Below are 243,793 nucleotides of genomic sequence, written 5' to 3'. Positions count from 1 at the left end.
TTGAGCATGCTGGAAACTGGCTACCTGAAAAACCTTCAGATACAGGCTCGAAGGGAAAACAGAGTTAAAAAAAAAAAAAGGTTACCAACTATCTCTAAACATGCTACTGCACCTCCACAAAGATGCACAATTGGCTGCAACATGTCTGACTGCACAGAGCAACCCCTCCAGCAGCCAAGGGGGATGATTAGTACAGGGTGTCTTTGCACCTTGATATGGCTCAGCTAAACATCATATATATTGTCTCCAAAATGCTTGTAGCTGGCTCTAACACTGTTGCTTCACACAAAGAGCCTTAATCCCTCCCTAGCATAAGCATAAAAAGAATGGGTCTGAGTTTGTCCAAAATAAGTAATCAAGAGGGAGAGTTATTTGGTAATTTGCATAATTATCTCTGTCTGCCGCTGCATCTTTGCTGACAGCTTATTTTTAAGCACTGAAATTCAGCTTAAAAGTCCTTCAAAACAGAGCAACACTTGCTGCTATGGCTACTTGGTCTGGGAATTTGGCAAGAAGGAAAGAAGAAATATATGTGCAAGCATTGGGGGTCACTGTCCTACTTCCAACCCAGCAAGCAGGGTGTAGCAACATGAACTGCATCCTCATTTTCCAAAATTGAGAGTTTTTATCAGGTCATCTCTCAAATTCAATCAATGTCAAAATATTTCTAGAAACTGAGAGCAAGTCATCATGGAATATGGACTTCCTAGTAGTTAAATCGTATCAGAAGAATTCAGAATCCAGCATCTGATCCAGGAGGTTGACTGCACTATCAGGTGTTCCCAGGAACATGTACCAGGCAAATTGCATTTTATTCCCTTCCCCTTGCCAAAGTTACGGCATGATCAACACACAGTTTCTCTTGCTGATTCCCAAACTTGGGACACTTAAGCAAGAAGTAAGATTTCTCCTTCCCTCCAAACACAACCTAGTAATGAAAAACTCCAAAAAAGCCAAGACTCACTTTTCATCAAGGTCCATTCTGTACCAGCAGCCAGTAGCTTCACAGCAACAGGAGAGCTTTGCCTCTTCTCTCACCTTCACCCACTCCCTCCTCCTGCAATCATCATTCTCCATCCCAGAGCCGCCTCGCACCACGCTGCGCTGCCCCTCCAGCACCATAGCTTTCACACAGTGCTCAACCTTCATCTGCAACAACCCAAATGTTCTCCTTTCCCCCAGCAGTCTGGGCTCCTCGTTACTGACTGAACCGGGTGATTTCTCTAATTACCTCCCCCCAGCAGACAGGCCCAGCCCTCACCCAGATACAGCTGGGCTCCCGGGGCCTTGAGAGGGGGCATGGGTTCAGCCAGCACTGTCTCGTTTGAGAAAACAGGGCCCCTTCAGCCTGCTTACATTTTTATCCTTTACCAACAATTAGAAGTCACTGAGCTTCTCAGATGAAAGACTCTCCTCTAAGTGCAAATTATTATTAATGAATTTCCATCTTGGCTCCTTGACAGAAAAATGTACCTTGCAGTGTGTTATCTTTGCAACCATGCACCCCTGGCACTCACAGATTCCCTCATCTGGCAAGTGAGGCACACTGCCAAGAGTGATGTTCAGAGCAGCTCTCTGTGCCCGATCCCCCTGCCTTTGTAACTGCAGCACAGCAAAGCTTAAGAAATGTAAATCCTGGCATTTGACCGAATGTGAATTTCTCAAATAAATGATATTTCACAGCCTGGTGGTTTCCACCCTGCTGAGATGATCATTTATGGTGGCTCCCTCAGAATTGGGTTTTGACGGAATTTTTGGTCAGTGGAAGATAAATTGAAAAATTTCAGTATCTGCCTCTGCCTCTGAAGCACCATGTTCTGTAACTTCAGAAAAATTAAATGTGAAGGCAGGGCTGAGTTATTCCCTTTTTTTAATTCCTTCTGTTGTCTCTTCAAATACAGCCTGTCTTCCTTTGCAAAGACCATGTGATTTTGAAGACATGCTCCTGTTCAGCCATGAGTTACAGGAGTCAAAATCAATGGCCTCTTCTAAGCTTCCTCTGCACTTAAGACCTACAAAGAGCACAGAGAAGCATAGTGCCAAGATTCTCAGGAAAGAAAGCAAGCCCCTCTGCAGCTCAGCCAGCCCTGACCCGGGCAGCAGGTACATACAACAGCAGGATGATGCAAGCAGCAGGTGATTCTCTCCCTGCTTTGCTTGAAGCATCATCCTAAACAGCCAGATTGGCAGGGGTAAGCAAAGGAAACATCAAGACACATGGAACAATTCCTGTTGCTGAGAAAGAGAGCAGGCTGTGCCAGGAGAGGTGGGCATTGCCCTCATCCCACCCAAGTGTCCAGAGCACTCCTGGTAGCCTTAGCTCTTCCCACTTTCACGGCACGGGTTAAAAAAACCCCCTCATCCTAGGAAGCACACAAATTCAGTTCTACTATGTGACAAAGCATGTTTAAAACTCTTCCTAAACAGTCAGGGACTTCTCATATATATTAAATCAAAAGTCCAGGTTGCTGGCTGCTGCCAATTAGCATGGCTCTGCCAGATGGCTTCAATGGAGATGCACAGATTTACAGCAGGTGTGGATCTTGACAGAAATGCTGTAATTGTGACTAACAAAATAGTTGAAGCAGGACCTTGGGACTGGAGGCTTCATGAGTTCTCCTCCCCTCAACCATCACAGGCTTTGCATCACATGGGCCTGTTGTTAAACACATCATGCCCTGTCTGAACACATTTTCCACATTTCAACTACTATCACATATATGGTACAGAACCTGGAGCAGTGGTTCTTCTTCTTCATTATAGTATGATGTCATATTATGATAGGCGTCAGGTGTCTTCCTCTTACAGCTTTAAAACCCCACCATGTTGCCAATGTGTAGATTAGCTGAAGTCCATTAGTTGATAAATCAGGAACTAAAAGACATCAATACAGGCATGTGTTAGTAAAAATACACCAGAGAAAACCATTTTATGTGCTTCAGGAATGTTATGTTGCCATTTAATTTGCTTTGAGAAAGTGGCTGCCCTGACTACCTCTGAGTCCTGCAGCACTTAAGAAACCGTTGCTTAAGCCTCTCCCTTTGGCTATGCATGTGCTCATGTTGGCAGTGGTATATGATTATCAGAATTTGCAAAGTGATTATTATGGCACAGACAGGATAAAGAGTAAGTCAGAACTGTAACAAATGCTCATGGTAATCTGCAGCGTGTGTAAAATGCCATATGTATTTGTGAATGGCAGGCATCCAACCCAGTGTTACCGGCTGTAGTCAACGGGCTCTATGTGTGCAAGCCTCTGAAACCACTCACTTGAGAGAGACTCTACAGAAACTATTTTTTCTAATCTAAATATGACAAAATACTGTCACTGAGAACTTACACATGGCTAATTGTCAATGAAATCTTACTCCCAAGGAGGCATTATTGGTGTATTGGCCAGTATCATGAAGATCATCACTGTGTATTAAAGTTAATTTTTCAAAGGGGAGTTATTTCAGATAAACTGCCTTAGTCTGAATCTACAGACAACAGAGACCTATGCATGCAGTTAACAAACAAAGACCAAAAAATAGCAATTATTTCAATGAATATTGAAACAATGAATAACATATCATTTTCCTATTCATAACAGAAGAGATCTGCTCCTCTTTGACAATGTTGAATCCAGTTTGAGTTGCATTAACACCGGGGTACGTCTTTCAACAAAAATTTACATCACTGTTTTGAAAAGGAATTGCAAAATAGTTTCTCATGGGAAACTTTGATTTCCCTTCCCCCTCTTAATTTCAATGAATACACATTTTTCTTTTTAGAAAAATGCACTTGAGCTTTTGGAGAGGAAGTGAATTAGCAGTAATGTTTTCATTCACTGTGGAATACTTTTCTTAGACAATGCAGTGAGATAGCAAGACCAAGAAAGACATGCACATGTCATCATGAAAATACAGGGCAAGATGAATTTTCCTCACAAGGTTTTCTCTCGGTAGCCAACTGTTTAGGTTAGATGGAGCTACCCTTTTGTCATCTGATCTTATAAAGCCTGAGCTGCCAAAAGCAAAGAGCAAAGTCAGGGTGAACAGATTAAAAACAGTGATTTAGTAATTACCCCTTTCCTCTCTAACCAGTGCTGTACCAGTATCCCAGAAAGCACTTGGGAGCACTGGGTTATTGGAGATGCCATTCTTCATACGTGCTGTAACAGGCGCTGTTCAGCCTTCTTAAGTATGGACTTTGAACAATTACACTCTGTGCTACAATGGTGTATTATTCTCCTTCCATAGGATTTTTCTTGTTCCTCTGATGTTGTATTTTGCAGCTCCATGCTGTAAATGCCTTTTTCACCTCAGAGACACCTGCGTTTTCCCAGGAAGATATACTGATCCCTGAGGTGTGGCTGATGCATCACAGTGCTTAGCTTATAAAGCAGCTTTGGGTCCTTTGGGATACAGGGTGCTTTGTATATGTCAGATGTGATTCAGTGAAACTTGCTTTCATATGAACCTACTGTATCAATCAGAGAAGCAACATAATTAATTATGACTGGGCTGCACAAAAGTTGCACACATCAGAAGCAGGAGTCCCGGAGTTGTGCATACCAATGGTAGGCATGAAGATGAACAAGATGAATAGTGACACTACCATGAACTGTGCCTGACTGCTGTCTTCTCCTGCCATCCATCATCATCACCACATATTGGGTGGGAAGGGGAAGCAGTTCACAAAGGAAAGGTCAGAGCAGTGAAAAACTTTCATATATCTCTATTCTCCTCTCTTCAGAAAGCAGCTTAAATTTTGTTTCGACTGTTAGACAGCGGATGCAGTACTTCAACACAGAAATGACAGAAGGACCCCCCTCCCCTCAGAAAAGAGAGGTTAATTTGTCAAGCCATGTAAAGCATTTTAATTACAATTCATATAACATGTATAAATAAATATTACATTCTTTCAGTCTACAATGCATACTAGGCATATCTTGTTAAAACGTCCATCTATGTTACTGGGTGGCAGGATTGATTTTGTCCAAGTAAAAAAAACAAACTACTGAGTTTAGTAATTAAAAAAAAAAAAAAAAAAAAGAAATACATGGTAAAGACAGGACAATGCAAGTGCTTCTGGCTAACAGTCAAGACATAATACTGCTTTCCAAAAGGCTGGATATACCATCTTCCTTTTAGTTACAAAAGGTTTTGGATTACAGTGTTTCCTCATTGTATAGATTTTGATCTGTGTCCTCCATTAGTGTAAACTGGCACTGAGTGAGCACAGTTCTGCCAGTTTACATGATGAGTCTATGACTCTATTTTGTATTTGCTTCAGATTTATTACTGGTTTTGTATTTGTTTCTTCAAAACATCAGCTTTACAGTCTAGTCTAAAATTTTCAGTCCTAGATGGTCCAATGGCAAAAAAAAAAAAATCTATAAAATAGCTCCGGATATTTCTTGATCTTGCTTCAGCAATATTTCCCTCCCCTCCAACAGTCTGTCCAGAGGCCAGCTCTCCCAGTACAAGGAAATAAAAGTCTGGGGACAATCAGTGTCTTTCTGTCCATTATTCTTCTCACTTTCAGAGCTTGATGAGAGCTGGTGACATTAGAATAAACAGAAAGATACAGCACAAAATTATGAATTCATGGACTTGGCAAAAAAACAAAATCCAGGCTGTACATATTTGGCCTGTGATGGTCTTAGTTCCAGGTACATTTAAAATGTACCAGTGAGGCACTCCCATCAGTTGTTACTTCTAAAAGCTAACATAAAACTGCACCTTATTCCCTTGGTGAAACATGGGAACTTTGGTTGTGGAAATTTAAAACAAACAACTAAATATACAATCCAAACCTGAAAGTAAAATGAATACTTCTTCCAGACAGAACACATTCCTAGCTAGGGTGAAAAAGTGGAGGCTTAGTGTTTCAGAAGGGACACTGCGTGGAAATTATTAGTCAATACTTATCCCCTGAACTCTTTAAATGACAGGAGACTATAGCTAACTTAGAAACAAAGTGTTCTTTGTCCACTGTGAACTTAGTGAATTGAAAGTTTTCCTGTTCTCAAGATATTTAAAAGAAAAATACGAGAGGGAAAATTATTCTGTTTCAACTTACAAGACAAACAGAAAATTAAAAATAAAAATACCAGGTAATTTCTTCCTCCTTCATATGTAATGCTAAAGATGCATCTTCACTTCAAATGAAGGAATAAAGAGAAACAGCTTGAGTGACAATCTAAAAAGTCTCCTTGTGGGTCATATATCCATAATTGTGATTTTTTATTAGAAATACAGACAAATTACTGTTTGTCTCTTGCTTATTCTTTTCATGCTCTTATATTCTCTCTTTTCTTTTTACAAATATTTTTGGTACTTTGAAACATTACTTCATTATTATTTTCATGACCCATAAAACAAATTTTCACAACCTCATCTTGCCCAGTTCATCATACAGGTCATACCATTTCCTTGTTCCTTTCTGTTATTTATATTCCATTTCCTAAATCCATGAGTACCAGAATAACCACTGGAAAAACAAAGCAAAGTGAAAAACAAAAACAAACCATGGACAGTTTGGCAAATTTCTTTCCCTGATTATAAAAACTGCCTCATCATTTCTCCTGGTGATTCCTTCCCCTCCCCCTCTTCTGTCCCAATATATACTGTAGAACTGAAGGCATCAAGGTGTGGTTAAACCCAAAAAACCAGCAAGGAGCTACATTTTGTCTTTGAACTTCTCCATGTAGTTTCGTATCTCTTTGGAGTCCCCCAGGTCCATATCCTGGCACACCCACTTAATGTCATCATCATTGCTACTTAGGATTGAGTTGACAGTAGGACAACCATCGTCGGGTGGGATGGTAGTGAATGTCGTGAATTTTACCCGCTTCCGTTTAGATGTTGGTGAATGTAAAGGTTCAGATTTCTGTTCCTTTCCGAGCTTGCCCCCTGAGTCAGCACACTTGTGAACCTGGCTTTGAATGTTCTTCTGAGCACTGCCATTGAGGAGCTGGTTGCTCTCCTCACAACCCGAGCCTCGATCAATAATAGTTGTGTGCTCATCCTGCTGAGGTGATGAATCTGCTGTGTTCTCCAGCAGTTCTGCTTCATTTCCCAGCCAGACCCAATCATGGGAATGGGTCGTGGTGGCTTGTCCTTCCACCAGAACCTGCTTGTGACGGTACTTCAGTGCAAATGTTGCACAGTTTATTAGGAAGACTAGAATTGCCAGGCAGAAGACCCCTAGAAGAGCATACATCCCAATCTCCAAATCACTAAGGCCCCTAGGTGTCTGCACAAGGTCATTTTCCTCCATGCCCGCACTGCCTTTTGGTAGATCTACTTGAGCAGGGAAGTTGGTGAAGTCTATAGGAATGTTCTGCAGCTGGCTATCATCTGAGACTTTGCCGCCATCTAGTCTATTGTTTTTAATGACTTTATTTTTTATTATGGATTTTACTGTGGTGCTGACTTTCCTGATGGCGCCTTCCTCTCGCTCCGCTGAAGAGCTACCATAGTATCGTCCGTCCTGGCCATACCGTTCCTGATCTGACACTTTGTGCCTCCGGTCGCTAGCATGGTTTTCAATCTCATCATCATCATAATCGCCACCTGTATCGGAGTCTGCATCATTCTGGCCAAACTTGACTTTGATGTTGCCATTCCCCACAGCCAGGACACTTTTTCTCTTGGACTTTTGGCAGGCTTCAGAAATTATCATGTCCACCTTGATTAACGTGCCCTGACCTTCACCTTCTGCTGCCACAACTGGCCATTCTAAAGCAGCGTTCTGGCGGATAGAGACAACAGCTTCGTCTAATGATACAGCAGAAAGGGAGAAGTCCTTAGAGTCATAAATGTCCAGCGGAGTAACAGAGCTGTCACTGAACTGAATCCAGGTGCTTACTACAGCTTCCTGAAAGGAGAGGGATATGGTTAAAGACAGGGTCTTAAATAAAACAGCTCAACCCATTGCAGCTCATCAATCCCTCAGCTCTGAACAGCAGCTGAAGGAAATGGAAGACAATGGCTCTGCACTGCATTTAAAGCAAACCAAGCTTCAACTGATGGGGCAGAAAATTGGTCACATTTTTCACTAAAGGTTCCACTGTTATCCTTCCTGCAAATGTTTTTCAAAAGAACATATAAAATAATTTATATGAGAGTCCGTAATACCAAAGTACCCATTAACAAGCTACAATTTACATGATTTATAAAGAAAGTCATTCCTGTCATACAAAAGCTGAAAGAGACAAACCAGAAAAATTACTAGAGGCACTTGACAGAACACTTATTTTTCTCATGTTCCCCATGCACAGTGTCACAGGGAGCTGTCAAACTAAGCAAGACATAAATATCTTAGCAGGAATAAGGAGCTACCACAGTATCTTGGAAATGGTTAGAGTAGAAGATTCACCTGATAAAAAAGGACTCACAGAACAATTGCCATTTTGCTGGTGAAAGGTTTGTTTTGAGTAAAACACACTCTATCTTTGAGATAATTAAAAAGTCCACTGCATTTCTGTGTCAAGGAGAGGAGGACGGGGATTCTGGTATGATCTCTATGATAAAAATACAAATGGCCTGGATTTAATTGGACTGCCTTTGTTCTCTGCAGGTATCACCGTTAGAAGTCATCATTTGAAGCAAACACAAAGCTAGAGGTCAGCTCTTTGCCATTTGAAATCCCATCCAGATGATATAGATATTTACTTCTCCACGTCTCAGTAGCTTTCTTTGCAGGAGATTTCTTTATTTTTTCATTTGCTCTATGTCTTGCCTGTTTAGCTAGCAGACATGCAGGCAGATTGCCGGAGTGCAACTTCACACAAAACCGAAGTTCATTTGTTCCCAGACTTAAACCGCAGATGGTCCTAATAACGTTACACTTGGGTACATCAGAAGAACTGGGCTGAAAATCACCATCAGTTAAAAACATGGCCACCCTGTTAATGTCCAGTCATAATACAAATTTACATCCTAATATGGTTTTCAATTGGCTACAATTTGTTACACTATGGTTATAAACTAGGGGAATTGCTACCCTTCTAGTTAAATTTAAAGCTTTCCAATGAAAGTAGCAAGGGGCATTTAGCTGTGCAGAACGTTGGTCTATACTGAGTATTCAATTTCCAAAGTGCTATCAGCAAGTTCTTGAGGGACTGAAAGAAGAAAAATAAGTCATAGCACAACAGTAAAGGCGGCAAAGTTCTTGGTGATTCAAACACACTTCAAACAGCTGAAACAGAGTCGGAGTAGCTCAGAAGCTGGGAAGGGTGAACTGCGTAAGGAAATCAAAACAGCTGATCTTTCATTAGAGAAAGAACCCTGAAATGGCCGAACAGAAACATAAAGCTGCAGGGCACAGCTTAAATTTATATCACAGAAATCTACAGTAGAGAAAACCCAGTCATGAGAAAGTAAAGGATTTATTTTTTTAATGGATATGTGTAGAGAGAAAAAGATGTATATCCTCTGGCAATTTAACACCCGGTTGCCTGCCTTCTCCCTAAAACAAGAGGACAACCTCACGTACCATCAGGGAGGTCTGTAAAATACACTTACTTTTCATCAACCTAGGAAAGGCAAAAACATCAGCATCATTTCAAGCATATATCACAACGGGCTTGACATTGCCAGTGGTAATCTCTCTTGGAGAGCAGAATGAGAAAAGAAGCATAGAATTTTGTACAGTTTAGGTTGGAAATTATGAGGCCTGTGCCTCCTCCCAGCTCCACTGAGGAATTCCACAGTTTCACATCTCTACAAAAGGATTTACAGTACTAAATCCTTTGTGCATTCCTTAATAGAGAAACCCGGCATACCTAGTGTTGCAGAGCCCCAGGTCTGATTATGGCCCTTATACAAGTAGGTTTTATTGGTGATAGAAAAACACCTCTGAGGGATCTGGTGTCTCCACCCAGACACTTGAGAGAAACACATATGAGGAGCCATATATTCTTCTTTCCTCTCTTCTTCAAGACATCCACATCCCTGTTTGGTTTTCTTATCTTGATGCCTTTTTTGCTTTAACAGCCCTCAGCACCTTTGAGGTTAAGAGGTAGCCAGCATTGAAAAATTCCACTCAAATGGCTAGAATTTGACAAAGTTGTAAGCCACTTAAAACCAACTTTTCTCTTTACACTATTACTCCACTATTCTGCATTCCTGGTTTTATGAAGCAGAGATAGAGAAATTTGAAATGGAAGTCAGCTGAAATTTTCAGGCACACATGTGATTTACTATAGATAACAGAGGTCCACAATAACTTAGCCATTATTTTCAACCATCACTGACATTTTTTATTTCCAAGAGACCCTTTTTACATAGGAAGAACCAATTTTTTCACAACACTACACAACACAACATAACATTGTCATGCTTAGACTATGGACAGCATTAATTAAAAGGGAAAGAAAACAAATGAGAAAAAGGAGGAGAGAATTTAAAATCCTGCCAAAGTATACTGTATTAGCCCAAATATTCTGTTTTGCAAGAGATCATCTCCTCTCATTCACATTGTTAAAGGAAAGCTGAAGACAGGGCAAGGAAGTGATTTTCCCAAATGATTATAAATTCTGAAAAGCTAAAAAGAAAAAAAAAGAAAGAAAAAAGAAATGATTTAGTACCATGTCCTTCAAAGAGCTGTTTCTGCAAATCCTATGTACTGCATCAATAAATCCCTTCCAAATCTCTGACAAGGTCCTCCATTTACTACCAGCAGATGAAGATGGATTGGATCCTTCTTACTTGTAAAGTTGCTGCCCCTAGTCACATGTCCTCAACAGTGAGGTGACAATTGCTTGTGTTCATTAATTATCAAGCATAAACAAATAGTTTGAGGGATTATTTGGCTCTCTAGTCCTTCTTTCCTCCACTTTTCTTCTCTTTCACGTATGTAGGCGCACACACACACACACTCAGCTACACTCCTGGAATAAATGAACCACAACTACACATTAGTGCCAATCTCTCTCAGAGAACAGGATGATTTGTATGGTGACTGTGATAGTGTGACGTGAGTCAGATAATGTACATTAGATTACGTTAATGACAGCAGAATCCAGTCCAGAGCAGATCAAGAAACTGCTTCCCACAACCACTGTTGATTATCAAATATCCTGTTTTCCTTTAAAAACTTTCTTTATTAAAAGATACATTCTGTCTACATTTTCCCTTGTGCTTTTGCTGTTCTCTTCCTCTATTCCAGGTGTAACTCCAGCAAGTTGGCCAGTTCTTGATCTGCTGCAGTTTCATCACCTTTTCTGGCCTTGAATTACATTGCTGCTTATCAGTCAGTCCAAAGATGCCACTTGATAAATCCTCTTGGATAAACTTGCATTTTACTTTTTGTTAGTAGTTTTATCTCCCTTGTTATCTACTTGTTATGTTTAGGTGGATAAAACAAAGAGGAAATTACCAGGGTACAGAAATAACATGGCACTAATGGAAACCAACAGTCCCCAAGGAACAATGTATTGCCTGACCTGGAATACTTCAAACCCTGCCATATGAGTCACCACAAACACTGTTGTTTGCTGGTTATGTCTGTTTCACCTAGATAAAACAAGGAGGCCCACACTCCAAAGGGTAACCTGAATGTAGGAAGCAGAGCTGGTTTGGAAGCTCAGTAGAAAGCCTGTCATACAGAGATCTAATGAGTCCTTCTGTGCTGGGACTCACATGAGTTGCCTGTGAAAATCTGGGAGCCACAGTGATTAATATTTTGCCCTCTAAAGCATCATGCAACATTTAAAACTCTGCTTATCTTAGAATGTTCCACTGAGCCCATCTGTAGCATCACAGTCAGTGATTACTAAGTGTCCTTCAATACCTCCCCCAAAAAGCTGGGGACAGCTTGATACCAGAGCATGCTATCTTGTATTCTTCAAGCAAAAAACAGGGGAGTAAAGTGTGTAGGACTGGTTGCATTTTAGAGAATTCTGCTCCTTAGAAACACAGATGTGAGGACTGATCAGTATATTTGATTTTATTCCATGCTCAGAATTAAGGGGCCTTATAATGGTCTTCATTCACTAAAGCACAAATAAAAGTATTTGTGAATAAGCCCTCAGTTGCTGGGGTCAGCTGCAATAGCCCTGGAGTGAGGTGGGACACCAAAGGAAAGAAACGGATGGCTGGATTGCTCTGCAGAAAACAAATACATCTCTCCCTCAAATAACGGCAAGGGAATACTGTTCTCAGCAGCTTCTATTAGACCAGCTCTGATTGTTCTATCTGGGGACTTGGATGCTGAAATGTGTTTTCCTAGCCATTTTAACACATGAAATATCAAAGTATTACATATGCATTTAGTTTTAAGACTGTGACTTGTGAAGTAAAAATTGGGCTTTATCATTATGATGTGGAAATGAAAGGTAGCCAGGACTCAGATTTTAATTCAAACCATGCATTCTCCTGCTGTATATTTCTTTCTCTCCTTTTTGTCCAATCTGCTAATGTGACATTCCTTTCTAGTGGGAATTTGCTTGTATTTGCAAGGGAATAATTCAGATTCTTACGTAACAATACATCCTTTCTCCCCTTCCCAAGCTGCTTAATTCCTTTGTCATACTTGTGAGACATTACATTGCTCTGTCAGTTTAAAGAACATATAAATACAATTTAAGTGTAATTTATACTGCTAGAATGGAGTAATGAATTCACACCATAAAATTACTCCTAATATCTGTTACTGAACTGTGAGATGTCAGTGAACTCTAAGAACTAGTTTGCATGAAGGACATAAGCTAAAACAGGACAGTATTGTGTCACTCCAAAAGGCAGGGACACGTAAGTAACTCTAGCTTGTTGCCCTGATTCAGGTGGTGCTGAGCACCCTCACTTCCCATCAGAGTGAGAGCGGACATCTTAGAGGACACTCCCTGAGGTTACAGATGGCCTCACAGGGTTGGGTCTTGTCTCTGATGTCAACAGAAGCTACACAGGTGAAAGAGGACTTGGCCTTTAGAAAGCACAAACATTGCTTTTTTACCCTAAGAAAATGTCTGCAGTTTTTCAGTAGCACTGGGATATATATTAATACCCGCAGCTGTTTATTAAAGGCTTTCTTTTTTTCATTCTTCAGTCTCACATTTCAGTTCATTAGACCACATGCAGTATCCTACAGTGGTGAAAAAGCTATGATATGACTGTGAGTTTCCCTGCAGAGCCAGCTGAAATTTAAGAGTCCTTGAAGTTCACTCAGATCAGAAGACACTCAAACAGTGTAGGTTTTCTTTTATTTACATTTTGGAGAAGCCTTTAAGATGGTGGTGTGGATTTTAAAAACTGTCAGCAAGCCAAATGGAACAGCTTTCCTACCTGAGCAGATGGCCACTAAAAATAGACTGCTCACAGCTACAGTTTCCAAATTTTCAGAAGATATTTCAACTTTGATATTTAAAAGTTGGTCAACCTGCATTTATTCTTAGGCAACTAACTCACTGATCCACATTTCAGTGCCAATTAGCTCCCCCATTGATTAAAAAAAGGAAGTATGGACTCAGCATCCCTCAAGGTCACCTCGTCACCTCAGGTAATTAGTTGCCCAACTATAGATAAAGATATCTAACTTAAGGCATCCAAGATGAAAAAAGTAGCTCATCTTTAGATTGCTGAGCATTTGGAGAAACTCCCAACTTTTCAGGGCTTGTGTTTTGGCTTCTTTGTGCTACTTATGCAGACATGGTATGGTCATTATAATCAAGGAACTAATCTAGTCAGTTGTTAATTGAAAGAAAGTCACAGCAAAAATACTAAATTCATTCCTATAGTATTGAAAGGTCTGTAATAGCACAATCTGTGTAATGCTTTATGCCTTCCACTGCACTCTATAGACATAGTGCTTAATCTGCTGGGGACAATATTGTGCCTGACAGAGTACCAATTATCCAAGGACATTTGCTAATCTATGGTGAAGACTAGCTATTGAAGGTGCTAAAATGGATCTAAGGAAAATATTTGGCTAAGAACACATTGACTATTTTTTTCATATAACAACGCTGAGGCATACACAATCATTCCTGAGAAAAATAAAACCAGCTATCTTAACTGTTATTTCGTTTTTCAGTTACATCAGTAAGGTTTGTGTGAGTTATTTGGGCTTTTTTATAAACTTGTTTGAAATGAAAAGATACAGTTAAATAATGACGTCCTTACAACATTCAAGTATATGCTTAGTTCTGGGCTGTCCCCTTGAAAAAAAACCTCTTTCAAAAGGGCTTGATTTTCAGAAAGCACTCAGCACTTCCTTCTGAAATTCCAGCTCAGTAAGGATCCCAGCTGATATACTTCAAATTATGAGTCACTTCTTGCAAAATTTAGCCACAAGCATTCCTACAATTGCATTAATTCTTCCAAGGGCATGTGACAATATTTTTCACTTCATTCAAACTGCAGATGAAAGGAAAAGATGTATGAGACTCTACAGGCCACTCCTGTACTGTTTTCTTCAATGTATTTTCTAGGGTGAAATCTATTCCCATCTTATTTTTTTGATGATGCCAATGCAAAGTCCATAAGCTCTCTTTATGACAGCCCTTCCTTGGGCAAGCCCTGTCTATAGGATGAAAACATCTACGCCTGAGAACAAATGAATGGCTTACAATAAGGTAGGAAGTGAATTGCACAGTATGTGTAATTATCTTAGACCACTGGAATGAAGGCACTGCCAAAGTGTCCCAGTAACTAGGGACTGTGCTCAGGATCTCCACTGACACAGCATGACCAGGATCAGGGCTGAAAACACTCACAGTGCTTGAGCAGGATCTGACCCTCACAAATTCCCCAAAGTGAGGAGTGATGCTCCCAGCAAAGCCTTCTGTTGGGAAGCAGGCAGGATGCTTCTCTTATTCCAGGTGAAGAGAAGGTGGTGGGAAGACAAGCAGAGGTGATGGGAGTGGGCAGGGTCCAGACTGGAGGAGCAGGAGGAGAGGCAGAGACTGAAGTGGGATTCCACAAGAACATGCTGCTCTGCAGGAAACTGGCACAGAAGGCACTGTGCACAGGAGGAGTGGGAAAAACTGACTAATTTGAGACTACTATTAAGCAACCAGATTTCCTTTGGCATTCCAGATACTGGTGTGGAGGTTTTCCACTGCCTTTTAATAGACCCTAGGTCCTGGGTTGTTTTTTTTGTTTGTTTGTTTGGTTGGTTTGTTTGTTTGTTTGTTTTGTTTTGTTTTCCCAGATGGAGTCTCAAGAAGAAACAACAGATTTTAAACTTTTTTTACTGGGAAATTGATTTTCCTTTGCCTCCTGTTTTACAGTCAGTATCTTCAGTGAGCATAATGCAGTAGTGCTATCTATAGGCCCAGGAAGAGGACAGTAGGGACAGCAGCACCCCATACTGCCCAATAGTACCAGAAGCAGAAGACATTGCTCAGAATTATATGCCCAATCACTTCTATATCAGAAGTGTGCCCGTCTGAAGAAACTCAAATTGTCTCATAAAAGAACATCAGTTTAAACAAAATATTTCACTAAAATCATTCCATAACACAGCTGCCAGGAAAAATAATTTCAGAACAAACCACATTTACAAATTTTTACTCTTTTGTATTTTTTTCATAACTTGCCAATTGTAGTGATATATAATGACACGTCATATCATATTGCCATGCCATAACACAATAGGTGATATCATGTCGTGCACTACTGAAATGCCCTGTCATAATGTGCCATAACCTAATGTCGATAAATATCTTTGCTTACTCAGGACAGATCATCTGTAAATCTGAGAAATTGACAATATATCTGTACAAACTTTCCAGATTGACAAGCTTTTTTATCTGCAATCAAAGCCACAATTCTTGCAATGATGCTGCAGGACAAATGGTGCTTTGTCCTACATAACAGAATTGGGTTAGGCATGCTTCTGCTTTTGCTTTTACAGTCTTTGTCTGAAGACAATGTGTCAGACATGGTTTCTAAGCCCTGGAGAAGGACATAAATGGGTTAATTACATAAGATTCTTATGTTTACAGGATGCAGTAAATGGAACAGATGGGCAGCATGTCCTTCTAGTTTGGACATTTTCCTGTCATTAAGTTATAAAACAATCTAAATTATTTTTATGTTCCAGAAAATTAGGTAGCAATAATCATGAAAATGGGCTATAAAACTTGACTTGAGATCTCTCCCTATCTATGTGAGATGAAAAACAGTTTCTGGAAGAGAAGTAGCTGTGGATAGACTTAATTGCATAGTCCCCAGTCCCACTCTTCAAATCAACTGAAAGAGCAATGAACATACAGCTTGTTCCACTGCTACTGACCCTTGGTTTTAATGTGTTCCAGAGCAACTGTTTGGCTTGATCTGATGTTCTTCTCCAATCTTTTCCATGTGGGTTGTGACCTGAAACATGCCACTTGAAAGACTCCCTTTACAGAGCTGGGAATTTTCTGGCTTAAATTAAGTAGGATCAGCACATGAACTGAATGATGAACCCCCCAAAATCCATCTGAAAAATAAAAGAGAGAAGCCTGGCAGGCTGCCGTGACTCCAGGAGGGAAAAAGGAATGTATTTGGCTATTTTCTGCCTCTATTTTATAGCTCTTCAAATATTAAATTGTGACACAGAGCTCAGTGCTGTCTGGCATGGAAAACAAGGGCAGACTCATACAGCAAACAAGGATCACTGTCCAAAGACTGCCTGTGTTTTGAAACAAACATATTTTGCATTATTTAAAGAAAGGGTATTAAAAATGTAAATAATATAAACTTGTGTAGTCATAACTTTTACTGCAGATTAAGTCCATATCTGAAGGGAAGAAATAAGAAAATAATCCCAGAGTACCTCTAGAGGAAAGCATAATGACACAGACAGGTACTACACCTATACTTTAAAGTCTAACTTCTGAACTGTTATGAATTATCAGATGCACTTCATGTTGATAAAACACTGCCGCATCCCAGAAGGCAACAACAGTAAATATGGAGTGTAACCTACCTGCTTAGGAGTATGAAGCAACTCCTGGGCAATGGCTGTAGCCACAATAGCCTGACTACTTGCTGCACTTGGCTGGAGAAAGAGTGAAAGCCCAGCCACCAGCTGGACTCCAAGGTCTGTTATGGTCACTTTGTCATCTAGCACAGTCACTGTCTTCTCTGCCAGGATGGAGTCAGACAGAGGAGACAAAACCTTTGAAGAAACACAAAAGAATCAACTTAGGAAAAGGCTGATCAATTAAAATAACCCTTCTTAAGGACATCATCCTTTCTTGTCTCCAAAGCCTTATGCACAGAAATGAAATGGCAGAGCACACTGAAAAGGCAGACTGATTTCATTAGCAGAGGAGGAAAAACATTCAGTAAAGAGGTTATGTTAGAGAATACTACATCCAATACTGAGAGCTATACTACCTCATTTATGTTATTTGCATAATTTCACTAGAAGAGTCAATTTAAAACTTTTTTCCCCTGTTATTCTGTGTCCCATTATGGATGAACTCATCAGACTTCCCAACCATTTCAAAGGGAGGTTAGCAACATCTAGGATTGGTCCTTCACTTCTTTCCTTGGAAATTCTCATCTCTCTGTCTTTTCTGATACTGACAGAACATCAAGGTAGAAGGTTTAATGAAACTAAGTGTCATGATGCTATCTTTAGGGAACTAAGAATAGGTGAGTTCATGTACATACTGTCTCTCCACCTTTCTCATCTCATATCTGCAGCTTAGATTAGCTATATTCACTCTTTATGCACTGGCTTTAGTAAGGATTCAGCTGGGGCAGAACAGGGATATGGTGTTGGCCACTTGTGCCTGTCAGGGTTATTAACCAGGTTGTTTTTTGTTTTTGTTTTTCCTTGAAGAAAATTTATTTTGTTTAAATAAATCAAAAGAGAAATGACACAATCTAAAGATCTCTGTCTCAAAAAGCCAGAATGGTGCCCATCAGCTGACTGGTGGTAACCTGCATCTATGTGGGGCAAGAGCCCTGACTTCTCACTGAGCATGGAAATGCTGCCTCTCCTAAACATCTCTGAAGGCTCTATGGCTTCCAGCTCCTGGCCATGCTGCATGCCTCGGAGCAGCTCCGGATTGGATCACTGTTGTTGTGCTAATTCTGTGTGTGACGCTCTAGAAAGTAACAGGAATGTAATGTGGAATTATCCTGTTTCAAGATAGCAGAACACTATACCAGCTTTATGCCCCCACACAAGTTCTCTGTGGGAATGGCAGAATGTGGCAGTCTGGAGCACAGTACCTGCATCGTTGTCATTCCTACTTCCCGTCCAATCAAAATCCTGCCTTCCTGCAGCTTGGCAATGTGAGGATCCTCCAGTTGCATAAAATCCATCACTAGGTCTGTAATGTCAAACTGCCAATCTGAGCCCAGCAGGTAGCTCAGTTGACCCCATGGGCTCGAATCCTCAGCTACAAATTGTGTGAGGACTCGCACCATGGCATGCTGGTACTGCAGAGTGCATCCTCTTCCTTTCCGCTCATCTTCATCCTCATCATCACTGTCTCTGGTGGGTCTTTTTTCATAAGAAAATGAAGCATAGAGAAATAGTTTCAAGAACATTAGCGAAAACTAACATTAGAGTGCTAACGGAGAGTGTGCCTTTAAATAACAGCCCTCCCTTCTGTTTTTTTTGGACCTTTGCTGATTCATGGCTACCTAGCATGATGAAGGACCATACAAATGGATGATACCACTTTTTCATCTACACTGTTATGATGGAACAACAACAGCTATATAAGTGGACCTTACCAGAGCACCACACTGGACAGACACATGCAAAGAAACAAAACTCCCACAAAGTTTACAAGCTTTATTATATCTGCAGATGTCCAGTGCAAAGCTCGGGATTCCAGTCCTGCTCTTCTTCATGGAAAGAGTCTGCATTTTGGTTGCAGTTGCTGCAGCTATTCTTGTTGAGAGTTAAAATCAACTTCAATCATTTTACAAAAACACCCAAGGAATTTAACAACTCAAACCCACCTTTTGTTGGAAAGAACTGGGACTCTCCAGCCTTTTATTTGGCTCAGTTCTGTGTCTGAAATGTCGATCTGAAGAGGCAGGCGTGGAACCCAGACTGTGATTTGCAGAGGAGCACTCAGATACTGATACGTGAAGTTCACAAGTGCATTCACCTTGCCTTTCATTTCTTTGCCATTGACAAAAACATAGTCACATCTGTCAGAAACCTAAACAGGGTGAAGAGAGAGAGAAAGAAGAAAAGGTAATCTCTGCAACCAAACAAGCTCAAAGTGTAGCACTGGCATCTCAGAAACAAAAACAAACAAGAAAGGCTCCCTTCTCTTTATGCAAGTTAATGATGGCCTTTTACTATGGGAGCAGCTGAACACATTCTTCATTGGCTCAGGAGGCATAATTATGTTGGAGATGCCTAAAGACTGGATACAATTTATGAAGCTGGTAGTTGATTTTCTGTTTGTTATGCAGTGAGCCACTAGCTGATCACAGTGCTGTAGAATTTATAATGAGCAAGGCTCCTTCACAGCTTGGTCAAGAGGAACCCAACAAACCAAACCAGGTCTCAATAGAGGCAAGCAGCAAATCAAAGCTCTACCCTGATGAGTACCTTCGTCAGGGAGTGATGCCACTTTCAGTTGTCAAGACAAAGCTGGCTCTGGAGTGGATTTCATCCACTGAAGACTAACATAAGTCTACTCATTTTCTCTGTAATAAACACTATCTGTTTATAAATGTTTACATTTTGATTAAAGCTGTAAAGTATTTCTAAACACTGCAGTAGATTTATCATTAACATGTAAATGCTGTCCTGAAATATAAGCAAGCATTATCACAGGCATATAAGAGTTATATCAGTAATCACTTCTTTAATCAGTGTTGTAATTTACAGACCATTGAGTTTTCTCATTTATTATGTTACTGAGTACTAGTGATAAAATCACTCCTGAATATATAAATCATTAAGAGGGATGCAGATTGTATGAAGTGACTCCATGTGATAAAGTCATTGTCATATCTATTCCTAAAGGTGTCATAAATGTCTGGGGAAATCCTGTGGCACATTAATCATACATTAAGTGGCTATCACTGGGAGCTGTTACATTACTAAATGAGCTAGTATGTCTGAAGAAATTAACAGTAAACCCAGCAGATCTCTTCAACTCCTGCTCTTGGTCCCATCCCGTCAGAATTCTATTTCATCACCCATAACAAATATCGTTAGTGGAGGCAATGCATCTCCCCACCTGAACATACATTTATATTATCATCTGCTGCCTTTTAGCACCACTCCCATTCCCAATATCATTTTATTAAAATGAAGATTATCAGCTGGAAATGCTTACATCCCCAGGCTCATCAAACAGATGGATGTCCTCTGTGACCACAGATACAGGAGCTAAGCTGCTCCCAGTTTAACATACACATCCCATTTGTATCCTCTGTAAGGTTTAGGCACTGCTTACATTCTGGTAAAATATTTTATGGTGAGATTGGAAAGGAAACTTCAGTGAACATAATACAAACATTTCTATGACTTGTTCCCTAAGAAGTTTATGTTGTAACTGGGCTTTGTTGACAGAAAACAGTACTATGTACTACAATACCTGACCCACCCATCTGGCTGTTTAGGCTTCTCCCTCAGACTACCTAAGACAGGTTTAAAAGTCTGAAGGTGGCAGAAATTTCTTAATTTTATCACTATGAATGGCATGCCCTATTTTTGCATGTATTAACTTGAAAGGCAATACAAAAAGGTGTTTAGTTCACACTAGGCTGTTTCAGAATGACTATTTGATCTAATCTAAAAGTACTATGCAGCAGAGGTGCATAATATAATATATAATACTATGCAGTAAGTCAGAACTCTTTCCTAGATGTGTTGCTTTTTCCTTCTATGGTGCCATTGCATCAGCTTCACCCTGGGAGAGGAAACATCATGAAAATGTTTCTCATGAAAACCACTCCAACTGCACAGGCAAGCAAGGGGTACATGTCAGGAGTTACAGCCTTGACTTCCTGCTCATGGAGGCACTTCTGCCTGGAGCAGTATACAGCCCCAGGACATGCTGGGGCCGTTCAGCTCCTGTACCTGAGCTGCTGATGTCTACCACAAGCCTGTTTTCTTACTGCTCTCTCAGTTGCATGGAAACAGAAATGGCCAGTGGGTGACTTTCCTCTCTTGATGCTTGGCAGTGTTGCTGCCCCTTCTCCCATGAAGCTGTCTGTGTCTCTTCATCAGAGATGGAGACATTGCGAAGTACCTTAGAACAAATACCTAATTCTTACATGGCTGAAGTTAAAAGGAATTCCCATCTAAATAATACACCACATATGAAAGTTACCTATGGTGCAACATCCTCAATGAAGTTCATGGTATAAGGAAGTCCTAACTGACACAGACTCTAATTTCTATCTTCCTCTGCAACCTCAGGAAAGTCAATTCAACTCTTTCTTTCCATTTTCACCCACTGTTGTAAACAACACAACCCGGGGAGCCTTGGTCAGCAACAGTCAGAGATCTGCACTGCACCTGGAGCACAGAACAACTTCTAGAGCCAAATGGGAAGTTGTGAGTGTGCCTGGGGGAGAAGACCCTATGTCTGGAACATTTGACAAAGCTTCAGATATGGCTCTTCTTTCCTTAGCTCTATCTTCTTTTGAGCAGATGCTTTTGGGAGGCTTGTCAGCAAGATCTAATTTAATTCTGCTTGGAGCAGTAGCCATTGACATCATGAAACTGGTTCTATCCCATTCATTTCCATGGAGTTCATCCCAAAGATGAATGAACTTTCTGAGTTAGTTGTACAAGTTGTTTATTTGTGCACATAGTAAACCACATGCACATGCTGATAAAAGATTTCTGATAACATACACAGCTTCAGACTGACCAGGTCTGGTCTAGATGTATGATTTAATATTATCTAAAGCCCAATGGTGTCTGTGACAGAATAAATGCAACTGTCAGGGAGAAAACCACAATAACAATTGTAGCAAATCTGCAATTCCTAAATGGTTCTGGGCTGAGATCCAATCTCCATCTGTATTTGTAAAGCTGCTATATGCCTTCATGAGTATGCTACAAACAAATGGCTAAACAAATACATACAGCATCTTAAGGAGGTGGCTGCTGTAGCTACCACGCAGCCTTTAAAATTGCCACAGGTTAATATTTATTACTGGACATGCATCAGCAATGGTGGCAGGTCTTTATGAGTTGCACTGAGAAAAACATTACTCTTTTCACCAAATACAGGTATTGCTAATGTCCTTACACGTGCTTTCTCTTCTATTCTGATTAAGAGGTAGCACATAGTACAGGAGAAGCAAAGATTATATTGTATTATATTACTGTATGCATTTTAACTTTGTGCTTTCTTTCAGGTATCCATTCTCGAAGCAACATTGATTGCTCTTGACAAAGAAAGGCAACAGACTTCCCAACTAGTGCTATACAGGGGAGGAAAGGGAGAAGGTATCTCAGCATCAGATTCACAATGTGTGTGTGCTCTCCATATGAATAGGATTAAGGACACTCTTTCTCAAGAAATGTTCTATAAAAGTTATTCAGTAGTCTACGGCTCTGTAAGAAACACATCTCAGCTAAAATTAGCTACAGCAGGCTAGCAGAATGAGAGCAAGTGGATTTGCTTTCTTGGTCCTGTCTCACACAGTGTCACATAGAAATAAATAAAAATGATTTCTCAGCCTCAGAGAACAAATCCAGATGTACTGATTCTGTTACAATTTACAACATCAGCAAGCCACATGTAAGGTCTGATTTGCTAAACAGACACTTCACAAAAAAAGGGTAGGGATTATGTGGTGCAACAGACACCCTTAGCTCTGATTAACTCAGATGGAAAATCATCATAGTCAACTTGGTTTTGGAGTTATTCAACACAGACGTGGCAAACCTATTGTGATCTGTTCTCATACAGGATTAAAAGAGATGAAAACACAGGACTGGTAGGGACAACCTAAAACATTGTCTTATGGAATCATGGAGGAAGGATAGAAGGGAGATTAAAAAAAATAATGAATTAAACTGGATTATATTAGAACTCAAATTCTTTTTAATTAAAAAGGTATATTTGTTTAAGCTTTTTTGATACATAAAAGAAACTGTTTTCCTCCAGGGTTTTGCAACACTTCTAGAAGGTCACTGAACAGTACAATGACTGGCTCTCCTCTGTGAGTCCTGCCCACAGTAGTCTAAGGAAGTTTCTAACAGAAGCTGGAGATTCTATGAACAGTGATCTATCTCATCTCCTGCAGTATTTATGCTTTTACTATGAAAACATTTTCCCTCTGAAAGTGCTTTTTATCTTTGGCATCAGAAAAAGTGAGAGATGATGAAGGGAAAGCTTGCTTAGGCACAGCCTTTAAGTGATTGGGGTTTTTTCTGTTCTGCATAGATGATCAGCAAGAAGTTTTGCTTTTTATAGAGCTTTCTGATGCTATTTCAGCAGTTTCTTTCATTACTAAGCTGCATGGAGCTACTTTTCATTTTTTTAAAAATATTTTTCTAACTTTGCTCTCCAGATTAAAACCAAAATATAGAAGCTAGACAGAAAAAGACAGGGGTAAGCACAACTCCCTAGAGGTTTCTTCTTTGTCTTTATTTTTTCTGGCATTATATTTTTGTGCCCCTTTGTAACAAAGGCCATTGCCTTTCCAAATGACTTGGATAGCTTCTGTCTGCAACAAATCACATTTTATTGAGCTGACAGAGAAAACTACTGCCTGGAAATCAAGAGAGAGCCACTCCTGAATCACTACCTATGGCACTATGTGACTTTGTGACCTGGGGAGTGAATGTACCTTTCCATCTGGTAATGAACCTATTAGCTGCAGTGAATATTAAGGAGATTCCTGGTACCATAAGCAGTCAGATGCAGAACCTCTGGGTCTTCCTTTACTTACTACTTTCAGATTAAGGTCTTGATCCCACCATGACCTCTGTTTTGCAGAATTGCAAGATGGGAGCATGAGCTGCTTGAGGTCACCACAGAGGATGTGACAATGTACTGCCTTGGACTCTGCAGCCATAAAGGGGCTGTTGACACTTCTGTAAAAATATCAGTTTTGCTGGTTTAAATTCCGCTACACATTCCTGAGAAATCTTCATTCAGTTACTGGTGGAGGCAGACATTTTACAAAAGACAAATTTCATGTCAAATATAAGCTAAGATTATCTTTCAAAAGATGGTGAACTCAAAACACTGTCTACTCTGTTTTGTATCTGTTGTACACAGGAGTAAAAAGACAGACAATTATAAGACCTAAAAATAAACAAGTGGTACTGACTGTGAGTCTAGTCTAGTCTAAGCTTGTTCATTCTCTTGGTGATTTTTCACCTCTGGAGATACCAGCCCAGTCTCTGAAAGACAGTTCTGAAGCACAAAAAGAGACATTTTTAATATGGCAATCCTGTCAAGTTTATGAACACTGAAGATTTGTGAGACATCAGTCCATTTTCTAGGTAGAAGTCTGTGTGGTTTGCCCTTAATTAAACACCCTGAGGTTTAAAAAGTCTCAGAACTTTAAGACTGAACAGAAATGAGGAGATAAGATAATGGTAGCTGTCCTGCTTGTATTCATCAAGTTCAGAATCTTCTATTTTGGTGTGTAAACCCATTTACCCCTTTCTGTTATACTAATGTAAATGTTGCTAAAATATTCAAAGGTTACATAAATGTTTAAATATTTATGAAAGCACTTCTATGAGCAAAAAGATTTTTCCAGTATCCCTTAAAGGAATCTCATTTTCAATGAAAAAATTTACAGGATAATTAGTAAAGAATAGTGACGTTCAGCATTTTTCAAATATATGACACACCTACTATTTCAGCTCAGTATCATCACTCTTACATACCAGAAGGGCAATTGGAGCTCATGGAGGTTAAGCTTTGTGAACAAAGTCATTCATTCCATTAAAGAATACAGAGCTCCAGAATAATTTATCCAGTGAATATACTGACACATAATATATAGAAAATACTAGACAGTGATAATCATTCCACAAGCTTTTTGGATAATCCTTTACAATTTTGTAATATTAATGTCCTTGCTACAGGATTTCTTCTAAGATTTTTTTTTTTTTTAACAACATCCTCTGTAGAAAGGGAATTATCCCCTACTAGATTCTTGAGATTTTCAAGGAGGCTCTATATAGCTCTCTAGCCTTGATGCCAATTAAACACTATGGTTTTACACATAAAGGAAATCCTATGCTACATGAACATTAGGTGATAACAACTGTTTCATAAGAAGGATTTCAAGGCCTGGCTGCATAATCCTGAATAATCAATAACCTGCTACTGGAAAATGGAAGCTGTCTCAAGGCCCATATTATTCATTTTTCATGTTAGACCATTTAAGTCTGATAAGAGTTAAAGCTTCAGACCTGAGCTCTTCCATGATCTCTAGTATGGTATCTACAGCTTTGTGACACTGTTAGAGCAGCCTTTAAAATGGAAGCTTCCATTATAGGAGTTGTTAATTGCTAGTGTGCCTTGACTTCCCAGAGCCACCCCTGGTTCCCACTGACTACAGCTGGAGCTGTGCTCAGTGACTCGGAAAGTGAAGACAAAAGCTCCCCTCACAGGGTGAGCATAAAGGTAAATAAGACTGTCATCTTAATAAATTAAAAGCTTGATTTTTCACATTACATGCAAGAATAACCCTGAGAGTTGTTTTTACCTATGACCCACCAAAAGAAAAAGAATGAATTTGTTTCTTGAAATAGTTGAGGAATAATTACTCCCATTCTGGAAACAGTGATGAGAGAGCAGGGCAGGTATTACACTTTAATAACTGATTTAAGCCTCATTCTGCCTCTCTTAGAACTAACTGTCTGCAGTTTTCAATGGATAACACCGCTTGTGCCTTGGCGCTGCTTTGTGCTTGTAAACAGCTGCCACATTCCAAATGCGGTTTCAATCCCTGTGATCAGTCCTCAGGCAAAGTTCCCAGCAACCCACACTGATAACAGGGGGATGGAGGCCTGAGCGCTGAAGAAAGAGGAGAACTCCCTAAAATCAGGGCAATAGTTTAGAAGCAATTTGGACTCTCTGCTGAGAAGGGTCTGCATTTTCAGTATCAGCAGCCAGATTAGCGAAACTAAGTAGAAAACCCCCAAAGCTAGAAAGCATTTCTTAGGGAAAAGGCTGTACATTATCTAATCTCATTACAAAGATTTTGCTGGCAGCTTTGCAGAGCAGAAGCAGTACATTTAATTAACTGAATATCATTCACTACGACAGAACTGAGAGAGTAAAAGGGGCACAAAATGCCAGCTGAGACTGGAGGGCATCTATTTGCTCCCAAATGACCAGCTTTTCAAGCTGAACTGTAGCTGCACTGAGCCACAGGAGCTCTCTGCAGCTAGCATTATCACGTAAAACAAAATCTGTCTTGTTTTGTGCACTCTTGATTCAAGTGATTTCTGAAAATGGGGCTGAACAGACTTTGGCTCCTACTCACTAGGGATATGCTAGACTATATATGCAGCATGGCCCCAAGTATCTTGCACAGCAAATCAGGATCACAGGGTGAATGCAGGGACTTTTAATTCCATCTACACACTTTGGAGAGCAGTTGCACATTTGAGAATATCACAATGTTTATCATCCTCTAACTTAATATGTATCTAAAATATATAAATTCACAATGTGTAAATTACACCTATTGGCAGAAAAGGAAAGAAGCAAACTATAATTTCTTCTGACTGTGTTGCTCAAAAAGGTCTGGAGAAAACTGCTTATCTTCCCATCATATCTATAGCTGTCACAAGACTAATGTTATTTCTCCCATTTACTTTCCTGGTCTTGATCTTGCATCTTTGAAGTTGATTTTGAAGCACTTTCTGTGGAACTTGAGGCACAGCTGTTGCCATTCTGCTTTGATTTTTCATTTGGGATGTATAGGTTCTCCATACTGACATCACTAATGCAGGTAGTGAGCTAGGTGAAGGCATGAGATGACAGGGAAAGAAGTCTGCAAGGATATGGTTTAAAAGTTTCTTTAGCTGCCCTTGAAGTTTTTGCATATTATGTGATGGCAAGGTATTTACAGCTTTTATTGCTGAATTTAAGTATCTCAGACCATGCTAATTTTGAGTTTCAATTTCCACAGAGGCTGACTGCTTGGGGAGTAGTAGTATGCATTAATGATATAACATCTTCTGTGAAAGTGCCATGTATTGCTGGCCTATATGCCATATTTGCATCTGACAGAAGTGTGTGGTAAAGCTTCATTTTTCTAATGTTCCTCTGAAGTTTTTCTGCTCTACTGATGTATACTGATCGCAGTAAATCACAGGACTATGGAAAGTATGGAGGAGGGCAAGGAGGTGGACTTTCTATTTGCAATTCTGTTCAGAATATAACATAACCTAATAGATTTACCAGAAGAAAAGCCTATAAAGTCACAGGGCTTCAAAACAGCAAACCAATGGAATTTCCATGCTGTGACTTTCTTTCCTGTTTTTAAAGCTTTTCAGTTTCACACAAATCACAGAAGCACATAGTATCAGAAGAGGAAAGAGGAGCCGTCTGTGAAATAAGCTGCTGGGTTTGGACTCACAAAGCGATACAGCTTGTGCTTTCAAGGGCTTTCAATGCTACATTAGGGTGTGGTGAGTAGGAACTGTATTTGCAGTTCATAAGCCACCAACCATAAACTTCAGGAAGAACATTTTTGGTGGCCCTTGGGGGTATCTGCACCACGCAGTGGATTTGATGGAGATCTCATGCTTGTTCTGAGCCTGCTGGTGTGTCCCTGCAGCTCCATGCAGAGACCCTAGCTCAGGACCCAAAAGCGTAGCGGTGTTGGCTCTCAGCGTGGTGTCACATGGACAGAGCTTTCAGCTCCTGATCCTGGACCTAACCGAGGGAAGATTTGCAAGCCTGAGAATGAACACACAGGCACCTTACAAAGAGTAGTCCAACTTTTCTACGCTCCTTCTAGAAAGTTATACAGCTAGTTTATTTTTCAAAAGGTTAGTGCCACAATTTTGACTGTGTAGACTGAAGTATCTGAAAGAGGCACCAACCCTCCATGAGTAGCTGCCTACGTATTACAGTGGAGGAGGACTGGCAGTAGCTGCTGCTGTTTAAACTGACCCCTCCGTGCTTTCACTGAATCTTGCAGGATTGCCATAAAACCACAGAAGAGAACATTAGAGCATTACATTAATGTGACTTCACAGAATATAACCTATCTACTATTAGACCACATTGGGCTCCTGGAAACCTCATCTAGTGTGACTTTTCATTTTTCCCTTTGTTCTACAGGGTTGAGTTAGGAATGAGACCTGTTTTAATCAGAAGTTTATCCATCTACTCTTTATTCAGCATGCTCAGCTCTACAGCAGTTGCACCTAGCTAACAAACTCCAAATAGAGGGTTTTTTTTGACCTAAGTAAAAAATGAGTGATAAATCAATTGTATTATATTCACTGTAGGAGCTTTTTATTGGAAGTTATTGTTCTTCCTCAATCAAAATAGCTGGTAGGAACAAGCAGTTCTTTCTAGTCAGCCCCTTGTTTTTATTTTCTCCTATAACCTGCACTAAAAACATAATGCGAAGCCCTAAATCCTCCGAGTCTTGAAGGCTTTGCAATAAAGCCCCATACAAAGAATATATGTGTATGCTGAGGTGCAGAAATGCAATGCAAGTTTGGACGCTTACCCTGCCATATGTAGCAGGAGTTAAAATGTATGAGGGAAAAAGTAACGTGCCCATGACGTGCCAGGGTTTCTAATGGAATGAAATCTTCTGAAACTCTGCTTCCCCTTGAAATCACCATCTGCATCACACTTTGTCACAACCCACCACATCATTATCTATCTCCAGATGCTGCTGGTTGGAGAGCACAGGGAAGGAACCTTAGATGCCATGGGAAGCTTTGTTTTGAGCAGACTTTACTTTCCTCTGACAGATACTTAGGATATTCCTCATTTTTATATTTTGTCACTATACGTTACAATGTTTCACTGACCAAGTACAATTATCTCCAAGCTATGTTTAGGATCAGAAGCACTGATTCTCTATGAGATCAGTTCTGTAATGTTCATGGTATAACATTTTAATTTCAATAAGAAAAGGACCAGATCTTGAATTAGCTCTGCAAAAAGCAGCACACCAGATTTAGGCCCTTCCTTAACAACCTCGATCATCTCTATATCCTTTAGCAGTACAGTGTACCAGGTAAGGACAGTCACACCCTGATTCCGGTCTTGACAGACCGATGTATTTTGGCACTAGCACTTTCTTTAATGTAGCACCTCACAGCCCTCTATCACTCCAATGTTTCTGTCATCACCTGTCCCCATCTCACCATTCCCTGGGTGCCAGTTTTTCTCTCTCTTAGTTGCATGTCTGGAAAGTTCAAAGGGATCCAGGGACCACTTGAGCCCTTTCAGTAATTAGATCAGGTAGCAGAAGCTGATGCTGCAGCAGGACATTAACCCCATCAGTCCATCAGCTGTAGGGAGAAGCTGATACACATTCAGGTCAACATATTTACAGAGTGTGAGGACCTCTGCTCTCACTAACAGAATACCAGTCTTGCTTATGCATAGATAGCCACACATTTTTAGGCAGTGCTAATACAAATAAAGAGCAGGATAATTTCCCTTAGTGGCAGAAGCCTGATTTTGCATTATAAAGTCTGGCACCCAGTCCCTATACTCGGAGAACAAGGGATCATGTTGGCCCAGTATACAGCCACTAAATTAAGTCAGAGTAGGTATCCTTCTATTTGGTGCCTAAACAATATGATGAAAGGGCATCCACAGATCTTATTTTTGTTAAGAATTTTTTTTTTTTTTTTTTTTTGTCATGGAATAGCCATGGTACTATGATGAAACATTAAGAAGCCTGAGGGACCATCCCCATATCATTAAAATTTCAGGGTGAGCTTTCCTGATGGCTTTAATGAGTGCAGGATTGAGTCTTAAGAGTTTGATTCTTTAATAGATGCCTGTAGCTCAGCCACTCAGCTTGGGACTGCACTCAACCTACTGGCAGAAAAATGCATAACTCAATTTTTAATAAAAATACCTATGGATGCTGCTAACTACTGGTTCCTCTGCCTACCAAAGTGAAAACAGTGCTTCTGTATTTAGTTTTAAAACACATTTCAAGTTTTGAAGATACTGGAAAGCAAGGAAAAGCAGTGAAATTTCTTTGTAGTTAAATAAACAACTGAAGATGTTGAAGTTTAGCTATTCATGTAAGAATGGGTATATTAAGAGAATAGCAAAGCATCATCTAAACAATGAAGTGCTGATGACTTCTCCTTAGTAAATAGGGTATTGTGATATGGTTCCAGATATACAATTTTAAAAATAAATTACTACAATTAGTACACAAGTATTTATCTCTTATGAATATGTCCATCTGTCAGCTTCTTTACTGCCAAACTGAGATGTTCCTGTATCATGTGTTACACGGCATCCAGACTGACCTTTAATCTGAATAGATGCACAAATGGACAGGAGACACTTCAACATGAGTTTATGTCTATTTAGTAAGAATTAATTTCATTTCATAAACTGTTTCCACCACAAATGGCAAAATCTCCAAAATGTTTATGAATCCTAAATGACTATTTCATACGAGTATGTTCCCTGATGTCAGCAGTATTCACAATAAAGTTACTCATGTGTGTAAATGATTACTGGATTGAGCATTTAAACAAGATCTGTAACCTTGACAGGTGTCTGTAAGTCCCATCACTACTGCTTTGAAAGTGTTGATACCAGCTGCAGTTCCAGTCTTTTCCAGCTATCAAGCTAGAGTTCAACCATAAAACCCCCTAGCCAGATTTTCAGTCCCCCAACAGTTCACTGTTGGTTTGACCTGGGATTTTGTTTCAAGTTACTGTGATAAGAGAGGGATGGCTCTGACACTGTCCTGGATTTTAGCTCCTAACAAAAATTCCTAACATTCTTGCAGTGGCCTTTACCCACAGTTAATGTCATCCTCTGCTCATCAGTCCCAATGAAACAAAGAGCGCACTGTTCATTAACAACTACTGAGGGACATCTTAAAGGCAAGTTCTGTGTTTCTGTTTTCAGTGACAACCACAGCAGCTACATGTATGGACTAATGTTATCTGAATCAATGTTTTGATCTGAATATATCTCAGTGCTATTGGTTCCATTTAAAAATGAAAAGAAACTAATAAACAAGGTCTTTAGAGTATGGTTCAAGGCTAATACGCTGAGACTAGTATCCAGCTTTTAACTGATCAACTATAAATAACAGCAATACAGTAACAACACAATACCGTGTATACAGCATCCCTTCATATAGCAACAGGGTAAAAGCTAGTACAAGAATGAGGAAGTATAAACCCAAAATGTTTACAGTAACTTCTGCAATACACATAGCACTGAAGGTTTTTGAACTCAGGTTATTTTAATGGAAAAAAGCCATCCTCAAGTTCATAAGCATTAGGAAGAATTTTCAAACTGGAAACATCACAAGGTATTGTAAGTCTCCTGAAACTGCACTGCTCTTCACAGCATGAAACCACATCTGTCCTAGCTGCCAGGTGACCTGGGAACCTGCAGCAGCATTTGCTCTTGAGCAACCTGCACAAAGGCACCAGCAAAAGCAGCCACGGTCCAGTTGAATTTCAAGGAGATGAAAAACTGCCTAAGTATGCTACTGCAATTACTATGAATGGATCCAGATATATGGATCCTATTGGTAAATTCCAGCTTAGCAAAGTAAAATTTGGCTGTTGCATCATTTTTAGTGCCATAATAAATTTTGTGTCCACTTTTAAAAGGTTGGACCACTGTGTGAAGGTCTAGAGAATTCAGAGACTTTTAAAGTTCATGAAATAAACTGTAAATTTGGAAGTAAAGAGTTGAAAATAAGAGACAATAAAAAAATGTAAAAGGAATAGTCAGCAGATTAAGACAGGACACAAACTGCACCGAGCTGCCTCAAGACCACGCTTCTCACTGGGGAAACTTTAAACCTAAGATATATCTGCAAATAACAGGTAATATTTCCAAGGGGCTTTGTTACTGAGAGTAATGTAGTTGCAGCCAAACTAAAGGCACGGTAAAAATTAATATAAATAACCTTTTATCTGATGGACATTCGAATTGCTGGGCAGAAACATTGCCTTTAGGTTCTTCACATGAACCATACAAATGGACACTTATTTGGTGACTAAATATTACAAGCCAAGTGCTAACAGACACCAATCATCTTTAACTTCTAGACTAACTCTTTTACGTTTGCCTGGATCCAAAGTTATCAGAAATTCCACACAATTGAAATCAAACAAAAATACCTGTGTATACCTCTATATGATAATATGCCTAAATATCAAATACCTTTCATCAATAACTCTTTTTTTTTTTTTTTTTTCGTAGTTTGTGGTTTAAATTAATCTACAGGCTTTCATACTTGTAGACAAGTTTTGATTCTGCTATGACAAGGATGCTCCAGAACATGAACTGTAAACACACACACATTCTTTGCTGAAGATACCATGATCTTTCCCCAACAGATATAATTTACGATGATTGGACTTTTGTCTTAAACAGAAAGGTTACTCCCAACAAGGTCTCCAAAAGAGTATTTTACAGAGGAAGATCATATATTCAAATAATTTAACGTAAAAATTTAATAGGGAATTTTAAAATTAATTACAGATGAAAGGCCTTTGTGCTCCATTTGAATCTTTCTGAGTGCTTTTTAAAATTAGAAGTAATATGAACATGTCATTTTGACTTGAACTCCAAACTTTATTTCCCCTTGTAAACAAATTTCCTAGAAACTGGAACATTATAGATTAAAAAAAGCCCTTTTTCCTTTATGATGAATGAGATGATAAAACCTTTTTGTTCAATGCCTTTCATTGAACTCTGTTTTTTTAACTAGCTGTATGTTTTATAACAGTTAGCACTCATGTCACAGATGTATTCCTCTAGACATTCTGCATATGTTTCTAAATACACAGAAGATTGTTTCTGTATTCATCTGAGCAATTTCAAAACATTTCTGAAGAGAAAGAAATTGCATCTGAAAAATTTCTCTAGTCGATTCCAATAAACACTGTGTGCTAGCCTCCAGTTATTTGTTTCACTTCAACTTCAGAGTGGCTAGACAGGGAGGCTTCTAGAAGCCACTTAAAAATGTTCCGACAGTGCAAACAGGCTCCATTTTAAGCAACACTTTTAGTGGAGATAAATTATTTCTGTAGAAAATAAGAGAAGAGCACAGCAGGGTCCCAAGTGCTAATCAAAGGACATAGTTCTCCAAGAAAACATTCTTTCCAAACAAATTGTTGAAGAACTGCAATAGTCCAGGCTGTACTGTAATTACTGAAAGAACACTTTCTTTTTTTTTGTAAGAATTGGGAATTTCATTTCTCCTTGATCAATATAATCTAAAGCTATAAAACCCAGAAGTCATTTTTGCAGAGGGATTTTTATTTGGGAAATCATTGTGCTGTCATTTTCCATTCATCATCTGGTGATGTATAGCAGATGCCCATCAGATATGTTGGGTTGTTTTCCTGACTTGAGTCTTCCTCTGAATGGAAGAACTTAACACTATTCATTTTCACTGTTGGAAAGAACAAATCTTCATGGGGCTGGAATTATTTGGTGAAATTTTGTAAGGTGTTTAAGCAAGATGGCTAATCTGGATGATCACAGAAGTCCTTTCCTGATTTTATGTTTTTAATTTCTGAATGCTATCTTGTATTTCTTCAAACTCAGGAATGTGGTTTCCAATAACGTTACAATCAGGATGATCCCTAAACTAAATTACAGCTTTTACTTTGATTTGTAGTTCGGTGGTTACCTTAGGAAAAAGGTTAACAAAAATACTTTGAGATTAAAAACTCTGTAAAGCACCTGATATATGGGAGCACTTCAAGCTCCAGCAAATGGGAGAGATTTGTTTGACTCTGAAGGATCCACTGAAAGCAGAAAGCTTTCCGTAAAAGTCTTCTATAATGGCTTTATTAGTTCAAAGTATGACTATTTTTCCCACCTACTTGGTTAATGTATAATAAATATTTCTACATAAATTCTACAAATGTGCACCAAACTATTGGATCTTGCAAGTTCACAGGAGTTTTGTTTCTTTCCATGAACCTACAAACTGATCTGACTGTAATACATAATGCTGCGGCATTACTATTGGTATGCTATATATCCAGCAGAGCTGATAACCTATTAAAGAGACCTAAAGAGTATCATCACAAAGCCCACTGTACTATATGCTGTAAAATCATACAACATAATAAAATCCCTATTTAATAAAGCTTATAGGCCAAGGTTAAAATCACCTCTGCTCAAAGACCATGCACCACGAAAGTCCTGTGTGGAAAGTATAGTGGGATTCATGCAGAGAGTTCTCTTTGTACTGACTCACTACACAACTATAAATTTCCTTCAGGGCCTTGACTACATATTCACAGCAGAAATAGCTGTGTTGCCTTAAGACAATACTATCCCACTGGTATGTGTTACTGTGTGACATTAAGCTGCTAGTGCTAAACTGATGGACCGATCATGTGAATGCTTTCTAGTCACTTCTGTGCAGAATCAAGTTTTTAATTCAAAACACCTCTCAGCAGAATGTGTAGTCAACCAGGATGAATTTGCTTTGCAGTTGCTGGGGAACGCTCATCTAATACATTCCACTGATGCAGCTGTAGAGGTGATAATCACAGCTGGAAAGGTGATAAGAAACATCTGGAGAGGCAGTACTAACAGAAGGGCTGTTTTTGTAGTGAATGAACTCTGTCTGCAGAGGACATGAGGTGACATTACCAAGACATGTTAAAAATAGGACACAAATAAAAATTAAATACTGAAATTATACTGAAACTCAGTGTGGTGACTGTACTGTTGCATCTAACCCTTTCTCTCCTTAAAAATGCCTCTCTAATAATACTACTGTTTCAAAATCATAATTTGTAGGAGTTGATTTAGTAGTTGTTTCCAGGCTATTATCCTTTTGTGTATAAAAAGACATGAAATTTCAGAAGCCAATATGCGGCATGAACTTACTTTAATGACGTCTTCATCAGAGGATTTGCATTCAACTGATTCAGAGATGTCTGTCACAGCACTGTTCTCCTCAATGGAGACCACTTTGATGGGCACTGCCACTGTTTTTCCTGTGAGAATTGCAGTGTTCAGAATTTCCGTGTCCTGTACACAAAACAAAGCACAGTGCTGTTCAGAGACAGCTAAGATTTCCAAAAAGCAAGCATCAGCTCTTCAACTGGACTTACACTCAAGAAAGATGCATTAGTTCCCAGTGGCTAATGATCTAATCTCATCTTCAAATAGGTGTAGCTAATTAAAATATAGTAAAACCCAATATATTTTAACTAATAAAGTCAGCTGCATTGCACACTGTTAAATAGAGAGCAACATGAGCGCAGCTAAATTCAGTCCAGTCAGGCACACGTCACAGTTACCTTCTACTTTGCAAGTATGTGGGGCTTTTCCAACTATTTACCTTCCAAAATATGAGTTCAGGGTTTTTACTAAACTGGATTTGATTGACAATGTTTGGGACAGGATACAAGAGCCTCGAAAGTAAAAATATTGCTCTTTGAATCTAAGCCCACTGCAAAAACGAGGCCTCTCTGTGAACTTTATATCTGGAAGTGTTTCAATATTATGTAATTTCCTTTGATATGGCAAATGAAGCAATGTAAGGAATTCAGGAGTTAGTGTTGATATTAGCTATAGGGAAAATAACAAGGAAATTTGAAGTTTGAATTTGGGTTGTGGCATATAAAAGCCTTTCAATGCACCATTGACTAAACTAACTCTTCTAACTCCTGAACTGTTTCAGCATCACTGTATTCCTAAGATTGCCATGCAGGAAGAACTTTGAAGTTTTCTCCATCTTTTCAACTTCCAATTACATAAAGTGAATAAAATATTCAGCAAATTCCTCAGCAAAGTCATGAGGACTGCAGCCACTGATGTCAACAGCAGCAAAATGGGACAATGATGCTGTTGATACTGCTTTCAACTCAAGTTTAGTGAGTTTTAAATCTAGGTCAGATTTTCTTTTCATCTTGCAACTTGTTATTTCTCAGGTTCTCCTACAGTTCTCATAAAAAATCCCTTTCAAACTTAAAAAAAAATGTTAAAAAAGAAATGTTGACTGTTCTAGAAAAGTAAGAACCCTAAATAATTCCTATGGCGTATATGAAAACAAAGATACCCCACACAGTAAATCAGAGCCAGATTTATAAACAACATTATTGGAAAGACTAAGGGCATACTCAGGAACTCCTGACTTTCAAAGGTAGAGACCACCCCCCAGCTGTCCCCCACATAAATTCTTCGTTGGCATTTTTCAGCAACAGAGTGCTGTAGTGAAATGCATGGCTTTCGGAACTTAAATTCTGTCATCCAAAATTGAAAATTTTGTTCCCAAAAGTATTTATTTCCATGTACTGGCATTTTGATAAGTCCAGAACAGATGCAAAGGAGCAGATCTCAATATCTGTGAAAAAAACCTTAGTAATGAACTCAACTACTCTTCTGCCTGCAGAATTCTGAGGAAAGAAGCATTGAATAACCCACATAGGTTCACCAAAAGGCAGGTTCAACGTATTTTCTGCTGTGTATTTGGCTACTGCAAGTGCTGTATGTCCATTGAAAGTAATCTTTTCCCTCAATCCCTTCAAGTCTTATTTTTTGTGACTCTGAATGTTAAACACTGTGAACTAAGGACTCCGGGGCAAAAGAGCAGCAAGAGAGTTTATGGAAGTGACAGGACATCTTTGTAGGCTATCTCAGCTCTGCTTTGAAATGATTGTACTCAGATCCATTTTTTCCTTAGCTACTGATATAGAAATCTAATTTTAAGAGATATGTTCAAAGGAAGAGAAATCCCATAAGGAGAAACAAATTTCAGATATAAAATATACTCTGATTTACCCATATTTGCATTCAGTGGTAAATTATGAAGTTCAAGGCAAATCAAAAAATCATATATGTACAAAACAAAAAATAAACAAGCCTTGCACTTCTGCCAAGAAGATGAAAACAAAGACCTGATTATGCAATGAGGTGAAACTTTTGTGCCACAAGCAGCAGAGTAAATTCATCATTCAGGTTTAACTTGCAACAAACTGCCTGGGAGTCACTTGAACTCCCTTCAGCTCAGATTTGCTCATGCCGGCAGCGTTGAATAATCAGAGACCTCAGCATGAAGTCAAATATTAAGAAAAATACAGGAGAAATGAGAAGCCCAGCAGATAAGGCCACATGGCACTCTGACCCACATGAGGATCCTGTCTTTCTGATTTCCCAGCCCTGCATATCACCAGGAGAAGACCAGCTGCTTAGTTGGCTCTGGCGTTACTACTGGCAGTCTCACCATCATCCAGTGCAACAAACTAAATCATGTTCGTTGTACCACCAGCCATGGCTGCAGCTAAGCACTCAGCCTACATCACAGCACCATGAGAACACTAGAGGACAGAATTAAAAATCAGTATTGGAGATGGGGTTTGAAAAAATGGGATGTAATAAAGTTAAATGTAAGTTTATTTCTCGTAGGAAAAACTGATCCTATAAATACAGGACAGAAAACATTCAACAGGAAAAACTGCTCTCAGAAAAGCATTTGGCGACTATAGTAGATCACAAACTGAACATTAGTCAGCAGTTGCATTCTGCTGTGGTTAAAATACAAAACCAAACCAACTAAGGAAACATCCCACAGTAAATAGTATAAAGAGGAGTAGCACCTGTAAGATGTGAGGTACTACTACTCAGCACTAGCAAGGCCTCAGCTAAAGGACTATGTCTGATTTTGAGAACTATACTGCCAAGAAAAACCTTAATTGAAAAGAAATTAAAAAGAACAAGAAGAATAAATCAAAAATTAGAAAATAAGATCTGTGAGGAATGACTGAAAGAATTTGGATTGTTTAGCCTAGAAAAGATTAAGGTGAAAGATTATTACTGTCTCCATATACATAAAAGTCTTTAAAAAAATTAGGAAGAATAAACTATTTCCCATGTTCATGGACAGGGCCTGAGCTAATGGACTTAAACTGCAACAAGGAAGAGTTGTTTGACATTAAGGCAATCTTTATAATAAAAATAATGATAGCAAATTGATGGAATAGGTTGTCTGGGGCAGAAGAAAATGCACAGCCTAGTCTAAGAGATCTTTGAAGAACAGATTATACACCATTCAGAAATAATGTTGGTTCTTCGAGTCAGGTAGAAGAGGAAAGGGAGCAGATGGCCTCTTGTGGTTCCCTCCACCCCTGTATCTTAGTAGTCTCCAGTCTTTTAAACCTGAATGATAACACAATAACATATCTATCTTGTATTTGAAATAACTCTATTCTGCTTCACACATTCCAAATGATATGATCCTTCTTCACTAGAGAAAAGAAAATTATCTATACTTTTAAAATGAAAAACCTGACATGCAATTGTGACTGACATTCCTGCTTTCTGCACTACATAGAGCATAACTGATGTACCAATTGTTAAGTAATAATCTGACACTTCTGTTTCTTTCTTTCCAATAGGTCATTATTGGTGTATCTGATTTCTAAGTGGCTTTGATATAAAGCCATTATTACAAAGGTCAAAAAACCTTTTCCAATTTCTCAAGACCTTTCTGGAAAGATGACAGAAGATTTGGCTACTGGCACATTATCAGCAATTAGAAACCTCAATCTTTAGCCCTTTGCTAATGGTTTCATTAAAGGAAGTAGTGTGCATCTGAATTAATACATTTTGATTAATTACTTCAGAGATGCATCCGCCCCCAAAATTGTAAAAGGCTTTGTTTGTTTGTCATGATAAAGGGCTAGTGAAATTTTACATCCCTTCACTGTAGCCCAATATGAACTTTAAAAATTTCAAATCCATGATGTGCACAAAAGAGATGAAACATATTGCAGATATTATGCAATGGCTTCATAGCTAGTACCATTACAATCATTAGAGATCCTTGGCATTGGGAAGTAATCGGTAACCACCTAGCTACAGCTTTGAGCAGATGGAAATCTTCATATTTCATCTCCACTGAAAGCAGTCATAACTCATTGGTATTACACAGATTAAGAAATACTGAAGTGTAAGTAATTTATATATTACTATGTTAAAAGCAATTTTCAAATCTGCCACTTCCGTTAGCCCGTAAGAGCCCTATGCTATTCAAATATGATATTAAAAAAAACCAAAACAAAACAAAACAAAAAACAACCAAAGAACTAAGTCTTGATTCTATTGCCTGTTTCAAACTAAAATAGAAAAATGTGTCTGTATTTCTATATATGGAACAGCCTTATGGCATAATGTCTGCCTTCTCTGTGTTTCCTTTATATTGCTGCAATGAAGCCAAAGGCTTTAATGTAACAGAGAATTGACCCATTGTCTGCACCCATACACAAGCTGTTAGGCAGAAGACTCTAAATAATGTATGAAAGGATCCATGGACCAAGACTCCTCAAAAGCTGAACTGAAACTTATAAACATAAAAGGAACTTAAATAAAATTCAGACTGTCTGCTCTGCAATACTAGGTACTCTGAGCATGCACCACAGAAAAGGGGGCTCTGATTCAGCACCCAAAGCAGTTTCCCTTGCATGCTGCCACCTCCTGTAATATCCTTGATTATCCACTGATAAGCAGAAATAATAGTTGAATCTATAAGGATACGTCAAGCAACATTAACAATTGTTCTCACATCAGAACATGAAATATGATGGCTGGTATAGGTGGTGATTTTCACATTTTCTTTTTAAACACAATATACTATCCTGTTTGTAAGCTAATCTGGGAGTACATAAACAAGATTAGTAACAAACCTGTAGAGAGACTAAGAACTCAATTTAAAATGTAGGCACTTTTCAAAATCACAATATCTTGGCCATTTCCACATTCTTTAATTTTTAAAATCCCCCAAGAACTAATCTACTTTCTGTGCAGGCAGCAACTAAAGTTTTAGAATCAAATTTATTTTGTGTGGCAAAAAACTGAAAGCATCTGATAGCAATGTTTGGACTTGTTCCAAATAAATTCAAACATGGGGAAAGTAGTGTAAAGTAAATTGGAAAAACAAACAAACAAAAAAAAAAACCAAACCAAAAACAAACAGAAAGAAGATGAGTTATAAGCAAACATTAATATCCAGGTTGGAAAGAAGTTTCTATAAGTGTGTTACAAACTCTGAAAAAGCAAGGGTTGTTATTTCCAAAGTTGAAATAGAGAACTACATGTATAATTCTCATTGACACAGAAGGGAGATTTGAGCTCTGAACCTCTCTGGAAGCCTCAAACTGTCTTTGCAGCACAATGACCAAATCCCAGCAAAATCCAACTTTGCAGAGACAGAGCTGGTTTTCTTGTAAGAAGAACTACCTACAAACTCCCAATTAGGATGTTTCTTTCCAGTTATCAGGGCATTCCTTCATTGAATACAGCATATGAAGAAAATCCTTACTATTTAAACATATTTAATTATCAAACAGTAGCATTAAAGAACTTTTTTCGTGTTCCTCTAATGGTTAGAGGAAGACTCTAGCAGTTAGACATAAGGCTATAATCAAAGGAGATACTCAGAAGGAAACCATTGGATTGTGTGCATAAGAAACTACTTTGAAAAATTACTGGTAAGTTTTAACTTCTAACTAGATCGCAAATATAACTGAGTAAATGTCTTCACCCAACATAGCATCTTCATTATCCACTAAGAAAACATCTACTGTTTCGTAGCCTAGACTGAATCTTGTGTACCTGTCTAGCTTAAATCAGCACTACATTTGCTTGCTCAAAATCCCAAACTTTTGCAAAGGACCTGAACCATCAGACTCTATGTCAGGGACATAAATTGTACCTCCTCTACACAAACCTTCAGCACACTTCAGTGATTTCAGAAATGAAGCCCTGAGGTCACAACCTGATACATACTATAGATAAAGAAATGTTTATCTTCTGACATATGAATGCAGCAAGCATGGTATGAAATCTTCATAGCAGAAGCCACCTCTACTGTTCATCCTCCCTCCCCATTAAACAAAGAAAGTAAGAGGGCTGGGTGGCTTTCACACCTTTATAGCTAAGTACTTGATAAGCTGTGACTCAAGTGCAACTAGTTAGGACAAATGGGTACTCCTATCCATTTTCCTGCATTCTTAAAAAAAAAAAAAAAAAGTAATCAAGAAGCCCACAGGCACAGGCTAGAACTGGTGAATTTTATCAACCTAGTGGTTTGGAACTCCTCTGCATGTGCCTATATCAAGTTACCAGAGTTACAAATCTTGCTATTACATTTGAGTAGATCAGGAAAACAATTACTTGGCATTTCAAAGAGAAATGGTGAGATAGGAATCAAGCAGGGGGTCAGACACTACATTATATTCCACTGGACTTCTGTGAGACCATTATATAGAATCTGATGCAAGTATCACCACTCTACAGGAATTCTCTGAGCTTTCCTGCCTGGAGAGGATGTTACGATCCAGAGTACCATAAACTTTCATTCATGCTCTGCTATTGGTTACATCAGGGTTAATTTGGATAAAGTCCACTAGCAGTCATATTGGTCTAAACATTTTCTTCCACAGCTGCACTCATTGTGCTACTTCACAGAAAACTCAGTAGAACTGGTTTTCAGAAAAATCAGTACTTTTTTCAAAAGGGGAAATAACATCCATAAAGGTAATGTGTTCTAGCCAGACCTGAGAATAAGTGTATGCTCACATTTGGGCATTTGAAGTTAGGTAACACCACGGTTGACTCTGCAGGAATCTCACGTTTTATTCCATCCCTGTTTCAGTCAGAGAACTTCTACCAATGTCAGTGGGAGCTCTGTGCAAAGAGCAAGAATACAGAATACGAGCCTTAGTTGCTTGAGTTTAGCTGAAGAGCAAACCTTATGTTCATCCAACCTCTCAATTGTAAGAAGGCAAGCATTCAGCCATGACTAATTTAGGAACTAATTCAACATTAAATTGTGGCAGAATGAGGAAGCAAAGTGACAGCTGTTTAATTAAACTCTAAATCCGATTAGATGGTGTTATCAAGAGAAATCCATGGGAGCCTGAGGTCATGAGAATGGTCCTGTTTACAGGCTGAAAATTCTGTAAGTGGAATCTCATAGAATGATGGTAATCGTAGCTTAGCATTAAGATTTCTCCCTCATACAAACATACTACCTCATGAGTAACAAACCTATGCTGTAGACCTGAAGGAGTGGCACAGAAAAGCCAAATATGTTTTAAATTGTAAGGAAAGTTTCTTGAAAAAGTTTGTGGAAAAGAGACAGTTGGACACTGTCTACCTTAAAATCAAGCCGGTATTTGTCTTACGGAAAAAGGACAGAAACAGCAAGCCCTTGCATGCTGTTGACAGCACTTGAATCAGTGGAGACAATGCCTACGCAGGAGAGCTCCAGGAGCTGTACTTTGCTTCCAACTATTGTTCAAGCCATCATCCTTGATGAACAGTGACACCCTGGCAACACATTTACAAGAGAAGAAGGTGGAGAAGTGGGAGATACAAAGTGAACTCCACATATATCAGTTGCAAACACCATAAATAGTCTACTGATGAGCACTAAGTTACGCATCACAACTTTCCAGGGCACCCTAGAGTGATGTGCAGAGCTGTACTGCACTGACGACAACTGTTATGCTGATTTCTGAGTCTGGTAACACAATGGTTGTAGATTTGAGTTATTAATACTACTCAGATTACAGCTGATTAACGAAATAACATTGTTAGGCAGCAGACTGTTTATCTACATAATCCTATGACTAAAAGTAAATTATACATTGTGCTTTCTACCAACTGGATTCTCTGACACTCCACATTCACAGACAGTATATACAGGAAGGGAAAGAAGCTGACATTCTGTTTTTAAATTCTTAGCATACACTTCAGAAGAACAAGAGTGTTTCTGAAAATATACCGGGGCACATAGAAATTAAGGAGGTGGTTGGTGACAGCTAACATGGCTTCACTAAGGGCAAATCATGTCTGATGAATTTGGTGGCCTTCTATGATGGAGTTACAGCATTGGTGGACAAGGGAAGAGCAACTGGCATCACCTACTTGGACCTGTGCAAAACATTTGACACTGTCCAGCATGACATCCTTATCTCTAAATTGGAGAGACATGGATTAGACAGATGGACCACTCGGTGGATAAGGAATTGGCTGGATGGTCACACTAAAATTAAGGACAATACCTGCCCTGAAGAACAAATAATGCAGAAGTCAAACACAGATAAAATATGTCTTTCATAGAAAGACCCGAAGGTGGACATTGGCATTGTTCTGTCCCTAGCATGTGTGACATTTGTTTGAAGACCTTGATCAACATGATGTCTGTGGGTCTCCAGAAGTCTCAAAGAGGTAAACAGAGCAAATGTGGAAACAGGGACATAAGGAAGGGACTCAGACTCCTATTTCTCACCTCCCAGAAGAGTGGCTTTGACCATCAGAACACAGGTAAAGCCCATCAGTGCACAGGCTAGTCTGGGGCCCCTCACCCATTTATCGCGGGGCTGGACCACTGCAAAGAAAACAGTGGCAGATTCCTGGGGCCATAAGGAGAGAAAGAAAATGGTGAGCAGCTGGGATGGGAATATCTTGGGCCCAGCACAATCTTCCCTGTAGTTTTTGTGAACCATGTAATTTATGACAAAGATCTGAGTGTCTTTTAAAAATGGGAACTCAGTGTTCTGCAAATGCAATGTCTTTTTAATCAATGATCTTGTCTCTGTTTAGTCTCTATATTGAGATAAATCTTAATTACTGGTTCCCCTACATTAGCAACAAACCATTCCATTTTCTTCCTTGCTTATACAGTTTTCAAATACCTCGCTAGTGGAATTTTTGAGTCCTGGTAAATTATGCTCTACAGAGAGAAAAGGGGAATGTAGAATATATTAACAGATAGGGATGCAGAAAAAGATCTTTGGATTCTTGGATGACTAATCCACACTTTCCTTGCAGTGAATCTACCCTGTTAGCATTCAAATGTGCAAAAGAGAACATAGCCAATGATTACTTTGATTTAACAGATGCAGGCTGTATTGCTAAATGTAATTCTATCATCACTCAAAAGTGAGCATCTCTTTTATAAAGTAAGAAGAGATTTGATCTACTGAACAAAATTAACTATGCCTTTAATTGCTTTGTTCTGTTTACAGTTAGTGACGTAAAATGATGGAAAGCTGTTACAAAGCCATTAGTCAGATCTGAGTATTAGTACGAAGGCCACATTGACTTAAGGTCAGGTACAGAGTTCTTGACTCTACACAGATTACTATGACAACAGGCTATCACTTCTTATTGCTTGTAATTTTGAATAAAAAAGTAAAATCTTATCAGCATAAACTTCCCATGTGCAAACTCCATAAACAGTATTCTGGCTAGCAGAAAAACAAGCAACAGAGACAGCCCATTTTATAAGGATGGATCCTCCAAAAAGGACAGTGAGAAACATTTTGCTTCAAGCTGTGGGCTAGTGAATGCCCATTCTTCAGAGCTTATGGAAAAAGCAATCATACTACCAGAGAAGGTAGCTTTCTGTGATCTGCTGAAGAGGGATAACCACTCTGTCTCTTCATTTCCAAAGTGTTTGAAACTAAGTGTAATGAAGAAATCTTATTAGCCAGTAAGTCCAGAAAGGTATAACACCACTGAAGATCTTGTCACTTCTTCCACTTCTGAACAGCTGAGAATCAAGTTTAGATTTCTTTTAACAAATTTGTTTCAGAACTAAATAGTTACTTTACTGTATTTGTTATACTAAGTTGATCACATGCAGTTCACAATACCAATTCAAATCTTGATTTTGGAGCTGTAATAGTGTGCCACAGACACTGAGACTAACCAAGAAATCTTATTTCCTCTCCCTTGTGGAATCAGGATCCAGGCGATTCTGTTAATATTTCTACCAGTAAAGTTCCACTGCCTGAATATCATTGCTACGTGTATTATTATTTGTCTAAAAGTAACCTCATTCTGGGTCCATATGATAGCTGGATGTCAGTATGCTGAGCAGTGACGATAAGAAGAGACTGTTTCTACACCAAGGATGAAAAAAGAGCAACCAGATCAACTGATTCTCAACACATCTTGGTGAGTAAGTGACTCTTGTTTTCTGAACAGATCTAGGAATGAGAAAAATCATTCCCACACCATCTGACACAATTTGGTTTTGGTTTTCTTGCTGAATAAAATACTCCAAAAATATTGAAGTGTTCTAGGTTTCTTTACATTTTATTTTCCAAAAATATTGGGGGGAAATATATAGCCCCAATGTTATATCAAAACAAAACAAAAAATCTAATTATTTTTGTTTATTATGGACCCCCAAATACCACTTTGGCTAAATGGATCTTGGTTTGATCCTTTATGGCCCTTTTAATTTTTTTTTATATATAAAACCTTTGTTTTATCTTAAAACCCGTTTTTATCTAGCATAAAGCAAGGTGGAATGAGAAACATATGGTCCTTTTCCCACAGAGAGCATGGATTCAGTTAAAGCAATGATTACTGACTCCTTAGGGAACCTGCATCCTGCTTAGAAGATCCAGATACCTAAATTGTGAGGGACAAAACTAACTACCAAGTATGTTGGAGAGGCATTCCCTACAGCAGCAACAACCAGCAAACCTTCTGCAAGGAAAGAGCTATCAGACACATTCCCCCAGGGCTGCAGACAGCAAGTACCATCTCTGAAACTCCTTCCTTCCACCTCTCACAAGAACTGTTACACTGCTTGAACCAGGCAGAGTAACATACTTAGCCCACATATGGCAATGTGTTATACTTGCATGCAATGCCTTTTTTAATGAATCAAGTCCTCAAGAAATAACCTCAAACCTTCCCTACCACCTTAAATTGCTCTGACAAGATGATCTCATTCGATAATTTAACCCCCTAGGTGATGGAAAATGCAAATTTATAAGGACATGTAGTAAAATCAACTGAACATTTTCATGCTTGATTGCATCTTCATTTACCATCTTAAAAGCTGTAAATGTGTATAGTCTGTCTTTTTTAAGTGTCTATTGTAATCAATGCATATCAACAGTGACTGAGTTTCTGGCTGGGGGCATCTCTGTTTTGTAGGAGCTGTAACACTAAATTCAATTAGGTACAGCTCACTAAAAAAACAAGTACTATGCTAAAGCTGTCTCTATTTCCTGTTGAGTAGGACAGATATGTCAGAATCCAGTGGACAATATGTATTGTCAAAGAAAGACGGTATTTCCTGCTGTGTGGAGGAAGAGTCTAACTGAAAATTACTTCAAAGAAAACAATACTGGAACCACTTAAAAAGTAGAAAAAGTTTTAAGGACAACCTCGGGAGATGGGAAGCAGAAGCCCATATTTCATCTTTCTATAACCACTTAAAATACAGAATAAGGACAAAAGGTGACTGGAGAAGATGGGAAGCAGAAGCTAACATTTTATTTCTCTACACTTAGATATAAATGAAACAAAAAAACTGATTTTTTTAAAAGATGTGTATGTGTAACACAGGAAACTACCTGCTCCTCTTTGTGAAATTTCATTCCTTGCTTTCAGTATTTTGCTAAATTGACTTAGAAATGAAAGCACTTACATTGGAAACACATTATCTAGAGAGAAGAAATTGTAGTTATGGGTTAAAATGTGGATGATTACCTGAGATATTTCAACTCCAGCATCATTATCGGTTATTTTGAGCACAGAAAAGGCAAACAGATGAAAAGCTGTGAAGTGACAGGTTAAAAGCCCTTATTCTGAGACCAACATACTTGAGAACCATTGCTGTTGTTGTTTCAGAGCATTGCTACTTATGGATATAAGTATACTTACAGATACTATGAATACACTTATACCTGATGAATATAAGCAATAAACTGTCCTTAGTTCTCTTCAAAACTTATGTTTTTATACATTTATGCTGCATATCAATGATATATATTTCATTTATAGTAGACATATGACAACATCTATGATACATACTCATAATTTTTAACTAACAAGCACTCTTAAAAGAGTAGCCACGTGCTTGGAAAACAGAGTGGAGAGAAACATATTAAGAGCATTAGTTCAGTGACTGTAGCTCTTTATAACTTTCCCAGGAAAGGATAAATATGTGTTACAGATACCAAAAGCTATGCCAAAGAAATGGCCTCAGAAATTGCAACACATTCTATCCTTTATAATCACAAAAATAGCTTTTCATTTACTCAAACATCTAAGGAATAATTGTCTGAGAAAGTCTTCAGCTATGATGAACACCTCTCATGTTTTCTCCATTGCTGAATGGCCCTATTAAGTTTATCACAGATGGGAGTGGGAATATTGGTAAAACCTGAATGGAGAGAAAGGCAATAGCCACCTGGTGATCTTATAATGGAATAGTTCATGGATGCTTAAACAGCCAGGGATGGAACTATATAATATTTTCTTCCTGAAATAATTTCATGGCTTTCAGTTCTCTTTTGTTGCAAAAAGACCAATATGTGAAATGTGTCAATTTAAGGGCATTTTTGGGGCTCAAGATCTGTCAGTCATTCTTCACGAGTCTGAGCAATTTATTTGGAAATGGACCCCCAGTTAAATTGGGTTTGCTCCACCATTAAGCAGAACCAGCACAGCTCTGGTGATGTCTCAAGCCTGTGATGACTGTGGGAATATAACTGGTAGTAAAAAGGCAATTTTCATTAGCAATTTGAAATTCTTTCCATGTTCATTTCAATTAAACCTGTGGTCCTGTTATATAGCTGGCTATATATCTATAATAATATTGCCGTAATAGTTGTAATCAATAGACAGTTGTGGGTTGAAAATATACAAGCATATTAAGACACAGGCACGGATGCACACACAATTACACACTATATGTATATATGTGAGTAATCTGTATGCACACAAATACATACACAACTATAATGGACAAAAGGTTATGAGGCATTCCACGCTAATAGAAGCCACATACTTGGTCATAGGCAGATAGAGGCAGTATTTTTCATTTTATGTATAACACATTACTATTCCAGATATTTCTTACTATAAATATTCTGCAAACGCAATTTTTTAAAACCTAACCACACTGAAATCAACAGTGATTTTACCAGTGGCTTCAGTAAAGCTGAAGTCTGTTCTATCAAGCATTATGGAATAAACCCTAGCAAGTCCTCCCTAATGTGCTTTCCTCTAGTCAGACCCAAGCACGTCTATAAACCTCTGCTGACTTCATCTGAAGGATTTGGGCCCTACTCCTCAGACAAAACTGATTGATTTAACTGGCTGCTATGCTAATCGGATATGAGATATACAAGAAGTTTTCCACTACTTAGTGAGGATCTGGTTCACAGTGACACTTTTGTTGTTGTGAGTGTATCCCTTAACAAGTTGCAGATGTTAACTGTGGTCAACATGAGACCAGCATCACCACTGCACCACTGACACGGGTGGAGCCTGTAGAGACGCGGAGTACAACAGCAGCACAAAGTCATGCTGGGCAGCATTGATGAAAATCTTCATGGGGTTTCTGAACGATGGGAGTCAAGAACAGTAAGGGCCTGATGTTTACAAATACTTATGTACACTTTTTATTTTCTTCAGTTTGCAGTGTTGTATTGTTCAGGAGTAGCAGGAAAAGTTGTCAAGGAATACAGTTTGATAAATTAGACTACACACTGAAGATACCCACATAGTAACAGACAAAAAAGAGGTGGTGTTTTTGGGGATGTGCTTCACAACAGATCCAATTGACAATTTGCAGCTCTGGGACAAGACTGAAGTGCCTAAGAACAGTGCTGTTTACATGCTCTTCAGTATCATGCCTGGCCTCCAGATGCTCTTCCATAAGGGCACAGGTCTCCTGTAGGTCCTGTGTCATGTTTGGTTGTCCTGGATGGATGGCTCAAACTCTAGCATCTTTAATGGTATTACACACCTATGCGTAGGCACCTGGATCACCTTCTTCGTTCTTCTCCTTGAATTAACCCATGTGAGTTAGGTTTCCAATCTGCCTTTGTGCTTCAGCTGCCCATTTAGAGGGGCTACTGTCCTTACTCCACTTGTTTACAGCGGAAGTAGAAAGTCTCTTACAGTCAATGAAAATAGAGTGCCTAGTATAAACCACTCCTGGAATTTCAAATGGGGCCCCCACTAAATATGAACCAAGTTTTATATAGTGCTACAAGCCACACGGATGATGAATAAACTGTTCATTTTGGAAAATCAAGGTAAATCTAGCCTGATTCTTTCAAGGGAAAAGCACAGGACTGGTCACAGCGTGGGGTGACATGCACTCTGTAGCTGGGGTGAAGCAATTCTAAATGCTTTATGGACTTTACGGATTAAGTCCCAAGGACAATTTCTTGTTTTAAGTAACTGGGGTACTGCATGATACATGGATGATTTTTATGGCCACTGTGGAGGGTTGTGAACTTGTTTTATTTGTGTAGATTAATATGTCATGGATTATTAATGAGTTACTTTCTCCTTCTAATAGGCAGTATTCATCTTCTGTGAGTTCCTTAAGGTCCTAAATTTTTGGCTGTGGAGTGCACATGAACATTTAGCTCAAGTTTGTGGATGTCAGAATTCTATCTAAACCACAGTGGAAGTGAAGCAGGCAGCTTCAGCTCATTTATTTCAATTTAATTTACTCTATTTTGAAATCAGCAAGAGAAAACTTCTACTTGCTTTTTTCTTATTTTGGCTGTACAGTTTTAATTTTTGATAAGCAAAATCTGTAACAGACACAGTAGAGATTCTTACAAAACTGCTATGAAAAAGTAGTAATAAAAATGCAGAAAATAGTCATTATTATTTCCTATCCTTGCCTCTAGATTATTTTTCCTTTTCAAATATTTATTGATTTCACTGACTTCATAGCAGGTCCACATAAGCAAAGCACATAGAGGGCAGGAACAAGATTATTGCATCAATGAGAGCAGATACTGTACAGACATCACAAAGTTATGACAGTTAAAAAGATGAGAGTGTGATGCAGGAAAATTAAATTATTGAACAAACACATATCTAACAGACTAGTGGTCCTTATAATACATAAGAAATAAACCCAGCATATATGTAGAAGGTGGCAAAGTAAATATATGAGGTAAGTATAATCACAGGTGCAATTATTTCCTCCTTACTCAAGTAAAAACATGTTTTACCTTCAGGGGTTGCTTTGCAAGATCATGCTGCTTAGAGGTTCATGGGTAGAGAAACATGCTTGAATTAGGTTGCTATAATCATTGTATAAGTCAGTGATATGGACGACAAAGGGATCAAATCCATTTGTTTAAAGCAGTACTTTATTTATTAAGTATAACCTGGAGCTACCATAGTGACCATTATCTTTATCTGAGCATCTTGCAGCAACTTAGAACACTTGAAAGAGGCTTGAAAAAAAGATTTGTGTGCTTGAAATCTTGGCTGCTTTTTCTATCTGTGTTGGATGGCCTAATAAAAGACATTACCTCAAACCACGATCCTTGCTCACTTATATTTTTACTCTTTTGGACTAAAACAGCATTGGCAATATTGGGTAGGGGAAACTGGCATTCATGTTTAAGCCGGGAATTTTGCTTTATAAAGAATCAGCAGTACAGAATGATCCTGTGTCCTGGGTTTGAGTGAGTGGTGGGATTTTTCGGTAGCAGGGGAGGGTGCTATAGCAGAGTTACATTGTCACATAGGAAATATTAACTACTGTGTCCACTTTAAAGATGAGTAAACTGCTGTGGATCTGAGTGTCGCTGAAGATCCAAAAAAGGCAGAAACTGACTCCAGACATGAGGCTCCCAGTCCATCAGACAATTCCTATTTTTGCATATCAAGAGTCTCCCAGTGCTTAATGAGTAGTCCATAATTTGAATGAGGTAAGAGCAGTGAGGAGGAATTACTGAGTCTCGAATGACTTATTTATTACCACACGAATCTCACTCCTGAAGCTTCCAGGCATTCTTAAAACATATGCCGCAGGATACCTCGTGCCAGCTGGCAGCTCCACTGTTAGTCACTGCTTTTCAATGCTTGCAATTGACATTTTGTCCCAGATCCAGAATCTAAAACATAGTCTTCTCTGCTGGCTCAATCGAAGCTTCAAGCCACATAAAAACTTCTTGGTATTGGCACACAGGCACATAGTACCCTATACAAAATGATTCCAGTGTACATCCAGGTCTTAGACTGATAGTTTTGGTTTCTGCTGCTGACATAATATATGCAGCAGGAGGCCTCCTACCTTCTGTTAGCTCTCCAAAATGAGAACTCAAGATCACAAAGAGGTTATAGCAAGCCTTTTGGATTTCACTCAGTTGTGCACTGTTTCAGAACACAAAAGGAAGAGAATTCACCTTTAAATCACACAAGGTGATTTTGTCCACATGCTCTTTCCCCAGCTACATCCTGGTAAAATCTGGTTTATGCAAATGAAAATAAAGGTGTTATGCTGAGGTAAAAAATTTCCACATTAAAGAAAAAAATAAAAAAGAGATAAAGTAGTTCTCCATGGAACGGCATACTGAGAGTAAAACTCAATAATGAACCTGAAGGTTTGAACTGTCAGAAGCAGTTTGGGGGTAGAAGGTATAGATAAATGGGCTGTGCTGCAGAACCATACTACACATAAGCACATTATGTGGTGCAGTAACACATTGCTGTGTTTTTCAGTACTGAATTTACAGGCTAATGTTTCCCTCTATCATTTTCTCAAACTCCCCAGTGAACTTGAATTATTTTTTTTTACACTTCCTTAGTTTAACCAAAATACTCATTTCACAACCTCCAAAACATGCACGTGTCTGGCCCTATAGAGCCTTGGAGAACAAAGTATAACACAGTCACTAAACCTGATAGTGACAATCAACATTCAATATTCAACATTCAACTATTATAATTAATAAAACTGCACTGTTGCTATTTTTCACTAATAGATGATTTCTAAAAGCAAGCTGCAGCAATAAATTATATCATTACAGCCTATAATATTGTTCTGTGAGGTAACAAATCTTGCAGAAAGACAATCAGCTTTCCTAGAGAAAAAAACAGGACAAATCAGATGACTAGGACATGATTAAAATTAATATCAGTGTTACTTTGGTTTCCATTTGTTTGCTGAAATTCCCTCTTTCACCAGTGCGCTGGCTTGCTGATGCCCATACTTTGGTGCTGGTACTTCAAATATTAGGCATGAATTGCTTCTGAGGTGAAAACCAATCTTGATAGGTTCCCTGTCTGTTCTGATTTACACTGCTAGACCCTGCAGTTTAAGTAAGGTCCAAAGCACATGCTGCAGCAATGGGGTCACTGACACCACACAGAAGTTTTGGTCTGTTAATTAATTTAGCGTATATGCATCAATCTGGAGAGCTCAGGCACTTCAGAAAGACTTTTGCATACAGCCCCTCTACCTTAGCAAAGTGGATTTCATTAGTAGCCCAAGATTTGGTGTGGTCTTGGTACCCTTTTGATGCTGTGATTATGAACAGATCAAATCCCATTGCCACTGCTGCTCCCCGTGTCTTTAGAGCAGCTGCTGCAGTGGCAGAGCCAGAGCCAGAAGCACAGTGCTAGCTTTCTCCCCAGGACTGTACTGACCTCTGTCCTAGGTTTTAGTGTTTTATCTCCCTCAAGCAGAACTACAGATTCCTAATGAATTCCATGACAAACATCCTCAGTGATGAGAGTCTGGCTGGATAATGAACTGTAAACTGAAAGCAGGGTAAGACAAACATGTCTAATAGCAAACTGAAGCTGAAAAGTTGCTGGGTTTTTTAATGCTTGGGGTAGCTCATTATAACACTGAGGCTCATAAAAGTTCTAGTGATTTTTTTTTTTCCCCCATGCTCACTCATTATCTTCCATCAGAGTAAAGCAGCTCCTTGCTGTCTAGATAGTTCCACTGTCCAAGCTGAAGCACCTCAGGACCTCATTAATTAGAGTCCAGCCTAAACAATTCATAATTCTGCTAGGTGAATATTTCATCTGATTGTGAAGAATGAGGAATTTTCCAGAAATACTAAAACTCTCTTTACAGATCAAAATCATCATTAGAAGCTTCCAATTAAGAGGAAATATTCCTGTTTTTCCATATGGGTCACAGCTAACCCACTTAATGCTCAAGCCAGCTGAGAAACTGCTGTGTTTGCAAACATACATGATCTGCTCTGGCAGACACTGCTCAGCCTGTCATCTCTTTTAAGTCACAACATGAGAAGGTGGAGACCATTTACTCTCTAGAGTAAACCACAAATGTTTGTTACCTGGAATAAGTTTGGGCAGTGCCTGAACTTGTATATATCAGTTAAGACAACTGATTGCTAGCTAAAGCTAATGAGAAAGCACTAGTTTGGATGAAAACTAGTATATTAACTTCCATAGGAGAGGGCATAATCTAGCAATCAAGATCACCGAGTTCAATTCCCCTTCCAGGTCTGCCAGCACCTCATGAACAAAGTCATGCAATGTTCTTCCATCTCCCTTCACGCTTCCTTCAAACCCTTTGCAGCAGAAGTACAGTGCTGCAGGAGAATCAGAATCAGACATAGTATTTGCCTTCCGTTGTTGGCCATGGGTGAACTCTGGTCAAAGTCTGAATTGCTTAGTACATGCTACAGTCTTAGAAATCAGTGACTTCTCTGACTTTCCAGTTCTGTTCCAGTTGCAAAGTTTTGCAGAAAGTCAGTCTCTGCAACTGGTCTCCTGCTCCTGCTGAGAAGTGCTGCTCTGCCCTCCTCCATCAGATCTGGCAGCGAACGCAGCAGGGGAGAGCACGCAGGTGAACACAGTCCTTAGCAGCTACAGCATCAAAATACACAGCCCTGGAATGTCCATCTCAAGCACTATCATCTGGGTCCAGAGCTCACTTTCTGCTGGCTCATTATTATGGCTCTGTGTGGTCTCTGCTCACATGTGTGTGGCAGCTGTGAAATTGCCTTTGTGGTTATGTTAAACAATCAGAATTTTAATTAGCTGTCATTTCAAATATAAACTGCTATTTAAGATGTCTTCTTCTGATGGAGCAGTATCACAAACCCGAACCAATGCTTAAAGCAATCCCCAAATCCTGCCCAATAAATCACAAGAACAAAAGAATCTCCAGACTTCATGTGTTACACAATGCAGTGCCATGAACCAAATCCAAAACTATCTGCAGCAGATTATGGACTTGACTCAGGCTAACTTGCAATGCTGAAAATCAGCATAGAAGCACCTGGCTACCTCCATGCAGCCCTGTGCTGTGCCATGCTGTCAGAAGAAAGAGCCCACAGCAGTACTCTTCCAACATGCACAGGTGATCAGCATCAAAGCATAGACTGGCTGGGGGATCTCCAATCCCTCTGCCCGATATGTTAGCACAAAAGTGTGAGCCTATGTCCCAGTGTCATCCATGCTGTCCCTCCCTCCTTTCCCATTCATGGAGGTCAGTTTCATTCAACCTTGTACACTACTTTGACTTTCATCAGCTTGGCTTGCAGGCTGAGAATTTTCTAGAGATTTCTGACTTGTCTGTCATTTGTCTGTACAGCATTTAGGGCTGTGAGAAACTCCTCTTCAAGGGGAGCATTTAGGTATTAGAACACTAAGCATCCAATAATTGAGTCACTAGCTGTCTCACTGCACATTCTTGTTCTGCAATTTTTCATTTGGTTCACAGGATTTCTCTCCTGTCAAGGCTGAGAAGCATATATTAAGTCTCATATTAATATCTCTCTACTACAGGCAGGAAAATTAACAAAGAAAAACAAAAGTTCTCTGTATGACAGAGATCTTTAAAAATCTGGAAGCTAGCTGACCCCACCTCTCCTCAGCATTTTAAAAACCTCAGAGTAATCCATTCAATAGCACTGTCAGATATGAGGGATGCTGGAAGAGGAAATTATACGTACTGTTGAGCTGCATAGAAAATTACATACAACTCAGTCCAATGGAAAAAATTAATTCCAGCCAGGTCAGATAGTCTTGTTGATCAATTCTCATTTCCTACAAAAGGTAGGACTGGAATGCGATTGTAGTAAAGAAAAGGAAAACAGAAGCTAGAGGCAAAAGTGCAGAGGTTGTAGAACTGATGTATTGGGACTTGAAAAGGTATTGTTAAATTGAGCCATTTTGAATTCTTTATGTTGTCTGCACCTTCTGACCAGTTTAAGATCAATGAACAACAATTCATCCTTTTTTTTGCCTTTGTTTCCTGACAACAAAAAAGCCAATTCTTAACAGATAAGATTAATTGATATGCACTGCAAGTCACAGCTCAACGCACTATGTGACACGGCCATTTTACAAGCAGGTATTCAGGCTCCTGAGTTCATCTGGTATAAATATAGATCAATGACACAAACTTTAGTGAAATAATATGCACCATAAAACTAAAGGAAGGAATGCTATCCTCATTTAAACAATTGTAACCTGCCATGGTGGAAATTGTAGGCATATAAGTGACCTCAGTCACTGCTTCTCTCTTAACATCAGAAGATTGCAACTCTGGTCTTTCATGAAAAGCACTGTCTTACAACTGAACTCTAAAAATTCTTGACATCATGGTATTATTTAGGACTTCACAGTTGATTTAAATTGTACCACTTACTATTACTAATAGTAATAAGATAGTTTTACATCAAATAAATTTCCTTCAATTCACCGAGTTTATTTGATGTGATTTATATTATCTGAGACAATACCTGTCAGCTGAAAAGTTTGATACGTAGATTATCTGTTTGTTTGTGATAAGAAAATCAGGAAATAGATGCGTTTATATAGCCTCAGATTTTATCTTCTGGAAAACTCTGCATTGCCTGTTGCCTCCTGCTTCATTCAAGACTGAAACATTAATGGGAGTGAGAATTCTGCACTTCTGTGACCTTGAAACAGATAGAGCTTTATAGTGTGAAGTCACAGACTGTGTAGGGATGAAAACTCTATTTATTCAGGTCCATATTTTAAAATTATATTACAGGAACTTCATTACAATGAAATACCTTAAAAAACCTTTACCTTAGGGAATGGCATACATAAATGTGTATATAAAACAAACATTGCTTTGGGAGCTAAATTTTCAATTATCTGTGCTTTAATGGAAAGCAAGTTAACAAACATACACAAAAATGTCAAAAAAGTGGTTTTGGCTCAGTCACAGCTCTGCATCTTAGATGTCCATTCACTTACTTCTGCAGCAGAACTGTCAATACATTGAGTTCTGAATGTAAAGAAAAGTACATGCAAACCAAGCACTTCCTAATGAAATAACTTTCCACTGAGCAAAAGAATGTATGGAATTGTACTTTTGGGTTCGAGAGAGTACCCTACATAAAAACTCTGAACTTGGATTAATCAGCAGTTCACTGGATGCTATGATGTAAGGAAAAGATGCAGTTTACATCAGTAAAAAGGCAGGATGTGTAGAGACAGATTATATCTTTTATTAGACCCACTGTTACAGCTGGAGAGAAAAGACAAACTTCTGAGCACATAAGGTGTGAAACAGCCGGAACAACCTTTACAAAATGCCTGAGAACCATTCCAACTTCGATTTGCTTGTAAGCAGTTATCAATGGATTATAGACCCTGATGGATGAAGCCTGAAAGACTCACTGAAAATTCAGTATTAATGTTATTTTAAAGAAAAAATATGTATGGATGAGCAAGTTGCATGGCTTCCCATAGTGACAAATGTCTTTTGGAGTAAATTCAGACTACAACTGTCAGAATAGACTCCTGACATTGGGTTTATGCTTCATCACTTTAAATACCTGGATTTCATGTAAGTCACAGTTAGAGATAAACTAATTCAGAGGGAGTTTACCCTGCTGTTGAAGGACTACTACTTCAGTTCCATACACAAGGACCCAGATGGTCTTACATAAATATTAAACCATTGATTCCCATCTTCCTCCCATGAAGGAATTCTCCTTTAATATTAATGTGCATTATTTGCATCAGACAATGAACTTATACACAGGTCTTCTACCTTATTGTATCCCATAGCAAAATTTAATAGTATTAAAAATATGTATTATCAATTTACAGTATGAAAAGAAATCGCTTGCTAAATTTCCTAAAACATGGTCACATGTTGAATGCAAACATATAGATTTCTTCAGTGGGATGTGTGTGTGCATGCATGCTACAAATGTGAACAATTTTCGGTTTGTTTTTTAATCTAGTCAAGTGGCAAAATCAATATAGTTGGTCACATTTGCTCATGACAGGATAGAAATTTGAGGAAAATGCAGAAAGTAACCTTATATATCTTAATTGGCAAGTTCTGAGATTACCTGTGATTAATTGAGGACGTTTTCAAAAGCATCTTAGCAGATAATTAATTAAGCTCCTATGAAAGCACTTTCCTAATTGATCCTGCAACAAGTAACATGAAATAAAAAATGTCAGAATAGGGCAGAACTCAGACAGTAGATTTTCTCTACTGGAAGATTAAATCTTTAGGGTAGATTTATCCTGTCAGCAGACAGGGAGATATATTTTCTAGTTTGCCTTAAAAAATCTTTTTATTTTCTTATTTAACTCTCCCACTTCATTAATTTTACAGTCCCCAGTTTCTGTAGTTGTAGTATTTTGCAGCTGTTGTGATATAAGTCAGTCAAGAATTCTGAAGGAGGGATTGCATGCCTGAAAAAATATCTATCTTTCTCCATCTGTATCAGATGGTCAAATAAATGACAATACCTCTTTACAAATCTTACCTCAGTTAATTATTGCTATTCAGTGATGGATATAGAGCATATAAATTTAATTTCAGACTTTGAGTGAAACATATAGAAACTCATACAGTCTGCATGAAAGATATGTCATGTGGATGGTTGTACCAAGTGCCACACTCAAGACTTTGGTAGTGAGAATAGTATATATGTCTGACCAGGATCTACTTTTGATGCATCACTCCCCACAGTATGTACACTTAACTAGAATTCTGGTATGTGGGAGTTAGAAAGCAACACAACCAGTTAGAATTACATGTATTACAATACATGTAATATAGACAATTCTGTCTAATATTTCTCTCTAAATACCTTGAAGGGTGAAATGTCCTCCAAAATTACTCAGCATGATTAACTTCTGAACTCAGGAAAAAAATATACTTACCTCAAATTTACATCTAATTTTTTTCTGGGAAAAATTTATTGCACTTATTTTCAGCCTGATAGTTTTGGTATCTCTTGCTTCTTTTATTTCTCTGAAGTGTTCACTGTAGCAGCATCACTGTGTTGTTGATTCTGACTTGTGTACATTATCTAGCATAGTAGTTAGGCACACAGAATATGGATTCTACAAAAACCCTCTCTTTTGACTGCATAATGAATTTCCATTGATTTTTCAGCAGCTCTATCCTACCACTTGCTCTACTGATCCAAGTCCTATAAGGCTCTTTTAAAATTCCAGGTTCAGTTCTTACTGACAATGTAAATTCTTTAATCTCTTTCATCACAAAATACCATAGCAACAATTCCACTAACTTTTTGAAGACCCACTTGTTTTCCATCTTACTACTTTTTTGTAATGTAACCAGGCATAGGACAATAAAAGATAGATGGTCTTTTTTGCTTCATAAGTTTGGAATGGCTCACATGAGACATGCTTTACTCTGTGAGTCAGAGACAACTTCTACATTATACTCAAAGCAAGCAAAAGTTTGCTTCTTTCATTCTCAAAAGACTGACTAGGGTGCCCAGCAGGCCAACAGCAGAGACTCAGTCAGATCCTACATCCTAATCCAGCTCCTCCTTCCCCTTTTTTTTGTCCACCTTTAATTAAATTCTAAATGACCTATTTTACGTTTGATGTTTGCAGTTTTGCTGTAGGAACACTCCGTGCTTGAATCAACAAAATCTACTTTACCCTGTAGAGGATTATGAAACACACTTGCTGATAAACACTGAGATCTAATTTCTGTGCATGATAATGTGCTGTTGGTTTACAGTGTGTAGTTGAGATAAAGAGCACGGTCTGACTTCTCAACAGATACAATATCACCCTCTCTCTTTTCAGTGTGACTCTTGTTTCTGACCAGGAGAACTGCCAGGTAATCAGCTCAGCTAGACGTTAATGCCTAAATGAAGAAAGCACCCTGGCTGGATACACAGTGTTAGCTAACAGAAAACTCTGAAAATTCCCTTTATCTACTAATATCCTGCTAGCAAAGCCAATTTTGCATTCCTATCCCATCAAACTGAATTCTGTTAACACCGTATATTTTGGCTCCAGCCAAGTGTTATCACAAGGTACAGAAATGAGATAACAAACACAAGGAAGCTTTGCAAAGAGAAAGGTTTAATGATTTCATTGTTTGAACCCTTTGGACAACCCAAAGTGCCTAATGGTACATCTGTTGGGAATAAAGGATCTCACCTTATATGTTCTATACAATGCTAAATTCATTCATTTAGACTGCCAGTTCTTAAAGGAACCTTTGTAGGTAGATGAATTTTAATCTAGAATAAGTACAAGTCTGCAAGTAAATCTTGAAACTTCTATGCAAGTGCAAAGGCATTAGACCCTCATATGAGACATTAAAAAATAATCTTGATTCCCTCAGATATGGAATACAGAGAAGTAGCTGATGAATTCTTTCAAGAAATTAACACACAGATGTTAAGTCTGCCAGTAGACAGATGTCTATCATTTGGTACTGGAAGGCATCTATCTCAAAATAAAATCTGACCACAAAAGCCTTCCTTGTGCACATTCTCAAGCCTTTATAGGACAGATGTTCAAATATGTATTCCCTGTTCAACTCCACAGGTAATGAGGACAATTATCTCCCTCTCAGATCTGGAATGTAGCACAGGCTTTCTGCTGACTTAACAGACTTTGGATCAGGAAATTGCTGGGCATGACCTCATTTGGTATTAGCAGCAGTTTTACTCTTCAAAGGGGAAGAATATATTGAAGGCAATGACTTCCAGGAAATAATACTCATCTAATTATCTGCTGCAAACCGCTGAGCACTGTTCAAAGAAAAGACTGCCAGAATTTCACCACCAAGATTATGCACAGGAGAGGCAAAATTCACAAGCAGGATGGGTATGTCTAACTCTTCTTCCAAATCTTGAGCTCTAACATTGACTAATGGTAGCACATGCAGTTCTATTAATTGCCACATGGTCCTGTGTTAGGTAGCTGGCAGCTTTGTGCTTCTCCCTTTCCCGAGGTTCTGCAGGACTTCCAAAATAAATGCTCAGTGCCTACTTCACCTGGGAGCATGGAAAACATTCTCAGCATGTACCTAAATCCCACAGAAAATAAAACACCTACCTAAAACCAATGCACTTGATATGTTGGAGACTCCAGTGAAGGAATTTCTTATTTGCTTTACTTGGAGCAGGAATTAAAACCTAGGTTGTTCACTCACAGTGGGGGGCCCTAACTCCTAAGTCTCAGTGCTCCCACCATCCCAACCTTGCTTTGCAGAAGTAATTGCATCTTCACTGAGCCAGAGGAAAAGAAGGAGGCGCTGCTTCCATAAATCACATCTGTGAGCCCTGTAAAGTCAGGCAACAGGTATGATTTCATGGGGAGGTAAGCAGGCCACAACTGGTGTGACAACACTGAGAAAAGCAAGTACATTTTAACCCAAGGCATTTTTCCACATGAAGGTCTATACTTCTATAGTTTCTTACACTACTAGAGAAACAGACAGCAAAATTAATATCACCCTCAGCCTATTAAGGACCAAGTAAGTTAAGCTTTAGCAGAAGGTGCTCAAGGCCCTCTAAAGTTGCTCTACAGCTTGCAAGTTCAAGCCATGTAACGGCAATTAGAAATGGGAAGGTAAATCTACTTGGTTTTGTGCTACCAGCTGGTAGCCTGGAGGGAACCATGCATGACAGAAAATCAGGATTTAAAGTCTGAGAGAGATTTTTAAAGCAGCAGCATCCCTTTCCTCTGTGGTAAATTTATAAGAACTGAAATTGTGTGATGTGTACAGAGCTTTAAATGGGGGCATGATTTTAGCAAGCAGTCCTATACAGCTATGGGGAGGCAGGGCAGAGAGCACTCCTTTGCAAGTTTATCTGAGGCCTGGTATATATCTTCTCAGACCACATACAGATCAGATGGAGCAACATGCTGAAACAGTTTCTTACCATTGCCAGTGGAACAATTCCAACAAGATCCTTCTGGCAGATGAAGATTTCAGACAAGGTTATGTCTGTTGTCCCCTTCCGAGGGTACTCCACCTGCCAGGTGATGGGCTGCGTTCCAGAAAGGCTGCTGAAACTGGCTATTTCAAAGTTCATCTGCACGACCTCATTGAATAAACTGTTACTTCTGAAAAGAGGAAAACAGGGAAAGGGAAGAGCTATTACTTTCACTGAAGAAGGCAAATGAAGTGAATCATATTAGCTACTGGAAAATGCAGCTATTTATATGCAGGTATAACACAAGTCCTTTTCTAATCTACAACTTCTTCAGAGCATACAAGCTGGAATTATTCAAAATGGGTCGGCTGTTCTTACTATGAACACTATGTAGAGGAATAAAATCCAGGATATTGTATCTGATGAAAGTACAATATACTTATTCCATTACGTGTTTTTTATGATTTTGCAAGTAAGATTCAGCCTTACTGTAAGATGGATTTGACCCCAGTCAAGCAAAGTTAAGTCCAGTACAGCTCATGAAGATTGAAGAACCCAGAATTAGTGCAGCCAAAAAAAAAATCCAAGATTCATTGTGTATGTCCACCATCAAAATCACAGAAATACTTAGCAATGAAACTCAGTGTAACTGAAGTTCATATATGCTGCATGGAAACCATTAACATGATTAAATCACAAAATGACCAGATTAGTCAAAACTTAGTGGTACTCTCTGGAAATTAAAACATCATGGAGCTGAGACCAAATAGAAAGAACAAAGCTATGGCAGGTAAAATGTACTACAAAGTCAGGAGGCATAAGATAATTTGAATAACAAATATGAAAAGACATGCTGAAATTCTTTCCCTCACATTGAATTTCTTTAACTATATCAGAAATAAAAAGAATATATGAAAGGAATTTGTTGGACTATCTGCTAGTTTAATTAAAAAGAAAAAATAAAGTATAAATCATTTGCATCAGAAATTATATATTAACTGTTCTGGAATTTTCCAAATGTCTTTCCACAATGTAGGAAGTCTTTGTATTTCACAGAATATATTTCAACCTAACCCTACACAGTAATAATTTTAAAATTAAGAGAAAGACAGGCATCTTCTTAGCTTCAGTAACCCAATACCAGCTTCATCACACTTTTGGATGCATTAATCATATAACAGCTTCAAATTTTCCTCTTTTTTTTTTATATACAATACTCGAAGGCTCATCTCTGAGAAAATCCATCAAGAACTGATCATGTACAAAACACTTATATTCTGAAGTGCTAGACTTTCTTTTTACCTCTGAACAGAAATCACCATTTTTTATTACTTAAGACATATTCTGTGCTTTACTTTGCATGGTTACTTTGAAAGCAAATGCATTCCCCTGATAATTATTATTTTGATTATGGGTTTTCATTTGGACGGCTTACTCTGAAAAGTCTTAATACTGCCTAATGCTTTAAATTTATTTTCTTGCTGTTTTCTTGCTGTGTCAAAAAAGAGACATTGTAACACTTTTGCAATTGTACTATACTTCCTGCATGCATTTAAAGAGTGATTTTGTGTAATAATGCAATAGATGGATGGGTTTAGCAATTCATAACTCAGGACAAGCCTATTCCCACTTGAAGAGTTCCTACTAAATAAATTCTACAGCTTGTAAATACAAGGCAATGGCGATAACTGTAGCTTACACACTTCTGGGACATCTCAAAATGAATACATACTGGATTGAACTTTGTAATTTACTTGAAAGCATGATTATATGCAAAGATACCTGAATCACCTGAGCTACAGCGTTCATTTAGCTGTTAAAGGCACCATTATGCCTTAGATTAATGACACCTGAAATGCCATTATTTTCACCATTTCTAGATCTGATACTTAGTAACTGACAGAGAAAAAGTTTTTACGTGTGATTGACTATCTCAGTGCTTTCACTTACGCTAAATAGAGAATAAATTTTTACACACATCAAAGCTCTTGTAAGAGATGTCAGGAAAGTTTTCCTGATCAAGAATTCTACACTACTCTAAATGGCCTCTGAGCAGATGTGAAATGTGTAGCTTTACAATAAAAGTCCCACAACTCTACTGGTAGGATCAGAGAGCTCTGGGTGGGAAGCAGTAGGTGGGAAAGAACTCATTTCCAGCCAGCCCATTGATTCCTGATGCACTGGCTTAAGTGAGGGCTGATCACCTCCTTCTGGCTCCCAGCCCCCAACTCACAATACCTAATTTTCCCTAGTCCTTCAGACAATTTCTAAGAGTTGCCTGGTGTTTTGCTCATGAGCTGTCCATCTGTTTACCTGCAGCACACTCGAGCCTGGCTTTGAGCTACCCAGGAGAAACACCAAGAACAAAATCTTTGGGCATCCTGTTTCGATGTAGCATGTCACAGCACACATAACTGCAGCATGGATAGACAGCAGCCTGCTGTAGCTGGCCATATCTAGGTATCCACACTCCCTCGTAATGATGTCCTGTGATTGAAAATGTGCAGTATGAGGTGACTACATCTTTTCTATGTGATTCCTGAGATCACCTGAAACATGAACCTTTGTTCAGGCTGGCTACAATTAGCATGCATACATGTGGAGGCATTTCAGAAGTTCTCCAGGGAACATATTGCAGGCAGGGACTAGTCAGCTCTCAGTATAGACATAGGGTTTTTTTAAGTTATTGTCTCAGTATTCCTATTCCATGTTTCATACATGTATATATATATCCTGTAGTTTAGATGTGAAGGGATTCTTCTTTTATGCCCACCTAATAATATGTAGAGGATTCTAGTACACCTTTTGGATTTTATATTTGAAATCCATGACATTCAATGACTTTGATTATCACAACCAAAGAAAATTTCAACATTTTTCCATCTATTATTCACACACATACACATTTGGAGAACTACATGACAAACTGTACAACTGTAATGCAAATGGCACTTGTCTGCTGTTGCCTCAGTTGTATTCTCAGCAATATTATCTTCACTGGAGGAATAAACAGCAGCCTGCATCACTAAGAAGCACTAAACTCCACCATAAACAAGTCTGACATAAACTGACTTCCTTCCTCCCAAATGTAGAATTATCAGAATCACTTTTCCACCACTGGCAGTTACATATGATACTGTGCGATGTTCTAGGACTAAAATGAGGGACTTACTGTCCATGTTATATTTATATACCATCTGCTGCAGTGTGGCTTGAGGGTCAAACATTCCTAAATTTCTTCTCCATTCCACTGCAGACATAGCTATCTCAATTTTGCATGTGAGGACTGAAGGAGAGGCTGTGTGACACACACGAGGGGACAGGGTAAGGAACTGGTCTGTGCTTTTCAAAATCTCATTAACTGCTGGACCATCATTCTGGTATCAATGGAAATGGGAACTATAGCACTTGATTCTATAGTCTTAAATAATCTTCAGTGTATGCATCTTAAATTTCACCATCATTCTGTACATGAGGCATATTTTTGATAATTGATGAGCTATTATGCAAAAGAAATCACTACTACTGCCATTTACAACGTTGCCTCAAAAACACCTGCTTTATTTGGATTTCCAGTTCTCACCAAACACTTGGTACCACTCATTGAGCTATTTCAGCCAAGTATCCTCTCGATCCATGACAAAGATAGGCTGCTTCTTCCCAAGGTATCAAGCTCTAGTAGTGGAGAGATGTAAAAATGATACCAAAATTCTTCTACAGAATTCTGTAAAACATCATTAAAATATTTCTTCTGTAAAATATGACACAAAAATGTCCAAAAATACACATGGTATAAGATAAAGGTTTTACTGTCACTTTCTCAGGATGACCTGCATAATTTTTAACACCTGCATTTGAGAGTAATGCATCCACCTCCCTCCACAGCAATAGAGCCCTTATACAATGTCATGCTATCATCAGTTTCCTCCCTCTCTCTTCATACAGAAGAAACAGAGAGATGATCAACAGCTGGGAAAGCATCCACTTGAAAAAAAATATGCCTTCAGAGATGTGTAATGGCTGAGAAAAAAACTTCTCATGAAGCACATTTAATGTTCAGAGCTTGTTCACTGACTGAAACAGCAATTCCTTAATATCTAACATTTAGAACTGCTCAGCAGCCGGAACAGCAAGTAATTATAAAACTTTTCTAAAGTACACAGCACGTAGTGATTACAAATGAAGCTTCATGAAGGCAGAGCTTCTAAGGAATTGCTCTAGGGTGGATATATGAGTCTAATTTGATTGGATTGAGAGTTCCCTTGGGCCAGTTCACTCCTTAGATTTATTTCAATTTATAAATATGCTAATCATTCAGGGCTAGACTGGACCACATGCTTGCAGAAGGGAGTAAAGACTCCCTTTGATCTGCTAAACAGTCACTCCAGCTCTGAGCACACAGGCATAAGTGAGGAGCACTGAACCTGTAGCTACTCCTTTGCTGGAGCAGATGGGCAATGATTAGGTGCTACTTATTGGATACAGCAGCTGAGCCAGCAAGTTAGTGATGGGGTTAGTAATTTACTACTGGCATAGGCTAGCAGTAAATTACTACCCCAGGAGAAGAAGGAGGAACTGTGCTGCAGAGCTGTGTGAATGCTTCTGAGGAGCACAGTTTTTAAAAAAAGAAGGTGGAACAGAAATATTCTGTTAATGGAAAGATAATAAAAAATGCATAAAAGGCAAAATAGAAGTGACATAAGAAGAAACTGCCATGGAATTCACCAGCTCTTGTCAACTATATGGACAGAACACACACTTTTGGTATCAGCTAGTGTTAATTTAACCAGGATTGTTGATTTTAGATTATTTTTGAGTATGCTATTAAGCATTCCTTTGCAACTATTTATTGTTCATTCAAACCTTCAGTTCTCTGAGAAATATTTACCCTTGGAAGGAGATTTTTCTTATATGGATACCAGGACAGGCTGTATCAAAAGCTGTACTTAACCCTCTCTTCAACACAGGGAATTTAAAACATGGCATCATGTATACGCAACCCACATGTAAGCCCATGGATAGACTCACAATGGGAGCAATACCACAGATACTAGAATGTAAAACAGATTCTGTTTCTCTGCAGAGGTTTAGTAAGAGGTAAAATTATGTTAAACTCGTCAATGCTGAAACGGCTTGTACTGGCCACACACGGCCAGGCTCGGCTGAGCCCACAAACAGTGAACCACGTGCCCAGTGCTGCAAAACCCTTCACAGGATTCAGTGGGAGCAGGAAGGCAGATAATTACTAAGAAAAGCAGTGCTGAGATCTCAGCTGATGTAAGATCCATAAAAAAACAGAAATCTTTGTTGAATGCCTGTCTACATGTGTGGACCAAGAGTCTCTGATGAGAGATTTCAAAGTGTTGGGTTATTGCTCTGAGTAATAGAGCAGTTTCGACCCTTAAATGAGTGAATCTTAGGACCGCTACAAGTTAAATCAATAATTTCGATTTATTACAGTGGCTCTCAAAAGAGAAATTTTAAAAACCCTAGATTAAAAACATTTTTTAGCCATCCTTTATTCCAACAGATTTTTACTGAAAGTGCCTAGGGATCAGAGAATACTTTGGCCTGCTGAAAATTTAGCAACTCTTTTCCTCTTTAATGTTATCTGGTTTGACAGTGACATCTGAATGAAAGATCAGCACTTACTAAATGACATAAAAAATTGAAGAGTACAAACCCCATTATCCCTCAGTTACACTGCACATCTTACTCTTCACTAAAATTCATGTATTGAAGTATGTTACTACCATGTACAGAGACAAACTCTCATCAAAAACCAGCAGTCAAACTGGAGCCCAAAGCAATCTGTACTTCAGCCCACTTAAATATATATACCAGTGCCTCTTCCTATCTTGGAAAAGACAATAATAGAGTAAAGGACACATGTTCCTCTGTTCCTGTTATTTTCAATTTCTTGCTGCTCCTGCATCTTTTCCTAACCACATTTGATAACTGGGCCATCTTCAATGGACACACCCTAGGATCAGGATGAATAACAGCAATTTAAGAAAAAGTAACAAAACACAAAGAGTAGAACCTGATCTGGAAAATGTGACTGATGATGACTTTAAATATGATGAAATTATGTGGGAAGCTCTTTACACATCAATTCACTTACGGAGTCAGCACTCAATGTTAACAAAGGGTAGGTCATTAGGAAACCAGATTGCTTTGAATCAGTCACCTATGAGCTAAATGCTGTAATGTCCACCACTGGGACCTTAAGATATTCATTTCCATTCTGAAACACTTGATCAAATGGAGTATAAATTATTAATATAGGTTTCTTTCAGCAGGCCCTTAATAAGAGCTGTTACAAAGTTAAACCCTTTGAAAATCTGTAGAACGGATATAGTAATTAAAGAAGAATGCCAACTACTGGAGACAAAATGCAGTTTAAATTTCTTATTTTGCAATATTAGCCTATCTTTCATCTTTAAACCATAAAAACCAGCAGAGGAAAAAGAAAAGGATGATCTATTTTGGCAATTAACAGATACGGAGGACATAATTCCATGGAAAAGTACTGCATTAGAAGTATTATGAAGGTCTTCAAAGGAAAATATCTGAGGTATAACTTAGCAAACTCTTGATCAACATAACATAATATACATGCATATCTTCAAAAGGATGATATAATGCTGTTCTTGATTTCTTCATATAGTCCAGATGAGAGTTAGATTAGTTAATAAGGTTTCTTAGCTTTCTTGTCATAAGCTGTGATACAAAACATAGCTTTTTGATTAAGGTATTGGACTGAGACAGGAAATCTCATTTCACTTCCCAGCTCTTCCACAACATCCTTTAATGACCTCAGGCAAGACATGAAGATACAGATCCTTATAGCTAAAATAAAATCAATAGGAATTAGGCAACATGGAGCTTTAAAAAACCTCTTGTGTCTGTCTGATACTTTAGGCACCTGAGTATGGTACTTTTATCATGTTGATAAAATATCCTGAGCCTCAGGATCTCAGCCGGGTTCAACCACGTCACATATGAAAGTGTCAGAAGACCACTTATGGTTCAACTGCTGCATTATGATGAGAGCTCTGTCTTGCAAGGGAGTTTCTTAGCTGATGAAATAAACACTGTCTGGGTGGCATAATACAGAGCGAATCTGGGGTGTGATCTTTCTGTGCCTATATTTCCCTGTTGAACATGCTGAATAATAATTTTTTTCTTCTCGTCTCAAAAAAAAAAAAAAATTGAGTGTGCAGTGTCTATTTGACTTCTCTGTACGAGCCTTGACCACAGATGCTAATCTCAGTGATGTTAACTGCTATCCTAGAACAAAAAGCAAAAGTCATGTTGCTAATTAGAGTACAGAAAAACAGAAATGCTCTTGTCTTGGACAGGATAAAGCTGAACGAGATAGCTCCTAGAGGAGGGAGACCTGACTGGGGATGACAGTAACTCACCCATTTTTTCCTTCTATGCAGAGCATTTCTTTAGAGTCACTAATCACCACTAAATGCTGCAGTCAACATAGCAGGCTCATGAGTCTTCTCTGATGCTACTTCACATCCAGGAACAAGGTAGATGAGATTGATTTTCCCTCTTCCCAAAGGAAGCAGGCGTGTGACCCTCTGCCTCAGATTGATACCTTCAAATAAATGCTATGTGCGAATCTCAGTACATAGCTATCATCATCTCCCACCTTTATTTAATTTTCCATTCAGTTCGCACAAGACATTAGTCTGCTAATGTCTTCATTATAATTTCAGATAACAAAATACATAGGCAGATTGGTCAAGAAATACACTTTAACAGTGATTCATCATCTCTTCCTGCTTCTGAGAAGGACATTTTCTACTTAGTATTCACTCAGCACTGGAATCTCTCCAGAATCACTGTAAGTAAGCAGTATTTTCCTCTTTTGGAGACAGCAAATGTGTAAGCACTGAAAATCTTCCAAGGGACAACACTGGAAAGAAGACCCTGAGCAGAGATTTTCAGAGATTCACTCCAAACCCTGTGCTTTCAAATGCAAAAAGGAAGACAGAAACATTCAGATCATCAGCATTAGACTATATGGCTCTTTCAGCTTGCTGAAAGCAGCAAGATGAAATCAAATACAAAAGGATGTTTTTGTTTTATCATTCACTTTTAATTGCTTTAATAGTTTGGGAGCAGCCAGTGAAACATATTCAGAGATAGGAGAACAACTTTGAAAAAGCAGCCTATGTAACAGATTTTCTGATTACAAATATCTTGCATGTGTGTTTTATTCCATTTATAAACAACAGTACCCCTGGAATTGATACAGAACAAGATATTCCATTTACTAAAGCCATTTAGGAGTTGGACGGACTCAGTCTCCTCTTTCAGCCTTGACTTCTGTCTGTCATTCATACCAAGCCCTACTTGCAGAAACCACAATGCAGTATGACTCAGGAGGCTGGTCACTAATTCCTTGGCAGCGTTGGTACAGTGATGTAGAAGGGTCTGATTACTGGAGTAGCCCCAAACAAGCTGCCCCTTCCAGTGAAGATGTGCCAGTTGCCATTGACTTGACCAGTTGATGTCTGTAATAACTGATTACTAATACTGGATCATGCCAGACACTTGTGGTCTTTTATGCCCTCAGATGACACACTGATCAAAGAAAGGGACGCAGCCTAACTGCTGATTGCTATGCAGAACATCCCTCCAGGTACTGCTCGCGTGGGTGTAAGTGTATCAGGCATTTGCACCTGTTCTGAAACAAACTGAAGATGAAACTGCGTCATGAATCAGGTGGCATGACAAATCACATTTATATGTAACTGCACATGTAAATCAGATGTGTGATATGCACATCTAATTTACAAGTCAGGTGTCTTCTTCAGATTCCAGTTCCTATAGTTTTTACTGTGTTTTGTTTGTTGGTTGGTTGGGGTTTTTTTTACTGCTCTGCTAGCATATCTGCTTTTAAGCTATGCTTGAAGCTCCAAAAATATTTGTGCATAAAGATCCCCATTCATTTTCAACTGAGTAGCTGCACTTGCCTACTGGAAAATCACCTAGAAAGTTAACCATTCACCAGGAATGTGCAGTTGATAAAACATCTGCATTTTATGGAGACAATGGATGTAAAGAAAGCACACATATAATAGCATAGTAAAGGAAAAAAAAATATGTGTTGAATATTATAGTGAAACAATTAAGAAAATAACTCAAAGGTGAACTTGCTGGCCATGAACAAAGTTCATGAGGCAATGAAAAGTCAAGCTTGTGGGTGACAGCCCCATGCTCTCCTCTACATTCCCTTTGGGCACAGTTGCACCTTTTCATATTCAAGTGTGCGGAGCCGCGGACGAATGACACGCCGAGATGGGTTCAGTGTGGGTGATAGAGCATCAATCAACATGTCTTTATTGGTCCAGGGTACATATATTTATACAGACAATGATAATTATTATGCCTACTAGTCACTAGCTGATTGGCTTAAGCTCTAAAGGTTGTATTTGCACGGTCCACCTACTTGCAGTCAGCTAACAGCACAAGCTTCTCATAACACTAAGTTTCTCATGCTACTATTTCTGATTCCTAGTGACTTGTTTTCAATACACAACAGTACCATAACACAATGTTTCTCAGACCACTGTTACCATAACACTAGGTTTCTCAGACCACTATTCCTAATTCCCCTTAACCTGTTTTCGACACACCACGGTACACAAGGCCGAAGCGTCCTTGACATTCCTCATGTATCAGCAGCTGCGAGCAGCTGCAGGCAAACACTAGTGGGGCCCAGCATCAGCAGCTAGAGCAGGCTCTGATCATACAATTGCTCGGTGGGCTCAGGACCCTTGTCTCTGATCCATTCTCCAACACCAGTACACAAAGAAAGTAAAGGGATTTTTCAGATCAGAAACAATAATCAACAACTGGTTGGTGGCATCTATCTGAAGAGACCTCCAGTTTAGCTGAAGAGCTTTTCTAGGTGTCTGTGAAGCTGCCTGAATAAAGAGTAAAAGATCTTGAAATGAGCTGCATCCTCTGAGAAATAAGCCCAACAGCTGCAATTTCATCACAGAGCAAACTCAGTTTGTTTGGAGTCCCTCAGACTAGAAGCTGCAGGGAATTGAATAATACTGTGTACAATCTAGAACTAGAGGAGAGTATCAGCCTGGGGATGGTGGAGAAGTAGTTCTATTTCTAGAAAGTCAATATATTTTTGCAAGCTTCACTAAGGAGCAGTCTACAGCAGGAATATATTCCCTTTCCCCAATCTTGGGTCATATCTCCTAGTCTCAGACTATATTATTCCCCTTACTAGTATTTGTAGAATATATGATATACTCTTTTAATCCTACTCTTTTCTTGTAAACGCTCTTTAATGTTGTATGCTGATCACAGGGTCTTTACTATGTTAAAGTAAAATACAATTAGAGCAATGCAGAAACCCAAACTAGTCTAAGGAAAAGATAGTCTAAGCAGTAACAGTAGGATAAATATTCAGCTCATCTCAAATTCCATGTAAATGAGAATGACATAGGTGAATACTGACAGGAGAGCAGAGTCAGGTATAGTGGTCTAATTCAGATCTACTGATTATTTGCATGTATAATTACACTTTAGGACACTCTCCTGGATAACTGTAAAGATCGGTCCACTCTGAATACGTATGTCCAAAAGTTATCATCACAACTTTCAGTAATAATATTTTGTTCTTTCACAATCTCTGTAAACTGCAACTATGCAGTATGATCTTGCAAGGTCAAATCTGCAAAGGAACATTTTACCATCTCTTGGTATAGCTTTGCTGCAGTGCATTAAGAGTTTATAGTATAAAACTGTGACAAGGACTGTAAAACCAAGGCTGTGCATGGAGAAGGAGGAAGGACAGGAGGGCAAGAGAAGTTTTGAAAATGTTGCACACCTTAAACCTTCCATCCTGCAGTCCACTGTTTAGTATTGTCAAGCTGGCCTTTACATGGTGACCATAAAAAAAAAAGTTTATATAACCAGGAAGAACACACATTTAATACCCCTCAATGCACTTTATGAATGCAGTTTACCAAATCTGTCCTCAAAAGATATGAAAGATAAATACCCAACCCAAAGCCAGAAAAGTGTAGGGTAAGGTGTACATTGACATTAATCAAAGAGCTCCAATGAGATGGGGAAAACAGTAAGGCAGCGCATCTGACACATCCAAACATCATCATAAGGGAGGTTGTTTCCTGAAGTAAGATAGAGGCAATATAGGTTAGACAGCAATAAGAAAAGAGAGGTTTCACTTTTTCTCTCTATCTTTTTCCTTTCCCTGAAGGGCTAAAGAGAGAGAAGAAGCTGCAGGAGCCATATTAGATGAAGAATCTCCTTTTTGAGTTCACATTGGAAAATCCTAAAATGCCAGCAGTGGTTGCTGGGATGTTTTATTTCACTTTCCCTTTACCTTCTTCTTCCCTGTCTGCTTTCCCTTTCTTTTTCCATTCCCCATCTTTCTGCATGTTTAAAACAAAAATGTACAATGGAGAAACCTGACGCTAGTGAATATCCTGGGGAAATTAGACAAAAATGTGATCAACTTCTTCAGTCTACAGTTATAAACCAGCTCTTATTCAAATTTACAAAAATCATGGACCTCAGGGTTTTCAGCATCTGTAGTTCTGGAATTCTGATGAACAAACCTTTATTTTACAGTTCATAATGTAAATCTTAAAAAAGCTGCCTTGCTAATACCATCCACAGCTCTCACTCACTGTAAAAAGAAGCTTAATAAAAGCAGAACCAACATAAAGATTGGAGGTAGATCCTTTATATTTTGTGATACAGTTATTTGGTGGCTAACTCCAGTAATTCAATTCTCCTGTTCAAGGATAATAAAAGGAAAAATGTCCCTATGACATTCAATGGCAGAAACGTCATTGCTGAAGTGCCTATGATGTGCGATTAACATTTTTAAGGAGTCATTTAAAAGGATACTGTCAAGGCTGATAGATTCGAGATTACCCCAACTATCTATGTTTGGATTTCTGCATAATTCAGCATCTCCTATCAAGTTCACCCTTTAACTTCTGGATATTTATATTTTTCTTTCTCCTTATGCCTACTGTATCAAGGGTACTATATATATTTATCATTGACTTCTCCCCCATTGCATTACATTACAATGTTGTGTTACAATTGCAATCATCAGAGTTCCTATCCAAAAACTTTTCATTTTTCTAATGTTCTGTTTTCCTCAAGCAAGTTGTAATTTTCACAATAAAAAATATTTCACTTTGGAGCAAAAAATTATGTTGTGGGGCAAATGCAGTTCAGTGCTAGGGTGTCATTAAAAAAAAAAAAAAAGTAAAGTAATTTTTTATTACTAATGAAAATGTTGTCATCAACAAGATGGAGACTTCAGGTCTAGACTCAGTGTGTTTACACGGAGAAAAGAAGTCCCGGACCTTTGTTTCTTGGCATTTGTACCTGACACTTCCACTTAATAGAAAGAGCAAGCAGGAAAATACAGAAGATATTTGTTATAGTAGAAAAACTGTCTTTAAGCAAAATGTTCATCAAAGTTTCTAGGAGATGCCAGATACTTTTTAAAGATTTCATTGGATGACGACTGAATGTTTGTATTTGCAGCTAAAATGTTTTTTCTAAGAGCTGATAGCAGGCATCAGTTTTCAGGCAGAGTGCAGACGTTCCTGTCTGACTGTCAGGCACATGAAGAGCAATGTGTCCTCAATATTTCAAGAAGACAAATGAAGGAGACGCGATCCCAATGTTAAATGGCCTGTGAGAAAAGCAAGTGTCTACTCGACTGACAAAACACTTACAGATAAACTCCAAGAGCAACTTTGAAGTGATGACTCTGACGTCCCTGGTTCTGTCCAAATCTGGCTTTTTCCCTACAGTGCCTCAGATAGAAAATTGCTATATCTAATTTGTTGGGAAGTCTCAGTTTCAAATTTGCTAAATCAGGCCCCAATTCAAAGCAAGAAAACACAACAGATTTGGATGAGTCTTTTGAGAGATGTCATGCTTTACAGAGGTGACTTTCCATTGCTAGGAAAAAATTTTCATCTTAACTTGACCCCCAGGAAGAGCATAGGAGTGCTAGGGGGAACCACCGGCTGCATGGTATCAGAATACTCTTTAAAAAACAGTGAGCTTTTATTGCAGAATGTAACAAACAAGAACCTAGCACAGAATCACTCTATGCACCACATAGTTATACATTTGCCTCACAGCCCAAAGCAAAGATTTACAAATCTACTGGGATTTTTTTCGAAGGAACCATTACTGCCTTTTTATACCCTTCTTTCTATGCCTTTCTGCACTAGGTGAATCAAAATAGGTTTCTGTGCAATTATACAAATGACATTTAGGGGACACTGTCAAAAAGAAGGAAAAAGGATTCTAAAGAACAAGCGTTCCCTTTGTTATTGAAATCTTCAGCAATATTAGTCACCACTCCTGCTCTTTGCTGGCTTTCCACACTTTGCTTGATCAGACAGGTGGAATTAGACTGACGAAAGTCCAGCTTTCCAAGGCTCTGAAGAAATGCAAAGCCAATAGCAAAAGCTCATCTGCACACATAGCATATGCATGTGGGATTAGAGCAGTGCAATACTCAGTGAGATGAGAAAGAGCACAAAGAGGCAGAAGTAATCATGTTCATGAGGAACACACAAGTTTGAGGTAACGCACCTGTGACAACACTATTTCTTATGAAATCATAATCTGCCATCAGCAGGCTGATGGCAGCACAGGTCTGAAATAGCTATTTGGGATTAATGGGAAGAAGTGGTGGAAATTAATGATTTGTGGTCACGTGGGGTAAATTCACCACTGTGTGAATTTGTCTTACACAAATCCATGTATCTGAGCTGAACTCTGAGAGTCAGACTGCAGACAAGGAGAACGTCTGCTGACTCACTGCTGCTTCAATCTAACCAGTAGATAAGTAAGTCCAATTAGTTTTATTTCAAAACTAAAATTAAGGGTTATCTTCTCTCTAAGTGAAAATGGAACAGGAAAAGAGTAGAAAAATCAATTCTACAGGGAAATCCTTACAAAAATGTACATTATCAGATTCATAGTTCTGGAAGGTACTTGCAGGAGGAGATAAAGAGATTTTGAGATTTGCAGGGGTGAGAGTGCCAAGTGCTCAGGTTCTTTGCCAGTTTCTAAGGGTGAAGTTTATTTTCAGAGAAATGCCCATATCCCACTTTACCCTATGGATGGTCTGAAATGGTGTGAGTTTCATACATAAAGGTTTCCTTCATTTTATAAACAAGATTTAATTGGGATCAGTGGTAACTACTTGATAATGTTCTTTCTACTAAACCTCTAGATCTCAAATCCTATCAATTTGTCTATAACACATCTCTTGGCCCAATTTGCTACCCTGTAATGCTGCTTCAACTATTTTTTTTGCAGGAAGCAAAAGCTTGATGCCAGCAGACACTTTAAAAACTTTCAAAGCCATTAACAATTTCTTCCTTAACCCCAGGTCAGAAGGCCTGGCCTTACAGGGGCAAACCACCATGTTACTGTGGATCACCAGAGTTCCCCTGCTCAGCTGAGCCCCGCTAGTTCATCTCAGCATGATGTTCAACTGGGGTAATTCAATTGCATTTACATCTTTGTCTGTATGTTAAGAAATCTTCTTACACTTGCTAATTGCTCCTGTATGAGAACACCAGCAGAATTGACTCCACAGCTGTGTGAATGTCAGATAAGAGAAAATTCTTAAAGACAACCATTAGACGTCTGTCAACCCAAGCTGTGCTATACTCTCATTTGAACCGCCAATGGGAAAATGCATTTATAGCTTTATGCAGAGAAAATCCAAGAACATTGTAATGGATTCTTATTTGATAAAGCAGCCTTGCAGGAACAATATGAAAAAAAAGGTTAAAAAGGGGGAAGGATGACAGCCAACTAGACCGGGTGGTCTTGGAAATTAACAGCACAAATATAAAGGAGTTTGCCCCTTCGGCCTCTTCCCAGCTACAGATCCTTAATCCAGTTTGATTTTCCTGGGGTAGCAATCTGTCAGATGCATCCCCTTCAGAACAAGATTATAAAAGGAGTGAATCATGGACACATTATTATTCCCCTCAGCATGCGGCCCTTTTTCTTTAAATACAGAAACCGTAGTGTGAAGGAAATGATCCATCTATTAAAATTTGTGTCAACATCTCTCAAAACTCTTGAAGCTGTACAGTGAATAATGCTAACCATTCTCCTGTATCTGAAAAAATCAGTCTGATGACAACACTGAAATATGTTACGTGCAACACTTTGGTCCTGACCTTATTTTCACTCAAGTCAATTGGAACTCTGCTTTTGATTTTGATAGGAGTGGGGCCACTGTTCCATTGTCACCTCTCTCGTACCCTCAGGCGCTCTCTCCAGCAGCGGTGTCAGCTTAAAGAAGCCAGGGCAATTTCAGAGCATTTTCAGATGTCCAAGGCAAACCAAGAGATGACCTTTTCCACCAGCAGAGAGCTGCTTATAGGCTGCTACTGAATATTCTGACTGTAATGCTTTGCTCCCAGCAATGACCTGGCTGGACTGCATATGAGATGGGTTTTCCTTTTGCTATCCCTCTCCTCCCCATAATTCAATGAATTGGGGTCACAGTCTGATTCCCCTCTGTTCTGCACCTTTGTTATTACCTTCACCCGGTTCAAGCCCTATGCTTTAGCATCACTTGGCAGATTATTCAACATCAGGCTGCTAAGGACTGAACAACAAACAGTAACCTTTTATTTGCTCTTGGATTATTTCAGCAGACAGAGATTTTGGGAATGCACATGGCTGAGTGATTGTCCATGCTTGGCCATGAGAAATAGACACAAATTTTTTTTTGTTCACAAAATAAGAAAAGAGTCATATCTGAAGTGACCTGAATCATTAGATGACCTGAGTTGTTCAGATTACCCGAAGTACCCTCATCAATATGGTGCTTCAATATCACAACAGAAATGCAGGTGTTGTTGGTTCAACAGAATTCATGCTAAAATCCCTTAACAAAAACTTTCACTTCCAGAGATTTTAAATTCTGGCTACTGCAGAGATAAAATCTCAGTAGAACAATCTGATATTAAGAGTTTAATTTCCAGGGGTGTTTAACTCTGCTGCTCTGGTAAGGAAGCAGTGCTTAAGCCAACATGGTACATACAGAACCGTCAAATATGGGTTATAAATCGCTGTAAATACCCTACTGTTGCTGACTGCAGAATATACAATTTGTACCAGAAAGAAAGAGGTTATGGTATTCTGGATGGGATGGTCTTCGGAGTCTCTTATATGTGCAAAACATGCTCTACATGCCATTCAGTCTAAAAGATTTTTGAAAATGAACAAATATTTTCTTAATAATTTTCAGCATCATTTCCAACTCTTCCAAGAATTACATTTCACTAGTAAGTTAGCTGTTATTTTTGCAGATAGGATGTCTGCACTATTCAGTTATTTTTATAAAGAGACTTGGCCTTTATGACTAATTTAAAGGGTTTCCCAAAGCAGATGGAGCGTTTTGAATATAGAAAAAGGGATTTATAGGAATACTGAGTTTCAAGGATTCAAATATAAAGACAAAATTGTGTCTAAGGCATTACTGGGAAGTAAGAGGTGCTATAGGCTACAGGAGATTGTCTCTTCATCCTCAGCAGATGTCACGTACTGTAAATTGGCATTATTTCCTGGCATCAGTGGATTTTTATTCAATTCCTCTTGCTGGTGATCTGGTTCACAGAATGAAAATGTCTTGGTGAAATGGACAGAGAAAGGGAAGAGAAAAAGCAGAGAATATCTTAGCTGGCTGTATTAAATTATCGTATACCACTTCCATGTTCTACCTATTCCAGCAGACAAAAAAAAAAAAAAAAAAAAAAAAAAAAAAGAGAGAAAGAAAAGGCTCCTGGAATCATTGATGTAATTTGCTGGCAAGCACAAAAACATCTGTGACAAGCCAAAGAACTGAGAACATTGAACTTGTGAATGAAATGCTGTGTGTATATGTGTGTATACACATATATATATATATATATACAGTGGGAAGTAATAGAGATGCATGAAAACATGTTGGACAGGCTGAATTCGTCAAGATTAAATGATACCTACTTCCCTTCTCCATTCTCAGTTCTCAAATTATACATTAGATTTAGGTTATCCTTAGCTAGCCAAGATCTACTGTCAACTTGCTATGATATTAACCACACAACCTGGGCCCTTTCCATGCAGGGGAACATTGCCAGAGGGGATTCAGATCAGATCTTCTATTTACAGATAAATTCTCTTGCTCACTTGCTGCACCTTTCTCTCTCTTTACTTCAAAGCCCTGGTAACTGGCCGTGGGTTAAGCAGCAGTCATCTCCGTTAGCTGTATGCTGTTGGCTTATGGAAGTACCACGTGTTCTGGTGTTAAGAGTTGATATCAAAGCCCTTTCTGGGGTCACGGACTAACTATATGATCTCACACCAGTCATTTGTCTTGCCTGTCCTCCTATTAAGCCTGTCAAGAGAATTGGCTCAATAGAAGAAAAACAGGAGATCCCTAAAAATGTATTGGCACATCTAAGTTGAACTTTTTTTGGGTGAAGAAGCTATAAGAAATGACTCTGCAGTGAACTTTGAAATATCAGTTTGTTAAAGAGGCAGTGATTTCCCTTCCTGATCAATGTTTTTCATGGTGTGAAGCCTTGCAAAGGGAAAACAATGTGCATCTAGAAACATCTTCAAAAGTATTTATATGAAGGACTGGGTGATGAGAAATGTCTCAGAAATGATTAAGGCTGCCTAAATATCTGTTCTCCAGCAAGCCTTAGTTACAGTTTAAATCCTGGCAATGTATTTATCAATATTTTCATTCCCAGCTGCATTTCCTGACATTTATGCCAAAACAAAATTCTGTAAAAGGTCATAAGAGGACTCAAGTGTTATTAAGTGTACAATCTAACAAACAAAACAAATGACCTTCATTCACACTTGCCTGATTGTTCCATGAACTCCCAAACAATAGATCTTGACCACTTTCTCAGACTCAAAGAAATATCCATCTTGGGTGAAATCATCCATATGCAGAGAGTCAGCAGAAGCTTTAAAGGCCTTTAACATACCTCAAAGCAGGACTAAATTATGGCTTACACTCTCTGTAACTGTTTTCATTTCTTTCCTTTTTCACTGAATACTGGCACACCATTGTGCTAAGTGGTATATTACATAGTAAAAGATGGTTTCACACAGCAGGAGACCTTGTGGCCCAAACAGACAAAACAAATGAGAAAAAGAGTGAAAGGATATTTATTAGTTCTATGTATAAATGTAAAAATGAGGCCCAGAGAAAACAAAGTGACTTATTCCAGATCGCACCAAATATCTGCAGCAGGTAGAAACTAGACCTAGCCGTCATTACTGTGCCTGGGTTGCAAGAGCTACCCCTTCCACACTCCTGTGTAGCACTTACAAAATTAACACAGAAAATCTGCAGGTGATGAGCGACCTTGAGCCTCCATCTTCTAAATGCCTGTCTGGTGGCTTTGTTGCAAGACTTTCCTTGCACTTCCTTTTCCATGAGTATATTTAATTTCTCTCACATTGCATCTCTGACTTTTGGGAAATTTCATAATACTACACCAAAAGCTCCCAATAGCAGCCAGAATTGCTTTTACTGCTGTTTAACACAGTACTGAATTAAAATAGCTAATGTATAAGCCTTTCTCACACATGAACACAAACTGCTGCATAACAAAACTTTAATTTATCAAATTAAAATGCACTATACCACAAATTTATTGTATCACTGCTCATAAACGTTTTTATGCATTTGATTATTTTTGGTCTTTTATGGTTTTGGAAGTAGATGGAAAGCAATCAAGGTTCCATCTGAAGCAGCCGTGTAAGCAATTCTCATTTAACAGAAGACAATGAAAAATTAATCTAAAATGAGTGTAACTAAGTTTTCAAAGAAACAACAAAACCACTCAGACATTATCATCTTCAACAGCTGTTTACTATCTTCATTTACAAAATTACCTGTCAAATTTTACTATTTCCTCTAGGAAAAAAAAAAAAGCCAACACCAAGTGCTTCTCTGAGTTAGTAAAATGATCCACATGTAGCAGGGATATTAAGGATCCCTTTCTTGCAATCATAATACTTAGCAAAGATGATTGAGGTGAATGTTCAACACTTCCTCTCCTGCAGGTTTCAATTCTACACTTTTAACTACAGGAAAAAATTCAAACATGGCTGATTGGTAAAAGCCTGGGTATTTTCTTCTCTCTGCGTATTTTCCTCTCTCCTACTCTGTGGAACATCTGTCTCCTCTTTCCAATGGGCAAAGCAACATTTGTCATTCCTGCAAAGTTGTTTACTAAAAAACAACTACAACTTTCTCAACATAAAATGAAAACACTTGAAGGAACTACAAAAAGGGATAATAGCAGATTAAAACATTTTTTTTGGTGGAAAGCTATATAGTCTGGGGGTGCATCTCCCAGTATCAGTTTGTTTCAGTGATTAATTTGATCTGAAGAGTTTGTTTAGCTGGGAGAACACATGCAGCTGGTTAATACTATGCAATGTGCATGAGGGGAAGGATGCCAAATAAATATCAGAAGGAAACCAAAGGGCTCAGGGAACATGCTGCCTGGCAGCCTGATCCCCTGGCACAAAATTCAAGAGGGGATGGGCCAGCCTTCTGACAACTGCAGGAGTGACTGCTTACCCAACAACAACATTGTCAGCAGCTTAGTGTTTCAGGAAAGAGGAAGACAGAAGTAAGAAGACAAATACAAACCAGCAGAATTAATTGTCCTTCACACAAATGTTCCCAGGCTGAATGCTCTCACAGGCTGTCTCAAGTGCCGTTGCTGTGCCTGACTCCAGATTTAGTAGATGGGATGGAGTTAATTATTGAAGGGCAGCTACATCGAGTGGGATGCACAGTTCCTATTGACTTCCATAATGGTGGTAAAATGTGCAAATCCTGTGGACTGTAGCTGAATTTAAATCACAATGATTACAAGATATAATGCCTAAAAAAGAGGATTTATACATGAGCAGGTTTAGCTGAGACACAGACTCCCTCAAGACCTACATTTTGTTTACATGCAAAATAGACTACACCTCCTGAATGACTTTAAATCCTGATGACAATTATTTATGTACGTATCCACCCTCCTAACATGGTTCTAAACCATAATTCCTGCTGCTAAATGCCTTGGGGAATATCTTCTAGTTATAGGTTCATCCCTATTTTCTGGCCATTGTCCAGCAAACCACTTTCAATGTGTAAATAGCCCTGCTGCCTTCAGTGGGTCTACTTGTATGACGCAGAACACCATAAGCCCATGTTGCTTAAATAGATACATAATATCTACAATAGTAATACATCTCTCTTACAGCTTTTGGACAGAATTTTTATGCACAGCTCTTGGGAGTACAGTACTTTTAGCCTGTTTTATTGATATATTGAGAAATGAGGACACAAACAATAAGTGCATGTTTAAATTGAGTCCTGAGGATTTTGCAGAGCTTTGCCTACTATGTGGGTGAGGCTCTGAGTAACCTGACATTGTTATAAAAGAAATCAGTGAGGTTATATAGTAGGAATCAAATCTTTCAAAAATTATTTGCATCTACTATCATGTTAACCAGTCCAGTTCCATCTTATAGAGAAAGTGCAATGAATGTCTAATTCATATGAAATCTAAGAAAGCACAAAATTAAGACTTTTATATAGTCCTGATCCAGCTGCAGGAAAAAATCTGAACACTTTCCACTGTTCCAAATGCCTTAATGACAGTCAATATACAGTTAATTATAATGCATTAAAAAAAAAAAAAAAAAAAAAGGCAAAACATGCAGTACTATTTTTAATCAAAAACTAGTAGTTTAAAAGGTTTAAATTCTGAAAATGGGAAATATTTATTGAGAAAGAGAAATAACAACACACCAAATAAAGCCCTCACAGCTTCCTACAAAAAGATTTCTATGCATGTCCATACCCGTATGGATTTTACATTCTCTCTCAATCATACCTATTGAAGACTTTGTATATGGTCAGCTAATGGGAGAAATGTTAACAGGAAAAACTGCTACAATCTGTATGCAGTAAAATGAACTAGAGGTAGACTCAGACTACCCTTCTGTATGACTTCCACTGGCATGTTACTGTAATAAACCCTGGCAATTTGTATCCATGTCATCTGGATCCAGGAGTAAGAGTGAGCACTGGCTGTAATTTGCCAACTTATTTTTTGTCATCAAAAAATGCAATAGCATCAAAATAGAACTGTTTCCATCAAGCCTTACAAGCATTAAAATAAATGTAGTGCTCAAAATTATATGGACTTCCAGATTTTATTGTTCTTCTGGTCAAAGAATATCACAGGGGAGGACCAGTAAGAAGTTGCTGCTGCTCCTTATGTCTTTGATCAACAAACTCTCTGTGGTCTCCAAAGCTCTTGAAACAGTCACTTTACAGCAACATCAAATTCACTGTCAAATTGAAAAGGAACGAAGGTGATATAATCCTGGAAAATTATGGAGACTGTCCCAAATAAAATTGGGTATTGAAACATTATGAAGATGGCCAGGGCACCTAGAGCTCTCATTATGAGCCTCCCCTGATGTTAAATGGCCTGGAGATGGCTCTTCAAGCTGCATTGTGTGTTGTTTCCCTAGACTAGTCATTTCCTTCCAGGCAGAAAATTAAAGCAGTGATGGATGGACTACCCTGCTGTTTATTTGGCCCAGTTTCACAATGTGGCAGTGAGGAACTGTTGAACTCCAGTTAAAACAAAGGAGGTGCAATAAAAAGTTTCTATGAACATCCTTATTGAGCTTGAAGGAAGTTTGGTATTATTAAGTCACATAGCAGAGAAAGAAAGATGGAAATGAGGATTGCCACCTGCTTACACTAGAAAGGAACAACAACATGAGTATCGATTTCACGTTAACTTTGCTGTTTTCAGCTGTGTCCCTGTTTGCTGTTCCCCCTCCTGCCTCAGACAGTGTGGACACCAGCCAGGGCACTTTGGGCAGTGATCCACCGCTCCCGGAGCATGTTCAGCACAGCTCTGCTTCCCCTGCAGCTCCACGTGGCAGCTCTGGAGCAGGTCCCTGCATCTCTTACTTTCTCCATTTGAATGGCACAGTTATTTCTTTGCACTTGCCCTGCTTTGACCCACATAGCTTCATGCATCTCATGGATGTAGCTACCACTTTTCCTAAACTAGACTTCTAAACTATCTATTCTTTTATGTCCTCTAGTCTTCAATCTCAAGTCTTCTGTCTTCTCTGTTGTCAAGCTCAAAATAGAGCTCTCTTCTCAATGCCAAGTTCTTCCCAAAACATTCTTGCTATCCCTCCCATGCCAGAGCACTGCTCAAAAGCTGGTGTACTCTCTCTATGCTGGACTATAGGCATATCTGCCTTTCCTGCCCATGTTCAGTTTGAACCAGTAACAGACACTGCTTCCCCAGTGCCCCAAATGCCTGTGTTCAGTCTCAACTGTGTCCTCCATGCACATTCTCAGAGTTTACAGACAAATTTGCCATAGGAGGTCCCTATTATATGTGCTACCATTTTACATCTCCCTTTTCTACCCCACTGTAAGAAATACTCTTTGTTTTCATGTTCTGTTGTCAGACGCCTGGTTCGGATGGGAAGTGAAAATTCTGGAAATACCTAAGTTCCACTTTCAGAAGAGATGGGGTAGCTCTGGGGTTTTCAAAAGCACAAGTTCCTTTCAAACTCCAATTGTTTTCAAACACATCTGCTTTCTCCCAGGCAGTGGGAATTTGAGGCCCCAGAACTTCTGAAAATTCCAATAGGTGTCAGACTGATGAAATAACTGCTTTTTTAAATTTAGGTACTACAAACTATAGTCATCAAAGTATTTATGCATTGCTTCACTTGGCACTGCAAAGCCTAAGTGAAACAGATGGCCAACTCAGGTTTCCAAAAGTGACTCAGATACTCAGGAGCCCAACTCACACAGGAAGTCAATACCAGTTAATCTTCTAAATGTCAAATGGCACTTTTGAAAATAGCACTTTCCATTACCAATAAGGACCTGAAGTTTTGTGCTTTTTAAATGTTTGCTTTGTACCGAGTAATACCCCAGGCTCCACCTGTCTGTCTTTTCATGTTCAAAGGACAAGTGAATACTTGAGTAATGCAGTCCTTACAGACAGATCACCAGCAAATCAGCCAGCTCTGCAGCACTACAGATTTTTTCTTTTAAAGGGCATTTTTAGGCAACAAGCTTAAGGCTTGGTGGGGGGAGAGAGCTAAAGAATGTATATAATTAGAATTAGCAGCCTGGCCTTCCCTTGCTTGCCACAGCTTTAGCAGTAAAGTGCAGGGATTCTAACCACCCCACATAAGAGCAGAGTTCTTATCTTTGGGGGCTTATTCAGTGTTTAACAGAAATTTAACCTGAATGAAGGAGGGCTGTGTTAGGTAAGTCTGGATGGCCTTAATGACAATGGATCATTAATACATGGGCACTGTTGAGGCTCCCTGTGGATCCTGTCTGACATATAACCCAGCTTTTCTACAGCACAACACTCCCAGATCATGAACAGCTTTCTGGTCATTGTTATACAGTATACCATGACTCAGGCAGAAGAGGTTGAAACACTAAGAATTAAGAAATGTTTGGATGTTACCCCACAATGCAGCACCTAGGAGAAAGTGCACTGGGTTTAAAGTGAATATTATGGGTACAAGATATTAACCGTTTCCCCCGTCTGATATTATAGACCCCTGAGACCGGCACAGGCCAAAGCTCTTCTTGTGATGAAGAGTTCTCATGCATCAACCATTAGATGATCTAGAGGTCACTCGAGCAACTTCCAGTACATTTCTGCTGCAAACGGGTAATTAATCAAATGAACGTCTTCTCCCAAAATTGGCTGAAACTAGAGGGAGGACTGAGTTGAGTGCATTGGGTCTTTTTAACCTGGAATGTCAGGTAGAGGAGGAAAATGGTCATTATCTCCAATATATATTTTAGAAGAGGGAGAAGTTAGGGAGGTGATTTCCACCCACATCAGTAACTCTAAGACAGAGTAAAAAGACAGACGAATATGGAAACTGGTTTACAGAAGAGACCAGAGGGATGCCAGTCCTACAAAAACTCTGAAGGTTAACTTTACACACTTTAAGGAAACTCTGGAAAGGCTTGTCTATTCCAAACTTGCAAAGCAGAGTTTTCAGGTATCATGACAGTTTTGTTTCATTTTCAACTGAAACAAATCTGGGTTTGGATATATGCATTCCCTTGTACAAATGTCAAAATACTGTCACTGACTGATAGCAATATGGAAACTCTCTGTTTCCACAGGCTAGAGGGTAGGAATGCTAAGAAGGAAGCCAACACTATAAACAGTATACTGTAAAACATAAAGTTACATATTTAAAGTAAATCTCTCTCTCTAATAACTTAGATGTCTATTCTTTACTTAGCACTATGCTATTTTCGATACAAAGAAACTTATGGTATTAGCCCCAAGGAGAAACATGACTTTCCTTAAAAAAGGAACAACCATTATAGTTTTGGATTCCCTTCCAAGAGTAGAAATTTCAAAACCTTCTTTTAAATTTTACATTGCAACTAGTTAGCAAAGACAGAATGACTTTTGGCATATTTTTCCTGCATCTAATAATCACTTCCATTCACTTAAACTATCTTTTTCCTTACAGAGGATTATTGTCATTAAGCTACTCATAGTGTGACAATAATTGAGAGGTTTTGGCTACTAGTTTCAGAAGCATTAAGATTTGAGAAAGAGTAATACAGAGACACAGAAGGCAAGTTGAAACGCTCACATAATCTACACTTGATTTTAATTAGAGACAGAAAACTTCTAAAGGCTCAGGAGAGATTTGGTCTGGACAAGCACCTCTCTGCTTCTATCCTACCCACAGTTGGAGAGTCCTTCTTCTTCCTTCAGTCCTGCCAAGCCTGACCACTTTGTGACCCAGCTAATTAGCCCCTCAGCCTTTTTTTAACTTCAAACCCTCACTGCTGAGATGAGGTACACAGGGTCTGGTGACTTTGTACACAATGCAGTGCTAATCTGTAGAGCATCTTAAGTTCTGAACTGTGAAAAATGTGAAGACCCAAGCACTCCACTCAGTGTTTAGTGCATGTTTTGCACAGTGAGAAATAAGCAACACAGGCAGACTGCAAGCAAGTCTCCTGTAAGCTCCACAATGAGTGTTTCAGAGGTATTTGTTCCTTATCCTCGATCCCTCACAATAATTCATGCTCTTCCTCTCTCACATAGGTGCTTCCACACATAAGAATTTTGACTCTGATAAGAGGTTAGACTCTGATAAGAAAACAGCGCTCACCCACCAAGAAGATGGAAACAAAAAAGTGTCTACAGGGAGCACAATTCTGCTTTGTACATGTGAAATGAGGGAGCTCTGTTGTTGGGAAGAGGGAGGTGTCCCCTAATGAAGCACAGATCAGGCTGGGGTCCTACAGAAACAAGTTGGTGACTACTAACAGTAGCTGATAGCTCCTGAACTTTAGGGGCAAGAACCTCAGTGCTTCAGTGCCTAGGAAAATCCCATCTCTTTCCCTGCTTAAGATGAAAAACTGGCAGAAACTATAAAACTAAAGGTTTTACACACTTTCCTGAATCTGTCTTCAGGGATATCTGGAATAGTTCTAATAAATACATTAAAGAGAGTATTAGATCTCAACAATTACTGACTAATTGTATGTACAGATATTTAAATAGCAGTGTTTCTAAATCTTGTAGGGTAGCTACTGTAAAACTTTCATGTAAAGAATATGCATAGAAAGGAAACCTCAAACCCTCTTCAACATCTTCATTAGAACAAAAGATCTTTCTGTACACTCTTTGCCATTACTCAGGAAACGGCAAATTATCCAATTCAATTGGCTCATGAGTAAAATAGCATGCAGCAATTAACTCTTTAGAAGCCAAATCCCCCATGAGAGGACCTATTATAAGACAAAATATTAAATATATAATAAGAAATACAAGAAATTGAATATAAACATAGGGAAATATAAGAAAAATATAAGTCGAAAAAGAAAAATATTCTTAAATATAAGAAAAATGTCTCATACTGAGCTACTCAGTAGTCATTAACATTATAAGGGGATGAAGTCTGCACCAATCTAAGTAAACTGAACAGTTAAGTCAACCACCACTGTCCACAAAGACATCACTTCCAAGTAGGAAGGATTAAAGGTCTTGCTTCCTGGCAAAATGAACTTATGCTTGTATACATGTGAATAATTTCACAGAATGCAGGAACAGCTATAATAGATCCTGACCAATACTCCAGTCAACTGTTTACTTGAAATAAGTTCAGGTTTTTATCTTGAGAGAGTGTCACTGAAACTGTCTTCTCTCTCTGCCTAACTTTAACTGGGGAACTCAAAATGGGAATCACAGAAAATGTGATAGATATTGATGAATACAAATAATTTACTGCACTTTAGTAGTTAAAGCATCTATTCATCCAATGTGTGGGTCTGGAACTGTGGGGCCTGGAAGCACTCTCTTATTCACGTGTCAGTGCATGTCCACGCTGTGTCCTTGCTCCACTTGGGTCAGAGCGTGTGACCCAAGTGCAAATCTTTCCTTCCTCTATATCCGAGTTTTGTGGGGAGTGAGCCAGGTCACAGGCCAGAAGGCGCCTATGATGTGCTCCAGCCAGTTATCTCATCTTGCTCATGAGACCTTGGCAAGAATTGTACATACTTTCTTAGAAGGAGGACCATGTGGGTTCAGATGACCTCAAGAAGACAGGAATGAAACACTGTACTTCCACAACTGGCTAATGATGTCCCCGTGGGAGCTGCTGCCAGTGGCTTCTTGGTGCACACTGAGGGTGGAATTAGATGGTTTATTTTTCTTCAATCTACAGCTAAATTTGCAGAAATGTAGAAAAGAGGAATATCCTTTCTAGCAACCTAGGAAATTACTTGAGGACTTGGCAAATAGTTCACTGGCTTGATGACAAGCTGACATTATAAGCCTTTCAAATACAAATAAAAAAAAATAGATATATTCACACACACAAATGTTAAAGTTCCTAATGTGAAAGGCATACTGCTATATTACCCACATGAGGGAAAACCAACACAAACTCTTCCCTCTTCCAGGATCCATAATTCCAAACTAAGATTTGCTTAATACCATGAAAGAACTCAGCGGTTAATGCAAATCTCCCCAGTGGCTAAGAGGGGGGTATCATTACACAGAAAACCCACTAGTCCCATAAAAGACAAACTAGAGAAATCTTCACCAGGTTATTTGACAGGATACGGAGAGACACTAAGGCTCGAACCCAGACTAGAAGTCATAAAGCAGATCCTGTAGTAGATGTCATTATACCAGGACAATACATTAACAAATTTCATCCCAAACCTTTACTCAGTAAGGAGGGAAAAACCAGAACATGATGAAGTGGTAAAGGTTCATAAAAAAAAAAAAAAAAGAAGACAGAAGGAAGAGGGATGTTGGGGCCTACACACTGAGCAGGTCCAAAAAGAGGGCTCTAAAAGGACCTGGGTGGAAAAACTTGAAGAAAACAACTGAGAGTTGCTGAAAGGATATTTTTTTCATCTTATGTCCTTTAGGCAGCAATTAACTTGTGCTCAGTGGTGCGCATAGTTACTAGTTGTGTTCTTAAACATATTTAGGATGTACAAGCTGTTCTAAAATTGTTCATCAAGAGCAGAACTCAAAACCAATGGACAGTCTTCTCCAAACTTCACTGAATTCTGAATTGGGCTCCAAATTCAAAACCTGGTTATTTCTTTCTGTCCTGATAGTTAGATATTAACTCCTATTTAAAAAGCACAAGTTCATCTATTACCAATTACAGATGCAACTTTCCAAAACCAGTTGTTGGGATGTAGCACTCAAAGCAAAGCCAGTGAAATCAGTATTCCTCTGGAAGTGGATAATGGTGAAGAGTTCACACTTTTCAAACATTTACAAAGTCAGAGCCTATTTATGCACAACACAGTCAGGAGGTTCTGCAAAAAACACTGCCTTTGAATGTCCTGGGTTAAAGTCTAAATGAAAGTCTGTTCCACATGTGGTTCTGAGTAACTTCTGAGATTATTTTTTTTTAATAAACCGACACAGTGAATTTATATGTGATCCACACTTAACCACAACAAGTCTCTACTGATTTGTATCACTGAAGGATGTGGCAATTATATGATGTCTGATGACTATGTGTTTCATCTCACCTCAGCAGTTCTACCAGCCCCAGGAATACTGAAAAGAGCAGGAGAGGCTCCCTGTCAAAATAATTAACACAGCTTTGATTAACAGAACATGGCAACAATTGCCTTCTTGGATGGTTCTGGGAGTAATGTTAGCAAAAACAGTTTCTGGCCAATTCTTAGTGATCAAGTCCCCTACACTTACCATGACATTTCTAGGTTAACTTTTCTAAGAGTACTGTGGGGAATGGCTTGTATTTACTATACATTTAAATAGTGTTCATCTGTAATGCATAGGAATTTACTAGCTTATGAGGAAATCACAGCAGGTATAACCCAAACCATGAAACTACATGTGTATATATAGCCGAACCAGATATGCAGCAATGAACAAGATCTGGTTTTAAATATTCCTTCACAGTCAGTCTCATTAATTTTCTGAACACTTCTCAACATAAAAATTGACAAATAGTATCTCCAAGTGGAGAGCCTCATCATCCTATCATACATTTTCAGAGATGACAAATATGTCATGAGAAATGATAATCAAATACATTTAAAACCTCTAAACCTAGATGAACAATTGTTAAACTAACCAGGGGATTATATTCCTTTGGGAGTTTTCAGTGCTACTTGCTGAGCTCTGATGTGGTTGAAATTTAGTAGTTATAATGGAATATTTCCTGCAGATCACATACCCCAAGAATTTGTTTTGCTTAGTACGTTCCAATGAACATTGAAGCACAGAAGCTGCAAACGATTTTGGGTAAGAGAACAGATACAAACACTGAATTCTTGTTAGCTGGCCTATCAGTAACACTTTCATTCACAAGGCACCTTGCTTTCAAGCCATCCAATAGCATTGCTAAATATGCCAGTCTCAATAAAAATAGTTGAAATAGGAATGAATTCAGTAGCTGAGGTCACTCAAGTACTCTGGCAGAGTCATTATTGAATTTCTACTAGTGTGATTACAAAGAGCACGTGTTCAGTCCATTAATTTGCAGCATGGGAACCAAAAATCAATGGGGTGCTACTTAAAACTCCTTTTGTAATAATTACCACCATGTATGCAGGTATACATATGGAAGAGAAGCACGTAAGCTGTTGTTCACAGCCTTGAACAGGAAAGAGATTACCTAGTTTTCTGAGCTGTATGTCAGAGAGAAGTAAGGAGAGAAGAGTAAAAATTTAGTCTAAATTTGGGGTGAAATTCAGACTGCAAAGGAAATTCTGTCATTTGCTTCAGTGAAGCTAAGGTTTCTTCTCTCAAAATTTAACTGGAACTGAAATTCCTGACAAGCAGTCAGGAATTCAGCATTGATCTATCCAAAAACTCTCTATAAGCATTACTACCATGTTGATAAAGTAATAACAGGAAAGTTGTAGGAGTTTTTTTGTGAATGATAGTGGGACAAACTGGTATACATTGTTTCAGCAGACCTACACTCATTTATACCGTTCATTGACAATTCTTATTCTGACCCTTCAAAGTAAAAAGGACATATCACAGATTTTTCCAGGAAAAAGTACTGAATTTCCTTGCTTAAGGAAAAAATGCATGCAAAAAACACTGGCAACTTTTGTATAATACTGTTATTCCCACTCAATTTTTCATTCTTAATTTTGAAAGTGTTACAAAAGAATATGCTTACAGATCTTAATTGTCCCATATTGCCTACTGAAGGAAAGAAAACCCAAGGGGTCATCTTTAGCTGAGATTTGATGGACCATAACTTTTTTTTTTTTTTTTTTTTGAGAACTCTGACATCTATTAACTTTCAAAAGAGCAGCTCACCTTTACCTTGCTCAATTGCCAGGAAATATACAGTATCCTCCAAAAACTTCCTGTGTCCCCTCTGACCCACCAATTTATGTAACAGAAAACAACTCAAACCAGGTGATTTGTACAAGCACTTGACACAGCAAGACAACTTCTACACTGGTTTACACTTAAGGGACTGTGGCTGCACAGCTCTGACAAAAAAAGATTGCCTTTTAAAATGTCAGTATTTGCTGATATTCACCATGAAGTGATAGTGAAGAAAACCAAGATCCTCCTTCATTCCCAGAATGTGAAATACCAGAGGTCTCTCTGTAGCCTGAATTGTAGATAAATAATGATTTGCAAATTATGACTTATAGAAGTCAATAGAGTAACTATGTTTTCTTGTGTAAGTCAGTTATGTGTGGAAAGCTGCAATGATCTCTGATACAAGCTAGCTTTTTTTTAGACTACAGAAGCTGCTTTGTCTATAACAAGCAAAGATTTTTACTTTCTAAGCTTCTAAAAGAGCACGTATTATCTCTACCTACTGTGTAAAATGTGCAGGGGGAATTAAATGGAATCCATCATAACAGAATGTGAGAATGTGATTTTGCTGAGTTATGTCCAGCTTGGATTACATAAACTGTTGTGTTTGCTAACAGTGCTCATACACAGTGAAGTGTCTGCAGAACAGTCATGACGCTGCTTCATTCAAAGTCTGAAGCACTGGTAATACGGCCTATTAGTAGTTATGCAACAAATTAGTATTATACCCATATCAGTCTGCAAAATTTAAAACATGCTTCACACCAGGAAATGGTTCTATTCAACTACTTTTAGGCAGAGGCACAGAGTTAACCAGATAAAGGAGATGATTATTTATTATTATTATTAAGAGTAAGAAGCTTGTCATAGGCTAGAACCCTGGTGCATATTGTACAAACAATGAACACGTTGTCTGGTTCAGTGAGCCTACTAGTATAACAGAAGAGACACGGCAGATGGATGGAGACAGACAAGAGTGCATCAAAATATTGAAAAAAATACTGGAGAGTTGTAGGACAAGAGCTGTATTTGCTAGGAGCCCAGCTATTGCAAACATTTTTCTAAGATAACAGAAGAAAAACAAGGTTTTGTAAGTGTCTCAAAACAGCAGACACACTTGGACTGATGAACTACCACCATCTGACAGATCAGGTCTTTAAATTGTTTGAGTTCAGGACCTCATGTTGGTTTGGCATTTAAACCAATATATATGTAATCCCAGAACTGGATACTTCAAATGAGTTTAAACAAACATCTTATGATAGTGTAAGGCTTGATCCTGGTTTAAATTATAAAAGTGAGAATCAGTAGATGAATTTCTTTCAACTCATTGGAGCAAAACCAATGTAAGACTGGTGTTAATGAGACAACAGTTAGGTCTGCCAAGTGTTTATGAAGACTCAACTTCCTCTATAAACCCTGTATCAATCATCTAGTGATTTTAAGTGATAATTTTAATGTGATTATAAAACTATTTTTTTATTACAACTATCTCCAAGTGGAGGATATGCGATGGATGTAATGGCAGAGGCTAATGAAATGCACTTAAACTCATCCTGAATTTTAAAAAGATAGAAAAAAACAGTGTGTAAAAACCACCCGAGTTCTGTCTTCCTATTATTTAGTGCTGATGGGAGATACAACGACAAAAGACAGATGATGTGGTCTCTGAACAAAGAAGGCAGCAGGAATAGTGTTTAACCATCCCTCGCTGCAGTTATACAAGTAACATCACTTATTTAATTACATACATGGGTCAACTGGGAATAGAACCCATGGATCTGAACTAAAGTGACAGCCAGGAGTGGTGACTGGAGGGAAAGCTCTGCTATACATGGGGAGCAGGAGCACACAGCATCAGCAACACATCGTAAAATCCTCCAAGTCAGCAGTTACCATGATCTGCTGGTTTTCTTACCAACCTTGCTTAACTTGTAAGACTTACAACAAAGCCTTAGCATCTATATAATAATTTTCCACCTGTTTCATAGAGCAGTCACCATTATTATGTAACAAAAGAAAGAAATAGAGAAGATATTTTTATCTGTACATTAAATAGGCAGTAACACAGTAAACTAAAGTAACTTTGAGTGGAAAAGTAAATCTCAGTCAGCCAGTGCAGAAACAAATGGTTCACCTGCCTAATACAATGTGCTTTGTCTAAGGAAATGTAAAGGTCTCGGATAAAATGTGATACTTTACCTCTGTCAAACTGATTTGACAGAGGCATGAGATCAGAAAAATGTTTAAAATCATCTAATTTGCTTTTATGAGACTGTAGCCTCTTTTCTAGAGGTCTCTTCTGACCAGTTTTAAATATCTTGAGTTCAGATGAGTTTTGTTATTATGAAATTTCTCAAGCAGCGATGGTACAGAGGGCTTACACGTGTAAGAAACATATTTCAATTTGCTCCATCGAATACTAACAAAGATCTTATTCACTTTAGTCTAGAAAGCTTTAGCTTTTGGCGCTTTTTCCTAAATTTTCTTCATTCTTTATTGCCTGACTGATTTATTTCCTCTGCTCTGAAAGTTACAGAGGAAAGCAGAGTTGCTTGGCAGCATGATGTGGTATTGCTGAACTCAGCTGTTTACAGCTTTCAAGCAGATGTTTCTGCTTCAAAGACAGTGTGAGAAAAAATACACATGCACAAATTCCTCCCCCACAATTCTGCATCTTTTGTCTCTTATCTTCCACTGCCTCCAAATCACAAGGAAGACTACATTACAATACCTACTAAAACATCCGAACCATGCCAATTGTCACAGATAAGTAAGAGCTGACCTCACCCCAAATTGGAACTCATGATTTAAAGTGCAAAGAGAAAAAAATAACAGAAGTGTCAGTCTATGAATGTGCTGCATCAGGAGAAGATTTTCATGGATAACCTCGTTATGAATTACAGCTTATTAAAATGGAAAGCAACAGAGATTGATGTGTGCAAGAGGCAAGAACACTGCAGCTTTCAACAGAAGATGCAAGTGGGACAGCCAGCCTTTGCCACTGCATATTCCAGGAGCTCTGCAAAACAGATACTCAGACATAAGTAAAAGGCTAGGAAGCAGACTGTATGTTCTCTAGTCACTCTGAGAAATAATCACTTTGTCAGATATCAAAAAATAATCTCACCCTGGACATCAGGAATTACAGTTATTATTGAACCCGTCTATCAATTTGTAATGGATATAAAGCTGTTGTCCCATTATTCCATGATTGCACATCCTATTCTATTTAGTATGTGTGGGGCTCTGCTCTATTTAATTAATAATGAAATAAAATAGTATATCCAACCTGACTGGAAAGCAGGGAAGGCACTGACAGCAGCTTTCTCAGCAGGGCTGGGTTATTGCATGCATTGGCTAAGCCTCCGGCATTTGGTTTTGATAAGCATGTAAAAATCTTTTCCAAACTATACAGATTTGCTGAGCAAACAAATTTGATGCTTTGATTTGGGCAAGAAATGTGTGAAAAATGACCTTTATCTTGGTGCTTCAGCCCTTTTGCTTCCCAACAGACTCAGGAACTCCAAAGTAGAGAAAAAAATGCAAAAAAAAAATTTATTGCAACTGGACTGGAACTTCTATGGAGATCATGGATAGATCTCATTTAATGCATTTTACTAACTCATCTGTATTTTTTTTTTCTTTGAGAGAAAACTCATGGGAATGCCTTAGTCCTTGGCTAATACTATGGTAAGTTATCTAAGTTATCTACAAAGACTGATGTAGTATTTCTGAATTGTCAGGACTGAATCTAGCACTGGTTCTGTTGAAATCCAACATGTAAATTCATCTCAATAGTGCCTAACAATAGGCTTTCAGAAACCTCATTTTAGATTATAGTATCTTGCTTTGAATTTCAAACATGAGAATGTTGAGACATACCTGATAAGAAAGAAAATACTTTCCATTTAGTACCTTCTACAACACTTATGCAGATCCTGTTGGTTTTCTGACTCAGCCTTTATCTGTTAGAAAGCAGGTATTTATGCTGATGACAAGTTAAACACAAATTTCTATTGAAAGAATTGACTGATAATAGTGTTGTTGGGTTATGGCAGGGCCAACACTCTCATTATAGATCAGGGCCTTGCAGTGGTAGGTGTCAGATGAAAACTATACAGATGTATGTTGTTGCCATGACAATTGCTACAGTTACCTCCAGTTTGATCTTTCTAAACTTGCATTAATGAAAGTATTGAAAAGAGAGTCCTTCAGGCTCAGGAAGAGTCCTTGTCCACGAGGGGTCCCATGGAATTCACTTTTCCTTAATGCAAGTGAGGGCTGCCAATTAAGTTGAAACCACTCAGAATTCATAAGGTACAACAAGTTGCCCTGCTCCCACAAGTACCCAGTAAGACAGTAAGGTGTAAGAAACAAATATTCTCTCTCAAGACAGTTTGTGCAGACACTTGCTTAGACACTGCAGCAGACAGAGAGCGCGAGGCAACAGCAACGGAGCAGCCGTCTCCTTCCTGCAGGCAGCCTACTCCTGAAAGAGACACGAGAGACATTCTTCATCCTTCCTCCCTCCCCAGCTCAGGCCTTTGATAAACACTCCTGACATTCAAAGCAGCAAAAGAGGAGCCATATGAAAGGCTCCTTTGGGAACCAACCTTCTAACCCTAGTCTTCTGTGCCCTAGAAAAGATATTGTTACAAGGCACAGCTGGCTGATCCTCCATCATATGTGCAGATGTCCAGTGTGTCTTTGGCACCTACACTGTATGCTGGAGACATCTGTGCCCTAATTTGACCTGGAGCAGTCATCCTAACACAAAGAGAAATCTTAAAATGCAAAGACAGCAGGCAGAGATAAATTATTTGGGAAATTAGATGAGAAAGGGTGGAGGGAAAGGATCTTTAAAGCAGTAAGTAAAGGCTTGCTTTTATTCCTGATACTGTTATTGACAGCTACGTACATACATTCCCATGTGTCATTTTAAGCAGACTGATGTATATCACAAGAATGACTCACCTTGGGAGCTCTGAGGGTTACACTGGTAATTTGCCAGCAGCGTGAAAGAATGCACCTAATTTGCACCAAAATATGCATTATGCTTAAAAAAAAAAAAAAAAAAAAAAGTACTCAGGAGGCCATAATGCTTGTTCATATGTGACTTTCTTATAAATGAACAGAAATTGTTTCTGTTTGGGGGTTTAACAGTAAAAGAAATCCACTGCTGATGTCTTCCTCCCAAAATATCTCTACAGTTCATACAAATGCGCTTCTGCAGACACAGATGGGACTTCCTGAAGACATATACATCCCAAGTGTCTACTACTACAGCAGTGGCATGTGCCATCTCAGATCTGATTCTGCCTCAATTATCAGTCAGAAGGATAAACAGCTGTAACAAAAAAATTCTGACTCATGATCTCTGAGTCTTTGTGAAAATTGTGTCCTCTGATCAGACTGAGAGGTTTTGAGGTCAGCAGGCACCACTACCACTCTGCTGAGCTCTGCAAACCACTCTGACTCAAAACTGTGCCAGGGGAAGATGACCCAGATTCAAAAAGAATACATAATATCTATCCTGCTTGTAATGTGTGAATACTCTTCTCTGTGTCCATATATTGGGCACAGACTGACTGTCTTCAAGTATAGCCAGTCACACTGCATGGTTTACAGTTCTTATAGTTTGAGGCATGCTGTACATATACGCTTTACTTTTATTTTTCAATCACAAGAGAATTCACTTCCCTGACATCCCTTGGCAGCATGTGGTGCTGTCAGACAGAAGAGGGACCTGCACAGATTTGTAATGGCTTTGTTGCTTTCTTCCATGCCCAATGATACAAAACACAACCTGGTAACATCATTAGCTGTTTCCATGTAAATGCAATGATACCCAGACAGTGTTAAAAAAAAATAAAAAATAAAAAAAAGTGTGCGCGTGTGGCGAGTGGAAATAGGCGATTTTGACACAGTCTGTAACATAAACATAACATCTGGAAGCACTCTTCCCGAGTCTGCCTCTTTATCAGACAGATGGCTGGAGAGCTGTAAGCCCATGGGCCTCTCAAAAGGTTCAAGGCCAAGAGGATAAAGTGCTACATCACAGCAGTTTTCCATTATGTCAGTTTTTCTAAATGTCTCTTCGTTCTCTCACACTCAGTTTCTCTGCTTGGTTGACAGAAATCAAAAGCACTGGGTGACCTCGTTCCTCTGCAAACAAAGTACAACATCCACAGGCAGAAACATCAGCCCAAGACCAGGCTGAAGGCGGCTTGTTCCAGCCCAGTTTCAGGTTTGAAGGAGCAACAGGAGTTAGGCCTAGATTAGCCCCAGTCACTGCTTCTTGGTTCTTGACACCACAGTTATAGGACACTCTGGCTTTGGCAGATAAGTCAGTTTAAGAAATTCTTCTAATCCTCCTTGCTCCTACCCTTAATCTGTCTTTCTCATCCCCACAGTTGAGAGCATACCAGCTTGTGGAGGTATGCTATTTAAAAAGAAGAAAAAAAAATAAAAGAGAATGAAAATTACTTGGATTAAAAAACCCCCTTGCTCCACCTTGGAACCGCTCTTATACCCTGTGGTGGCAATCCAGAATAAACTACACAGCAAATACAAGCCCTTTCACTTAAGCTTTTCTCAGGGTAGATATGGTACATCATAAATCAACCACACAATTCTTAGGCTGGAACCAAACAGAGGCAATACTATGATATGGAAATGGTTATAATAGCAACCAAAAACATCTCTTCATCTACCCTGAGGACACATTTCAATCCTAGCAGCTTTCCTCCAGAAACAAAAAACAAGGCAAAACAAGTGACCAAGCAGTAGTCTAAGACTTGTTTTCACTAATCAACACTGTTGTTATCCTCATCAATAGCTACTTGAATCTCAGCACAAATTGCATTATGAAGCACACAAACATTGCTGATTTCAAGCTGTTTTCAGTTACTTGCCTTAGTGGTAAAGTCTTTCTGAATAAATCTAAGTTAAGAAGCTCTGGGTTTTTGCTTTAGCAGCACAAATTCACAGAGAACAGATATTAAAAAAGTAAAAAAGCGTGACACACTTAAATTCTCAAAATGTAATGGTAAACAATTATTGATGTGATGTATTTAAAATATGTCCTGGGGTTTTTATTATTTATGTGATAGGTATATTAGCTGCTAAGTGGTGTTTCATTCAGATATAAATTGCTTGTTTCAATGTGCTTATAATGTAATTATATCCATACACTAATGATAGTAGAAATATGCAAGAAAATAAAAGCAAGACGGCAATGCAAATGAGTAGTTTTATTACGTATGGGCATTTGTTTCCAGGGCTATGAAGGGGAAAGAGTGCAATGGTTCTCCATGGTGTGTCAGGGAGATTCCCGAGTAAATGAGAGCACATAGAGAAAGGCTGGAATTTCCTCTTTATGTGCGTAACAACTCAACACATTGCTCTCCCCATTACAACCAGAATGAATCCTGAATGCAGTTTTATCTGGCTACCACAAAATAGTTTGTAGGAGGCAGTACTCCAATGCACTGAGAATCTATTATGAATTTAGGTAATCTGAGTTACTTCACAACCAACTGGGAATGTGTGATACAAGGGGAGTGCCAAATTACTCCTGTTGGTTGCAACAGAGGAATAAAGCACAACTGTAGAAGACCTTTCATTCTCCTTTCCTGCTACCTGATTCTCTGAGCTGTGCTAGAAATAGATAATCATGTAAAGAAAAATTACATAGCATCATCTTTTTGACAAGCTGTGTGAATGTTCATAAAGCATTCAGGAATTAAAGACTTTCATTTACTCGCTTTTCAGAAGCTCTTTTGCATAGACAGTAGAAAACACCTCTCTTCTTAAATTAACCAACGTATTTATGAGTTGGCCGAGTTTGTTGCAAGAAGTTATCCTGTGCAGATGCTGGAACTCCAGAACAATACCTCACATCTATGATAACCTTGCTACAGAACTGCACATCACCTAAATGAACCGCACCGCTAAACTAGCCTGAAAAAGCTGGTGGCAGCACAGAAAGATCCCATTAGGGACTTGCAATTCTCAACCAAATTAAATTAGCTTAATAGAATATTTGCACTCTGCACAGCGGGCCTCAAGTGACACTTAGAAACTCGGTAACTGTAGTGCCCACTACATCATGTGCTTTCCCACTGGGATCTCAGTACACACATGCCCAGGTTTCCCTACTCAGCTCTTCCTTGTACACAAATATTTCATTCAAACCTAGGTTTGTCATGCTTTCAGAAGACAGTGACTATTTACATACACAAATGAAAGAGGCATTAATTTAAAAATTGACTTTTATTTGCATAATTACTGCTAAAAATATTTTTGTGTGTTAATTAGACCTTATGCAAATTGGATTGAGATTTAATTTGGGGTTTGATAACCTGACTATTATAGTTCTGCAGTTGCAAATACACTCAGAGTTATATGCTGTTCTAAAGCCATGTCCTCCCTTTCAAACTGTTTTGGTTTTTTACTTCTGGCAGTCTCAAATAATATATTATTTGTTTTCATTTATTCCCTTCCTCCTTCCCCAACTCTCCACTGAAAATCTCACTAACTGCAATGATAACAAGTGTAAATACATTGAACCAGTAAGATGAGTAAGATGCTCATGACAAGAGAAATTTCTGCACTTTACAGAAGTCTAATATTTTCCAGGCACTCTGACTGAGCATAGAACACAAATGTTAAAATCTGCTCAGGTTTTCTGTGCCTGAAGATAGTACAAACCAACTGCATGGGAAAGCAATAACCAACCCAGCATCCACCAAAGATTTTATGACACTTCCAGTGAGACCAGCTTTGAAGCTAATAATAAGCACAGAGCTAGGGAAGCATCGCTTGGATCTGTAGAATGAAAACACTCTGTGTGGACTAATGTTCAGCAGTGTTGTGAGAATTTGTTAAGATGATACCCAGCAAGAGCAAAATAATTTCCACTGAAAGCAGCAATATATAACTTTACCATGTGCCACGGAAGACAATCATACTTACTGAAAAAGCACAGCTTTTATGTCTGTGGAACAACCAGACCAAGTGTCAGTAAAAACATTAAACAGGAAAGCAGGCACTGGCAGGCCAGTTCATACTACTGCTCCCCGGAGTGCACTGCTTTGCCTCTGACAGTTACCAGAGTATGGCTTAGCACAGGAATCTCCAGCTCTGGAATAAGTAACTGTTTGCAAAAGGGGATTTTTCAGTATTACATACAAGACACTAAATACAGAAAGGTTAAAGTTATCCTGTACCAATGCTTGAAAGTTGCAGTGGTTCACTGTGGAAGAATTAATTGCTTGCTTCATGAACCAACCAGAGGCTGTGACATGTTCAGAGAAACAAGGTCAAAACTACCATGCCAAAAAATCATGTTCAGGAAAAACCTTTAAAACTAAGAGATATTCATAGTCATGCCAAAATGACACATCCCTCCCCCCCACCCAATGTAGGCCTATCCAGGTTGGGGTATTTTGTTTTTGTTTGATTGGGTTTTTTTGTTTGTTTGTTTTTTTAATTTAAACTGATGAATTTTATTACCTGGAAACTGAGATGCCCTGTTATAGATCAGCAGATGGTACCATAGTTAACATAAGTGTCTCCAGATTTCCAGGCTACAGGTTTAATAGCTATGAGTAGTGCTAATATGAGCCCTAAGTCTTTCAACCAGTGAATGGTATCATGTATATAAATGAGTTTAATGTGCTGAAAATCTGAGGTTTCATACCTGTTCCTTGAACTTGGCGCTATCCTCTGACAAATAACTGTTGTGGTCGAATGTTTTCCACCATTCCCCACCTCTTGTTTCACATCCCACTGCCGGGGGTCACTTGTCTTTGCACTGAGAATGTTTACACCTTTCTTCACCTTTGCCCTGTTGGAAACAGCAATTGTAAAAAGTTTACAAGTCTCATTCCAGACTGTGATCTTCTGAATGTACTTCAGGCATGGTAATCTAAATATATCAGCTTTAAACTAAGTATAAGAAATACTTCTAATCCATCACCACGGTGCTTTACAGATCACTGTCTTGCTCTAGTAAAACTAGCACTAACTTGATGCATCTCTACTGCCTTCAGCTGAATTACTCAAAAATGAAAACAGAAAAAGTAAACGGAGAATCAAATCCATTACTGAAGGTTCATTAAAGCTTTAAATCCCATTAAGTTGTCCAGCATATTACAGTTCAAATAAATGAACAATAAATAAACATTTAATTAATAAGAAAACACTACCACCAATAGTGAAATCTGTATAAATCCATCAGTATATTTTTGGTAGTATGTATTTTAGGAGATGTTTGGATGTATTTTAGGATACTGTTATTTAGAAACTGAAAAGAAGCAAAAATTGATCACTTAGATACTTTGTTCAACTATTCCGTGAGATGGGCTCTGAAATGGCATAACGTCAGTCAAAATGAGGTTCCTCATGTTTAGATTTTCAACAAAAATACAACTTTGTCAGCAGCCGCAAATTTCTCTTTCCACCATGTAGCTTGACATAGTCAATACCTGGGCTCCTGTTAATTAGGACAGACATTTTGTATGGCCAAGGTTAATGGTAAAATACACTGCCAGAGGATGAAAGACCATGACTACAATGTCATTTTGTTAATTAACTATAGTATGGAGCATTATGTTGAGTGGTTTTCACACATGCCATTATATAAATCCCATTTTAAAAAAATTCCATCCCAGGGTAAAGTAGGTTATGTTTAGTGAGAAAAATCAATGTTGTGATTGCACTTAGCACTGGAATTAGGGTATGAACACCCAGAAGAATGAACTTCCTAAATAAATATGTAGAAGCACAATTTGCAACTCTCCATCTAAAAAGGGCATTGAGTTTTATATAACAAGGTCAATGGATGAATCAGAATTAAGTCAGACAGTACTGAGCCCCATACATTTTTAAATGCAGTCTGTATGCATATGCTACAAATGTTTTCACTTAAATTTTTATTTACTTGATGTTTGAGTGCTAGCAAGGAAAAATCTATTTAATTCTTTACCAAAGATTCGTTGACCTTGTTGTATGCTTGTGGTTAAATATTAATTTTTTAAATCAATAGTGCCAACTTTGTACATAAAAAAAATTGTAAGTTACACTACCTCAATAAACCCTGAGACCGAGGACCTGGAGGCCAGATTACCTGACAGTCTCCTCTGTTTACTCACCTAGTCTATGCAGTATATATACATTTATCATGTTTACTTAAGGGAGGCAGGTACAGTGACAACAAATGGAGATGACAAACATCTGAAGTACTCCAGGCTTCCTTAGTGTGTGGTTTCCCACTCTAACTGGAAAATTCTCCCCTTTGCCATATCTCTTTATTCATGAGTGGATGGTTGTCCTCACATAGAGGCTCTTCTGCACAGATCTACAACCTGCAAGTATCCACCAGCCATAACTTTTCAGTCTGGACTTCCCCCCAAAGTGGAGTCAAAATCTTCCCCTCCAATGCAATTCTAAACAATCATTGTATTTTCTGTGGGTGTCACTAAATCTCCTGTCACTTTGACTATGCACTCTCCACAGAAGTAGTAACTAAACCACAGGCCCAGGTCTGCTGCCCAGTTACAAAAATTACCCTTTCCTTTTTCTGGATCTAAATACAGACCCTGCTAAACAAGTCGCCCACATATGCACAAAACCTAAGGGCAGCAGCTCATTTATTTGAGTTTGATTGTCTATGTGCTGAAAGTTAAGCACAGTTTTTGATCTTCTGACAAAAGCAGACCTTGCAATGGAAAGATGAAAGACAGAACATCATTAAGAACAGTGCAGAATACCAGAGGTCAGCTTCAATCCCACACTGGATAGAGGACTCCATCTGAACAGGTTTTTGAAGCTTTATGAACACATGGTAGCCAGAACAGTGAAAGACATACTTGCTTGAACTTCTAAGGTTATTAATTCATAGTACAGGAAATCTCTGCCTCAGCTTTGTCTCAAAATAACTGTCTCTCTTTAAATCTCTCAAATGGAGAATTAAAACATTTTGCTGGCATGCAGATCAAGCAGCATCTCAAAGACATTACATAAAAAGTCTCCAGCAGCTTACCTAGAAATCATTACTTAATTTTTGTCAAGACCAAGTAAAAAAATTTGCTTACAAAATCACACAGCAAATGCACCTGTGTAAGCGTGCAATATCCAAGCAAATATTTTATTCCTAAATTGAAGCTTTTAGTTGTATACAAATTTTTCCATTTGGCACCTTATCTTCATAAAGTGTTAAACTTAGAAATGGTGCTTCTAATTAATACATTCTGATCAACTACATATGAAAACCTAGCTGTTCCATTTCACTGTCCTCAAATCACAAGAAATCTCAGCAGTATTTAGGTATAATAGTATACAGCTGATAAAGACAGTAACTGAAAGGCAATTGAATCAGCAACATCCAGCACTGAAGATGTGATTTATGATTTCAGGAGCTCAAATTATGATTTGCTATTTAAATTTAAATTTGAATCTTGCAAAAAGCCATGGAAGTGTTCTGCCACCTGCAGCAATGCTATTGGGAGGGCAGACTGCGGAGTACTCCACATAGTTCTTCACATGCTGTATGATTTTGCTGACATATGCTAATCCTAGAGAGCATCACCTCTCTTATTTCAGAGAAAGTAATCCTCAAAGCACAGATCCAAGCGGGGCTGCATTGCCTGCATGTGCTGTGATACAGATAAATAATCCACTGGCAAAGCAAGAATCTGAAGTTATGGGTAGGCTAACACCACAGGAAGCTGTGGCTGTACAGGTCCCTATTTCCCTTTAGCCTGGCACTAACACTCAGCTGACTCACTGGCAAGCTAAATTGGCAGCGTTAATCAGTGTATGATTGCTAAAGCATACCTCCTGGATGTACATATAGCCTCCTGGATGGCTCACTGCAAGATCAGATAAGCACCAATGTCAGTGCCAGGGAAGTGCAAAAGTACAAAGGGAGGGATTGAGGGGGGAACCAGGGCAATACCCTCAGCAGCAGAAGGTACCTCTCACATGGGGCTAGCAGTATTGTCAAACTGCACTCCAGCAGAAAGTTTACACTGCAGCTTAGGTAGACAAGGCTGCATTCAAGAATAAAAAGCTAAATCAATACTAAATTCCTATAATAAATCAGCTTCATAATATCTGGAATAGTTTTCCAGACACTAAACCTTCTGGTTCCTGTTAGACTGTTTGTTTTCAGAGAATATACTTAGCTCTGCATCTTCTGTGCTCCTCATAAACGCCATGCTATTCTCAGCATGCTGTACTTTGATCTGAGAGCAGTCTGATTTCAGATCAGTGACCACTGCTTTGTACAGACAGTCTCTGCAACTCACATCTGTTGTCCAAACTGCTGTGTCGGAAGACTTTTCTTTAGGAAGTATTTGAAACATAAATATTAGAGACAGATGCAGGTTCAGTCTAACTGGGGAGATTGGCTCATCTACAAGGTAGTCCCTGGGTCAAACAAGCTGAGCATGGGCACACCCTACCTCACCACGCCGGGCAAGGGAGAGGATGCTTGTGCTAAATCCTCTGCATTTTCACACATAAATCCTCGTCTGTTTATATTTGTCAAGTTGGTGTTTCAACTTAACAAATACTGACCCCTTTTGGTCAGTCTTCTCTGGAGCCTCCATGTTTCCTGCAACTCTTTGCTAATCCTCCCTTAGTTGCCCAGACTAGTAGAAGTCCTTGACATTACTGACTGTAAAGGTCACGTTGTAAAAAAATTATTTTACTGTATCTCCCAAAACCCAGGGAGCCTCTCCTGGTGGCCTGTTTCTGGGCTGCACTTTACAGTAAGTCTCTAACCTTCCCAAGTTCTGCCAAAAAAATTTCAGCTTCTTCCTGCCATGATTTAAGTTCACTCCTTTCCTTCTTTGTTCCCAGAGTAAATCAGGAGATTAAAGCCAGCTGCAGGAACCCATAAAATCCAGGCAGGAGACTAACCACAGCAATTAAGCAAGATTTGGTTTATTAAGTAAATCTTTTTCATTTCATCTTTCTATGTGAAGTGAGTTGTTAGATCTCACTGCAGCTCTGAATGAACCGGACAGACATCTGCCTGGTAAAACAATATTCATTAAAAGCCTTGTTGCTGGCCTTAGTTGAGAAGCCAAAAGCCAAACAGAAGAATATGACCTGGTTAGCCATGTTGACCTTTCAAATATGCTCCTTTAATGTGAAAAATACATGGACAGAGTAAGTGTGATTAAGCAGCTATGGCTCTGCTTAGGGAATATGGGGGATCAGGTATCAGCTCCAGGTTTCCTGCAAGGCTTCACACAAGCCCCAGGAGCCCTGTTCGCCTCCATCCTACCCTAGCAAGGAGTCTTCCACCTGTGCTTCATGTGGCCACCTTTTTGCTATATAAGGTTTCATTTACAAGCCATATGCACAGGTGAGCAGCAAAAGAAAACCTCATCTCAACTGGGGAATTTAGGTACTAAATTTATTAGGTAATAAATTACTGCTAATAGTAGAATTTCAGACTTGCTTCCCATTAAGAAGGCTAGTCCAAAGGGCCATCCATGCAAGAATTTTGTTTTCTTTGATTTCTAGATATACAACATAGGCTAAACACTAGTAAAAGTGAAGCTCTTGATTCTCAGAGCATTTTTTCTCCTTCAGGCATTTTCTTTCTCATGAAGTATCCAGAAAAGGCCTTCAGGAAACAGTTTTTGTAAAAAAGAGTAAACCTTTAAAATGTTAAAACTGCTAATCTCTAGGTATTCAGTCCTTGCTCTTCACTCCTTCCCCTTTTCCTTTCACTTCTTCGAATACTGGTCTATTTGAAACAACTTTGAAAAAAATGCCATGTCAAAACAAAGAAAATTGAAATCTTTTACTTTGAAAAAGAAGTAATCAAATCCTTAAGAATCTCCAAACCAGAATGCTTAAGCTTCTTGAATACAGGTGTAATTCTGCGAGCAGCTGAGACAGATTTTAATATTTCTGAAACCTCCTTTGTCAGCTGAATTGGACTACATTCAGCTTCCCCAAAACTGCATATTTTGGTGACTTCACTGTCCATCAGAATTACATAAATTCCCTCTATCACCAGCTTGGAATCCTGGGATTCAAAATTGTTCAGGGGCTGTTCTTTTGCAGTGTTTCTTTCGTAACTAAAATTCCATGAGACACTAGGAAAAATCAGCTTTTATTTCAACGGGAATATGTGCTTCATAACCGTTAGGAAGCTTTGAAGAGCTCAGATGCAAGGCACGAAGTAGATGCTGTCAGCTGTATAATTTTTTTCCAAAAAAAAGAAATCCAATGTTGTTGTGGGATGTTCCAGTCACAGAATTCTGTGTCTTGGTCTGCTTTCTGTGGTCTCCCATTATTTATTTGAAAAGAAAAGGAAAAAGAGATGCTTTCTGTGAAGCTTGGATACTGCTACTTAAATCACAAAGATAGTAATTTAACCTCCTGATATACCTCATGACAAAACTTCTTTCTCTAGCACTGAATGTTAATAGCACTAGTGAAGGGATTACAGGAAAGGTAGGAGGAAAAAAAATATAAGTGTATACATATTTATATATAAAATATAAATAAAAGCAGGAAGAAACTACACAACACAGAGAATCTGGATCTGATCTGGATCTGTCTTCCAAGCTGATGGGAAACCCAATCTGAATTTACAACCTGCTAACATTTTGCCTCCAGCAAAGATAAACATTATAAACTGACATCCACAGAAACCATCACAGAGCTGGTATTCATTTAACTCTGGCTCATCCTGCTTTCAGAGAAACAGCCACATTTCAGCTCAGTTATTACTGAGGGGTTCTCAAATTCACTGGTTGGGTTGAGTATTTAAACCTGAGGCAGTCTCACAGGAGCTTAAAACATAAGAGAACTCTTGCAATGGTCACCAGTAGATCTATTTCCCTCTGACTTGGCTAATTGCATTTATGGGGCCACTTAAGTGGCAAAACCACTGTCATTGAGCTCAAATTATCAGAGCAGTAACAAGACAGGAAGCAAGATGGTCCAAGGTAAAGGAAAGCAAAATCATGCACCAAATAACTCTAGTTCAGCATATATCTGCCTTTTCTTAACTCTCCAACCCATAGCTTCAAGAATTTCTTTGGACATAGCCGTTGTCACCAACTCCCACAATTTTATGTGAAGTATTGCAGGGTTTAGATAATACTATCTTTAAGTCTCAGCTCCCAGGATCATTTGGAAAGAATGCTCACAGCTACTAAAAGAATAAGTGTTTCCAGTAACAAGAACCCCTTTTTTTTTTTTTTTTTTTTTTAAATCCTTAATATTTTTGTAACACTTGATGTTGATGTCCCAAAATACAAAAAAAAAACATTCCCATTAGGAAAGATGGAGATCCCCTCATGATAAACACTGTCCAGGTATGGTACACAAAGACCTCTTCCTCCTCCTCAGATTTTGCAATATAAGTATTAATCAGCAGATAGGAACATATAATTTGGGAGCACAAAAACACAAGGGAAAAGACTGCTGTTTTCAACCCTCTTTTCATTGCCCTTTACCTCTTACTCATGGAATCAGCAAAAAATCTGGGTTCAGAAGAAATGCAAGAGAAGCTTTTACTGAGAAGACCAAAGTCTTGTAGTGCATGAAAGGTGTTTGCAGCAGTGCTTTAAAACTGTTGTATTCCTCATACTAAGCATTTTAGATGCTTAACCTTAACTAGCATGGGGACAGTCTGAGCTTGCAGTTTTCTTATGACTTACCCTTTACATTTCCTTAAATAACAAATGAGTAAAAAGGCTCATTTATAATTTAAAACTCAAAATAGCCAATGGGTACAAGTCAAAGATCCATCTCATGGATTCTGCATGGAACTGAAAGAAGTTGCTGCACAGTCACATCTAGGTAAAGTCCCTAAGAAGTCTTTGCTATGGGATCAGTATCTGGGTGAACACTCATTTAGAAATTTTTTATACAGAGAACCATTAGACACCTGTCTGCTCTGTTGTCTGTTAAAAAGTGAGTTGGAATAAGCATCTGTCTCACACCAACACATGTTTGTTTGCAGAGAGAGGCAGAAGAGAGAGATAAAGATGGGTGTTAAGTAAACAAAAAAACCTACCAGGGTGAATCCAGAGTGCAGATTTAGCTGCACATGCTAAATACAAACTCATCACCTACACAGATCTATTTTATAGAACCAGAGACACTTTTTAGATAAGTAAACCCTTTAAGATTATTTTCCCTATTATATGCAGTTTTTATTATTACAAAAAAAATCTCTAACTTGCACATTTGTGACATTTCCCCAGCTAGCAGAGCAATAACAGTGCTGAGGAAAATACTTACCCTTTGCAGTGTTTATTAGGATTATTACTTAGACCCCAAGTGACTTTCTGAAGTAATCTTCCCGTGCAGTCCCTTTGTGTTTTTAATCCCATCCACATTCCCCCTTCAGCAACTGTTACAAATACAATTTTGCCATCAGCCATGCAGCTATGGGCGTTGTTTCCTTTTCCCTTACAGAAACACAGTATTGCTGAGATCAACTCATAGAAAGAGAAAGGGACAAGTGTCCTTAAAACATCAAGAAAGAGAGGAACCGTAAAGTCAAATAACTGTTTTAAATGTTATGTACTATACTAAGTATTTGTACAAACGATAAAAGAAAAGACCAATTATCAGGTGGTTCATCCCCAAGATGCAGCACTATTTCTTTTGTACTCTAATTAGTCTAACTTAAGTTTACTCAAGGATGGAGCACTTTACCATTGCCCTGGAGAGAACTCCCTCCAGACAGCAGGGACTTTGCTGACTCTGCGGGTGCTATAACAACATGTGCTTCCATCCCTTTATTCCTGCCTCCTCTCCCTCTCTCTTTGAAGTACCCAGCAGCACCAGTCAGGGGCAACATTTTGGCATAGATGAGTGCCAAAACTGCAATCAACAAAGAGGAAAGACTGCTAAAAAAAGATAACTGTAGAATAAAACAAGAGTTATGGCAATAGTTCCTTTGTATCCCTCATACCATGACTCCATTATCTGGTAAAGGTTCTTGCTTTGATCATCATAATCCTCACACTTGTTTATAGTCACTTTAAGGCACATTAACACTGCTGTTATTCTTGACTTTGTTTCAGAGCAAGCACACCTTGTGTTGTAATCTGCATGCAAGAGTGTGATAGAAATGCTACAAAGATGGTCTAGGGAGATACAGCAGAGAGAACTGCTAGCTTTTATGTTTGAATTGAGTCTTAATCTAGTAAATGCTGGCAGTGATCTGTACTACAGCCTCCAGATTGGGTTCTTTCATGCTTTAAATTTACCCAGCAATAGCACAAATCCTTGTGCCCTGAGGCAGTTGCTGGTAGTTTGTGTATTTAGGTACAGATCTGAAACCCCTGAGACTTCAGTAAGTCAGCAAAAATACTCCTGCTGACCTCAAGGGTCTTGGATCAGATGCATAAAACACACATGAGTTTTCACAGGGTCACCACCTGGCCTGCCAGAGCCAGTGGGCACTGTCAGCAGGCAGGGCACATGATGGAAGTTCATATGGCTCAGGAGCTAGAAAGCAACACTAATAAATTGTGGTTGGAATGTAGCTCAGGGAGTTCAAGTAGTGTAGAAAACTATTCTCACCCTCCTGCAGCTTCTTTTGTAATTTAAACAAAAACTTCTTTTTTTTTTTTTTTTTTTTTTTCCCAGAAGTGACTGAGTAGAGACACAGACAGCAGTTATATTCATTAACAAATGTTTGAAAACCTGGTGGGTTTTACCTCATATGTGCATGTACACATTTGTCCACAGATACACACACAGAGTATTCATACAAAAAGTTTTCTTGTTTCTCTCCAATTTGTCTTTTCCATGTTTGACCCTCCACATTTGCCTTTTCCTGGTTTTGTATACCTCTGCATCTTCTCAGGTAATACTCCTTTTTCACTTCTCTCACTTTTATATTCATCTTCCTATTTCATTTAGAAATTTGACTAAACCAGCCATGTCACTACTGAGTTACAGTTCTAATTCCAACCTCTCCATGCCTGCTCTCCTTTAGCTGCATTGAAAGGGCACCTTGAATCCAGTACTAGATCTTCAGCTTATTTGTCTGACATCAGTTTGCATTTGTGTCACATGACAGTGCAAAGGCTAAAAAAAAAATGATACAGTTGTTTTTAATAAGCATGGACTCATGGCCAATTCACCAATGCTACCAGATGATAAAAACACAGACAATGAGGGGTCTTTTTAAGACTAAGATGTTATCGTGTCCAAAAGCATTTGCTATATTAAATAAAAAAATTCATCTCAACCCCTGCACAAATCCTTAGTGAAGAAACTATGTCTCCACCTCATGATTACGCCTGCTGTCCCTCCTAATCAGTTACCTGCTCCTCTTCAGGACACCCTGTTTCTGGCTTTGGGGTACATCGTCAGAAAGTTGACTTGTCCTGGCTGATCTAAATAGTCTTGACTAATGTATCTCAACACAGTGTGCCCCTTAAAATCTTTCCACATGAGGTAAACGGTGTTCAATTCCTGTTATAGAAAACCCGGAATACTGTGTATAAGAGAAATGTCCAGCTGCAGGACTGTTATGCTAAAGGATGAGATACAAGGGCTCAGGCAGCAATTGACTTGGAAGTTGCTTTCCCTTTTATGTGTTTGGTTTGTCTTACTCCATGCTCAAGTATCTAATTGTAACAGCAGTTACTGCTGCAGAGTATCTCAACCAGCTCTGCCTTCTCTTCCCACAGCGGGCTGTAAAAGCCATCTTTAAAACTAATTACAGACTATCAAAGAAAGGCCTTTTCCTATAGAAAGTCAACAGCAAAAAAGAGAGAGAGTAAGAACTGCAATCAAAATAAACACTTTTTTAAACAAGGCACAGTTTGCCCTTTTCAAAAGGCTGAAAAGTCTTTGCATGGAGATGGGGTTGCCTCAGGAGTGAGAGGTCAGATGTCTGTGCATTAGAATCCACAAGCCTCCTGTTTATTGCTGAATAGTTACAGGACCAGGTTTTACACCTTTAATTTGCCAGGCCCACTTAGGTCATCAATATTATCTCAACAACCATTGCTGGACATGCCCAAGGGCAACAGTTCCTTCGGGCTATCATAGGCCATTTCAACAGGACCTTTTAAGGACTTTTTTTTCATTTGAGGCTGAGCCTGGTCAACTGTGGACTTTTGAAACCATAATGAACAGAGTGAAGTCTTGAGAGGTCAACAAAATGCTTAGTTCCTTTGACATATTGTAGGAATCAGAGGGAAGATTCTGGGATGCATCAAAAGAAAACCAGCTGTCAGTTAAAGCCAGGGGCAACAGCTTGTTCCTGGATGCAGATATTAAGGTCATGATATACTTAAAACAAGAAAACACACCCCCAAGATAAAATAGATCAATACCTTTGTAACTCTCATTGTGTTTATTCCTTCTCTTTGTGAGGATTACAAATCAGCGTAAGCCACATTCTCTTTATCAGCTCCTGGGAGTCTCTTGTTTCCCCTCCATGACCCTCCCCAAAAGTCATTTCAATTCATCCAACTGCAGCAGTTACTAATTGCAGGGATGAAAATAATTTTGTTTCAGCTTGATGCAGCAGAAATGCACTAGACCTAAATAGCACGACAGGGCACAACACAAGCACCTGATTTAGGGTTGCACAGGCTTCAGCAGCAACAAAGGATTTGCTTTCGGAAAATGCTGAAGCAGCTACTCCCAACACTGTATCGAACTAATAACACTCAAAATGAAACATTGGGTAAACCAGCACATGCATGGATAGGTGAACACACACATAGAACATCCCCTGCAATCAGTCTTGAAGTGATGCTACAGAACCTCAATCATCCCCCTCTTAAGTTCTCTAACCTCCTATGCAATTTCTGTTTATAGTTCAAGCCATCTCTAAAGACAAGAATCTTAAACTGTGGAGATAAGGTTAGAAATATCATGAGTACAGTTTAATGGTTCAAACAACACTCACTGAACAAAAAGAGCGTTAACATATAGCACTATGCATCCTCCCTCTCCCCCTTCTAATTTGGGGGCACTTGATTCAGAACTTTCAGACGCTCAGGACTGGCAAAGTTGCTGCACATTCTTTTTGGGGGATGAAGACCAAAGAAAAGCAGTGTGGGATTGCAGTGATCCTCTGCTCCATTTCTATGCTATCCTGCAGACTACTTCTAGAAATAGGTGAGAAAAACTCAGTCTACAGGTCATCTCTTGTTATAGTAACAAGCCCGTCATGGTGACGGATGTTTTAGCACTGGCCCCTATCTACCAGAAAGCTGATGATGTTGCTCAGCAGCCACAGAGTGGGGTGTTACTGGACTTACACATTACAAATATCAGTCTATATAAAGCCTTAGCAAACCTCTACCCACCTCCTAAGCCATTCACTTCCTTATTTGAAAGGTCTTAGATAAAACCACTAAGAGTTATGGGGTATACAACAACCAAGGATATAGAGAAATGACAAGTACAAAGAGAGGAATATGAATAATATACAGAGGAGGCCATTATTCTATGTACTGAGGGAAAGTGTTTCTGCTCCTTACAAAAGGAAGGATTTATCTTCTCCTGATCACAGGTGACAGACCTAGAATGTTAATGCTCGAAAAACACAGGAAGGGCAGGAAGAAGGCTGCCAGCAATTTCACTTTGATTTCATCAGCCAGTCATGCAACTATACATTTATTTTTTTGTGAGCAGCAGACACTTTCACACTTGGAGTATCCCAGGGGAGAAACAAATTACTAAGTCTCACAGATCTTTCTATAAAATTCCACACATGTTTCAGTCAAGCAAGACATTGATGTTCTTGATCTCCTGTCTTTTAGGCCTGACACAGCTCATGTTACTGACTTTAAGGAGAACATGACTGGTCATCAGGCACTAAGTCTTCTCTCAGTGACATAAGTTTCATACAGACATAATTCAGGGCCAGCTCTGATTCTACACTGCTGTGGATGATAATCAGGTCAGGCCTTTAGTACCTAAACTCCCTTAAAATTACAATTCCTTCCCTCCATCTATTATTAGGTCTCCTAGTCCCCCTGCTCCACTCTATGCATCCCTGTGAAATTCCAGCTGGTGATGCTTATTAGCTCTCAGCTATGTCTACTATGTCAGAAAACATCACATAAATGCAATTATAATATTTCTACACTGAAGCTAGCTCATATGCATCCACTATATTCTCTGCTTCAATGCTCACAGTGCTGAGTTTAATATAAATGCAACAATGTCAGTGTGAGCATACTTCCAGCAAACACAGAGGTGATAAGGCAACCCAAATGAGACCAGAGACTGGACTATATCATCATTATTAGCAGAATTAGCAGCCTCAAGAGAAAAGCTAGAAGCCATGTTATGCTGTCGTACTAATGAGTTATTAGAGAGTTTATACCCCAAGAGGCTTTGTTAAATGAAAAAATTCATACCATAAATTGCTGGAAGAGCCCTGGTTTTGTTTGTATCCAGCTACTTACGGTCCAGGTATTATCTATTTGCACATAGAGCTGAAAACCTGTCACAATCCCATAGACTTGTTTTTTCTGCCATTGGCAGGGAAAGTGGATGCTAATTTTCAGCATGGACAACACCAGGCTGAATAAATATTAACAGTACGTTTGCATGATATGGAGCAAAGCTGACCTGCAGTTAATATGCAGAAAGCATATCCAGCCTTGCAATAAACCGGTATTGCGATGTTGTAATACTGAACTATCCACAGTAGAACATCGGTCCACTAGATCATCTGTGACTTCATTTTATGTCCTATGCTGGTAGGCCATTTTTTTTGCCTTTTTATGATATTTTAAGGCTAACCTTTCAGCACATAAAAAGTAGCAAAAGAAGATGAGACAGACCATTTCAAATGTTTAAATAATGTTACTGAAATTAGTAGTGGAAAGTATCCGAAAAATCTCTCAAAATTAATGCTGAATTAATTATTTAAATTGGATATGTATGCTTTGGATGCCAACCCTAGCACCAACTAGATAATATCTGAGATATAGGGGTGGACTGCAGGACTGGCTTCTTCATCAGTTGGCTGAAATACAGCTACTAAAATATGCTTTTAGTTGTCATCTAATTTAGTCTTTCACTACCAACCTGCTCTCTCAAACCAATTTTACAATTTTTTAAGAACCTTTGCCCTCCTAATCCTATTATATCAGTGATTTAAAAAAAGATTTTGCTGCAAGCGATTCAGAAAACAAACACCACCCCTGCCAACTGCTTCTATGCCTTCTTCCCCCCTCAAAATGATGATTTTCCACACTAATCCCTGAAAACTCTTCTGTACTTTGAAATTTCTTTGGAAATATATGTTATTTTTGCCTTTTTGTGCAGCCCTTCTATCTGGAATTTCCCAGCCTCTGTTTACAAGGGTGGCATCTGGAAGACCAATGACCCATTTTTTATTTTTTATTTTTTATTTATACTTTTGCTATTCACAATGCTTAAGGCCCCAGGATGAATGCATCTTCCCCGGTGCATGCCGGATCCTCTACTGGCTAATGACATTTGTCTAAAGCTTCTGGTAAAAACAAGGACTGTGAGCTGAGCTGCACTAATACCAAGGGTAATGCAAGGTTCACAAAGGCAATAAATCCATTGTGTTAATGAGAGTGGGGAGATCTACTTTTTAGTGATAAGGCAGAGAGTTGATAACTGGGAGGTTATGAAATCATTAGTGAATGAGAGAGGGGTTTAAAAGAACAAAACTGTTATATTTCTACATTTGTATTAAAACTTTTACAAATGGAATTGAAGGAAGGAAGCAGGGAAATAGTATTTTTACTACTCTAGCTGAATATTCATAGTATATTTTAATTATTAGCATTTGTCCTCTATATTAATGTTAAATGAGGCTTCATAACAGCAGTGAATAATGTGAATCTTACAAAAATATGAAGTCACCTTGCAGAGGCAGAACGAAGCATGTGAGCTGATGTGCCTTCTTTATTGTGATTTCCATATGAGAATGAAAAGGCTGCTTTCAGAGACAAAGCTGAGGCCTACAGGCACACAGCCTGAAAAATAGCACCACCTTTTCATTCGTAATATGAACAAATTTAATGTAGAAGCTATTGGTGGAAAATAAACTTAGAACCTCATATCTCTACTTTTTCCGGGGTAGAACTGCACTTTAAGTCACAGGCTTTATTAATGGAATAAGTGCATTTGTTATTAATGGAATAAGTGCATAAGGCTCTAGCAGGCCTGAAAAATAAAGCACTGAGAAGTAACATATGGAACATGCCTTGGGCAAGAGATTTTCTTCTGGTATTTCTGTTTTTCTAATAAAATTGAAATCATGGCATGAGTGCACATGTTCCTGTAAAGTGTTTCACAGAGGGTGGCCTGAAATAGAGGCACCCAAAAACCACAAACATTTTTTATAATTTTGCTAATCTTAACTGTTCAAAACACAATGATCTGGGATCCCTAAACTCATGACGTGAGAAGTTCTTTTTATTTCCTTCCAAGTTCTTCACTCCTGAGTCTGTCCTTCAAGTCAAATTGAAGGGGAAAATTTCTCAGAGTTTCTTCTGCAAATACAAGGGCTCAAAACTTCAGTTTATAAGGGCAAGTTGCAATCCTTCTGCCATCCCACAAGTGCAGCAGGGGATGCTCCTATAAAAATAATCACTGAGATTGAAATTCCTTAGGAAATTGCAAAAGTTAGCAACGTTGATGTTGAAATGCTTGGTGTGTGCAGACTTACAATTCTAGAAATTCAACTGATCTTGTTACCAGGTGCATTAAATAACTGTGAGGGGGTGCCAGCCTGGTTCTTTGGCTATTATCACTGCAGACAGAAAAGCGGAGCCCAACCTAGACACATGAATCTTAGAGAGTCTGTATTGATTTAAAGCTTCCCACTAGTACATCTTTGGCTTTGAACCTTTGCACTAAGAGGCAAAGATACACAGCTATTGGTATCTCTTCTGCTTTAGGTAGTTCTCTGCCTTAATTTCTCTATGTTCCTATAGGTAGAATTTCACTACCTGACCTCAGAGCTGTATTGCAGTCCTTCAGTCAGTATTAGTAAAGAGATTTAGGACAGAGGAGTGATAAACATTGTAAGTACAAGGACTACAGAAGAGCCCCAGGCACTGAGATCACATTTACTTTTGAACATCTTTGATGCAAGGTCCTGGACAAGCAACACAGTTGTCTTATGCTCAGTAAAAATTTATGTTCTTCTGTTCTTAGCCCAGTATCTAGCTAAGCCTAAAACTGAACAACCTGGAAGAAAGTGATTCCAGTGAGAAAGTCATGACATTCAAGAGGGCTTTTCCTCTTGGAAACAGCAGTGCAATGGGCCTGCCTGGTTAAACAATGCCCAAGCAAACACTTTAACATTTACTAAGTCTATTTGGATTTCAAACTCACAGTGTCAACAGTTCCAAAGGAAAGTGCTTTCTGGTCACTTGTTTTACACTTACAGAGTGGCTAATTGAAAACATAGGCAGGAAGAGAACTGGGAGTCTCTGAAATGCTATAGAACAGGAATGTTTTGCAACAAACAGTCTGATACAACATCAAATCACTTAGAACTGCAATACACATCACCATTTCTTATTTTATTTCTTCAGTTACACACAGTGATCCATGGCCCTAGAGATACTGGCTCTGTATTCTTCCCCACAAAAATTTAGAAGAAATCAAATGGATACCTTTCTGGCTTCAGTTTTTACTGGGAAACAGTTATCACATGAAACAAACTTAAGTGGAGTTATTTCTTCCAAGTCAATGAGTTAACAGTTCATGTTTTGGTTTAATAAGATGGAGTAGGAACCATAATCTGAACAACAACCAAAGGAAAAAGGCCAGAGCATCTTTTGCATGTGTGGAATGGAGCCACATGTGTCATGGTGTGTTCCTAATTCAGAACCAAGCTGTGCCAGCAGCTCTGGACATACAGCTATGCCACACAGTGACCCAAAGAAACAGTATCACAAGCTACAGCAGTGCCTGAGTAATGTCATAATTGCACCATATCAGTGCAGATTTGCCCTACCACTCAGGACAGTGAGTTATTTCTAGGTACACTGCTGCACTGATACATGAGTTCAGTTTTCAAGGTCTGAAAACTTGCATAAAAATGTTTTGAGCAGAGACAGCAAGGGCTAGAGTAGCAAAAATCTGCCACTCCACAGAAAGCAATAATGACAAGGTTTTGGAACTGTTTAGCCCCCACGAAAAAAAAAGAAAGGTTTCATGAAGAAACATCAGATATGCTACACTGTCATATTTATGATAGTTAAGAGAATCCCATCTAGCACCAGTAAAGTCCATGCATTATCTAACATGGAGAAAGAATACTTGTTTGTGGTGATGCATAATCTTTAAGAGAACAACTTAATAAACTAACGAGCAAAATATCTGGAATGGAAGTTTCATTCCTCAAGATTTTAAAACTCCTGGTTCTAATAAAATACAGAAAAGTGATCTTTTTGCTTTCTTTTCACTAGTTTTAACAGAATATAGAAAAGTGATTCCCATACCCCACTCCCCAACTTCTTTTCACCATTAGTATCAGATCCCTCAAGAAATACCTAGCATGGAACCTATCTGATGATTCCCATCTACTAGTAAGCATTAGGAGCTTGTGTTTATACCATATGTGTATCTGGGGTACCTTATGTAGAATAGTTAGCATCAGCAAACATGTCTCATGAACTGCAAAGTATAAAAAAAATATATTCTGTAAATGTTTTGGCAGCAAAAAAGTTTTGCATAAACTCCAGATTTCATGGATACATATCACTATCTGAAAGGACCTATGCAGTTCTTCTGAATCTGAAGCAGAAATATACTTAATTAAATGGAGGAAACAATGAACAACAAAATTTAACAAGCCAAGTTGCGATTAGTGTCCTCTTCCCTTCTAAGAATTTAGGTAATGAATCTTATTTTACACTTCATGTTTTCAACAATGTCTGCAGAGATAAAGTAATGGAATGTCCATTTCCCTGGCTTAAGATTGACATATTCTCATAAAATGCTTTGTGATTGTATAAATAGCATCAGACAAGAAAAAATCAAGAGCATATAGCATGTATAAGATGTACACAGACACCTCATTTTTTTTTCTATTCAGCAGGAAGCAGCAATGCAAGCACAGAACTGGAGGGTATATTAAGAGGCATTTGTGCATTTCAGGATTTCTGTCTTACCTGAAGGTGATTAATAAATCCAATGCATATAAATAAAAAGCAGAGGGTATGGAGTACAAGCAGTCCTTGGTGCTGATGCTGGCTTTTCTTTGCTAAGGCTCTAATTCAAATATGGTCCATATTAATATTATTTATAGATGATTATCAAAGGTATAGCACTTGAAGGCAAGAAAGGCTTTTTTTTTTTTTATTATGATCCAAGCAGTTTTGTAGAGGGTAGGCAGCTCAAAAAGGTTAAATGACTTATCCAAGGTCACACTGACTAAATTGAAAATAAAGGAACAGAACGTATAACACCTGATTTCCTTTGATATGTTATCTTGTACACCATGAAATCTAATGTTATCAAGTGACTGGTTTATATATTTGAGTTGGGAATCTGTCCACATACAGCAGGAAATATCTCCTGTTTATTGGATTCTCCAAGGAAAGGTCAAAGAGCAAACAAACGACAGAGTTAAATGAAGACCACTTCACTATAGCCAAGAAACACCTGGGTGAGATACTATTGATTAAACTTAAAGCTTTCCTTCATCATACTCCACAACCATGTAAACAGATAAAGGATTCCAGGTCAGAGGCATTTCCCAAACCAATAGTGCAATCCCAGACACAAACAGTGAAAGCTAAGCTTTCTGATAGCTCTATTGGTCCAGAATATTTACCTGGGGTTTTCTTTTACAACTGATACGACGTAATTTTCACTCTTATTCTGAAACTTACTCAATTTATGAAACTGCCAGTCCTTCATGACATCTGCAGCAACTTTTACAAGATAGATGTCATTTTTTTTTAGTGTGCCAGCATCCAAAATTTTGTGAACTTAGTTGATGTGACGTTTCCAAAAAGGCTTTAGGAATTGTGTAATCATTTTCCCACCCCATGTCAGGATGGGATAAGCCTAACGAACAGTAGAGAATTACACTAGTATAAGCCTAGCTTGTTTTTGATGGGACTTTAACTCACCTAGAATGAAATTTACTCCCTTACACACCACCAGCCTGAAGCTTATTCATCATTTAAGTCTTCAAAATAGGATTAGGGGATTTAAGTAGCACAGAAGCTTTGCATTTTCCATCTAGTTTCTTAATGAACTTTTGCATTAATAAGAGCAAGCATTACAGTCAAACGTACACATTTCTCAACAGGGTTGTGTCAAGCCTTTGGAGCAGACAGTTCCAACCACAGAGAATGCATGGCCTTCCCAATGTTGAGCAGCAAAACATTGTTTGCTTTTGAGCTGACACAGGATTTGAATTCAGATACACAGAAATGAAACTAAGTGATGAATTTTTCCTACATTTTCAATATTATAGGGTATTTTTCAACTTGTTTGAGCTGGTACTCAAAGCCAGTCTTGAATAGCTTACTAAACATTATCCTTTAAATAGATCTAACTTAGAAACAGTTCTTGACAGTCTCAGCAACCCATATCACAAACAAAGATTTTTAAGAAAGAAAAATGAACAGCCCACATTAATTAGCAGCTATTTATTCCTTTTAATAAGAAAACACATAAAAATGAAGACTGGAAGTTACTCCTATCATCACAAACCAGGTTAATTTCAGATACCCTGCTACACAAAAGTTTATAAACTATATTTCTTGGCACTTTATGCATGCATGTAGGTGGACTTTTATCTAAACATCTGACCACGCTGTACAAGCATTATCCAATTAGTTTTCTTGCAACTATTATGATGTCAGAAGCACTTACAACAGAAATAAATGTAGGATTAAACCACAGGATCAAGCCTCATGACACATGAGTATCAAACAGAGCTCTACCACAGGCTGCCCATACAACCACTGGACCTTTCCTATGTATCAGCTCCATCACAGCATTTTTTCCAGCTCTTATAAGTAGGCTTTTTGTTCTATAGTATTACATGCCCACAGGCACCAATCACAATCAAAACACTAGACAAACTGATACGAGGAGACATTTCTACTTGCACATCAAGGTGATAAGTCCAGAAGACACAGAGTGCTGCACCATGCCCAGGGAGATGAACTGCTTCATCTAACTTGTCCAAGTCATGCAGACTGAACCCCTGTTGCCTACGTCCTTATCTGACAACATCAAAAAGTCCAGAATGCCTTGGATTTACCACACATACACAAATTACCTGTGCAAGCACATCCTTAGTTAAGTCTGGGAGAGACATATCTGTTATTGTGTATGCACGATGTAAAAATCTGCACACCCAGAGTAACTTTATCTAGGCTGCATGAAAAGCAATTAAGAACCATCTCTTACTATTCATACAATTAAATCTCCTAGATGGTTGCTTAATGCTTGGATGGGAGTTGAATGGCAAAGAAAGTAGTAGGTATACAGAAACTTGTGAAAACAGTAGTCTTCCACTCCTGACTAGTACAGATTAATTGTACATCTAATCCCTTAAGTGCACTATTGGCTTATTGTCATTATTTCAAATTTGTGAAGTGTTAGGAAATACTCTTTTAGGAGCTAAAATCTAAGTACAAACTAATCTCACTAATTGACAATTCATTGAAGAGAATATGTCAAAAAAGGAGGATTGAAGAAAAGGGACAGCTAGGAATGCAATGAGGCTGTCCTACTTCTCTTTAACTTCACGGAATGTTTGAGAAGAAAAAAGAAGAAATGCAATATGAGCATAAGGAGGTCTATTCTCCAAACCAGACATACGTCTGCCTCTCATTAGAGTTCCTGGGAGATGTAAGCAAGCATCTGTCAGGAGAACCAGACCTTATGAAAAAGTAGTGATATAAAATCCCAGATTGCTTCAGAGAGGCAATAAAAACAATATGGAAAATTTATAACAATCCGGTGTAATTGTTCAAAGGTAACTGCTTCAAGGACTCTTATGAGGCTTGTAAAGGATTTTCAACTGATAAAAAAGGTACACTATTTTTAAGATGAGATAATTTAAAGCACTATTCAGCACAGTTTTGCAGGAAAATAGGATACTGATGAGTGTGTGTTGGTTGCTGACTCTCTAACATAAATTTAAAGATAAACTCTTCTTACTAATAAGATATTGTGATATTTATTTTTGCACAAAGCATTTTTAAACAGAAAATCCCTTTGATCCCTTTAAAATTTGATAGTTAAACACTAAAAAACAAGTTTTCAGGCCTCAGACTGACAGCTTTGGGTGCAAGAAGACATCTACTGTCTCAATCTATGACATTTTCAGAGCTTTATGCAAGAAAGGTACAACATCTGCACTGATCTGAGTACTGCAAGGAAAGCATAGCTTGGCATGTTTACAGTTCAAGAATGCTCATCTTTAATCACACAGGTCAGGGAAACTATACATGCAGTAGTGGACGCTGGGGACTATGAATGATGGGGTCTAGTCCTTTCTTTGCTATTTACTCAGCCTGCAACCAAGTTGTTTCACCTTTTAATGCATTGGTCTACCCTTTAAGTAGAACAGGCATGAACGTAACTTTAAATACCATAGAGGTGCACCTCTAAGGCTTAAAAGAATAAACTGAATTTTTAATCGGAAGTCACTATAATGCTGTCTAACAAAAAATTGAAAATTCTCATTGTTTGCAGAGTCCAGACCATTCTGAATTCTACTATATTCTTAGAAACTGTATTACCATCTGAAAAGTAGTTTCACAGGTCTATTTTATAGGTTATATATAAAATAATTCCTAGCTTCAAGAGATTTAAATTTAAGATATTATTTTTCCCTTAAAAGTATTAATTTCCCTCTGAATACCTTCTTAGTCTATTCAATTACTCCAGATTTTTTCTCTGTTATTAGCAATGCATCATTTAGCTTCATTTTTGTTTTAATCATAACAGAATCAGGCAAGGAGTCTATGCCTTTACCTGATAAATGTCTTGCTTCAATATGTGAATATACAAATATTAGCAGAAACCAGCACAACAACTATTTATATTCAAAAAGAAGTAGTAAATACTGTGGGGTAAAATATCCCTCACTGGGAAGGAACATCAATACTAAAGGCATAAAACATACAATGGGTCTTTTACAGCTTGTTTATTTGCAATAATATAGTTGTCATGTGTATTTGTTTATGCCTTTTGAATTTTCTGGAATTACTGCTAGAAAATGTTAAAGCCAAAAAGGTAATTACAGTCACCAAACCTTGCCATCTGTGATTCAAAGAAATGGAGCAAACCTGTAAACTATAACAGCTTAAATCAAGCTCAGGACATGAAGAGTAGCATAAACTATAATTACACTCTTTGGCCATACCACAAATGATGGGGAAGCAAGAGAGTTGCTCTCTGCAAAATGGCCAGTGTGTTGCAAATTAGGTGTCAAAGTGTGCATATATTTCAGTGAGCCTTCAACAGCATCCTTTGCTGCCTAGAGAGCAAGGACCAAGAATGATGTGCAGGAGGTGTCATCTGTAGGCACTGTTGCCAGCTTTGAGAATAGGCAGTATGAATACAAAAATGATGCAGGTGCAAATTCATCAGGGAAATTGAGGAAGCCTTTGTCTCTCCATCAGCACAAGCTACTGATGTGGTCATGGCTATGCAGTTGCCTTTTCACCAGGGATGCAGCCCAGAGTCACTGGCCTCCTCTTACTAGTATACTGGGAACCAGAACTCATGTGTGATGGATTTAGTCCTGGATAGCTAAGGACCAATACCCTAAGGGGTTTTGCAGGGAGACAAAAGCCTGTCATTTTTCTGCTGCAAAGTGAGGCTTTTATGTGCTGGAAATGTCAGGTTTTAGACTGAACTACTTAAAATTAGAAACACAGAAAGCCAGAGAAAAGACACTGAGATCATTAAATCTTTATAGGCACCTTAAAATTCTATTGACAAGAAGTAACAGAGATTAAAAAAAAAAAAAAAAAAAAAAAGATGGAAAAGTGGTAGCCAACAGCATTTGTATCACAATCAAAAAGCAAGAAAGGGTGAAAATTATTTGCAAAAGTCATTTGGTATTTCCTGGTCCGACTTAACTTGCTGATCTACTTTTTATACTAATTGGCAAAAGAAACGATGATTCATTAAGATAGATAGTACTTAAGTGATCCATATTTTATTATATTTAGCTTTATGCTCTCTTATTGATTTTGTACATCTATACTCACATTCCCCTTCAACCTTCTCCAGATGTCCTTTCTCATTAGTATTCTTTCCATAGCATCACAGAACAATACAGGCTAAGACACCCTGGGAAACATCTAGCCCAGTCCCCTCCTCAAAGCAGGGTCAACACTGAGTTCAGACCAGGGTGCTCAGGGCTGCTGGATTTTGAAATCCTCCAAGGACAGAAATTTTACAACCTCTTTGGACCCCATTTTCAATTTTTCCTCTTCTCTGGGCCACATAAGCCCAGGGCGTCATGCTGTCCTCTCAGAGGCTACCAGCACAGGAAATTGATTTTCAGTACTCTCCAGCAATAGTCTTACTTCCTTGTCTCATCTGGTCTTTTGTTTTAATTCCTACAGTAAATATGAAGACACAGCAATGCAGCTGAATTGGAAAAACTTGGTGACATTATATACAGAAAATCCTGATGAGAATTCAGCCTGCTGACATGCATCTGAAATAGAGTGGCATACTGGTTTGAAAAACCTGAAAAACTCCAGAAGGAGAACTGTATATAAATAAATGCCTTGCCTGCACACAAGACATCTGATCATAGACTATGTTTGAAAAGTGAGCGCTAAGGTTGAGATCAGCTTTTTGACTCTGTCTAGATGAATCATTGTGTTGACCATTTCTGAAATGAAATCAACCAGTAGCACATCAACACTGTCTTCCAAACATGAACTGAAATATTTGAGTATCCCTGGGAAGGCAATTTTTTCTTGACTCAACACTTGGCCATCTAACCTTGAAATGCTAGATGTTGTAAATAGGATATACTGCTGCTATAAAAGTGGGGGAAAGTGTCTGAAATTCAAAACGAGAAGGCAATAGGAGGAGGATTTCCCCCCCACCTTACTGCTCTATCATCCTGATACTTACAAATAAAATCCCAAAACATGATCTTGCACTACGGAAGTAGCCATTTGTACCTATCTGAAATTGCCTGAGTCGATCTATAATGCTATTCTCCCAATCACAGTACATTTCACATCCCCTTTGCCCAGATGTAAAAGTATTAGTGAAAACTTGCTGCAATCAATGGCCATCTAGTCGATTGTGGTAGCCTTTTGAGCAACAGCAGTGTTTTGCAAGGCACAAGATCCTCTGGATACATCTGAAAGGAGCAGAAATTCATCAGTTTGGGATGATGCTTTCACATTTTATATCAACAGGGTATTGTAGCATAATCGGTAGACCTAGCGCTGACTTCTGTTAGCAACTCACCTCTCAGAACAGTACGAAATGAGTGCAGCTTCTATACTGAGCCTTCCTTCACTCGCTGAGAGTTCAATACTTTAACAAGATATGTATGAAATCAGGAAACAGCTAATGGTGCCGGGCTTGTTGTACTTTTGACATTTCAAGTCTTTGAGGCAAACATTAACAGAAATGACTACATATCTGTAAGTGTAGGGTGCTGGTTTTCTGTGTCTTTAGAGAGCATCTTCAAAATAAATCACGGTTAGAACTTCTTTGAAAGCCTGTACAAAACTCACAAAGTAAGTCCTAAAAATATTCTGTCAGTCATTCTGCATTCCACTGACTAAATAGTAACATTACACCCATTAAGAGTTTGGCCTCTAACAAAAGAAACAAATCTTTGTGCTTTTTTTAAATTTTTTTAACATTAGGGTTAGTGATAAAGGACTTTGAATTGAGCTATTAACTAATCCGCATCATAACCTCATATATTAGTATATTAATAGTATATTATTAATATTAATTAGAATATTTAATAATGAAAGGAAAAAATCCATCTTCCCAACAGTATTTTCTAAGGAATTAACAGATTTTTTGGTTGGAATGCCAGGTGTCATTCAATACAGACACTCTCAAACAAATTAAGATTTAACTGGTCCAATACAGGGTAAATCATTATCTGATTCCAGATATCCCTTGCTTATGCATTTCTTTGTGATTCACTTTTTCCTGTTTGCAAACTGTTAATAAACATATTAATACTCACTTCTGTGAAATTACTTGAGAAGAAAAGACTCAAACCAACATGACAGAAAAGGGAGGCGTTGCTACTTAGGCCATTTCTGATCTTGATTCCATCCTTGTTGTCACAAGCCCCTGAGACCATGCAAGATGTTCACTGCAGAACAGTTGCTACTTCAGGTATTATCAACACCAGGTGGTCATTACTATCCCACTACTGGACATTGGGCACTCTTCCATAGGATCTTGAGGAAACCAAAATCACCAGGTGCTTCTAATGCAAGCCCTATTATTATTTCTCTCTTCTCAAATTGAACTCACCAATGAATGACAGAAAGAGACATTAAATGACCTTCAGATGACACCCTCAGTTAAATCAAGAGAATAATGGAAAAAAAATGGGCATATTTGGGGTATCTATGAAGAATGACTGATCACAGGATACTAAAAAGCCATATTTGTTTGGCAATTCAGGGCAACAATGGAGAGGCCAACTGAGAGGCACATCATTCAGTAGCACAATAATGGACGAAGAGGCATTATCCTATCTAAACCTAAAACTGAGCATAGTACAGAGAATACAGTAAAAAGGGGGAGTATAGTAAAGCCCTTATCTCCTCAGGAACACAGGCAACCTCCTTGAAAAAACTTTAGAAGAGCATGAGTTATTCTCAAAGTTGTAGGAGTTGCTGCTCAAGGCCATGACTGTTGCTTTGATGATAATTTAGGAGGAGATTTTGTCATTTTCTGTAGTAGACACTAAGATTATGGACAGAATTGCTGAATCACGGTGATTTTGTAGTATCTGGTGTCTCCCTCAACACACCAGCAACACTAGAATACCAGCTGTAATTTTTAAAATGTATTTCTAAACCTCGTAGTTGGGCAGACAGTACTTAAGCATGTAAAATTCATATGTTCCAAAGAAAAATCCAAATCAAAATACACATTGTTTAAAAATTTTCCTCAAGACGATTTTGTGATTCTGGGGGTTCTGAGACTTTGTTCTGAAATGTCTGAACTAAGCATTAATATATCCAATGAAGGTAATTAAAACAACTGCAGAAATGAAATACTACATACTGTCATGGTAGAATTTGCTGTTTCAAATGTCTACAGAATTGCCAAGGTTTCCTTCCACCGAGGATTTTCCTTATATAATCTATCTAGTCTCCTGTTCAACTGATAAAGGTTGCCTCTTCCTTTCCTCCCTTACTGTGATACCATGAAAAGCTGAATGCTGGAAGCAAAGAAGGGAAAAGAACAGAGACCTGGCCTGAGTGTTTAGAATATGGTTTTATTTTAAAGTGTTTGCTTTAGGATAGCCCAAGAAATTCAAAGCCCAACTTTAAGAGAGTCTTTAAGGAACACCACAGAGAATCTGAATTTGCACAATGACACTTTCAGTTAACATCATTAATACAGAATTTTCTCAGTGGAAACAGTAGAGGCTGATATATTTATGGAATTTCAGAAAAAAAAAATCATTCTGCTTCTAACTAAATATTCTCTCTACAAAGCACAGAGCAAAAAGTAGATGGACCAGGACAAAAAGGGAAACTTTCAACCACCCTTCCCCAAATGCAGGAACACAACCTCCATTTATTATCAGAACTACTTGGGTTTCTAAAATTCTTATACTTCCCCTCTCCCCCCCTGCCCCCAAACCTGTCTATACATCATTCTGTAATGTCAGGATAAGGTATAAATCACAGCAAGTCTGCAATATGCAAGGCCTGTGTGGGACCTCTAAGGCCCTACTAAGGTACAATATTTATATTAATATTTTTCATGTATTGGAAAGCATTACGGAACTGATAGCCATTTGTTAATGATTTTCTATGAGGAGTCTAAATAATTTTATTTAAAAGCCAAAACATGCAACACCAGCCAAAGGAGAGCTTCTAACGCTATTTAGCCCTATTTTAAGTGTAAGCTGGTTCTTGAAGTAATGGGTCTCTGAGGACAAAATACAGTTTCAGTGCTGCTCTAGCTAGTGATGTATGACACTCAGTTCTGCTCTTGCTCGGCCCCCAGCATACCTGACTCTCAAGACCTATAGTTCTTACAGATTACAGCATTTTCACTATTCTCTGGCATACCAGAACTATGACAGACTCTTTATTGAACAAAACCAGGATAAATCTCAATTATTAGAGAATTTGTTATGGTTGTGGTTAGCTGTAATAAGCAGAATTTTCAAGATTTATTGAAATAGGATAGGTTACATGATTAGTTTACTCCCAACTGCCCTCTTCATTCAACTCTGCTTCTTATTCCTGTTTTGTTTTTTTTTTTGTTTTTTTTTTTTTTGTCTTTTCTTTTTATAGTGATCTATAAGCACAGATACTTGCCAGACATAAAACTGCTGGAATCTTCCCTGAAGCAAAAGATCAAGAACTGTTTGACTGAACGTGAGTTAGTTAATCGTATGATACACTCTTGAACCTCCCAGACAGAGCCACAAGTCAGTGTTCAGACACCCACAAAAAGATGGGAAGATAATCAAAGGAAACCGTGGGTCATTCCCAGAGCAAGATAAGCCATCTATTACAACAGTGGTCTGCTAGAATGCCAGCTTGCATATGTTTGCAAAGATTGCTGGAAATCACAGGCCACTTTAAAAAGGAGCAGAAAAATCCCTTCTAAAATATACTGCTCCTTTACTATAAGGTTTGCTTACATGCTATGTATTTTGCACTATATGTTTAAGAGTTGAGGAACAAATAGAAAGCTTAGTGGAAAATGGTTTAGCAAATAGAATGTCCAGTGTTTCAAAGCATAGCAGGAAAAACAATATGAATTTAAAACTTTGTTTTATTGCCATAGTTCCTGCTGGTGTCAAATCCAGGAAGAGCAACTGTATTCTCTAATCCTTGGACTAATTCCAAAGTAGTAACAACAAATTAGCCATAACAATGACTTTATATTGGCCTTATCACTACAATCATCAATGGATGCAGTCCCACGGTAGTCTCATTAAATAGTTTAGTGCTGTCATGTCAACAACAAACTCATGAAAAATAAAGGAACTCAAGAGATTTGTTCATCATAACAGAGATTTCAGTAGCAAGACAGGAAAATAAGACAAACTCCCAAATTTCAGGCAGGTACCAGAAGACGCCCTCATCCTATCTCTGAGTCCATCAGAAAGAAGGGAGGACAGAGGGATTGCACACCCTCGACAGGGCACAGAGCTGTAACAGACACCAGTGCTACATATTTCCCAATAAAAGCAGCTGCAGTGTTCAAATTTTGCTGGTTTAATTTAAGTACGTTGGTTTGTAGCTTTTGATCCTTTCTAAGTGGACAGGAATCTGATGTAGAAAGCCATAAACCTGCTGCATTACAAGGTTGTTTGTTTGTTTATGAGTGGTTCTGGAACTTGGCCTGACCTTCTGTCTTTAAAAGGAGATGTCCCAACTGAAGAGTTGAGGTAACAGACAGATGAAGAAATGCTGAAAAGCTTACCCTGACGAAGCTCAACTGGGACTACATAAAAAAAAAGGAGGGGAGCTTAACTGAGACAGTACAGAAAATCAATCACACAACAAAAGACAATAAAGTAGTATAAGGTAATTGCAAGGGGAAAAAAAAAAAAAAACAAAAACAAAAAAACAAAACAAAAAAAAAAAAAAAAAAAACAACAAAAAAAAACCCACAACTTTTTTTTACATGTCTGCATACACAGCCAGATAGCAGCACCGTCAAAGGAGACAGAACAGCAGAATTCCTTCCTGGTCCAAACCATCCACATGATTTGATCTCTTGTCTTGTGCTCCAGTGCTGAGATTCATAAACAGGCAGAACTGACTGCTTATGCTGCTCTATCCAACCCCTGAATGGGAATTTCTGGTACTGGAACCAAAATTAAACTGCTTAACCTCTGTATTTTACTACCTGACCTTCAAAGCTGATAAAAGCATATTTTTTCCCTTGAAAATAAGTAAAGCCATTAGGGAGCCAGGAAATGCGTTATCTTCATCTCCTGACTTTCATCCAAAAGCTTGCATTATGTTTTTCTTTCTCATTTGGGCCAGTTTGGTAATGTGATTAAGGGACAGTATTACTGGCTCGAGCATGGCCATGACACAAAACAGCAAAGACTTGCCCTGTCTTCCAAAAGAAGAAAAACCATGTGAAATACATATGCAAATAAAATGGCATTGGTCTGAAGACTCAAAGGGAAATTTTGTAGAGATTTTACATCAGTATATGCAAACATAACAGTGCTGAAGTAACAGCATTTAGAGACTAATTGCATGGTGCCATCTTTAACATGATTCATATACAAAAGCAGTTTCTTTCTTGATAGGTTGTATTTTGTATGCTCACATGTTACAAAAGCAGGTATTAATGCCCTCACAATAACTACATCTTCCATTCAATTAAAAGGGTGTGATTGTGCAGGGAAAAGTAGAATGGTTTAGGCTTCCAAATGATTGTATTTAATAGAGAAAAATCACCTGCTTTAAGGAGATGGTGTAATTTGCTGTGGAACAACCTGTCTCCTGCCATTCTAGACCTCTCACCCTATTTCACTGCCCACTAAAGGCTTTTAAAGAGAAATTAATTTTGTAGGAAAAAGAGTCAGAAAACTATTAGGAGAGTTTGTGTAAGTTGAGTAGATGTAGCAGAAATGGTTTATTTAATCTTTAATTAAAGGAAAGGACAACTCATCAGGAAGATAAACAGGAATCTAAAAATATTCTTTCAATGTGACCACAATACATTATGCAACATGCACACTGCGAGTTCTGCAATGTCTGGCCCTTGAGAACAAGAGTCTACTGCTGCTCATTTCTAATACTCTGCTTTTTGGACATGGTAAGTTCATCAGTCCCCAACAGTGGCAGAGCAAATTATGTCCATGTTACTGCAATTTGCCATTATGTGTAAAGAAGGCTAGCTTTGTAGGAAGCAAGATTTTATTTATTAGTTTATGCATTTGTCTGTTGAACATCTTAATCACTAATGCTTGCAAAAGGCAATGAGGCAATGTCTCACTTAGCATTTCTATGCCCTGCCTCATCATAATGAGTTAGTATTCATTAATTTTAGAGACTCTTTGTCTTGCTAGAAATAGAATGTTTGAACTACAATATACACATTGCATCTACTGAGATTTCTACTTAATGCTACTTCTTTCTGTTCTTGCAGATAGTGCTTGATTCCAGGTTTTAGGGGATTTTGTGCCACTACCTAAGGTACAAATTTTGACTTGCTGTTTTGCTGGGGGAGGTTAAAAAGATGCAGGTTTTATCACTTGACTTTTTCCATCTCTTCTATGTTTAGATTATCTGTGCTGTTACAATTTCAAACGCTGAATGCTCTCTGCAGCTGGATAATGTATCACAGATGCACAGTAAGCTCCTCTCTATATAGCAGCGCTATGTCACAGCACAGTGCAATGGATATGAAGCTATTCCTGGATATGATACCAACTTCTCGTGTGACATTGGACAAGGCCTCTTAACCTCTCTGTTCTTCATCCTCCGTCTCTGAAATGTTGCTGATGATATAAACCCACTTGATTGCAAAGAACTTTGAAATCAAAAGAGGAAATTTCAAAAGAAATGCTATTTATTTCTCTACCAAAACATGCACATCTGTGATGAAAGAAGACACTGCTCTTTGTATCTCTGTCTTCATCTAACACTGAGATGCTGGGGTTTTTCCACTTCGATTTTCTCTCCAACTGTCTCACTTCCTTCATCTCTCCTAGCCTTCTATGAACTTGGAAATTTTGCCCTAATGGGTTTTTTTAAAAGCTGTATGAACATCTGGTCTAAAATCTGGAACTTCAGCAAACACTGGACCCGTTATCACTTTACTATTCAGATCTATCTCTTAATTTAATCCAGAATCTGGTATACTTACATGTATTCATTGCTCATATGTTCCTTTCACAAAAGCCTCACCCAAAGCTCCTTAAATTCTGTAATACACCCCAGCATGCACAAAGAAAGCAGAATCTGTCCTTCAGTGCTCTGATGCTGGAGAATAAATTTTTGACCTGGCTGCACAGCAGTTAGGTTGGAAGACCATGAAACAGAAACACTTCTACTTACTGTGATTCTGACCCAAAGCCATGCACAACTTTTCCCTCTGTCCTGAGCATGGTACCAGACCCATAAACAGTAAATAATATTTCAAAGCCCACTCAAACCAAGGAAATGTAATCATTTGAATGATTCCCCTATAATCTAAACAGAGCTCTTGACAAGAGAGGAGCCTATCAAAGATTTACCACTCTTCCCCAATTTATACAAAGTATCACCTACCTGCATTCCATAGGACATTACTCAGGTATCCAAAATAATTAAAAAAAAGGATTATGTAGACAATTACAGAGAGACTGTGTTGTAATTTCTCCTCTTGGGATGACCAAATTTTCTCTATTTTGGTAAGCACACTTATTGAGAACTCTAATGACCAGGAAAGAATTAAAATATTACTTTATATTTTACTTAATTTCACTTAAGAAAATGTGTGTGAAGGCACCTAGGCATTTTTAATATACCATACTACCTCTGAAAATCATTCAATATCAGAGCACTCAAATGGATCTGGTAAACAAGTTCAGACACAACACCAGAAGGTGATAGCCACCTCAGAAGAAAACCCTGTTTGCCAGCTCCAGGATGGAAAGTCAAACTAAGTATACTTCTCTACCTTTCATCCCTAGCTCCATCACTCAAATAACTGAAAAGACTAATAGCACAGTCTGCAATAAGTCATATTATTTTTGGAAAGGCCATGAATTGAATGCCAAGCTCTGAGATGCAACTGAACTCAAAAGCAAATTCTAGCCCACAGTGCCACCAGGCATTCTGATTATGAGGGGACACAGGAAGAATGAATAATGTAGATATAGCTAGTTCCCCACTGAGTGAAGTGTGCATCAGAGAGGAAGGTGAAAAAAGCCAGTGAAGGACTATGTGATGGCTATGCCCACAAAGAGATATGGGGGTAAGAATAATCTACAATTGTTTATGCAACTTGTCAAAATTTACACAAGCACCTCTTCAAAAGGAACAGAAACATGGCAACTGCATACACAATATTTTCTTTTATTACAAACAAGTATAAAAAGTGCAAGAGAAGGCTGAATCTTTTTCTCCCGAAAAGCATTTTCGATTTTTGGTAGGGAACCTAAATGAAATAGACTTCTTCTGTGTTCAGTTTAATCTCTATTGCACATTAGTAAACCATCATGCATAATACAGAGCATTTGACAGTCTGTGTATTAAACACAGTGCTGGATTAAGCCAGCCTGAAAGAGACACTGCCAAAAACAGAACAAAAATAAATACAGAAATCACTCATCTTTAAAAGGAACTTTGCTATGCCAGTATTTGACCTCTGTGTTGCTTCCTAGAGGGCTCAAGAAGGTTTTGAAAATAGGTTTGGAAACACAGAAAAAACATTTAATCAGAGAATTCATAGCCCTTACACTTCTATAGATGTCCTGTGAGACCCTATGCAAGTCATTCAAGTCTTTCCATACATCTAAGCAAAGGGCAGAATTATTTTGGAGCAGGGTGGAATAATGACGATGCCAACTTCAGAGCAAGCAAACTACTGTGAGAGCAAGAGTGCTGCTGTTCTACCAAAGAGCATCTACTTTGTCTTTATACCTGTTAACTGAAGAGGCTTTTATCTACTTGGTGTTAAGGGATAATCCTTCAACAGGGAGTAGGAACATTAGATACACTAGTTATACATATAAAAATGCAATAACTATCTCTAATTGACAATCTCATACATTTGTATCATCAAATACAAGATACACAATCACAACTGATGGGGCTTGTTTTTCAGATGAGGCACTCTTGTCAAGATATAGTTAAAATGTCTGTGCAGGTGTAAAAGGGTAATTCATCTAACCAGCTGCTGCTGCATACAGGTATCAGATAACTAAATTAGGCAGGTAAAAAAATCTAATAACCACTTACTTTGCAACTCCATGAATATCTAAGAAGATGGACACTGCATGAAAATAAATCTTAAATCATTGGGATTTGTAGGTGAAAGTGTGACAAAATTAAAAAGCATGCTCAGTAATGATAAATAAATAGTGTAACTGTTTTCAGACATAATCGGTGAGAGCCTAAAATAGCCAGTGATTTCTGGCCCACATTATACCTCCATATCATACCTGGAAAGATGTCACTCATGCTTTAGTCTAGTTCCATGATAAACATGAAGTGGAGCAGACTTTGTTGACTCTCTTCAAGATCTCAGTAATCTTTTCTTCCTTATTCAGGGACAGTTGATTTCCACCACATTTGGAAACTGACTGTTTTCTTGCAACAGGAAGTGACTTGCTAAAAAACTCAGAGCATAAGACTCTTATGGTCTGGGAACAGCAGGAATACAACTGTAAAGACAGCAGTTGCCTCAGTAGGATACTTTAAATTGCAAAAAGAACTCACAGCATTTTAAAGGATATTAAAAAGCAAAAGCTCAGAAATAGAACTTCATGAGTAATTGATTTGGGGTCTGCTGATCAGACTAAACCACTAACAAAGGTAAAATTACTACTGTCAACATAGAATGGTTTTGGGGGTTGTTGCTTAACAGAAGGCAGGAAAAAAATGTTACTGATGTGATTTTTTTTATTATTATTATTCATAAACTGAAAGGCTCTGTTTCATTTTCAGGTTGTTCAGCTTTTCCTTAAATTAAAATTTGACATATTAATTTCTTTGGCTGCCTCTAAGTTGTACTCTTCACTGAACACATCATTTTGCCAAGAATTTCAGCCAAACTCAGTTCCTAATAATACTGAGCTATGCACACCACAACAATGAAGCTTTTTCCATTATTGGAAAGAGGGAGCTATATAGTATTTCACAGAACTAGTATTAGAGGCAAGAGCAGAACTGTGTCTAGAATTGTAGCTATAGAAGGGATTTTGAGAAGATAAAAGATCTGAGGTATCAAAAGACAATATGACATTAAAACACTACATCTGAAAAGGAGCAAGAAAGAGATTTTAAACAACCATAGCTAGTGACGCTTTAGATTACATCTCACCTAAAAGTCTGCCTCTATCATGAGAACTGGAAATTCTTAAATACTTGAAGGAAAAAATGCTCTCTCCTAATGCACTCTATAATTCCATCATATATGTAGTGCCCTCATTTATCTGTTCAAATGGACCAACCATATCTCATTATATTCCTGAGAATCCTAAGGCAGAGAGTTCAGACTTTTTCTAAATTTTCTGTTCTCATTTACATGCCAGCCTCCATTTTCTGCTTCTGTGGTAGACCATGAACTGTTCTAGGAAGGGTATTGCAAAATGATAAATACTTGAATCTGGCATTATGTATCACCCTTTGCTACAAACGGAATAGTTTTCTGTGATTGTGAAATACATTGCTAGCATTCTAGCAGACGTGGTCATTTGTTCAGTTCAAAGCTGCTAATAGAATATTCATACTTCTTATCTTTTACGTTGATGGTGTATGAACTAATCAAATTTTTATCTTATCTGTGCCCTATGAAACAACACTAGACTTTAGATTAATTAATTTCCAGGCAAGATTTTTCCAAATGAAAACATCAGATTCCCAGGCCAAACACTTTGGTTGACACAATGTTGTCATAAAATGAAGTTCAAATTGTAGTTTTCAACCATGTTAAAAACTGTACATAGATTTTATACTGGACTCAAAAGTAACACATGATCCTGCTCAGTCTGTCTAAAAGGCAACGTTGCTTTATTCTTAGTGTTTATGCCCCATGCAGACAGGAATACTGCTTTGATGACTGATTTATTTTTGTTTATATTTTGATGACATGAATAATCATAGACTTACTGTTACAGGGTGAATGTTGGCAAAATTTAGCTCAAAATTTTCTTTTGCCAGCCTGTAACTAGAAGAACCTGTGGTAACATGCAGGTTGGTCTTTTACACATCTGTCATTTTTTCTGTGAATTTCTACCTGCTTCTGTATTGCTGGTTTTTGCAACAGCATTTCAGAGCATTTTCCTAATTGAAGGAAAATGGGGGCTTTTCAAATGACTTCTAGCTAATCAATGGGAAAATTAGTTCTAGCCAGAGGAGCAACAGTGACCATTTGGGGCATAGTACAAAATTCTATTGATCACAGAGAGAAAGTAATTTTTGCAGTGAGTGACAAAAAGACAGTCCTGACTTTCTTTTCTGTCTATCATCATCATCCTAGTAAAGATATAGAAGCATATAGAAGATATAGATATAGAAGATTGGAGCTCACATATTCAGGTAACAGTGTTGCAAGATAGACTTGGTAACTATTTTATTGGAATTTAAGAAAAAAACAATTATCTGTAGTGACTATGCATCTGTGATACCCAACCTGTAAAACTAGAGGGGTATGATGTACCACTCTTCTTATTAGAGAACTTCACATTGACCATAAAAAGAAAGACTTCCAAAATCATAGTAAAACCTACAGAGATTTTAGACGATATTAAGACAGCTAAAAATATAGAAAAGGATGCTGTAATACAAGATCCACTTCTGAGACGGACACTCATTCCATGTTGGATATCTTACAACATCTCTTCAGGCATCTCAAAAAGCTTTCTGAAAAAGTGATCTGAAGTTGATTAATGAAAAGAATCTGCATTTTAGTTTTTCAATACTGTATTTGGCTTCTTGGGGAATAGATGTGTTTTCATCATGATTTAATAATAAAAAACTGGTGTTGGAAGGTGGCACTTAGGATTTCCCTCACACAGCAATAAAGTCTAGCAACCCTCCTCAGAAACTGGAAATGGAACCGACTTGCAATGTCCAGGGGTAAGAACAGGAAAAAAGGTTTAAGTAATAGAAAAATAAATTTTAGACTTCCTTAATTTTGCAAGTTTGTCTATTCTATATGGCACAGGGGAATAAATAAGAGGTGAAATTTTCCATGACGTTATACTTCAAAGACTTCACAAAAGTATCTACAAAATGTAATGTGAGAAAAAGTTAGAGATGAGGGAAGAGATGCTACAATGCTAGATGACCTTTAAGCATGTCTGATTCTACGAGAGAAGTAAGTGTGCCTGAACTATACTCTGAGAGCAGCAGTACACCTATTTTACAATTTCACCCCCATCAGTGATCAGAAAGTTCTGTCGGGGGCCTTGCTACCTCTGACCCTGTACCTGACCTCCTAGGTCATGCTAAAATATATAAGCCTACATGTACTATAGTACTATACGCCCTTCTCTCCTATTCTGCTATTTGTATTACAGAGTTTTAAGGATGCTTTTGCCCCTTGGGAAGACAAGTAGGAAGGGGACAGTAATGTAATTTTATATGGTCCCTAGTCTGAGTGGCATGATCATTTGTCTTTTACTACTATGGAAATTCCTGCATAGAGAAACTGTGCATGGGCAGCCAATTAAAATGTCAATAAAAGTAAATACTTTTAAAGAGGTCATGCCCATGCATTATGCAATGAGAAAAAAAAAAAAAGGCTTATATTTGTATCATGCTAATTAAATTGACTTGGTTATCGCAAATCATTTTGTTTCACCTGGAGCTGTAATTAAGTGACACCACTTAATGAGAAGGAACCAGCACTGATTGAACATGCTTCTGTACTAAAGCTTCTCTGACAATGAAAGATGTTTCTGTTTACATCACTCATCATTTCACATTCCCAAATGGTTATGCCTTTCCAGTGAGGTAAACACTGTTTTTTAAAATAAAAAATTATGAGCAGTTGTAATTTTGGACAGCCTTTAACCTAGCTTTTCACTAGCTATCTTGCATGATGAAAAAAATTATTTTTGAAATAATCTACAGTACTATTTCTTCTAAAGATAGATTTAAAAAAGTAAAACATCAAAGTAATCACCACAAAATTAAAGTTTTAACTGCCTTTTCAGTATGATTTATTTAATCTGGACATACTAGGCCTGTTCTCTTTCATGGTGATTTTACTGGGATTATTCAACATTTAGAACATCAGTTTTGCCCCATAACTTCCAAAATAAGTTAGTATAGTCAGAAATTCAAAACTATTTGTATTAAGTGCTTATATAGTACACAGAGACAAGTCAGAGAGAGATACTAACAAAGCTCAATGTCACTATTTATTTCTACGCTGATTTCTTTGCTTTAAGCTACAGTCTTTCACCTGAACACAGAACACACACCAAGTTTATTTTAAGGTGCAGCAACAGCTTCTGCTGACATCTCCTGCCACTATGTGGAAGTGTGATGGATGGCAGTAAAACGACATATAAATGAGGCTTCAAAAGATTTTGTCGGCATCAGCCACACCAACCATATGTCCCTAATTTGCATAGCCAAACTTGGCAGAATTCTTTTATTACGGTTCATTTTGTGGTCTCTGCAGATCCCATAAATATTTTCCTATATAGAGAGGCCTTGCCACATTAATTATAATAGGATTGCTTTGCTAGGCAAATGGGAACACTGCCAGGATCTAATAATTTGGCATCTTGGTGCCTAATATTCAGAACTCAAATACGAGATGTATCTGGAATGCCTATTGGATCTTTCAAGTGCACCATCAAATTTGGATCTCCAATGATTTTTTTATGCTTTCAAACTTGAAAGTGAATTCAGTGCTTTTAGAAAAGAAGGATAAATAGAAATGCTCTGAGCCAGGAACACTGTTGGCAGGGTCTGTGAAAACTCTTTCACCCGTTTCTGTGAGAAAGATACTATTTTTATCCTGGGCCGTTCTTGAAAAAAGACTGTCCTTCAGGTTTACTGTGTAATGCAGTCAGAACAAGACTTAGAAGGGAGTCTGACAGATTTTAAAGTATTATGGAAATCATATTTCCTAAGCAAAATTTAGGTATGTCTGCAGAGAAGGCTCACTAGAAAAGGCTTATTACAATGCTTCATCCTCTTTATTATTGTTCCTACAGGTAGCTCAGAATCTTTTCCTATCTTTATGTTAGCAGGAATTAATTTTCTTAAATCTATCTTTAGCTGAAAGCCAAGCCTGACAAAATGAAATTGTTGTGATTGGTATGACATCAAGATGTAAGTATCTGAACTAAAAAGAGTAAAGATGAGACCCAACTCTAAGAAACCCTAAAAGTGAATTCACTCTTAGGAGGAAAACTGATTTCTGTCACTCAGTATAATAAAAAACTCAAATACAGCTAACAGTTGTGATATTTTGGCCTCTCAGAGCTCAGGAGAGATCTGTAAAACCAAAGTCTAGCCCTCACCAAGTTCAATACAAAAGACCAAACTCCACTTCACATGAGATCTGCACACAAACATTGCCTCCATGGCAGACTACTCAATCTTTCTGCTCAAGTTTAGCACCAGCTGTGAGGAAATATTGAAAGAATAGATACGCTTTCTTCTGGGTTAAGCAGCTCAACAGTGGTAAGAGATTTTTATCTCAATGTGTGTAAAACACAATCTGTGCACATTTACTCTCTTATCAGTCACTCCAAAACATGGATGTAGTCCTGTAAACATAACAGAGACATAGATTTTAGGACATACAATACAGAAAGAACTCCACTGTGGATACATACCTTGTTTGACTTGATTAGGAGTCCTTTAATACCTGCTTACAACAAGCCACTGTCAAAAGTCAGAACAGCAAGATTCAGTCACTTCATTACCAAAGGTGGGTAACCAATGTTCTCACAAGAAAGACAGTCAACCGTCTTGAGATCTGTCACTGGCACTACACACTAGTAAGTGCTTGCAACCATCCATCTTCACAGACAGAACTGTCTGCTCTCTGCAAATCACTAAGCAAACTGGCAAATAGCCAAAGCCTCTTTCTCTCCCTCCTTTTTTTGGGGCCAGAGAAAGGAAACAATGCCAAGACAAGCTTGGCAATTCTCTCTGTGCTTGTCACTACTATCTCTTGTTTCAGCCATTAAAAGTATTGCAACACACATACAAATGCAAGAGCAGCATCTGCATGGAGGGGAAGGCAAATGCTTTGACCCATAAGCCCTATTCTTTGCCTAAATCTAGTCCCAGGCTCTAGACAGCATGTTGGATATGGAATCCAAAAGTGATGTCAGAGGAACAGATATCAGCCTTTTATGTACTTCCATTAAGAGTCTACTTATGGTGCTTCTAAAAAAACATATATATATATATATTTATATATTTGTATACAAGTATATACATATACATTTATTTCAGTAAACACTAAGGTAAGAAAATACAGACCGGGAGACTGAATCCACTCTATTGCAGGCTAGAGGCTATTATTCTAGCTATGAGCTTGACCATCTTTTCACATCAAGGCTTTGAAAGGTTTGTATCAATTCTGTTGACTGTAATTCCTTGATGACAGCCACAGTTGGTGTTTTAAATGCACATAACTTGATTAGGTCTTGGTGGATTGTTTGCTTTTCCAACTATCATACTCTTAGGAAGAGTGTATAACATAAGCTTGGCCAGCTCTCGGGCATTCTTTTATTGATCCCAGCCCTCTCATCCTGAAGGTGGTGAAGCTCCCACTGACATGAATGAGAGCTCCTTCCCTGTGTGAAAATGGAGTGTGTCATATGCTTATTTAAAAATAAACAAAGTGAACTGAATGAAATGAAGTGGTGGGTGTTCAGCATCAGTATTTGGAAAAAAACCCAAGATTTATTCCAGCCCAGGGAAGGTACTGGAACCAGAATGGTTCCGTGAATAGGGTCTGATTTGACTTCATCTGACTCCACCTTCAAATTTCAACTCTGCTAATAGCTATTTTTTGGCAAGCACAGCTAGAGAGGATTCCTGAGTTACTGCTACCCAAATGTTTTCTGTAATAGCCAACCAGCGTTAATAATGACTTTCAATAACTACAAACCTCAGATGGTTTCAGGCCCACTACACTCTTCATAAAGTTTTTACAGTATAGTCTATCATCAGTGCCCCTACTCCTACAGACATTTGTGCATATAGCATAGCCACTAAAAGAAAATTTCCTTTAATCACCCCTTGTCTGTCTTTCTCATTCTAAAAAAAAAAAAAATAACAACGTTTTTTTTTAATTATCAATCCCATTTTAAGCTTAAAATACAGCCAAAAGGAGAAAATAGAAAATTAACTACAAAAGACAGGATTTGGAAGTCACACGGCTGAAACTAATAGAGACCATATTTACATAAGTATGTGTATTTAAGTGTTTCAGGTTTAGGATAAGATCCCCTTTGCCAAAAATGTGGCAGCTATATTTGCTAGTCTCCATGGGAAATGTTATAAAGAATCAAAAGCAAACAAATTTTCCTTTCAAATAAACTTGACCCGTATGTTTTAGACATATGTTTCCCTTTGAATCCTTGTCCTTTGATGGCGCTACATACTTTTCCCTCTTTAAGAGCAAATACTTTTTTGTTATAGTAATACTTTCCCACAATTCTGCCACAAGGGCCTCCCTGGTTTCTGAAGCCAGTGCTCAAAAATCATCTTCACTCTTTGCACACAGCCTTCTCCAAGCACGATGCCCCAAGCCCTTTCTGTAGTTCTGCATGCAAACTTTAGCTATTGCACTGTCATCATAGTAACTGGGAAAAAAATAAAAATAATCTTAGGAACATATAACTCAGTGTAGAGGGAAATGAGATTCACTTCCTAATTACCTATGATCCCTTACACTTTTCTTTTCTCTTCTTGCACACTAATTGATGTATTTTCTTCTCTTGCTCCCAAGCTCTTTCTGTGGAATTAGCTCTAGCCCTCCACCTTTAGCTAGGATGCGAATTTTTTAAGATATCTGAAAAAAAAAAAAAAAAAAAAAAATCTTTTCTCACTGTAGCTTACATTACTTTTGGGTTGTTAACAACATTCTTGTTAGTTTAGAAACGAACCCCACCCAAATTGACACACTGGGCAACAGGTTACCAAAGCACTGCACTGGACTGTCCAGCAGGACTGAACATGAGACCCCTGAATCAAGAAGAAGGAAATTACAATTGCAAGTAAAAGGACTTTGTTTGTGAGCAACAGTGAATTTAGACTTTGCTATAAGGCCTACTCACCACAGGGAGATAAAGGCTCACTCCAATGTACTCCAGAACTGTAATCACTTATTCCCTATATTTTCTGATAACATATTTATGGACCTCCAGCAATATACAATTAACAAAAAAGTTATGGTGGTGTTTTTCCCAACTTCTATATCAGATCTCCTTTGCTTCTGTTCAGCCTCACTCTGTACTTCTGCCCTCATTAGCACTTCTGTATGAATAACTCCATAGGGAGTCTGGCACTTTAGAAGTTACTTCTCTTTCTGAACATGTCTTGCTTTAATTATCTGTTTTTAACAGTATGACTAATTTCTGAAAGAGGAAACTGTGATAATCAGGAGTTGGAGTGTGGTGTTACAGGCTCCTAGTCCTTAGCACAAGTACTCAATTGTTGACCTGATCACATCCTGATAGAAGTCAATGGAAGCTTTGACACTTATTTAAATTGTGACAGGATCAGATTTTGGATCAGTTGAGATCTGTGTCATTAACTGTAACTTTTATATAGCATTAACATGCATCAGTACATGAATTCTATGGTATTATCACAACACCACCACCCCAAAAAGTCCTGGGTCAGAAATGTGTGAAGTCATTAGCCTGGAATAATACCTACTAATATCTTTAGTAAGAGTTTATCCCTGATAGCAACAGGACTAGCAGAGCATGTGGTGAGCATCATTTTTACAGAGAGCCAGGATGATTACATTTAAGAAAAGCACATTTTTTTCTGCCCCATCTTCAACACTTTATCTGTTTAGAGTTTTGTCAATGTGGAAAGCTCACACCTGGAAATTTCAGAAAAGCCAGCCATGTCCTGGAGTGCATCAAAAGAAGTGTGGCCAGCAGGTCAAGGGAGGAGCTTCTCCCCCTCTACTCCACTCTAGGGAGACCCCACCTGCAGTGCTGTGTCCAGCTCTAGGGCTCTCAGCACAGGAAAAACATGGACCTGCTCGAGCGGGGCCAGAGGAGGCCATGAAGATGCTCGGTGGGCTGGACCAGCTCCCCTGGGAGGCCAGGCTGAGAGAGTTGGGGGGGTTCAGCCTGGAGAAGAGAAGGCTCTGGGACCAGCCTGCCACTACTTAAAGGGGGCTTGTAAGAAAGATGGGGACAAACTTTTTAGCAGGGCTTGTAGTGATAGGAAAATGGGTAATGGTTTTAAACTAAAAGAAGATAGATTTAGACTAGATATAAAAAATAAGTTTTTCATGAGGGTGGTGAACACAGGCACAGGTTTCCCAGAGGGGTGGTAGATGCCCCCTCCCTGGAGGAGTTCAAGACCAGGTTGGACGGGGCTTTGAGCAACCTGATCTAGTAGAAAATGTCCCTGCTCATTTCAGAGGGGTTGGACTAGATGACCTTTAAAGGTCCCTTCCAACCCAAACTATTCTATGTTTCTATGATTTCTAAAGTGAACATGTGAAAAATATTTCTGGATGAAACCTCTTGTTATAACAGGCATTTCAGCAAAGTTCAGAAGAAAGCATGTTCTGATGAGTGGAATCAGAATATTGTGAAGTACAAATGCATTATGAAAACACAGGCTTGTTAGCATTAATAAAAAAACTGTAGCCGGGCAGAAAGATCCCAATCAGGATCCAAGTCCCATCATACCTGACACAGTACAAACACATCCCCGGACATTTTTCTCCTCATACTCTTCTATATAATGCGCGTGGAAAGAAAAGATACTAGCTAGTCTGCTCTGCAGGATGAAGAGAACAGCTCTCAGGAGAATTTCACCTTACAAAATAGATGAGCGTGGATATCTAAAATCAGTTACATGTGTCATCTAAAAGCTAAGCTTATTTAATTTCTTGTACAGGCCAAGGGTTGCAAGAAAAATGTACTTTGTGCTTATATTGCTCTTCTAGTTTCTTCTCACTTTCCCCTCTTCCATCTATCTATACACACACAGAGGAAATAAATTTCTCCCTCATTCAACCATTGCACAGGGACTCAGAAATCAGCTCTGAGATTAGTGAATACGTAATCAGTATCCAGAAGACCACAACCAAGGAAGAAACCACAACTACTCCTCTTCCCCGCCACCTCTTCTGACCCCAGTAGGGTCACTCAGAGCAGCAGAAACTCCTGGTACCATCAAGATGCAGACTGGCTAGCTGAACACTTGCCTTCCCGTCTGTTTACACTGTAATCTTAAGAAAAATTGTTCATTCCCAAATGATGATGCTCTCTGCATGCAGGACAGCCAAGATGCCTGGCAGGTAGGATTTAAATATGAACACTGACCCTGGAAATAGTGAACATCAGTTTTTGTTAACTCTGCTACATCTGTCGTCTGCTTGTACATCCTTACTTGGGGCTCAACACTTGTTAAAGTATTTTATACTTAAGCTATAATTAATATAATATATAAACCAGTACAATTTAATATGTATATTTAATATATATTATATTCATATTATATACAGAGATATCTTAACATTAGGCTTACTGGCCAGTCATATACTCTTTGGCTCTAATGAATTTTTGTTCAATAAGCAACCAAAAACAGAAAACCCCAAGAAATTCTCACTCATAAATGTGCTTGTTCACAGGGCTTTCACTAGCTGAGTTCAGAATGACAAATGAAAGACTTCAGATCCATTTTTTTGTTTTCAATAAAAATCTTGTTTAACAGTGTCATGAATATTCATGTTTTTGGCAGAGCTCCAGATTAAGCAAGAAGAGCCAAATCAAACAAGAAAACAACAGTCCACTTGGCTCTACAAAAGGAAGCATACACTTTAATAAAAGGTACAAATCAAACTTTGCTGTGGCTGTGCTCAAAGGGAAATAAAGTCATCTAACACTAAAAAGCAATCTCTTAGTATACAAAAATAATAATGCTGGGAAGGAGTTACTAACTGATCCAAAGTCCACTGGCATCAGTAATGTGCTGTATATTTACATCATAGGAGTGCAAAGGTTGAGGAGCTGCTGGCTCACAGCTGATGCTCACGGTGCCAGTGGTGGCAGAGATGACCCAAAGCAGCAGCTTCTGGAGGCCCTTTGGCTCAAACAGATGCGTTGCCTCTGGCAGTGCTGCAGGGTGGTGTGAGAGGTGCTGCTCTGCAGACCCCCAACTCCCCAGTGCAGAGGGGACACCATTATAAATTGTGCTTTGTTAAAGGCAATCTAGCAGCTGTCTGTGGTGGACTCAACCAGTCCTCGTATTTGGCTGGGTGAAGGACTGGATTTCCAACCAAACCTTATGCAACGATAAGAGAGAAAAAAATATGCCTAACACATTTATTTTTTCCCTCCTAAGTCTTTGTATACTTGCATGGAAGAGTCACAACCCCTCTCAGAAGGATCAACCCATCTGTTGTGAGTGGGTTCAGTGTTACAGTCCCAGCACGACGGTGGACATGAGACATGGAAGGATCAACTGAGTGACAGAAGACTACGGCCTCATCTATTGGCTCTGGGGATGGCATCTTACTCCATGACCTACTGCTTTAACCATTACATAGTGCCTCTTGCACCAAGGGAGTATACTTTTATACATATTTTTGTAATAAACATGTAATACACTTTGTTACAATGAAGGATAAGAAAGATAACTTGTATAGAAGACTATTATTTTAGAGAAGTCAAAGTCACTCTCACTATTAATATTTTCAAGCCTGACAACATGGAAATTTAATATACAAACACTGGAACTATGATAACATTCTATCCCCTCACATCACATGCTGGAAAGATATTATTACTCCTGTATAAGACAGCCCAAACAGCATCATATCAAATGCAAGTCTCACATTGTGTTTAATCAGACAAGAGAAATTGCAGCTCCAATGTCGATATTTCTCTCTCCAGTGAGAATATAAGGAGTGGAAGGTGCAGATAAAGCAGAAAGCTGAATAAGTTGCTTAAAGGGAAAGAAAAAGAAAGACTTAACCAAACAGTTGGGTGTTCATGCAATATAAATCTCAAGGTCTAGCACAACCAACATTTATTCACTTATAATTTACTTAGAGTATAAAGCTTTAGTGAAATGATCCCCATCAGGATCTGCATAAGAAGCATATTAAAAGTTAGACACAAGAATTAAGGTTCAGCTTAGGAAAAGCTGGAAAGCATCATCCTGTCTCTCTAGAGTGTGGAAAAATGCACACATTTTACAGCGGCTGTTTCCCAGTCTCTGTTCCACATACCCACATCTGACAGTTACATTTCTGCAATGACATCATACTTGTGCCTATAAGAAACTTCGTTCTAAATGTATTTCACAGCAAGGTAGGGGTCCCAGCAAATGTTGTTCAGGCACTTGTGATAACTCTCTGAAGCACGCACAACAGGCGGTGGGAGAAGTTGCTTGCTAGGTTTGAGAGCAATCAGAAGACAGCAGTGCACAGCCAGCCTTCTGCACACACATACCCACAGACTCGATGGAGGAAGAGGATGAGCTGTCTCTTGCCCAACCAGTAACTGAGTATTGTGGATTGACTGTGACAAGGAAGAAACAGGACACTGTAGTGGAAAGAATCATGCGGTAACACTAGATTAAGAACCAGAAGTTTTATAGTGACGAAGAGGTATACCTGGAGCTCAATTCAGCCCAAGTTTTTAATCACTCATCCACTCACTTGAGTTGGGCACCTCTACCCTACATTACATGGCCATCTTTGTTCTGAATCTCCTCTTTCTAAAGGATTTGAAAACAGTATGAAGACACAGCACTCCAAAACTCCTTCCTATCTAATAAGTATGATTATGCAAAGCTCTCTACTCAGATGAGTAATCTGTAGTCACAGAACCTGACCCAAAATTGTTACAACTGTCCACATTAATTTGCCTTGATGTTTAGACCAGGAAAAAAGAAAAAAGAAAAAAAACAGAACAAACTGATTATTAATCACAAATCAGCTTTACCTACCAGTTCAGGAACACTCATTTGGAATCTTACAAGAAACACTTCTCTAAGGGTGTTTTAAGCCTTCAATAACTTACTAGAAAGATGCAAGAAGCATAAATAGCCAGATTTAATAATTCCCTTCCAAAATCAATCCAGACTCCAATTTTATCCAAAATACCTATCTGAAATGAATTCCCACATAAGGCTCTTTTCTGCTCAGACTAATGATGCTCTAAAATGGAACAGAGAACAGTTTACCTTTTTTTTTCATATCATAAGAATATGCTTAGACTGAGTTAAACACAATTTGTGTTTCTTATTTTTCTTTTTATATTTACAGAACAAGAGAAATGAAAGATAAAATTAGTTATCCATTGAACAAAGACTTGAGTACATGCATATTTCAGATCAGCAATTGCGAATTTAATATGACTGACTAATTTTCTTATATTTGTAAACACTCAATTACTACAATCCTCTTGCATTTCTCCCCATCTTCTTCCATGTTTCTGACTCTGAATTAGTTGAGCATTTGGCAAGAAGGCAAATCATATAGCCAATGTAACTAGCCCAGGGGGCCCCTTAAGCACCATTTAAACGATTATCAAAGTAACATTCCTTATCCACTGAGACTTTTTTGAGCAGAGAAGGACACACGGATGTTCACTTGCTCTTGCCATGAATCTGTTAAATTTCCTCCTTGAATAGCTAGGACTTAAATAAAAAGACATAATAGCAATGAACAGCAGTGGGATATGTGGAGGCGGATATAATTATGCAACACAACAGGACAATCATTGCCTTTCTGAACAATCAGAGCTTCCTAGAACAAGAAGTTCTTGACCATTTCCCATTCCCAGGAATCGCTCTTACATCCAGCCGAGATCTACCCATGACTCACTCTCATTTAGCACTATGAGAACAAGAGCGTTGTTGTGGCTCTTTCTCTTGAGCCCTCTTACCTAATATGCTTACTACACAGTGTTAGACAAGGCATCCCCAAAAATGACACCTTCTGGTATTAGCTTTATTAACACAGAAGAAAGGAGCACTATCCCCAAACGAGAACAAGCAGTAATATTTAAAACACAGCTAAATACATGAATCTTTTATGTTAAAATAACTCTGAGGGAGTAGGAAAGTATCATCTAATTCATATCAAATGGGTAAGCAATTACACCCCTTTCAACAACATTCCTTGCTGTACATAACACATTCCCATCTGCAGGACTAAATAACATTTCATAAGGCACAATCTTAGTTTTAAAAAGTCACTGCACATGTTTAACTTTGGCCACAGTACATAAAGCTAAATGCATGAATAGTCTTTCTGCAGAACTGGGGCTTACAGTTTCAATCCGGCAAACATTTCTATCCACACACAGCATTTTTCATGTCATCACTCTGAACAGAATGATTTATCAGACTAAGTTGTGCTTGATTTTAATGCAAGGTGGTACAGAATCATTCCCTCATGGGAAATCCCTATAATAGTTAATAGAGATTAATCTAAGAGGGCTGTAAAGATGTTTAATAAGGTTCTATGTGAATCACTATAAAAACATATAGAATATAATACAGAACATGCAAGCCTCGTCTTGTAGATAAAAATTGATTTGCTTTTTATTTTTTTATTCTAAATCAAAGATAATTGCTACATTTATGGGATAATTGTGATAGGAAGCAGGAAGAACCCTGCAAAACACTCACAGAAAGACTTTTTCCAACAGCATTTTTCCTTTCAAGAAGAGCCAGACCTAGCAGCTTTCCCCAGTGGGGGTGGCAGAGGAAGTGCTGGGTGGTAAGACTCAAAACAAATCACCTCCCCTACTGTGAGAGAAGAACAGTTAACACTTCAGTCTGCATTTGCACCAGTCCACGCAGGTTTTGAGGAACCAAAATCTGAAGGGAACTGGGTAGCAGAGCCTTGCGGAGGGGACAGGGGCTACCACAATTTCATACAGTTTTTCATGAGACATTGGGGTTTTTTAAGGCAACAGAATATATGTACTAACACAGGAAAAGAACTGCTACTCCCATCATTAGCGTCCAGCAAAAGGACAGGAGGGATTTTGAACAACTGCCAAAAGTTCATAGGATCAATTCAACTTCAAAATGGAGCTGTTTAAGAGCAAAAACAAAGTTAGCATGCCTCATCCGTTATTAGATCCCATTTCCCTTAAGCACTCACCAACACAGTCAGGGACTGTTTCCACCCTGAAGTATTTGAAATCTAATTAAACATGGGTAAGAGTAAAAACAGAGCTGAAGTAGCTGACAAAACTATGCGTGTGTTGAAAGATGAAACCAGTTATATACCAAGGCACTAGACTTTTGGTTTATTGCTCTCTATCCGCTACAATCATGACATATTTGCACAGCTATGGCATCCATTAGGTGTACACGATGAATAAAAAGAACACGTTACAGTGGGTTTTATGTCAATGTTTACTTTGAGTAAGAAATAAAAACTGCTGTTACCATAGCAATGGACAAAGCACCCATCACCTGAAATGCTATGAAAATTAAAGAATGCAAACTACAGATGACAGCACAAGCGTACTTTAGCAAAGTGAAGAGAGATGAGGCATTAATTCCTGAACATTTACTCAGAATTTCTTTAGAAATCTTTCTGAAAATATCAAAATTAACCAGCTGTCACTGTCTACAGACAGAAGATAAAATCTTCACTCAATTATGTCGATATTTCTGCCCAGTGTTAATTACAATAGCATTGTCTCAGACAGATAAGAGAAAAATTATTAGGCAGTACCTTAGAATCTTAGAAAATTGAGATTACACTTCATCTTCATCCATTTCTGTCCAGACTCGATTGCCACTTGCAGCGTCCTTTCTAGGGCTTTGAACAGTTTGATTTAAGATACTAACACTTCACCTCAAAAGTCACTGGGGAATTGCTTTGAAGCTCAATGTCACCTAGCTCAGACCCTAATGGACCTAAGCTACAAGTTTGCTGTTACTTCCCTTCAGAGACTGTTGCAAAGTTGAGCTCATTAGGTCTGGAATCACCACTTCCACATGTCATCACAAGCACAGCAGTAGTCCCCAGTAAATCAGAGTCCACGGTCAAGGATCCAAGTCACCTACTTGATTGCTGCCACAGTGTTACCTGCAAGGTTGGACAACCTTCCTGACACTACCGCTCGCTTGTGTAAGACTGCCTGCTCTCTGTTCTTGTGTTTGCCCTGAGCCTCTCCATTCAGACAAGCTCTTGTCTCTTCACAGTGTACTGAGTAGACAAATGAATTAAAACTTTTACACCATCCTTTTATCATCTGCTGTCTCAGAAGAAAATATTACAATACATGCAAGCGTACATTGTCCACTATCATTGTACAACCGACAGCAACTAAGTACATACAAAAGAAAAAAAAAAAAAGTTTGGTGATTCCCTTCTACCGGAAAATTGTAATCAGGCTGCTATGGAAGAGAAAAGCAGAAGACAGGCTAACATGGCCTCTCATTAATTTCTCAAATCCAGAGGGATAAAAACCAGCCTAAAGCCTGTGAATATTCTCCTTACTTTCAACAGGACTAAATTTGGGTATGTTCCTAAGTGACAGGCTCCAGATCTGGATTGGTGTTTCCTTTCCATAGGAAGAACTCTCTATGCAATCAGTGCTTTTTCTAAGCCAGACATAACCTCAAGCAGAAACATATTTTTGTTGCTACTGGTGGTATTTCTACAACCTGCTGAGACCAGGCATGCCAAGTGACTCAGCGACTCTAGCAATTAGTATGACAGCACCTAATTTTTTAAAAGCTATAGCAAATCTCAGAGTCCTGAGTAAGCACCCATACTATCCATAGGAGAATTCAGTTTCCACAAAATAGGATCCACAAATATCCAATGTGCCAAATAAGGAACCCCCTTAGGCTACAACATTTGTGCCTTAATGATCACCTGTAGGGGTGAACTGCCTTCCCCAGAACTCACAGGGTGAGTGAAAGACCAAGCATGACTTTATGGTCTAGTATGCCAGACACTCTTTTATCTGTGAAACCCAGATGTGATTCATGATCCACAACTATTTATGCATTCTGTTTAACAACTAATGGGGAGGTTGAGGAATCAAGCTCTAGACTTTGCTGTGTAAGTACCACATACTCCCTTTTAATGAGCCTGTCTCTCTTGTACAAAGAGCACAGTCTCATAGCACTTAGGAAATCAAGGCTTACATCTTAGAGCCAGAGCTTGTAAGAAAAAGCAAACCTTTTTAAGCAGCCTGACAGCTGAGAATGCAGAGGGCTATGTCTGAAATGCTTCCCCCCGATTTTTCTTTTTTCTTAAGATATGTGCTATTTCTCAAGTCTTTTCTCTAGTCTTGCTGATCTAAGCAGCAATATGAAAACCTAAAATGATGTTGTTGGAGATGATTAGGCAGTTAGTGCAAATTAACCCCCTGGCAGCTTTGTTAATAGAGACATTTTGTAACACACCAGGAACCAGAAAAACAAACAAAAAAAGATGTTGAATTTCTTTTTAACCCAGTCTCATCTAAACTATGAATTAATCAGCTTTTCTCTGCTATGCAAGGCTATATAAATGCAACTTTATTTTCAAGAGAATACTCTATACAACAGCACATACCACTCTGAAGAGGCACCACATACAGGGCAGGGTGGGATTTCAAGGAAATACAGAGCACCCCAATGGGATCCCAAAGGAAATAGTGGCAAAAAAAGGGGAGTCAGATGCTCTATAACTTATAGGAAAGCTCAGCATTCTGTAGAATTTAACTCAAGTGCAGAGCAGCACTTCCCACCACCCCCACACCTTCTGTGGAAGTTTTAACTGTAAAGTGCCATAAGAACATATAGACAATTTAAGTTCTTTGTCTATGTGCTGTCATGAGTGAGGAGCGGTAGTCTGCCGAAACAGAAACTTCAGACAGTTTCAGTTTCTGCCTTAAATAATGAGCACCACAAGCACCAATAAAACAATACAGATAAAAACCAGCAGATTTTACACTTCTACTAGGCCATATACCAACTGTTAGATTACTCTCCATACTTCCACCCCATCCCAAATCCTGAGCTATGACTTGCTGATGTCCCTCCCACTACCATTCCAGCAAGTCACTACTGCTTTTACAGCTTTACCAGAGACAGTAGGTTTTAAAGCCTTGTCATACAATTTTTCTCAAGGATACTCATTTCCATTCAGACCTACAGGCTCACACACTTTCTTGCTTACAGTGGCCTTGGAACCCAACAGCTTGTCAGATAATCACACTGAGGATTCCCAGGAGGTTCCCTAATGCATCAGATCACAGCCTTTTTCAGACAGCCAGATAAAATTATCTTGGTTCAACTAAAATCCACTCCCAGTAGTATGAAATTTGCCTCCCTACTGCTGGCTTGGGAGGAATGGGGTTTATATGGTATGATCTTTTAACGAGCCACCATTGTTTCTAATTAGGCAAGTAACCAAGGATTTAATTAACATTGTAACTTGAGTCACACAAGTGGCTAATAGTCTAAACAGACATTAAGTAGAGGTGCCTTATCTCATCTTTAAGCAGCCTTGCACATGCACAGGCTTTTGCAAAGGTCAGGCAGAGCAGAAGCTAGCAGGAAACACGCTGCACCTCACAGAGCAGCATCTCAAAACAGAAGGACAAGAGCCAGGGGAGCCAGCATGCATATAGCAACACGTGTCACAGCATATTTGGAAAAGAAGCCTGGAACGACTTCACTAGTTTGTTGAGACTAAAGGAGATGAGAAAGTAAGCTACTTACAAGAAGAAATTTTAACCAGATACCTCAATATGAAAGTTTTGAAACTCAGATAAACATACACATTTGCCAAAAGTTAACCAAAACCTTCAGCTTCAGCACTTGAAGCAGCATTGATAGCTAGCAATTCTCTGGCTGACTGCTGATGCAATAATTTTGTTCTCTTCCATTTATGGTCAACCCCTACAACAGCCCCCATCCTTCTACTTTTCCAATCAACATATTAGGGAACGTTTTCAAACATCCAAGCCCGAAGCACGAAAGTCCAAATGTGTTTTATATTTGGGTTACATAAAGTTATTATATAAACTATATATATAGTTCAGGTTTGTCTACACTCAGCTAATTGGATTTCATGTCTTAGTCTGCACCTAGAAAAATGTAGGCGTTACCTGTCACATAACAAGGAAGGCTGACAATCACACAGAGATAGCCCTGGATTTGGCTCAAAGAACCAACAGGCTTCAGTTGAACACCCACTTTGGAAATGCCTGCTTTCATGATACGAAGAAGTACAAGTATTACACCAGCAATTTAGTTAATTGTTGTAAGATTTCTGCATGATAGGAATTCCACTTTACGGGCAACTGATCAGAGTGTTCAGGATACTATTTTCACAAGGGAGACTGTAACTGTTGATTTTCAGTGCTGAGTACTGCATGGACTTCAGCATCATTGAACTTCACTGCTCGGCTCCTGAACATACCAGGGTCTAAGGTCTCTTCCTATTTCGCTGGTTGCAAAGCCGTTCTCCAGCAGCTCAGTCATGGTCAATCAGCAAATGACTTCCAAAGTAAGGAACACAGATTCAGCCTCCTAACAACAAATCCATGACTTGTTCTCAGTACTAAGGAGTACATAGCAGTGGAGACATCAATAGAACTGTTCAGAAGGTTTCTCAAGCACCACATTTTTTAAAGGTTTTTAAAGAGGGTCAGGGGAAGAATGCCTGTTTTCTTTTATCTAGGTAACTTCAATTTCAAGTTAATAATCAGTTCCTTGTAAAACTGCACCAAGCACAACTCACTGCTACCAGAGACTAGGAGTGAGCCCTTCACCTCTTCACTTGTTCTGGTGAGAAGCACCTTTTCTCAATCTCTGTTTAAAGGACATCCTCACCGGTTTAGCATTTTTGAAAATGAGTCATTTGTTTGGAGGACCCAGCTGCCTCTGGTATGACACTGATGTCCATGAAAAGTGCCTGCTAAGGGGTAATGACATTAAACTAACTGGAGTGTGATACCATTCCCTCAAAATAGCATTAACACATGCTATTCTTTGAAAAAGTATTTTTTTATGTCACAGGTGCTTTTTAAAGTTATATTGGGAAATATTTACCCTTTTACTGTTAGTTTGTCATATTCCCTAGTAAACGACAATTAGGATTACTTCAACAAACTATGTCCCTATTGCTTACTGAATCAGAATATAAAAAAATGATAGCACATGATTGCTATGAATTTTTAATCACACATTTACTTTGGAGAAATCTGAACAAAGCACTTGTAAGGTGCTATTACACTTTGTTACTAGCAAACCCATAATCCCCACAGTGTAACAAGTTTTGTATGATTTGCTGTCACTTGTATTGTGTAATACGCAGATGCCCTATGGGGATCAGAGGCTCACTACACTGAATGATGCACCATACAGCACAGCACAGTCTCTTCTCTGAATAGTATAGTGCAAACAAGAAATCTGAGAAGGTAAAGATGAAAGCAGGAATGAAACGATACGCCTAAAGAAACACAGTAAATCCTGAAAAGTAGAAGAAAGGAAATACAGGTCTCTCTACTTCCTAATTAGTGCACACTAAGAACTAGACACCACTACCTTTCTTTCAATAATCTGCTCCACTGCAGATTTGTAGCTGAATTGTTACTAATCATTCTATAGAAAACAAACAAACAAAAAAAATCAGTAAGAATTAAAGTTATACAAGGCTAAACAGTAGACATTGAAATATATAAACCGTTTACCAATGAAATATATAAAACCCCTTCAATCCATAATTTACAGCTCTGAAGACATTTGAAAATCACCTCTGACCTAGCACCTGACTTTATACCAATAGCATAAAATAATTGGGAAAACTCTTAGATAGGCTGGAAGACTGGGGAAGTGTTTCTCCAGTTTCTCTGAACCCTGATTAAAGGTTCATAAGCTAGTGAATCGCTTTTACTTTCCAGTCTTGATTTAATAAATGACTTTACTGAAAAAAGAGATACAAAGAAAAATGTGAACAGAATCAACTGGAAGATCTTAATCAGCAAGTTTGCATTTTGTTTATTCAAGATGGAAACACGAATGGAGAAACTTATCTCAGGTGAGAACAAACAAGAGTATGCTACCCAGAGTGTATGAGATACATATTTTTCTTTATAAAGTGTAAGAATTAGACACTTACTTTTATCAGTGCCTCAGAATACAAGGTATATGTCTAAACAGAAGATTTCAGGCACTGTAAAAGGAAATCTAGCTTTCAGAGACTATATCTGTGTTATTTTTTACATCCATGCAATAAGTAAAACTGTGGGTCTGAACTTTTGAGGACAAGACCTTCTCTTCTTTTGAAAATGGTACATAAAATAATAAGACAACAGAAGCAAGTCTGAGAGCTTCAAATTCCTCTCGCTTCAGATGTCAACTGGAACTCTAGTGTGGTGAAATAACTTTTAAATATTTAAGTAATGCAAAGCTGCATAGGAAATGAAAAATGTTTTGTTGAAACTCACATCTGGAGACACACACAGAAGAGCATCCCACCAAATCATTCTCTCTCCATTTCATTGAGCTGCATTAGTTTTAAAATATGAAGCAGTATAAAAAAAGCTCACTCTTCATTTCACAGCTGGAAATCAGCATTCCATTTACTGTGGAAAATAGGTACTTGGGATAATATGCTCCAAATTATGGGTTAACACAAAATGTAGAGTGAACTCAGCTCTAGTTTTGGTCTCATATTCTGGTTAACTTCAGCTTCAGTTACTCATTACAATGTCACTTGTGTTTGCAGTGATGTTATCACCACACTGCAGCATTAAAAACTGGTAAACCAACAGTTAAGCACAGGTGAATTTCATGGTACTACAGGTGATTTCATCATAAGGTAAGATTAAAATGTCAATATCTAAAATTAAGCAGATTATGTTATTACTTTGGGTTTGTTTTTTGTTTTTTTTTTTTTTGTTTTTTTGTGTTTGTTTTTTTTTTTTTTTTTTTTTTACATACAGCAGGCAGAACAGCTGAGGGCAGTATCAAGCACAGAAAGCTCATTGGATTGCTTTAGTCCCTAGGAAGGCTCAAATAGGTCTTCCCTGAAAAACAGGCAAATTTAGTGCTGGAGATCCCCCCCTTCTCGATGACCGGTTTCTCCAAAATAGCTATTTATGGACAGATCACAATCTAGTCTTTGAAATATTGAGATTTACAAGCAAGCAGTACACTGATATTAAGATCATAACTACTCTTTCTAGTTATGGCTATTCTGTAGCACTATTCTACATGTGCATCTCCCTCTAGGTTTTTAGCTGTTCTCAATACTACCTAACAGCACAGCTGTCAATACTCATTAGGAACTGACATATAGAGCTGCCTCAGCCTATGTGTTTAATAGCTTTCCTTGCTGCATTTATCCTTTATCCTTCTTCCAATCTGTAGATTTATTATCACTACTAATTATCCATTGTCTTGGGTTGATTTGTTTGCTGGACAAAGGTAATTCATAACACTGTTTACAACCTATATCCCTTCAGGTGCAATGAGCTGCACTGTAGAATCTGTAATGAGAAGCCTGAGGGGAAAAAACGTACTACTGTTTTTCACCTCTTTTCTCTAATCAGAACAGATAACAACTTCATCCTCTTTCCTTTTACTTATCCTGCTCAATACCTCCTGTAAATCGGGTTATCTCGTGGTTCAGCACCTTCTACAGTGAGTTAGAGATTAGCTGCTGCCCAGCAGAGTAACATAAAACACTTAGCACTCCCACACCTTTTGCTTTGGCCCTGTCCTGTACAGTGCTCTGCCAGATCAAATGTGGCATGTCACGCCATGAAAAACAGATGGAAAGATCCTTTAATGGTGTAGTAGCTGGAAAAGTATTTAGAGCTACAGAACAAACAGAGCAACGCACACAGGCCAACCTTTTCAAAGCCGCCTAATGCATTCAGCTCACCAACTCCTCAGTACTACAAATAGAAATCAAGTGCCCAGCTTCCTACTCACCTTCAAATATCTCAGCATACTCATACAGCTACATGTCGCTTTCTGGAAGTTAACCTCACAAGAATAGCTTATTTTCAGTATGGTTTTGTTTTTTTCCCTTATTTGTAGCCTGCTAGGTGTGAGGGCAGTTCGTAAAAACATTCAAGAGCAGGGTCTTACCCTAAGGATTTTCCTTTCTAATCCTTACAGACAACACACCCAAAATGATGACTCAGATTAGAAAAGGATGTGTACGCAGCAATTGGTGAAACAACAATCAATCATGGTAGCTCTGCTGAAGCCAGTGGTGTTAATTTATAACAGCTCTGGGAAGTGCACAGAAGACCTAAATGATATTTATGTTAAATGTTGCTTGTTTTTTGGTCCTATACTGGTGTTACTTTTCTTGTGTTCATAGTTTACCCAACTGCTAGAGGTAACAGTGATTTTCCTTTCTGAGCAGACAGCAGCAAGTATAATTCATCTCTCTTTTGGGGGCCTAGAAATCCTTCCCAATGGTAGGAATGCAGTGCAATATTTTATTCCCCCTTCTCTATTTCTTCAGCTCTTTTATCAAGATTTTCCCACTTATAGGACTTTTAATAATATATGGCAATTCTGAAATTCTTTCCATCAGAGGAAGTCAAGGTCTTTTAGGAACAGGACTGAAACAGGCTTCCCACTCCCAAAAGTGATGCTGACCAACTGTTCCTGTTTTCTACATTGCATATAGAAAATGCCTGTAAAGAGGGTGCCTGTACCAGAGGTGACACAGCAGGACAGGAACAGGCCTGTGAACAAAACTTACATCCTATAACATATCAGAATTGTTTGAAGTGCTTTCACAATAGCCCTGTGCTGACTAGATGCAAGAAAGGAAGATCTGTGTTTATTCAGACAGTGCTCCTGCTGCGTTAATGTACTACCATGCATAATTCGCTTCACTCCTTGTCATATTAGTCATTCTCTTTGACTTTACTGGTGTTCTTGGGCTGATAAATTTATAGATACAGTAATAGGATTCTGAATTAAGAGACAATTTAAGAACACAGTTTCAATTGCAATGATTTGTGGATATGAGGTCATTTAGACCAGTCTACTCTCCTTTTGCCAGAGAAGATTTGTAGCTATTATTTCCCGCCTCCCCCCTCCCCACCCAAAGCAATGATCACATGCTGTTTGCTTCAGCACTGGATGCTGCAATACCTCAATGAATAATATACAAGAAGCAGAAAATAAACAAACCCACTATGCCTGGGGATAATGTGTGATGTGTTTTTCTTTAGGATGATTAAATGTGAACGCATGTCATGGGATGTAGGGATTGCTCTGCCGGGAACACATGAGTATGAGAGCAGACAGCCCTCTATCTAACCAGGCAAATGGCCACAGAGAAGGTTAAACGAGCCCCTAGACAGACCCAGCGTATGCACTGGCTACTCCCTGGCTGCTGTATTCACTTGGCTTCTTTTCCTGTAAGATACAGGCACTTCATAGATTCCTGGGTCAAATTCTATACTCTTTCACACCTAGAAAGTTTCACTGAAGACAACAGATTTCCAGAACAGAACCAAGAATCTGAACTTGGCTTTGACAGCCATTCACAAGCCCTCTGCCACTAAAACCACAGAAGAAACATTCGCAGCTGACAAAACAGTCCAGACAGTTCACAACTAGTGGGATTGTGCCACACAACTTTCACCAGCGGGTATCAGCTGTTCCTTCCCATTACAGTGTCAGGAAAACTGTTAAAATAATTTCCTTTTCTTTTACATAGAATTACCCTCCTGTACGCCTTAAGCAAAGCTTTCATCTGATGCCTTAACTGCACAGATCAGCATCTTTGGTAGATACAAGCGACTTACACACCTGCAAGAGAAAGTTTTCAAAAACAAGGCTGCTTTGAAATATTTCACACTGATTGTCTTGCCTTTTGTGGCAGAGAGGAGGAAGCACACTGAACAGTGTTGATTTTTAGACAATGACCACATGTCCATGCCCACTGAAAGCAAGCAAAAGCCATTTAAAAAAAACTTGGCCTCTTCAGGGTTTTGTGTTCTTGTGTCTGGTTCAAAGTAATTTTAAGCAAAAACGCAAATCCTTTTTTCACTGAAAGGGTGTTTCAACAAGAAAACATGGCCTGAGCTCTGCATCTGTAATCACACAGAACAACCAACATACCAACAAATGTCAGACTTTTCCCTTCAAATTTAGCAGTCACCTGTTCTCAAAACCAAAGCAGATCTATTTTGTCCATAACAGCAAGTCACACAGACAACTACTGATGTCCCACATTATCCATTGCACCTCTCAGCATGCAAATGATATCCTTGCCTAGGCAGTCAGATTAATTTCTGAGCAAAGAAATACATCACCAGATTTCAACCAGCTTGGTTGTCTTCAACTCACTTTTCAGTAAAATAAAGACTGTGACACAGATCTTCAAAGGGTGATCCCCTCTCCCATCCACCCAGCAAACACCCAGTTCATTGCCTTTGGATTTCTTCTTTCACCACAGCTATGCTTGTTACGTGGAAAAGCATTCAGTTTCTACTACTTTGTGAAAAAGGATTTTCAATAAAAATAAGAAACAGCGTCAGAAATGACTTCTATAATGGAGGTTTCACTCAGTAAACAGGTGTCTGGGAGATTATTTCACCAACTTAATCAAAGCTGCAAACATCAGAACAATTCTGGGATGACTAAAATCCCTCTTTTTTAAAATAAAACCCTTTTATCTGCCAAGTGACTTCCTGTTCTAAAGGCTATTCTCCTCGGTAGTTGTCAACTATGTATTAATCTAATTCATATAAGCCTTAGAAATAAATACTTTCATGTGCAGAAACTTTTGGGAAACTCTTCCCTGAGGCTTTAAAGAGCAATTGTTGCTTATCACCGTGGAAATTTCCCTTGAATTTAAAGCATTGTAACAAGGAAAAAAAAGATACATCAAATATTTCAGTGATTAAAAAGTTTCCCAGTCTTTGTCATCCTCAAAGGATTTTCATCTGATCAGTAGGGAAACTGCTAAAGAAAAAAATAAAAGGAAAGCGATCTGACACAGTAAAGCAGTTCTTGTATTCCCAGATCCTGTATTTGCCACTCCTGTTCAAAATAATGGCACTCACTTCTAACACTCACTTACAATCAACGGCAATATCAAACACATTAGGCCTTATTTTAAAGGGTATATATGTTGACAAAGATGAACGCTACTTAACTACAAGTAGATAGTTAAACCCCTCCCTAAAGAGCTCTCATAACAGAACCACTCTGTGTGGGAGAGTGCTAGAGCACTTAAAGAAAAGCAGGTAATCGAAGTTTTGCTATGTTCAAACTCCATGCTTGTGCAATAAAAACCTGATTTTAAAACCCCTCTAAAGACGAGAACTTTTCTGGTGCCTTACTGTCTGTCATTGCACAGAAACGGCCCCTCTAAAGCAGAGAATTGCTGTGTTTTGTATGTTGTTGCATAATGTGGGCATGTGATAAATGGCATGGCATACATGTTAAAAGCCTCCTAGTGATGGAAGCTTTCAATCCTATTCACAGCATTCAAGGAGGAAAATAATGTATTTCAGTAACTAGAAGCAACCTTCAGTGTGGATTAACTTCAAATTGGCTGAGATTCATCCCTTGTCGCCAACATCTTTGTGTGCTACCACATTTGAAACATGCAAAAACAATCTACCGTACCTGAGTATGAACTGATCCACTGTAGAATTGTTGGCAATCGTCACATAAACATTCACAACCTCTCCTTGTTTAACAGGCTTTGAGGGCAACCAGACAACAATATTACTATCCAGCCGTAGCTCCGTTAGTTGAGAAGTCTCCTGGCCTCGATAAAGGCTGACAGATCCAATCCTCTGTAAGTGGGACATGGCTTCATCCATGCCATCTTTTCCTGGCCGGATAGCATTTCCCTTCCTTATATCCTCAGCAGTACACTCTCCCTTCTCATCTCCTGGTTGAATAGTATAGTAGAGCTCCACAGGGCTCCCTTCAAATTGATCCGGTGGCTTCTTACGGCCTGTAACAACCGTGGGGGGGTTAAACCAGCTTGGCAGGAGCTCCAGCTCTGCCACACACAACCCCAGATCCCCTTTCAGCCTGCAGCTGCCTCTGACTTCCCGCGTCTCTCGGAAGGCAAACACCCGCAGGCAGGGCAGCCGTTCCATGGTGCTATAGTCATCCCAGTCCCTGCCCACAATGTAGAACAGGACCTGGACTTTGGGCTTGCTCAGGTAAATTTTGTTGCTCATTATGTAGGTCTGAAGTTTCCAGTTATAAGTAAACTTGCTGGCAGATCCAAAAAAGTTGGAAGTTAACATTAGGTCCTGGGGCACAACTTGTTCAACAGAAAAAGGTCCATAGCTGGCATTTAATATAGGTGGTCTCTTGGCTTTATATGGGAAGAATGATTCGACCCTGGAATGCAAACTGGAATTTCTCATAAAGTCCTGGTTGGCTTCTTTAAGAAAGAAAGATGTCTCAGCACCGAAGATCCGATAGCTCACAGGTAGGTATGTTGGTAATGAAGAAAATCTCTGATTATTGTCCAAGACCCCTCGACACTCTGTCACTAATAAAAGAAAAGGTGATGTGAGTTAGATCAAATCTGCTTATAGTTTCAAAGGGACATTTACTACAACTTTAGTGGAGCTACCTGATAAATTAGGGACAAGCATTATTTCATGCAAAAAATACTTACAGTGTAGTTACATGTTTAAATGTAGCTAACTCCTTTTTCCATTAAATTCATATGAGAGAAAAAAAAAAAAAAAAAAGCAGGCTTTAGTGCTATCTTGCATTTATCTATGATAAATGTTTTGTCACATAGTTGATGTACAAAGGGTTGTCTGCAGCACAATCAATTATTCATACTCCCTGAGGAAGTAAGAAGAGGAAGGTTCACAGAGCAGGAATGCTTGTCCCAGTAGCCATTTTACATGGCGGAACAGAACTGCAGCTGTTCCTTGATAATACACAACAAATCTATAAAATACCAATTGAATACTTTGACTATCAGCTAGATGAGAAATAAATAGGTTACTTGTCACTCCTATGCAATGTCTCACCTCCCTAACAAAACTTCAGACAAACTCGCATAAGTTTGTACACGCCAGTTCTCTTAAGGACTGACCACAAATCAAAGTCAAAACCTTCCAAAAGCAAATCCATAAGTAAACAAGGTGTCTTTTAAACCACCCATGTGCTTACTTTCCCCACTCTTTTTTCTGGTCATACCTTCCCGTTCTAAAATTTCTACCCACTTAGAAACTTCCCTCCTGTCTTTCTAATGTTTCTATTCACTTACAGCACGCAGAAGGTATTCAGTATGTCAGTATGGTCCATTGAACCACAGCCTCCAACAGACTGCTAATCACTGTCCCTGCAGGAACACTGGCCAGGAGATCAAAGATAGTTTCTATTCTACAGCCAAAGACAGAAACTGTTTTTCTAAGAACTGACACACACACTATTTCACTCTCTTCCCCCATCAAGAAACCTTGTTCTCGTATTACTGTTTCTAGCACTATGGTCTACACCTCTGTAATTTAATATTGACAGTACCTCATCTTTCTAAGTTATTTAAATACAGACGCAGATCACTGGCTAGAAATATTTCAACAAGAACTAATATAGAAGATGCACTGTCCGATTTTAAATTTCAGCTGAATATCAAATCCTTTTGACCTAAATGTTTTTTTTTCCTGTTATAAACATTAACAACACATATTGCCAAAAGGTAAAAATTATTACCTAAAATTAGGGTAGATATCAATGGGGAACAGTTAAAATACATGTGGATTATATAATACTACCCACAACCCCTTTTCATAACTCATACTGAAGAGATTAACTATAGGTACAGTAGGTAAATGAATGGTGATGCATCTAGTGCTAGATTGTATTTAGTATTTAAAAATAGACCTTGCCCTCAGACATATGTCAGTTCCAATGTCCTTTGAGAATCCCATCAGAGTCAGGATTTAAGGTTCTGTGTAAATTCACCTCTTTAAAGAAGGCAGGCAACCGTAAGGGCAGTGCATAACACGCAGATTCATCTGAAACTCAGGAACACCTAAAGATCTCTAAAAAGCCCCACAGAGACAGACTCTTTTATCAGCTTTCTCACAAAGGTCTGCAGCTTGAAAATTTTATAAATAATAGATTCGCTGTCCTTCTAGCATGTCTGGCTGCTAGCATGCTAATTATGCAGTCAAATTTAATTAAATGTTTTCAAGTAATAAATAATCAATAGCTGTCATTACACCAAATGACTGCTGCTGACAGCTAACCTCACTACAATACTGTTGAGTGTGCACATAGCGAGTGTGCTGGCACTACTTGGTGCTGGGAAAGCAAGTAGCTTTGGAAGGCAGGTGTTAGGCAATTAAGAAAAAAGGAAATAAACAAACATTGAGGAGGGGAAAATCAAAGCTCTCAATGGACAGCAGCCATAAATTTGAAATAAGGAATTAAGATGTGTTCACTCATGTTTAATTTATAAACCATCACTAAACGGTAGAATTAGTCCTCATAAATGAGCAAACTGTCGTGACTGGACAAAAATAACAAAAAATTGGAAGGCAGAAAGAGAAAAATAAAAGGTAAGAGACTTGTCAATGAAAACACCAGCATGTAGTGAATTACCATCACAACACCCTCACTGTCAAGTAGATTCACGTTTAAAATGCAACATCAATTTAGCACACTGTTACAATCCTGTAAGTCTCCAATCCTTAGCATACATTATAATTCTGGTCAAAAAGAATCTGAAAATGCCACCTGCTGAGCTGATTGATTTCCCCATAGCTGACTCAAAATATTAATCTGTTATAGTTACATCCTAAAGTGCTGTAACAAGGAATACAAAAGAGATCCACTCTGAACCGTGGACCATTCAAGAAAACAGCAAAGCCTACATATTTCTTCTGGTCCAGGAGCAAAACAAGAACCTTGTTTTACTGAAACAGTGGCAGTTTGGTCTCACTTTCCTCTCTAAATCCCCTCACCTGCACTGGATGAGTCTGCTAAGATTTGGTCAGCTTCCTGCAGCCCTTGCAAAGAGTAATCATTGACATTTACATGGCAGATACCACCATTCTTTTAAAAACACCTGGTTTGCTACACAAGAAGTCAGCTTTTTACTAGTCAGTTTGGCTACTGAATTTGATTTGATAAATCATCAGAATTTCTTTATTAGGCATCCTCTTGTCTCCAGCTAAGAGCCTTGTAATATTAGAGGGCAGCAAGCTCTGGTTAAAGAAAGCACATAAGCACTTCTGTGAATGTAAGCATTAATTGACTTAAGGACACAGTTACATTTTGCTAAAGCATCTCCATGATTAGAGATACTCTAGCTTTGGCACCATTGCTACTGAGGGAATGCTTTTGGCTTCAACAGATCTGCAAAGAACAGAAATAAACTCAGCAGGCCACAGAGACAAGTGAAGTCCTGTGATTTCAAAGGGTTGTTGATCAGGATCTATGCTTGAAACTTAACAGCTGTTTTTCTGCAATTCCAAGAACTTTTATTGTAGCATATTATCCTCAGACAGACAGTGGTCTCATTTTTGCAGGCACTCCATTTATCCCGGATCAATCACGTGGATGAGTTTTGTAGGACTTGGCCCAATATTAAGAAAAACAGCCATGCAACTTCCTCTTTAATAAGCTGAAGGCAAAAAGCAAAACCTATGTGGTCAGAGTGAAAGCAAAAAGGAAGAAATAGCTTTGCTTTTTTATTGTAGTCTAAAGATTTCCATCCATTTTCGTACCATAGTGCTGTATTTCTCTAGTGATGGCTGTACTTTAGACAATTTATTTAAGTACTTTAAGTCTTTTACTGATAAAACTGGTAGTTAAAATTGTCCATTTTATTTCAGAATCCCAACCATGTGCATCAGCAACTACAGGCCATCATTTAAGGGATTTGTTCTATACTCTTTATCTCTACCTAATAACCTTCATGTCTTGGTATAATTAATTACCAATGATTCCAAAGAACATTTTTGTATGCTTGATCAGCTCAGCTACAAAATTCTTTAATTTATCAGACAATCTATTTAAACAAGGTGCCAAGGTTTTTCTAAGTTTCATATCACAAGTTATTATTTTAAATAATCATTAAGTATAAGGTTACTTTGTCTACCTGAAAAATAAACAGACTGCCTGTTAGTGGGGAAAAAAGGAGGAAAAAAAAAAAAGGCAACCATGCCTATCAGTGCTTTCATGTGCTCTGGAACAGATTTCTCCATTTTAAACTTTTTCTGCTCAACCACTGAAACACATTTCCAGAGGTTCATGTTAAAGCAAGGTGTAAATTTAAGTGTTTTATCTCTTTGACAGTGTCAGTTGTGGGAGCAATATTTCACTGCCAGTTCAACCTCTAATGTGGGCACAGTTATATCAGTAAAATGAAACCAGGTCTCTGTGACAGAAGTGCTAGAAGGACATTTATACAAATAGAGCTTACATCATGGAAATTGAAATTCCTCAAACAGTTGAGCAAAAGGGTGTAAATATCTTGAGAAAACCTTGGATGTTTCAGCTAAGTCTTGATCCTTAAAGAAAGATGCTTGTTGGTCTTCCAGTTAGGTTCAAATAAGTGAGATTCCTGTTTCATGAGGGCTTTTGCAAATGGAAAAAATCAAGAATACGGGCAAGAGTGAGAAAGAAAGTGCAGAAACATCATTTCTGTACTGAAGACTAACTCTGATTACAGCAGGCCTGACTTACAAGTAGGCAGTAAGTGCTTTACCCTTCTACACTATCAAACAAGAGTTACAACTTGACCAGGGATGAAGTCCAGCATGGAAAAGATTAAGAAGCATCAAACAAAGCCAGTATTAGCCAAGAACAAAAGTTAAGGCTTACGAGTAATTACTCCTCTTTTGTAACAGCCTGCTGACTTTCTAATCCTCCTTCTGGCATCATATGGTTCTGCAGCACTTCATCTGAACCCAAACAGGCATCTGTTAAGCACATCACTGGCTCTAGTGTGACAGACCAGCTCAAATTCCTATAACCTAGCAAGTTCATTTTTGGAGCTGGATATGAAACAGTGAATTCTGATCTGTATTATTATTTCTTGGATTTCAGTGTAAGAGGAATTTTCTTTGGGGGGATTTCATATGGAGCTAGAGCCCTGGGTGCCAGATTCACTGGAACAGTCATAAAAGCTTAATATTTTTAAGCCATTCTTTTATGAGGTTGGTTTGAAACAACTTTCTTTTGGACTGGAAATTAAGGGTTTAGATTGTGGGTGGGAGATTGCTGGCCAGTGGCCATGTATCTTCACTGACTGATGTTTGATGAGCCACTGAGCCTTCAAGGAAACCATCTGCCTGTCCCCTCAGCCAGAAGGCTCCTAGCCAGCGAAAGCCAGTGAGAAGCAGAAGACATCTGCCTATGCAAAGAAGGAGTAATGTGAGAAGCTTTCTCTGCACCTTATATGGCCCTCACAAAGGCACATTTATAATTACTCCTTCCAGGAAATAAACCATATGAAAAGTGGTAGACAAATTTCTATCCCTCTGTGTTCTCCTGTTACCCTAGCACATCAGTACAGCTGAAGTTTTCACCAAGAATTCTGTAACTTTTAAGGAAGGATCTTCTCCTCCCTTTTTATAACAGTTTTACCCACTGTCTTGTTCCTCCGTTCCTAAATGTAGCTATAATCGAATGCTGTATCATATTGAATTTTTTTTCCCCAAATTTCATGCCACTAGATTTCTAAGGAAAAAAAAAAAAAAAAAAAAACCAAACAAAAAACCCTAATACTATACCACCACCACCTAAAATCCTGTAAATATTATCTCCCTTCCTTACATAGACTCCCATTCCCACGCTACCCAGTAAGGGTAACCATCCTTTAAGCACACTGCACAAACCATCATCTCACAAAAGTCCCCACCCTTCAATTGTCTTCTGTGATTCCATCTTCCACTACAAATCTGTCCTGCTCTTGCACAGCTAATCACATATTCCAGCTCAACAAATAGAGTAGGGAAAGAATAAAAGTAGAAAAGATGCACTTAAATCAGCACAGATGTTTCCTTCACCACAAAATGTCAACAGCTATGTTTTCTGGCTCATTTTAATTTTCTATACCAGCATCGCATTTAGTGACTTCAGAGCATACAAAATCTTTGTAGCAAGTATTTTGCTTATAACTAGAGATCAGCAAATACATTCATTTAGACCTCAGAATGACCTTAGTTGTACTCTCATCCTCCCATACACACCCCCCTGGTTCCCTTAACATCTAGAAAACAGAATTTTGTTGTTAGAAAAGCTGAATGGAACTTAAAACCAAACAAACTCAAATTCAGAATATGGAACATATTTTGAACTGGGAGGTTGATTAACTATTTTGACAAAGGGAGCAATGACTTATCCATGTCTTCCCATCAAGACTGGATTCCTTTCTGAAAGGTACTTTTTTCTCAACACTCCTTTCTGGATTAAAATCTACAGTTCTATGACCATTCAAAAAAATCAACTGGAAAGGCCACATGACAGGGTAATTGCAGACGCCACACTTTCTATTTCTCATGCTTGCCCATCAGATATGCTTTCTCATCCAGTGAGAGAACAGAGAGACTCTTTGACTAATTGCACATAAGCAATGTCAAGTGTCAAATGCTTATGATGAATGTTTGAGACCAATTCGTGAAGTTAAAAATAAACTGTGGAAACAAATCTGCCAAAGAAATCCATACAGCAAACATTTGAGGGAAACTACAGCCTATTCTCAAATATTATGTGAGAACCCAATGAGGGCAATTTCATCAAATAAATGATTGCTAACAAAATTATTTTCTCAGTTCTTTTTAGAATCTAGGTTTCATTAAACTCACACCTGAAGTCCAAGGACAAGTTTATAATTCCAGTGTTTTGTTGATTGACTTGGGATGATATATTCCTATTCACATATATGGGAGTACACACCGTTGGTAACCAATAAGACATATTGTAAAAGCCCATATGTAGATGGAGCCTTATTTAGCTTAGATCAGAGTTAAATTAAACCACATCACATAGATTGTCAGAAGACACTATAATCAGTTATTTTGAACACATTCCCTATTTCATTTCAGCAGGACAGATTAACTTACTTCAGTATATTGTTAAATGAAAAACTGCAGTAATATTCTATTAAACAGGTTACCCCACACACTGGGAGTATATCCTTAATGAAATTATCTTTTGCATACTACTGCAGCCAAAATCTTCACTATATCTCAACAGACATTCGTGCATTTAGTACAGAATTGAACACTTCTCCCATTCTTCCCCAGCAGAGGCAGAACATAGTCATTTCAGAACTGCTAGGAAAATGACAAAAATACCTAAAGCAATGAATGAATGAAAGGTACACCAGGAGCTTCTGCACTTCTTTAAAACACAAAAACAAAGGGACAGTCACTGAAACTAAATGATAGGACAAAGTGACTGAGAAATAAATTTCATACAGTGTGTGATTAGATGATAGAGCTCATTGCCAGGGAGGAAGGTACAGAGGCAGAGAACTTACCCAGACTTAAACTGATTATCTGAATGTCTGGAAAGATAGGCAGATTCTCCAGAATAATGTCACTAGCTACATGTAAAACTCCTTGTTTTAGTACTTCTCTGTTAGAAAACAGGATTAAACATCTGCATTATAAAGCATTATCCAACGTCTGTCAGGTTGTTCCATTTACCTCAGGAGTACTGACACAACAGGTACATGTGTATAAACCACAAACAGCTGTTTAGTGATGTATAGCTTTTTCACAAATAGAAAAGAGAATCTTTAAAGTTTAGTTTGGAAACACAAGGAAAACTTTCAGAAAACTGCACATTAGAAATGCATTTCCAATCTTGTAATGACAGCCTACAAACTCCAATTTTTGATGGCCACAGTTCTATATATCTTACCCTTTGACTGCAGAAATTCTGAAATATCCTTTTATTGCAAACCTATCCTCTCTATCACCCTCAGTTCATATAACTGAGACATGTTAGTCAAAGACTGTCTGACATTCGGGACTGAAATCTATAAACCGTTTTCTCAGACCGGTTGATGACGTTAAAAGCCTGTAAAACAACAGTGTATATGCAAAGGTCAGTGAAGGTTTCAGAAATCAGTCCTGCTCGCAGTGCTGACATTACCAATTGTCTGTACTGTCGAGGCCATCTGACATGTTTAAGCTAGTTTAGTGTTTAGAATCAAAGATAAATATCTGGAACTCAAATTTCTACTAATGAAAGCTTTTATTAAGAGATAAGGTTTGGAAAACTTCTATATAGACACCATTCAGGTACTCAGGCTTTCTTCCCCTTGACAGAAGCTGCAAATGCCAGTGTCCTGTGAGCAACATACAGTAGGTAAAATGTCATATGATGGCCTTTCGTTCCTACGTTGTTTGTCTCATTGTGGTAAACTCCATAGATTCTGCATTCATTCATTGTGTCAGCCCTAGAAGACCAAAGCAAATAACACCTAAACTGATTCTGTCTGACAGCTGTAGAGAAGAAGAGAAGGATTTAGAATACCAGAGTTTATTCCCAGCTCCTCTGAAAACATATGGTAGACATAGGAAACCTCTGCAACTCAGATTAGTGATGAAATGAGAGAAGCTATCACTAAATTTGATTGAGTTGTGATTAAAAAACACATTGAGTTCATCAGACAAAAGACTAAGTAAAACATTGTCTTTCCTTCCTTTTTTTCTTCTTTTTTTTTTCTTTTTTTTTTTTTTTTTTTCTTCTTTTTTTCTTTTTTTTTTTCTTTTTTAAAGCTGGCAAAAATAACCCAGTGGAAGTCACAGAGTGGGGAATAAGTAGAAAATGTGGCCAGGATTTTCTGACTTAACCAGTAAATTTTCAGAGCTCTGGATTGTTTTTCTCTCACCAAAGACACTCTGCTGAAAAGGCCTAATTTTCATGGGAGTACAATTATGTTAAAGACAGGTCTTTGCAGAGGATGCCTCAAATTTAGTCTTACAAGATGGCTCACAAACCCCACTACCAAATTTTAATCCTTGTCCAGAATGTCATAATGATCAGTTACATGAATATCACAGATTTTTTTTTTTACTTTTTTTTTTTTTTTTTTTTTTAATTACTGAAGTGACATGTAAAATCTAAGTTACAAACATGAAACAGTTCTGGCCTTGGCAATGTATCAATTCCTTGTCCTGTGTCTCTAGTTTTTAATAGCACTGTGCTTTACTCTGCTGTTGAAGTCTTTGTTTGATGCTGATAGGCACTCACTTCTGTTTAGACGTTAAATTGCTTTGCACAGGCTCCTTGTTTAAAAAGAGATTAGGGTCCTAGAGTCTGAATGGTGCAATTTGCTCAGCACTCTACACTGCCACAAAAATCAACAAGAACCAAAAGTACAATGCTCAGCATGAGTAGTGCTCAGATCTGTGCAGGATGGAGCTTTCAGCTACATAGGTGTAGAAAGAGGACACAGAGGACAATAAATGAATTACAAATGCTTTTTCCCCTTACCACCCAGTCAGAAAAAAAGGAGAATATATTTTCTTCTAAATGGGTACATTTTGAGAAGCTAATTAAAAATAAAGCCAACCAGTGACATAAACAACAGGACTTTGTATTACATTAGTGCCAAAAGGCCCACACAGATTCAGTCTCCACTGTGCTCTACAGTACGCAAGTATAAGGGATATTACTCAAAGAGCTAGGTACAACCTGGCAGTGAGCAATTCCAAGGCTGAAAATGAAAAAAGGATTTCTTACCATCAGATCTGACCCAGGCTTTCCCTGGGTTTAATAACATATCCTTAGCATACATCTTGACATGTTCGTAACTAGCATCTCACTTTTCAGGGCCTGTATTTTCAGGGTCCTTTACTCTGCCATGAGATAAACCCCCTCCAGACCTATCATCCTACCTCAGCAATTAAATACACAACAGACAAAATAATTTTTCCCACCATCTAGATAGAGAACTGAAGCAGCGTAACTAAATTGAGTTTTCTAGCAGTTTCTACCAAAGCTAAGCACAGAAATCAGAGATCTTTAGACTCATTTGATGTTCTTATCCATAAATGCAATCCTCCCATTTCCAAACCTCCTTTATGCATAGATTGATAACAAACATGTCAGAAGCTGCATGATTTTTTTAGAGGTTGAGCACATTAAACTTGTTCCTGCAAACAGCCAATAATCCCATGCGAGACAATGGGAACACTGCAGCAACAGGAATTCCTGACCTGTGAAAAGAAGTAGATTTGGGAATCACATCTGGGAAAGAACTGTTTTCAAGATCATGTATTTAAAACACACTATGATGCCCCATGCCATTGGAAATGCTGAAATAAGCTTTTATCATTATGTGGCCTGATCCTTAACAGGGGAGGGTTAAGGTTAAAGGTGATCTGAGTTATCTTTAGGTCAATAACGTACCAGCTGCCACATGGATCTCTGGGGTTTTGCCTAAATGGCTGAAAGTTTTCTGTGCTTCAGACTATGCACTGGCAACCCTTAGATATTTGCAACAGAGCAAACCCTCTCCTAGATAGTACTTTCATTTCTTCAATAGCGCTTTCCTCAGACCTGTCATCATAATGAGAACATTTATACAAGAGCACCAATAACTGACTGAAGTAGTATGTGACTTGGATAGTGGTAGTTTTACATAACTGCTTTCAATAAACCTTTCAGCTTCCTGTCTTATGGTCTTGAGGGAATTTTACTTTTCAAAGGAAGAAAAAACGTTATTAGCAAAAACTATTTCCATCATCCTACCAAGCACTTGCTGTACAATCCCTTGTTTTGGTTACCTTGAGTTAGGTCCAGAATCTGCAAAGCTTGAGATGGGTAGCAGACCTCTCAAAGTACCTTTCAGTGTTTGAGATCCACACACAGAGTCACACAGGACAGATTTTGATGACCGCCTAAGGTAGTGTCACACCACACGGCAATTGTGCTGGTTTGCATTCTGAGGAGATACAGCACAGCAGGTCACCGATAAATCCAACTAGCTGCATGTGGCACGTGAGGCAGGAGACAGTGGCATTACACTGCACGTGTATCAGGTGAGAGCATCAAAGCAAGACAGTCTAAGAAGGTAATACAACCTGGGAGTCTTACTGTTAATGTATGAAACTTGTCAAAACAAGATAGTAAATGCTTCCAAGATTACTTGAGTCTGTCAACTTTTCTGAGTGGTAACTAAGTGCCTCAATCTCCACTACCTGGTGTCTCCAGGAATCTGTGCAAATTTGGTATAATATATCTAATCTGTGGAGAAAAAGACCATCAAAGTATTGACTTACATTAGCTTTAACTGTTACAGAATTTCACCCTTAGGAAAGTTTCACCACTGGTATAAATCAATAAAATTCCATAAAATTCAGAAAAATTTCTATGTACTACACTAGCAATGTCCCAGCCCCCAATTTTTTTTTCTAATTGCTTCCAGAAAAAAATAAAGTTTTTTATTTATATGAAAATTTAATTAAAGGGTGAAGAAAGACACTTATCCTTCTTCACTCTCTCCTCCTCCACAGAGGAATTTGGAACAATAACAGATGTGATGCATTCATGGACATTTTTAATACGTGCATGCATTGAATACTTGCATACATGCATGCAGTGACTTAAAACATGCCAGAATATCCCAGTATCCTGACTACAACCTTGCTAATCATCTCCATTTCAAAAATGCAATGAGGATTTATGAGGAGATTAATTGAGAAATGAGGCTGAGGGGATAGGGGATAGCCTTGCCCATTTGGGAAATAAACTCAGTGTCACCTTTAACCTCCAAGTAATTCTTTGTCACAGAGCACAAAGCAACTCATCATACCAGAACAGCACCAGGACAGAAAGCAAGCGGAAATCTATCTGGTTAAACACCTTCTTTCCCAGGGATTAATTAAAAGGGATGGTTAGAGCACTGGTGTTCTTATGGTCATAGCACATCTAAGGGCTGTATTTAAGGTGGCATCTCCTAAAAGGTGACCTAGCTGCTGCTGCTAACAGAGCAAAGACCAGTGCGTACTGGGGTGAGCAGCTGCTCCCCAAACCCCAAATTGCTGTTCCTCTCAAGTATCCTGTCCTGAGTCAAAAGCTTTGTGGCAGCATCCCAGCTCTCCACAGCAGACATGGGGTGGTCTGTTGAGCGACTATTGGTACTGAGGGGTGAAGCGGGGAAGGGAGAGGGTCCTTAAACCCCAGTCCCCACAGCAGCTTTACTTCAGCCATTCTGTAATCTCTTCCCTCCAGTTTACCTGCAACACAGGAGTGAAGAAATGATAGGAAGAACAAAGCACTACTGTGCTTGTGGTGTTAGTACTGGGTACGGGAAAGTCAAAACTACAAGAGAAAGAATGAGATCCAGGAGAGGGAATCCTCCAGAGGGACACAACCAGACCTGACAGAATGTTAAATCACAGTGAGAAAAATGCAGAATAATTAAATATTTGTGTTTTTAATTCTGTTTTTATTGCTTAAGGTAGAGAAGATGATTTAGAACTCCCTCTCTAAAGTCTCTTTTATTTGCTCTAATTGTCTTGCTATAATCTGCCTAGAAAGTGTCAAACCAAAACACACCTCCTGTGCCATACCTGTGGAAAGTGTCAGTGAAAAAACACCTGACAATTCCAGTCTGGGCATTAGGATGCAGAAGACAACAAGATTAAGTTCTTCTTTCCAAGACAAAGTTTGTAACAGAGGAATAAATTCAGAAGCCAAAAACCAAGACATTCCTAAAATGAAGATACCTCACAAGAGCCTGGATCAAACATACAAAGCAGAGAAACAGTCTGGTGATTCTTTAGGAAGGAATGATAGAATGCATAAATGAAAGGCAAAATTAGCCTGCACATCTCTGAAGATGCACTAGAGTACATCTGTATTTTTCTGGGTCTGGTAGAAAACAAAATCCTTTTCTAAGAATCCTACCTTACGGTTTCTTCTCAAGTGTTCTTAAAGTCATTGGCAAAGACAAATGACGATGACGGATGCAAGTTTGTTGATGATGAGCACCACAAAATTGCATGGAGCAAATGACTTGTACCATCTTTCTAGGAGGTTGAATGTGTCATGATCTTAAAGCACTCTTGCTCAAGAATCAGTGAGACCTCCCTAGAAATCAATGAAATAGAGCCTTGCTATACATTTTGCAAGTACTATTTTTGTCCTTTCCTAATATAACTTTCAATTCTTCCTCCTCCCCGATGTCCTTGCCACAGATCCCTCATTCATACAGCTGAAAACACAGTGCCTCCTACAATTTTTTCCAACGTGTGCAGTCCTTAAAGATAAAATTAATTTTTCCCTTTCTTTGAAAATCATCTTCGTTCAGCCTGGCTCCTAAGGGAAATTAATGAGTGCTCACTGAACATGTTTACATAAGATCTCCTCAGGATTTATGCTATTAAGCATTAGGAGTGTTTTAATCTGCCCTCTAAGGGACAGAGAAGCTAATGTGGCTGGCTAAAGATGTCTCAATAAAATGAATACTGTCCACTCATTACTGGCAGCATTGGCTGCATTAACACACCGCTGGCTTTGCAGCAGGCAACCACATCGCCTCTGGTGACAAGGAGACCAGCAGCAGATGATGGGGTTACAGCTGCATAAAAGCTACTGATTTAATCAGAGGTGTTCAGGGTTCTACTGTCAGCGAGATGCCACAAGACCAAGGCATACTCAAAATCCAAGAGGCTGCAAGACCCTGGCTCGGAGCACAGCTCTCACTGCCCCTGAGCCACCCCACACAGCTGTCCCCACTGTCAGCAGCGGTGACACTCCGTGCCAGCGCACAGGAGGGAGGCCTGTTGCACTCCTACAGTAACACACAAACAAGCCTGTCAGATGCTTCTGCATACCCACAGGTATTGTCTCACACTGATCTATACTGGACCCCAACTGCTCTTTCCCAGGCAGTGTTTCTCAGAAAAATCTCTGCCATAGGAATTTCATTATCAAATTCAAGTTCCTAGTGAACTCCACAACCCCAGCTTGGCCTACACTATCGGATATAGCCTCCCTTGGAATCAGAAAAATTATTTTGCTAGTTCTTATTTGCATAAAGGAAATAATAGAGTTTCTTATGTAACAACAATAGTATCTATCATCATAGTGAAATATGTACTTGTGCAAGCATACATGCAATATGTATTTGTGCACACTCACATAAATACAGTTAATTTCTATATGATAAACTATAAATCTAACTCGAACTAAGTCTCAGACTGACTGGTCATATCATGCCTGAGAGAAGAAAAAGCCAGATACCTTCTCCCTGTTGTAACTTTACTGAAGCCAGATGTCTTACATCAGAAAATACTGGTCTAGCACAGCTATTGGATCAAGACAATAGGATTTCAGCAATGATTAAAGATGCTGTGGCTTCTAGGCACGCAGGAACAAAGGAAACCCTTCTGTTGGAAGAGAAGTTAGATAAAATTCACTGATGCCTCCACATTTGCAGTTTTGTCTCCTTCATTAGTTAACAAAACAATACTCAGATTAATTAAAATAATCTGTAAACTATTACCATACTGACTAGTTTACAATGCCTATCCTGAAGTTCCTTTTGACTCCATGTTTCTCCAGGTAAAGCTAGCCAGTTGAAGCAGAGTGGTACAAGAGTCATTATGTCAGGAAAATTCAAGAACCAAAACTTTAATAGGAATAATTTTTGCTTTCAATAAAGAAATAAAAAGCCAATGCCACCCTGAAGTCCCAGAGTACTGTATTAACACTCTTGTCAGATGTAGGGCTTTCGGACTGCTATATATATATATTTTTTTTTTCTTTTATAAGTCTATTTAAACCTATCCGCAATTCAGTTTGCTAAAGCTGCTTAGCCACGTATGAACTCCATTCATGGCCAGCTGTAATAAACATCACATGCTGTAACCCAAGCAGGCAGTTGTGCTAGTTTGCTGGAGTTCCTCATTTAAAAAAAGGAAGATAACAAGAGCAGTTTTAAACACTGTAAATACTGAGCTGCTCACTGTGAGAACTAATGCATAGTACTTGTTCTCCACACAAAGACAAGGCCTGCAAGTGAGGTAGAGGGTAGGAGGGAAGCTGGTTTACACCAGGCTCCTCTCAGCTAACAACTTATTTGTGATGTTTTACTTTAGAGGTAGTATCATGCATTTGATTTAAAAGACAGATAGAAGCACTTTATACCCTTGATGGATACAGAGCAGACTATGTAAAACTTCTGCCCTGTGGGCTGCATGGTAAAGAGCAGAATAAGTCTTTTCTTGGTATGAATTTAAAGGGAGAACCTACAATATGGAGAAATCTTCAAAGGCCAGTCAGGTTTCCAGTCCAACCACCCTGCCAAGTATTCCTTTAATCCTTTATTTACCAGTAAATCTGCCGCTCTGTTCAGCAGGCTTTTACTGGTATTGGGTTTCAGCTTGAAACCCAAAAGCTGTAAGCATATGCTGTGTAGCCCTAATGAGAAACTCAATCTATTAATGGGCAGACCTTCTCCACAGGACCAGGTCTTGGCAACATGAGTCAGTTCCTGAACTTTCACCTCCCTCTTGGCAGCAAACCAGACTAACTCCACATCTCTCAGCTGGCTTACATTATCAGCTCATTATTAACATACATCAGGGCCAGATCTCTTTTACATGCACCCAGCAAACAGGAAACTACACAAGGGGAGGGCTCCTCATTTTTGTCTGACTCTGGAGCTCATAAAAATGACTAATTAGAACCAGCTATGGTGGAGGCACTCTGCAGATTTGCTCGCATGTTCTCTGCCTGTGCACCTTAGTCCTGACTTGGGAGAAACACTATGAAATGCTATGGTAGTCCGTGGCTGTCTGCAATCATCATCCTTTGCCTCTGCCACAGTATCTTACAGATCTTCTCACCAACTGCTCATGTGAGGCAGAGATGTGCTATTCTCCTTATTTTACAGTAAAGGAATCATTATTCAGAAAGAATAAGTAATTTGTCCAACATCACACAAAGTCTACAGCAAAGAAAGCTGGGTTTCTTCAAATCAGTTCCTCTGTATGGACTCCCCCCCTGCAGCAGAGAGAGCTGTGGGAACTCTCTGCAGCCAATTTCAAAAGAGAATGGTGTATATTTTAGATCTACACGCTTGCATAGATTCAGAGACCTAGGTTCAGAGTTTCACTTTGAAGTGGCCTGCAAACCACCAGCAATGTACACACCACATTTTGGGAAAGCATTATAGGGAGTCTCTCATGATGAGAGTTGTCTCTCATCAAGCACAGAAGATGATTTTCTTGCACAGTAAGCACTATCCTTAATGACATGCTACTATTTGTTATGAGTTGTTATGAGTTGTCCCATCTCTTTTTTTAACCCTTACAGGATTAGTATCCTTTGCTTTTGTTCACTAGTCCTCCCTCCTTACGGTCATCCTTATACTCAGATTTGACTAAAAAAAAAAAAGAATCTCTCTCCTCCAGATGCGGGTTCAAATCTGGTCCAGCCAGGCAGTAACTGAAAGTTGCATCAACCTGATAACTGTTTTCATATCATCTGAGCACAGACGGCAGCCCACAATCAGTGCCCACATCAGAAAATGTAAATGGAGACACACTCAGGGAGCAAGAAAAGTCAGAAGACGTCTCGGCAGGTCAGAAGTGGGGGGATATTAGAAATGTGGATTAAACTAATGCTGTTACACAGCATTCTGAACCTGCCGTCATCTTAGAATAAGGTCCATATCTCCTCTTAACGCACAGAGCTCACACCTGTTTTGAAATAAATTTTCAAGAAAACTAGCCTTAACACAAATCAGTATAAGAACTGGCAAAATCTCAGAGCCTACACAAGCCCTAATTTTCTTTGGCTGCTCAAAAGGTAGCAATTTATATTCCTTTTTTAAAATTAGCTATGGTTAGTATTATTTTTCAGAGCTGATCTCATTTCATAACTTGCCTCTTATTCAGACTGAATTTATGCACAGATGCTCAAAGCCAAAAATCTGTTCTAATTTAATCCACAGCAGAACAGGTAAAGAATAAATATATTCCACACATGTTCTTGTCTTGCTGCTTCAACCTCCCATAGCACGGCAGTAGGCATGATGAACTTAGTAGCTGCCAAATGACCTGCTGTTCCAAGAGGTTTTTGTCAGCTCTGTTCCTCTGAAAGTTTTTACACTAATAACTTGAGGAGAACTAATACAAAATATTCTTATAGGACCAAAATTTTTCAAATGCAAAAGAGCTGGAAATAGATTTTAACCATTTAAGATGAACCATCTTTTCCAAAACTATAGTTCAGAAACATGCAATGATCAAAAGCTAAGTGACTGTGAACACAATGGTGATAAGAAAAACAGAGTATTTCAGATCAGCTGGCCAAAAATAAACCGTACAACTCTTCACTGTAATTACACTAAGATAGCAAATCCCAAACTCACCTTAAAGCTTTGTTATCCACAATAATTTTAAGGTAATCCTACAATAGAGGCACTGTATCTACAATTATCCTGAATAATAATTTATTATGTATTTACATTAAAAATAACTGCTGAATTACCTTAGGCCACTCATTTGTAGGTGGAGGCCCTAAGTAAAGTAAGAGTTCTTTTGTAGAAAGAAATGCCTGGGACCTTAAATAGTGCTCAAAAAAATGGTCTGGGACCTGTGAAAGGGTAATTATGTAATGGAAAGTGGTATTATTAAAATTATAAAACCAAAAAATAGTAAGGTGTGTCAATATATTATGGTCAACTCAAAGATAAAATGTATATTTAAATATATTTTCATAAAACTTTAATTCATTCATATTGTTCCACATGATGAGATATGCTAACATTAATACAGGATGTAGAAAAGACACTAAAATGTTAGATATTTGATACCAGTCTCATTACAAAGAAGAAATTTCATTCTCAATAATGTATTATAGTAGGTAAAGAAAGTCTGACTCCTCTTAAGAAAAAGGATGCGATACTAATCCAGTTAAAATGAATTTACTACTTCTGATTTTCTTGCTGCTTGGGACTGATCTGTGAAAATCTAAGGAAGATAAATTAAAAACTTTTCCAATTTATAAAGCTACACTTTTGTCTCATAAAAAAATAGTCTGGATTGCAGCAGTACTTTAAATGGTTTCCCCAAGACCACTATGCAAATGCAACTCATGTGCCCCATGGTAGCCACCTACACCTAAGAATGTGACCAGCCTCTATTTTGTCTTAAATACCTGCAGAGGCAACATGGTTTAAGAAATACTAAGATTCCTCAAGTCTCAGCAAAATTAGCCACATTAAGAAACAGATGAGTCTGGTGCCTGAATATGGATTTAGCAATTTTACCTTAGGTTACCCAATTAGAAAAACACTGGCTCTTTTCTTTTCCTAAATGTTTTCAAATTAATGAAAAAATCCATGTAGCAAAGTCTGAACAAAGATTGGTACTTGATGGGATTTGCATGTAAATCTCCTGAGATGAAATTTTAAGCAGAAGGAAATTTAAGCAGAACGTCTACTGCTCAGCATTTCAAAACACCACACCAGCCTTACCTTACATTTAAAGGTTTTAGAGGTACTGATACTACTTTTCATTAGTATATATGGTGTTTTCAGTTTGAAAGCTATAAACACTACTTTTTGCTGAATAAACTACCAAATATCAGTATTAAAACTACCTGACCTAACACCAAAGCCAAATACAGCAAACGAGGTGCTGACTACTCACTGTCCTGTCATCCTTATCTCCTCAGCCTATCTTAGACCTTCCCATTGCACATTCAATTCTGACACTGAAATGGCAGACAGATGCTTTTGCAGCAAAGATTGTGTCTGTTTGTGGCTATCAGCCAGCAGAAAAGCCCTTTGAGTAACTCAATGAGCAACTTTCCTGCAAAACCAAGGTTGCCTCTCCAGCAGGCCACATGACAAAATGAATAGGTCCACCTCCATACCTCTAAATCAGACACACCTTCCATAAATTATCTGAGAACAAGTACTGGTACAACAGGTAACCTTTCTCCTACCACTACTCCAAACTGACATCAAGGATGTTGGATATTGCAAAGCACTGCTGTGTAATGACTGTTAGTGCAGGGTAAACTTCCAGTAACCACCACTCTTCTACCCACTTGGTCAAGCCCCTAGCAGAGAGAGTATGCTTGGTCACAGAAAAAACACTGCAAGACATTTAATATCTGATCTCCATGAACTAGAATAGAAGATGACTACTACTAACATGTTCAAGAAAGCAACCTAACTTCAGAGGAAGTTTGATAGTCCTTGATGACTTCTGATTTTCTTACAAGTTCAGAAGAAAATGAGCAAGTCTTGACTGTATCTAAGCAGAAAATAGGAGAAAATAAACATTAATCAACTTATTTCCTATACCATATTCTTTTTCATGGTTAGAAATCTAAGGAATAACCTACATGCAAGTCCTGAAGACATGAATCTTATTCAATAAATCCATATTGTCTAGTTAATCATGCTACTAATTTCTAAGAGATTAATGGCAATTGTCAGAGATACCTGCAAACTTCCAGTACTTATAGACAATCTGGAGCTATATTTTCTGAAAATTTCTACCAACCTCAACCATGTACAGCCTAGATGATTCGTCTTCTTCAGTCATTTCATCGATCTATAGCACAGAAAGAAACCTGGTTCCTGTGAATATTGGATCAGATAATGTGTGTGCTGGAAATGACAGGAATAGATCTAGTGAAGCTTTTCTGGCAAATATCTCTGTGACATAGCTGCAGGTACAGGATCAGCTCTTAGCTATCACACAAACCGTATCTGAATCTGATGTGAGCTAGGAATACTTTCTAAGAAGCTTTAGCTTCATTTTCCTTTAAGGAAAACAACTCTCCCATTTTTCCTTCACTCTTATATACTTGAATTACCATATCTCCTTAAGCAGCAACAAGCCATAACCGCAACAGATTTATAAAATATTAGTGGCACTATTCATGTAAATAAATGGTTTTCTGATAGCATTATTAAAGTTACTAATACAACAGCATAAATAAGCCCCTTGATGGAATATTAGTATTATATGTTGGCAGGAATCCATTTCATGATATAGTCAAGTAGGGAACTTCATGGGCATACTTAATTTCTGTAGCTGGCAAATAACAGCACAAACAACTTTATCCTGTTAAATCTCCTTCTGTTCTACATTTTCCATCCACTTCCTTCCAGCCTCAACACTATCATCCACTCAAAGAGTTTCTACTGAACCATAACAAACCTCACAACAAAAAACCTCAGGAACTAAAGAATAAAAAGCCAAAGAAACATTTTTAAACTTGTGCAGTTCTCATTAGAAATGCTGCCAATTGAAACAAATCTTTAAAGATGAACACGGTCTAATGGTCAGAGCAATAAAATGTAAATTGACACACCTAGACTTTATTCCTAATCTCTAGATTATTCACTAAAATACTAGATACTGATTGTTTTCAATCTCATTTAAGTAGTTACTACTTGCAATCAGGACCATATTCTTCACACAAAGCAGGATGAAACTCTTACCATGACTGACATGTGGCAAATAACAAATTTCCTGCTAACGTGAGATAAGACCCATCCTAGCCATAGCTCCATTCATGTTTCCAGCCTGCTGCAGGAAAAAGACCACACACACAGAGCACTACTACTTCTTCAGTTCTTCAGAACAGCCTTCCCAGTTGAAAAAAATAAAATACATTCTCAGCAGGAAGTCAGATTGAAACATTTCACCCAGTTAATCTTTCTTTCTAAACCCCCTCAAATCCCACATTTTACATACAAATCCTTATTCTCATCTCCCAGAATTCCCATGCATCTACTATGAAAGCATCCTGAAACACTTGGGGGAGCAAAGGAAAACAGTTGATCAGAATCATGATTAAACCAGCATGTTTCCACACTAGGTTTAGATTTGTCTAGGTTTTTGTAACTACAGATATGAGAGGGATTACTGGGTGTGTCAGACCTTACCAGATGTGACAATGGCAAAGGAAAAGAGTTCAAGAAGCAAAGACAATTGCTTCAGGAATAATGAAACCCAGCCCCACGAGCGAAGAGAATGAACTTGCAGCATGTATCCTTTTTCAGTGTGCCTGTGAGGTTGAATAAGCACTCTTCTAATGGATAATGTTTATTTATTTCTGTCACAGTATATCTGCCAACGAAGTTCTAAGAAATATGCATTAACTATTTCCTTACTTAGACATCTGAAATGTAAATGATAGTAGAACCTTGCCACTATATACTAAGAAACTACTGAAGATTTAACTGCTACACTGCCACCAAAGTTAAAATCCTATATAGTACTCCAACATGTTAAAACTGAATCAGTGGCTTTTTAACCTCTGCTGGATGGAGAAAGGAACAACATGAAGTGCTTTCCAGAACCAATTCCAGAATGGCAAAAAGGAAGATCCATTCTAGAACAGGAAAGATAATACAGACTTTTCTTCTTTGTGGGTTTTTCATTATTTACATTATCTGTCCAAGCTCTACATACAGCCATTGTAGGAGTAAACATACTGGTGTGTCTGCATCTCCACAAAAAGGAAATAAACATGCCCTTTGTTTATTTACAAGTATTGTTAATCATGCCGTTTAATTTAGTTATTCACATTTTACTATTAGATATGTCAGCTGTACTTAAGAAATGCAGACCTGATGCAAACACCTGTTATGTTTCAGCATCAGTTCCCTTCCCAGTGGAAGTCAATATAATTTCCATGGTTTTACAGATGGTGAAACTGAGGAAAAGACGAAAACTTGCCCAACTCATGGCAGCAACAAGACTAAAATCTATCTGAAGCATAGGATGAGACTGGCACAGCAATTGCACAAGACTTCAGACACCATGAAGAAAAATACTGTTTAAAGCAGCTTTTCTGTTACGTGAAGGACAATCATATTCATATATATCAAAGAACTTCATCTATTTTGCATGTATTACAAGAAAACCTCTAGAAAGTCCTAAACCACAGAGAAGTTAACAGCCAGATTTAAAATCTAAATCCTATCCCAACTTTTTACAGAATTTCCCCATTTCTTCCCTTAAAGACATCTGAGATTATTGCTGCTCTAGTTCTTGCCCCCCACCAGAAACTTATCTAAATTTCCGTCTTCTGGGTATGTAATCACTGCACATTACTGTGCCAGTGAAACAGAAGGCTGTTCTGGTGTTAAATTCCCTAGTTACCCAGATAACTGCTTTCTCTATTCGTTTGTTAGCTGCTAGGAATCTGAAGGTTCAGTGGTAATTGCAGTGGTTAAGACTTCAGTGTTACTGGAAAGGAACCAAAGTCTCTGAAGTGCAGCAGGAGGTGCAGACTCTCCCAGTACATTCACTGCTTGTGCTGATAGTTCCCTCCCATCATTAATGATTTTTTTATCTCTCCCGTTTTAATGGCAAAGTGTTTGCCTTGAAATTTTGAAGTGGTCCCAGAAAACACAATGGCCTCTTGCTTTAGTAAGACATGCTCAGGAGATCTGGAGAAAATAAATATCCTGAGGGTAGAAAGAAATACCTTTGAACTCAAGGATGATATAATGATTAGAAGGAAGAAAAAGCAAAACATATCATTCTTTTCACTGCTTATTTTTGGTTATTTGTAATACACCATATTCAAATAGAAAAACTAGTCTCTCTACAGGTTTCTAAGGGCCAGACAACAATGTATTTACATTCAGAGTGTTCACAACAGGTTTTTACTTTTTTTTTTTTTTTTAATAAAATCATTCCTAGCACGGTTTAGGAACCTCTAGATGTGCTCTAGAAAAACAAAAGAAAACATTAGAATCCACTAAAAACCTTGTAACACTTGAATAAACATAAGACGGGTACTACCCACATAAAAATGAAATTAGAAGTTTTGATATGGTTGCACACACACTGCAGAACATAACACTGAATATATATTCAAAATCGATGAGAAAAATATGCCAAAAGGATTATAAGGAAGGGACAAGACTGATAAATTAGGAAGTGCAAGAGTTTGATCTACATGAAATATTAATTTCCCCATGTAATTCTAGATTATATGACTACCCAGCATCTTCACAGTACCCAAGTTCATTGCATAAAATGGCATGAAAATAAACCTTCCCACCGCTTTTAAAGTCCTTCCTTTTCAGAGCACAAAGGCTCTGAAGAGTCTCAGTGAAAAGATATTAATAAAAGGTTATCAGATTAAACCATTTTCCTCTAATTTCTTCTTCTAACTGAATAGTGTTCACTTTTCAAAATGTAAAATTCAGCCAGAGACAGACAATTGGTACAGAAAATTTCATTTCCAATTATGATGTATTCATAGACAACAGAAAAAAGGCCCAATAACAAGAAACACCAGGCAGCCTCAACTCTAGATGGCGTTGCCAGCTCCTCTTAGAATTCATTAGCTTGCTCCAAGGTATCAAACTCATTGTACTTTAGACTAATATAGTCTCACTGCAGTCAAAAAGAAATATTTTAACTGAATTGATTGTAGAATTAGAGAAGTCTGTGTTCAGTAATTCGAGAAGTGACTGAATAGTTTAAAAGTATGTACTTGTTTTGTTGAGAATTACCATTATGTTCCCAAAGAACTGAATATTTATTAACTACTAGAAACTATTTATATACTTCTGCAGAGAATAAATATGCCAGTAGATATGAACGGCAAATGTTTAGAATTCATACTACAATGAGTAGGGACAGATCAAACAGTATCATTTCATTGCCCTGGTTACATGATTTATACATGTTAAAATCATGAGCGAACTGCAAATTCCTCAAATACACCATTTACATTTGTCATTCTGTGACTGAGTTGATTCACCCAAACAGGAATCCCAAAATACCATGATTCCATATTCTCAACCAACACAGCTGCTGAACAATAAGCCTGATTTACTTTTCATCTATACTTCTAGCAAGGTGATGTCTTTTATGAGGTATAGTTATGTATCTCATCTTTGCAAGGGTCATAACTTCCAATTTCTGCTGATGCTGCAACAATGAAGGAAATAAATGCACTGAAGGAGAAGTAGGCAGGGCATGTGCTTATCGGGTTGGGAAATGGAGACTTACAGGATAGTGAAGGCTGGAAGCCTATGACCTCTGGCACCAGAAGGAAGGTTTTCTTCACCTGCTGATCTGCAACTACAAAACAGACTCAGTGCTCTGGCAGCAGAAGAGGGGATGGGAAATCTGTCTGGTAAAGCATCAGAGCTGGCGAAGCCCAAACCACAGAGGAGTACCAGGTGTAGTGGGAGGCTATCTGTTGCGTGAAGAGAGAGGCCTCCCTTTGCCAACCCGATCAGCTGCTTTCACACAGGCACCCACTGCTAATGGAGACCTGGGACATATCAACCACAAATACATGGCTCTAGGGATGAGGATCAGGGCATAAGGGTCAAAATTATTCTTCTCCTTGATCTTGTTAAAGTGCTGCCAACAGGTTGAAGGAGGTGATCCTCAACACCAGTGAGACTGCACTTGCACTACTGTGTCCAGTTCCATGTTCACCAGCAGAAGACTGACACAGACACACTGCAAGACCAGCAAAGGGCCACTAAGATGATTAAGGGACTGGAGAATCTTACATACAATGACTACTGCTTCCTGGCATTGCATTATGGCCACTTCTCTGCACTGACTAGATATCACCTGATTTCTTCATAAAGCAACTTGAGGTTCTCACCATTACTTGAAGCTCTTTAGCCCTCACTTTAAAATGAGCAGCATCATCTGTACAGAGTCCTCATGAGCTGGCTGACTGCTGTAACTGCTGCTCACTGAACAGGGAAAGTTTACAGCAAGAATATGGGTACATAAGGGGAAAAGCTGAAGGCTGTTTCAGTATCTAAAATCAGTTAGTGAGTGTTATAGCACTCAGATCTCCTAGTCAAGTCAGAGAAGTACACAACGTAATGGTGCCCTTAAGTCATACAATTTAAAAAGTAGATATGTAAAAGAAAATGTAAATATTCTTTCAGTTTGGCCATGACATGCATTATTTTGAATTTATTACTGTTCTGCTGCAACATTTTTTTATTGTTGAAAATCAATTGAGTAACAGAAATAGCTCATACAACCAGCCAGAATTGATACACATACTTTGCTTATGTTTCCATGGCAGGTGCCAGGAGAGGTCTGGCTGCCTTATGATCTCACAAATGACATCTTTAATATCCAAAAGGAAGAGATAAATCATGCACAAGTAATACCTGGCCACTCAGGTGAGTAAAACCAAGATCCAATGATCTTTTCTTTCTGTCCAAAGGGGAGTTTGTAATTCTGTCCACTGTGCAATGGTGTCTTAGATACTACATTAAAATGCTTCTCAAGTCTACTTCTGTGACAACTCTATTTCAAATGATTGTTTATGAAATTTAATAGCAGCAGTTCATTCCCGGGTGATGGTGTCTTTGACACAGAACACAAAGTGAAATGTGAGTGGCATTTTAGTATGGCTTCTGTACTAAATATGATCACATCCCTGGCTAATTAAAGTGTAGATGAGCTGTCATTAGGTCTGTATGAGCTAATTGCCCTTCTCAGGGACCAAAATTAAAGTTGCAACACATCTAGGGTGCAATCTTGCAGGCATTAACTTGCATTACTGAACTTTAAGTCTAGTGTTACCCATCATCCAGAGGCAGTAATTCTGAAACTCAATCTACAAGGCTCTAGAAACCTGCTCATTTCTTTCCATATTTACATGAAGGCTTAGCTCTCTTGAAAAATCTGGCTTCTGGGGTTTAAGCAAAATTCAGTCTGTGGTACAAACTCCCTATTTTGAAGTTAGAACTTAATGTCAGTGATTTTTCCACATACTGAACAAGCAACTGACATGCAAGGAGTATCCTCACTATAAATAAAGAATCTGAAGTACAGACAGGATTTTTTTTTTGACCTTTGTATTTCTAACCTTACTTGATTTTGCTGTATCAGTATTAATTTACCAGCTTAAACAAAATGAGCTCAAAACCACTGTAAATTCTCTGACTAGACCTAAAATCCAAGCCTGAAACTTTTTTCTTGGAAACAGCTTGGTTACGCAAGTCCGGCAAAAAATTTCCATTTTTTGTTCCTAATCTAGATGAGAAGTATAAAGCCGTCTACATGGGAAAAAGCTAAGTGGAAAAAAAAATAAACCACTAACTTCCAGTACCAATAATCAGATCCCAATCAGTAGCAAAGTATGAAGAACCAGCTGCAACAGAATGTAAGTGTAAAATGGTCAGGTTTTTATGCAGAATCAATAGCTCATTTTTAAAAAGTAACGAACTCTTCCCTGCTCTCCCTCCCCCGTTTTTTTTGGCTTGCTCCTTTCCAAGAGTGTGAGTCTGTCACAAATTCTATCCATGAGAAAAATCACTAAAACACTGCTACAATTGTTCGAGGTCTGGACAAATACAGGAATTTCAGAGAAGTTATAGCCATGAAGATAGTTAAGTGCTGAACAATTAGTATTTATAGTGGTTTCTTGATTACAAGCTACTTCTAACCAAAAAAAAAAAAAAAAAAAAAAAAAAAAATCAAAAAAACAGAAGCTTTTTTTTTCTAAATTAAGCAAATTTTTACTTGATTTGGGTCATTAGAGGATATGACAAGTCAGAGAGAACCACACTGATGCCTCAGTGTTGGTGTTGTCTAATGTTAGCCTTTGTCAACTACTTGATGCTACTTTCAGTGGAAGTTTAATATATCCATCCTCAGCTAAATCCACTTGGCTGGATTTAGATTCATTCATTTACTTTTAGTTTTGCCTTTAAGCATCTCTAGATGCCTGAAAAGAAAGAGATAAAGCAATTACTTGATTTCATCCTTAGCATTTTAGCTCTCAGCCTCGGCATGGTGTCTCTTTAGTGCTTGATTAGTGTCTAAATTCTCCACAGATTAAAGAGGGTTGTCTTCTTTCTCAGTGCATTATACACATGGAAGAGAAAAGAAAAAAATCAAAGGGGTCTAAACTTCAGCGAGTGTAAATCAGCTCAGTTTCTTTCAGCTCTGGAGAGGCTGTGCCAATTTACACACGGTAAAGATCTATTTAAAAATATTTTTCAAGCAGATATATACATTTAAGCATGCTATAAAGCCTTAGCTATGATTTTAGGGTCTGAATTAATTCCATAATAAATAGCCTCTTTTAAAGACATAAATATGCTCTCATCAAGTCAGCTTCTAGAATAAACTTGCAAGATGTTTTGAATCTGTGCCCCAGAGATCATTGACTATAAATTGGAAGAAGAGAAATGGTTTGCTCAATACATGAAGTAGGGCTAGGCACAGAAAAATAATTAGAGAAAGCTACTGTTGTAGTTCTCTGGTTTATTTCTGTCTGAAAGTCCTTGAATAATGATCCAAAACACACCACTAGTGATTACTGTTTCCCAGTGATTAATCAGCTGCAAAGTTGTAGTCCTTTTTCTTCTTCATCATCTCCCTGAGAACAGAGAAGGAAGCTGTGCAGTGGCTTTTTGAAACGAAGCATTTTGTTCAGTTGCTCTGTATGAATCCCACATGGGGGCCATACATTTCAGGCTTCAGCCCCTCTTTCTGGTCCAAAATCCTTAATCTGTGAATTATTTGTACAAATGGGGATTTAAAAGAATTTGCCCTCTTTCCCCCAATCTCTTCAGAGTCTGCATTTTTAAGACAGCTTTCAGAAGCGCTCCTTTTCTGCTCTGTAAAATATATGCAATAAATGCAATAACACTTAGGTGGGGGAGGGAACATCATAGATAAGAACTCTCCCGAACAAATTCCAGTCTCACAAGAGAGATCAGAGCTGACCCCTTCAGCTATTTTCAGATCTTTCTCCACAGAACTGTGGTGTAAGTATTTCTATGAAATACTGTGGTCCCTACACTTCCAGGGCCTAACTGGGCTGTTCTAATATACACCGGCTATTAAGTTGAAGATAACAGTAATAAGTTCAGATGTTCTTCCTTTTCCATGACTCATAAATACCCACTTATCCTGCTATAGTTATCATTAACATTTTAACCTAGTATCAAGGAATCAGATATATATGTTGCTATATGAATAGTAAGCAGTAATCCAGTATTAAGTTTGTAATAAATATTCTATCACTTCAAAGGTTTTTTTCTTTTTTTCAGTGTTCACTGTGAATAGTTTCACATCCCTTTGAAAGCCCAAAAATTAATTATATATGGTTATTGATTTAAGTGATAGAAAAGCAACAATTAAATATGAATGCATAATAACATGCAGAAATGCTGTTTCCAATTCATTTTACTTAATAAGGAGTATCGTAAATTAATTTACACTGTATTTTTCATTTTATAATCTCCTTTTTATCAAACAGGAAGGATCTTACTGATGGTACATCAAGATGAGCTGTGCAAACTTTTATTACAGAAGCTGAGGAGACAATTCTAACAGCATTCATACTCAGAAACACACTTCAGCCTGTACTTAGGAGGCCTTTGCTCTTGCTGGCAAGAGAATTCTCACTGACAGAAGCCTTGTAGTGTTTTCTGAATAGCTGTTAAAATTAAGAGGCTATAAATTCAAACTCTAAAATCCTTATCTGCAATACACTTCCAGATACCTGTCAGAGCTCAACCCTGCTTTGATACCAGAGGTAGAGGCACACCATGGAAAAATAGAAAAGAACCAAATGTTATCCTAAAACCATCTCCAACAAAAACACACAAAAAACCCCTCAAGACACTAGAATTTAGTACTCTGCCTACTAGTAAGTCATATGTTAAATAGAACAAGCACAACATTAATACCAAAAAGCAAGAAATCCAGACCTGAACCTTATGAGAAAAAATACAGGATATAGATCTAAAGAATGAGAGCTGTGAGAGAAATCTGAGAATCATTTCAAGCTCTGCAGTGCAAGTTACCTGATGTTTACCATTTCTAACAATAATGGCTGCAGTTAACACATTCCAGCTGGGAATTAGGAGTAGCATGATGTACAGAAACTCAGCCTTAGACACCCTGGTGAAACAGAGCTTGGATTTCTTTCTACATTTGTAAACCACCTTTACAGAGCACTGTTAGTACTGCAATCAGTCAGCCCTTTTGGTCATTCCCAGCTGGGACCAGAATTATGTGGTCATGGGATAACTCCCCTCTTACATCTGGAAATATAAAAAACAAAAAAGGTATAATTTATGTATAAAAAGATGGAAAACCAAGGTTTTAAAAATGTATTTATAAAATAATAACTAGAGTTCTAGTTCAGCAGCTCTGCCATTAGAGCATATTATTTTGGGCAGGGAGGAAAAATAATTTACAACACACATATTAACTGCCTTAAAAATTTTCAGAGGTGTCGTATATTGTAATTTAAAAGGCACGTTTCAGCTTACTACTCATGTCCCCAAAACTGGGATAAAAAACTGTGAAACAAAATTCTCCTGGTCAGTTGTTGACAGGGTTTTGTTTTATTTAAAGACAGACACATAAAAATCATAGTGAACCTCTGTGCTTCTTTCCCTTCCCAACATAACTTGACCAGAGATTTCAAAGGGGTCAGACCACACAGATACATGAATCACATTTGATCCTGGTTTATACAAGTCAATGAAGTCATACCACAGATGGCCTTTAAATCTGCTCTGACCTGAAGGACTGATCAAATATACTGGTTAAAGTACATTGGATATTTTTTTTGCCACTGTCACCACAATACTTTAATCTTGAACATGCTTAGTTTCAAAGCACCCCAATGAGACTGTATTATCCCTCCTTATATCAAGTGAACACAGACATGATTTGCCCAAGGTTACACAGCTTGTGGTGGCAGAGCAGGGGAATTATCTACATCTACTAATTTTACATTTACAAATGTAACACCACCAGAGGTAGGTAATATACAAAGTTTTTTCTTACTCATAAAAATTGCTCACTGACATCACTGAGACTATCTGAAGACAGTGATCATGAGTCTATAGACAGTCTCAACAGCAGAGCATTTCTTACATTCTTAACACACATGTCCATAGGTACTTAGTATAGTTTTTATTTAATATAATCTTAGGAAGGACTGCTCCAAAATCTATAATTAGAATCTCAGATTCTAATTTTTAGTTACTCATTTTAGTACAAAGCAAACACAAGTAGTATTAATGAGGTAAAAATGTTATTCTACATCATGAAACTCAGCCAAAATGAGATCTAACATAAGAAAGATCAGAAATTTAATGTCATTTAAATTTAAAGCCACAAACTCAGATCAGATGCTTTTATACCTTAAGGGTAGTCCAAGTTGGAAATTTGTGATGAAACTCAAAACCAGGAAAAGTCTTATGTGCTGTTGCCAATGCAATCAAGAGAAGAAAAAGCCCCAGAAACTATTGTACATTTTAAATAGAAATAATACCGCGATTCTAGAACTGTATCAGCATTCATCCTCTCAGAAAATAAAGTCTATGTGAAAGCTGTTAAACAGAAGACAAAAAAAAAATAAGATAGAGGGAATTGAAGAAATCTGATGAAAGAAAATAAATCCAGTTATAGAACAAAATTAGCTTGGTATCACCCCCCCCCAGTTTTAGGCATAAGGAAAGGTCCATCAGCTTCCAGTAGGAACTAGGTGATTATCTCTACTGGTCCCTTTGGAAAATTCCAACCCCATATTCTCTACGTGTTCATCTACTCAGGCTCCAAATTAATTGTACCAAAGATTTTGCCTTCTCTAGTGTCTTTACTGAAGAGAGTATGTATTCTTGAACTGTTCTCACCCCATTTTCTATTTCACTGAAACTATAATGAAAAAAAAAAAAAAAGTACTCAATTTAATTTTCCCTTTTCTAAATCCACATCTTCCCTCCCTGCACTCAGCAATGGAAAACAGATTCAGACAGCTTTAAAACACTATCTCAGCAACAAAGCATGCAATGTGCTCCATCTCATCTCTCCACTCCAACTGAGTTTACAGCAGTGGGTGGTTTTCAAACCTAACATTTGATCAAAATGAAAAACCGGGCATTCCTTTCACCCTATGACAGGCAGGCTGATATAAATCACAGCCTTCCCAGCAAGGGTTCTTCCACAGACAATGAGTTGTGGCAGTGTCTCAAAGCTCAGCCCCAGCCATTGTAAGAGAAAGTTTCAGGTTTTTAAAGCTGGCCTGGGCTTTTTACAAGAGCACTAAAACCAAAAGAGGGAGAAAATTTATGGTATGGTTGTTTGAGGGGTGAAGAAGAAGGTGTTTCCCCTTCAGAAGTTGTATTTCAGTGCATTGCTCTGGGTAAGTTTGTGCCAGTTTCTGCTTTTATTATTTGTATTTCAATAGCACTGAAGTCTCCAAGTCGGGGAAGCTTCACAGCATTTTACCCACACACATATGTAGACGCATCCACACACTTGTACGGAAAGTCAGAGTTCATGCATAGCTCCTTCATTGTTTTATCAGTAAAAAGAACTGCTTCCTTAGCACATCCAGAAAAAGCTCTCAAATCTGTCTGCTTAAGGAGAGGACTGCACCCCAGACACCCTCTGGTTCTGATTTAGCAATATGGACAGTATAGGTAAGCACTAAGTAGCTATTAAATGCATGTGTGTGTGTGTGCACAACACTACAATATCTGATCAAAGTAAAGCTGATACTATACACAGTACTGTTGCTTTTTTCCTTGCTAACCCAATAACCTATTAGAAATGCCCTCCAGTCTCAACAATTTTAAGCCTTGACTTCAAAAGATCAGCTTATCCTTCAGGGCTAAGCTGACTGACAGGTGGGGGTCAGGACAAAATCCAGCCCCCTCCCTCCAGCCCAATCGCACAGAGCTGCATAATTGGCTAGGCACCTTAGGGGGTTTCTTCTGCATTCCTCTGAGACATTTGAAAAAGACCACCTCCAGAGCTCAGACACTGTATTTGATGGACCACTCATCTGTTCCCCTATCCTAGCTTTGTGTAACAATAGCTAAGTTTACAGGAAGGCTGTTACTATGAAGAGGCAAGAAGTTGGTGCTATTGTAGAAGCTGGCTATTATATTATGCAAGGGAGCTGCATCAGTCTAGCTGCCTTTAGAGACCTACATACCTGCCAGAGGTGCAAGATATAAGTGAGGTTTGAGCAACACTGTACATATCAGCTGGTCCCACTTAAACAGATGCTTTCTCGAACCCTTAGGGAATCCAGTAAGTATTTGAAAGTATGTCTATCCTAAAAATCTGCTGTGCTGCAGAACAGCAAGCATTAATAGCAGTAAGAGTACAAGGAATATAATCAATGCAGATTAAAAGAGGAAGAATGAAAAGTCAGACAGTTTAAGAACATGCACTGCGGAAAGAGGGGGTAATGAGAAGAAAAAAAATAAACACCGTCCACACAGAGACTGAGGAGAAAAGACAAGACACATGTGATCTCAGTGCAGAGAGGTTTTAAAGCCATCCACTGAGGTGTGCATGGAGAGGCACTCAAAGGTTTTCCCTTTGGGGTATACGAATCTGTGATCAAAAGGTCAAGAACAACTGCAACAGATACTATGGTACAACTGTCTATCACACTCACCCCCAGGAGAGTCACAGCTACAGCTCTGTAATGCAGATGACATAAATCACACCTGGTCAGCATTATTTTTTAAAAAGCACATAAATACCCTCTACCAAGAGGCTCTAATTGTACTTTCCCCCCACACTCTCTTCCTAAAAAGGACTATAGGGCAGGGCAAGAATCTCATGGCGTTGGAGACTTCCTTGCACTGAGTTGTTCATCCATACTGTTTCTCAATGTCCGTTTCTACCAGTGATACTTTTTCTTCCCACAAGTATATCAATTAACTTGAAGCACTTGAACTAAGCAGAAGCCAGGGTTCTATTCCAGCAACACAAGAGCTGTTTCCATCAGCTGGGAACATACTCGGCTCTACCGCATCAAGTTTGGCCACGTTACTGGTATTCAGGTAACACATTCTCATGCCAATCATTTGCGGTACAAAATGTAAGAGATGCAATAGTAGATATACATCTCAAATTCATTTTTCCCCACAGCAAACTGGATGCTAAAATTATCTTCATAAATCTTAGGACCCAAGCCAGACAAACGAGGCTAATAATTACCTAATAAATGTAGCATTGTTTCTCTGAGAGACTAGAATCCACTGTACAGCAATCTACAGCCACATTTTCTGCCACAAAATACAGGAATCTAGAGGAAAACCAAGTAAGATGATTTACTCAAAATCCAGATTATGAAGAGGGTAATTCAAAATTACAGGGAAAGCAGCTTGTCCATCATTAGGAAGGGATGCACATAAACCTGGCTTTAAAAGACTTTTCCTATTTTCAGTCATTAATTTGGATTTCTGCAGCCCACTGCTAACCAAACCAGGCCACAGCTTCAAATTCAATAGCCAGTTCACCAGTACCAGAACATTCCAGTCACTGAACTTCAGCTGTGGGACAATTCTGTGAAGTTAACCAGTGTTAACTACAGCAGGAATATAAACACAAGTCCGGCAGCAGCAACCCCAGCATCCTGCAACCACAGGCTGCTATGATAGTTACTCTAAAGATCCACAGAACATAATTCACGTCATTGCACATCACCATACATGTCTAATAACTGATTTTTCATATATGAAAAATAAGTATAATGAGCCACAGGACAGCAGGAAAATAACACAGGAAGAAGATGAAAAAAAAAAAAAAAAAAAAAAAACAAACAGGTAATCAGTTTAAGTTCTGTGATTGTCAGGATTTTAAAACTTAAGGAACAAATATGCTAGGCTCCATGAAAACTCAAGTAATGAGGTAAGAGAAGAAACAATACTTGTGTGTACTCAGATTTAACTATGTTTAAAAATAACATTTCCTTTCTCATATCAGCATCATGGCAATACAATCTGGTGTGTGAACTGATGCTAATACACAGGACCCGATCCTCAGCTGATTTACATCACTAACTTTAAATAACAATGCATGAATGGACAAAGTGCCTGTTTTATAGCATCCTCCTTTTCAGCTTTTCCCTTGTCTCAGTTCATTTCCCCATGGCATGCTTTGTTCTTAAAGCAGTCTTAGCCACTCATACATCAAAATATTTAATCAACATTTCTTAGTCAGAAAGTAATCCTGCTTTAGACTGATTCAGTGGGAGACTCTGCAGTGGATTCAACATAAAAAAGGGTCAGAATGCATTTCCGAGGGTGCTTTAGAAAAACCAATGCTGACATGGTTTTAATGAAAATCAATAAGTGACATTAGATAATGAAACAAACATCCAGCCGCATTACAGGCAGGCTACTTAGGCAATCAGTTTCAGAAGCAACCAGTGAGGTTAGCTCTTGAGCATTCAAGTAACATGTGCTTAAATAAAGTACTATTTTTTTTTTTTAATGAGAATTTCAAAATCTGTTTCCTGTGAACAATGACTCAGGGGCTTACAATTTCCCTTCTCCCTGTTCCCTCGCTCACCCCCAACTCCAAGTAAATCAGCCTTAGGAACCAGTGTCACGGTTCCTCTAACACTGTCTCTCCATTGGGAACCACTGACCCGTGGAGCCGCTGCGAATGCTTTGACAAGCTGCGGTGCAGCCTCAGCAGGGGAGAGAGATCCATTAAAAGCTGAAGTTGTGAAACTCTTTAGAAGAGGCCTGTCCCTTCTCAGAGTAATTAATTCTTTGACTGCCGCAATGAGATGCAATGAATGAACACATACTCTCAGGAGTAACAACTATGCTAATAGGGAGAAGCTGTGCAGACAAAGAATACAAGTGCTCACTTGAATTGAGTTTGACTGTCTATATGTAAACCAACGGTGCTATACACATGCCTGAAAATCAACAGAACTTGGAAGAAACCTACCTCATAGACCAATATTTACAACAGACATTAGTTTACACTTGCATACTACAACCTGTGGGAGCCACCAATAACGCTTCTGCAAAATGGATAACAATCTCTGTATTTGTTTGTAACCTATGAAAGACATTTCCAAAGCTTTGGATGTAGGCACAGACAAGGTGTCTCCCAGCTGCAAGGATGGTCATCTCAGTGGGGTTACAATATAGCCACCACTTCATCAAAACACAGTGTGCAAACCTGCCGACTGAAGCAATGCACTTGACAAACATTGCTCTGGCCAGTGTTGGACTCATTGCAGCACATAAACACAACAGAATTGGTCTCATGTGCTTTTCATGCAGGGAAGGAGGGATTTCATTTCCGTAGGCTCTGTGCATTTGATTGGGATTTGAGTAAATCATTCTCAATAGCAGTCTCTGAGCTGCATAACTATCTTCCTGGGTCTAACTGTACCCATGCAAAACTGTGTGTTCTGTCTGCAAGTTTAAAACTAAAGCTAAAGTGAAATAAAACCAAAAATCAACCAATCTGGCAGCAGAAAATAAATAAATTTGAGGAAAAATACACATGCAAAAGTTAATGATCAGAACACAGAAACTAGTGTTCATGTGTTCACTATTAAATGACCTACCAAGAAACTGGTGGCTGCAAGAATAAACCTTACCACCTAGAGGTACACAGCAAACCCTCACCTCTGTGCTAGTTCTATGTGTGACTCATAGCTTTAAAAAAAAAAAAAAATAAAATATATATATTTTTTATATATATATATATATATATATATATATTTTATTTTTATATATATATAAAACCAGCTCTAGTCAGTTCCAGTCTTTTAAATCCCACTGTTGCAAAACTAACAAGGAAACAAACAAAAAAATTTCCCTAAAGGGTACAAAGTGTTCATGCTTTCCAGGAAAGTTAGCAGATTGGGTAAACCCATGCACAAACTCAGGAGGCATTGTACATTTCAGTGAAAACTAGCAATATTTGAGGACAGATTTGGAACAAAAGCCTACCCATGGAGTCAACAAGATGACTGCAAGATTCATTACAAAGTCAGACATGGTGTTTTGGCTTCTGGCTGGCCAGAAGGCTGTAGCATTAACACATGGTTCATTACAACAGAATTAGAGCCTGGTTATTCAGTACTGCAGAAATTAGGGATGGTACACATCAAACGGATTTTCCCATGAAAATACAGGGCCTCCAGTCCAGCCCTAGAAAATCACTAATTATGATGCAGAACCTATTTACATTCACAGAATACAACTTCTGTTTGGCAGTTCTTTGTCTTGATTTTTTCCACTGCAAAGGATTTCAAAGTCATTTCATGAAAAGATGTGATTCAGTTTTTTTATATTACAGCAGAAATTTGAACAGAATTAAGATTTAAACATACACAGTACCAAGAATGAATTTAATATTTTCTCTTAGCAAGTATACCATGTTTTATTAGAAGGATAAATTACTTTGTATCTCATAATCAATGACTGTTACATTGAATTACTGTTGCAATTCAGACAGTTACATGTAATCAATCAAGGAAGATTTTAAGTCATTGCTACTTAATAGCTAATTCCTCAAAACACAAAATATGTGAGCTCATGCAATTAGTGTCCTCCAGAAAGAAAGTAACAAAGATGTTGCAAAACAAGTAAATATTTAAAAGTAAAGCAACCCCCTGATCTTAGGGGAAAAGGTGAGCTTCCTTAGTACGAATAAAACGCTCAAAATACTTCTAACAAGCGCAGTATCCTATATTGTTTTCTACTGAAATTCTCATGGTAAAATATGCTATTCAGTACAATGAAGAACACTGCAATCTCATTTAGCAAGTTAGGATGCATTTGAAGAGTTTTTACTGAAAATAGGTTCAAGTCACCGAGAGCAGAAAACATAACTGTATGGATATCTCCATTTTCTTAACCACTATTTATAGCTGATTACAATATTTACATACCAGTAATGAAAAAAAAAAAAAAAAAAGCTTCTTCCACTAAGAAAATGCATTTAAAACCCCAGTTTTTAAGCATCTTCATTATTAACAGTCTTTTATATAACATCATATTCTCAATTGGTATAAGACAAAGGGCTCCTTCAATATTAACAGAGATATATTTTTTTCCTCCTGCTTAACTTTTGTGGCATTTTAATTATATACAAGGTTTTAGAGGAGATACAGATAAATGAAGCTGTGTCTCAATAGTTTATATCTCTTATAACTCCATTTCCTTCTGAAAAGAAATAAATCATGTTTTTGATGCCACTAGGAACGGAACTTTTGCAAATTCAGTTTCCAGTGAGCTCCAGAGCCCATTTCTGAGTGCCACCCTCCTTAGCTTGCAAATTCTCACCTATCTCCTTCTCCCCATTGACCGTAACATGAGCTGGCCTGGGTCTTCACTGACAAAAGCAGGATTTTTAAAAAAAAAAAAAAAAAAAAAAAAAAAAAAAAAAAGTAATAAGGGATATAAATACGGATGTTTCTCATGCTTCACACATGAAAGTGTTAGGCATTTTCTTGGAGGTCATGGGCCTTTAAAGAAGGCAAGAAGGGATAATTGATGAGGGATGTTTAACAGTATAGAAAAAATATGAAAGGAAGCAATATGGGAGGAGCTGGGAAGAAGTGAACTCAAAACCAATATACAAGTCTTAACTCTTATAAATTGATACATGTACAGGTATTAACATAAAATCATAACCACACTGAAATAAAGAAATATGCTGTTAAGTGTTTATAATTTGAAATTACATATTAATGAAAAATACTAGTTATTATATTTGTTGTTTCTCTTTTACACAAGCTACTTCATCGAGTGGACTCCTGGTCAGTTCTTGTCTTGACACTTGCTAAACTAATCTGATTAACTAAAGTAATCCCCAGAAGCAGCTCACACATTTTCTAAATGACTGGCTAGCTGGAAGGTTTCTCCTGCCTTATTGCTACAGCTGACTCAGCTGGATGGATGGCTGACTCTCCCCAGAGGACAGCCAAATGAATGGCTTTATAGCCCTTGTTCCCCTGGCAATCTGTCATTGAGTTTAAAAGCAACCTTCCAATTCCTCATCCCTACTGGTTGTAAACCAGTGCATATCATTAAGCAAACATACCTCAAGTAACATCCCTGCCATCTTTCAACATACAAACTTGTACCTGCCAGATGTAAGTCAGACATAGAAGCAGTTCACCAAAATATTTTTACATGTATATTTACACATATATTTTGAATACACACACACATTATACACACACACAGATTTTTGCAGAAAGGGAAGGAGCAAAAGGAGAAATCAGGAACACAGTTTGAGTATGTATTTTTAGCATTAAAAAATGCCAAAAGTAAACAGCTAAATTAATGTCCTGGTTTCTCTGGCATAATGTATCCTGATTATAATAAAGGAAAATGAAGCCTCATCCTCTTACCAAAGGAAGAAAATAATGACTTCTTTAGCAAATTTACCCACTCCAATGCAACACATAATGCATGCCCACCCAATTTTCAGTTTCGGTTTTACTTTATTTTCAAGTAAAAGGTGGGGAACATCCAGATTATAATAAATCTTACTCCAAAGCATCACTTGGATCTAGCCTCTCACCCATAAGCCCAAGTTCCATTCTGATTCTCTCTGGATCTGGGATTTCTGAGGTCAGGACCCCTCTCAGAGCTCACTACCTTTCAGTATCAACTCCAAAGCTCTACAGACAAATTACCGAATTCACAAGCTCTACCATTTGTCAGCTTGGTGATGTATTCCGTGTGATTTTATTAAGCAGTAGCAAATATTTAACTGCACAAGAATGAGAAAAGGAAACAAAAATAACTTGGGCAAGGGGAGGGTGAAGTCTTAAAATATATTCCTTCTTCCATCCTTCCCCTGAATAACATGATTCCATTTCATAAAAGATCAAGAGGGACCTTACATCAATCTGTACTAACAAAAGTATAATGAAAAAGTCAGTCACTTCCTCAGTTACTGCGAGGGAACATAAATTAATTCTACACAGGAACAACTGAAAGCAATCAGATTCACTTTCTGCACAGTTGGGAGAAATGCAATTCTCTTATTTAAGGAAAAGGGATTTAAAAAACCCTTAAATTTGCTTTCTTCAGAACCATCAATTTGTTTGAATGAAGAGAGCCCACCTTTCAACTAAAAATTGGCAATAGTGAATCATCACAGCAAAATGCCATGTCCTTCAAAGCTACTATAAAAAAAGTCCTCTAGAGTTTTCAGAGGTAGAACTCCCTCCACATCTTCAACAATCAACATACTCTTTTATGCACTGCACACTAGTGACCTTGTTTGCTTGCTGTGGCTGGACAGAGGACATAACGAAACACATTGCAAACTAGATGCTCAGTTTATATCCTGGCTTGGAACTATGGTTATTAGATCAATTTTCTTGCTAGTAACATTTAAGAGAATCCTCCCAGACAGCATCCTGCATCATGTATCTGGCCATATCACACTATACATCAGTTCCACAGTTGAATATATCTGAACAGCCAATTCTCAATGAAAGTATCTCTAACTCCTGAGTATACCCAAAGAGCCCTTTAAACAATTCCAGGAGTGCTCTTTTAAGGGCTTTCTGTACTTGGCAATTTGGTGAGAAGTGGATACTCAGCTTCTCTCTAAATCACACTTTCAAACCTAGCAGGGTATAAACCCCTGGTTCACATGGCATGAAAACACCTGTCAGGAAGGGATGGCTGGGAGGCAAAAGGCAAATAGCTCCACTGCTTGGCTACTACTAATGCAATTAGTCTGAAGGAATTCACCCAGTCTCCTCAGCCTCTTGAGTCACGATGTGCAAGACCCAATAAGAAAAATACATCTGCTGATCAATTAAACAATTTTTATTAAGACAATGACCAAATACCTTGTTTGGGGAGTACAGGATTTGCCAACTGTGTTATCCAGTTGGTATGCTGGCAAGCTGCCTAGATACCATAATACCTTCATACAGTAAAGGTATTGAAAACCAAGGAATATAGAGTTTCCTTAGAACTGCAAAGCACATTCCTTGATGCATACACTTCTGAAAGAAAAGTTGAAGGTCAGGGGAATAACTAGAATCCACTTAGCATAGACAAAACCCACAGCTTCGCTACACATGCAACTGTGAAAAGCACTCACCAACTAAATACTCAACCAAGTCAGTCATTCCCACACAGGAATTCAGACTTCACCAAGGAATGCATTGCACCTGAGACTGTAAAAAGTAAATCACAGGCTGATTGAACATCTCACCTTGACTGAAGAGTTCTTTGTTACACCACTGTCACAGATGGCAAGTAGGATCCTGGTAAGAACAGTATTAAGCAGTCATTTTTAAAGACACAGTGCTGAAACACTTTTACCGAGAACCATGATAACTTTATACCAGGTACACTGGTATTGCAAACCAGCCCCATCAAATGGAAATCATTGTCAGTAAGTATCAATGCTATATTTTCAGAGACCTTACAAACAACACAACAACCCTCTTCTCATAGTTTGTCCCATAAGCCATATACCCAGTAAAGAATTAGAAGGAACTGGCAGATGATCAAGTACTCAGACAAAACTGAGTAGAATCCTGCTTTAAGACTCACCAGTAGATAGACATACAGATAAAGTTTCCATTCCCCACACAACTGTTACTGTATGTCACATGCAAGCAAAAAATCTACTCATCTATACGTAAGTTTCTGTAAGCAGCTACCAAATTGTTCCAACCATCATGTAGATTCTGACTTTCAGCTGGTCACAGATATCTCAGCAGTGTGGGATTGGACTCCCTGGTTTGTTTCTCTGGTCTTCGTCTCCTTGCCCTATGCAAAGCTGTCCCATGCTCAGCTACAGGAAGGATCACTGCCCACAACCAAGTGCTCTCTCAGCACGTGAGGTTACCACCACTACTGCACGTACCCGCAGCAAAATAAGGAGAGTTTTTAACAGCAGCTCATACAAGGATCTGGAAGAGGAGAAAACAGATTCTGCCAGAAGAGGAGAGGAATGGAGCTGAAGGAGGAGAGATGATGATTTCCAATAGAGTGGGTTAGCAAGATGACGTGCAGTAGTGAAGTGCCAGTTCTGAGCTGTGAGAGGTGAAGGGATCTGTTACTTCAGGGTTATCTATAACACTAGTGATGAACAGGGAATGATGTGCCGCACGGCACTTGGATCCACTCCTCCCCCTTGAACACTGCCTTCCCCCACCCTCATGTACTCATGGCAGTACTCCCTAGGTGCTGCCCAACTGCTGGAAGAGAGAATACAAACTCTGTGCAATCTGAATGGGGGAGAGGAGAAAAGGGAAGAGAGTGAAAGACTCAGAATATACTTTCTCATTCAAATGTGAAAATCCAGAGATACGCATGGGTACAAGGGCAGAATAAAGACTTAAATATTTAGTCTTCTCTGAAGCTTTCACACTAATCATTTAAGCCGACCCAACATCTTAAAAATCTATGGAATTATCCAAAGCCTTTCAGTTAAGCTGGTTCTAAGGATACAATCAGTTCCTCTTCTGCCCTGACATCATGCAGAGTGACTCAGGCAGCAGTTAATAAATCTAAGCCCCTGTGATAGATTTCATCCTCCACAGGAAAAAAAAAAAAACAAAAACAAAAAAAAAAAACAAAAACAAAAAAAAAAAAACACCAAACAAAACACAACTGGAGAGGAAACCAAAAAATAAAAGAGGATCTGAGGAAAATCTATTCACTGATCAGAGGAGCAAGAGTACTAAATTCAGCTGGCAAACAGCAGCCTGGCAAAGGACTCATCAAGACTGTTTCCGAGTGTACTGTCACAGCTTTGTCCTGAATTGTATCAGCTCACTCAGTAAGAAATGCAGCATGCTTTTATATGCACTCATCCAGCACTGCAACAGTCAAAACCTTTGAGATGCAGTTTTTCAATCCATTCAAAACAGTACTGCCCTGTGCAAACCCATACTCAGATTTCAAAATTTCTCAATTCCAAAAACGCATCTAATGACTAGCTCATCTGTAATTGGCATAACACAATGGAGAAATCCCCATGTTCTATAACAGGAGGAGTCTCACAAAGGGAATGACAGTCACTGTCTTTTCACTGATCTCTCTAAAACAATTTATAGTAATCCCACATCTAAAAAAACCTAAAATGTGTAAGCCATAAAACAAAGCAGCCTTTCCATCATACTACAGAGGATTACACAAATTCAAGCACAGATTTGTTGAAAAGTGGAAGGGGTTAAAATCTCTGCAGAACAAGAAAGAAGGCTAAAAAGTACTACTGCAGTTAATGCTAATTTCAGTCCATTTGTGCATTCAGAGGCATTCTGGTTTGAATTTCTTCACTGAAACCAGATGTCTTCACTGATCATCAGAATGCATATACTACAGCATAATCAGCTTGGGCACAAGCTACAGCACACTTTGTGGCTACAATGCATCTGAAGAAATTAGGGTATCACGGAGAAGAAGCAGCTAAAAGCATAACTTAATGATTACTCAGAAACACAGCTTTCAATGTTGAAATTGGGAGGGGGGTTGGAAAAGGACAACAGCAGCTATGAATCCTGAGCAGTGTGAGAGTATGAACACAGCCAGGGAAAAAAATGTACATAATCAAGAGACAAAAAGCTTCACAGGGAATTAACGTTATCCAGTTTCTCTGTCATTGCATATAATCAAATAGATGTTATAATACTGAGACAGCATGTTACGAAGACAGCTGTAATAATTAGAGCTTTAACAAGCTCTAACACAAAACGTTACAACATGGCAGTGTCATGATCATCTTCTCTCTCAAACTGTCCAACTGAGAAGGGAGGTTGTGCTTATATTAGCCTATATTAGCACACCACTTATCTAGTTTCTAAAAGCAGAACTGAAGCCTTCTGCCATGTGCTGACACCTGGCTGCTGTCCAAACTCGTACTTCATTTAGCATTATCACTGAAAAATGGAAGGCTTGAGCAAAACTGGAGGGAGATGAGGGGAAAGACGGCTGCCCATTACCATCAGTTAATTCAATGTGCCCACTCCTACAGCCTTCAGCAGACAGGAATCCTCCAAAAATCACATTGAGAAAAATGAAGTTTACTAAATTCACTAATTTTTGCTTTGGTCCCTTTTTTTTTGTCCCCAAAAGCTTACCACAACATCAATTCTGTGCAAGCAGTATGGATGTTAATTTAATCTCAGTGATTAATTTCCTGGGTCTGTCATATATGTTTTGTACATAACCAACATTCCTACAACGTATTTCCTGACTTCAGAAAACAAGATGAGCATTTTCTGGAAATCTAAGTCCCACATGTAGGCTTTGCATAAAGTTTCTAACATTGTTTCCCATCAACTGGCTCCTGCAACACTACTCCAATGTTATTCCTAGGACAGAAACAAGTTGGTCAGCTCTATCTCAGCTCCATCCAGTGATACAACAGAAATTGTTCACTCTAGGCTAGGCTGAGTGCACTAGCTCAGTGACAGTTAATGGTTTCTAGCTCCAACAGCTTTCGGTTCCCCCCACACCCAACCACAACGTATCTGCTTCATTGTTAAATCCTCTTTCCCCTGTATTTCCAGGAATGTGGGAAATAAAATAGTAGAAGAATTACCATTTAACTAGTCTGTGAACCTCCAACATCCCCATTTTCCACATCCCAAAAATTCCCAGAACCTTGCCAGAGCAACAGTTTTACATGCTAAGCCTAGCTAGATGACAGAAACATGAATATGACAGTTTATTCATCAATTTGCATACACATCCAATAAGGATAGCAGTCCATAAAAGAAAAAGAGAATAAGAGATCAAGCAGTCAGGGTCATGTATTTCAGCAAAGTTTTTTACTTGTTTATTAATCAAGAGACAGCTTTTCAGAAACCTTATAGCAACAGGGGATCTCATTTATTCAACATGAGCACAATTTAACTGCTAAACACCTCTACCAGGGAGAAAGTACTTTTGGTGTCAATACAGGAAAAAAAAAAAATACAAAACACCAACCCCCTAGAAAACCACACACACTTCAGAAGAAATAAAAAGAGTTTGAAGGGACAAAAAGAGGTTAAGAAGAATACCATCTTAGTCTGTCATAAACAAATAATGGTCCTATACCAAGGGGAGGAAATCTCTTCCGCTCTACACCATCTGACCAGCTGGATAACATATTCCATGAAGCTATCACTTCGCAGTGGCCATTCCCATACCCTTAGAGATTCAGAGAAGAGCAGGACCTGCAAAGAAGATACACCCCAACACCTCCTTCCATCAGGAATGACATTCATGGAGAAAGGAAGGATAATAATAGTCAGGATTTATGGTTTATCATTCTTTCGACGGTCAGAAAGTAAGCTTGAAGTGCTTTTACCCAGTCCCACCCTTTCTCTCACTGGGTCTGTCTAGTGCATGCGGGTAATTAAAGTATTTTACTACCTGACTGCCAGCCCAGTGCTCCATTAGCTACAAGGCTGTTAAAAGGCACACATATTCCAGAAGGAAAGTAAACAGAGCCATCGCAAAATGTTCAGCAGTCACCTATAGCAGCATTCCTAAAAATCAGGAAACACTGTAGAATTTCCTTCCTTCCCCCCCCCCCCCCCCGCATTGATTTTTATATTAAAAATCAAATCCAGTCTCACGTGAATAAAGATAAGACCATGAACGTTCTCATTTTCCTCTAAGCATTCAATTTGTTAACGCATTTTAGCTAAAATTCCTGCTTAGTCATGCCTGACACAATCTAGTCTTTTAGGCAAACATTCCCCCCATTCTATGTGTTATGGCTGCCAGCCAGTTTTCAGTTGATGTACCCAGTGTTTTTCTGCTTGTGTCCAAGCACAGTGAGATCTCTTAAACCTGCTCTCACACAGCAGTTTTATCCTTGCATGTGCTCTCCATTTATAAACAAAGCATATGAATATTTAAGCATAGGCAGGTCTAAATATGTGCACATTAATTTTAGAAATCTCAAACAGGTAAGCGTCAGATCTTTTAACTCTGGCTATACAATGGAAATGTAACAACTGTATGTCCTGAAACAAATCTTTCTGCAAACAGCAAATGGATATTATTCTTCACCCTGGAATTAAAGCTTTGTTGCAGGTTGATTTAAATGAAAGGCTTTGTCTCTATGGAAAAATAGCAACAGAAATATAAAAAAATAATTTCCATAAAAAAAAAAAAAAAAAAAAAACAAAACAAAACACACAAAACCAAACAACTTTCAAGGCTTCTATAAAAGGAAGTAGAAAAGAGGGACGGACCCAAATCTTCTGATTAGATGTCAGCCTCAGAAATTCTGTCACTGAAAATACTGTTCAGTAGCATTTCTTTCTAAGATAACTTTAAATTCCAGTGAGTTCTAAGATCACAGACAAGACTTTTGTCAAACAAAAGGAGAAAAGTTGCCCCAACGTGTTGATTCACTAACTGATCACCATTCTCACTACTAGGTCCTGCCTAATTTAGCTAAACATTCAGCCTTGATATTAAGGGCAAGAGGGGGCCAACACGTTCAGAAAGAAAGAAAAAAGGAAGTAAAAATTTTTCCTGTTACCTTCAGTAGTGCTTTTTGGATGGTGGACAGCAAAGCAGCTTCCAAAAAAATTCTGCCACACCCATATGCAGACAGGAATTGGAAAGCAAGGGCAGAAAGTTCAGGAAGTCCAACCCACAACCTGCTCTCAGTGATGCTGAGGTGAAATTCTTCTGCTCTTGGCAGGTAGCAGGTAATGTCTCTGGAGTCAAGAAAAGCTGAGAAAAAACTTTTCAGTCCTTCAGGCCACTCATAACCTCTTCTACTCCTGGTACAATACAGCCATGCCCTATCTTCAATACACAGGAAAATCATTAGATCTCAGTTCTCTTCCTGTGCTATTCTTAGGTTTCTGATGCCTGAAGCTGTAAGCATATCAAATTTCCTCAGGTTGAAAGAGCACTGTGAATGTCTCCCAACATTCAAATCTTTCTTCTCTCCGAAGAGCAGTAAGTCTTTTCTTCATTTATGCCCACTTAAGGTTTTTCCAGATATCCAGCTCCTGCTCTGGAAACTGTTAATTGTTCCCCAAAATATGATTCTTTTCTGAGTGATTGTTTTAAGATAGTTGGTCCACTGCCTCAGCTCTAATTATATTTCTCATGTCAATTAATTAAAACCATGCTAAATGAAATGCCAGTTTTTATTGAAAGTTTAGGGGGGAAAAAAGTCATAGGATACAATTAGATGTTACCAGACGTGATCTCAGCAGGTTTTCAATTATTCTATGTATAATAGGTCCCTAATTCAATACAAAGCTGTAATTAAGAATGTAATTAACTTGTGGCATTCTACTGATGTCATACACCACAAGAACACATAATGAGCTACAGTTTTTAGTGCAGAATCCTTAATGGATTGGTCTGTTTCATTGAGAATGAATTAGGTACATAAAAATAATTTACTATGGGAACTTGGCCAACATAATGGCCACATTTAAAAAACAAGCTAAGTGTAAAACAAGGTGCCAATAAACACTGTCCTGCCAAGGACAATCTGGCCAGAACCCAAATCTGCACCTGGTACCCATGGCATGGAATTAGTGGACTTACCTTTATAATTAACAGAGAGCTCACTGGCTGTATCTACACAGCTCTTGAGAACAGGTCTAGGGAATGGTAAGAAGCACAGCATGTTTGCAGATGTAACTACTTATAATCTGGATGTGGGCAGCCTGTCTGAATAGGAATAGCAGCAAATTAAGCTGCCTGATGTTGTTTTGGTGATATACTGAGCTGTTCCATGTACACACCAGACAAAGTCCCATGTGCTTTGCAGATCATCTTCCAGACTTAAATGAAGCAGAGCTTCTGGGTTCACTGTCTGCATTAAAATTCTAGATTGCAGTCTAGGTTTTGTAATCTACCATGATGCATCCAATCTCTGTGCTATCACACCACTCACTAAACTTATGAGAAACCCTCCAGGTCACTTCTGATTATTAAAGTAAAGTTTGTGCTTCTGAAACACAGACTATACTGCTGTGCTAAACCAAAGATTTCTGTTCTCAGTTACAACTATTTGAACAGCATCATTTCTTTATTTTATTTTAATAGATTACATTTAAGGAAAAAAAAAAAAAAAAAAAAAAAAAAGAAAAAAAAAAAAAAAAAAAGAGAGAGAATAAGGTAAATTTCCTGAGGAAAGCAAATCAGTTTCCAGAAAGAAGCCATGAAAACTACAAATAACTGGTCCATGTTCACACAGTGAAAACAAAAGAGCATACAAAATATTTCTTCTTCTTTCAAGTAAGCCCTCTTGCAAGAAGGACATGAGGATAAAAGCCTGATTTATCAGCTAAGGAATCCCAGAACACTTGTTTGCTGTTGATATGTAAGTAAATACATGAAAATATAATCATGTAAGGCACTGGCAGGCACTCTAGAAAGTATCCAGGAACTCTAAAGTCATTGAATAGACTTCTCTGAGACTTTAAAAGAAGAGATCTGCTTTTCTTTCTCTCTAAACGCTTTCCCTGTCTTTTAGAAAAAAAAAAAAACTGAATTAATTAATGGTGTGTCTTATTACTCTATTTCTGCTACCCCCTGAAGGAAATTATCTCTTTGAAGGTCAAAGAGCAAAGTTTTATTTTGTTAACTGACCATAAGGAACTTCTTCATACAACAGACAAAGCCATTCTCAAAATATTAACACTACATTCAAAAAAATCTGTAAATACATCTCCCAACTCCACCCTTAATAGCTTAATTAGCAGGAATATATACAAAGATCTTAAAAGAATTCTGACTGCTTTCTTTGTAGGAGCCTAGCAAAAAGTTTACAATGCAGACCTAAAAAATGCATCAGATTAAAAGCTGGGAGTGGTTCCTGTAGTATTCTTATCAATCACACAGGTCAGTACCATTCTTGACCTTGAACATACTCAGCCTTTTCTGCAATGTGTTGAATCCTCATTCCCTGACAGCTGCAGAGAACTTTTAGGGGATTCTATAGCACCTGAAATCTGGTGGGGAAAAAAAGTATTTCTTCTGCATGCAGTGTGACACAGTGGAAAGCAATAAAATGGGAAATTATAAATGGCAGCAAAGATTAATTTCATTAAATCTATGCATTTAACTTAGGTTCTCCTTCAGCACTTCCTATATTCAAGGATGAAACAAGGATGCTTCCAGAAAAAGTCAAGAGTCAGATCTCAGATGGCCTCAATCACTACCCAGTGTTGTCTTTCAGGCATAGAACTTTGTCTTCCTCTTCTAAAATAAGGCAGCTCCTTAATAACATATCTCAGTTAGTAACTACAATGGGCTGAAAATAATCCACTAGCTGATCTGCTCAAAGATAACTAATAATTATTACAGAACAGCAGCATTAATTGAACTGAAAGTTACTAAGTCCCAGCCACTGCACTGTATTCACTGCAAGTCCAATACTATGATCACTGACCTTGGCAAGATCAAGCCTTGAGCTGCAGCTTTGACATCTGTGTTGCCACAGGGTCCAATTCCATTCAATCCCAGCTTCTCATAGGCTACACATGAGAAGCCATTATCATTTTTCTTGCAGATGAGTAAAGTCACACAAGTAAGAGACAAATAAAGTTTTCTGCTGCTCTATCTCACCAGAAAGCTACCGAGAGACATCTTATAAAAGTGTTCCTAAATCAGAGATACTTCTGAAACGACTCAAAGCACATACAGAAAGTCTTAAACATGGTCACTTGACTAGTTTATAGGGAAACACCACTTTGATTTTCTTTTTTTCCTGCCTTCTATTCAAAGACCTAATGAAAAGAAGCCAAAAAGTCACAGGTTCTTCTTCCCATGACGTCTGTGGTAAGTTTTCAAAACATGCACTGCTCCAAGCTGGTTGTATTGTGTATCTGCCACCACCCCCTCCAGGTGTGACAGGTATTTTAACACCCTTCCACTGAACTCATCACTTCCATTTTCTTTTGTTTCCTCACAACTTCATTCTCCTGTGATGAACTGTCACTAGTGAAATGGAAACACACATTGACCTATCCTACACCAGGACATTAATCACTTGAATGTGACTAATATAAAAATGTTCTTGAGCTAATCTACCCACAGAGAATTTTTTCTCTAAGTAGTTATCACATACAGACATGTTCAAAAGTTATCTAGGAAATCTCTTAGTTTCCAAAATATCATTCCAATAAACCTGATCCAGATGCTGTCTTTATACACTTTGCTAATGCTATCAGCTTTTAATCAAAATGGAACTGATTGAATTAATGGCCTTAATTAACAGTAAAGTTTCTTTGAATCACAAGATGTCTCTTTCAGATCAAAGTGGCACAGAAAGAGTCTGCGTTCAAATCTATTCCCATGTATCCAGGGTCTTTCTTTAAGATTCTTATTCTTTTTCCACAGCTCAAGATGTTGGCACTTCATGAATCAATCTCAAAGGATATTAAAAGCAGCAGGAATAGCCTACAATGAGCCAGAAGGTTCCTTCACAAAAAAGAATGTTAAGTTTGCCAAGAAAAGCACTAAAAAAGTAATAAGGAAATCCAGACTTAAAGTTAATTCATCCCCACATACATATGCATTAAGATACAGCCTTTAATGACATATTATTTCTTCCAGAGAACTTCTGCCTAAGGCAGACAGAATGGACAGCTGCTTACCATTTATCGTTATGTGTAACCCTATGCATTAATTCAAGACACAGTATCTAAGTGTTGCATTGAATTATTAAAATTCTGATAAACTTATTAATGCAGCTTATCATGGTACTATACAGAAAACTTCAGAAATATTAATACATTTACTTACACAATACTTTCTGGAACAGAATTTTCTATAATTTTAAAAGGGTGAACTGCAGCACAGCAAAATTAGTAACTACACTCTCAGAAGCATCTGTTAATACAGATGCCTAATTTAGAAAACCTGTGTCCTGGTTTTCTGAAGAACACAGTATTAGTGTAAGTTCTGAGCAAATCTCTTGCTTACGTTAGGGACAGCTATAAAAAAAAAAAATGAAAGCCTAACAAAAATCTGCCTTTTGTTTCTTTTTTTTGTTTGTTTGTTTGGTTTGGTTTCGTTTTTTGTTGTTTTGTTTTTGTTTTTCCCCAAGCATATTGATAACTCTGGCAGGAACAAGAACAGAATATAATTCCCCAGAGTATTACTAAACTATGTTTTATCTTTCTACAGTCTTTGCTCCTTCCATGAGATACAAATTAACCTGCAAACTTATCCAGCATGTCTGGCTACAGCAAGTAAAGATAAAGGAGAGATTCAGAAAATGGAGTCCTGAATGCCAGGGGAAGTTTGAGAGGTAACATAAGATGCTTAGAACTAGATATCCTCTGCTTATCTTTCTTTTGTAGTTTGCATTTGTCTCACGAGGACAATCTTGTGGTCTTTGAAGGGCTATTAAAAATATGTTATAGGATGCTGCCACCAACACTGAATATGAAAAAAAGCAACAGCCACAGAAGCTTTTATATCAAAAATGCCAAAGTTCCTCTCTGTACAGATTAAGAAGTTAAACCCATGCTGAGCCTGTTACATCTACACACCTTCCAGCTTCCATAACAAATGAAGCAGAAGTCCACAGACAATAACCTCCTTCAGTACAAAAACTGGGATTTTTTCCCAGGAAGCTATCCATCCTGTGTACAAAATGAGACAGCAGTCCCGTAGATAACCACCTGTTCCTTAACCCTTGTTGTGCCCCAAGATTGCTTCCTCCTTTTCTGTGTGAAACAGAACAGAGGAAGGAGGTGTTCTGAGAGCATGCGAGAGCCTGTGTGGCTCTGCAGCTTTTGCCCTGGAAACTGGGCCCATGATGGCTTATGGCAGTTAAAGAGGAACATACCCAAGAAAACCCCTCTGCAGCTCTGGTATCTGAGATGCAGCGTGCTCCACAAAGACAAGATTCTCAGAATAATGATGCTGCCACCCTCTCAATTCCGCATTAAGAATTAAGTCTGAAAATTGGCTTTAGTCTGAAGTCTGGCAACTTTGAATAGATTTTTCATGGAATTAAACCAAAAGCTATACGAGTTCAAAAATATTTTTATCCCCTTTTCTATGTGCCTTTTTTTAATGCAGGGACATGTTTGCAGGAGTTATCTGCAGTCACGAATCTTACTTAGTAAAAATGAATGCTAGCATTCATACATCATCATCACTTCAGAAAGAGAGATTAAGGAAAACACCATCTATCTTTGCCTCTAACAGTGAAAATCACAGTATTTAACCCAACTAGTGCTGCTCATGGAAATTATTCTAGCTGGCTAGAACTCAGGATTTCTAGCTGGCTTTGTTCTCAGAAACAACTGAACCACTTCACAGAAACTTTTCCAAATCAGTCACAAAATATGCAGCATGGAAAACTCCAGCTAAAACTGTTACAGCTTGAGTAAGCCCCATTTTAAAAGGGTATTATAGAGAAAAGTATTGAACAGTTCATCTAGATGTGATTTTCTGATATAGGTATCTGACACTTTTTAGACAGAAAATTGTGGTTAAACTCTTTTTTTAAACCACCAATTCAGACCAAAAAACCCCTCAATTTTACTGTACTTCCCTCACTTCTTTTTCAGTATAACACCAATCCATTAGGAAATATCACATATGCAATGAATTAGACCACAGACCTTTCATCTCAAACTGCTTTGAAATGTTGCTTAGTAAACCCACCGGAGTTCATTTTCCCAATGAAGAAGGATTTCTTCACTAAGTCTTCACATTGTAAGTATACCATGTGGTTTGAATTTTCTGTTTCTTCAAAAGAGTCTCCCAAAAGCTCAAACTGTTTGATTTCATTTTCAGTTAAGAGCAGCTAAAATCTAAAATGTGGCGAGACAGATTCAAAATTACAAGGTACAGGGAGGGGTGGGGGGGTGGTAGTGGGTGTCATATTCACCCCGTGCTTCTGTAGAGTGCTATTTACTTTTGTGGCATGTTAGTATAGAATTTAAATTTCAATATAAACACATATTTCTCCAAAGATGATTAGAAATTAACAAAATCATAGGTTGGCAACCCACAACTCACTTTCTAAGATGGTGGAAGGTTGGATGACATGTATTAGAATAACAGCTTTGGATAACCAAATCCACAAAACAAAGCACAAGTAACAGAAAAGGGAGTTTTCCAGCTACGTCCTTTATAATTTAATGCACAGAAATACTAACTGGTGTGTTTCATTATTTTTCAAGTTTGGGGGATTTTCTGTTGTGTGTGTCTAACTTCAGTCACATATGCCCAGCTTCATTCTACATAAATGAGGCATCTAAACATGGACCTTACTTGTCCACGACTGATGATGGAAGAACGAAGGCCATTTTGGAGGCAGAACACCACCTCAATCTAAATCGCTCTCTGGAAGCACTTCTTACTCTTCTGTGATCATAGGAACACAGAGTAATTTAGGATCTTAACAAGTATATAGGTTAGAGTTTGAATCTGTGCAAATGGGATGAATTTCCAAAAAATGCTGAGCACTTAACAGAAGCTAAAGGTCCATGTACTCTTTGAAAAATAAGTCTATGTGGGTTGAATTAATCTCACCTATACTTACAATGCTATAATATCAACATCTGTGTATAGATAAGTTGCTGTTCCCACCATTGTCAAAGATACAGACAACACTTGCAGCTGAAACTCAGAGAACAAATCACCTCATTTTAAAGCATACATCTATATTTGGTCAGGTGAATCACCCTCCTGAACACCAGAGACCACTAATTAGATCACCAGTAACATCAACTGGAGCAATGATATTGACACTCCAAAATTAAGTGAATTTTAAGACCCAACCAACAGCAAGAACTAATACATTCAAACTCTATCATCTACTAATGAAAACACTGTTCTTGCTTTCTACCCCCTACCCCTTCATATCACTCAGCTATATCAGGTGAAAAGAATAGTAACATTCAGGAGTACTCAGCATTAGATGAAGACAGAAAGCACTACACGAACTATTTATTTGATAAAGCCATAGATGAAATGAACTGCTATGCCGATAAAACTTTGGACAGAACTTCCACCAAAACATCTAGGCTTCTTTTTCTGCCTCCAGATACTGTACAGGACTACTGCAAGACACAAGGCAGAATAACTAAAAACTCTGGTTACATATTATTATGTTAGTTTTCACTCCTAAAGAAATAAGTAAGCAAGGATAAATATATTGAAAATGCCTCCACTTGTAACAGCCAAATAATTTGGATTAAATGCACTTTAAATTATTTGAACACATGGACTCACATGAATTGCTTTAAACATCTTGCCATGAAGGATGCTGAAATTGAACTATGTGATCTGCACCTATCACTTATAAACGTAGACTACTTAAAAAGAGAGAGATTTCCAAAATCACTTCAACTCTGACAGGATCTAGCAGTGCCAAATTACATCTGGCATCCTGAACTAGCTCCCCTGTTCCAACAATTAAATATGTAAATGCTATAAAAGAAGAATTCATACAAAACTATTCTTTGCCTATGAATAGCACTATGGATGTCATCTTCATCAAATCTGTTTCCCTTTGTAGGAAGAGAAATTGCATGGTAAAATGATGTAGACTGAAGACACTTTACCATGCAACCATGAATTGTTATATATATACAAAGAGCAATAGATATGTGGGCTGAAATCCTGATGAATGGCAAGACTCTTATTGACATAAGTGGAATCAGGATTTCACCTGCAATATGTGGGGCATGACAGAGTGCCCACAAAGCAGAATTTGCTTCATTACAAAAGAGCTAGAACATGATCAGCTAACAGGTTATTCCAGTGCCATTGGCAGTTATTCATGTACAGATTCTAACACTAGCATCTAATCTTCAAATTCAGAAAAGTCCACAGACATAAAATAATGAACTACAAAAAGTCAAGAGAAACTAATAAGCACTGGTGACCCAAGGCTTCAATTTGACAACCTCTTATTAAATGGTAAGTGAAGAGAGTATGTGCAAGAGCCACAACGTACAAAAAAAAGGTCAAAGCAATCCTAAAGTTTAAGTGGGTTTGGACCACTGCTATTTTGATTTATTATACAAAGTTGAGAGATCCATTTCAGGATCTACATCAGGATCCAAAATTTTATAGGCACTCAGAACTGTAGATCCAACTCCAACTTTACACATCTATGCTACTGAAAAAAAAGTAGGTCCTTTTCCTCTCCCCAAATAAACCAAAAATAAATCAATATAAGTACTCTTCAAATAAACTATTTGCATTTTTTGACTTTCCTGAACAATATTGCCTAAAGGCATGACTTTTACCTCACACCAGTTCTGACATTACTGCACTACATGATCGTGTTTAAATGTCATCTGATGATTCTTATTAAAGTGCCACAGTTTCATCACTACAGCTAATTTAATTCTAAATGAATTTTCAAAACCAAGACCAAAGTTCAATAGAAGCCTGAAGCTTTGAAGACTTGTGAAGCTTTGAGCCTGAAATATAGTGATATCCAACTTTAATCCGTGAAATAGCCAAGGCAACACCATGAATTTATGGTTCTTTGAGTAACTGCATAATCTAATAAAGTAAGACTTTCCAGATGGACATTGCACTATAGGTGTTTCCAGACCAGCATTTGTCTTTCAAGAACAGTCAGTACTCCCCTTTCATCTCCAGACTGCTTGTGACACTCCAAAGGAAAAAAGAGAATATACTAATTCCATTATGTCACACACAATTGGAAAAATTCCTTTTACTAGTTTGCTGACATTCCAAAGCACACCACATTAGCTTATGGAATCAATATGAAAATATGACTAATGAGCACCTCCAGTGAATTGCTGAGTATCATCATGAGATACTGATCTTGTATGGGAGTTTTGCTTTTTTTTTCTCCCTGGGTAAAAATTAAACATTAATAATTCATGTTACTATCTGAAGAGTTGTAGATAATATTGTAAAAGCAACTTGCAATTTTACTCCAAAGAAGAAAATATTTTTCTACCCATAGTATGATAACAAAAAGGAAATCAAGTGCTATAGTCATTCCCATTGTACAGATAACAAATTAAATCTGAGAGGTTACCTAGGCATTCACATTTGCACATACAGCTGGAAAGAGAATTAAAGAAAACAGGGAAACCATTTAAAATTTCTTGCTCTTCCCATTAAAAAATCCCTTTTCTCACCAAGATGGAATGACAAAAGGGCATGCTAAACATAAATACATGGGAAGAGAGTTCCCTATTTCTGAATTTTTTTAATAGATTTCCTTCTGAAATTGTCAGTGAGTTGATTATGAACAACAGAAGCACAAAGGCACTTAAAAGAGTATGAGCTCAATAGCATCTCTCATAAAAGACTGTCTTTTTGAACACTTATAAAAGATGGAAGTTATAACAATTAGTCACCCTGCCAAATAAAACACAAATTATTTTTTAATAGTAAGCTTTGTCATCTAGAAGACTAAGATTCAAAGATATACAATAGAGACATACCAGGATAGACACAAGAGACCCAGTCAAGAATAATCACAAACTCATGTAATGTCACATCAGGTTTTCCAGGAGGCACAGGCTTTATACTTACATTAGACACGTGCAATTCCCTTTGGCTATCAGTGCCAAAGTATGTCACATAGAAATTCACTGACCAAGCATTTTATAGCACAGATGCTGTTTATAGAAAATGCAGAGCCTTTTCTAGTTGTGCCCTATATGACTCAAGTCCAAGTTCCAAATTACAGAAACACACACAAGGAAGCATCTTTTCCATCTAAACATTTCAATACTGCGCACCTGGAGCTGTGAAACATATCATCAAGTTTCATAATATCCACCTGAAGAGCAAAGCAGACAAGAAAGAAATCTTAAATTTAACTTGTCATTAAAAATGCAGAAATGTGAGGAATGACAACCTAAAGTTACTAAGAAGGATGACAAAAGTGTAATACAAATTGTTTCTCTACAAGTTTCTATACAAATTTGTTGCAAAACTGAAACCCTCATGAGTTTTCAGGCTAATACTATTCACAAGCATGCATCCACCCTCACTGAGGGGCAGCTAAATTCAATCTGCCTCTTCCCTGATGTTCCGACTGGAGAAAATTAACAGGTACTGAGAAGTCAATAGTATATTACCTTCTCCATGGTAGTTATTTATTGTATTTGCTACTCTATATTTCATGCCAGCAGAGTGATAGGTCATTTGAGTCTACAGAGCAGAAATAAACATTCTGGCTCTTTCTACAGAGATATGAAATTAAAAATAAAAACATCACATCAAGTCGTGCAAAAATGAATCAGGTTTAAAAGAATAAAGATGCATAAGGCGTAACTACTTTCTCCACCAGAACATACACACCTCCCAGAAAGCAAACGCCGGAGGTGAGAATATGAAGCAAACGTGCCATAACAGCCCGGTAAATACAGGGTACTGGTTGGTTCGGTTTCACTGTCTCAACACAAGTCTAATGGCACTGTACAATGATTGACAGAACAATTCAGCTGCACACAACAAGAATTACAATCATTAATTAAATCAGAAAACAGTTGGGCCTGACTCCATACCCACTGATGGCAACAGGAAGGTTCTACCTGGTTACAACAGGCATTGGAGCAGGAGACATTACAGTAGGCCTGTACCCCACCCGTCCAGCTCTTTCTCCTCCATATATAACACATCACTACTACAGGAATGCATTCTGCATCCCAGGTTCTGGAAAAAACCCCAAACCAAACATACTCTAACAACTATTTTTAAACAAAGGAAAATCCACAGTTTCCCCCCCGCCCCACCTCCAGCCCTCTACTAGCTCTGTTCTTGTAAACCACTGAACTCCTGGCTGACATTTTGGAAAATAAAAAGATGTATTGAAACCGAGGCAGATGCTTGGCGTAGAATATTTTAGCTGAAACAGTTACTGGTTGTGGAATTTATAAGAAACTAAAACCAAACTCCTTTAATGACAATTCTAATAAGAAGCAGTGCTACCAGTCCTGTTTGTAATAGCAGTGCAAGAAAGGTTTGGGCTTTTTTTTGGGGGGGTGAGAGGGGTGAGGGGGTTGTGGGGTGTAGGGGGGGGTGGGTGGTGGTGGTGTTTATTCGGTTTGCTTTGAGTTCAGGAAAATAGTTTTATCTTAAGCATCAAAAACTCTATCTTCATGAGGAAATGGTGATACAGTAGTGTAAGTCTCACTTTTATTTGTTCAAAATGATACAGAATCAGGAAAAATAAAAGCCACACCCAATACAGAAATCAAAGCTTTACCAAGTGCCTCTCATGTTCTCTAACCTCTCAGTGTTTAATATCCTGCATTGTATATTTAATGTAAGCAACTCCCATAACAATCTTTTTTTTTACTATAGTGTCCCATGAGCAAATTAAAGCCATACCACTGCAAGTGCTAGGCTGCAGCACCATACTCATTTAAGCTGTCCCTCCCCCACTGGGCCCATCCTCCTTTTTGCTTATACAAGCAGTAAGTTGATCTCAAGGTGATACAAACATACTCTTTATAAAAAGAAAAAAAAAAAAAAAGTATTTTATGTGCTTTATCTCCATGCGGCAGCTTCCAGAGGAATTAGAAGCATGCCAGAGTTGGCACAAAAAGAGGGTTGCTCAGTTTGGGAGAGGGCAGAAACCTGGCAGCATCAATTTACATTGGCTCAAGCTGGTAAGGAACTGCACCCTCAGGCAATATGACTGGTTGGAAAATGGAATTTCACAAAGACAGAAACTAGCATTTTGAAGCTTACTTTCATTCTCAATGAGAAAAAAAAAAATTGTTATATAAAGTTGAAATGCTTTTCAAAAGTCATTTGGAATGACAATTTTTTTCATATCGGTTACAAAGATGATTCATTTTTGTAATAACAAAACAATATTATAGACAAATATTAATGATGTGCTCTATAAAGTATCTATGCTGTTATCAATTTCTGTTTGAATATATTTACTAGAAGTCACAATTACAATTTTATGTGAAATAGTTAACATCACAAAAAAGATTAATTTTTCTAGGTAAATTTTAGATGAAAGAACAACTTTAAATTGTTACAGAAATTATATCAGTTTCAAAAATATTTTCAAATTAAGAACTGCTCGGTTGAAAAATATTATCAAGCAGAAAAATACAGCAACTACATAAGTAATACAACTCCTGTGACTGCATGTTGCAGTTCATGAGCAGAATTTAGCAGAACCACCCCTCTGCTGCATTAGTACCCTGGGATATCAACTTACCTTTTATTTATTTAAGATTTCCTCTTCATGCACAGAGAAACTGACTTTTAGATGTGCTCAGAAGACCACTAAGCCTTTTTTTCCATCCAAAAGCATAAACTTTTTTCAAAGCCTTTTTTCATAATTAAGCAAGATTCCACACTGTTTGCATTCTTATTTAACTTCAAAGTTTTCATAGAAATGTTGAATTCCTAGTCATTGCTTTGGGGCTTAGTCTTTGCTTCATAGTATTGAAAAGGGCAATTCACTTACAGTCTCCCTTTGCAGTAGGTTTGTGTTTCCTGATCTTAAAGAGGAACAAACAACTAAAAGAACCTAACACAGAAATTCTAATAGCAACAAACATTAATGTATCTATGATGAAAATATTAAAATTTTCACTCTGCCCTTCTACAGAATTATAGAAAATTTGTAACAACTATAGATGAAAATGGAAAATGTTATTGTGAGAAGAAGCAATTAACAAAAAAGGTGTTTGATCTCACACATGACACTTGTAACACTAGCAGATAGCAAAATCAGATTAAATTCTTACTGCAGTATATAATAAAAGAAGTGTCCACTTATGGAGACTTTTCTAGCTGTTTACACCTGTTAAGCTGCTAAAACTGCACAGCTGTAAAAGAACGCTTTTGATAATGACAGTGGAACTAAGATTAGTATGATCTGTGTTATTCAAGCAAAAGAAGTGCCAGAAAAGGTTGTCTCCAAGAACAAAGTTACTGACCCAAGATGTCAGTGATGCAATACTAAGACATTAGCACATTTCTTATGTGTTGTGGCAAAGAACCACTTAGTCAAAATGTACTTCCCTAAAGAAAAGTTCACCTAATTGACCAGTGCTGTAAAGATGCCTGTAATTTTAGTGATGGAGATGACACTTTGTTTATGGAATTCAAGCTCAACAGATTAATATGCTTTAGAATAGCAAAGAAAATAGAAGAGTAGACTCACTGGGTCGCTTCACTAGATATAGTTGAATCGAAAAATGGTGACCTGAGGCTGTGTATTGACCCAAAAAAAATGTGAACAAATAGATAAAGAGAGAGTATTTTCATTTGCTAACTAAAACAGACACAGGCACTACTGGACTGAAATTATTTCCAAAGCTAGAGACATCCGCAGGCTTTTACCAGATACCTCTAAGTGAGGAGACTGCAGAAGCTATGAACTTTCAATGCGCCATTTGTCCGTCCCTGTTTCAAAGGGGTCACATCTGTCACTAGAGCCTGAGCCAGTCCACAGAACACAAAACAGTACAACTGCTTGAAGAGCTGAACACTGTGAAACTGTTTTGCTAGGGTACTGAGTCTGTAAGGAAGACTGAATAAAATATAAAGGACTCAGGCCTGTGAAAGCAAGTCAGGACAAGGGTTTGAACTAGACAAAAGCAAGTTCTCTGGCCAGAAAGTTACTGCTTATCACTATGAAGTACAGAGCACTCAGATTACAGTCAAACACCTTAAGTTAACACCTTATAGCATCACAAAATATTACCTGTATTTGCATTACTGTAGTGTTTAGATACTAAACAAACTAAAAGGTCCCATTGGACAAAATGGCCAAACCAGGATCAAGTCTTTCACCAATGAAATGACAATCACAGTGGATGAGAGGCAGGGAGAGAAAGAAGGAAATGACTGATGAAAACAGCAAGACAGTGGTATTCCTGACAGTATATGCAAGGTCTGACTCCTGATACACATCTTCACTAAATCCACTTTCCTCTTTGTTATCAAATCTACCTAGTATGCAGTAAACGTCTCCTTCAAACTGATGGACAAGTATTATTTTAAGTCACCCACAATGTGTGTTTGCTTTCTCTTGCATCCCCAGTTTAGCTTTTTAACATCCCTATTAGATGATTTTCAGTTACCGTCTTTATACACTTAAGTTGTCTCAACTTGTTGTCATTTTACTTTCACATCTTTTATCATAATATGCATTTTGCCTCTTAAAATAGTTAGGACACATCTAGTGGAGCCTGCCAGATGCAAACTACTGCCAAAATCTCAGTGTGGCAGCACAAACTTGCATGCAGCATATGCGTAAATCAAAGGGTTTACCAAAGCCTTGAAGAAAATTGGGATTCAGTGCAACAAATCTCTGACACCTCTTCAATGGTGCGATCATACTCCAAAGATTTCAAGCTTTCAGCTACTTATTGGTCTTTTGACTTACTGCCTGAAATAGGCATGACCCTAACCACAGTTATGAACAGCAGCTCAGAGAGATTTACTGCAGAGGCGCATTACCTTGAAGACTCTACCTAGGAAAGTTTCTATACCAACACTTCTAACAAATCTGCTGTCATTCACAGTCTCTAGCTATTCCTTACAAACCACCTTTCCAGCGGTGCTGAACTGCTGCTTTGTCAGTAGAGTTTAAAAAAAATCCCACAGAACTATAGCCCAATTCACAATAAAATCCCCATCCTTTCATCAAAATGAACATAGTTTGTCAATACTTACTAACATTTAGCCATTTAAGAAAACATAATGGTGTGCTGTTTATTACTGCATTTCACACAAATACTTAGTTCCTCAATTCAAGAGCCAGACACATATTTATGCATTAAAAAAGCAATTACAGGTATGACATTTTATATCACACAGTCATGCATTTAGAAGCATGCTTGAACAGACATTTATAATACAACTGCTGGGAATTTTACTAGGTAAGTACAGTGTCTAATAAACTTTAAGATCTACTACCAAATACGAAAACTAAGGAAATTAGAATATTAATAGCACTATCTCCATTTTGAAAGTCTTATATCCAAATGAGAGATTAGCCACTTATAAAACTCCATGCAGTTATAATTTAACATAATGCAAGTCCCTGCTGTGTTATTAGCTAGCACTAAGGTGATGAAATTAAAACCAAGAAAATTTAGGAAGTTTCCCGTAATACTGGGGTATGCCATGCTACTGAACTTTCAAAATAAGATATAGAAAACCTCACTGCTTCAACAACTTAAAATCAGAATGAAACAACACTCAAAATAAAGATCCTCAATCAGTTTCTATTTCAATGTAACTAAAACAAGGACACATTGCATGATTGTGATATAAAAAAAGAGCAGAACCAAAGCAGGTGCTATGCCAACCTATGGATGCACAACTGTGTTTGCATTTGTGTTCAAATACTATTTAAGTACCTAAAGTTCTAGTAACTCCATGCACCCTTAACATCTGCTCATGTTCAAAACTTTCTTGCACCCATGTACTTCTTGTGCAAATGAATCAATCCTCCGGCTGTGCATCCTTCAACTCTTTTTTAGGACTTACTGGATTCTGTTCTTCCAGAAGCACTTCTGTGGTTCTTGTTCTAGTTCAGAGCTAATATGAAACTGAGGATTCCCAGTAATCTATGCATTATACAATAAAGTAAATCTGTACACTTGTGTTTGTATTTATGCTCTGATTCAAGAAAACAATTAAAAAAAAAAATAATCTTACTTCAGGCTCATGAATACCTCCTATTGGCTATAAAGAGGCTTAAGCACATGCATTAGCACTTTGCTGAAAAGAGGTCATTTCCTGAAAGGAATATATATACGCTTGGGATTTACTTGTGTAAATATGATTTCACATACATACTCTCCACCTAGGGAACAGGCATCCAGTAATTGGTATGTAAATCACATGCTTGTACCTAAATGCAAGAGCACTTTTGAACACTGACTTTTTATACATCCTGGTCTGACTAGAGGCATGGCTTAAATTAAATGCCAAGCTTCTTTCTTGAGATTGAATGAATTAACATTATTGGCCAGATAATAACCACAGCATAATGGCACACTAAAGCCTAAGGCAACATTTCAGGAGAATTTTCTTAGAAATTCAGGCCTGATAGGAGATGCTAATGAGTCCAGAGAAGTAAATATAGCCCCTTAAATGGCAAATGACAACTTGTCTATAATAGTAAGTTTCTCAGCACATTTACAAACGTTTTCACTTGTGAGCTATAAAGTGACTTTCATTTAGTTGGACTTTAGCTCTCAAGTACAATTGCTATCCTAACACGCCAACAAAAAGAGTGCAAATACACAAGGGGAACGCAAATGAAATGCTTGTTAAGGCCTCACAAGGAAACCATACAAACACCTTATTTAATAAGTTTAATTAACTGGCTCTTTTCTAAATCATACTGTGCCCAGCAATGCTGAGAGGCAAATTCCCTGCTCAGAAGCTCTACTTTTCTTCCCTGAAGGAAAGTAATATTTTCTCTTTTATTCTCAAAGAGCACAGCCCAGAAACCCCCAGCAGCTGCTGCTAGCAGTGGCACCACTACTGACTTTTTTACAGCATGACTGAGTCAATGCTGACCCAGGTTCCAGCAGAGAGAAACAGCTTAACAAGGTTGGGTTGTTTATAACCTCTCAATGTAGCACTTTCTCCTACCCTTAAGCAGCAGCATAACCTATGTAATTCTCTTATAAAAATATTTTCAGATAGGAAAAGCCCATATACTGGTATCTAACTCAATATATTGAATTTAATGCAAACACTCATTGGAGAAGATGCATTTGTGACTGTCAAAGCTGCATGGCAGAAGAGACATGCTGCCCCAGAAAAATGCCAGACCCTCTTTACAAGTCTTAATCTTGTGCAGTTTCTGAAGGTGAGCACGAAGCTAATATAATCCTCACCTCCAGACTGCAGAAATCAAAACAGAAACTCATATTTTAGATTTTCACATCAGTACTTTCAGAGCACGTCAAGTCACTAGGTTGTCCATTAATTTTAATGTACTATATTAAAATGATCAGCATTAAGAGGCCATGCAATTTTCTGCCAAGTGCTTTGTTTTCCCTACCGATCAGGGTGGGAAAAGTCCCTTTATGAATTACTACTAATCCCACCCTTGCTTTACTCTTGAGATACTTCTGCACATCTCACAGCTGCCTCTACAAACAACTACCCCAGGAGAGAGGTTGGCAGGACAGGACTAGACTAAACGGTGAAAAGTCTTCTGTTCATAATCTTCTTATGTCAGTCAAACGGCACCACTAATACCAACAGGATAAAAGGCAAAAGTATCTTTTTATTTCTAGGGATGGCAACAACAGCAGGAATTGCAGAAAGCTTAATAAGGTTCCATCACCCACCCCCAAAGGTGGAGAAGGATATGTTTTTATAAAATACCCACAACTATCATGGTCTGAGCAAGAAAACAAGAAGTGTTGAGGCATGGCAGTCACCTACTGCTATGCATAGAAATCCCTGTTTGGATCATGCACGATTTGCATCCCTGAATCACTTTAGAGATGTGCCTTTGTCAAAGGGACTCTGTGATCACATAAGTTCAGTGATGAGAAAAAACAGCAGATCATTCAAATGACCTCTCTGCTAAGACCAGCTTTCCCTTTAATCATGATAACAAGCATCTTGTCCAGTTCAGGTAACAAGGCTTCTATCCAGTCTCTAGAGTTACCACCACTTAACTCCAATATAATTTTAAGGACGCTATTCCTAAACACTGTCATTGTACTCCTGGTGCCTCTTACAGTTTTCAGTTCTTCCCATATTCCGTTCCAAGCTGGGACTGGGACACCCTCTCCCACGGAAGTGATCCCCTTAATGCAACGCAATAATTAAGATGCATTTTTAATTATTATCATCGCTGAGGCAAAAAGAAAGAAAACTTTGCCTGTTTCTCATTTTAATCAAATGCAAGCCTGCAAGGTTTCCTACTGTTCAAATAAACAAGAGAGAAAAAATGGGGGCGGGGAGGGAGCGAAATTTTAAAACAGGAGAGAGACAAAGGCAAGATTTAAAGGAAAATAAAAGGCAAAGAAGGAGGAAGGAGTTGACACACCGCTACAGTGTAAAACAAGACGCTTGCTTAGGAAGGAGTTCGAGTCGCTGCCGGAGTAGCGGCAAACCAGACCAGCGCCGCCTGTACGCGATCAACTGGTGAGTCCGCTGCCGGCCCCCGCAGCGCTCCAGCCGCCCCCGCCGCAGCCCCGCCAGCGCCCGGCGACAAGTGCCTCCCCGCTTACCTCCGCAGAGCAGGGCTCCGAGCAGCAGGCTGACAGCCGGGCAGCGGGGCCCGCCGCCGCGGGCAGCCCCCGCCATGCCGGGGAGACAGGGACAGGTCCCGGGCGCGGCACCCGGTGGCGGGGAGGGGGGGGGGGGCTCCGCCGCCGCCGCTAGCTCTGCCTGGGCTGCGGGCGCGCCATCGCCGAGCTCCGCACTGCACACCTCGCCCCGGAGCGCGGCTCAGCTCCGCGGCGGGCTCCCGCCCATGCCGGCTCCGCTCCGTCCCCTCAGCCCCGCACAGCCCGCCGCCTCCTTCTCCTTCCCTCCGCGCCCTGCCCTAGCGCCGGCGGGGGCGGGCCGGGGGGGCAGCGCCCATGGCGGGCTGAGGCTGGCGGGCGCCCCGGCGCCGCCGCGCTCCCCGGGCAAAACTTTTTGGAAGCGAAAGGTGGGGGAAGGTCCGGGAGTTGCGGGGAGCCGGCGGAGGGAGGGGAGGGGGCTCCGCTGCGGTTCCGGCCGGCTCTGCTTCCCCTGCCTTTATCTCGGGGCCCGCAGCAGAGGCGCGCACACGGAGTTTTCCCTCAGAGGGGGAAGGGAGGGGGGGGAACCGCTGAGCTCGAGCCGACGGCCGTTGGCGCTCGCGGCGGAGAGGGGGGAGCCCTACCTACGGCCGCCCTCAGCGCCGGGCGGGACACGCTGAGGGGAGGGAGCGAGACCCGGTGCCAGGGCCCCCTCCCCGCCCCCGTGAGGGGAGGCTGACGAGGTGAGACGCCCGCTCAGAGCGCCCGGGGTGCGAAGGGAGGAAGGATTTTTGCCAAGCCGACGTGGCAGGAGAGAGGAGGGGGGAGTCCTGCTGTGGGGCGCGAGGTGGCCAGGTTGGGGGCTGAGGGCTGGTAAACCAGGAGAGGGGCAGGGGAAGGAGGGGGCGGCTGGCCCTGGGGAGCGGGGAAATCCCTCCCAGACACGAGGGAGCATCACTGACCTCACAGCCCCATTTCTGCACTCCTACTTTCTCAAGTCCTGCTTTAAAGCAACCTACGTTCCACATAGAAAACCAAATGAGCCTTACCAAAACACGAGACTTTATTGTGCGTGTATGCTTCCCTCCAGAGAGGGAAATGAAGAAAACAGCTTGTCCCACCTGTATGACACCAGCCCTGTCATTGCCTCCTCACCCTCTTGGGTTTTTTTTCCCTTTTTCACACACTTCTTCAGTTCCATCTTCTAAACTTAATTCACAGGCCATATTTTTATTACTATTAATTTAATTTTATGTTTTCACCCAGATAACCTCCATAACTTCAGGTGGCATCTCATTCTCGTGGCAAAAAAATGTAAATGTTTGCCACCCAACAGTAAACATGCTGTTAATAATCTTTGCTACAGCTGTAGCATGCAGCAAGCAAGGTGCTGTTTAGCAAGCAGCATTGAGTATTTAAAGTATTTTAGTGTAAGACCTCCTGAATGTAGAAATCACCCAAGTAAGGAAACACACTCCCCCTGCTCTGTGACAAAGCAATGCCTTAAAAAGGTGATTTCTTCTACAACCTGCTGCTTTTATCCTGAGAAATTGGGCTTTGACCCTTCAGGCCGTTGCAGCCAGTCCTCTATGGATGGCTAATCAAGCAAAATTAGTGAGGTTCTCTCCATCCGTGGTCAGTCACTGAAACAGGTGTCAAAGTTTATAATTAGATATTATCCTAAATAAAATGAATGAAACATATTTTGGATGATTCAAAAAAGTTAATTGGTCATGCAAGACATTATTCCCAGTTTGATAAGCTAAGTGAAGAAAGGCTACCTTAACATAGAGATTTCTGATGAGGAACGGCAGAGAACTTTATTGGGAGCATGCTTTGTAATGTCATGGTTTGTATGATTTTATTATCAGTAGCAGCTAATTCAAATGTGGAAAAAGCAGAAAGAGTATATCATATGGATGCAATTTTAACCTAATTTTTTCTCACAGGAATGTAAAGAAGCATTTCTTAGTAAAAAGCTCATTCAAAAATGTGCAACAGCTTTAGTCTCTTCTGCTTGATTGTAAATTGTTAGACACTACAAATACTTGTTAGATGAGTTTAAATATAAAAATTCAGCAGTCAACAGTAAAACACAGCAGCTAACAAACATTTATGTCCTACACTTGAATTCATAGATAATGTGTATATACAGTTCATCATATAAGAGAAAGCAGATACAGTGAAGACAAATGCTGTTTCTTTTTAAGGCAACTTTTACTAAGGGACCAAAACCCAGTCCTATCATTGTTCATAAACTACCATCATTTGTATTTGAATTGTGAAGGAAATTTCAATATGATGTAAATTAGATGGAACATAAGTTTATTTGAAAATACTGACAAGCAGGATGTGTCTTATTTATCAAATCCAAACTGGAGTGTGTATGTTATTTGCATAATATTCTCTAAAGAAAGTTTTGGAAGTTGCACATAGAATCCATTGGCAGAGATTTTCATGGATAAGAGGTAGAAGTCAGAAAACAAGGTCATAAATATGGTAAAGAAGTCTGTATGGAATAGGTTTTGCTACAGCTATTCTTATTCATTTGAAATTTGATTTATTGTCATTGTAGGTACAATATTTCAGTACCAGAATTTTCACTAGAAGCTATGCCTAAGATGATTTGTTTAGGCTAGCATTTTCAAAGAAAACCAAAGGAATTAAATACACAAATAGCACTCAAATTCAAAGAATCTGGCTTAAGTTATTTCTTAATGCATTTATAATGAAAATATGGGTTTCTCTGAACAATTTGTAACAACAGTACTATTAACGCCAAGCACAAAAAACAGAGAAGGAAGGTGTTTGAAGTTGAAGGAGAGTATATATGGAGTCCTGAAAAAGGAAACTGTGACATTGAGATTAAAAAATATGGAAGATGTTGTTATCTGCCTTTTATACAGTCCAAATTATGCCTCTAAACATGTAAGCAAAGGCATTTTGTATATGTTAAATTATATGTACCCCTGAAACTTTTTGGATTTTTGTGGTGTTTTATTGCTCCGGAGTGATTTTGTATGTTTAAAGTTAGATTCTGGCATTTTATTCATGTTGATTATTATGCTACTCCCCAGATTATCCACTTGAAGTTAAGAAGGATGGATAGATAGATAGATAGATAGATAGATAGATAGATAGATAGATAGATAACATGAATGGATATTAATTTAGTCCTAAGTGTTTGATTCTGTTCTCACTAAAGTTTGTGGAAGTTTTATCCCCAAGTCCGGGTCTTACCTTGTCAATGGATTACTCAAGTAAAGAAATTGGTTAGTTTGTTTTTTTTTTTCCAGTTATTTTTACCACTAGGCTAGCCCTAAACTTCAGCACATCCTGGTAATTATGTGTCAAGATATTTGTCTTGAGTATATGGCATGAATAGTATGTAACAATTTTGCATAGATTTTGTCATAGTTTTTTTGTTTTCTACAAACAGGAGTATGAATAGTTACTTTTAACATAGTTATATGGTTTTGTTTCTCTGAAGGAATCTCAGGATTTTAAGTTTTGAGGGCTTTATGGGCTCTTGTGACTTGTAGTAGGCAAAACTGAAATTTTCAGTCTTACATGTAGCATATTCCCTGCAGTAAGTATGAGGAAATAAGGAACATGCTCAGAAACAGATTGACAGCGGGCTAAAGTTGACTTCTTAGAGTCAGTCAACTTCCTAAAAGTTTCAAAAGTACCGTACAGTGTCTATTAGACTGAAAATGCAACCTACATTGAGGTATCTCACAACCTACACTTTATATTTTGCCAACCGCAATGTTGAAGCCACATGCCAGTTCACTGACCCAAAACTAAAAGATGAAAGCAAAAAATAAAAAAATCCATCAAATCAAAGCTCATATTGCCATGTGCAGATAGCAATTGATAGCAGAATTCTCCAACCTGTATACAGGCGTTGAGTTATTTTGTACAATTTTTATTTTGTCGATGTACCTATTGCATCCATGCAAAAGTTTTGTAGGGCGAATGTATCTCACCAACATTTCTCAGGTGAAAACATGATCATATACTTTGAGAAGTAACATACTGTGTAGGTGATTGATTGTTACAATAGGTATTTAGAGCTATCCAAATTGTTATTTTTTTATTAGAGAATGAAAAAGCTATACAGTTGTCTTATGCTGAGCATGGTGTTGTGTAACATTCATCATAAAATGGAAAATAGTTGAAGTACAAGATTTTGCACATTTTTTTCTTAATGGGACAGTGTGGGTTTTTAAGGCAAAAAATAACCAAATTTTGTGTTATATAGACTTTCAGTAACAAAATAAAATCAAAAACCTTTTAACTAACCTTAAGATTGGACTGCAAGCAAAAGTGTGTCAGAAGAAATAATCTGATAGAACTTTATAAAACAGATGTTGGGATTGTGGCGTTGCCAGCAGTTTAGCACTCATGACATAAGTGAGTATAATAGACATTGCAGACTGTAATCTCAATTTTATGCATTCTGTAATGAAAACTACTCTTTGACCACTACTCTGTAATTTAGCCAGAAACATAGATTGTCCTTGATACATGTGAGTGGGTTTGGATGTGATCATTTAGCAGTGACTAGGCCTACTACTCGAAGGCCCATTTAACTTGTTCTCTGTTTTAGCTTGCCATGTATTGTTATCCTTAGCACTATATCATAAAAATGACTCCGTCTCTCAGTGTGACCTTAAACAAGTCACCTACTCTATCCCTCAATGTCCTTATTTGTATAATGGGATAATAACACCAAATAGCTTCATCAAGTGCATGGACACATAGAGGAAAAAAACTACATATATATTCTACCATTCTTTTAAATTAATAGGACTAGGTGAGTAAATAGCTTTTTCATTTAATGTATGCCTCTCCGCTCACTTATATGTAATTATTCAGAATTATACTTTTCTTAACTCACTTTCTTTAAATATAGAATTTTAAACCCTTGGAATGTGATAGTGGCCAGTTCACTGCAAGTGCTCATACCAAAACTGCATTCTGTATTGTTCCATGTATACAAGATTCCAACAGAAGGAAAGGGAGAGTGGTGGACCCCAAATTCTGCCATAGACCTGAAGTCACATAAGGGAATAGAGTGAAAAAGTGTTTAGCATTCAGTTTTATCCCATCTTTGTACCTGGGTGCATTATCATATCTCTTCTGTCTTGTATGCTTTGTTTTGCAGTTAGGAGTATTGTCATTTAAACTGATTTTATTATACTTCAGTGTCAGCATTTATCCTTGAAATAGAGATATAACTTGTATCTCTTACAGTTATTCGTTTGTGCTGCAGGCAGACAGCATGGCATGAGTTTATATTCACTACATCTGAAATGTTATTTTTCTACCATAGTGACCGGTATAGTCATCTTTTTGGTTGACAAATGTTTTAACAAGGATTTTAGGATCACAAGATACCATTATTTACAAAAGGAACCAGCTCACCTAGTCACCATGATCGTTCCTAGTTATTATACTCATGACCGTAAGCAATGTACACAATATGTCTCTATTGCATGGATCAAAAATTTGGGGTACCATGGCTGCATACCCTTGGAACATAGGTCAGAAAATATGGCTTTTTTGACCAGAAGACCACTCCTCAAAATACAACTGAATATATAGAAAACCAGTGGATATTCAAATCACTGATATCAAAGGAATTAAATATGTGACCTTTCATCCTACTATTCAACACTGCTACCAAAATGAGATATATTTTGGTAACAATGGAGACAAAATGTCATGTGGCTAACATGGTTTTAGGTATTTATTGTCTAGTTCTATTCACAGATAATTTAGTAAAATAAGGGAAGTCTCTTCCCTCTGACTCCTCCCTTTGCCAAATTTATCAATGAGGAGCTTCATGGAAACAGGTCCAGGAAAGCAACTACAAGGCAAAGGCCATACCATTTAAAATAAGGCACTTGATAAAAAGCATATAGGGATCTGTGAACCCTTGCAACATTTTAATTTCTGGTTGAAAAGGCTTTACCTCACACATCAGTGTTAGAAAAGTCATGCTATTAGCTAGATGCAAATTTAATTTTCTGCACTTATATAAAAATATTGCTGCATGTATATGTCAAAGGTTTTCCAAAATTTTTAATAACTGAAATTTTTGAAGAATCTGGTCTTTTTTCCTCAATGTGCTAAGAATCTCTATAATAATACTGGCTGCACTGAGTCAGACCAGAGGGTCACCTAGCTTGTTTCTGACAGTGGCCAAAACCAGATGCCTCAGGGAGAGTACAAGAGCGCAAGTGTGCAGTGATAGTCCTTTCCCAGGCTCTGAAGATTTGAAGCTCAGAGGATTCCTGAGCCAACAATTGTGTCATTGTGTTTGATGGATTTCTATCCCCTGAATTTCTCCAATTGTTTTGGGCACTCCAAATCTATGTTTTTGAGTGTCCACCAGTCTGGTATCTATTATAAGGGCAAATACCAGTGGTTTTATACTTAAATAATGATGTCATGTTCCTTAATTTTCTAATCCCAAAACTGTGATAGCTGTATTATAATGGTCAGATTTTCAAGGTGTCCATATTTGTAGTAATTATTCAAATTACCAGTAACATTTGGGACTATTAGCTTCCAGAGACATAAAATGCAAATGAAACTTCAGCATTTGTAGTAAACAAATGTGACCAGACTTTGAAGAGAGTCAAGGCTAAGTATTTGTTTTCACATAGCAAACACTTACTGAAATTCATGGCAGTATTTTTTTCATCCTGTTATGTTTCTTCTCTTTGTTTCTTTCTTTTATCCAAGTATTATAGCCTGAGACTATATACTCTTGGGAAAGACCACGATGGACTAATTATGATCTCTAGAATCTCTTGCAATAGAAGTCTATAAACCAATATGCCTATGTATTATATAGCATTTTTCATGTGTATATACTGTAGCATTTATACATGCATAACCTTTGGAACAATTCATCCACAAATGTTTCTGATCCCTCTTATTCCTTCTGTTATATATGTATAGATATCTTGATAAACTTTAGTTATGTATACCACGAATCACTCCAGTATGTTTTCTGGAATGTGAATTAGTTGTCTTAATATGTACCTCTTAACTTAAGAAACAAAAATTCTGTCAGATACAACACATTTCAAAGGTGTTTATCACTTTACTACTGCATATTTTGATTTGCTTGAAGTTAAGGCTATGAAATACTCAAGACACATCTGTTGCAGGTTGCATTCTGAAAAGGATAGCTACTTCAAAGCGCTGTGCCCAGGGTAAATTGCTAATCCAGGTGAACTCCCTGACACTTAGCTTGAGTTCAACCATTACTTTAAACACTTGGTAACAATTATTAGACTAAAGTTGTATTCACCATATCAGATCTGTTGTCACTGTGCATGGTCATATTAATACCATATTCTTGGTCAGTCATAATTGAGATGACAGTGTCTGACCAGGAGTTAAGAGAAATATATTTTTAGGTTAATTTATCCTCCAAATTCTTCTGAGTGAGTTTTGTTGTGAAGTTTCGAATCGGGAAGAGTTTTCGCTTTGCTGGAGGCGAGCGGTTGCTTTTGCAGTGCGAGCAGTGCCACCTCGTGCATCAGCCAGGGCTTCCTGCACTGTGCCAGAGGCAACTGCAGGAGCAGAAGGTAGGCTTGCGAGTTTTTCTGATGTGTCTGGTGCTCAAGAGCAATATGAAAGCGCCAAGTCTCATTAATGTGGCATATAGATAAACAATTTTCGGATTATTCTCTGATCACGATGGATTATTTGGTCATAACAAGCATATTATCCTTGCTTAATGAATGGAACATGCCATTTCTTCCTAGCCATTGTCAGTCTTTGATGCAGTACAATTAGCAGAGGTTCTCATTTAATTACCTAGCATAATAAGACCTGAAATGACGAAATTCAATCTTTCATATAACTACTGCTTTTCAACAGTCCCCTAGGCTAATGAGGATAATGTTCCAACCTAATGCATATTATTTATAAAGAAAACATTGCAAAACAAATATAGTCTTACAAGAGTATAATACTTCAAATTGCTTTAGGAGCTGTTTGATTACTGTGGCAAATAAATGTTGTAAATTGGTGAAGATGCAATTAAATAGTACTAGTTAAAAATTAGTAATAATCTAGCAAGGAGTAGGAACCTTTAGATATTACTCCTGATGTTTTGTTTTGTTTTTTTTTTTTTTTCCCAATCAAATGAAGAAAAGTGACAAAAAATAGATTTGTAACAACATTTTAGATACAGCTGTCTTTTTAACAGTACAAATGCTGACTCTTGCCTATGTTAGAACTGTTTTTTAAAAAGAAGAACAAATGGAACTAAGGTAGTACTAAAAAAACAGTTTAAGTATCAAATGGATTAAGATAGCCATCTAAACAGATTTTGGGGAGCATATGCATGTGCTGCAGAAAGTGATTCAACCTCTTCTCACTTCTGAAGATCCCACATACTCTCTTCTATGTTTTGATTTGCCTGTTTATTTTCAAAAACTTCCTAGTGCCTAAATCATATCATAAAATGAAACACTTGTAGAACTAAGCCATACCCTATGACTGTCTCCAGAAAATGAAAAACTTTCAAAATTCTCATCACTATATGGTGTTCAGTATTCAGCCTTTTTATTATACATCAATTATTTAGTAAGCATGAAACAGGCTATGAATTTATTCTATCAGGGCATTCAATTTCTCTGTAGAAACACTGAAATCACCTTAGATATGACTCTTATGTCTCAGGGGCTTGTGTTAGATGACCTCCAGAGGTCTCTTTCAATCTAAACTACTCTACTATTCTATCTCATTATTTATGTTAACCTGAAAATCACCAAGTTACTTTGTGAAAAGAAGAAAAAGAGAAGGGTGATAGCTGTCCATGCTGAGCTCTCAGTAAATATGTCTCCGGACTCATTTATGTGAACATCAGGGCAGAAACAGAAGGAATGTGTTTGTATTTTGATTTGCAAGTGTCACCAATCCCATGGAAATCACTGGCATTGATGGTAGGAGGTTAAAGTGAGGGAAGAATTTAACCCAAGAAACATTAGAGAAGCAGGTTGTTGGATCAATGGACTACAACAATCAGCCATGAACGTTTCTTGCAGAAGCCACCATCACTGTCACCATAATGAGACTTCTAATTAAAAATGAAAGGCAATATGACTCTACAGATGAGCCACAGATTATTCATTATGTTCCCATTAAATATTTGTGGTCTGAAGACCACAGTTTGTCAGCCTCTGACATCCCCAGAGTTAGGATATACACTTCATAAGATCAATAGGAACCCACGAAGGAGTGTGTAAGTCTGTACTTCCCTCCTTAGTAGAAGATACATTAGACTCTGTGGTTACAAAAAGCAGCTCAATTTCCAGAAGTGATGTGTTTTATTTAGATTGAGCAGATCGAGGCAGAAAGCTCTCCACATAACTCTTCTGTCAGTGCTTACTGCTTTTTTGGACATTTTTGAGAACAGGAGCTAGTAGAAAAGAAACTTAAAGATGCCCAAAGAGAAAGAGATTGAACCTTGAGCTCTATGGCTAATCTCTGATATTCTAGGCTGTCTCCATTTAGCAAATTGTGAGACTTTTAACTGATAGTTTAATAAGACCCACGTGCAGTGCAAACATACCTGTTTAACCCTTGAACGTCAAAGATAAATCACTCTATCAGAACTTTTGTCTGTAGTACTAAGACAGAAAATTGGCATTTTAGGCTGAGAATTGTCTTTCCATTGAACTATGGCTCACACATTTAATGCCAGAAATAGATTGTACATGAAGTTATTTCTGTCTGCTAACCCAAAAAGCAGCATTGTGAAGACTCAGAGATGAGCTTTTTGAAGCTTCCTTGATTTTACTGTCTGGTCAAAAATCTAGACTTAACGCTGACATAATGATTTATATAGCATCAGGGCTGTTGTTCCCCCTCCACTGCCACCCGCTCTATTCACAAAGTAGGAATTTTCCAAATTTCCACACTGCTTTCAAGCATGTATTAACCTAAATTAAAACTGCTCGATAAGACAACCTTACATTTTCTCTACATTGTCATCAGAAGTAACTACAGGGTAAAAGCAGTTAACAGTTAAATTATGTTTTGCAGTCCAGATGATTAAATGGCATAAATAATGCACAATAATGTAAAGGTAAATCAAGAATGTAATTAATTTTTTAATTAATGCAAGGCCAAAGAGTTATTCAATACAATTTCAAGACAGTAATTTTAAAATTGCCCTTTTGAAGAGGAGCAAAGTCTGTGGAACTCTTTACCACAGACAGTATTAGGGGAAGAGATTAGTAGTGTTATGGGAGATTTATATTGACAACATCTGAAATTGCAACACAGCATTTCAGAAATTTTTTAAACTCTCATTCATCAGACTATTAGCCACCTTTTAAGCAAATAAATTAAGGAACTCTAAATTTGAGGAAATTATCTTGTAACAATATACAATGACTCCTCATTCCTTACTTTGAAGCAGACACAAGATAGTATATCATAAGAACTTCTTTGTCAATGACTTCCTACGTTCATAATAACGGAAAAAATATTCAATTAAAAATAACCAAAAAAAGATAATTTCCTGGCTTTTAATAGCTAATTTCATTTGTGAATATAACACTTAATTGAATCAGTAGTCAACTACATTAATCCAAATCCCTTGTTGCGGCTGCGTCTGAGAGGGTTAAACATGCAAGAGCTTTTGCTACTCTTTCCTAATTTCATTATGAGGTTTCATTAAAACTACATATGACAGCATACTAGACTGCTTTGATTTTATTGTCATTACAATAAAAACATTTTTATTATTAAAAGTTTTTAATTGTTATTTTAATTATCTATTTTATAGTATACATAGTAATATGTATTATATATTATTTCAGTAGTCTTTTATTATTAAATCTTTATATGGTGTTGGCACCTACAGGTTAACATACCATGTTTGTCCTAGGCAGTGTACAAAACTGTATTCAATAAGTCTTGGACAAAGAAGCTTGCAATCAGCAGCGTAGGAATTGGACTTCTCTGTAATTTTCTCCTAAGAAGGCATGTGTTGTACTTTCAAAACACTCAGTCAGGGTTCTGATTTCAAATATCAACTGCATTTTCTTGTTCAAAACACAGTAACTGTCATGCAGAAGAAGGAAAATCAACTGCATACTCGTAACCTGTCTATAAATAACATGCCCGTATCTTTTGTGCATGATTTTTCTCCCTCTTCTGTGGGATGTTTTTGCTTCGCAAATCAGACAGTAGAAGTTTTCAACATTCCTTTCTTTCTCCTTAGACGGTAGCAGTCTCAGTCTTGTTCTCCAAAACACCTATAAAATCCACCTCCTAACTTACAAGGACAGTTGCACATCTGAAGTGTTCACTGTCTTCTAGAGTATCAGTTAGCAGACATTTGTCATTTAATTCACAAAAGGTTACAGTGTTCTTTCCTTCTGATTGGTGTCGATGATTTAAACATCATGTTCTGCTGAATTTCCTGTGCTTGCTGCTTGGATGAGCAAACCGAACCAGACGTTGATCCTGTTGGTTTATTGCTTTGTCCACCACTCTTAGCTACCCAAGTTCTGTTAAGATGAAAGGTTTGATAAAAAGAAATCTTCAAAAATTATTTCAGCATCTCAGTTCCATTTGGGTACCAAATTAAAAGAACCTGGACTTCAGTTTCTCTGTGAAATGGTTCTCTACATGGTAGGAATTAATAGCTTTTCCTTATCCTATTAGACAGTGCATAGTTTCTGTTGTGAAGCTTGCAGGTACTATAGGAGTTAGGGTTAGCTATAAATTTCAGATGAAGAAACAGTGAGAAGAGGGCATGATTGCCTTTAATCTTCATCCAGTTTAATTTCTCACCCTTAACAATTGTCAACACCAGAGAGAGAAATATCAAAATTGTACGCATGCATTGTTCCAAGACCACGATTTTGTCATGTTATGAAGAGTTTTATTTAATGCAGATTGAATTTGAAGTGCTAGGAATATCAGAGCTGTATTTCAGTGAACAAATTGAATATATCTGATATTAACAGAAGAGAAAAAATAGCTTAAGCTATCAGTATCAGTCTGAGCATTCAGATAGCTGCTTAATATAAATAACACCAATCCTATAAATATAGCCATATGAGAGAAATGAAATTTTATTTGTTTTAATTTATGATAGTGAAAAGTACCTATACCTTTTAAGACATTTCAACTGAGGTTAATATTACCTACCGTGCCTTATTAAGAAACTTAATGGCAATTCAAAGTGAGAAGCTATTCAGAGTCAATGGTAGTTAGATACTTTCTCCTAGGCCAGACTTTTAATTGGCTCTAACTGTGGAAAAAAGGGTAAAGGAGTATAAAGAGAGTGGAAGAATTTTGGTATATTGATTCAGTGATCAGACAGAACAGTATTTTAAAATGGAAAAGAAAAAACACAGGTTTACATTAGGGATTGTAGCGGCTGGTGAGATGTCTGTAGGGAAACAAGTTTTTCAGCTGTATACAAGCTGTATGAATAAAAGGAAGACTAATTAAGCCTGCAGCAACTGGAGTTCTTTCATAGCAGGAAGATGATGACAATCTTCTGAATTTCAGACCTATAGATTTACTGTATTATCCAAGGCAAGAGATGCTTAGTCAAAGTATGCCTAGTTCACCTGCATTAGGAATTGTTAATGAGTACAGTATTAAGCCTTTCCTCTGCCAGATCCTGACACACACTGAATCTGCTGAACATGTCTGGCTTTAAGCAAAGCAACTGCCTAGAGCCACAAAGCAGTCAACTGCCTTTAGCAACAGATAGCTGGTTGCTAGACATGTAGCAGAAGACCCCAGCCCAGACCCCTCTTTCCTTATGCCATATAGCTCTTTCTGCAGCAGGAGGAAAACTCAGGCTGGGTGAGTGGTGGGAACTTGTCCCAGGGCAGAAAGGTTTGTTCCTCCTTGGCAGCTGCAGCAGTCACTGGCTCCTTTCCTCACATCTTCCAAAACAACAAATCTTACACCCCACAGCTTTGTTCCCCACCGTATTTCTGTACTAGCTTCACTTCTTTTCTTTACGTCCTCACAGCATCTCCTTCCCGGGGAGGCTGGTGTTCAGTGGCCCCCCCACTGAAATGGTTCAGCTCACATGAGCAGCAGAAAAAAAAAAAAAAAAAAAAGCTGATAAAGAAAACGCAAATACTTTTCTGCCTGGCTGACAAATTAAATCAGTTCAGTGAAGATTCCAAAAAAGCACCATAGCCAGTGCAAGGGAGACACTGATCTGAGCAGGCAGATGAGAAGGCAGAAGCAGAGAAGAAAGGAAGAAGAAGGAGATCTGTCCCTTTCAGGTACAGCAAGTTGTTAGGCTGCCCCAGCAGTACTGAGGAACTGTACCCCAGGGCATAAGGAAAGGTTGAAAGAGTCTTTTTTGCACCTACTACGGAGGACTAATAGAGCCGTTGGCAGCAGTGGATCAGCAGTTCACAAATACAGAAGGAGAGCAAATTAATTAGGATATTAATTCTCATTTTTTTTCATAGTTCCTGTTCTTTTTCTAATTTCGGAGTTAAGTGAGAGAAATGTTTTCTCCTATCCTAGTGGGATTCAGAACAGTAGCTGAAATGAGAGAAGTTTCCTCTTAGGAGAGATCTTTTTACTGTTCATTCCAGGTGCCTGTTCATTTCTCTTTTGATCATGTGAATGTTTTACTTCAACTTTCATAAACAAACATTTGCTTTAGATAATATAAAGAAGCCTTCGAGTATTATGAAAGCACATTCCAGCACTACAGAGCACTGTGAATGGTCACACTTACAAGGTCAAGCATTCTTGCTAAAAGACCAAAGAGACATATATTATTTAAACAGAGAAACAAAGGGTGAAAGGGCCCAGGCCATTGAAAAGGCTATTGTCTCTCTTTCAAGGGACTGTGGAGTTTAGTTTATGAAACAGAAATCAGATCAGACCAAGATTGAGCCAGATGGCTTTGCCACCTGACAAGGTTAGGGGATCTGTCTGACCTTGTTAGGAACCCAGAGTGAGTGGTAAATAATGCTCACTTGCCACTTGCTCCTAAAAGGTTTTTAAACAATAGTGAAAACCTAACTTGTTAATTATGCACCTTCCACTGCTAGAACTAATGGGAGGATAATTTTACTGACCTGCTATGTTTATTTCATTATTACCATGAATCGCACGGCAGAGGGCCCTGTAGTACAGCTGCAGATAAATAAAGTTATTTCATAAAGCTCCATTCATTTTCTGATACTAACTGAGATAGTTGTTTTAAGCAACTGGAGGCTTGTTTGTATTTGTCCATATGCAATTGTTTTCTGTCATGTCGGAACCACCAGCCATTAGTAAAATGATGAACAAATGCAGTTTTATTATATTAAAATTCATTACTCTGCTGAACAAATAGTATTTTCTGGCTGAGAGAATTCAAACTAGGAATGGCTTCTCTAATAATTCATGTAATCTTTTACACCCATGCAGGATATACATAGTGTGTTATAAAATCAGAATAGTGATATTATTCCACCTTATTCCACAGTATAAAAAGAGGCAAAAAGGATAGAGCTTTTGAAGTAACACAGTGACAAATCAAAAGTGGGCTGGAACAGCTAGCAAAATATTTTTACAAAATACTGTACAAACATATGAACTAATTTATCAAATATTGTATCTGAAACAACTTCTGACTTGTGTACCAAGACTGGAATTTTACACAGCTTATGACTACCAAAGAGGTTACAAAATATTCTTTTATGTCGGAAAATAGAAAGAGACTGGAAATATGCAAAGAGACTAATATGGTCCAAATCTGAGGTTTCAAGAGCTGTTTTGGAACACTGATTCCCAGAGTTTCCATGCTATGATCCTCATGCTACAAACAAATCATGTTCAAGGTCCACCTTTGTTCAGCTACACAGAGCTGTTGTGGTCGTGTGAGCCCTTGCTCTAATCTCTGGGGCGAAAGACTGTGGGTTTAGCAAATTAGAAGGTAAAAGACTCAAAAGAGGGCAGAAGAGAGTCATAAGTAAGTGTGACAAATGTCTGAACCATAAACTCAAGTATGAGAGTGTACTCTGCGCTGGTGGGGTTCCTGCTCAGCCTGCAAGCAGAGATGAGTGTCTAATGCAGACATTACTTATACTTCTTCAACTTCTTTGACCAAGAAAATTAACTTGGGACTGTTGTGCACTGTTTTTATGGAGAAGGGAAAGGAAAAAGGAGATGTGGGAAAAGGAGCTAAATGAAAAGACTTAATGCTCCTCCTACCTACCCAGGGTAAAAGTTTAGACTTACTCTTATCTGGACTTTAAAGGTTCTGGGTGTATTTTTAATCTGAACACCTGGGAAATTACCTTATACTGTCCCAGTTAACCCTTGGTACATGCAACTGAATTCAAAGGTAGTATGCTGAGTTCTGATAGCCAGTTGCTCCTCAGTGAATGAGCATTATTAATCTCATAATAATAATAATTAATTATTATTAAGAGTGATTCACTCTTTTTCTTCCTTGCAATTTCCTTTTTTTGTTGTTGTTGACAAACATAAATTTTTCTTTCAGATTTCTTTTCCAGATCTTCCTTTCTAGCTATAGATAAAATATGATATTCCAGATTTCTTGTTTGTCTTAGTGTCTAAATTTGCAGTTTATCTCCTAAGCACGATGTATTATTTTGATGCACTCAGCACCCCACTGTCTGATACACTTCATGTAATTGCATCCACAGGCTTAACTCTAATGCCTTTAGTGTCATCATACTGTCATCTTTATGAGTTTGTATTAAATAAACACAAAAAATTTCCATATGCATCTGGCAACAGAAAAAAAAATGTATGACATTAGTAAATACTGACATGATCTTGCATCCTGATCAAGTTTGTAAATGTGCCTTAAGAAAAAAAACTATAACTAAAAGCAACAAGAACAAAAACATTACAGAATATCCAAAGAGTTCTTGCACAGGGAGTATGTCAAAAAATCTGAAAATACCGGTGCTGTTATTCTGCCACTGTAGGACAAATTAAAAATGAAGCTTCCATTGTAATATTGAACATCTTTTTGACACAGTAAGTGTCAGACCTCTTTAAAAATGAAGTGAATCATTACAGTCTTTGGATAGTGGGGAAAAGGGCAAAAAAGAAATCATCATTGCATTAACAAATTATTTAAAATCTTTTTACTGATACATTTCCACTCTTAAGGATACTGCTTTGGGATCTAAGGAAATGAGATTACTAATAGCTTAGGATCTATGTTGTGTGAGAAGATATGGTAGGAATGTTACTAAATTTTAGCAAGATCTCCTATTTTCTTGTACGATGATTAATGGTCCTGATCAAGATTGAGGTCCCAATTTAGCTGGCAGTTGACAAGTTGAGTTTACAGCCTAATTAAAAAAATGTGAAAAGTAGAGGAGAAACAGGGAAGTGAAGAACCTTCTACAAGATCACATACTATGTCAGATAAAACTGGTGAGAAACCTGATGCTGTTTCTAAGAGCAAGGATGCAGCCAAAAGCCTGGCTTGCCTCCTTGGATCTAAGATGAATGGAGGCCTGAAAATATGTAATATTGTTCTCGGGAAATGTGAGATTATTATGATTATTTACTAATTTTGGACTGGAAATGGCTTCTTGTATGCTGTCTTCTTCACTACTAGATAACAGAAAAGTAGTGGTTGCTGAAGAAAAGTCTGCAAATAATGAATTCTGGGATTTTGTTTGATAAGGACTGAAGAAACCTAAAAGGTTGGAACAGAGTTCACTTAGTGGTTGGGAGACTTTTCATTGACTTTCAGAAACAGTAGATCATGTCTGGAACTGAGGCATCAAAATTCATCCCTTCAGTAGAGTGTATGCATATCTAAGTTGATGTGCATCTGGATTCTAATATACGTTTCATTACGCAAATTTGAATAGCAAGATGTATAAATTTGCAGATGGAAATAAATAGATTCTACGCTATTATTTGTTAAACCTTTGCTTATAACACTGCAGCTTAGCTGCTTTTATACAGAACTACAGCTGCAGAGAGGCCAGAAGAATTCAGCAATCAGATAACATAAGAACAGAACAGTGATTTCCAAAACGTCACTGTAGATGCCCATTTTACTAATTTTCTTCCCTTGTATCTTCCACTAGCAAGAGCAGCAGTAGACTTGGATTGGATGCCTCTCCCCATCTCCAGAGGAAGTGGAACTGGTAAAAAAAGTGTGGCCATCCTTTCCTATTTTCCAAAAGCTAAAGTTGTCATTGATTTGTGGAGAACAAATACACAGAAACACCCCTTTGCTTGCCTAGGTCCATTGTTATTCCCTTTCTTTCCAAGTTTCAATACTGGGTATGGGAAGCTGACAAGTTGAGTTTTCCACTTCATATTGGTATAGCAGCATGTTTGGCAGAAGTATTCCTCTGTGCTTTTATCAACGTGTCAGCTCTTCTAGAATTGGAAGGATTTCTTCCAGATGGAACAAGCAAATACACTCTTCCTTCGACTCTTGCTTTTTAAGACTGGTAACTTTATTGTCAGTTCCTAAACGTGTTTTTTCTGATGTTGACACTCTTTATAGGTCAGCAGTATTTGCCCAAAGTACATCACAGTCAGAAATTTTTTTTTTTCATTGTACTTCATGGACTTTGGATTAATTTTCTGGAAAACTGATAGTCCTAGATAATTCTACATAGACAGAAAATGTTGCTGACCTCTGTATTATCTTCATATTTTCTCTGGAAGCTTTTCTGCAAGTGGTTTTACACTAAGAAATGCTTTGCAGATATTGCAGTATTGGTATCACCTGAAGCTTCTAGTCACTCTAGAAAAGACATCTAATTTTGTAATATAGAAATTACTTTTTAAAAAAGGCAGTAATTGCCAGAGACATAGATAATGTCTGAGCTATCACTGTCATCGGTTATTCTGAGCACAGTGTTATTTAGTTCATAGCATACTGAGAGCTCACAAGCTCACAGCTCAGACAAATCACTGAAAGTACAGGCTCAAAGATCTCCCTTGACTTCCAATCCTATCCTACAGCTGTCCACAGATGGTGAGCCATGTAAATTATTGTGTGCAGAGTACAATGACATTGGCGGCATGTGAACAAGAAAAGAAACATTTAAAAATTGTGCACTGACTTGAAAAATATATCGAAAGAGGCTTGTGATCCTTTGTACTTCAAAGACATGATGATAAATGTCACTTTTTAAGGATTACACATAAATATCTTATGGTTACCAGGGACAATAGGTCAGGGAATTGCAAAAAAAAAAAAAAAAAAAAAAGAGAGCAAAATAAGGAATTACCGTTATGAGTCATTAAACAAAATTCTAGTTATGTTTTATGTACTGTTGAATAAAGAGCTCATTGTTATTTATTAAAGTACCATCATTACCTGATAAACCATGTTAGAAGAGGATGGATTTATTGTTGTTCCCATACATCTCAAAGGTTAACACCCTTCTAACTGCAAAATAATACACTTTCAGCTAATGGGAACATTTAGCATTTAACAGAGCTGTGAAAAAATGTCCTTGATATTTATTAATAGACAAATACCATTTTCTAGGGCTAGCTCCTAAAATCTTCAGACACTGATATATGAGATTTAAAGTTTTTCTCAATTAGTTTGTCTTGAGTATTCTACTTGCAAATATTAATATATTAATAGATCAAACAAAAAATATGGACTCATATTGTTTCAAAGTTTCTTTTAACGGAATTATAAACAACAGGTCAAGTTGAAAAATTCCTATAGTTTTTTCTATTACTACTTTTTTAAACAAACAGTATATGAGGTGTCATGTCAATATTACTCTTTAGAGAATCACTGAATATCAAGGGTTTTTTATTTACTGGACTTAATGTTATTCTAGTCAAAAAAGGCTGGTGAAGAGGCGAATAAACTACGTTCAAAGTGTTCACCTGTCTGTCAGTTAGTGGGGACTCTCAGTTAAATCCAGCAGCAACATCTTGTACTACTGTTACGGGCATAATGCAGTGATCTCGGTGAATGGACCATGGGGACTGAGTTTTATCATAAGCAAGATATAAAAATTTCTGTGATAGCAACTGTAGAGAGTAATAGAAAATATTCCTGACATGGCTATTTTATTTGCATCCTCTGGTAAGAACACTGAGATAACCAGATCTGTCCAGGGCAGTGAGACTTCCTGCTCTTATTAATTCAATAACAATAAGTGTACCTCCTGTGGTGCTGAAATCCTCAGCCTAAAACTATCCATCCTTACATCAGAATTCAGTTATTAGAAGTGATCGGTATCACTTTTTGTTGCACTGTCATGGCCAGTCAGTGTTGTCCACTGATACATAACAGCCTGGGAGGTACATCATGTAGTCTCTCAAAAATTCTGTTTCTTTCCTTGTGTAAAACTGTCAACAAATTTCCTACATAGGTAATGGATGTAAGTAGCTGTGTCTTTTCTACAAAATGAGTTCATGTTCAGAACCCTGGAAATACAATTCTACATTTGAAATGATTGAATATCAACAGTTCCCAAAGCAGTATTTATCTTGTTTCTTTGTTATGGAAATTAGTTAGATATACTGAGCATTTTTCAGTTAGTAGACCACATGTTGTTGGACTACAGACATCTCCTGGTAGGTGTGAAAGGGTTTAAGAAGAAAATGTGATGAAATATGCCTATTCTTTCTGTAGAAGAAAGAAAGAAGGAAAAGAAGCTCTGTCTGGAAGAATTTTTACTGTCCTTCAAGTAAAAGAGAAAGAAAGGTATATTACTTGAGCTTTTTCTCCCACAACCTTCTTTAGAGACTTAGAAGATGAAAGTAGCATCTCTTTGAACATGAAAACCTTCAAGTTAAACACGATTGTTTGGTATTTAGTAAAAGAATTTAATGAGCTCTTACTAGTATGTTCCTCATATATCT

The 243,793-nt window shown here is 38.3% G+C and overlaps 1 protein-coding gene across 1 annotated transcript; it reads right to left on the bottom strand.

Annotated features, from left to right (window-relative positions):
• Nucleotides 1-5,307: 5,307 nt before the first annotated feature.
• Nucleotides 5,308-224,478, bottom strand: TMEM132C (transmembrane protein 132C). The gene is made up of 9 exons (XM_033008409.2): nucleotides 223,928-224,478; nucleotides 159,677-160,565; nucleotides 100,720-100,866; nucleotides 61,021-61,204; nucleotides 34,958-35,101; nucleotides 18,903-19,108; nucleotides 18,162-18,435; nucleotides 16,903-17,094; nucleotides 5,308-7,866 (listed from the first exon to the last, which is right to left on the bottom strand). The coding sequence occupies exons 1-9, from the start codon at nucleotides 224,001-224,003 to the stop codon at nucleotides 6,667-6,669; spliced, it is 3,312 nt and encodes a 1,103-aa protein (XP_032864300.2). The 5' UTR covers nucleotides 224,004-224,478; the 3' UTR covers nucleotides 5,308-6,666.
• Nucleotides 224,479-243,793: the final 19,315 nt, after the last annotated feature.

The sequence above is a fragment of the Tyto alba genome, unplaced genomic scaffold (assembly GCF_018691265.1).
Source record: "Tyto alba isolate M040663 unplaced genomic scaffold, T.alba_DEE_v4.0 Super-Scaffold_44, whole genome shotgun sequence".
Taxonomy (NCBI): domain Eukaryota; kingdom Metazoa; phylum Chordata; class Aves; order Strigiformes; family Tytonidae; genus Tyto; species Tyto alba.
This window is presented reverse-complemented; position numbering and strand designations above follow the sequence as displayed.

Bases quoted from the DNA above. Each gene is read 5' to 3' on its own strand.
- TMEM132C (XM_033008409.2), bottom strand. From the start codon at position 224,003: ATGGCGGGGGCTGCCCGCGGCGGCGGGCCCCGCTGCCCGGCTGTCAGC. The intron at 100,867-159,676 runs GTACGGTAGATT...TGTTTCCAACAG, and splicing joins GTGGATCAGTTCATACTCAG to GGCAAAGGTGAAGAAAGGTG. The intron at 17,095-18,161 runs GTACTGTGCTCC...GTTTCTTCAAAG, and splicing joins TAGGAATGACAACGATGCAG to GTTTTGTCTCCTCTGTCTGA.